The sequence below is a fragment of the Synchiropus splendidus genome, chromosome 10 (genome assembly GCF_027744825.2).
Source record: "Synchiropus splendidus isolate RoL2022-P1 chromosome 10, RoL_Sspl_1.0, whole genome shotgun sequence".
NCBI lineage: Eukaryota > Metazoa > Chordata > Actinopteri > Syngnathiformes > Callionymidae > Synchiropus > Synchiropus splendidus.
Window position 1 is genome coordinate 4119245 of NC_071343.1, and position 286121 is coordinate 4405365.

At 45.4% G+C, this 286121-nt stretch overlaps 5 protein-coding genes across 8 annotated transcripts; 3 read left to right on the top strand and 2 right to left on the bottom strand.

Moving 5' to 3' along the window:
* The first annotated feature begins 7833 nt into the window (after nt 1-7833).
* rnaseh2b (ribonuclease H2, subunit B) lies at nt 7834-12691 on the top strand. Its single transcript, XM_053877222.1, has 11 exons — nt 7834-8097; nt 8272-8340; nt 10203-10310; nt 10393-10469; nt 10747-10861; nt 11486-11550; nt 11618-11723; nt 11822-11903; nt 11970-12015; nt 12160-12237; nt 12537-12691. The coding sequence occupies exons 1-11, from the start codon at nt 8034-8036 to the stop codon at nt 12642-12644; spliced, it is 918 nt and encodes a 305-aa protein (XP_053733197.1). The 5' UTR covers nt 7834-8033; the 3' UTR covers nt 12645-12691.
* Nucleotides 12692-16663: 3972 nt separating this feature from the next.
* Nucleotides 16664-19701, bottom strand: LOC128765751 (uncharacterized protein C13orf42). Its single transcript, XM_053876779.1, has 3 exons — nt 19291-19701; nt 17611-17752; nt 16664-16911 (listed from the first exon to the last, which is right to left on the bottom strand). The coding sequence occupies exons 1-3, from the start codon at nt 19699-19701 to the stop codon at nt 16664-16666; spliced, it is 801 nt and encodes a 266-aa protein (XP_053732754.1).
* Nucleotides 19702-20392: 691 nt separating this feature from the next.
* Nucleotides 20393-22516, top strand: LOC128766168 (TLR adapter interacting with SLC15A4 on the lysosome). The gene is made up of 2 exons (XM_053877591.1): nt 20393-20409; nt 21455-22516. The coding sequence occupies exon 2, from the start codon at nt 21457-21459 to the stop codon at nt 22360-22362; it is 906 nt and encodes a 301-aa protein (XP_053733566.1). The 5' UTR covers nt 20393-20409; nt 21455-21456; the 3' UTR covers nt 22363-22516.
* A 19403-nt stretch (nt 22517-41919) lies between these two features.
* On the top strand, nt 41920-43319 carry nr0b1 (nuclear receptor subfamily 0, group B, member 1). The gene is made up of 2 exons (XM_053877232.1): nt 41920-42535; nt 42956-43319. The coding sequence occupies exons 1-2, from the start codon at nt 41920-41922 to the stop codon at nt 43195-43197; spliced, it is 858 nt and encodes a 285-aa protein (XP_053733207.1). The 3' UTR covers nt 43198-43319.
* Nucleotides 43320-47066: 3747 nt separating this feature from the next.
* On the bottom strand, nt 47067-243203 carry il1rapl1a (interleukin 1 receptor accessory protein-like 1a). 4 transcript variants are annotated; one of them, XM_053877229.1, is made up of 12 exons: nt 242702-243203; nt 211950-212051; nt 154481-154766; nt 146893-147079; nt 144337-144490; nt 109542-109616; nt 66950-67082; nt 60003-60148; nt 57948-58091; nt 54359-54529; nt 53421-53465; nt 47067-50999 (listed from the first exon to the last, which is right to left on the bottom strand). In XM_053877229.1, exons 2-12 carry the CDS (start codon nt 212029-212031, stop codon nt 50278-50280), a joined length of 2145 nt encoding a protein of 714 aa, XP_053733204.1. In that variant the 5' UTR covers nt 212032-212051; nt 242702-243203; the 3' UTR covers nt 47067-50277. The 4 variants fall into 4 exon arrangements, with proteins under 4 accessions (XP_053733204.1, XP_053733203.1, XP_053733206.1 ...); XM_053877228.1 differs by having other exon boundaries at nt 57948-58094; XM_053877231.1 differs by lacking the exon at nt 53421-53465.
* Nucleotides 243204-286121: the final 42918 nt, after the last annotated feature.

Genomic DNA, 286121 nt, shown 5'->3' on the forward strand with positions numbered 1-286121 from the left:
CAGAAGCCTGGGAGCTCAAACTAGACCAGCTACTGTTTGCTATGTTTGAAGGTTTTAGATGTTTATACAAGCAGCGCAGCAATATCACGCGCAGCAAACCTGTCGGTCGAAGAGTTAGTCATCACTCCAGTCCAGTTTTGGAAAACAGCGAGACCCTGAAGTGACGTTGACTGGCTATTTTTAATCACGACTGCAGCAAACACGCAGCATGTATTACGCCCCTAAACAGCTCTTTCATATGGATGAACCCTGTTTTCCTAAAAAATGCAATCGTGTAAATAATTCATGCTTTCCTACGTCTTTGGCAAGAAGTGCTGAGTCAGGTCCCCTGTAAGCCTGGTGTTTATGGGGTCGAGCACTAAGCAAGTGTATATTTTATGAAGACGTGAGGAGATACAACCAACACGTGTTTGAATACAGACGGTTTGACAGGGAGCATGGGTCACCTTTGATTTTCCTCTGTTCAGCAGTAGGACACCGATTTTAGAGACATAGTGATAGTGAAAAAGTGGGACTTGAACCAACAAACACACAAATAAATACATAAAGTTATGTACTTACCAGACAAAGGAAGAGTTCCAGGTTGGTCACTTTACAATCACTTAGAAGTATCATTTTTTTGTTAAAATATGAAGTACGATGGCACAAACCTGCTACATTTCATTATGTGTATCCAAAGTCTGGCCTGAGAGCCAGTTGCGGCCCTTGCTGGCATTTTCACCAGCACCATAAAATACCAATAACACCTGAAAAAGGGTCAGTAAATGACATGTTTGATTGTTGATCAACAAGTACACAAGAGAATAAAATACCCATAGCTACTAGTTGTGACTGGGTTGCTAAATAAGCACATTTCCCCTGGTCAACGCTTTAAGGAAAAAAAAACAATTTCTGTTTCACGCGCACAAACACACACTATTTCTTTTCTTGTTGGGTTATTGTGGGGTTTCTCAATGACATAACCCTTTCCCCAGCCTCTCCCCCTAAACCTAACCATCCAAAACACATGGCTAACCTTAACCAGACCAAACTGAAACCCAATAATGACAACCCAGTAATTTTAACATTTTCACTCCAGGGTCCAGGCATATGGTACACACAATGGCATAAGGTCCCCACAAGGATGGTGCTTTGTCAAGAACTGGTCCCCACAACTGAGGACCAACCAAGTGCTCACACATACATACATGAAAAAAAACATCAGTTGGTCTGATTTTCCTGTTGATGTGCTTCTGAGCATTTTAATTTGCACCATAAACAGGGCATGTTTGACTCGCAGTACTGTGATGTCTAAAAAAAGTTCTACCTATGGTTATATTCAACCAATAAGAAACCAGCGACTTGCGAGTGAAGCTGTTTCAAAAGTGTTCCAAACACCTGTCTCCAGTTTTATCACGAATCCTGCCCTAGCTCCACTCTGTGAATGGCTCTTCTTCAGGTGCTGAAGTGGCTACACAATTCACACAAATATTTAAAAAAAAACAGGGGCGTGGGCACTTGCATTCCAAAAGAATTTCTGCTGAGCCACAAATCTGAATTTTTAAGATGCTAAGCCATCCACAGCTGCCTGGGCTAAGTCTCGGATCTTCTTCATTTCTATCTGCCCCTGCAAAGAACCTGGATGCCACACCGTCACCTGGGTTTTAAGTAGGAGTTTACTATTCATTCAAGCCAAATCGGATGAATATGCTCAATATCTCTCAGTTAAACATCGACAGGCAATATTGATACACTTATTTTAAGTTGCTTTACATGGAAAAGAGATGAACTGTTATATTGACGACGACAAACAGTGTTTAGAAGACTCCAAATTTCACTGAAGGGTTGCACTGATGCTCTTCTAAAATGAGTGTGTTTGCAGAGAAACATCTCTTTATTCACAGCAGAGGAAAAAACCATACGCCTCACACGAGCTTCTGATGCTGGGAATTGGGAGTCACCATCCAGAGGGGGGGAGGAATGAATCCTTTACGGGAAGGAATAGCTCCCCGGTGAGGGAATTTGGTGAGGAAAACAACACTGTGTTAATGTGTGCGTGAGTGCCACGGAGTGCATCAACCTAGATCTAGCAAACATGCTTGAGCGATTATTTCACATTCCCGACATTCCTTCCTGCGCGTTTCCAGTCATCGTGAGGGGTGTTGTTCCAAAACAGTGACATCACAAGTGGGGTTCCACGTCCTGCCTCGTGCTCGCTCACGATCCCACCCATATTAGGAAGTGGGTGGAAGGGAATCCCACATGATGACTCAAGGGCTTCGTGCTGCCAAGGGGAATTCTCTACACATCTGTTTTTTATGTGTGTGTGTGTGTGTGTGTGTGTGTGTGTGTGTGTGTGGGTGGGGAGGTGGGTGGGGGGGGGCAAAGGGCTAGTGTAAATGCATCATCCTCTCCTTTATCCTCCTCATTCACCGTGGGATTTAAGAACTCCAGGGTTTAGTCATGACTTTGGTTCCGACGTCTATTTTTGAAAGCCGTGAGACCCTGTAGTGACGTGGAGGGGCTATTTTTAAACTTCATCACGACCGCAGCCAACATGCAGCACGAATGATGTCCCTCATCAGCTCTCTGATACGGGTGACCCATGTTTGGTGTTTTGTCTCTCCCTGGGTTTGTCATCATGACCAGTCATGTTTCTCTTCCAGTCCACGACTCAGTCGTGCCAGTACGACGTGTCAGAACGTCAGCCAAATATGTTCACTGCAAGTTATGAAAACAAGATCACGAACGGCGGCAGTCACGACTGACAGGATAGGCCACGCCCCCAGGGTTTATAACGGTTACACAAAAGACAAACAGAGCTCCTCTAAGCATCTAACTTTGATGATCTATAAGACTTCTATGATTTATGATTTTTAGTAATTGAAATGATCTTGGGGCGACAGCAGGTGGCGCTAGACTCCAGAACAGGCTTCAGGCCCAATAATGCTCCCTGTATGTCGAAAAATGTTCCCGTCTGTTTTAAACGTGACCATCACTGATCATGTGCCTCATGTGTGCTTTATGTTGGTATTGCTGTTCACCAATATATCCACCAGGGGGAGCAGCCCAGCGATAAAAGTCAACGACAAAAACAAACTTCAAAACAAGCATAGCGGAAAGAGGAAAACAGAGGCAGCGTTGTAGGAGGCGGTGGTCCGTGACAGTCCACGGTCCACGGTCCAATCCAGTCGCGAAAAGTGACAGTCACTTTTCGCGACTGGATTGGACTGGAGGACAGAAAATTTCCACCATTGTCATGTCTTCTTCGTGACCTATTAGAGGTACACAGTAGGTACAGGTAGTAATAGCAACACTGCCACCTATGGTTTCAGGTGGTAGTGCTCAGTATGGTCTGTGAATAAACACACACCATGGACAGGAGGCTCCGGATGTGCTGTTTTAAATGGAAGCACCACCAAAACGCGATAACAACAACAACAACAACAACAACAATAATAATAATAATGAGATGTTTATATAGCACTTTGTAGAACACTGTTCAAAAGTGCTTTAGAGGCAAAACTGTGAAGAAAGTTTTCACTTGCTCGAGCATGAAGGTGGACAGCTCGGCCTTCAGTGAGCGAGAACTAAGGCAGACTGTTCCAGAGTGGAGGAGCCCTGACAGAGAAGGCTCTGTGACCTCTAGATTTCAGTCTAGACTCAGGGACAGCAAGCAGAAACCCACCTGAGGATCTGAGGGTCCTGGCTGGCCTGCAGGGGGTCAGTATTTCTACAGTGTGGTCGAGGGCCAGGCCAAGATGGGCTTTAAAAGTTAGCCATAAAATCTTAAAATCTAAATCTGTTCTTAATCCGATTTAGCAACAATGATAAGAGAAGAAAGAGCTGAGCCAAAAGGCAGTGGTATCCATCAAGTAGAGAGGGTTTTGGTGGTGACCCGAATGAGAACCAGCTCACGTCTGGGAAGCACAGGGAGGAACTGTCACCCTGTACTGGTGCCGAAGGGCTATGTTCAGATGATAGTCAATCTGAACCTCAGCGTTCCCTCTGAAGGGCTGGAGAAGGATCCAGGGGGAAGTGGAGTCTGGACCACCTCTCTCATCCCTACAATGTAAAACAAATAAGGTGTCAGACTTAGAGAAGCTGATCCTCACCCTGGCCACACAGGTCTTAGCCTGGTGCAGAGAAAGGACTACAAAAAACAGAGTCCCAGAGTAAGTAATTCACTCTGTAATGAAGAGTAAAGCTATGGCGAACAAGTGAATTCTCATGTACCTGACGCCCTGTTGTAGTATTTAAATATACATCAATATCTGAACTTGCCTTACCAAGGTTCTCCTGTTATCCACCGCAACCTCTCTATAAATAACGTTGTGGCCTGGCCTGGCCTGGTCCGGGCGACCGCAGCCAGACCAGACTCTGGGTTTCACTGCTCTTGACTTAATGTTCCATATATTCAAGAAATGATGAAGAGGCCCTAATTTACATTTAATGACGCGCACTAATGTGATGAAAGGTCACGGCTGAGTGGAACTGTAAACTGTTACAGGTCTGCCGAGTGCCACCGCCACAAATGAGGCCACAGCGCTGAACGTGACGGCCTCCACTCAATGTGTTCAGCAGAGTGAGACCAACCGTCTACTCAGCATTAGGACTCCCCCTCTCGCCCGCCTCGCCCCGCGTTTACAGTGCCGACCGTGTATTTTTAACAAGAAGTCACAACCTTAGAATGGAGAATAGAGAAGTGAAGCTGCAGTTCATGTCGATACCAACCACACTGTGGTGGTTCCAGTGCCACGTGTGGAGCTGATGCCAGTGTGGGGAGACTGACTGGCAGGTTCTGAGTCCAACTGAAGCCATGAGATGCAAATTCTGATGCTGAAGTTCTCAGCTGAGAAAGCAAGAACACTGAGGCACCTTTTTGACTCTGACCAAACTCTTAAGTGCAGCGCCCCCTAGTGTTCCGAGCAAGCTGCTCTATTATCAGGCAGCTCCAGTAAGGAAGGAGGCATTCTTTAGCAAGGCTCAAACGTCCCAGGCCAAGTCAAGTGGAGAGTGATTCGGTCTTCTGGCATCTGATACCTTTGGCTAGGTCCGTTCTATGGATGGGCCCCAAATAACCAACCATTTTTATGGACGCTTTGTTTGAGGTCCCAGAAAGGCTTTGACTTGCATTTAACTTTGAAACATAAACAGTAAACCTGGCTGTTCAATGTCGATGTGAGACGCGGCCCTAAGACTTGGGCTGTCATCAGATCCACGATCAACACGACTGACATGACTTAGTTCCACGTTTCACATTGTCATTCCCTAAACTAAAGGTATGGTTTCACCTGTGATTCATTGTTGATGGGAAAAGTCCGTTGAATTCAGTGGAGTGAAGATGAGACACTCCAGTCTGCAGCATCGCTGACACACACTGGGGCCACGTTATTGGTGGCATGAGCCACGTCCAAACATAAATGGCGCACACTGTTCTATCTACGCCGCTTGATATTTCCAGGAGGATCACGGTAAAATGTATGAATTTTAAACTGTATTGTATGACTGTACTATGTTATATAGTAATATATAGTAATGGAAATTTGTCAGTTATGCTGCATTCCACTTACTTCGGAAGTTGGACGTTGGAAGTTCCCAGTTCCGAGAAAAGGAATGCAACATTAGCACTATTATTTATTTTATTATTTTGACTGTTATTTACTAGTTGCCAAATGCAAATGCCTGTCTCAAAGTTGAAGCCATGCATGAAGCTAGCATGGCCTTCCATGGCGGGAAAATTTGTCAACGTGAAATACGTACGGGACGCTCAGCATGTACACTGAATACACGTGAAAAGTATGAATGGGACATGAAATGACTCGGCACCAGGGGGCGAAAACAAAAAGAGCCAAATCGGTGTTTGCGGCCTTCAATTGGCCCACGGGTCGTGAGTTTGGAGGCCGAGAACTGAAGTTTCTGTCAATGTCAATTAATTTAAAGGAAAGAAAGTTCATTAATCACCATCATCAATCACTGAGGAAGTTTTTTTTCAGAAACTTGTGCGTTAATTTTCAACTTTCTCCTCCGTGAGTTTGGTAACCGACAAGCTCAAGAGTGAGTCTTGATCGAGACGATGATCAAACTCCAGGTCTACAAAGCAATGTAGTGCCCTAAATTTAGACGTGCTTTGTTCTCGGCCGCACGCTGGCGACTGAAGACGGGTCTCGGCAGACTCGTCTGTGGTCTCCGAGTCTATCAGAAAGGCTGCTGTTGTTCTCGCCGGCAGCCAGACGCGCAGACATTCCCTCCAGCAGCCCAATGAAAGAGAAAGAAGGCTTTCATGGAATATTCTGTTTAGCTGCTCTGACTGTTGTGTGAGATTCTCCCGGGAGCCATAAAACAAGTAATTCACAGACAATATTTCACCCACTTGCTCTCTTGCGCTCAAATCCAAGCAGCAGAATCTGATTTCAGCGAGGAGCCGAGGCGGGGTCCTGGTTTTCCAGGCGGTTTACGGCCTGTGATGCTAAAATCAGTAAACGGCTCCGTAAGACGAAATGTTATTGAAATAACACAGCCGCCACACTGCTGGTCTCACGTGCCAGCCGACCCTCACTCGAGAACAGGACCATGAGATAAAGAAGACAGAGGCATCTGTCACTGGTGAACTAAACCAAGGCAGGGTTTTTCCCAGGGGTCAAAATCCTTACACTGTTAAAGTGCTGGTGAGAACCCTGTAAGACATAAAGGTGATGTTGCACCTCTGTCATTCTCACATACCATCCATCCCTCACTCGAGAACTAAACCCAGGGATAATGAGTTGTAATATCCATTTGTCTGTTGCGCTCATGCTTATCCATCCCTCACTCCCCCTGGGATAGAATAAGATGTTGCTCCAATCTCCCTTCCATTCTCACACACCTCACCTGAGAACTAAACCCCAGGTTACAGAAGACGTTGCCCCCATCCCTCTGTTGTTCTTGTGCACCATCCATCCTTCAGTTGTAAACTATTCCCTGGGATAAATAAGTTGCTCCACTGATCCACCTGGCCTCCTCACACTCATATGTCCCTCACTTGAGAGCAAGACCCTGAATTAAAGAAGATGTTACACCAATCACTCTGTCATTCTCATATGCCGTCCATCCTTCACTCGAGAACTAAACCCAGGGATAATGAAGCTGTAGCATCGATCCGTGTGTTCCTCTCACGCTCGATCCATCCCTCACTCTTGAACAAGACCCTGGGATAGAAAAAGATCTTGCTCTCATCTCCCTTCCATTCTCACACGCGATCCATCCCTCACTTGAGAACATAACCATAAGCAGGTTTGGCTGACTCTCCCGTGATCCGGGGCCGATTCTCCCCGCTGTGATCCTTGAGGATTTCACTGACAGACGTGCTTCAGTAAACCAAACAAAGGTCAGTGGTGTCTTCATGACTGTCCCCGCTAGATAGATGTATCGCACACGTTCCCGCAGGAGTAACCACACCGAGACTCCAGCCGAACAGGAGGAGGAACGAAAACACAAATGAGTCACAGAAAACCAACTGGGAGCCACAGTGTTACATCCTGAGCTACAGAGTGAGAGATGCACGTCTGTGAGAGGAACAGATGGTTCCGCCAATCTGCGCTGTGTTCCTTTGCCAAGTCAAAACTGGGCACTATACATGCCGTCTATTTCTCTTACTATGCAAAGGCCAAATTATATTTAGAGTAGTCACGGTTTGCATCAAAATATAAATTCAACGCGCACATATTTGGCGCAGCTCTCGGTCGCCCTCTTGAGGTGAAGCTAAGCAGTTGCCGCAGCTCGGTGACGTCATTGGACTGTACCATTTGTTAAGAAAGTATTTACCTTTTAAGTTGATACACTAAACATGTCTCCCTTAAAAACAAAAAAAAAAAAAGTACTTTGAAAGGAAATTCACATAATTTTTCTACAATAATATTATCCGTAAATCGGAGTATTTTGTGAGTTAGAAGTGGGGCACGACCACCGTGGTGGAAAAGGAAGCGGCCGGTAAGTGGCGCCTATTCTGCGCTCAGCCAGTTTAGGCCGAAACTTCCCACAACATTTCCGGGACCTTTGCTCAGTCGGGTTGTAGAATGACGACTAAAAAGAAGCGCACACCGGTCGCACAGACTGACAGCTGGGTCGTCATCGCTGCAGGTCAGTCGTGACGCTTCCAGAGCAGCCGCGTGCGTCTTGTATGTAAACAGTACTGGAGCTAGCGTTAGCAAAGTAGCGAAGCTGCTCAAAATGGCAACATTTAAATACATTTGAATAGTCACCGGTGCCGAACACTAAGTCGCCAGTTTGTTTTTGCTGTTTTTGTTTGTGCAGAATCTGCCGTCAACCCCCAGAAGACCGACAGTGACCCGACTTTGGTGAGGCTGAGGAACCCCTCAACAGGTGTGACCCGCTGTGAAGATGTCGATAAACCTCCTCAGGCTTTGTTTTCGACCGTTATTTCCCGTTATAAAGATGCAGGGACACACCCTGGACAACACAGTAGTAGTAGTCAGGCAGGCATTCATTCACATACCTGAGTCACCAATTCACGCCTGTCTGAGGCAGGAAAGTAGAGTGACAACGCCTGAACAACATATAACATATGACTTCACCTTTCGATATAAAGTGGCCCAATGTCCAACCTTTCTTCTTCCGATCACAACTGTGAATTACCGAAGCATTTTCAGCAGCTTGAGCACTGAAACTGACTCATGTCATTTGCTGGATTTCAAAGTGTAAGTCAAGTGTCACGCTGAAGCCAAGTGGCGCCACACAAACTCCCAGAGCAGTTTATTTATGTTTTAGTACATGGCAAAATCATGGTACACTGCCTGGCCCCCAAAAAAAGTCGCTACCTGGATCCTGGACCTGGCGTTGCTGCAGTCGGTCAGGTCTAGGTTCAGCAACATTATGTGCTCAAAGAATGAGGTCAGCTGACTACCTGAATACACTGAATGACCAGGTTATTCCATCATTCCCTGATGGCACGGGCATATTCCAAGATGACAATGCCAGGATTCATCGGGCTCAAATTGTGAAAGACTGGTTCAGGGAGCATGAGACATCCTTTTCACACATGGATTGGCCACCACAGAGTCCAGACCTGAACCCCATTGAGAACCTTTGGGATGTGCTGGAGAAGGCTTCCTGCAGCGGTCAGATTCTACCATCATCAATGCAAGATCTTGGTGAAAAATTAATGCCACACTGGATGGAAATAAATCTTGTGACATTGCAGAAGCTTATCGAAACAATGCCACAGTGAATGCCTGCTGTAATCAAAGCTAAAGGCGATCCAACTAAATATTAGAGTGTATGACCCTTTTTTTTTTGGTGGCGACTTTTTTTTTTTTTGGCCAGGCAGTGTATTAACCTCAGTGACAGCAGCTCCAGTGTAGAAGGATTCACAGACATTCTGACAGACATGATGAGTCTTTGAAAATTGCTCCTTATTGGTGGTTTGATGCAGCAGCTGCTTGTGTCAGTGAAACAGTCGATGTGCTTATCGTGACTTCACCTTTCAGAACAATAGTTAGCCATGCTTTAAATGTTGCTGTGTGGAGCCTGTAAGTGGCACCGATTACATCGCACTGTGGACCACTGACCCCATGGTCCTTTGTGGGTCACGTGAAAAAGCTTTGTGAACACTTTCTACCACTGTAGGTGACTCTTCAAACATGGAGGACCATATGTGGTCCCCTTTAATGTCTCACTAGAGTACAGCATCCAGTCATGTTTGACCTCAAAGCAAGCATTTTGTCGCCTGGTAAGAATTAGTAATGCAATGCAGTGTCAGAAGGAAGTGTATTTACAGGAAGCCTTTATGTTTCCTGGGTGTACAGTTACTAAAAGAGTGTTTAGGTTATGTTTGAAATAAACAATGCACTAACCTAGACTAGATGCTGCCTGTGATAAACAAGAGATTGCTGCTCTGTATTCCAGGTCCTTGTGCAGCTCTTCAAAGTCTTAAAAACTGTAGGACTTCGATACAGTTTTCCAGACCTTGAAAAGTCTGGAATTTTGCGTAGCTTCATGGCCTGCTGTGTGGCTCCCTCTAGTGGCGTTTCTGAGTTTGCTCATAGTCTTCATAAGTACGAGTCTGGAATTTATATTTGGCTTAAGAGCAAGTATGTTTTATGGTGCCAGACGGTACCAGTAGAAAAACGGGGATAGATTCACGAGAATCCCCTCTCATTAGAGCCTGACGGGCTTCACCTCTCCTCCCTTCTTCCTGGGGATGAAATCCTTTTTTCTCCTTCCAGATGCAGCGTCTCTGTACATGCTGGGGAGTGGTGAGGATCAACTTTACGAGGTCAAAGCGTTCGATGAAGAATTCCGCTCCTGGTTTGTTGGCCAGACGGTGCAGAGAGGTCGGTGTCACCGCTGCTGCGTCGTGAACAAACTAACAGATGCAGTGGTCTCAGTCCGTCGCTGTCCTTCATGTTGCTACAGATGGGAGACTTCTGTTTGTGACCCCGATGGATCCTCTGTACCTCATCCTGCCCTACATGATCAAGTCTGCCAAAGAAGTAAGACAGTGAAGGGCAGACTTCAGCTGAAGATGCTGTTGAATCCTGTCAGCTTCCTGGTGCTAAGATAGTTTTGTCCTGAAAGTGCAGCTGCACAGCTAAAAGAGGAAACTTGTGAAGAATCGCTTTCTTTTTCTTTACAACATGATCTTCTTCTTTTCTTTTTCCGTCGCTCAACTAAACCTGACATGTGAGGACCGAACTGTAGTTCATGGTGGCAACAAGAGTCTCTGAACGAAGCCATGTTTTCCAACTGTTCCGACGTCTGTCTGTCCAGGGGAAGTTCCAGCCTGTGGATCAGGTCGTGATGGATGAAGACTTCCCTGCCTGCTCCAAGCTGCTGCGCTGCTCTCGGTCTCTCACTTCCATGCACCACATCGCAGAGGAGAAAGGTGAACACAACCAAACACGCCTCAGTTGAGTGCGACGCTCAGCTGAAATCACATGATAGTGTAACACCTCCAACATTCCTGGGCCAACGCTGACTCTCCTCTCCATTTGGGCTCCTTAACTTTGTCCCTCATTTCTGTTCCCTTCCACTTCTGACTGGGACTCACGAGTCTCTAACTCAATGCAGCCCTGGAACAGTGTCCCCACCCTGCTGTGCTCGCCTTCACCTCTACCCTCGTCTCTCTCTTAATGTGCTGCTAATATTGATCAAATATTCTGCACACATAGCTGAGTATTACTGCAGGACCATGACATACAGTTTAAAGGTATGTTCACGCCACATGTGACTTGCACGACATGGCGGTTTCTGCATCTGAAGTTACATTGAAAAAAGTAGGGGGGGCTAAAGTCAGGGGGGTCTCAACATGGCGGATCAAAGGGGCAGAATTGTTGCCTTTTATCTTTTGTGGATGCCTATCGAAGCAAAAGATTTAAAATGTGTTGCTTGAAATGCACTAAAGTTGTGACCCAGCCGCACTGAATCCCAGTTTGTCACATGTCATGGCGCCTCTACATTGTGAATCATGGTTGAAGTGGTGTGAAAACAGTCCTGTCTTTCTCTGTAGAGGTGGGAAGCCAGAGGTTTTATCGCTACTGTCAAGACAGAACGCTCAGCTGGCTGAAGAAGAAGGTAGCTGCGAGTCTGTTTTTCCATCCTCCTCGTGTGACCCAGTGGAACTGAATCCACTCTCGCTCAGGTGGAGAGGGCCGTCGCTGCTCTGAAGAAGAGGAACGTCTCGGTGGGAGAAGGAGTCAAATCCACAACCTTCGTCAGAGTCAAGCTGGAATCCGACTCGCATGAAGGCAACTGTCTTTTCTGCAGTTCACTCGGAGAAGCAGCAGATGGCAGCAATAATGCTTCTTCTGACTTGCTTGTGCTTGTGCTTGTGCTTGTGTTACAGAAGACTACCTGCGCTATGCTCACGGGCTCATATCAGAGTACATCTCCGACGACCTCAGCAAGGCGCTGCTCAAACACCTGGGGTATGAGAGGTGGGCCTCAGCTGCAATACTCAGAAGGTGCTGTAACATATTGTGGTCCTTTTGCAGGCTACCGGAGCTCACCTCCCCTAAGGATCTGGAGCCGGCGTCCAAGGTTGGTGTAGATGGATCTCCAGCACGTTTGCTCTGCCCTCTGTAGTTGTGTGCTTGCTCGACCACCCCGACCACTTTGTGTTTTTGTGGCTCGAATTCGCCAAGCCTCTTCCTGAAAAGCCGTTTTTGCTTCCTCGTTCGGCAGAAACGGAAACTGTCGGACAAACCCGTGGAGGCCGGAGAGGACTACACCAAATTCAACGGCGCAGACTTTGCGCGGAAAGTGAGTGAAAGTGTTAATGCCACAGAAACGACACGGATCAATGTAGCGTTTTCTACTGGCTTGGAGCTCATGTTTCCTCTCAGTGGAAGCAGCAGCGACTCTATTGAAGCAGGTTCTCCTGCTCTCCTGCTCTCCTGCTGGCCATCATGGTCAGGCTGAACAGTCTGGAGTTCATCGCCACTCAAAAGAAGGGCCGTCTAAGTTGTATCGACAGAAGCCGCCGGCTCGCAGTGACGCACGCGTGTTTAAGCCGAGTTGTGAGCAGTGTGATTTACTTCTCTCCTCCTCCTTCACGCCAGCCCGCCAAGAAAATGACGTCCGCTCAGAAGACTCTGGCGAAGGTGGACAAGAGCGGCATGAAACCCATGTCCTCGTTCTTCAGCCCGAAGGTGAAGGCTGAAAAATGACTTGTTTTTTTTGTAGACGTTTTGTAATAAAGAAGAACTGTTCTGAACTCTTTTGAATGGAATATCTTTCTGTTGGAGTTTGAAATGGGAGCTGAGCTACATGATCATTGTGGTAGTGGTCAGTAGCCATCGAGTTTTAATCAACAGGATATTTCAAACTCTACAGTAAAAGGTTTCAGTATTCAGTATTGCCGTTTGCCATTACTCTGTGTTTTTCATTTGACTAACTCTGGGTACGAGTCACAGTCCAAGTCCTGGGCCGAACAATATTCCTCTTGGCACATAACCTAAATAAAACATTTGTCTGCTTTAATTCTTGGAAGCTATCGTTAGCATAGCGTTCCTCTTTTGTTCACCGCTAACTCTGCCTCACTGGAACAATTTTTGTTCTGACATACACACACACTTGTATTGTTTATTTAATCCCCATCCGTCTGCATTGACATTTTTATCGTGGCTAATCGTTGCCTCTTCCAATCTCTGCTAAAAACATGGTCTTTTGTGGCTCACAACTGTCAACATGCTTCAGAACACATCTTCATTTGGGTGAACTTAAAATATTAAATTAACTTAAAATAACTTAATTCTGACTCCACTATATGCATGTAACGTAGAGGTGATTTAAAAACAGTAGTAGCTAAGTAGCCTTTTTAGCGATTTAGCATGTTTTGAACATCTGATTCCAGAAGTCAAAACTGAAGCTTAATCCACACGTTTAAAGCAGACATGGGCAAATAACAGGTCTTTGCATGTATTAATGCTGGCCTCGTGAGGTCAGAGCAAAACTGCAGACGAATTAAAACTTTCAAAATGTTAAATACAATTTGTTTATTGAGAGTGACAAGAGTAGAGAGTAACAGTATTTCTTTTGTCTGTCAAAATACATAAACAATACTGAAAACTCGCTTTCTAAATTAATTCTCTTACTTCATCATATCTACTGTACATGTTATATCCACAGTTCTGTTGTCAAGATCATAAGGTTTCTCATTTTATTCTGCACCTGCTATAGAATGTTTTTTATGTTGACATTTTACTGTATTTTCATTGTATTTTATCTTGCTGTAAATATGTTCTTGCCTTTTGTCTTTAGATATAATCTTATTTTTCAGCAACAAAATACAACTAAAATGTAAGACTCATTTCCCAGTCACACTATATAATGTGGCCCTGTCGGAAGTTAAGTTGCTGGGTTAAAGTTCATGTGAGACTGATCTGCCTTGTTTTTTCTGCAATTCATTCGTTCAAAATTAAAGCGCTTGTTGAAGAGAAAATGTTTTACCTGACTGTATTTGACCTTTGAGCCTTTAGTTCATGACACATTTGACTGGGTTTGTCAAACTGCTAAAAACATATCTGGTCTGCGGCTTAAAGCTCAGATGCTACGGTGCAACTGTCACTCAGCAAAAACAGACGCTCAGTCTTCAGGCCTGTGAGCTGACCAGTGGTGTCAGAAGTGGGTCGACAGTGTGAGAGACTGGGGGGCCCGGTCAGGACCAGCCCCTCTTACCCTCTCACAGGTGGAGCGCCAGCATCTTTGGATGGCTGAGAGCAGCGTGAAGACCAACCGCGCCTCTTTTGTGTCGGGGTCTTGTTTTTAGAAGACTCAAGGTCAGCCAGCGACGGATGTTCTCCTTGGCATAATAGCTCCTGCAGAATAACAGAAAACATATCTGACACCGCGTGGCTGTTCATTCATGCTCCGTCAAGAGAGGAGCCTGGAAAGACAGGTTTGGACCCAGACAGAAATGAAACCTTGAACGTGTTGAAGAGTGAAATCATTTTCTGAAGTTTGTGATCAGTTGAATGAATAAACAAACCAACTTTCTGTCAGCCTTTTAACTTCCTCCCGGAGCCAGAACTTGAGAAGAATTCAACAACACTGGATTCTTTCAGGGGACTTGGCGGCAGCCCGGCCATTCATGCCGCCTCTTTTCACGCCGCGCTCATTCTACAGCAAGTACAATATTGCTTTTATCTCCTCTGAAAGACTCAAAGAAGTTGCTCCGCGCGAGGGGTCATTGACAGGTCACGCAGATGAAGATTTAAACCAAATGAATATTCCTTTTTTTTTACCGAGTGAATGATCGTAATTATTTGATTACATTAATATTGTCGCAACATCAAGCCGCATGTTCATAATTGATGAACAGATGTTTCTAATTCGGCCTTGAATAATTCCTATTTGTCCTTTCACTACAGAGTCAGTGGCCTGGGACTGACTTTCTGATGCTGTGATGCTGGGCGAGACCTTCAGGAGCTGCCCGGGAGACTCGCAGCAGAGTGTGTCGCAGCTGGGATCAAAGTCTTTCAAACTGGCTGAGAGTGGAAGGAGGAGCTCAGGGAACTAGCTCACGAGTGACGGTAAGATGAAGCATGAGGTCGACTAACGCGCGGTCATGAGGACACTGTTGTGGTGTTGAAAGAGCTGAGCCAAGAGGCAGAGAGCTTGACTTACTGGTGGATTTGTGCCTCCGCCTGTGATCGCTGAGAAGAAGAAGTTAGAGGAGTTGAAAAGGAAAGGGTGAAAAAGACTATTTAAAAGGAAAAAAGTAGGGTAGAAGAAGAGAAGGAGAAGAAAATGGAAAGGGGGAGGAAGATAAGAACAAAAGTGATGGGAAAACAAGCTCAAGAAAAGGAGGACAAGGGGGAAAATGAACAAGAAACAAAAAGGACGGACTGGAGAAGAAGAAGGAAAGTGTGGAGGAGGAAAAGAAGAAGAAGGAACGTAAAGGAAGAACAAGAAAGGGAAAAGAAGGAGGAGTAGAAGAAGGGGAGGACAAAAACACATGGTGGAAGATTAGAAGACAAATGAAGGGAAGGGAAGAACAACAAAGGGAAAAAGAGGAAGACAACAGGACATGGAGGAAGATAAAAAAATAAGTAAAAAAAAGGAGAAGAAGAAAAAAGAAAGGAAAAGAAGGAGAGTAGAAGAAGGGGAGGACAAAAACACATGGTGGAAGATAAGAAGACAAATGAAGGGAAGGGAAGAACAACAAAGGGAAAAAGAGGAAGACAACAGGACATGGAGGAAGATAAAAAATAAGTAAAAAAAGGAGAAGAAGAAAAAAGAAAGGAAAAGAAGGAGAGTAGAAGAAGGGAAGGACAAAAACACATGGTGGAAGATTAGAAGACAAATGAAGGGAAGGGAAGAACAACAAAGGGAAAAAGAGGAAGACAACAGGACATGGAGGAAGATAAAAAAATAAGTAAAAAAAGGAGAAGAAGAAAAAAGAAAGGAAAAGAAGGAGAGTAGAAGAAGGGGAGGACAAAAACACATGGTGGAAGATTAGAAGACAAATGAAGGGAAGGGAAGAACAACAAAGGGAAAAAGAGGAAGACAACAGGACATGGAGGAAGATAAAAAATAAGTCAAAAAAAAGGAGAAGAAGAAAAAAGAAAGGAAGAGGAGCGTAGAAGAAGACAAAGAAAGGTAAAATACAGGAAAAGGGGAGAACAAAAAGCACATGGTTGAAGATAAGAAAAATGAAGGAAGGGAAGAACAACAAAGGGAAAAAGAAGAAGACAACAGGACATGGAGGAAGATAAAAATAAGTAGAAAGAGAGGGATAAGAAGAAAAAAGGAAAGGGAATGAAGAACAACAAAAGGAAAAGGAGGCAGGCGACCAGGGCATGGAGCAAGATAAGAAGAGGGAAGAAGAAAAAGGAAGAGGAGGAGAAAAGGAATAGAAGAATAAACAAAGAAAAGGAAGATGTAGAAGAGGAGGATGAGAAGAAAAGGAAAAGGAAAGGAAGAGCAAGAGAAGAAGGGGAGGGATGAGGAGGAGGGAATGGCTGATGGGGGGGAGGCCTGGGGCAGACCCAGGTTTCTGTGTGTCTGAGCTCACATTAGCAGTGGCAGATGGATGGCGTTTTCTCACCACAGTTTCCATCTGATGCACCAAAGACAAAGTGATGCCGCCATAGCGGCTTTTATTAAAATCGCTGGATCAAACTCAGGAAACCGCATCTGTACAAGGTCTGGCAGTGCATCCGCTCTCACACGTCCCTCTCCGGCGTCACGTCTTTTTCAATTTGGGTTTGAAGCGCAGCGTCTGGAAGGCGCTCTCCACCACTTTGGGCAGGTGGATGGGGTTCCTCTGCAGCCGCAGCCGGCTGCTCACCGAGCCGCTGGCCCTTCTCTGGTTGCGGACGCTCTCCTTGGCACTGTCTCCGAGTCCTCTCTGCCGCCGCACCTCTTCCGGGACCCGAGGGACCCGCAGCGTCCAGTTGGAGTGGAGGTCGTGCTCGGCGGAGCTGGTGGCCACTGCGGAGCAGAGCCACCGACATTCAACACAGCTGAAGAGTCAAAAATGATGCAGTATTCATCTTGTTTTAAGAAGAAGAAAATAGATCAATAAACATAGAGCCACAGTCAAGATCCATGTTCACGACATATACACTAGCTAAAATCACTGCTAAAAAGGCAGTGAGTTATTTTTTTGTCAAACCTTAAACAACAAAAGCATCTATCCGCATGCTGACTTGGTTTTCTCCATGTCAGTAACTTTATTTAAATGGTGAAAACTTTCCGCTCATTCTCACCATTTGCCAATGGTGTTGTAATGTTTGGAGTTCCAACAACAGAACTTCTTCAGACTGCAGTACTCAACTGCCTCGTCTGTGTTAGCATGCGTTGCCTAGTGAATGGGGGCAACAGTCGAATCGCGTTTAAAGTTCAGAATGAAGCGGATCCTGATCTGAGAGCTGCAGGGTTGCCAGACCAGACAGTCAAAATCCCCCGATTTAGGCACAGTCAGCAGCTCAGTGTAGCTTGGCTGTACTCTCACTGAGGTTCATCTCTCAGAATGGTGTTTGAACCAATGACTGATGATCATGTGACACATGTCGCAGCTCATGTCTTCAGTAAGGCGGTTCATCTCAGGATGTGGGGGAGCTTCCCTTCATGACAGGGCCACCTGACCCTCACACACTCACAGTTCAAGCTGTTAATGGTGCTTCTCACCAATGAAGTCCACGTCAGCGTGTCCGTCGTCCACGTACGGCTTTCGGTGAGGTTCAGAGTCACAGCTGGCGATGACCTGGTCGAAGAACTCCAGCGTGTCCTCCTCACTGGGGACCGCCGGAGCTGAGGGTTTGACGGGAATCTTGGGGGGAAAATAGAGCGGTATGTGACTGAGGTAGGTGGCGCTCTCTGTTGACATGCAACCTCCATAAGCTTAGCTTGATAGCCAGCTCTCTCGCCCTGTGTAGCTGGGACAGACCCCTGCCCACTGTGACGGGAATAGTGAGTGAATGTGACAGAAGTGTCAGGAATTAAGATGATAGTATCGATCCTTCGTTGTCACTAAAATGGCCAGAAGTGGTTGATAACATTTTTCAGAGCCCACTAGATGGTGCTCTCCATGATCTTTGGCTTTGAACCACTTTATGAATGGAACCATTAGTTTTGATCCCAGAGAAATCGTCATGACCAAGACTTAGACCTAGACCTAAACCAAGACCAAGACCAAGACCTAGAACTAGACCTAGACCTAAACCAAGACCAAGACCTAGAACTAGACCTAGACCTAAACCAAGACCTAGACCAAGACCTAGACCTAAACCAAGACCAGGACCAAGACCAAGACCAAGACCTAGACCTAGACCTAGACCTAGACCTAGACCTAGACCTAGACCTAAACCTAAACCAAGACCAAGAGCTAGACCTAGACCTAAACCAAGACCAAGACCAAGACCTAGAACTAGACCTAGACCTAAACCAAGACCTAGACCAAGACCAAGACCTAGACCTAAACCAAGACCAGGACCAGGACCAAGACCAAGACCAAGACCTAGACCTAGACCTAGACCTAGACCTAGACCTAAACCTAAACCAAGACCAAGACCAAGACCAAGACCAAGACCTAGACCTAGACCTAGACCTAAACCAAGACCAAGTCCAAGACCTAGACCTAGACCTAGACCTAAAATAAGACCAAGACCAAGACCAAGACCAAGACCTAGACCTAGATCTAAACCAAGACCTAGACCAAGACCTAGACCAAAACCAAGACCAAGACCTAAACCAAGACCAAGACCTAGACCTAGACCAAGACCAGGACCAAGACCAAGACCTAGACCTAGACCTAGACCTAGACCTAGACCTAGACCTAGACCTAGACCTAAACCTAAACCTAAACCAAGACCAAGACCAAGACCAAGACCTAGACCTAGACCTAAACCAAGACCAAGTCCAAGACCTAGACCTAGACCTAGACCTAAAATAAGACCAAGACCAAGACCTAGACCTAGATCTAAACCAAGACCTAGACCAAGACCTAGACCAAGACCTAGACCAAGACCAAGACCTAGACCTACACTTAGACTTAGACTTAGACATGGACATAGACATAGACCTAGACCTAGACCTAGACCAAGAACAAGAACAAGAACAAGAACAAGAACAAGAACAAGAACAAGAACAAGAACAAGACCAAGACGAAACTGAATGCAGAATCATAAGCCTATCAGTCATTTAAAGACATACATTTGTTTCTTACTGCTTTTGAAATGACAGTCAAATATTCAAAAATAAATGAAGAACTGAAATGCTATAGTTTGGCACAAACAAGTCCTTTGTTCTGTGTTCGGTCCTGTTCTCACCCCCCTCAGCGGTCTTTTTCTTGGTCCGGGTCTTGACTACACCTCTCACCTGGGCCTGCGGTGCTGCGGGCGCAGGCTTCTTCTTGGACCCGGCTCTGGGCTGGGCCTTGCCCTCTTTGGTCTTCAGGTCGCTGACGCTCTTTGTGTAGCGTTGCCTCAAAGCCACCAGCTCCTCCAGGTACTCCAGGCAGTTCTGGTTCTGGGAGTACAGCCATATCCGGTCCTCCTGCCGCTGGTACAGGTACAGCGTTGACTCCACGCTCACGGTGCTCTTGCTGCGCTTCAGCGTGGAGCCCTCCAGCGCCTGCGTCCTCTGGCCCACCACCAGCATGGAGGTGCTCCGCACCAGCCTGACGGTGCAGGCGTTGTGGTAGTCGTGTTCCGAGCGGGTCCCGCCATCGCGCCCTCGCCGATGGTTGGGACGGAACACGTTGTTGATCTTCCGGAACATCCCGTCACCAGCCGTCCGCGTGCCGCAGACCCTCGGCCATATTTCCCGTCTGGGCCGCGACCCAACGTGTGTTTGATGTTATCTGCCGTTGCTCGGCAACAGGAGGGCAGCAGCTGCTGCGTAACGTTACACTCGCCGCCGTCATCATTATTAAGCAGCCGCCCTGTGTCAGGTGTCCCGACTGGCTCAGGAGCTTCCTGCAGACATTCAGACAGAGCAGGCTCTAGTCCCTCAACCGCTCGACTCATCCGCACGTGGATGGTCCAGAGTTTAGCTCAACAGACAGGTACATTCTTACGCTTTCAAGAGGGAAATGAAACGTAGCAGATGCGTTACAAGCTTGGCACTTCTGCTTTAGTCAGTGGTACAAGTCGGTGAAAAAGGATTTGACTCTCACCGCACACACACCTGTTCCACCGAAAAGGTTATGCAGGCCTCTCCAGCTCAACCGGGTTCTGAAGCCGGTCCTTTTAATACTTCAATCTGTGTCAGATAAAATGCTTAAAACTGGACGAAAAGTGTTCTGTGGACATGAGTAAATGTATACAGTATATGTGAGTGATGACTGTTCGATGTCTCTTGAAGTCTTTTTTCACTCTCACTTCCTCTTTTGTGGGGCTCCTAAGCCAGCCAGCTGTGTCGACTCGGACCTGCATGCAGACGTGCTTCCTCTCGCTCCAGTCGACCACTGGCACACGCGTCTGTCAGGTAGGATGCTTTTTGTTCTTCATAAAAGCAGGAGTTGAAGTGGCTTCATCCTGCATTCTTATTTGGGAACCTTTAAGTTCTCAGTGTACGGAGGAGAAGATCATGTCAGACCACCCGTAACAGCATAAAACAAATGTATCATGTACTATGTGGATCATATCAAGGTTAATCTTTACAGTGTTTGCAGTGAGTCGATTAAAAGTCCGTCCTCCTGGATGACTTGAGAGAATCATATTGGATTGTTGGAGGCTTAGAACCGGTCTTTAGCGTCTTAGAAATATATTTAATCCTATATTTCATGTGCTTCTTTAAGATGTCTAACGAATTATTGCTATAGTATTTTGTGTATTTGTGTTACGTCCTTCTGCCTTCGGTGAAGTGACAATGTTCTTGGAATATAAATGTTTAACCTAACATTTACAGCTCATCGGTTCAAGTGTAAAGAAACTTCAATTTAGACGCATTATAAAAGCACAAAGTTTTGTGTGTGTCGGGAGGAAGCAAAGTCAATTATTTATTTTCCTGTATTTATAACAGTAGACTTAAAGAGCATTATTCCAGGTGATTGCATAACAAATTTAATTTAATTTAATTTAATTTAATTTAATTTAATTTAATTTAATTTAAGTCTGAACTCTATTTTTCTTATTAAACAACTGGTGTTATTATGAGAACAGGTCCACAAAAAGTACCGCACTCTTTCACAGGGAACCGCGTCAATGTTCAAAAACACTTCTGGATAGAATCACCCAAAACAGCTGGCTCATCACCGGAGCTTCCTCCATGGTGTTTCAGCTTCTGTGGACAGATTCAACTTAAAAAGGATTATTTTGGGGTCTACGGTTAAAATGCGATTAATCGCGATGAATTCATTGTAAACGTGACTAGAATTATCTGTTAAATTGAGTCCCACCTCCCATTATGAGTCTTGCGACTCCAGAGAAAGCTGCTCCAGCAGGGTCAGTCAGTGGCCACATGTGAGCCCCAGCCTTGGTCCGGGATCATCATCTTTGCGTCTTCTGACCAGAGGTGTGTTCTGTTGCAGCCATGCTGTGTGAAGGAAGACTTCTGACCATGACCTATGAGGAGGAAGAGCCAGAGAAGCCCGACCTCAGCTCTGTGGCCAAGCTGGCACCAGGGGTTCCCCTGCCCTCGAACCCCAAACAAACTTTAGGTGTTCAAAATATGACTGACGCGAGAAAGCGTCGACCTGCTGAGGATATCCCCCCCCTGCTGAGAGTGGAGGTCCACAGTGGAGGGGGAGACCGCACCAGCTCTCCAGAGATCCCCATCCCAGCCGAGACGCAGTCAAACTCCGACGCCCCGTTTCTGGTTCCTTCATTTTGTCAGAGCTTCTGCGAAAACTACAGCGACCTTCATATCGGGGGCGACCAGGTGCTGCCTTTGTCCACCAGCGACGGCGACCTACGACCTTGCACAGAACTGAGCGCCCCATTCCTGAAGTCCTGTGATGTACCCTCAGCTGTGGAGGACTCTCTGCTGGGCCCGAACCCCCCTGGTGGGCTCCCGCTGCCCTTCAGAGGAGGCTCGAACCGCTGGCGGCTGGGAAGCGGTCGAGACCGCAGCTTTTTGTTTCAGGGCCGAGAGCGACCGTTCTCCAACTCGCTGCTGAACCACTACCTGGAGCAGAAGATACAGGACCTGTACCAGCAGTACATGATGGAGAACATGAACCGGAAAGAGGCTCACGCCGCAGACCCGGGTCCGATCTGTCCGCTGCTGGGCTCCGACATGGTCCTCTCGAGTTTGGACCAAATCACTTTGCAACTGAGCCGAGATGCTCATCTGGAGGCGGGGCGGGCCAAAGACATGGTCCTGAGCTGCCTGATGCGGGTGGCTGGGGACATGCAGTCCAGCGAGATCAGCACCCCCTTCCTGCAGATTTCTCTTGAAGTATCTCAGAAGAAGAGCCACGACAGTTCCGGGGAGTGATCATCATTGTTTGGCCTGGTGATGGAAAGATGAGGCATCATGAAACAGTGTTGCACGTTTGACAAAACAGAGGTGAGGTGTCATTGAACTAGCTGCTCAAGACCAAACATTTTACAGCAGACAGCACCATCTGGTGGCCTCAGAAAATCAGACTGCTGTTTCATGAAGCCTCATCCACCCATCACAAGTTGGACCCAATAAACACAGTGTTGCGGTGTTGAGTATTTTCTCACCGACCTTGCAGTTATAATAAACTATCTGTTGCTGTGTTTCGTGGGCTGTCAGTAACTGACCAATCTGACGTGTTTGGTCATCGATTCACTCTTGGGAAAAACGTCAACAGAGACCTGTGAGTACAGCAGCCGCCACCACCCCATCGTGCTGTGAAGATTTTAGACATTTGCCCGGTCGGATTTAAACAGTTCTATTCCTGCTCTCTGACGGCACCTCTGAGCCTGCGGTTTGGTTCCGGTCCAGACACAGAACTTGGGGAGGAAGCGGTGTTTACAGGGCCTGTGAGGCCTCAAGGATGTTCTGTTTAAACCCCAATTTCAACCTCCCAGGTACCTGCTCACGCAGCCAAGAGCAGAGGCAAATCAACATTTGGAGAAAATGAAAACCAGATTTCCGTCGTGGACCTGACTCCGTACATTATTCAGAATGAGAGCAACCCAAGCTTGTCGTGTTCACTGGTGCCTTTTTATTGGTACATCCCCGACAGCAGGACCAGAACTTCCTGTGGTGTTGAGTTTCATCTGAGAGGACGATCAGCACTGAAATGTAGATCAACAGTGTTGGATTGGTACATTTTTTAGACTTTAAAATCAATAAACAAAAATCTAAATATATAAATATAAATAGCACACTTTGAATTTTCATGTATTATTATTGGTTTGAAATACCAATGACCTTCCTCTTCCATTTTGCCATCGCTGACTAAAGCATTTGGACTGGATTGGTTTTATTTGATGTGGTGTAACCAGTGCGAGGGGCAGATCCCGCGGCGTCACGTGAGGCAAACACTATCAGAAACTTTGGGTCTAACTTGGGAGTCATATCTCAGGTTTCTCATGCAGAGTAATGTCACAACAAAGTTTAGCAAGAGACATGTTGAATGAGTTGAACGGCCTTCGGTCCAGAAGTGGCGTTATGCGGCCCTCAAGAGTGTTAAACGTGTGGTTTGTTTGGAAGAGCAGCAGAAACTGGACACCAACTTATACATGTTGACTTCATGACCAGCGGATATCGCCGCATTCAAGCGGACCTGTGAGGTGCTTTTTTATTTGTGTTAGAAATATTTGTTTTTAAATCATTTTCCATCTGAATATTTACATTGTTTTCTAACCATCTTGCAACAAGTGGCTGTCCGCTGAACTGGGCCACCAATGTCCCGCGGGCCGCACGTTTGAGACCCCTGACGTAGATGCTGATCAAGGCTAAAGTCACGGCAGACGTGGATAAGATGAGTGCGGGAGTGGTGCGACTGAGATGCCATCTGGACCCGTGTCTCTTCAGTGATCCGCCCCTGGTGGTCTGCAGAGCCGACGGCCAGCAGCTCGTGTCCAGGGTGAGACAGAAGCCGCCTGGTGATGTAAAGAACAGCGCGGGCTTCTCTCTCTCACCGCCGCGCCATGAAGCCAGCGGTGAGGCTGCAGTCTTTCAGAGGTAATTTCCTCATCACAAAGAGCTTTTAACATGGTGGGAGGTAGAGACAAGGCCACATATTTCATATCAAATCCAAGGCCCTGGATGCTCACCATTGTGACTTTAATGCTCTGTCGCACTCTGCCGCCGGCTTTGATTTGAAAGGCTTTTAGTTTGATGCCTTGTAAATAGAAACAGTCATCTATAGCGTTTTCCCTCTCTTCACCCGAGACAAAGCCACGCTGGCTCTGGTGTTAAGATCCTTGCACAATGCAGGCCATGACATTTTCAACCCCAGTCATGAGCTTGGTCACCCGCCAGACACTGCTAGCTAATTAATATGCTTTGATGAGTTATAAAGGTCGGGCCAGCGGCCATTAACAAGGTCGTCGTGTGCGCGAGGCCTTCCAAAGTGCATTCCATATCTCGCCTTTATACATAATACATACGGCCTCATGAATCTCAAATCACAGCATCGACAGTTTTCAGGTCAGTGGTGGAGTCATGCGCCGCAGCCGCGCCCTCTTTAAATCCCGCCCCCGATCTTTGTCCCGCTCCGCTTGTCCATGAGCAATGACTCGTTGGACATATCACCGAATATCACTTTACAGCGCAGGACTACGGTGCTGCTAATGGTTGTTTTTCGCAAAGAAATACCAGTGAAGCTGCTACAAGTGGGAGGAGTCGAACCATTGCAGTCATCGACGGAAGGTTCAGGGGGAGTCGCTGGTGGAAAAGGCGGACATTTGACATGGGTGTTGCGTCGAGGCCATGGTCCACTACCACCGAAATTTAGCAAGAGAGCTTTTTCCGATTACAACGCACTGTAGTAGAATACGATTTTCAAATCGCCAAGGAAAGCAAAGCCGAGGCCCGCTTTGCAAGACCGAGTTAGAAAATTCTGTCAATCGCAGTATCTGGCGCCCCAATCCACCAGTCACAGAGGTGCCACGTCGCCGCTTCACCGCGCACCGTATGATGACCAAGCAGGAGCGATTCAACAGCAACCGAGCGAATATCTGAGCGACTGTCCGACCCATGTCTCTTCTCTCTTCATTCCATCATTTCCTCCTTGTCCATGGTGTCAAGTATTAAGCGCGACTGGCTCTGTGTTGCGGAGACATGACAGCATGATTCAAAGCCCACATACTGTGTTGAACTTCACCAGATCCACCTTGCTTTCCATCTTGATTTCATTTGTGATCAATAACCATCTATCTAATCTACTTACACGTAAACAAACCTGAACCTTGTGAAATGACGTGTGATCATCAGCAAAGATATTTATTTGTCATGGAAAAGTCCAACCAGCAGCAGAACCAAGTGCAAGTCTTAGTCATCAAATGTACGACAGAAAAATAGAGAAAAAATACACTTGATGCAAACTGTTGAGAAAATAGGAAAAAGTGAAAAAATCACTCTCTTTATCATGTTTTCTTTTCAAGAACTTCTCCATGGTTGGTAACTATCTCAGATTTGCAGCTGTCAAGTCAATTCACTGACTCACTACTGCCACCATATGTGGCTCATGTAGTGAAAGTCAGCGTCCTGCTCCCTCACAGCCAAAAGGTGTAAAACATAAAAAGGTTTAGCAGCCCTCTAGGAGGCGCTCGACGCCCAACCATGGGCCCTATGGTTAAGAATCACTGTGCTAGAGTAGTGAGCCGACCCTGACGTGTTGTGGTCCAAACTCCTGCCAGGTTTCATAGCGGGTATTGCCCATTCTTAAGGTTTGCTCTGGGGAGGGGTTGGGGAAGGCGACGGAGCATCACACCAACAACCTGGCTCTTAAGAGTCGAGGCTTTCCGCTGGAGGTTCCTCTGACAGAGCAGCCTTTGGAGGTGTCACTCTGTCACAGATACTATCAGAAGTGGGATAATAACATGAGAGCTCTCAACTGTAGAGATCTCTGTGGCGTTTTATTCCCCCAGGATTTTCGTCCAAACCGCTCCTCGACACAAGTGGCGCCAGACAAGGGATGATCGCGCCAAGCCATCGAAATCATCGGGAACCGGAGACGATGAAGGAGCAGCGGATTAATTCAAGCTTCTGAGCAGGACCGAAGAGATCAGGGTCACAAGTGCGAGGGGCCACTGATGTGGAAGTGGAGACAGCGATGTCTGAAGGACAACGGTTTGAATGAATCTCAAGGCTTCGCAGAGAAACGGAAATAACAGAGCACTGTGGGAATCGACACTGACATCACCGACAAACCAGGTTGTCAGTGTCGAGAAGTGTGGTTTTCTCCATGGCAACCACAAATGGCTGCCAAAACAACAAAAAACAACTATGCAAAAACAACAGGTGGGTTTGACTCTCACCTCTTCAGAAGCCCTGCACTTTACTGAGGCACCATTTACCTTACAGACACATTACACGGCAAATACCAAGAGATAAGATTGTGGCTTATAACTGTGGTTGCTAAAAATCCATGAGAGGAGAGTTTTACCTTCATGAAATGAAACGACCCTCAGAAAAGTCCTGTCGTCACGACTGTCCCGTACAGTATGGTAAACCATGAAAGGAATCTGTTCAACTTGTTATTGCGGCTGCTTAAAATTGGTGCGACCTCCACTTCGTTTATGTTTTTATTTTACGCAAATTCTGACCACCAAAAACTAGTAAGTATCTTTCTCTGCCTTCGCTTCGGTGCCTGAACCTTGGGAGTAGTGATGGTTGGATGGGGTTTCATGAAACAGTGTCTGGAATTTCAGAGGCCACCAGATGGCGCCGTCTGCTGTGAAATGTTTGAACTTGAACAGTAAAGCAACAGCGCCATCTAGTGGCCTCTGAAAATGAGGGCACTGTTTCATCAACCCTGCAGTGCTGTTTCATGACACCTCATCTGCCTCACTACCGTTTCCAGGGCACAGCCAGCCTGTCTGCAGGCCTCAATAGTCACCTGACCCGGTCTGTATTTGAGTCCCACACTGAGAACCAGAACACATAAAACACGACCTTAAAATGGTGGGAAGACTGGAGCGTCGTGCCGCCGATGAAAAGATGTTTTTTCGTGTCAAGGTTGCCAGATATGAGATCAAGATAATGCCGTACCTTATCTTTCATTGAAAAAAAAGAGAGCCACAGTCGCTCCTGTCAGAGCTGGCTTCCCTAAATAAGATTTTCCCTGAACCCCCCTGGGGTTTATGTACGAGGCAGATTGACTGCGATGCCCCGACATCCAGGTCGCCGCATGCTGGAGCGTTTAACGGTGGCGCTGCTCTGCATCTGGCTGATTGACGCCGGGACCAGAGGCTTTTCGGGAGCGGGAAAACAAACGCTGGTCAGTTAGTCGCTCAAGGTCTCCGGCAGCCTGCAGCCGGGCAGCCGGCCTTGGCTCAGCTGGAGCAGACAGCGGGAGACCTTGAGAGACAGCGGGGCTGCAGGAGGCGGCTCTCGCAGAGCGGGGGACGTAATGAGATAATGCCTGACCATATATCACCGCAAAATGGCTGGAAACTTTTTACCTTCTCCGACAGCAAAGATGATATTTTATTGCCTTTATTATCATTCTGTCTGTCATCTTCATTATTCAACAGCGAGGTCGTTGATTTATGGTGAACGCACCTCTTGGATGGTGATGATTCTCAAGGGGGGTCATGAGTACGACCACCTCATCCAAGCCAAGTGCTTGAGCTTTGGCAGAGGTGTCCGGGTGTTAAAGGACGGCGCCGGGAAGTTTCATTCCTGCGCTCGGTAACAAGCTTGTTCACAGTAGGAGGGTCACTGGCTGTGAACGCTGCATGCCCCAGGGGTCAGACCCCCACATCCCCACCACTCTTTTGAATTAAATTTGTTCCAGAAGCCAAAGATTTACGGAAAGTCCACGAGTCAAGAGCAAAAAAAAGTGAATGGCTCCATTGCAATCGTGAGAAACAACAGCGAGAGAAAGTAAACACGACTAAACATGCACCTGCACTCTGCCCTGCTGCGCTCAGCACGACTCTTCATTTGGACCCCTCACCCAAGTCATTCATCCCTCCACCTTCACACCGACAGCACAATGTGGTGCACGAAATACCCACCAATGAAAATCACTGTCGGCCTTTTGCTTTAATGGTGGAAATAAACATGTAAATACAAATAATTCTGTACCATCACAGACAACCGCACTTTATTATTCATCAACAATAATGATAATAATACTTTTGAAGAAATAAAAAGAAGAATAATAATGATAGTTTGGTGGCATATCAAACTTCCTTCTTGTTTAATGCATTTTTCCGTTTTTGTTTCTTTTTTTTTGCTGTGTTTGTATATTTTTCATTGTATATTAACATTCCATTTTAAAACCATCATCGTTATTGAGTTCATCATCATCATCATCAAGTTACAGTCCAAACACACAACGGCCTATCTGTCTGCATGTTGTGGTGAAGACATTTCTATTTTAATCCTTCTAACAATCTGCTTTGTGCGACACTAGCCAGGCTCATAACTACTGTATTGTCTGAGTACTTTGTCACTGCCTACTTCATTCTTCCATTCGCTGAAATAGTGGTCAGACTGAACAGTGCGTTGCCCAGCGATGTACAGTAAGTGGGGGAGAGGTGAGGGGGCGACACCCACACACCCCTATGGACAGACGCCCTCTCACACACACAGGCCTACAGAGTGTGGACAGTTTGGAGACATTAACCTCCCTATATTTTTTGGACTGCGGGAGGAAACCGGAGTGCCACACAAAGTCTTTGTGCAGCGGTGCCGCAGCGCTATCCCCTCCTCCACCGCGCCGCCCCTGATCCGTGCACTTTAAAATACCAGCTTGAGCCTGAATTTTGTTTTGTGATAAACCTTCGCTACAGCCAATAATCAGAAAACCACTTATGTCATCGCTGATATTCAACCCTTCACCTTCACTTTCAATTTGCTTTGATACATTCTTGATAAACTTATTCCTCAAGGTAAAACTTAAAGTTGGAAAACACGGCAGAATAAAGCGATCATATACACGGAGGTATTTTCAAGGTAGTTCAGCCGCCGGGAAAAAAGCGTGTCCTTTAAACAGGAGTTCAACAAGCTCATCTGGCATTTAGTGGAAGGCCTTGGTCTCGCCAAAAAACATTGTGTGAAGATGACACCGTAAAAAGAAGCTAAAAATCATTCTGCTCCAAATAAAGAGGCAGCACGGCGTACTTCAGCGAGCCATCTACATATGCAAGGCCAATGGATGAACTTGAAACTGTAAAAAAGTGTCATTGGAAAGAACTTTTTCTCACAAAAGAATCTGGGATTAAATTAATACAGGTGCCATTTAACAGACGGCTGAACCGTGATTAAAGTTGCTGCAGCGGTGCAGACCAAAACACGGCCCTTCATCAGCTCCTGGTTCTATATATATATATATATATACATACAACAGGCAGCGATGAATTCATCCGTGGGTTTGAGAGGGGTGTTGCAGGATGCTCATCTCACCAGTCAGACTTCATGAAGTCGGATCCCTTTTAAATGACTTGCATGAATAAATATGGATGTTTTCCAACCTCAGATGTTTGTGTCTTTGTGAATATAGATACAGACATTTATGATGGTGCGATGCAGCAGCTCCAGCAAAACAGAAAACATTTGAAGGATTAAAAAAAAAAACTGCGTCAAAATTGACAGCAAAGTCGCGAAGGACCAAGTGAAGAGAAACACGGGTCAGACTTGGGTTGGACTTGGCGACTGCTCTGACATCATTTTTGTGGTGCGACGCTGCTGCAGGCGTCACATGTCATGATGCAATGATCCACGTTTTCTACTTCAGATCCCGACACCTGGCTCCACATATCGATATATTTCCGATCTGGTGCTGAGGCTCTGCTAGATTTAACACTTGTTACGTTTATTAGTTGTTGATTGTGTATTTGAAAAGGCAACTTGAAGTCGCTATATGACCAGAAATGGACAGGAAGTCCAGTCAACAGGAAACATCCCATCCTGAAATCAAATTTGCTGCTATGAAGTTTATAAATTGACCGTTGATATTGATGAAATCCACAGCAGACGAACAGATGACAGCATGTCTAGTCAGACCTTTTTGAACTGCTGCAGCCAAAAACGCTTGCTTTTTCAGCAGATTTCTTAAAAAAATGTCAGTGAAAGGTGTTTATGGTTCTGGAACTGCATGATGGGAAACAAAAAAAATAGTAAAAATTAGTGTCAGTTTTTAGCCTAAACAAGCTCCAAATATACTTTATTTGCAAAACACAAAGTGTATTTCAAGTGCAAAGAACCACCCTGCACTATGTAGCTGCTAATGAAAAACTGATGCTAACATCTGTCCATCTTTTTTATGGTGATGATCCGTGAGTAGTTTCCGTGCTGACAGTGTGTAGTGAGCGCTGGTTGTTTGTTATGGAGCTCCTCACAAGGGCGGAGCCTTTGGGTGGGCGGAGTCTGAGAGGTAAAGGTGGAGAATGTTCCGCAGGGTCGGGATGTAGAGGGTCAGAAATATCCTGGAGAGAGGTGGATCTGGTGGTCAGCCATGTTTGTTTAGTGTTCAGGTGACGCTGCACTAGTGAGCTCTGCTTTTTCCTTCCGTCAATTCTGCATTTCAATCTTTGGAATTTAGACATTTATGAATGGATTCAGGCTCCTTCACGTCTGAATCGTGGCCCTTGGTGGCAATATGTGTGAGCAAATGTGAGTGTTTGGCGTCTCATGTGACTTTAACTCAAGAAGGAGAGAGGGAATATGATGCCGCACATGCCGCGTAGAGGGGTGGGCGAGAAGAGACTCGAGGAATTGGGGCGAAAGTCGCGGTGATTGGACAAAGCGGCAGCACCTTGCAGAACTCGCTCAGTTTTTCCGGCTTTTTTCGGGGGCGTTCGAGTTCTGGATTTTCGTTCGAAATCCGAAGCAAAAAAACATTTTTGTTTGAACTCCGATTGGTTCGAATTCTGGGACGTTCGAAAACCGAGGCTCCAGTGTACTAGAACATCCAGGCCGCTCGTCGTGAAGTACGCAGTCATGTGTTGGCTCAATATGTCAGGTGTGGAGGCCTCCCAGCATGCACTGCAGCACTGCAAGCGGGCGCTGGCCTTCTGGCCATGTTCCTCTCCGTCTCTTTGTCGCCTCAGAGACAAACTTACAGCTCATTACATGAACAGAATTTCCTTCAAGAGGATTTAAAAAAAATGGCTGCTCAGCTCAGACAGTTCCTGCTGCTTTGATATTCGAACAAGAGCGGCCAATATTTGAGTCGAACGGAGTGTTTACCTCACCAATGTCGCCTTCCAACACACTCCTTTTTAATGTGACCTCCGCACCAAGAGCCACTCGCCAGCGCCCCCGCTCCTCCTGGCACGCCGACGCGGTTATTAGTGTCGTAATTTACCTCCTTATGCAAACATGACCCTGTCCTCGATATTCTGCGAGGCAAAAATATTCATACAGTAGTCACAGGGAGACCAATAAAGAGGCAGATAAGAGGGACATAAATTAGGGCTCCCTCCTGTCGGACTGCTGCGCGGCTCGCACGCCCTTATTGTAACCGACATACGCAGCAACGTTATATCACCAGTGACATATTTAGATAAGCTGAATAGATCAGCAAGGACACGGGGCGCTAGAGAGAAAGGGCGGACAAAGAAACGAAGGATGAAGGCTGATGAAGGAGATATATATGGGTGTCAGGTGGCACCATCTGCATTTGAATCACCTGACGTCCAAATATGTTTTTACGACGGGGCTCAGAGTCCATCTCCTGTGGGGGACTGGGGCGGCGGAGTGAAGCTGGTGAGGCCAGCGCGGTGGAACCATGTCATTACGCTGGATTCACAGCTAATGCAAACTCATGCTTTTGACCTTGGCAGCCTCTCCCGCGTCTCCCTCCGCCCCCTTATGTTAACACCCGGCCCACCCACAACCCCCGCCAAAATTACGACCCCCGGTGTCCCGCTCAACCTTGGTTAATTAGATCACGTCTTGTGGCATATGTTCGCCACGCAATTTATACACAACAAGGACGTTGCGACTGCAGTGTCCCGCCAATACCCTTCTGCTGGAATCGCTCTCTCTTTCAGCTGCACTTTAGAAAAACTTTCCCGCAGAGCTGTGAGCTTGCTAGCACAGGGATGCTAACAGGTCATCGAAGAAAACAGAAATATCATGGTCTGAACCAGAGGAGGGCAATTTAATTTCCTGAGGGGCCACATTAGAAACTGTAACTGTCGTGAGGGGCCACCGTCAAAAGAAATGACTACAAAACATGACGGAAAAATATTCAAAATATATACTAGTAACATAGTAAACACAACACTAGTATACTAGTAAGTAACAACGACAAAATGAACCTAAGAAAATGAAATGTAAGTAAGGATATAAAGAACTGTAAATATGCCATGGAACCGATTGAAATATTTCATTTTATATGTACCTAATTTGAATATAAATCAACATAACTATGGAGCAGACATTCAAGATAAAAAGGCAATTTATTTTAAAATATTTTTTCAATATTCCTCCAATGTATTTTGAGGAACAAGAAAAACACAAAAATGGCCAATGAAAAGAAGAAGATGATAGTCTTCAAACAAGAACATGCTATATTTACTGCTGAAGTGGTGGTGGGGGCTAAAAGAGACAAACAAAACAAAAAAGAAAGCTGAAAAATGACAACATATCAGTTATAGTTTTAGTTTGACGTCAAAAGGACCATGAAAATACAGGCACCGAGCTGCATATGGCCCCCGGGCCGCACTATGCCCAGGTCTGTACAAAAGTCATGTTCAAAGCATCTCAGCAGGTTCAAATGCATCGCACTAGAGATGGAAAGGGGATCATTTTACCTCAGTGAGGAAGTAGTCCCATTCGTGGAATTGGAGTTCACGCAACTGAACCGGTCCAAAAGACATCTCTGTCACTTCATGAGCTGAAAACAAAAATTGATAAAACTAAATCCCCCCAAAATGCCAGTAAATATTCAATATTGTCACTCACACCTGAATAGTGTTCCAGTCATGATGTGGAGGAACTTCTCTTCTATGAACTTGACTTTTCCAGAAGGACGTCCTTCCACTCTTCTAGCGCTGTTTTCCAACCTGACTTCTTCCCTGACTGTGATTTAAAAGATTCTGCTACTGAAGCGCTCACGTCGCGGCCGCCATGTTCTTTAGCCGAAGTTTCTTTTGTCAAAATTCTGCGACGCAATGCTTGTTCGGACATGAGGGCCCCGGACAAAGTGGCTGAAAACTCCAGCGAGGACAGTGAGGCAAAGGACCTCCACGAGGAGCAGGAGAGTTTGTAGGCTAAACCAGGGGTCGCCAACTCCAAGGGAACCTTGTGACCGAACCGCTACCATCGGTTCAGTACACGCTTCTGAAATCACTCCTCTCACATACTTGTCTCATTGCTGGTGTGAATCACAAAATAAAATAATAAAAAATAAAAATAGTCGGAAAAATAGTCCTGTTAACTGGGTAAGAGAGGGGGCGGGGCCGGGGGAAGGTACTACATTCTTTCGTTATCGGACATGTGAACAGAATCATCAAACTCACATTGACCTTTCCCCAGCGTCTCACCCTCAACCTAACCTTCCAAACCAAACTTTAATTCAAATGACAGTGATCCAGTTATTTTGAAGCTGTAAACCTCAAATTGAGGCTTAAACTTGCAAAAAACAAAAGCAAAATGTCCTCACAAGGAGGTGTGTAGCTCTACAAGGTGTATACACACACGCACATGCACGCAGACAGTAGACCTGCTCTGAAGCCCGCAGCACTGGTACTGTATCACCGGCGTCTTCAGGAAGCTGCTCCAGTCAGAAGGGCTCATTACGGGGTCAGGGTTGAAGTGAATGTGCTCATCGGCTCACAGCTGAGGAACAACAGACCCAAAATAAATCGCCGTCACGAACAGGACAGTCTGTCAAAACGAACATTTCCTCCCCTGGTGCTCCCGACCCAATCAGGACAGCAGAGCCGGAGCGTTCACGCAGGTGGTTCTTGTTGGCAGCCTGCTGCCAAGAAAGAGCTCTGGCTTCACTCAAGACTCCCATGTTCCGTTCCTGACGGTCGACAGTTTACAGGACACGGCGCCCTCACATGTCAAAACCAATCCACCTGCAACTGAATCTCTCCCCTGATCAAGTTGCTTGCCATCGTCTGTCTACTGGAAACGTCCCGACGGAGAGCGAACGCTCCAGCGAGTGACGTAATCTGCCGCCTTGGAAGTGCTGAGCAAAACATGGCGTCACTCAAATGTCAGCAGCTGTTTTCACCATGGACATCGTGGCTCGGTCCTGTCAGAAGCAGCGCACGTTGCCTTTTCAGTTTGACATCCTCATTTGTTTCACTTTCTGTGGCGCATATTTTAATATTTTCTAACAAACAAACAAAAGATCAACTTAAAACAATAGTGCAACGGTTGAAAAAAGCTATGAAAACAACCAATATTATTGTTTATTTTTAGTATATAGTTAGTCATGTTTAATATCATTGGCAGCAATGACGTAAGGTCACCAGCAGAAGACGCTGTGAAAGACCAAAATATCTGGTGTTGACCACTGATGCCAGAACTCTCTGGTGATTAAGATGAAAAACAAGCACCGGAACAACAGGAAACACAACATGGAAGTGGAGGCAGCGACCCAAAAAAAGGCGGAAGAGAATGAAAGTAGCACAAGCCAGCAGAAGCAATGGACCAGGTGAGGACAGCGGCAGGTGGGAGTGAGATTTGCTCTTCAGGATAAAACGTTTGTGTAATTGTCAAATCGATCAGCAGCAGAGCGCCCCCTCTTGCTAACTTGCTTCTTAATCGGCTACGTTCCATGCCGCGTCACAGGTCAAGTCGGGAGCTATCGTCTCTTCACACACACAAAGATTTTTGATATTTAATACTGAACATGTCTAACATTTACGATTGTCTACCCTGACCGTCTTTGGAGCCGATAATCGGGATGAAATTACTCTGAACACATCCCAGACACAAGGTTTCTCTTAAGACCCATTTACACTTCACGTTACGCACAGATCTGGATGCGGACGGAGCCTTGGGTCCCTCCAAACGGAGCAGTCCCATCTGAAACCGTGGGGGGCAGTGTTGCTGTTACTATCCGATATGTAGAAGACATAACAATGGCGGAAATTCTCCGTCCCCCAGTCGCGATACATATTTAACGTCCTCACCGACCACCACCGTCTTCAGTGCATGAGGTACATTACGAATACCTATTCCACAGTCGCCATGTTGGTCTTGGAGTTTGTCGTAAACTTTTGACTGTGGGCTGCTCCCCCTGGTGGATGCAATGATGAACAGTGACAGTAACGTAAAGAATGCAAGGAGCATGTGATCAGCGACGGTTTGAAAAGGTACAGGGCGCATAAATCGGATGACCTTACAAGAGTCCCGATAATCGGACGTTTAACGTTTAACACTCGCCGGATTATCGTTACGTGTGAACCCTGCTTCAGCGTTGTTTGATCCAGCAGACAAAGGCGTTGGGAAAGCTGTCCGCTCCTGACTCGCTTCACCGAAACCGTCGAACCGAACTGTGCGCCGCGTTGAGGAGCGAGAAACTTATGTGACGTTTAATTCCAAAAAGCACGTGCAAAATTCTTCACATGGAGTTCCGACGGCCTCACTTCAGAAACCTCACGCATGAATCAAAGGGAGTTTTGGTGTGAGCTAGCACGGCAGCATCTTTTGATCTCATGAAATCCGCCGTCTATAAGTAAACAGTCCTGTTACAAGGTTTTAATTAGCAGAACTAAAGCAAACTTGTCTTCTTTCTTCCTCCCAAACACACGCTCTGCTTTAAGTTTGTGACATGAGTCCTTGGAGAGTGCAGTATTCAATTTGTAACTATTATCGAGACAAGGACACAGTCCTTTATGTCCGCGGCCACAGAGAGAAAATGGAGGCAGTCACTATAGCAACCGCCAGAAGTGCGCCCAACAAATCAACAAACAATGCAGTACAAGACTTTTCCAGGGAAGCCATTTAATGCAAAGCCTTGAATCATACAAAGTTGTCCTCTCAAGTTTATGAGACCTGTCTTTGAGTGTCTGTGGGTGTCAAAGCCCGGAGTGTTTGGTAAAAACCTTGCGCTGCTCCGTGCACTTGTTCTTCAAGGCCGCCGTGGCGGAACGTGCCAAAGAGCTGTCTCCTTTGGTCACGACAACCTCGCAGTCTTATTTGTGAGGTCAGCCTTCAGCACTGCTTAGCGCTGCAGAAGAGCCGGCCCAAACAATCCCCACGTATTGACCAGCTTTAATGAGTGACTCATCTCTCAGACCGAGCCTTGCGCGGATTACAGCGGCGTTTCAGCCACACTTCGCTTCCTGCGAGCTGTTTTCACGTTCCCATGGCCTTTGTCTGATTAAGCGGCTTCTTGTGCGACCTTGGAGACGATGAGCAGCGGGGAGGCCGATGCTCCCGGTCGCGGACTCGCCGGGTTTCATAGCATCTTACGGAACAGATCAAATAGCTCCTGTCTCGGCGACAGGCTCGGCTGCTGTGTCTCCTGACTCAATACCTCTGCTGCTGCGTTGCAGGGAAAAGGTTGAAGGAGCCTGTTTTCTTCACTGACAATTCGTCTCACGCATTCCGACGCTGCAGCGGAGGACGCCGCACAGAGAATATTCGAATTAAAAATTGTCTAATTTCTACTTACTTCAAGAAACAAAACACACACACGATAAATAAACAAAATCTGTGGTCAGTGATGCAAAGTTCTGATGAGTTCTGGGGGTGATTATTGGCATCGGGTCCTGAAAGAGTAGTGGAAAGTGAGCAACAGTTTGGCTTCATGCCCAAAAAGAGCACCACAGATGCAGTGTTTGCTTTGAGGATGTTCATGGAGAAGTACAGAGGTCAGAAGGAGCTCCATTGTGTCTTTGTGGACCTGGAGAAAGCGTACGACAGAGTGCCAAGAGAAGAGTTGTGGTATTGTATGAGGAAGTCTGGAGTGGCAGAGAAGTGGGACTGCACCAAGGCTCAGATCTGAGCCCCTTCCTGTTTGCCATGGTGATGGACAGGTTGACAGATGAGGTTAGACAAGAAGCCCCTTGGACCATGATGTTTGCAGATGACATTGTGATCTGTGGTGAGAGCAGGGAGCAAGTGGAAGCTAAGCTAGAGAGGTGGAGGTTTGGCAAAAAAGGAGAGGACAGAATCCATGAGTGTGAATGAGAGGGAGCCAAGTGGACAGGTGAAGTTACAGGGTGCAGAGATAAAGAAGGTGGGGGGTTTGAAGTACTGAGGCTCAACTGTCCAGTGCCATGGAGAGTGTGAGACAGAGGTGAAGAAGCGGGTGCAGGCAGGATGGAATCATTGGAGAAAAGTGTCAGGTGTGATGTGTGACAAAAGGGTGTCGGCAAGGATGAAAGGGAAAGTGTCCAAAAGGGTGGTGAGGCCAGCAATGTTGGATGGTTTGGAAACAGTGAGGAGAAGACAGGAGGCAGAGCTGGAGGGAGCAGAGGTGAAGATGCTGAGCTTCTCTCTGGGAGTGAGCAGGATGGTGATAGGATCAGAGGGACAGCACATGTGCTCAGGTGTTTAGGAGACCAAAACAGAGAGGCTGGATGGAGATGGTTTGGACATGTACAGAGGAGAGAGAGAGCCAGTACATTGGTAGATGAAGATGTTGAGGTTGGAACTGCCAGACAGAAGGTGGAGAGGAAGGCCAAAGAGGAGATTGATGGAGGTGGTGAAGGAGGACGTGAGGTTTGTAGGTTTGAGAGGAGAGGAAGCAGAGGACAGGGGGAGATGGAGGAGGATGATCCGCTGTGGCCACCTCTGAAGGGAGAAGCTGAAAGAGAAAGAAGATGAAGATGTTGAAAAGACATGTACAGAGGAGCGATGGAGCCAGTACATTGGTAGGAAGATGTTGAGGTTGGAACTGGGGGAGATCGACAACTACTGTACTGTACAAGAATGAAAACAGATCTTGTTCATACATAAGCCGCCTGTGCAGTGGTGCTGTCTGCGCTGTAGAAAGGTCACCTGGCTTAAACATGCATGAGGATCACTTCAAAACTAGTTTTGAAAACAGGCTCCAGAATGGAGACTGACTCATGAAACAAACTCAGCAATGTTCTGAACTGGAATCATGAACTCCTCACACGTGTTATTGACATTAAAGCCCCCAGTATATGTTGTTTTCACCACCGCGTGTGAAGTCCCAACACCACGGCAGGTCTCAGCTCCTGCTTTTCGTTTCTGGTCCTCCTCCGTGGTTATATGGTAAAATATAAAAATCAAAAAGCTTATTTCCCCCCTCTTACTAATATAATCATATAGACATATTAGTTATTATTAACTTTTAAAAAACTTAAAAAATATCTCCCTATATATATATTATTTTCATTTTTTTAAATTTATGATCCAATGATCTCCCTCCTCTCCAGGAGTTATGTTTGCGTGTACTTGTGTGGAAAATATAAAAAGCTTGTTTTTTAAATTTTTTTTCAAAAATGATAATGTGTGAAAGTGGATCCTGAAGTGAAGCAATGTAAACAAGTGAAGTGGAGTAAAAAGGGCTCAACACGAGCGACTCGGCGTCTTGACAGCACTTAAAAGGAAGGGAGAGATCACGGCCGCGAACGTTCAGGTTCAACCGGCTCTCCACGAGATGAAATCAACATATTGAGTCTGAAATAAAGGTTGGCTTTTCTCCCAAAGAGGGTTTCAAGAGACACAAGTCGAAAGGTGGCATCCGACGGAATCAGATGAGGTCACTTCAGAAATGGCTTTTTATCGTAATGACTATTTGATTGTCAAATTTAACGCAGATAAATCCATTGTTTTTATTAATCTCAGTAAATATTTTAACTCAACGACCCACTGGATTTATCCCCCTTGTTCACTGGAGAGTCAGGTCCAAGTTTCAGTGAATGCATTCCCTTCTTTCTTGAACCTGTTTGATCAAAATGCGATTAAAATAGATTTAAAATTAATATTTGATGGTGATTCACTGACAGCAACCTTGAGATTAGTCAGATTAAAAATGAAAGGGAAAACCAATTCATTCTAAAAAGCCCTTCCTCCAAACGTACACACGCGGCACGTTCCAAAACATTTGCTCTGTAGATGAAATGGTGACAAACCTCTACTCGAAGTCTTCCTTGAGCAAATTGCCAAACAAAGGCGACAAAAAGACGAACTAAAGCGCGGCGTTTTCATGTGCGCGCTCGCAACAAGACATAATGTAATCTCTCCTTGAGAGCGAAGGATTTTTATAACCTGCAACGGCTGGGCCTTGAGCGGGCAAAGAGAGAGGCTGAGTGAAGGCTGTTTATCCCGTGGTGTCCTTGATATAAACATGTGAAAAATCTCTCTGTTTTCTCTTTCGGCTAAATCAATACAAATATGTTCTGCCTCTGAACAATGCGCAAGCTCTACTGCAAAAGTTTTTCCATCCAGCCTCCTTTCACAGCCGCCGCCACCGTCCTTCGTGCCGTGAAGCAAGAGGACGCGGCGAGGATGTAAACATGCCCTCTTTGCACCTAAACATGGGGCGCTCCATGGGTCTCCCAGTAACCTCCTCTCATGCTGCCCTTTCACCGCCGCTCCTCAACTGTTCTCCCTCTGAGGAACAATTAAGATAAAACCTCTAATTCATCTGCCTTAACCAGAGCTGTCTCTGCCGCTCGCTCATTTGCTGACCTCCTCCTCCTCCTCCTCCTCCGCTCCGGCTTCCCATCGCTCTTCAGTGTCAGAGGCGAGGAGAGCATTGAGTCATGACATCATAATTCACTAACTCCAGTTTTCACGCTTAAATCAATATCAGAGTGTCCGAGTCAAGGTTGAGGGCCGGCCTTCGCGCCTCAGCTCTTCCTGCTTCTTTCTCATAGAAAACCGTATAAATTGTCCCTAAAATAATTAAGCCTTCAGATCTGTCAGCGCGCTATATTTTTTTACCGGCTGCCGTCTGATGGACCGCTGCGGCGGCGAGTCAAGGCGAAGCCGGGAACAGAGGAACACAGATTCTGGCTCTTCTTTCTCAGCGGCGAGGAAATCACTTTGAGCACAGTTGAAGAGAAAAGGTCACCATGTGATTCGGCGTGGAAGCAGCCGAGGCGGCGTCGCAGGGGACCCAGGTGGCAAAGTCCAAGTCGCAGGTCGGAACAGAACGTAATATCAGAAAGGCGCTTTTGTCTGAACTGAGCTGGGAAGATATGACTCATATTAACGCTGAATTTTGAACCCACAGTAGCTGTGATCGGGAGCGAAACCATATCGATCTATTGTTGGGTATTTACTTGATATTTTCACATTTATGTTGCAACAATGAGGAAAACATTGCTGTTTTCTTCATGTTTTGTTTGGTGCACTCACTCACTCGTGAATGTTTTCTGGGGTTGGCAGTCGTAATAGGAATATGTGGTCGGGCAATATTTATATTGTATATATTGAAAAAAATGGAATATATACTGAAATATTTTTGTATTTACAATATACTCAGTAGCAATACACATTTTAAAGGAAGTACAAAAAAAATGTTAAATACATTTTCAGTTTCTGAAGGTTTTATTTTCATGTGGTTTGCTTTTCTAGATCTATTGAAGTGCAACAGCAGATCCTGCTGACTTCCTCTTTCATTGTGCGACAGGTGAAGCTGCTTGCAAGTGGTTTCCAGGGTGCACCATTGTGTATATTAAAACAGTCTATAGTGAAAGAACTGCTATGAAAGAAACTCGAGCCTGACGCCAGATCCAAAGGAAATGATGTGACGGGCGGATACGAAAGTTAAGCTGTCTATTCGCATTTAAGAAACAACTCAACACTCTCTCACGGTTGAGGCTTTCACATGGAAACTTCTGTCACTCTCAAACATCACTGGCTCAGCTGGATGGAGGTCGGACTGACTTGCGACCCGAGGCACTCTTGAGTCCTTTGGCTCTTGAGGGTCACATAAAATGGTTGCCGAGTGAGTGACGTCTCTCCAGAAGTGAAGAGGTGCCCGGTGCGTGTCCAGCTCTGAATGTGCGCTTCTGTGCAGTTTGGCTGTGACAAAGTCATAAACCAAGTCAGGCTCTGTCCCAGACTCGCCTCATCCCTGTCCCAGCTCCAGCCCACAACAGGACATCAAACCCTGGAGTGAGCGCTCCAGCACCTCCCCTGTGACACTCTACCACGGTCCAGTGCGGAGACAGGAAAGGTTTTACACCTCAGTATGAAGAAAAAACAGTCAGTAAATGGAGCTAACGGGACACGTCTGCATACAGAGGCTGCCTTATACACAATAACAAAGCGCCTCGTGGGTCAGCTGATCGGTCCCCGCACGTTATGGTTTTTCTGGGTTTTTTCGGGGGCGTTCGAGTTCTGGATTTTCGTTCGAAATCAGAAGCAAAAAAATATCTAAATTTTTGTTCGAACTCCAATTTGTTCGAAGTCCGTGACGTTCTAAAACTGAGGCACCACTGTATATAATGGACACTGTTTGGCATTTGAAATTTTGTTGATGGTATCATTTATTAATCCAAGTAAAACATAATCATGTGACTCTCTGCCCTGGACATATAAGTGAAACATATTCATTTGTGTTTGAGCTTTATGGACAGAGCAACTCAAATAGAAACTGAAGACGAAGCTGATGACAAGTGAAAGGGGGAGTTTTCCACAGTGGGAGGAAACCAGAGTGCCCCTGGTAAAGTGTGTTTTCAGCAGAGCGCGACGATCCGCTGGATGGTGGCAACAGAGGTTTGGTGACTTGAGCTACATCCATGACGTCACTGTCGACTCGCCCCCGGGGGGAGAGAGCACGCGAGAGTCGGTGGCTCCTTTGCTGAACTTGAGAAGGTGGAGGCGCCGGAGGAGGCGGTGCCGACACCAGGGAGGAGGATCTCGGCGGCGAGCATGAGAAGCGCCTCCGACAGCGGGACAGACGGGAGCGAGTATAAACGCGCTCCCCCGAGCTCAGGGCCACCGGGGGCTTGAAATAACTTCCGCCGCTTCACAGCGGCTGATGCAGAGCGGCCAGCGGTCATGGCCACGCCGACGGGCTGCCGCTGCCGGGGCGCCAGCAGCCGCAGCGCCGCCGTCAGCAGCAGCATCCTCTACAGCATCTTGAAAAGCGACAGCGTCGAGGCGAGCGCGGACCAACAGCCGCAACACCTGCTGCGCCGCAGCTGCCCCGCCAGCGCGGCGTCCGCTCACGAGCCGCGGCAGCAGGCGTGCTCGTGCGGCGCCACGCGCCGCCGCGGCGCGCTGCGCTCGCCGCAGGTCACCTGCAAAGCCGCGTCCGCGATCCTGGTCAAGACGCTGCGCTTCGTCAAGAACGTGCCGTGTTTCCGCGAGCTGCCGGAGGACGACCAGCTGACGCTGATCCGCAGCGGCTGGGCGCCGCTGCTGGTGCTGGGACTCGCTCAGGACCGGGTGGACTTCGAGACCACGGAGACGGTGGAGCCCAGCATGCTGCAGCGGATCCTCACCGGGCAGCCGGAGCGCGCCGGCGAGCCGCAGGCCGCCCAGAGCCGGGCGGCGCTGGGGGTGTCGGTGGTGGATATCGAGGCCATCAAGGCTTTTCTGAAGAAGTGCTGGAGCGTGGACATCAGCACCAAGGAGTACGCCTATCTGAAGGGAGCCGTGCTCTTTAACCCGGGTAAGAGCGTCCGCACATGTGCGCCAAACTTCTGACGTCACACACGGGCTGCACCCGAAATTACCGCTCAAATCTAGTCACTTTTTATGTTACCAAAAGCTTAAAATCCTGAGAATCAGTGTATTCATCTACTACAGAAGAGAACAGAATCAGCTTTATTGCCAAGTCCGTGCGAATCCCGCCTACTAGGAAAGTAATAATAATAATAATAAATAAACAATGATAGAACTTGCTAATAAATAAATAACCTACCAACAACAAGGGCTGTTCACGATGCCAATGCTTCTAGTTGACCTCTGACCTCCAACCCGTGACCTCTCATACTGAGAGGCTTCTCACAGTTTGGTACCTGTTGTCGCCCCCCTCCCACTGACGGACCATTACAGAAGGCAGTAAACAGAGCTGCTTTTGTCTCCGCAGAGTTGGAGGGTCTGCGCTGCCTGCACTACATCCAGGCGCTGCGGCGAGAAGCGCACCAGGCTCTGAACGAGCACATCAGAATGATCCACCACGAGGACGCCACGCGCTTCGCCAAGCTCCTCATCGCACTGTCCATGCTGAGGTCCATCAGCCCGCCCGTGGTCACCCAGCTCTTCTTCAAGCCCATCATAGGCGCCGTCAACATCGAGGACGTGCTCATGGAAATGTTTTACGGGAAGTAGGTCAGACAGCGATGGACTGCTGCGAAGCTTTAGAGACTCCGACATCCCTGAGTCTGTGATGAAGCAGCTGCTGGGATTCATAACTTATTTGTTTTTATAGAAACTATTTTTTTATAAATAAATAAAAAACCTGTGAGTGTGAACATGTTCTGTTGCGTGACTGACACACTTTAAACACATCATATCAGTCTCCACTCAAAACAAAGCTAGTGAGTCGACCGGCTTTGACTTGTGAGCTCTAACTATGGACACACTTCGGAGACCAGTGGACAACATGCAGACATGAGAAAACAACATGCTTCTGTCATCATTCTTCGCTCTCTGAACAATAGATTCTGATCTGGTTGAGCCTTCTAGCAGTGGAAGCTTCTGGCAACTTCGATCGTTGTTTACAAATATAGTTTCTTCAACCACAGAAAACAGAGAAGAATTTTAAAGTTTGATTCTGTTTTATGTCTCAACTGCCTCACTGGCAGTTTATATAAACAAAAGGGTTCCACGTATATGTATAAATCATCCTTTGAATAGAAGTTTTCCTTATGTAGGTTAGTAACTTAGTAACATTTTCTGCCAGAAATCCAGGCAGGAGGTTATTTTTGGGGCCACAACTTTGACCCCTGTGGAACATTGGACCGACAGAGAACAACTTTTAGGAGGACAGAAGTTGAGCTAGAATTAATTCCATTTAATTTCCATTTTATTAAGAGATAAATAAGTCGCAGTAAAACGGTGTCAGCCAGCGGTTTGAGCTCCTCCTGAGTTTATGAGGTCACCGTCAACTGCGACACAAGTGTGGAATATTGGAAACACACTGCCCTCTAGTGGTTCAATAGCAGACTTCACAAGCCGGTTTACATGACAGCTCACACAGAAAAGGAAAAAAATAGCACATTTTAATACAAATATTTAAGATATTTGACACTCCTTAAAATGTAAATGTTCTTTAATATATTATAAAAATATAGGTCCAGTCACTATAATGTATATTGTTTATTTTTCAACAGAAAATATAAAGTCAGGCTCAGATAAATTTGTTTTTGGTGCTAAAAGACCAGGTAAAATACACTAAACTAAATGTTATTTGCTAAAGATTCATTGCATTTTGAGGTATAATATTTGGGCTCACTCATTCAGAGCAATGGTGTGAGACAGAAGGAGGGTGCAGAAGGTAGAAGAGAGCGCAGGCAGGACGGATCAATATTCTGTATCAAGTCAGGCTAAAGACATGGTCAGTCGTTTAGTTTATGAATGTGGCACAGAGGAAGAAAGACGTCCAAAAACATGAAGACTTCTGCCGTGACCTGGTGTCCGACTCCTCGAAGGGGAGAAGCCCACAACCCACCGGGGTGAAGACCTTGCAAACACACAGCCATAGATATTGAACACATATAGGACATTTAATCTGACCTCATCTAAAATCATAGTTTATGTTTCATTACTGAAACTCATTATTGTTTCTTTGATACTTGCTCAGATTCAGAGTGGATGCAACCCTCATAAACACAATTGACATCAATTAAAACATACCTTGGAAGGGCAAGTTTGTAAAACACAGAACAGAGCAGTGAGATCCCACCAAGCCTGAGGTCTATAAGACGTCTAGTCTAAGTTTAGACCGCATTTCACCCGTCTATAATCGGTCTATATTTTAGCCTGAATGTAAACGATATAAAAATATAAATAAATCCATGAATTATTATATATTAACTTAAATGACAACGTTAAATTGTATAATATATCTCATATCTTTTTAAACCTAAGCTCGAGGATTTAATAAAAATAAAGAGAGAAAAAAAGATTTGCAAGTTGCACAACTGGTGTCTAAATATTGGTCTTAAATCATTTGAACTATTTGATCATTACACAGTAAAGTTTAGATTTAACCTTGATCTGGACTTTATTTTTTTAAATCAACGTCAGTATTTAGACCAAGTTTGAACATGGACGTTATATTTTATTTCTAGTCTCCGAATATAAGTCCCACACACTGTAAAAAAACCCCCCAACGGTTTCAGTTCAAGTAACTCACGCGTCTGATCCGCGAGTGACGAATACTCCTTGTAGTGACAAACTCTGACCACAAGATGGCGGTGTTTACCAAGTGAAGGCAGCCAGACGCGTGGCTGTCACAGCGTCTTTTCTCATCTGTAACTCATGTTGATGTCAGAACTGAAGCGGGAGAGTTTCGATCACTTACCTTGAGCGCGACCTGCTTGTAGCAAGTCAACTAGAAACTGTAAAAACACTGGTTTTACACGACCATAGAGGAATTCATACGAGTCCAGAATACTGCCAGCAGCTTTACTTAAAGACTCCAAACCTGTCAAATGCTGCTCTGGTCCCTGTTTTCTTTGAAAGACTGTCAGGCTTGTGGTGTGTTCAGGGTCTCAGACCTGTGGCTGAGGATGTTCTACAGCCATGTGATGTCCAACTTCTACTCACACGGTGGCTAAGAAATACAGTGGTACCTCGGTTCTTGACCACAATCCGTTCCAAGCCTTGAAATAGTCTTTTGTAGGAGTGAATGTAGAGTGTCTGCTGCAGGTGGCTGTTCCTCTATGTGTGTGGCCGCTGCATGTGGGAGGGGTTGCCGAGTGAGTGAGGTCTCTCCAGAAGTGAAGAGGTGCCCGGTGCGTGTCCAGCTCTGAATGTGCGCTTCTGTGCAGTTTGGCTGTGACAAAGTCATAAACCAAGTCACGCTCTGTCCCAGACTGGCCTCATCCCTGTCCCAGCTCCAGCCCACAACAGGACATCAAACCCTGGAGTGAGCGCTCCAGCACCTCCCCTGTGACACTCTACCACGGTCCAGTGTGGAGACAGGAAAGGTTTTACACCTCAGTATGAAGAAAAAACAGTCAGTAAATGTAGCTAACGGGACACGTCTGCATACAGAGGCTGCGTTATACACAATAACAAAGCACGTCGTGGGGCCGCTGATCGGTCCGCACGCATGTTTTTTCCGGCTTTTTTTGGGGGCGTTCGAGTTCCGAATTATCGTTCGAAATCCGAAGCAAAAAAATCTCAAAATTTTTGTTCGAACTCCGATTAGTTCGAATTCCGAGACGTTCGAAAATCGTGGTTCCACTGTATAGTGAAATTGAATCTGATGGAAACCGAAGTTCTTATTGTATGTTCACAGCAAACACGCTGTAAGCAAGTGATTTACATTCACATTCACATGACTTTGCCACTCTGGGCCAGACTCCATCTGGATCCGCACTGGATTAGGGAGCATTGTTCAAACGGCATGTGGACCGGCTCCCATAGCACATCGGGGTCAGGTACATTTTGCTATCAGGGATGAGTGTTGTGCTACGATATGGGCAAAGGGAAGTTTTCAGGCGACATTTATCACATCAAACACTGACACTGAAGAATTTTAACTCAAGCGACAAGTCGCATCATATGAACCAGTCAAACCCAAGATTTTACAGTGACATGTGGAGCGGGGGAAAATTCACCAACAGAAGAAGTGAAACGGAAGAGAACCTGATCGTAGAATATGTGACTCATCGAGCTGATGGTGTCCAAATCTTTTGTTGCGTCAATATGCTTCCACTGCAGAGCAAGAGCCAAGACTCCGCCTTTCTGATCCGCCATGTTGACGCTCCGCCAACCTTCCACTTGGACCCCAGCGTACTGGACGGGGAAGTCGCTGGGTGCGAGTGCTACACTCATGACGCAGAAAATACCCTGAAACAAAGGAAAAAACAAACAAAAAAAACCCCCAAAGAAACAGGAAAAAGCAACAGGACTGGACTAGTCGTACTTACTGAGTCTTCAGCTCAGAGGCTCCCTCTTCAGGTGAGTCGGAGAACCCCAAAAGTGGCACGGAAAGAAAGAAGCAGACCCGCGGTGAAATCCATGTTTTTAATGTGCAGTGAGAAAAGTAAGGGCAACCGATAATGATTGTGTTTCTATAAAGATAGACATTTGTTTTCCAGTGAAAATCGTGTTTATATGTTTATATAAATATCTATATTATATATAGAATACATATCTATTTGCTATGCATACTCAAAAAACACACCTTCAAATATATTTAAAAAGTCTTTCAAAACACAAATGTATTCTTCTTTCCTTAAACATGAACTATTCCACATGAACCAACAGAATCGTCTCGATGGGAGTCGCGCTCGAATGGTTTTCCTGGCGGGACTGGAAAAGCCACCTTCATCTCAGAACAAACCAAAGTGTACAAAACCAGCAGAGCACATATACACAAATCCTCTTCCGGTGGTGGATGAGATGCAAATCAGTATGACTTCTCAAGCAAACTCTTCTCGGTTACAAAAATAGACTTCTTTTTTTAAAATAATCTACAGATGTCTTTTTAGGTGAGGCATTTCACTATCGCTCGAGAACAGCCAGGCTGTTGGACTCAATAGAAAAGCTTTAGAGGGAGGGGCCGGTCGCTCTGATTGGAGGTGACTGGCACCGCCCCGCCCCGCCCCGCCCCGCCCGCACACACTCGCCCTCCTCCTCGCCTCCCCAAAAGTTCAGCTTCTTTTTTTTTGCCAGCTCTTCTGTTATTTTGCATAATTATATGATTCTGAAAAGAGAGTGTCTGTTCAAAGTAGATACACCTTGTCCAGGTGAACAAAAGCTCCTGTAACGTCCAGGCAAGTTTCAAAGTGTTAAAAAACTACACAAGGATAGAAACCAACAAAAGACATTAGAAGTACATGATACAATCCTAAATAAGTGGCTTAGAAATATGTTAAAATAAAAAAAAAGCAATAAAAATATACAACTTTAGAGAAGGCAACAGATATTATTGAAATGAACAACAAATAAACAGGAAAACAATGATGCTACCAATAAAGATATATATATACAAGACCCTGTTTTCCTTTTGTTTGTATGCAACTGTGTGTCAGTGTGTGTGTGTGTGTGTGTGCGCAAGAGACAGTCACTGTTTGTCATTTCGCACTGTAGCTCTCTCTCTATAGCCAGAACTACACAGCGACGTCAGGAATATCAAACTGATAGTCCCAGTGGAGTCCAGGTGTACGTCTCTTTCATGAAAAAAATACTCGTAAATCGACTAAGAAGAAGTCACTAATAAGAAGCTAGAAGTAGCTTGTTTTCCGCGGTGCTTCAGGCCCGTCTCCTGGCCACGCCCCCTTGACTGTCTGTGACTGAGGGTCTGAGGAGATGTGTTAAATGTATAAGCACACATCATCCCCTAAAGGTCGGAATTCTGAGTCAGAAAGTCGGAAAATCCTCATCACTCGCGGCTATACAATCCAAGATGGCTGCCTCGAGTGTAAACAGGAAGTACAAGTCCCGTTGCAGAAACGTTTTTATGCAGTAATTGCTTTCATTTGCAATAAGTTTGGGCAAGAATAGACTTAGTGGACGGCGGTTTGTTTTCTGACTGTGGTAACACAGTGGTTATGTATTGATATGAACTGTAAACTCCAGACTATAGAGCGCACTGGAATATAACATAAGCAGTGCAGTGGTGGCCAGCACCGTAGAAAGACCAGTGGTGCACCTGTCTTAAAACTGCATGAGGGTCACTTCTAAACTAGTTTGGAAAAAGGGCTCCAACATGGAGACTGACTCATGAAACAAACTGGGCAACGTACTGAACTTGAATCATCAACTCCTCACATCTTTTATTGACATTAAAGCGCTCAAAATGTGCTGTTTTCACCTGCGTGTCCAAAGTTCTGACACCACAGCCAGTCTCAGCTGCTGCTTCTCGTCTCGACTCTGTGGGCGGAGCTGCGGACACGGCGGCGAAAACAGTGCATTTTGAGCGCTTTAAGGTCAATAAAACACCTGTGATGTCATCAGTTTGATGAGACGAGGCTCAACATTTTGGCAGCATGACACTTTTTTAGCCTGTAAAAATCCATATATTAGCAGCGTCGTCGTAGAAGCCACAGGGTTCAGACCACTAGAAAAAAGCAGCGGGTTATAGTTCAGAAATTACGGTAAATATTGTTAGAGTGGTCTTTGATAATAGCCAAAAAGCGACTGGAACCTTTTGTAACAGAAATTCGTTCAGCGCCTTCGTGTTTCCTTGTTATTCGGTGTGTTTTCCCGTTTCAACACACATAGTTCATATTCACACAAGCAGAGCAGGAGAATCACTTTCGTGGATGTCGCCATCTTGTTTTCCGCCTTGGTTGGCTGGAACAAGGTCAATGGACCAAATTATGACTAGCTCAACTGAAGCTTCAAAGACCCGGATCTGAAAAAATCTGCCGGGTTTTAGTTCACCGTTTTACGTGAGGCGCCAGAATAACATCGCAAATACCAGAAAGGGTTGAGCGTAATAACAGCTTCGGAGATTCTGGACCATCAAGATCGAGTCTTCCTTTTGTCTGGAAATCCATTTGAAAATCGAGTGATTTTGCACCAAGAAAACCGTGACTCAAGAGTGAGTTGGGATTGGAATAAAAATCTCGGTAACGGTAACGATAGCGAACGCTGTATGCTCCCACACACCCCTCATTGGAATTCGTGGCTAATAATTTTGCTCTAAAGATTGTGAGTAGCGAGCGCAGAATATTAACCACAAAATGGAAATTGGAAATGGTGATCCAAAGTGCCACACAGGTTCCAGAGTGTCTGGCCAGGTTAAACACAGAGACGGTCCAGGAGACTAACCCGGGGAAGCTAAACAAGCTAATGCTAATCTAGAATAAAGGGAGGACCAGTGCATCAGTGGATAGAATGTGGTGGAACACAGGCAGCCGTGCTGCTCTCTAGCGACTAAGACGGTACGCTCTCTTGTTCATTCGGGACTTGCGTCCTGATTCGGCGGGAGCCACACATTATCTCATAGCTCACACTCCAATATCGTGAACTCGGCACTGGCTACATACGAAATGAGAAACAGTGACCGTGTCGTGAAGTTCTGGCGAGTCCGTCATCTCGCATGTTGTCAAAACAGTGCGTTATTATTGTAGATCCAGGCGATAAAAAAAAAAATCCCCTGGAAAGGACGATACAGTTCGAGAAGCTGCTGGAGCTTCTGCCGTTCCACTTTGGACCTGTATCTCTCGGGTCACAGAGCCGCCAGATACGGCGAGCGATTCCACCGCTGGATTCTGCGCCGCAGCCCTACCAGATGACGCTGGAGATGCTGGTTTCTCGAGGCAGCAGCGGCAGCATGGCGTTGTTGGCGTGCGGCTCCTCCAGGCTGTGCTCTCTGCTCTTGCCGGGCGGCCGCTGTCCATTGAGCAGTGTGAGCGGGATGTTGCAGTAGGTGTGCTGGTTTCCCAGAGAAGACAGAGGCGGCAGGGTTCCTCCGGGCGGCATGTCGTACTCGTAGCTGCGGTAGTAGTGTTTCTGCCTCATGGAGGTGTGGTAGGTGTTGTGGAAGGAGGAGCGCAGCTCCGGGTGCGCGGTGGCCATGGCGGTGGAGGTGGCAGCAGCCATGGAGATGGCGGAGACGGTCTGCAGTTCTCCAAAGGGTCCCTGCTCGCTGACATCCAGCGCTGGCTCGTGGGTCAGCATGGGCTCCGTGCGTCTGAACGGCATCTCGTACTGCAGCTGCTTCCAGAATTTGGAGTTGAGCTTGTTGCTCTTGGTGCCGCGCCACTTGATGACCGTGAGGGTTTTGATGGTATGCTTGAGGGCCTCCACCTCCTGGTAGTTCATGATGCCGCGCAGCTCGGCGCACTCGATCAGAATGACCTTGATCTCCCCGGTCACCAGCATGTTCCGCAGCCGCGTCTCCAGCTCAAAGATGCTCCAGCCGCGGCGGACCACGTAGTTGGGCGTCATGACGATGATGAGGCGCTTGCTCTGGTCCACACACCGCGCGACGTCTTCGATGTAGGCTGAGGGAGAGAAGAAGACGGATGAGCGAGGCGCTCTTGGGACATGTTTCCAGGTCAGAGGCGGAGTCAAACTCAGTCACACCGGGGGCCAAAATTTCAAAACAGGCCAAACAGATCTCATATTTATTGAAGACAGGGAAAGTAGTTTAAAAACAGATCCCAAATGGCAGTGTGCCTTTTCAAATATTGGCCATTATTAGCTTCAAAATAGCTTCAGCACAGACTCACAACACCAGGAGACTGAATTCCATTTTCCCAGCATCATTTTCCAGATGAATCTATAATCTCTGTAGGTCATGAAATCAACATGTGCACATTTGAAATGAGTTTGGTCTCAGTGTTTATAGCTCGCACGGGCCTCATGAACTGACTTGGCGAGTCGGAGTTGGCCCCCGGGCCTTGAGTTTGACACGTGATTTCAGCCTCATCAATGACTCTGAGTTGCTTCATTGAATGTTTTTTTTTTTTTCAATTTGCTCTCCAAAGCGTTGAATCAGCATTATATAATAATCTAATAAAGTTCATTGTTAAATGTATTATTATTTAGATGAAAGTCTTCACCTGGTGGGAGCCGTTTGCTGAGTCAGCACTCGGTATAGCAAGTCGAGACTCTCAACACAAACTCCCACAATTCAGGTGAGTCCAGCTCGCCTTTAGTCCAGTGGCGTTTCAAGGATGTTTGGTTTGGTCATGAGACTGAACGCTGCTGCCACGTGAAGATCACAATCATTTACACAGTGAGAAGACGGACACACGACACAAGACGATGGGATGTTGAATTCAGCGCGCCGTCTGCGGTGTGTGGCGTCACTCATCTCTTCCATCTAGTGTCTTGTTTATATCCAGGAAGTTCACAGTGAGGCTCTGTGATGGGGAACTTTCCGACCTGTTCTTATTTACATGACTTTACCTCTCAGTTTCTCCTATGCTGTTACACTCATTTGACTATTTATTATATTTCAAATGCTAAAATGGGTACATAATCCGATAGATTATCAATAATATTGGGGGGCTGTGAGATTCTTGCTGGTCTACTCCCATTTCCCTCTCTTTCTCCCAGATTTTTCACTGAATTTCACGCGACTTTTCCCGTTTTGTCCGACACCCTTTTGTCTGCTTTGGCCACTACTGTTCGTACTTGGGGCTCTTTTTGCTTTGTACTTGGACTCACTATTTTATTGAGCATTTTCTTCTCTTTATTCCCAGCCTGCTACAACGTCTTCATAAAACGTCATAAAAACCTGTTTTATAACTTGTACAGCCCAACATTGATGACAGAACTAGTTCGGAGCGGAACTCCATCAAAATATCAATTTAACCCTTGGAGTTTTTTCAATTAAATATTGATATCACTATTTCAAAATGTTGTAGCTTGAAAATGGCGAGAGATGAAGGCGAACTGTATAAGAGAAGAGAAGAATCTTCAGTGTGACCCAAAGTTTTAGTTTTTATATCATGACGCCAAAAGACAACAGCTATAGTGCATTACATGACTTTTACAGCCGTTTATCTGATCCACTGGAGACACTCTTCCTCATCTCTGAAGCGACGATGATGATGATGATGGCAGGGCATCATCACCATCATGTACAGTGCAGTACTACTCGCAGTGCACTTTCTTGAGGGCCGCTATTTTCCTGTTTTTCTTTTTTTTAAAGATATATTTTTCCAACATTTCCACTTCACACTACACGTGCAGCAGGCTTCATCTTCAGAGCTTGGTTTGGATAAATGTCGCGATGCTGCCTGTCGCAACTTTGGCGCCAAAGCGTTAACTAAACTGGTTGACGAAATCTCGATGAATCACATTTTACAGATTGAGTTCATGGATATTTTGGTTATAACCTGGAATAATAATCCCTGTGAAAAGAATCTGTGTAGTGTTTCAATTCATCGGTTTATTTTGCAATAAATAATCAAAATGACATGCTAATCTCCAACATTATTTTTGGGTCAAAGCTTGTCTGGAAGAGTCCAGAATATTTTCTCCCAACATAATTTAGCGACCCCTAGTGGAGGCGCTCTCACTAGCTTTCCTGTTCTCGCAGCCTAAAACGGACCCATCGACCCGCCGACCCTCCACTGTTGGACACTTTCCCTGCCAGTAGCTATAAATCCATAGGCAAATCCATCCCCCAGTTGAAATTTGCAGAGTGTGTCCATCTGCTTGTTTGCTTTTGAGCAGTGTGACAAAGTATCCCGAGCGTGGGGATCGATACTGGAGCGGGCGGATGCAACAGACATGAGCCGAGCGCTGCACTAAACGGTGTCAGATGATTGATAAAGCTGTTGGATCTGTTCAATTACGGGGCGAGTGGCTGTCTATTAAACAGCCTGATGCTCCAGATACAGCGACACAAGTGAGTCAAGCGGCAGCACACTTAGCAGCTGATACAGGAGGAGAAGACTGAAGTGGAGTACCTCCGAAGAGTCGCCTGTCATCCTGGTAAAGCTCATTGGTGAAACCTAAACATAGACATGTCAACATTCAGGTCACAAGGAGAAGACAGAGGACAGACAGAAACACACACAGCAGCAAACCCATCTCCGCCACTTCCTCTCTTGTTTCACAAATGATTCATCACAAACACTACTTCATGATTGGACATTCATCTGCAATGATGCAGCCTGGCGCCGGAGCTCGCGGCAATTTTCTTTTTGATTAAAGGCACGCGGCGGAGTCGGCGCAGCTCCCAGCCGCCGCGCACGTCCCACTGATGTTTAATTCTCTGTGTTTCGCCCGGGATGTGTTTGTGTTTTATCTGTTCCACAGAAAGCCTTCAGTACAAACACAGCGCATCGGTGCTAACTAGAGCGCCGACGACTGACACTTGAGGACCTTTTCTGATAGAATGTCGGCAAACTTATAAATGCAAGCGCTGAGATGAATCTAAATCGGCCTCACTATTGTGGCTCATATCTGGGTTTTATGGTTCCACATCTCAGCCAAAGTGTCTGCGGGAGGGTCGCGGGTCTACTGTACCTTTTCCAAGAATGAGGGCTTAGCAAAGAACATCCAAATATTGGGGAGTGGGAGCCACTTTTCCTGTTAAAGGAGCCAATCCCCGGAGTTCCAAATACGAAAGTAGAGCGGAGGGAAGAAGAAAACCTCCAAAAAATTTCAGAACTTTCATGAACTGTTGACTTCCCGCTGACTTCTCTCATACTTTAAATCACTGCAGTTCTCCACTTTACCGCCCTTTTCTCTGTTACACACAAAGTAAACTCACTAAAAACAACTCTATAAACTTTTTTTTAGTGCTAAACTGACAACATAGAACGTAAAATCACAAGACGATGAAAAGACAGCAGACAGACACTGGACACCATCCACGCCGTCGCACAGAAACCCCACTCACTTCCTGTTGGGATGAGATCCCGGTCAGGGATAAAGAGCTTGTAGCCGTAGTGCTTCTCCAGGACGTCCGGCAGGATCTCCAGAGCAAAGCGCTCCTCTTCTCGTGTCTCCTGGCTCCACTGGTCTGGGTCCACTTTGGTGTAGGACAGGTATGCGTCGTAGTCTTTGTTCTCTGCGGAACCAGTAACAGAACACAAACTTAGCAGCTGACGCGGATGGAAACACATTTGCGATTCAGATTTTTTCACAAGAAAGTGCTCAAAAACACGGAATAGTTTCAGGAAGGACCCACAGAAATCTCTGCAGTACATTGGCCAGGCCTGAATGTGGCGCTGTCATGGCCAAACAGATATGTTGCTCAGTCGGTGGCTCCATTATGACCGGGGGAGTTAAATTCTCACCAGTCATTTTTTTTTAAATCTCAAAATCCTGAAAATGGATTTACAGTAGCGGATAACGGAGGTTCCAAACCGTGTCCGGAAAACTGCTGAAACTGAAGAACTTAAACTGAACTAAATATTTTAATACCTACTATAATACTTCTTTATTTAATCAATACCTTGTCATTTTCACGCCGATTGTCGCATGTAATTTGTCCCTGAGGGCCACCGTACAAATCTGATACAACAACCCGGTCGCTTGTCCAGTAATACCATTTCATTCACTGCAGAGCAGAATTCCAAACTGTTGCGTGATGGCGACTTGGATTTGGTTTTATTCACGTCAATTCCAGCATTAACATGTTTAAATAACACATTTATTATACATGAAACCTCATCTTGAGACTCAAGCCACATATTCCAACACCGACACTCCATCAAAATGAGTATTTGTACTACATTTTCTCAATCGAAAAATGATCTTTGAGGAAAAAAACAAAGCGGCCGGCACCGTTCTTCTCCATAATGCACTGCAGCAGTTGACATTTCACGAGCAAAACTCGTGCTGATCCAGCCACCGACGACGACCTCTCCTTTATTAGCCTCCTCAATATTTCAGCTCCTCCGGGTCTGATTCGACTCCTCCACTTCACTTTGGTGCAATCCATAAAAAAAAAAAAAAAAAATCCCCAAAACAAAATGGCAATTTTCCTGCGAGGTGTCAAAGGCAAGAACAGTCCAAGAACAAACTTTCAGACGTCCTCAGGTAACAAAGTCTGCCAGCATGTAATTGGGGTAGACGCCGAAAACTCCGACTTCAAATCGAGCTACACCTCGCAGAGATTTCCCACAAGACAGCGGGAAGAACTGAGACAGCAGAAAATAGATGACGGGGAAGACTGGTGACACGTTCTCCAAGTCCTAGTCATTATTCTCCCTGGAAGCAGGAATGTGGGCCAGCCAAAATGGGAAAAGGGGCTTTATCACAAACACTTTGAAGCGCATCTTTGAGAGGCTCCGGCACGGCCAGGACCCAGCGCCGTCGGATCTCCACATCAAACGCCGCTCGCAAATTACCAACCGACCGCGCAAACAACGCACCTAGCAAACGCGGCAAATCAGAACCATTTGTATCAGCGCTCCCTGATGGAATGACTTAAACATGACGGAGTTTGGCCCACAAACCGGCGCCATAGATAATTAATGGGCTCCAAGAACCGGCGAATGATCCTTTCTCCAAAAAAGAATCGAGGTCATTCTTTCAGAAGCTTTTGTAATGCTCCGATTCATTATTTAAGAGCAGAGGAGAAACACACATTCTGAAGTCGAGCAGAAGTTAACTCTGTTCTGCAAAGATAACAAAGTTGTACTCCACTTGACAGGAAAGGGTGACGTCCGTGTTTTGGCATCTCCAGTTGGGTGGGCCGTGGGCGAAGGGCAGTTCAAGGTCAAACACAGGTACACAGTGTTGATTTAAATTTGGTAAGATCAGCGAGGACGTATCGGCGTGTTGATGTTCTTATTCAGTCCCAGAGTCATGACCATGGGGGAGGAGCTGATGGAATGAGACGCTCCTCCACGTGATGAGGGCACCTCTCAGGACACCTCCCCGGGGAGCTGCTCTGGAGGGCGGGGTGTCTGGGCAGAGGGAAGTCTCTGGACTTCTTTGCTCTGGCGGCTGCCCCCGCGACAAGACCTCGCATCAGTGGTGAAGAAGTGAGTGGAAGTGACTCAAAGACATGTTTAAATTCATGACGACAAAAGCAACTGACTTGATCACCCTCCATTCACAAAGAAATTTGGAATACTTTTGCTTCATGTTTTTCGCAGTTGATGCCACAAACGCTAAGCTGGAGAGTGGTTCACTTTTAGAATCGTATTCCACCTTTATTGCCATGACAGAGCCGTGTGGCTGACAAGACCACCTCGCCCGAGACCAGGGACCAATCTAAGACCAAGTCCAGACCAAGACTGAACTGAATACAGTCGCACAAGTCTATAAATCCAACCCAACACATTTATTTCTTACTGCAAAAGAAAACTGGGGTAAATACAGCAGGACGAGAAATGGCGTCATTGGATCTGGCTTCATTTTGGTCTTGGTCTTGACTCAGTCTTGGGTCCTCATAGTAGTGTTGTAGTCAAGACCACACCAACAGATATTATCGAGACTGGAGAGTATCGAGACTGAGACAAGACCAAGATATTTGGAGATCAAGACCATATGAGGAGTCTCAAACTGATCCACACGTTTCCATCAGTATGAGACCCCAGATAAATTACATAGATATTATAATTATATAGATGGCCTTTATTACTCCCACAGTGGCGAAAGTCAGCGTGTCAGCAGCCAATGACAACAAAGACACTGACACATACAAGGTACACAACAAACATCGAAGACATCTCCACAAAGCATTAGCATACATTAATAATACTAAATACTACATAAATAAATACTATTATATATATATATATATATATATATATATATATATATATATATATATATATATATATATATGCCAGACTGAGACCCTAAAAAAGTAGACTGCAGACCGGCCTCGAGACAAAGCTCAATCTCGAGTACTGCAACACTACCTTTACTACCAAGTCTTGGTCTCGGTGGGCTCTGGTCTTGGGTGAGGTGTTCTCACCTAGTCACAATCAACTGTATCTCATTCATTTACAACCATATTTTTGTGCTCTAAAAATGATTTGCTTCAATGAATGACTCCCGACCTATAATCTATACAATATACTCTTGTTTTTATCTCCTTTATTTACCAAAAAAGGGTCTGTATTTTGGATTCAAACTGCCAGGAGTCTCAGTCCATCAATACGTTAGATCGGCGCCTCCCTCTGTTCTCTGAGGTCCGGGTTATCAAAAGCAGCTTTGATGCAGCGCAGCCCTTCATCCTCTTATCTGACCTTTGACAGCGGCGAGTGGCCATCACGCCCTGACATATGGAAACTGATCTCTCTTTCAATGGGAAACAAATTGAAACGCCGTGCCTTTTCTTCTCTATGCAACAGAGAGGACAATGTACACAGAGAGGGGCTGATTCCACCGCCCGCTCCAGATAGAGGCGCCGCACACGCTCACTAAATCTAATCATTCACATCCTCTCCCACCAAGAAAAAAAGTCCTTTCTTTCACGACTAAATTTTCAGTTGAACATCGGAGGTTAAAGGGGTGATTTCTGTTACCTCCATCCACATCCTCGCTGCCGAAATTCCTGCGGTAGAATAGCATCAGCTCGATGCGGTAGCATTTGTAGAGGGAGATGAGGAAGATGAGAAGCAGCAAAATGGCTCCCAGCCCTCCTGCCAGCTCCACCGTGTACATCAGCTCTGCTGGAGACACACACACACACACCCACAAGCATCAGCATGTTTGGCAAACGCAAAGGCTGCAAAGCCACTCATTCAGATTTAGGACTCATCTGCTTTCCGTCTGCAGCACAAATGCTAAAGGTGGAAGAGAAAAGCCTCATTAGTCGCGGATGAAACCAGAGTGAGGAAAGACCAGCTGATAATGAGAATGTTGCTCGCCGCCTCGCCTGCCGCCCTGATGAAACTTGTGGCAACGGAACAGAAGGATGAAGCCCTTGCCCAAACAGGAAGCTACATTTCATCTCCTTCCCATCGCTCTGTCCATCTCCGTCCTCATTTCTGTTATCTCCTCTCCATCTTCCTGAGCCGCGGCGACGACTTCTGCCCCGGCACAAGCAGCATGGGGCCCAGCCCAAGCGGGCGGCACATTGCCATAGTCACTGTTCTCCGTCCCAAAAAAAATCAGGTCATAATGATGTGAATATTTTGGGTATATCTGACGGACCAGACATATGGAGGGATAACTCTGCCAACGAGATTTGAATACAAAAAAAAACAAATAGAATTTGGAAAAAAAAATTACTTTTTCATACTGTTACGGTTTCAATAGAAAAAAAATATTGACATAGTATTTAAAAAATGTTTCAATACAGCGTGAAAATTAATAAATTGACACAAGATAATACGTTTTTTTTTTGGTTTCGGAGTCAAGCCCACACCAATGCAAAACTCCAAAACTACTGAGTCTAGACCAGTGGAATAGTGGTCGACCTAAGGGATTCTCCAAAATATCATCATAACTGTATACACATCCACATTCAATAAGTAGCATTTTCAAAAGGCTTTTACTTTGAAATGACACATGAAATTGAGTTCTGACTTCCTGGGTGTGTTCCATGGGACCAACGAGTCGGATTCTCAAAAACAATACGGTATATTTCCGTGTCTTTTACTTTGAAATTGGCTGCGCTTTGGCATTACCGTAATGCTTGCATTACACGAGCACTGTGGAATTGGACAGCCTGTGTTGGTGCGGGCATTCAAATATCCCTCCATACATGAGCACTGTTCCTCCTCAGACAGACGCCAATTGGACCTTAAAGCAGCCATGAATTAAGTCAGGCGCTGCTGGTGTCAGACTGAGCACAAGTGGAAACACTCGGAACAGAATGTAGTGACCAAGAAACTGGAGACAGTCTGGCTTGTTTATGAGTGTGGGACTGAACGAAAGGTTCTTTATAGGTTTTACTGCCTGATGGCTCGCAGCCTTCTCCTGAAGCGGAGCAGGTGCTGTGTGAGATGGTGAAAATCCTCGGTCATGTGGAGATGCTTCTTGGCAGGTGAGGTATTCTGCTGTCATTGCAGAATAGACGGGATGAAATGAAAGTGGGGAAATAAGAGGTAAAAATCACATCACAGAACAAGAGGCTACAAGGAGGTCTGCGCTCTCTGGTGCTTGTCTCGCTCTTCACTCTTGAAGTTCCATCAGAACATCCGGATCCTGAATCCGACTACAAGTTGGTCGGATTTATGGGTTGGAGTCGACTACTATGTGGAATCTGACTGTCATGTTTTGCCCGGATGTGGATCTGTACTGGATCCGGGTTGACTATTAACTTGACAGACATCCGTTCCGGATCCGGCCAACTGATCCACACCTACGTGATCTATTGTTCCGTAGTGTGGCCCCTATCCTGAACAGATCCCACAGTGCATCCGCCCCAGATCCATTCTGGATCTACATCTTTCGCTCCAACTCAACTTTGAAGGTCATTATCTGCTCCAGATCCGAGTTAAACTGATTTCCCTCCTTTATTTACTTTATCTTTTGCTTTGCAGTAATGTTGCTTCGGAAAAGCAAATTTCCCCTCAAATGGATTTATGAAGTTTAACTGAATCAAGCGCTTGTCCATCTTAGTGGAGCCTTACCCTTCCGGCTCAGCTGGATGGTAGCTTGCCGACGGCCGATGCCGTTCTCCACGTAGCAGGAGTAATTCCCCAGATCCTCCTCCTCCAGCGAGTCGATGGTGAGGGAAATGGCCACCTCCTGCTCCCCCAGATGTTCCCTGACCAACCTGGAAAACGGGGAAAAACCCGTACGTAAGACCCGACTGGACCTGCATGACAGCAGCGGCGGCTCACAGGTCTGCAGCACCGCACATCGCAGACCCTCCAAATGTTTACAGTAAATACACCGCAGCATGTTCATTTCCCTTCACTGCACCCAAAACACACGAGAAATGAAAATCAATAAGGACTCTTCTTCGCATTGTGCAGGAGGGGAAAATCAAATAATGGCGATGAGAAGGAAATCTTTTTATAGTGGCTGCCATGGTAACGGAGAGAGGAGAGCAAGTAATATTCCATAAAGTAAATGAGTGGCCCTGCTTGAGCCGGCTGGAGGAGGCAATGGAGAGATAATGCTGCCTGCCGCTATAGACTGGCACCACTTAGCCCACTTCTGCCGTGTCCTCACATCAAATGCACTCTGCGGCGCGTTCGCCGTGTCATGTATGTGAAAGATGGAGAGGTTTGGGAGGCGCGCTCCATTCTCTCACCTTGGAGCCGCCGGTCGGAACGGCCTTGGTCATGGAAAGTACATCACGCTCTCTGCGCAGGGACGGTTGATGGTATTTGGAGTTGAGGCTGATTTTGTTGCGATTTTGTTTTGTGGGATGGAGTCCTGCGAGATACGAGCTGCAGGAATAATTCATGGCTCTCCGGGGACCAGGCAGCTACTTTGAAGCCTCCGGTTTCACACTCATAACCGTGGCACCTGATGGATAGGAATCATAAACTCTGCAAAACACCAGCCGCTTGGCATTCGCCTTCAGGAATTCTGTGGAGCTTCGACCTTCCGAGACGTTTCCTCGACGAAACCGCTACGTTTCTTCGACGTTTCCTTCATGCAACATGCGCTAATTTTCACGGTGACATTACGTTTGGTTTTCGCGACTCAACCGCCAGTGAGTGCCAAAACCAGAACCAGGCGCCCACAATAATTTCTTTACTTCAAGTATTCCGATCTTCAATCACAGAAGGAAGTCTTTTCTTGGCAGTTTAACACAACTCATTGAGTTGGGTGCTTGTGTTTTACGGAGTTGATGGTCATGTTACACCACTTTACTTTCAGTTCGAAGGCCTGGCTTACTCCTGCACAGAGGCTCAGCACATCTTTCGCCTCACGGCAACATTGGGAAAGTGCGTCCTATTGTGACGGCGAAGGCAGCCTTCCACGTTGCATGATGATGCATCCATCTTGAAAGTAAGATGGAGGTTGGGGTGAGGTAAACCATAGGATGGTGCTCCTTTCACTTGACACGTAACAACCTGTCAAGTGCTATTTAAAGCCCCTCAAAGGGCTGTTTCAGTCACAGTGACTTCCTGACTCCGTAGAAACACCTATGTGTCAACATGCAACACTGAAGGCTGCCTCCGGCGTCAGCATGGGACGCACGAGTCCACTTTCCCACCGTCAGTATATTACACCGTGGGAGTGAGGATGGGCTGCTCAACTGCTCAACATTCTCCGCAGGAATGTTGAGACCCATTTCTGTATCCATGTTGCCTGAATACTCTCAGGCATTTTTTCCCTACTGAGCTTTTGTAACCAGGTCTTCCCTCAAGTGTCCTTTGCTGATACTATTTTTGCTTCTTGTAACCTTTGCTCGACGCGTTTAGCTCCGTTTCCATTTGTATTTTTGTGTTTTTTTTCCCCTGCGTATTCTGTCCTGAACCAGCCTCTCGGTCTCATATTTTCCGGACACAGTCAATATCCACTATTTGGGACTAATATACGACAATTTGAAATACATGATTTTAAATTTTCTTTTATTGTTTCACATGTGTGCATCCGTTTAACCAATGTTTACCAATGGTTTCCTGTCACTTCACAAGGTTTGGGTTTGTTTAGGTGTCAGTAGATTCAATATGGCTGTTGATCACAAATGAAATCAAGAGGAATGAGTCAGTTCTATCCATTTGTTCTGGGAAAGGTGGGTCCCGAGATCCAGAAGGTTCAGAACCCCTGGCATAAATGCTTGATGTGGGGACACACGCCTGCTGGGGAAGTCCATGCCAACTGAGGGCATCAGGCATACGGGGCTTCAGAAACAGCCTCTTTAGCCTCGGGGCAAGACTTCGTGGTTGAAGTCCAGCTCGCGGTATCCCTTGGTTTCCTCTGCTGTTGGTTCATATTTCCTCTGAGTCAGTGGCAGAACATGCGCCGGATCACATGACCATGAGCGCCGCACTAAAGAGCATTTTCCATCTTTCATTTCCTGCCTTTTTTTTTTTTACCAACACACACCTGCAAAAAACACCGGTGAATTCCTTCAGCACCGTATCGATCGGCACCGTGATGATGCTGAGGCAGATTCGGTTGGCTAATTTATTCGTCTCTGCGGTCTATGCTAATGGCCAGTCATCCGTGGAGCGATAACAACAATAGCTCCTGCCCAGGTTGGGCAAATGAAAATTTATGGGCATGGGTTGCCATAGAGATGAGCGCTCCCAAATCGATAGTTTGAGAGTTGGAAAAACAAATTCTCAGAGGCCGCGGCATGGGTGCGGCGCTATAGGCTGGCATTTGACTGCGGGTGCATGAGTAACAGAGCCAAAAGTGCGTGGGAGCAGCCCGAGGAAGGGACGAGAGAACTTGGCTCGCTCCAGGTTAAAGACAGATTTGTTCGTGTTGGGCAGGCCTCCCTACATCGCCCTGCTTTTACTTTTTATAGCTTTATGCTAATAGATATAATGCATCGACTCGATGTGCAAAAGGCCTCAGGCGGCAACTGAGAGTGAACGATCAAGTACATACATTATTGATCGACTGCACTGAGCATTATGATAATCCGTCCGCCAGTAAGAACCAAAATCCTGGAGAAAGAGCTGAAGAATGAGTCGTAGTTGGACGCCGATTTACTGGATGTGTCTGGCAGTCTGTGCTCGGTCGTCGTCTCTGCCGCCCCCGGCAACGAAACATACCAACGCAGAGGTGAAATGAAATGCTCGCCAGCCAAAAACGTGGCGTGACTCATCATGAGTGCCAATTGTGAACCTCGAATTTGGACCTGGTGTGGCACCGCAGTGGCGCAGTTGCCTCCCAGTAGATGCCGCAACACTCACTTGCTATCGTCGGTGTTGGCGTGCCGGCATTTCAGTTCCTGTAAACTGAGGCACCAATGACTGAATAAATACTCTTTTACTGACTTGTCAATCAGATAGAAGGTAGGGACTAAATCTGGTCCCGCTAATTTAGTTAGCTGCTCGCTAATTTTCCAGGGTCGTGCCACATAGATCGGGGCCAATAGTGTTTGAAACAGACACTACCAAACACACATTGAGGCTGAATACCTCAAGTGAGCAACTGCTGATCAGCACATGTCAGAAACAAACTAACATCTGGTCATGAAAGTACTGACAGCTGAATTATCAACCCTTAAAATCGAGTCAAAAGATTGGGATCCAACTAGAAAAGCACTCAGAGAGCGCAAACCTCCGCCAATAGAGAACTAAAACTTAATTCCTGACCGGAAATCGAACCCAGGCCTCTGTGGTGGGAACACCGAATCCTAACCCCTAGACCACCAGGGAGCATCGAGACCTTCGAAGTGTGTATATCCCGTGTACTAAACCACTCCTATGCTTCGATGGGACAGTTCCAAAATATGAAACATTTGCAGCTGGAGTTCCCCCCCTGAATCCGTCTATAACCATTCAAGTTATTTAAACTTGGACAGACAAACAAACCAACTCTGTCGAAAACATCACCTCCTTGGTGGAGGTCCAAAGCATCTGCTAATTCAGGAGATATATTTTGGATTTTCGACCCCGCCGTCCGTGTCCAGCCTCGTCTGGCTGCTGTTTTAGTCGACAGCGTTCAGGGTTTATCGCTCGGATTACGAGGCGAATGCAAATTGAAGTTGTGAACTTTTACACCCGGGAAAGAGACTCATTTCCGCACTTGGGTTCACCGTCAGCCACCGAACTGCACGTCTTTAATTCCCCCCCCCACCCCCCGCTGGAGTGAACGCCTCAACCCCAGACACTGGCTAAAATCCTTGAAATATTCTGTCTGCTCTCCTCAACACCCTCCTTTCCTTCCCTCCGGTCGGAAGTTAAAGAGACGTTTCTCTCTCCATCGTGCTACATTGCAGCGCTCACGGTTCAAATTCAAGAAAAAAACGGATGCCTCAGCAGATTTATTGGAACCACGGCTAATTAAAATATCAATGATTTATATAGAAGTATGATGAATGAATATACAAAGCCTCATTATTAACGTGTTTTAACGTGATTATATTGAATATATATAATATTACCTTTGAAAGGGAGTCATTCCGAGTCTCAATTCTTCTATTTTGAATGACAAATGACCTTGTTAACTGACCACATGACCTTCTCACAGGTCCGAATGAGAGTGTGCGGCGTTAGATGCGGACCACAGCAGCAGGATCAGCAGAGAACGGCAGCAGTAACAAGCAAAAGTGAGGCGAGAATCGGGTCGGTACATTAGCACCGTGCCCACAGTTGTGTGTTTGTCCTCTCGGTGCGAGTCTTTCCTCTCTCATGTCTCTGTCTTCTCCCTCCTACTCGTCCCTATGGCCCATCTGCACGCTGCTATAAGGTGGTGTGCATGGAGGGAGATAGCATTAGAAGTGGCGGTGTGAAAAATGGTGGCTGTTAACCATCTGACAGGGTTGTGTCCCCGGAGCGGCCGCGTCTCCAAACAGCCCTAATAGGAAACATGTAGAGGGACTGAGGAAAGGACTTGTTTAAACATGAACGCCGGAGCCCTGAGCCGGCGGGAAATGTGCATGGTAAATATTTAGTCTTTTTGAATTTGCCAAAAAAAAACATCTTTGGAAGCTTGGCAGGTGGTCATAATGTTATGGCCGATCAAACGTGGTTGAAATCAGTCGATTTCGACTGACAAGTCGGTTGAAATCAGGAGGGATGTCAAAAAAACAACTCACAAAACAAATCATCTTTTGTTCATTGTCTTGCTTCAGAGAGACTCCAGCTCATCTGTGGCCTTCACTCCTGCCTGCTCCACCGTCGACCCCTGGCTCAGGCTCAGCCTGAACCGACGCCTAGCAACCCAGCGAGCGGATCATCTCACCACCCAATAGACTGTGTTAGCGCCTCTCCCTTGTTTGGTCTTCCAAATCACACAGTTTATTCTCTGGAACGGCGACTCTCAGCTGCTGGATCGGGACCCAAACAAGCCTTCCCGCCCCCGAGGAACCGTCTCTTCAGGGTGAATAAAAACTAACTCCTATCTGGGAACACATTTCAACCGTGAACTAACAAATGATTTGCTTACTTACTGTTAACTATGGTGCAGTTCATTTCTGCTCCCTGATCTGAAGCGTTTCCTACAGTTTTGCTGAGTGATTTTAGACCTATTTCCTTCATGTTTGATATTTTGGGATTGATTTTCTTTATTATTATTATTATTTAGAAGTGTGAGAACTGAATCTTTCCTTTTCAGTGTCTGCACAGCGTTGACACAAAGCAACCAAGCAGAGCGTCTGGAGAAAGCTTGTTCTGAATTGGCAGTTCGGTCTCCAGCACTTGCTGTTGCATCACTGCTGGAGGACATACACTGTTTTTATTTTTTATTTTTCTCCTGTACAAACCAATAAAACTACATTTATAAACTGAAGTGAAAGGTGAGAGAGGTTCTGCTCTGTCAGGTATTTTCTTGGCCATTGAATCCACTGCAGTTGCATGAAGCATATGTCTTTGGCACTGCTTTTTAAATGTGTTTTATTTGTATTTGTTTGCTAAAATTAAACACTTTTATGTTTTGTCTATGCGATCCACAATCATATATTTGTGCTAAACATGTATGATAGTGAAGAATGCGTGGTCTAGCGAAGTCTAGTGAAAACATTTAGATACCAAAATATATATCAAGAATAGGAACTAAAATTAGCAAGATTTTTTTAAATAATAATAATTATTATTATTATTATTATCAGGGATGCAACAATTCAATTTTTTCCAAAAGGAGTAGTGTACGAGTACTTGCATTTGAGTACTCACCGATACCGAAGACTTGCCGTTACACATGAAGTTATTTAGATTTCTTTTAAAATATCTAAATATAAATATCATTGGTTACTTGGACAACATTCCTCAGTATGTTTTTCTTGTACATGCGTGGCAGTCACAAGTTTCCCTGCATTAAAAACGCAAATCTAAATAAACTGACTTTCAAAAACCGAGTGCTGCTGCTAAGTTTCGGTATCGGTTTCGTGGTATCGGTGGCCGTTTGATGAGTATGAGTACTCAAGCCCGGTATCAATGAATTTTTTTGTACAAATGTTTTTTTTTTTTACCTCAGATTGATGACTTATATCGTATATGTGGTATATATATATAATGAGGAATTGGGACGGGAACATAAGTATATTCATTCTTCCTATGTACATGGAAGTCAGCGCCATGCTGCATGAGGAGACAGGAACAAGTCTACTGTACCAAACCAAGGCAGACCACATCTGGAGTGTGTATTTGTACAAATTATTATTGATAAATAAAGTTGAAACAGGGAGATGGTTGAGGTCACAAGGATGTGATGGAGGACCCCAGAGGGTCGACAGCAGCAATGAGACGCTGAGAACAAAGCCCACACCGACCGAGCTCTTGACATTCAACAGTGAAACGCTGAGAAGCAATATGGCCTCATCTGTTTACAGTGGAGCGAAAACAAGCTGCCGCGGCTCCGAGAGGAGCACAAATCACTAGAAAAGGGTTTAATGGACGCAGTTGCGAGTTAATGAGCTAAAGCACACGACGCCATCTGATTCCTCCAGCGAGTTTATCGACTTCTGCCCCGGTGGCTGCGGCGGCCAGCTGTGTCTTACTTGATCTCACTCTCCTGGACCCTCTCCTCGTCCAGATCTTCGATGAACTTCTCCCCCTTCATCCAGTAGACCAGTGGGCTGACGTCACCGCTGTAGCCGAAGAAGGCCCGGCAGGTCAGGTTCAGAGCCGCACCTGGAGACAGAGAGAGAGGGAGGGTAAAGTCACCAGGTGAGACCAGCTGTACCTGGAGACAGAGAGAGACAGAGAGAGAGAGGGTGATGTGACCAGGTGAGACCAGCTGTACCTGGAGACAGAGTGAGAGAGAGAGAGAGAGAGGGTGATGTGACCAGGTGAGACCAGCTGTACCTGGAGACAGAGAGAGACAGAGAGAGAGAGGGTGATGTGACCAGGTGAGACCAGCTGTACCTGGAGACAGAGTGAGAGAGAGAGAGAGAGAGGGTGATGTGACCAGGTGAGACCAGCTGTACCTGGAGACAGAGTGAGAGAGAGAGAGAGAGAGGGTGATGTGACCAGGTGAGACCAGCTGTACCTGGAGACAGAGTGAGAGAGAGAGAGAGGGTGATGTCACCAGGTGAGACCAGCCGTACCTGGAGACAGAGAGAGAGAGAGAGAGGGTGATGTGACCAGGTGAGACCAGCTGTACCTGGAGACAGAGTGAGAGAGAGAGGGTGATGTGACCAGGTGAGACCAGCTGTACCTGGAGACAGAGTGAGAGAGAGAGAGAGAGAGAGGGTGATGTGACCAGGTGAGACCAGCTGTACCTGGAGACAGAGTGAGAGAGAGAGAGAGAGAGAGAGAGAGAGAGAGGGTGATGTGACCAGGTGAGACCAGCCATACCTGGAGACAGAGTGAGAGAGAGAGAGAGGGTGATGTGACCAGGTGAGACCAGCTGTACCTGGAGACAGAGTGAGAGAGAGAGAGAGAGAGAGGGTGATGTGACCAGGTGAGACCAGCTGTACCTGGAGACAGAGTGAGAGAGAGAGAGAGAGAGAGGGTGATGTGACCAGGTGAGACCAGCCTCCGCAGAGACGTGAGCGCAACACTTCCCGCTTGTCTCTTCCCAGAAAATACAGTGTCGCTTCAAGGAATATATTGCAAAATGTCACTGAAATATTTCATGACTTTACATACTGCGCACCTTTTTTCTTTTAAATTAAACTCACTCCATTCCAGCACCGACTTTCCTTCACAACTAAACCATCTTTCAGATTTTTCCTTGCAACTCATGGAACAATAAAACACAATCCTGTTCCATTTACAGTCTTTAACTTCTTTTTCCACCACCAAACACACACACACTGCGTCTAAATAATGGCAACCCATTTGTATGGTTTCACAGCGCTTGTGTCACTAAAGCATCTTCTCTCTGGCTCATTGAGAAAAACACACCAAAACACCATCGAGTACCAAGCATGAACACATGGGGGCAGTACTGAGCCACATCAACCCTGTGAGGTTCTGTGCTGAAGTGACGTGTTCTGATCTTCGATGATAATTAAAAAAAAAGACGGACCTTAAATATTTGTTAGACACAACACCTGCACATCGGATGATTTATAGCTGTAAACCAGAGAATAAAACAGGCACTCAGATGCACAGGAAGCAATACTGTGTGTCTGCACAAAACTGTCCATGAGTTGAAATATTCACATGAGACAATTCTTCTGTTAGTTTCAAGGTCTGGTTGTTTACTTCCTGTTTTATTTTGGTGAAGTCAGTCTCGTCTTCCTGTGTGCGCCTCATCTGTCTTGTCAGCGTTTCCCACTAAACCCTTCATTGACTGCACTCGGTGTCTAGCTTCCTCTTCTGTGCTGTGGTCCTTCACTGGTGCATCTTCCTGTGATGTCATGTCTGCGAGTCATCGTTTCGTCTAGTTAAGTCAAGTCAAGCAACAGTCTGGTGAAGTCTTGTCTTGTCGAGTCACTGTCTCGTTTTGACCTCTCAAGTCAAGTCTCCACCTCAAGTCAAGTAATTGTTTAGTTGAGTCCCATCTCATCTAGTCGCAGTCAAATCAAGTCAAGTCTTAGTCTCTCTTCATCAAGTCATCCCTCCATCTTGACAGGTCAAGTCAAGTGATCATCTTTGGTCATCAAGTCAACTGTCTAGTCGAGTCCTGTCTCGTCAAATCCTCGTCTTAACTTGCTTCGCCATTTCAAGTCTCCACTTCAAGTCATGTAACTGCCGAGTCGAGTCCCGTCTCGCCTAGTCAAGTCAAATTGTCGTCGTGTCCTGTTAAGTAAGGACAAGCAGTGTCTTGTCATGTCTCCCCCAGTCATTGACTTGTCTTGCCCCGTCAAGTCAAGTAACCGTCTAGTCGAGGACCGCCTTGTCAAGTCATCACCCACATAGTCAAGTCACTACATCAAGTCTAGTAACCATCTTGTGCAGTCCTGACTCGTCTAGTCACCATCAAGTCAAGTCCTCATCTGGACAAATGAAGCCAAGTCATGTCTTGTCTAGTCACCGTCAGATCAAGCAAGTCATAGTCTGACTTCATCAAGTCATCCCTCCGTCTTGACAGGTCAAGTCAAGTCATTGTCTTTGGTCATCAAGTCAACTGTCAAGTTGAGTCCAGTCTGGTCAAATCCTCGTCTTGACTTGCTTGCTCCACTTCAAGTCATGCAACCGTCGAGTCGAGTCCCATCTCGCCTAGTCACTGTCAAGTCAAGTTGTCGTCATATCCTGTTAAGTAAGGACAAGCCGTGTCTTGTCATGTCTCCCCCAGTCATTGACTTGTCTTGCCCCGTCAAGTCAAGTAACTGTCTAGTCGAGGACCGCCTTGTCAAGTCATCACCCATGAAGTCAAGTCACTACATCAAGTCTAGTAACCATCTTGTGCAGTCCTGACTCCTCTAGTCACCATCAAGTCAAGTCCCTTTCTGGTCAAATTGAGCCAAGTCATGTCTTGTGAGGACATTGTCCAGTCAAGTCATCGTGAAATCATCATCAAGTTAACGTCTAGTCTGTGGTCTAGTCTTGTCTAGTCAAGTGTAGCCCTCACCTCCTGTCGTGTCGCCCCTCATGGTTTTTGTTTTGGACTAAACCATGGCTGAACTCTGACCTCTTGGCCGATACAGGACTTTTGTATCATTTCTAATTCATTTTATTTGCCAAAATCAAAGGCATTTTTGTTCTGTTTATGTTTGAAAAGAGTCATATATTGGTGATGATCATGTATCACTGAATCCAATGGGAAATATTCTCCAGTGAAACCACTGAGATACAAAAATCATGAAACAAAAATGGAAATGGAGCTCAGGTTTCACGCAGCATAAATGTTGTGAGCCAACAACTAAATACATTTCTGTTCTCTCAAACGACATAATTATCAGCTGGAGCTAAATCCATTTCCCCATACAACTAATGTGCAGGCATCAACAGCATCTGATGACGTGGGCTGCTCCAAATCTCAGACTGGAGCCTCAGGTTTAGGATGTAAAACCACACCATACTGTGCAGACTTGAGTCACTATACATCCACTTCTCTTCACCACAGCGAAGCGACACAACATTCCTTCAGCTTTTGAAGGTTCCTGAACTTGTTCCTATATGCTCTCCACCTGCTGAAGGACGAAGCCGAGACGCTGATCTTTAGAGCTTTTAAAAGTGAAAATGCTTTTTAACTCGGTGACATCTCGACTCAAGGTTTGTTTTTGAATGCATTCGAGGCGGTAACCACCAGATCTGCATCAACATCCACGGTTCCAGACTGCGCCTTTTGCTTCCCGGACCTTTCCTCACGGACGACGCCTCTCGTGCTGCACAGGAGACCGAGCGATGTGCAGCAGAAGGGAAGCTGCTGTCGTGAGGAGTGAACCCGTAGTAATGTCTGTGAAGAGCAGAGCGTGACATTTCCAAAGTTCAACAGCCACTCTCCGCGTGATATTTGTGCACAGTCGGTTCGACCGCGGCGCCGAGCTGCAGCGACTATACAAGAACCTGCGGCGCGAACGCGCAGGTGAGAGAATGAAACGTGAATGCAGACGACAAGGTGGGATCTCCACACGCACGTGCACGTCCACTCTTCTGAAGTGATCTCTATGGCAACACAAGGAGGCTGGCCGTCGTGGAGCCAAACAACATGTATGTTCCTCTGTGGAGCTCTGGTTTGAGTGGAGTGATGTGATGACATGTGAAGTGAAGTGGCACACACGCAACAGGTGGAGCAACAGGAAGACATCCGTGACCTGACATTGCAGGGAGAGTCGCAGAGCAAAGGCAGGCCGGAGCTGTCGACTCAGGACTTTAAGATCCAGTGCCTATTCTGGTCAACATGGCGGCTCGGATGCAGACGAACTGCACCAGCACCAGCCCCTTTTCCCCACATGAGAGCTGCCCACTTGTCTTTCTCACCAGTCCTGCCTCAAAGTGTTTTATCACCTGACGGGGGATTTATTTCGGAGAGTCGCTCCCTGACGCCTGAAAATGGTGTTGGTTTGGAGCTGAATATAACACAGAAGCACCGCTGAAAACAACGTGGCTCTTGGTTTATAAAATCTATCACGTATAAAATCTATCACGACGAACTGACTCACTGCGTCACCTCTTACTCCACAATGTTCCATAAAAACACCCCGGCAAAAGTTGCTCACATTGAAGTCACAGGTGCGCCGCCTGCTGGTGAAAAGTGGTAACTACACCAGGCTCCATATTAGCAGCTAGGCTTGTTTCAGTGCAGTGATGTCACAATTTATCTATCTATCTATCTATCCATCCATCTATCATCTATCCATCCATCCACCTATCCATCCATCCATCCATCCATCCATCTACCTATGCATCTATCCATCTATCCATCCATCCATCCATACACCTATCCATCCATCTACCTATCCATCCACCTACCCATCCATCCACCTACCCATCTATCTATCTATCCATCCATCCATCCATTCACCTATCCATCCATCTATCCATCCATCCATCCACCTATCCATCCATCTACCTATCCATCCACCTACCCATCCATCCACCTACCCATCTATCTATCTATCCATCCATCCATCCATTCACCTATCCATCCATCTATCCATCCATCCATCTACCTATCCATCCACCTACCCATCCATCCACCTACCCATCTATCTATCTATCCATCCATCCATCCATTCACCTATCCATCCATCCATCCACCTATCCATCCATCTACCTATCCATCTATCCATCCATCCATCCACCTATCCATCCATCCACCTACCCATCTATCCATTCATCTATCTATCCATCCATCCATCCGTCCACCCATCCATCCATCCATCCATGTTGCCAATGCACCTGTGAATAAACCCTTATATCAACAGTCTTCCCTGAAGCGTTACAGAACACCCTTGATTCCAAAATAGATCCTTTGTACCGGCTTCAGTGAACACAAAAGGTTAGCAAGGTAGCCACGGCGCTAGCTTTACTTGAAATGAGAACCACAATAAAAGCATCTGAGAAATGATCGGCATTTCAGTCAGCCTTGATTGGAGTGACTTTAAAGAAATGGAGACAAAGCCCAGCAGTTCCTCCTCGCATCACAGCCGCCGCTGCAGCCGGACGTGTAATAAGTGCTTTCAGGGATGCGGCCTTTTCTTCTGCAGCTTCACCACATTCGGCCGTCGGGATGGAATTGGCAGAAAGTCTCCCTCAGTCGAGGTGGATGCATTATTAATGCATGTTTTAATACACTAAAGTCTCCTTTCTACATCAAATGAGGCATCATCAAACACTTCATTTTTCCTCTTGGAGACTTTCTCCAGGGCCCTTACAGTGGACTTGAAACACTGACTCAGCTGCCGAAATGTCAGAGTAAAGGACTGACTCGCAAATATGAGTCAAACAAGTTGCAAGAGCCGCTCTTCAGATTTTACTGGAGGAAAATGCACCGCCATGACAGTCTAGTTCTGATGTTCGGATATCGCCACAGGCGTCACTTTAGGGGGGGGCCTTTGTTTCGTCTCCACCACACACAAACCCTCAAAGCTGTCTTTACCCTGGTTAATTTCAGTGGTACACAAAATTCCGACACTTGTGAACGCATCAGCCGCACACATCCGCGATACGAAAATCCGCGCTTTACCCGAAACAGCAAAAGAAATGATGACAAGCAGCGAAAACAGTGCCGATTGCGTGTAGCTCAAGTAGCTTAATCTACGGTGGCCTGCATGGGACAAAGAGTAAGCCTCACAGGAGCGGGATTCATGAGCTTTTATAGTAATGTAAAGCAAAACCCATTCTAAACATCGTCACCACCACTTCACAAAACAAAGTGACGCCCTTGGATATGACTTGACCCAAGTCCGGAGCACAGCGTGACCAAGACCAAGACCAAGACTCTGAAGGTTCGAGTGAATTCCTTCTTTAATGCTTCATTTCAATCCTCAAAAATGTGAGTTCTCGCGAGAAGCGAGGACTGCCCCAATTCTTAGGAAGTTACATTTAGGAACAATCTTGAGGAACTCCGCGACCTCCCTCGGTATCGAGGAATACCTGGAATCCTTTGCGTAGTATCAGGGATGGTGTCGAAAGCAAAGAGAAGGAGATAAAAATAGAAGTATTTTCCTGCCAGTGTCGCTGATCCTGTAATGCTTCTCCCTCCTTCCCCCCTTTTCTTCTTCTTCTTCTGAAGTGACAGAGGGCTGCTTTGCCATACTGCTGCCCCCAACAGGCTAAGGACGTACCTGCACTAAGGAGTGTCCCATTTCTGAGGAACATTTTCCTTCAACCCTGGGTTTTGAGGACTGAGTTTGAGGATTAAGGGAGGAATTGGAATTCACCCCAAGACCAAACTGAATCCAGAATCCATTTGTCAGACCCACACATTGATTTCTTTTTGCAAAAGAAACAAAACTTGTTTTTTCAAACTAAATCAAGACCTGAAATGCAATTCATATTCAGTCTTGGACTTGGCCTCTGAATCCTCTGGTCTTGTGTTTTGAATGGCTTCAGCATTACACTGGAAAAACTTTCGGATATAGTGCAGTTGCATCCGCCATCTTCCCGACGGTCCAGAGTTTGGGAAGCTCAGACTCGTATTGTGTCAAAAGAGAGCGTTTGTTTGGCCTGTGATCAGTCAGAGGTCAGAATGCACTGCACATGAAATGTGTTTGGCCCTCAGACCTTCTGTTTCGACCCTCAACGTTTGCCCTGCTATTGTGCTGCTTTCCGAGGAAAAGATGTGACATAATGTCACCATGGAGACGAAGCTTCCTCGGCAACAAACATGGCTCCAAGTGTCTCCACCACTTACACAACTCATATTGGAGTTAGGGAGGCAAGTCTCTCGGTCTCCGCCGTCCCCAGCTGCTGCTTTCATTCCCCACCAACGTTGGCTGCTATCTTTCGTCTCATCTGTTTGTTATCTCTCCCAATTTTCCTCACATTGATTTTTGCTCTCGTCAAATTCTACTTTGCCGCGCTTCCATCGCTACATGGTTTGCATCGACCGCTGAGAGGACGAGGGAAGCGCCCACTCTTATACGTATGACTTGTATAAGAGCGATAAACAAAGGGGTCTTGCTCAAAAGTGAGGGAAGGACAGGCCCTGGGTTTGAGCCAGGACACCGCGTGGAGAAGGTTTCTAGAGAGAGTCTTGGCTATGACGGCCGCCGGCGACCTGCCCTCATATAAGTGGAAGAAAATGGATGGTTGAATTAAAAGATCTGATAAAGATGTTCCCAAGCTCAAGCCGGCGTTTACTGGCAGAGCAGAAAATGAGACAGCCATTCTCACTTTTAACAGCCTCAGCCACATCAGTCAAGGCCAATCCCCTCCCTTCAGACTTGAATCCTGAACGTCTGAGGCGCCGCAGGGCAAGAAGTGCCCCTCCCACACGCTCCCGGATGTTGGTGAAAAAAAAAAAAGCACGCCATTGTTTTCACATGTAAATGAGCCGCGGCAAGTTCTGAGGAAGGAAATATCGACCGCAGACTGGATGCCAGTCTTGAAAGGCATCATCGGCGTGTGTGCCAGTCTGTTCCAGCAGATCTTTGTGTGTGCTGCTCCTTCCTTCACACACGCGTGGGTGTGGAACAAATCCGTGTAATCTGAGTGATTGACATCCTCCCCATGGCTGGGAGTTGGTCACGGAGCTCGGCGAAGACGAAAATGAAGATCTATCCTCTGCTACGTTTCTGCTCTTGTGAGGGGCGATTTAGCGCGGCGATGGGAGCAGATAACTCCGCCGCCGCTCCTGCGTAGCTGTAGTGAGCGCCACGGTTGTGAATACATACCAAAACAATTCCACTCTTGAAAACAACAAACGGTGAGTCACAGCTGGTGTCGAAGAAAACGGGAGCCGTCATTTGGCGGGGAAATAATCAGACTGTCAAAGTAAGCCACGACGTGTCCTCGCTGGAGGCAAAAAATGGGCTACGGATGTAGATTTTGGATGAAATGAAGCGACGCAGTCATCATCTTGTTTAAAGTCAGGCTCGAATTCAAGTGTTTTTTAGGGAAAGAGGTGCAACTAAGGACCACATGCACTGCTAGCAGCGTTTAACGCTACTTTTAATGGCACCAGTCGCCGCAGCACACTGTGTTTTTAATCGTGAAGTTATTGGTCCCTGCTTCCACTCGCTCCAGATGCTTGGCGCCAGTCTTCCACACATCCTTGACCCTCTTATCTCATGCTTATCTCATCCCGTACTTTGTGTTGCAGCAGCTTCCCTCCCAGGCTCAGGCTGGAAGTGCCTTTGTTTTTGCATGTGCTCCGGCTTTACTCAGCGCCCTTTCTTCCATGGTTTTGTAACTCTGTGTAACAAATCTAACAGATCTGTTTGTGTTGCGTAGCAAACCTGCTGCACCTCTTTCACTGTTGTTAGCTTTGTTGTTAGCTTCAGTTTGGTGCCCTTGGTGAGATTACTCCATACGATTTTTGAAAAAACAAACAAAAAAAACATTCAAACAGGGCGTTTGGTTTTTAACACCTTGTTTTTTCAGTAATGCCAAAGGACAAATTCAATGTCTCAAGAGTAAAAAGCAAAGCTCACTACAAGTAACATCCGACTTACGACCTGCTCGACTTACGTCCACCAGTACTTACCAACACGGCCAGTTTTTTTTTTAATTCACCGCAGCATGTAGCAGCACAACAGTTACAGCAGCACATGATCCCAGCATCTCACTGTCACACACTGATCTACCACTACAGTAGTAGTCGGCTGTTTTGACTGGCATTCCACTTACGTCCAATCTGACTTGCGACCGGTTGGTCAGAACCAATCCCGGTCGTAAGTCAGATGTTACTTGTATAAGCCTAAATTATATACATAAGAGTAACGGAATATATTATTCATTATAGAGCCAATAACCATCGATCATTAGTTGTCACTTTTGACTATATGAAAAGTGGTACTGGTTTTTCGATCCACATTTTCCAACCATTTTATTGACGTTACATTTATGGTATGAAAAGCAGGAACGTTTTCAGAGTTCATATTGGCAGATGTTGCCGCACCGGAGACCGGTTTCAATTCCTTTATTACATGCTCTTGTCTTGGTCTCGGAGTGGGTGGACTTGGGGTTCCAGCTTGCGTCAGGTCTCTCTGACCTGTGACTGTTTTGTTGCGGGAGTTTCCTGTATTCTTCTGCTACTTCCTGTTCACAGGTTCTGGCGACCGGTGTCCCAGTGGGAGGCACAAGTCACTAGCAAAAGACACTCGTCCAGACGACGTCGACTCCCTGAGTATTTTTAGACTGTGGGAGGAAAGCGGTGCACCCAGCTGGTAGACTCAAGCCTGATTCAAACCTGCGACCATCTTGCTTCACTGGGAACCTAAGTTGAACTTTGGGTTTTCATCAGAAGACGGAGGAAAAGAAAAAAGCAGAATGGCGAAGCCATTTTTCCCTCTGGATGGGTCGTAATGGAGGCCCCGTGGAGCAGCCAGATGACGGAATTATTAAAGGCACCGATGAAAACCTGCGTGCAGACGGCTAAATGACTGACTTGAGATCAGATTCCTGTGCGGCTGAGCGTCATGGATTCGATTTGCCTCGCCTTGTGCCGCATGTTTAGCTGATTTCACAAGTCTTTGCTTTAATTGGGCCTCACAGAGCTGCCGCTCAGACAGAAGAATTACTTGGGAGCCGGAGGGGTGGAAAACACAGGCGTGCATGGAGACAGCTTCTGTCCAAATCCAGCACTGATGCGCATAGTGAGATTGACAGATGCACAGGAGGGAGGACGAATGAAGAGACAACCTGGACAATAGCAGCAGAGCAAAGCAGCAGACAGGCACCACGCCAGCGTGGGCCTCTTTTCCTGCTATCGATTCGCTAATGTTATTCTCCGCATGCGCTTGTGTCGTGCCGTGTCAAGTCATGCCTCGCTGTTCCTTTCCTGTATGTAATCCAGTTTGTAGCGGAGGTGGAGAGCGGTGGTCCCAACTGGGTTCAAACCCCAGTCGCATAAGCAATGAGTCACACACTCATGCACCCACAAACCTGAGGCTCACACCAGCGTCACTTCTGTTTTTCCATGGGAGAGCAGAGGTGCCCCATAAAGGGCCCCAACTTCAGCTTCGAATGGAGCCACAGTCACAGTATTTCTGCATGTTTCCACAAGGATACGGACCGCATGGAGCAGTACCACCAGAAACCATGTGGAGCAGTGGTGCTGTTGCTACTCTAATGAGGCACGAAGAAGACTCAGCAAAGGAGGAAATGCGACATATTTATCGGCCTCACTGACCACTTCTGCCTCCATTTCTTCTTTTCTGCAAGAGGTACATGATCAATACTTGTTCTACAGTGGGCATTTTTGTTTTGGAGTTTGTTGTTGTTGTTCTAAACTTTTGACTGTGGGCTGCTCCCCCTGGTGGATACACTGGTGAACAGCAATACTAATGTAAAGAACACATGAAAGTAAGGTACAGTTTTGTACATAAACAGAGACTAAATGCGCCTTTAAAGTCGACTTATGAGTTGCAACGTGGCAACGGGACAAAAAGTTTCAGCAATAAATACATCTGGATGTTGTGTGGTTGGTTGTCAGATAAAAGCTCTGTTAACTTTGAAGTAAATTGAAGAGGTTCTTCCGACAGTTTTTGTTGATAAAACTAGCCCTCTTGCGTAGTCTCACGAACAACTATTCTCCATACTTCTTGGCAAAATGGGAGCGCAGTGTTTACCAACTCCGGCTGGGAGGACGAGACCTGTTTCGCTCACATTTAACAGCACATTTTATCTAAATAATGCTGGAAATAAGCTAAACCAACGCAGGACATTTAACTGGAGGCCCCCTAGGACCTCTCACATGGCCCGGCAAGCACTCCAAAACTCCAGCCATGTAGCCACTTAAGTCTTATGAAGCGCAGGTTCATGCAGTACTCCCTCCGCTAGTGTCGGGGGCAACGACAAAGACACCAAACAGTGCCACCAACGCCACAAAATACAGAAAGGCAGATGGAAAAACTCTCGGTTTCAAGACACGAAAAAGGCTGCACTTAAAACAGTGGTGATGTAACTTCTTTTTCATTTGATGCTCTTACATGTTAACTTGAAGCTCTGCTGTGAAAGTTGAACAGCTTTGCTCAAATGTGAAATGATGTCTGTCTACACAAATAAAAGTCCAACGGGTCAGTGTCAGTGTCAAGTCCGACCCTCGGGCCCTTCATTTCTCACCTACTGGCCCTCTTCATTACGCCATCGAACACCTTTAAAAATCAATTCTAGCCGTCGAAATAGAAGGAGAAAATGTTTATTTTAAACTGTGGACACTATGACCAATGTCTCCCTCTTGTAGTCATTCATGTTATATATTCAAAAATATTCATTCAGATTAATTACGGAAAAAAAGAAATACACGTAATTCATATTATTCACAATGATATTTTTATCCCACCATTGTAAAACATTAAAAATAAATAAAATAGAAGTAACTTTTGAACAAACATACCAGGAATTGTATTATTATTATTATCACTTCAAATGAATAAAATATGAAAAACTCATATCAAATGAATGTGACTCGCGCAGGGGTCACCAACATGGTGCCCGCAGAGACCAAGGGAGTAGCCCAAATAATAAGAATTGAAATTCTCATGTAATAACCATGTTATTATGTTTGATTTTGTGATCCCTTTTTGTGTTACACCTTTGGTAGCTATGAATGAAAACTCAGCAAAGAGACAAGTGTTTGAAGGACTGTCATTTAACATCCAGAAGTGTGTGTTTCAGAAGTGTGTACTGAAGCCTTGGGCTCACACCGTGCCCCCTGGACTAGCGCATTGTCGCGCCACCACAGGTCCAAATAAGGAGCGACCTCAGGTCCGTCCATAAGTCAGGACTGGAACCACGACACGACTGGACCATGATCGGCACATTTTAAACTGCGCAGCAGGACTTCAGGAGCCAGCGAGCGGTCGATACAAAACCATGACTATTTTAGTTTTCTACTCAAGATCTCATCAAAACTACAGAGTTCTGAGGCAGCAGCATATGAAAGAACATAATTGATGACAGTCCATCAAACATCAAACACAGAACGAAAGCGTAAATATTTTCCACCCCTTGAAAACATATCAAAGGAAATCTGGAGGAGCCGACGAGAGGCAGGGACGCAGCTGTGGCCCCGCCCACCTCCAGACGCAAAGCTGCGGCTCTCGCCTGCGGACGGCACTTTACAGCGGCGCAGATAATTGCTCAACATTTTCAGGAACAAACTCGTCGTACAGCTGCAGCAAGCTCCTCCTCGTCTCACTGAGAATTAATGCGGCATCCTCCTCGGCACAACTTCACTCTCTTCACTTCAGACAGGGAGCTGATGCTGTACAGCCATGTTGTCTTTCATGCAGTCCTGTCTCATGAAACTATTGCAGCAGAGTAAAAAGGACAAATGACAAGAAGACGAGAAATAGTATATAATAAAAAACATAAAAATATCATTGATGTGATATGTAGATATGGACTGAAATAAACATATATAATCCAAAAGATCTTCCTGAAAAATATTTTGATGTTTACAAAGGGCAGAAATAAAACAATAAATGAAGAGCGCCTTCTTATTCTTCATTTATTGTTTCCATATATTACTGCCGGGACTTAAACATATTCGTTTTGATTAATTCATGACAGAAAAATATCATTAATAAAAAAAAAAAAAATTGGGCTATTTACATTAAAATGTGTATTGTTTTTCAGAAATTAAATGTCTCAGATTATTTTGATAATATATACATTTATATTTGTATCAAGTCCCAGGAGTCAAATGCTTTCTTTTATAATTATTCTTTATTATCGCTCTTTTTTCTAAAAACGAGAAAACTATAGCTATAACTATAGCCATAAATTCAAATTAATAAACTATAAATACTTAGATAAAAAAGAAACAAAAGTACAATATTTGTTTCCAAATGTACCTGTGTGTCATGAGTTCATATTTTCATGAGTGGAATACCATCATTTCAAATCCACTCGTGTCCTTGACCCCTTCTGTTTAGCCCTATATAACCAGCACTAGTGAAACTCTCAACAAACACTTTAGCTAATTTGTCTGAATGAAATATCAAAATACATTATTACAAAGCAGATTCCGATGCGTGACTGGCCCATCACTGGTCCAGAATTTGGCTTGAAAACCCGCTCCACGGTGCACGACCTTCCCAGACGGTGTCAGATGAGGTTAAGTGTTTGCAGGGAAGTGGACAGCTTGGACCCTGAAGTGGCATGAAATGTTTTCAGAAGTGGAGCAACACAGAAAAAGCAGGCCAGAGGGATAAAAAAAAAAAGTACAGCAGAGACTGTTCGGCCCAGATTTGGGGTCACAGTGTGAGTAAACAGCAGGCACTTTCTGCCACGGGAGGCTACAGCTGATTTGGAAAACTGTATCGACGACGCAGCATATTCAGATCACTCTGCTGTGGAGATCAATAGCAAGATCCCAGTTTCCATTGTATGGATGCATCAAATTCCATGTGTGGATGTGAACATGGAGCCAAAGGAAGTGTCATGGAGCGTCCCTTCACTGAAGACCGGGCCTTGAGAGCACATCCCTGTCCATCAAACTCCTCCAGGTGACCACCAGAGCGGATGTCAGACAGGTGCAGCGCCGTGCCAGCAGCCGGCCGCCTGCTCTCATTCGGACCAACCCACAAGCAGCTTTTTAAACCCCCCATCGAGGTCGATGTATAATGAATGTGGCTTTTTGTTGGGGGCGCACTCTCGCCCGCATGTGGAACAATGACCCAAGGCTGAACTGATTACTTTGTTCTCGGCTTTGTGGCGAAGTGCAGGCTGGCGGGAGCCAGCGAGCACGGATTATTTTTAAGCCAGTGATGCAGTTTTGGGGGACAATTACTAAATGTTTCATCTTCTCACGCTTTGGGTGACGAATGTGTGTGAAACTGCCGTGATCATGAGAGGTTCAGTGACTCATCAGACGGGCCCTCATTCAACAACTGGGCCCGGTCTTCTCAGTAGCCAAGTCTTTCATAGTGAAGGGGAGATCTTCCTTGTTGTCTTCAATAGTGAAGGGGAGATCTTCCTTGTTGTCTTCAATAGTGAAGGTGAGATCTTTCTTGTTGTCTTCAATAGTGAAGGGGAGATCTTCCTTGTTGTCTTCAATAGTGAGGGGGAGTTCTTCTCTGTTGTCTTCAATAGTGAAGCAGAGTTCTTCCTTGTTGTCTTCAATAGTGAAGGGGAGATCTTCCTTGTTGTCTTCAATGGTGAAGGGGAGATCTTTCTTGTTGTCTTCAATAGTGAAGGTGAGATCTTTCTTGTTGTCTTCAATAGTGAAGGGGAGATCTTCCTTGTTGTCTTCAATAGTGAGGGGGAGTTCTTCTCTGTTGTCTTCAATAGTGAAGCAGAGTTCTTCCTTGTTGTCTTCAATAGTGAAGGGGAGATCTTCCTTGTTGTCTTCAATAGTGAAGGTGAGATCTTCCTTGTTGTCTTCAATAGTGAAGGTGAGATCTTCCTTGTTGTCTTCAATAGTGAAGGTGAGATCTTCCTTGTTGTCTTCAATAGTGAAGGTGAGATCTTCCTTGTTGTCTTCAATAGTGAAGGTGAGACCTTCCTTGTTGTCTTCAATAGTGAAGGGGAGATCTTCCTTGTTGTCTTCAATAGTGAAGGTGAGATCTTCCTTGTTGTCTTCAATAGTGAAGCAGAGTTCTTCCTTGTTGTCTTCAATAGTGAAGGGGAGATCTTCCTTGTTGTCTTCAATAGTGAAGGGGAGATCTTCCTTGTTGTCTCTAATGGTGAAGGGGAGATCTTCCTTGTTGTCTTCAATAGTGAAGCAGAGTTCTTCCTTGTTGTCTTCAATAGTGAAGGGGAGATCTTCCTTGTCTTCAATAGTGAGGGGGAGATCTTCCTTGTCTTCAATAGTGAGGGGGAGATCTTCTCTGTTGTCTTCAGTAATAAAAGAAAGTCCTCCTCTTTTTCGGTCTATCCTTCCATCCTCGAATGCTTAGCCATCACCGGTTCGCGGGGGCAACAGCTTGGGAATCCTGAGAAGCTCCTGGGCCAGTGGTCCTGGGTTGACCCCTTGGTCTCCTCCCAGGTGGCCTGAAACACCTCAAAAGGGAGGCATCCTCATGAGATGCCTGAAACACCTCGACTGACTCATTTCAAAGCGGAAAATCTCGGGCTCAAGTCCCAGTCTCTCCAGTGTGACGCAACTCTCTTATTGTGAGCTTCTTCTTTCGTGCTGTTTTTAATAGCAAAGAAAGGTTGTCTTTCTTTTGCGAGGGTCACACTTTCAAGTGGGGAACATTTATTACCCTAAAAAAACGACTTGCTCATCTGCACATCTGCAACATATTAGCCAGTAATCATTAATTCATGTCTTGCTCAGAGTGACTAGATTTTACCCTGGAATAGTCACTGAAAGGTTCACCATAATCACCATGTATAAAATCGGAAAACAAACAAGACATTAGTTCCTTAATCGTTAATTTATGTTCCTCAATCTAAAATGTCATTGTCCAAAACACACATTTGTCTCTCTTCAGCGTTTTTTCTTCAGTAGTAATCTGCTTGTTCTGAGGCCTAAAATAAGAGTTTATGAAAACTGCCTCCCTGCCTGCACTCTCTTATTCGCCTCCCTTGATTCCCAGCCGTTACTAACAAACCAAAGGATTTCAACCAAATCAATGTTTTTTTAAAAAACGTGCTTTTTACCATGATTCCAAGAGTGTTTTTGAGGCAGAGAAACAACACGCTGAGGGTCTGAAATGGCCACTGCTAGAGAGCGTACTCGAATCACCAGAACAAGGCGCTTCATACGTCTCCTGAAGATCCAGGGAGGAAACGTGAGCCTTCAATTACTCCCCCAAATTACGGCCTCGGTGAACAGGTACTCAGCCGCCCTGCTCTTATTGCCCCGTGTTCGTCTCACAATTGTCACGCGGTGATGACATAATAGATATCCTGTCGCAGAACGTGGTGAGGGACCTATTTCGGAATGTCACGACGCCGGCAGGATACCGGAATCACCAAAAGATTGCATCCTGAGAGCTCCTTGAGAGCGCGGCGTGTTTGCCGGACAAATTCCCAGCATTCACTTAAACCACTTTTTCTCGTCTTCACTTTCTGCACTCGCTGAGAACACTATCAACGGCCATCTTTAAAGTGCTTATTCATGATGTTTTGACAGAACACCCGAGGCCCCTTTATTCAGCAAACTCACTCACAACAAAACGCACAGGCTCTCGCGTGTCATGTGACCCGATTTTGAAAGGTGAATTGAATTATCAGGTAAATTGCTGCTCCCTCTCGCTGTGATCCCGTCCTCACCTCTCCCACTTTAAAGTGACTGTGTCGTCTTCTCCCACAAAGCGTCTTTGTGACTCAGGTCTTATCATCAATGGCGACTCCTTCCCTTCGGAGCTGCTTTCATTCGCGCTCCGGGGGGTGGGGACCAGTTATCCCTCCGCTGTGGGCAGATGTGCAAAGTCTTTTCTTCAGCAAAAACGGACGGCACAGCGTTTAAGTTCAGCGACACAAAGGCAGCGGATGAAACAGCAGGTTAGCGCCATCTTGAATCATGAATCCGATGTGTGGAATACGGATTTAAGCGTGAAAGAAGAGGAGCTGTGTTCAGGTGTCTTAGCTACCTTTGTTCAGGAGTGGTGGCGTATTTCAACAACACTTCCAGGATCTGTTCGAAATGCACTGAAGTGTTTAAATTAGGTTCTTTAGTTTCATCTGGATTTACCAACGTTTCTTCATCTGCACCTACTCAGTGTGTTGCTCTGTAACGCTACTGCCACCTGCTGTCTGAACTCACTGCATTCAATGATGCCAAAAAGGCATGGAATTATAGGGATCAAATAAATGTAGGGCAATAATATTGAGTCAAAAATATGAGGTTTGGTGATGGGTATGCAGGCACTCTAAGCGCCGTGCTTCAGCACTAAGCTAGCAATTTGAAACACATCCAGTTTTGTGAATGAGGGAGACTCCAGGGACTTTACAGACCAGTAGTTTATGGTATAAGGAAGCCGGTGTACAAAGAGGAAGCCCACACAGGCCGCTGGTTTGCAAAACATAGGATGGTAGGGCACATTCCAAGCCACAGCGTTAGCATTAGCATTAGCATAATCTCAACCAAACCAAAACAAGCATTTGCTTTCGCTAGCTTCTAACAAATGTTGAGGACGTTGAAACATCATTACATATTTATTAAACCAAGACAAGGAAACATCGAGGGTGTAGCAAACAACAAAACAAAGAGGTGCATTGATTTGAGCTATAGGCGAATACAGAAGACAAATGCAGCTTTGATCCTTCAGCGGCAGGAGTGAGGCACAGTGACGCGCCGGCGCCGGGTATAAGACGCGACTGGCCTGAGTCCAAGCAGCCAGCTGCCAATCAGGTGGCGGATTTTTAACACTTGATGAGAAGTGCCATGTAAACAAACGGCCTGCAGGTTAGCGGCTGCGGGCGCTGACCCACTGACCACAACATCAACTCCGACATGACGATGAGTGACCGTGACATCACTTTCCCGAAAGCACCAATTCACTGCCGGTCGTAAACCCACCAATAATTTCCCTAATGGGACTTGTGAAGCCAGAAACCGGATGGTAGCAGCCGCGTTGTGACTGTAGCCATAAAAGAGCAAACGGGAGGTCTGTTTTTTTGTCATTACTTTGCAATTGAAAACATCGCACCATACGTTTCCCATCATCCTCTGCGGCCACTCCTTCACACCACCCTCATCCATGAACCTCACTGGGTGTCTCCGACATTCCTGGGCCACCTCACTCTCCACAAACCAGCTCCACACCTGTGTCTCCAAACTTCTCCACAGGTCCCAGTGAGAGACTCGTTTCCTCCCACTGACAACCTCAGTATCTTCATCTCTGACTCTTCAACTCTTGACTCCTGAGTGTTTAGACGCCATATACTGTCCTGCAAGGACTCCTCTCACACTGCTCCACCCTGCCTGCACTCTCTTCTTCACCTCATGTGGAAGGTGACACATATAAAAGGCTAAAATAATATGGAATAAAAATGAAAAATGTGCCTGGGCATCATTCACTACAGTGAACACCAGCGCTGCATCCACCGCTATTTGCACTGTACTTTCTTCCACGGCTTCAACTGAGTCTCGTTTTGCGTTTACATTCATCATCAGAGAGTCAATACTCTTCCGAATCCGATCAAATGAACTGTCTTGCCCTCTGTTTTGCTCCTCCTGCATCACTAAAACCACCCTTATTTCTGCAATAAGAGTCTGTTTTCAAACTAACGTCACGTAAACAGAGCCTCAAACGTAGCTCAGATTAAAGTTACAAGAGTCTGGCATCTGTTTGAGATAAGTCGTAACTATGTCAGGTACCATATCTACAGATGAGCTTGTCTAAATGCTGCCATGCTGCCTGTTGCCCAAAGGTTTCATTTCAGACAGAAGACATGATGCGGCCTGAAAAGAGTTGCATATATTGTTTTTTATTGGCATCATAAACCAAGTGCTTTGCTACAATATTAGCATATCGGATGTCAGCAAAATGTCAATATCAGAAATCCCTAAATTGATGCGAAAATTGTGCGGAACTCATAAAGCTTTTTGAGAATGCTAATGCTAAAATGCTAACTGGCTACTTTATGAAAACATTACAGGCAAATGGCGTGGTGATAAAATAGTTATCACTGAAATAAAAAAATCAGAAAATGCACAAAAAATAGACAAATTAATCAATTATGAACAACATTAAAAATGACTGAGGTGGCAATACAGTCTATTTACAATGACAACTATATCATTCTACCACTCAACACAACAGACAACGTCTGGCAGCTGGAACAAGTGGAACGCGGCATGCCTACTTCCTGTCCTCTCTGTCAAACCCCAGCCTTCCCTCCCACCCTCGGCGTCCCGGCACCCTCAGCGGGGACGTCTGGCGAAGCTTAGCGGGGTGCAGCGCGGCCTCGGCGGGCGCGTCACCTCGTAAATCCAAACACAGTCTGACAAATGACTTGTGGGGAATGGGCTGGAGATACCAGGTCGCCAGGGAGAAGCGACAAGTTTACACACAAGCGCGGCCTGATGACGTCCCCCCGGTGCCGGAAAAGCTGTGGGATCATTTCATGCTGACAAATACCTGTGGGAACTGGAGCCTTGCGAGCAGCCAATGAGAGTGAGGCGGCTGCTCATGCTAATTACTGCCATCACTTCTTCAGAGAAGTAGACCGTGGCTGATGCGCACGTGGGCTTCAATTGCCTACGTGTGTGTGTGTGTGTGTGTGTGTGTGTGTGTGTGTGTGTACAAGCTTGTGTCTGTACTCATTCATTCCTACGTGTTGGTGTACGTCCTCACACACTGCTGCGTGTGCGTCCTCCACAATTTCTCCCTGTGTTTCTGCCTGTTTGTTATTTATGTTCACGTTTCTACACAGTGGTTCTGTGTGGTTGAGTATATTAATATTCATGTGTGTGTCCATATACAGTCGGTGCAGCATGTACTTGTATAGGCACTTTAGTTGTGTGTGCCTTTCTATAGGAGGACGGTGTGTCGCTTCTCAAGTCTCTAAATGTGTCGTCATGAATATGATACACATCTACTATCTCATGATCTATTCTTTTGCCTTGTCGACAGTCGTGTCTCCATATATTTCTGTATGTACGAACTTATGTTCTACATGCCTATGTTTTGTTTGGTAGTATTCACAAAGGTTTTTTTTTTTTTTACGTCAATAACACATTTCATTCAATGAATCTCGCCTGTGATATGAATATCACTGTCAATCGAAACCAAACATCAGATCCACCAGGTGGCGCTCCATATGTTTATAAATCATGTCATTGTATCCTGACTGGCTGCACAGACTCGCACTAACTAGAAACTGGAAAAAATGAAGTTTACACAATAACAATGACAAAGTTATCCGCGATTCAAGCAGCGTCTAAATCAAGGTGGGGACATTTCGTAGGGGCCCACGTCACACACTGTGAGACGTGGGAACATTTCACGATGGGACACAAGAAAATGACAAACAATCATGAATGTAACTTAAAATTTCTTAGTTAAAATATTAAAAAATAATGACACTACTGTCTTCAAACATGTTTTTTTTACACTTTATATACATATTATATACATATATATATAATATACATATACAATCTATGCAATCTATTTTTAAATAAATGGCGGTCACTGAACTATGGATGAAACACCTCAGCATGACATGAAGGCACTTTATTACAATGGTTGGAGTAAATACTGTTTATTAATAGACAGATTACAGTCCTGTATACTGTTCACTGACATTAGTACGGTGTTGTTCAGAGTGAACTTTGGACCATTCCAGTGTAAAACACATAAGACACTCCTCAGTACTTTATTATGATCAATTACTGGATAATAAATAGATAATAAAAGATGTTTATTAGCAGCGAAGCACGTTCCCTAATCCAACCGAATGGGAAATGGGAATCTATTCAGGAACTCCTCATCAGTTATAGGTAGAATTCTAATGTTAATGAAGATGCAATTCTCAACCTCATGAGGGCTGCGACAGTCGGACACCTCAGATCCAACAGCATCTGAACTCACAGTATGTTCAGAGCACTTTAACTTCCACTCCGTCCATATGACTCAGTACATTAAGGCAACAAGTGATCCCTGGTTTCCCTGGCAACAAAAAGATCACAGCCGTATGAGTGAAGAGGAAAAACACAGCTCATATGCACTTTGCCTTGTGAGCCTTCACACAGCGGAGAGAATGACTGCGGCCTGCTTTTACCTCATGTTTTAATTGAATACTTGATCACAGTCACCAGTCTCTGCCAGGGCACCCACTCACTCTCGAGTCAACCTTCTGTGTTTGGAGCGGGGGACCTGGCCAGGGTCCCCCAAGCTCCTCTGGAGCCCAACAGTCTCTAACAATGTGAAGGGAAAAGAAAAACAAAGGAACCACATATTTACAAAGAAGAGCACAGCTCACTGCCAAGCAGCTCATTTCCACCCATGCGACTTGGTCTTGAAATGATGGAACTTCTCCTGTACTTTCCCGCTGCCGCGCACGACATTATTATTGTTATTAATAACAGTCAAATTGGGATAGAGGCTGGCAGTAGCGCTCCAGAAACCAAGCCAGAACTTTAGAGGCGGTAACGCGGTAATTCGGAACACCACGAAAACGTAGTCTCCTGCTGTCCTGAAAACATGGTCCTAATCTTTTCGGAACTTGGCGACAGACAGACAGATGACCCTCAGTAAAAACATTGGAGGCAGAAACACTTTGTGCCATGATGAGAAAAACCCAGGAGCGGCTCGATGGAATGAAGTTTGGAAGGGGGAGACAAAATGAACGGATGACTGAACATGAACGGCTGATGGAACCACAACAAGGCCATCATGACAAAAACAACCAAAGAACTGCAGGAAAACCACTCATTTGAAGTACAGTTCCATCCAATGTCTGTAATTACGACCCTCCGTTTAATGGATTCTGACAAACAGGAGGGTTTGAAGGCCACCATCACGTCTCCAGGAGCTCCTCTCCAAACCTCTCTCTCCACTTCATCACGCTCCGACGCTCGCAGGTTCATCTCACACGCTGTCCACAAATAGATTCCACTCACTGCAAACACGAGGACTTAGGAGTTCTTGACTTTGCAATTAACACACTCACATATGCGCTTGAGCGTGCTGAAGGTATTTTGGCGTAAACAGAAGCCATGGGAGGTCCACACAGCAGCAGTCCATGTCTTCACATACTGAGAACTGTTGTGAAGCCCACAGCAAACATTGAATTTCAGCTAGGGATTACTGCGCTGCACATGGCAACAAAAGACAGGAAATAATTCCATCTTGTCTGCATGACACTTAGCATAAATGCTACATTTGGTAAAAGACTAAACATAGTGATAAGCCTTTAAATTAGCATAGTAATTAGCATGCTAATTAGCCACGCAGCTAGTCTAATTTGAAGGACAACTTTGGCTTCATTCAAAGATGATTACTTTCTATTGTCAAATAAATGAGGTAGCATGTTAGCATTAGCATGTAATCCACTGTTTCAGAAACAAAAGAAGGATTTAAAGCTCTTTCTCTGTGTAACTGGACAATATTTATGCTGGTGCTGTCAAGCTCTGGCCCCGGGGCCACCTCCAGCCTCTGAGATGATAATGTACGGCCAAGTGCGTCTTTCACTCCCATAATGCACTGCAACTATCGAAGCTCTTGTGAATCTTAGAAGTGGCCCTTGTAAAATTAGAAAATTGAAAAAAAAAAAAGGTCTTTAGTTCTGGCTCTTTGGAGACTGCAGTATACAGGGAAACTAATCAATCCCAGAGCGCAGCCCACACTCTGACGTCCCCTCTGTGACTGAATAATTAAAGAGCCCTAATTACCGGCGATCAGCCACATCATAAATATGCATTCCGCAGAACCTCCAAAACAAGAATGTGATTAATCCGACTGCTCTTTAAGCCGCCTGCAAGGTCGTCCACCAGTGAAATGTCACACGTTACGAAATCCGAGGCAAGTTCAGCTGCAGTTCTCCGTCAGAATCAAACTGAAGTTTGGTGCGTGAAGCGCCAGGTTCAGACGTTCAGAAAGTGGAGAGAGGGAAGCGGTTGGCAGGAGACGGGTCTGGGCAGACAAACACAGGAGACCCCGCGCGCGTGGAGAGTCCAGCGTTCCCCACAACGCAGCCGCTCTTCCTCCCGATCGCTGAGTCTTTGTGAAACCATGCGGCAGAACTCTCTCAGAATGCTAATGTGCTCGGCTGATGTGGGTCAGGACTTAATCCTGTAGAAATGATTATCGCTGCACCACTGGAACTTCTCCTGTAGGATATCATTACCATCCCGCACTTTCCCGCTGCCGCGCACGACAGCTCGGCCCAGACGACCCAGCAGACCCGACGCATCAGAAGCAGCGCTCATCCAGCCACACACAACAAACTCTCCGTCTTTTTATTCCGACCGTTAAACAAGGGCGGCGCCTTGATGGCCCTGGACTTTGATGCGGCTCAAGGTGGCTGCTTGGACTGTTATTTTACACCATAATAAAGACCGGTGTGGCATTAAGTCACTTTCTAGTTATGAAAGAACTTTGTGGTTGAAGTTTTAAATCACGCTGTGGAGAGATAACTTTATTCTCAGGAGAGAATTTAGGAGATCAAAGCAGCCAGCGGGTCACTTTACTGCACCTTGTGAACAAGAATGGAAATATAAACATACATTAGAGCTCGACTACAAAATGTGTGAAATTCTTTTGAGGTGTTAAAAATACCTAGTATCATAAGGATCAAATACGTATGTCCACGTACCTCCAGCAATGTGCCAAGTCTTTGCACTATAAAGTGTCCAGAACAACATTTTTTGTTTCTATTCTGATGTGAAAAAGGCTTCACGCATATATATATAAATACATATATATATATATATATGTATATATGTATATGCTCCACTCATCCCACTGATGCACAAGACACGTGGCAGCTAGGATGAGAACAACATCAACAAACATGGAGGAATCCTCCCTGAACCAAAGCAAACAAAAGCATCTGTTTGCTTTGGTTCAGGGAGGTTTTTCACTGCACAATGGCCAGGGTTTCCACTACTTTGTGGTGCACTTGGAGCGACTAGACAATGTTCCACTCGAAAGACACTTTATTTGCGACGACTTGGTTTAGCATTAAATTTCCTTTTTTCAGTAAATAAGCGAAATTAATGTGTTATGTGACACACATGATGAATTTGATGCGTTACAGCCCTTACATAAACACACTACAACACAATTCCTGCCCTTAGTTTTTGGCTGCCCTCCGTCCCTGCAAGGCTCTCGGTTCGTTTCCAACTCGCACCTGCAGCCATGAACTTGGGTTGCGAACAACAAGATGAACGCTGCCATTTTAAGATTATTTTTAAAATCTTATTTTTTTAGCTCAGTCCGCCGTGAGAGACCCAGATTGGAGCGACTGCTCCTCCAGAGCCGCTGCAGTTACAGCTGCACTTTTTCCTCGATCTGAATGAAAATCTGTTTTTGAAGTCGTGCTCATGTAGCAAGCATTGAATCCAAACAGAATTACTCCGTCCTGCAGTTCCACACAGTTGAGTTTAACTAGACGGAAGCATAGAAGCAGAGAGTCTTCCGCCGCATCACTGAGAGGTGACGGTGGTGATGAGGCAAAGTTTCAGGGCGGCGGAGTCAAAGGGCAGAGTCCTGCTGGACAGCCAAGGGGCCAGATGCTACTGAAGCACTGGGTGAGTCAAAAACGTATCCAAGATTCACATATGGAGGTTAAAGCACTAGTTCACACCAGTCAAGCGTGAACCAGATGAACACGTGTCAATAATCGGCCAAAATGAGCCGATATCAGCTCCCAAAGCATTTTTGGGGAAACTGATGCTAGTTAGAGGAACGTCTGTCTAAACTGATCCCTGCGAACATAGTTATTCCCGCAGAATGAAACCAGGAGAAGCATCAAACACAAGCGATTTATTTCTCACTTTGATGTCATCAGGGAGCAGAAATCCCTGAGGAAGGAGAAGCAGCGATAAGGCGGCGAGCAGCGGCGAGCGTGATGAGAAGGAACACCAGGAAGGACAGATTACTGGTGAAACACCGTTTGGAAAACCCGTTTTAGCGCACAGGACAGGGGGGCGGGTCAGAGGCGGCGGTGATGCTCCGCTACACTCGCCGCGTAAAGGTGATACATTTTCTCATTTTCCGCTTGAGGACCAAAGACTGTAATGGCCTTCTCTTTGTTAAGCTGCCATGATGAAGTCCACTCACATAATGCGGTGCTGGAACCCAGGCTGCCGCACGGGTCGTATAGGAACCTGCCAACGCACAAAAGGTCACCTTATCTGCAGTAATGGGGCCTGGGCAATTAGAAAAGCCCCGAATAGAAGTGGCAGAGGGAGGAAACAAGATGAATGCAGCCACAAATCTGAGGTGAGAATTTAAAGGAGCACTGCTATTCACTAATAAACTCCATGAAAGTGGCAAATGTTCGAGATGAAGAAGATGAAGAAGATGAATATGATGATGAAGATGATGATGAAGAATATGAAGATGAAGATGATGATGATGAAGATGATGACGAAGAAGATAAATATGATGAATATGAAGATGATGATGATGATGATGATGACGAAGATGATGATGATGAAGAAGATAAATATGATGAAGAGGAGGAGGATGAAGATGATGATGATGAATATGATGATGGTGATGATGAAGATGAACAATATGATGAAGATGAAGATGATGATGATGAAGAAGATGAATATGAAGATGAAGATGATGAAGAAGATGAATATGATGATGATGACGTACATGAAGATGAAGATGATGAAGATGAATATGATGATGATGACTAAGATGAAGATGATGAAGATGAATATGATGATGACTAAGACGAAGATGATGTTGACAAAGACGATGATGATGATGATGATGAATATGATGATGAAGATGAGGCTGAAGATGATTAGGATGATGAAGAAGATGAGTATGATGAGGAGGATGAAGATGATGATGATGACGAAGATGAATATGATGATGATGATGATGATGATGAAGATGCAGATGAAGATGACAATGACGAAGATGACTATGATGAAGAGGAGGAGGATGAAGATGATGACGATGATGAAGAAGATGAGTATGATGATGAGGATGATGACGAATAAAAAGACGAGGAAGACGATGACGAAGATGACAATGACGACCATCATCATGACGATGAAGAGGATGAAGGCAACGATGACGGTTTGATAATAATTTTTTTATCCTATATAAAACGTGATTGAAGACACAACATTTGTTCCAACAGCCGCTCCTGTTGCAAACATGGAGCAGCGATGCCAGAGCAGAGCCTCGCAGCCGTCACTCACAACAACAGCAACAACAACATCATCTCTCCAGCTCCACGTTCCACTGTGACCTCGCGAGGGCCGCAGAGGTCCAGACAACCATCAGCGGCTGTCCAGCCCACAACTCTTCACCTTCTCAGCTTAGAATGGAGCTGAGACTTTGGCGGCCCTCTGACGCCGGAGGGATCCCGCCGAGCAAAGATACACTTCTGCTTATCGGCGTGAGCGACGACTCCGACATCAGACATTAGCATCTGCCGCCGTGTTTACACAGACAAAGCATGCGGCGCTTAAGTCATGAAGCTCGGATATAAGAGATTAGACTTGTTTGATTTCTCTCTGACTCCGAGCAGCGCAAGCTTTCGCTGGGCAGCATCCGCGCGCCGCTGCTGGCTGGGTGAGTTAGCAAGCGCGCATCGCGGAGTATATTTAAATGGTTTAAACCTTTTAGCAGAAAAATCTGGAGCCGCTTCACAACGGCGTTTGAAAGTGTTGCGTGACGTTTTTGACATTTGAGGTCTGGATCAGGAGTGACATGGCTCCGTCATCTCTGAGCTTCACAGCCAGGAGGGGGCAGCAGACCAGTCCTGGGGAGCTAACTTTGCTTGTCTTGATCATACGGTAAATGACACCATGTAAATCTCAGGTGTCACTGGAGGTGGAGCCTGTTGGAACGCAGCTCTTCAGCTTCAGGATCAGCGGAGAAATGGCGTGATAGCTGGATGTTCTCAAGGTGCCAGTGAGGACGGAAGCCTGTTCTTCTACCCAAAAGATGAGGAGCGTCATAAGAACTAGGTGAAGCAAGTTTAAAGACTGAGGGACGAGTGGCAACCATCTGCGTCTGGCTGCTTTGTAGGATCATTTTTGCCCTGAAAGTTTGCCTCAAACAGGTTTGGAAATCGACTTCAAATATCCAGGGATTTCCAGCATAAAGAAGCCATGATGGCAAGCTATCAAAACGGTCAATACTCGCCTGTTAAAGACCCAGTCAGTCCCACTGTTGACCCTTGTTTTGTCCTGCTGACCCTTCTGAAGAGACTTTTACACTCCATTTACGTTACCGCTCAGTGATGCCGCCCGTCTCTGATCCGGTCGCTTCATCCTCTCACTATAGCCCCAGTCGACCAGGACGTGGTTGGAATCATTTACATGAAGCTGCTTTTCTTCCTCAAAACACTTAGAAAAAGCCCTTATTATTCCCCGTTGTGACATCACAAGATGGCGTCGCCGTTTGACCCACTGATGAGAACCTTGTCAGAATCACAGTGTAGTTCATGGTAGTATGTGGAGACCAAATTCGATTGAATATTTTTGTAAACACAGAATAAAAACCCAACGTTTCTTCTTTCAAATTACGTATCGGTGGAAGCTGATGACACTTGAACACATGACGTCCTCCAGAAGAGTCGGAGGAGATTCAAGGAGGAGCTTCTTCATTCATCTCCTGTTTTTCCGAGTCGGTGTCCTCAAAACCCTTGAAAGGTCCGGAACCATTCGCGCCAGTCACCGCGCACAAACGTCTCACAGTGAAAATATGGTGCGGCGGCTCTTTCCCCCCTCAAATCTGTCCGACATGTCGGATTGGAATGAAGCAGAACTTTGTGAGAAACTGAAAACTTTTATTTTTGTCTCTGACAGTTTGACTCGGTGGAAGTTGTGCTGCTGCCCACACAGGCCTCGGAGAGCGACCTGAGCAGAACACAGACTGAGGTTACTGAGAGGTCACGTTCCTCAATACACACAACTGCTGGGTGCTTCATCAGAGGTTCTAATGTGAGCAATGCCTTGAGGATGGCCAGGTCGACTATTGACTTCACTGCCAGGCGATTCTTTAAACACACGTCTCCAACTCATCACGTTCACAGGTCACTGCACTTTAAACTAGGCTTCGAAACGCTTTGAAAATTGCAGAGAAACTAATACAAAACAGCGGCTGCAGCTGGGAATAACTTGGTAAACTGAGGTCCCTGAGGGAACAGTTTTGTCTTCAAGGTTGCACCTTCTCCTCCCCAGGTGTAGCGTACTACAGAAACCTTCTTCTGAAGTCCTCCACAGCTGGAATAGTCTACTGTCCTGTGGAAGATCTAAACCTGCTAAAATGCTGCTCACCAGAGACCTCACCAAAGTATTCCACTTTGTGATCAGCATGTCAACAATTCAGGCACATAAAACGTCAAAATAAATGAGATGAAGATGTCATCTAAGAGGGTTACATTTGTTTGAATACTTATTTGAGTATTTATGTACTCATGACTTATGAGAGCGGAAGTTAAATTAAAGATTTAAGTCACATCTGCAGTGCATTATTGTTGCATTTATTATACATCATAGTGCATTCATAAAGCTTCACAGAAGCAATTATGAATGTTCATAATCACGTATGGAAACTTAAGTATCACAAAGAACAGAATTCGAAATAACAGAATCATCCCATTTCTAATAATATACTTCATGGTTATGAGTAACGGCGCAAAATAAAGTTAAGTCCACAGCCTATAATATCTTCTATAGAGCTTTATAAATGCATAATGCCATATGAACGTATGAATGTACTGATAAAATATAGATTTAAAAATGTAAAATATATATTTAAATATGACCAAAATATGAGAAAAAAGTCATTTACAAGGCATTCAAAAAAGGGGAAATAATAATAATAATATTACAACAACAAAGTAGTAATATTATCAGTTTGTTGTGTGTTACTGAGCTCTATCGCAAATATCACTACTACTACTACTAACAACAACAATAATAATCATAACAATCATAATTAAAATAATTTTTTATAGTAAATAGTTTTTAGTAGAAACACTGAAGAGAGTCGGAGGTGTGGATATCATGTGGTAAAGAGTTTGGGAGCAGAGTGGTTGAAAGCACTTCCTCGTATAGTAGTACGAGAAAAATATCCCTTTGAAAAATACATAAATAAGAGTCCCATTAAACCAATATTGTTGCATTCCATGTGTTAAAGGTGTTAGAGATATATATGTATATACAGTATACACGGCAGAGAAGTGGAATAAGTGGAATAAATGATTTATGAAAATATTTATATTTCTGATTCTGTCAACTGAAAATATGACCAGAACAGTGATGGAAGCGCAGATGCAGCACCTCGTCGTGGTCATAATGTTTCGGCTTGATCTGTTGTTTAGCAGTCTGTTGTTTTTTCGCCCATAAAAAAATGAATCACTGTGCAGCAGCGGCCAACAAGTGGCAATCCAGCGACACTTCAAGTTGATAGCGCACTGAAGACAATGATGTCTGTAAAACTCTGAATTATCGCCGAACCACTTCCCTTCTGTAATGGCAGTTTAGTTCTGATCCACAGTTCTGAATGTTTGCAGAGCAGCAGCGAGGAGGAGGACGGGGAAAGACAAAGACAGAGAGTCCATTAGAGCACGTGTAAATGAGTCTTTGCTATTTACCCCACGCTGGGCCGCTGGAGTCGCTAAACTGTGCGCAGGATGCAGATCGCAGAGGGCAATTAAAGACCAACCGTCGGCGCACACAGGCGCGCACTACAGTGCTCTGCTCGACTACATGGCCTTCGGCAACAGCCCCTGATCTCCATGGCAACGAGGGCTGCTGTAATCATGAAGATTGATAGTCATTAAAGAGCCAACGGTGGAGAGAGGAAACGGTGGTGCACTTTCACAGCGTGTGAGGAAACGTCCTCTGAGGAGGTCAACACCTTTGTTTGAATTCACGAGGTGCGTTCCAAAACAAGCCTTGCGTTTGGACACTACAGACCAGATCACCTTTATTTGACAGGTTTGCTGAAAACTACCAACAAGATAAAAACATTACTTTAGAGCTCAGTAGGTGGCGCTCTCACTTTAGAAACGTTGAGGGTTCACTGTTCAGAACCAGTGATTTTAGCGCAGACAGTGCCATCTAGTGGGCTCTGACAGTGCTTCATGAAGCTTCATCAGCCCAAACCCGAATCTTTGATCCCTCTAGTCCCACGATTCACTGCAACAGTTGAAGTTGCCTCATCACAGTGACCTTCTTCATGAGCAGTAAATCATTCACAAACTGGAGATCAGACTTTATGACTGAGGCGAAGAGGAGAGTGCAGGCAGGGTGGAAGGACCACCCATGAAGTTCAAGGATGTGGTGAATGAAGAGGAAAGGAGTGGCTCAGCAGGTGGAAGCGGTCAAACCCAGAACACCAACCTCAAATAAGCGGCTGAATCGAGTGCCGCTGACTCCGCTTCAACATCCCCAATAACATATACGTCATGCGTTCATCAAATCCAGCCGTGTGACGCCGAGTTCGTCCCCGTTTACCTTCCTCTGAAGATTTAATTGGATTACTCATGAGGACAGATGCTGTTTTTCAAAGTCGATGAAATAAAGTGCTGCAAAAAAACAAAATAATTCAACAGATTTTGACACCTCCAGCTACATCATCTGTTTGTCTGCGAGGCTTCTGACTCACCTCTTTGTGAATTATAAAAGTTTGTGTGTAACTAAAGCGTCACTTTGACTGCGAAGCCACATAAACCTCGGAAACTTTCGATGGAAAGTGAAGCAGCATTTACAGTTGCATCAACCGCTAGAGACCACATTTGCAGATATATACGTGAACAACACTTTCAAAATAAGAGTTGTTCTACACAGACAGTTATTCCTACTCAAACCAAAACGTAGACGTGGCAGATGTGAGTCTGTGGTGGATGGGGTACAAAAAACTATCATGAAGGATAAAGGGCACCACACACTCATGCTCGCGTCTTTGCCCTGAAATGCTTCAGAATCCCCCTAAAAGCTGCTTGGAATAAAGGAGTCAAGTAAATACTGAAGTCAAGGACAAAAAATGAGACAAAAACTTGACTATAAAAGATAATTTTTGGGAACAGAAATTCTCTGGGCGTCACCTAGGTTTTGCCCGCATGGGCTTTTGTGAATTTGTGGCTGTGAATTTGGAGATGTGCTGGAGAGTATTTAAACTAAAGAGCACGTGCCGCCACAAGGGAGCTCATTTTCATGAACACAGCATGGGAGTCATAATGTTTGATGGCTTTGTGGAAAAAAAGCAGTGAATCGGATCTCAGCTGAGCCAAATCCTGGCCACGGAACCACCAGTGACGTGAGTGAGCACGCCGCTAACAAGCGTCTTTGACAGCCCTGTTACAATTTTGAATGGTTGTTTTGGCGCCACAGTGCTGTGCTAGTAGTTAGCAAAGCAACAGCCATACGAGCCCTTCAAAACCTTCTTGGATCCAGATGGTTGTCCTGGTAGGATCACCAGCATTTGAGCAACATTTGTAAGCTCTTTTTGGACAGAGGTGATAAGAGACGCAGTCAAAGCCCATGATAAAACGTTTAAGTAGAAACAGGAAGAGATTGTAAATAAATGGCTTGTGTCTTTGGCTCGATATCGTGAGGACGTGACGGAACATCAAAGATGAAACCCAAATATTCTTTCACTGCAATAGCGACCCGGGAAAGACCAGAGATGAAGTGAGGTGGGAGGTGAGGTACAATACCACGCCGATAACCCGAGAAACGCTGTTTTGTTTAAGACCACTTTCATCCTTAGAGTGAACAAGTGGGGATGTAACCGTAGATAAACACTGCTGCAACTGTATGAAGTGGAAGCCTCAGATGGTTTGATCTGCTTATGTAACGGGGAAAAAAAAAAAAAAAGAAAACAAGAAAGCTAGCGAGATGCTGGAGATAGTCCTGAGGGAATCAGAAGCTGACCGTGGTCCCTCACGCTCCTTTCTGTTTATCCAGCCGCAAAGACCTTCCTCAACTTTCTCCATCTCCGCACCGTATTGACTGATGTCTCTGGTTTGCTGCTCTTAAACCCCACCGACGCCAACCAAAGCTCCCTCTCACTCGCTGACTAAGTCCCCGGTCAGAACACAGCCACTCGCTCGCTGGAAACATCACAAGTTTGGAAGTTTTCACTTGTCTCCTTTTTTTTTTTTTCCCTCTCGCTGCTGCCTACTTTTTTTTGGCCCTTGTTTTCTTCATTTTTCTGTTATGTAAGACAGACAGAAGTGGTACAAGCTTCAAAGTGAATGGCAAAGCTGCCCCCCCCTCCCCTTACTTTGTTGTTCATGCATGCCATTCCAGTGCCAACACCCCCTCTCCTCTTACTTCCATCTCCAGCCTCATCATTCTCCTCGCACAAATCCATCCCGTTTCCTTTTCATTACAATTAACGCTCATCGGTGGAGAGGCTTCCACAAGTCCAACTCTCAACATACTGTACCTGCTCCTCCAGCGGACACACGCTGACCTTCCCAGTGGCCATGACGGAGTGCGGGAGGTCGGTCAATAAGGATAAAAGGGAAGCTTTTAGAGGAAGAAGTCCTGTGAACGGGAGACAGCTCTCATTATTTCTGCCTCTTCCCCTCCGTCTGCCCTCCTTGCATCAAACACTGAGTGATGTACGGATGAGAAAGGTGCTCCTTCCCTTTGATTACCTGTCAGAGCCTCTGCGCATCCCGCCAGGTAAAAGCTAACATTATCTAAATGATCTCACAGACGCTCTTGTGAGCACAGGTGAAGGTTTTGACACAAGTGGGGCTGCTGGATGAAGTCGCAACTGCGTGTTGGGCTGATGTTGGGGTTATTTGTCTGCCGCCAAATAGGTCAAGTCGAAACACTTTTGAAGGCTTAAAACTCTGTTTTCTGTTTCGGTTTCTTCACGTCCTCCAACTGAGATTTGTAAAACTGGTCCGGATGGCCTTCAGTTCACCGCTCATCGCTTCCATGGCGCAATATATTGAAGTTGGGAAAGTGGACTTTTGCGTCCTATATTGACGATAAAGGCAGCCTTCAGCGTCGCATGTAGAGGCGTTTCAATTTGGTACAAAATGTCTTCCTTGCCCTGTAGTGTTCCAGGCGTCTTTTTTACGTGACGCACTTCCCACGACGGCAGGATATACTGCGGAATTCCGTGCTCGTGCTTCTATTGAAAGCCTAATGTGTCACCATGCAACGCTGAGTGCTGCCTTTGTCGTCGATATAGGACGCAAAAGTCCACTTTCCCAACAGGAGTGATGACTTGGTTCCGTCTTTCTAGACCTGGGGAGCTTGGAATCGAAGTTTGCCCATGGGATACTTCTCTTGCCAGGGTCAGTGGGCCTCGCTGAAGGACCAAGGGACCAGCTAGCCTTCACGTTAGCCTCTTAGAAGTTGCAACATTGCTACGACTCTGCGTCCCCACACACCTTTTACCACATCGAACTTCAGTGTAACCCCATTTTCCACCAGCTGTATCCATGTGGCGTGTGAATTGTGTCATGGCCGAGGAGTGGAGGCACACCCCATCAAATCACCTCTGCCCTAGACAACCCTCTGATTTTTCGCCCATAAATTCAGCTCAGCTCGGGTGTGAGAGGAAGTCGAGGTACAAAATAAAAGCTTGCCGTTGCTTTTACAAAAAAAAGAAAAACACATTGGGGCTTGCGAGAGACTTTTGGTGGTTATATTCACTATATGGCGTCACATGATACACGGCTCTCACTGCGAGTCATGTGACTGACATGGCGAGAGATTGCCAGGTGGTGGAGCCACTCCACTTCCAACGGAAGTGTAGGTTTCACATCTTAAATAGGACCAACAACCATTCGCTACTCACCACCCTCCCACTGCCTTGTTATCGCCTTGTTTCCGTGGTAAAACTAAGAAACTGAGAAGCCAAAGTCAGAACGATGAATCTTGAAACAATTTTAAAGTCATTAATGTATACAAATATGAACAAGTAAATAAGAGCATTTATTGAAGTGTTTTCTTTTGAATGATGGCGGCAGTTTCTGTTGATAATTATGGATAACAACACACAGTTGGACAGGTACTGGACCATAAACACATTTAGAAAAACAAGCAGGGGACACTGGCTGCTTCATCAATTTCAGCTCATAATGTATGGCATGCTTTTAAAAGACTCCACAGGGACTGCTGAGGGTGTCCCCCCCCCTCACAACTCCAGTCGGCAACTAGAGAACGAGGCGATAGAATCACGTGGAAGAAAAGGCGGATCGTATAAATCTGCACGGAGAGAACAGAATGAAATGTGCCCGTGTGTTTTTCAGATTCCTTCTGGCCTCAGTCTCTGTCGGCATGTAACGTCTTCATGCCAATGTCGATGTCAGTAGTTCACTGACAGTGACAGATATGAGGCATAAGCAACAGACGAGAGTAAATGACACGAGGGTGAAATACGGGCTCAGAACTCCAGTGACAGCCAAAGTTGGACGCGTCACTCGAAACTTTCCGTTGGCTTGAGCTTGAGGAGTAAAACGGAGCAGAAAACCGCACTAAATGGGTGAAAACCGCTGGAGTGAAGCGGCAGCCAGACAGCTCTTTCTCACCGACTGCCTCCACCACTGACTCGACATGCTGAATCGGCTTTAAAAGTTGATAAGGTCTATTAAAAATAACACGGCGGACACATCGCTGAAGCGCCAGTCACCCGTCTTCCCCGTGGCCTCGCCGGCAGAGGTGCAGCCGGTATTTTGGTATTTGTCTGTGTGTCTTTATTGCCTGCAGAGTGGTGCCGTCGCCGCCGTCTGCCAGGAGCGTTTAATCATTTCCTGTCGCCTTCCTCCTCCCTCCCCTGTCAGGCATGTGCAGAGGTGCCGCTAGTTCATTTATCATGCTGCAGGCCGGGGCTCTCAGCGTCACAGCCGGTGATTAATAACAACCATTCACACAGCTAAACACTCAGCTTTGTTTTGCTGACACGCTAGTTACCATAATAGGAACAGAGGCTTACTTAACACTGAGTCACTGTGGGACCGTCTCCACCATGAACAATGGCACAGACATTGCTCACCGTTTGATGCAACATGACCTTTTAAGTTGTTTGGTCGGTTGGACCCCCCCGCCCCGCCCCCCGCACCACGCTCCTCTATTTAGTTCCAACTTGGATATCGTTGTTGGCATACGGGCCCGAACAAACCCAGGAGCGTCCCATCAGAAAAAGGTGTTTTCTTTCTGAGGCTACTTTCAGCTCCTGAATCTTAAAATCACAGCAGTGCAACTTCTCTCTGTTCTCTGCATTATCCATGTTCCCATTCACAAGGAGTGGTGTGTTGCTCCTGCACACACGACAGATAACCTCAGCAAATGGCTCTCACTTGTACACTACTTTTCTATTGAGTGCTTTCAATTTACAGTCACTAAAGCCGTAGTTTTTTTTGCTGAAACAACAATGACAATAATACTGTTATTAAACATTGAATATAAATAATAACAGAAGTAGTAGTAGTAGCAATAATGATAATAATAGTCATAATGAGAATATTATATTATTAAATGTGAGTAAATTATTTAAAAAATAAAAAAAAAAGATGAAAAATAAAGTAATATAAATTGTAGTGGAAGATATTTTCTATATTTGGAGTAAATTTATATTATTTCTTATCACAGACAAAGAAAATACTTTGTGAATTTAAACTGTTTTTTTTTATTTTTTCCTTGTATTTTGTGAATTATTACAAGAGAATTTTGCTTCATAGTTGAGCGTTGTAGTCGAGGTCATATTGCGGCAGACAAAAACATTTTGCTTCAAACAGAAACAAAACTGAACAGAGATAAGGAAGTTGTTTGGACATGGGAGTGGGAACTAACTCCTGAGGAGGAGGAGCAGAGAAGAAGAGGGAACTTCTACCAGCCGTATGCTCAAACCACGCTGAGAAAAGCACACTGCAATAGTGAAAATATAGAACTCACTGCCAAAGGAAATGAAAAACCAGTACAGTTCTTGATCGACCTGTTTCTACCTTTCGTGATGCGCGATTCAGAAAGAGTTCAGGATTAGCATGTGTGAGATCTGGTAACAACACCTGACAGCATCTGCCACTTCCTCCTTTAAACTACAAACAAGCAAGTCACTTCAGGGACAATTTGATGCGAATGTGAAATGCAAAGCCGCTTGAGCCGTCCAACCTCGTCCTCATCTCCTTCAACCATCCTCAACACTAGTTTTCCCATTACCATAATCGTGAAAACCATTATCATTGCCATCCTCCCTTTTCATCCGATCTCAAGCGCTCGAATCCAGATACATAAATACATAATGTGATCATCTTTTAAAGATATGCTCCCCCAACGCATGTCGAAAGTAAAAAGACCAAAACTGAAGGCTCGAAATGAGGTTGGGAGGGTGGGGGGTGGGGGTGCGCGGCGAGCACATCAAATCGAATCGTAAAGCCTGTTTCATACCAACGGCAATTAAAGGAAAACCAAGAACAAACAGAATAAAAACAATCAGAGAAAAGGGGAATCAAATATTCATGGAAATTGATCAAGAGAAAAATTTGAAAAGATGGCTTTTCTCCCATTATTTTACACTCATTTTTGTGGCCTAGAAAAATAAAAGCGACCCTGAAATGTCAAGATTTTGGATGGCGTGGCCGGTCTGGGTTCTTCGGTTTCGTAACGCACCAAAAATGTGGTCCACTAAACAGCACCGGCATTTTCCAAGCGTAGACACCAAACTCAAGGCGCGTGGGCCAAATCTGGACCACTGGGATTGATATTTATTGGTTCAATATCAATAACATATTTGGATCAATTTAAGACATAAACTGAGAGAAAACAACAAAAAATATCTCATCATACACACATATGTTGCGACCTGCAAAGCTTCGCGACATTAGACGCTCCCTAGTTTCATCATGAATATCAACAACTGATCCCAAAATGACCAGGAAGTCAAATATAATTTAGCTGGGATAATGGCTGACAAAGTCTGACATCCCTTATTTAACCCATACAAGGCATTGTGGTGCATATCCATCTTTCTTTCTGGTCTCATCCTCCTTTTTTTTATTTCTCAATGATCCCGAAACAATGATTTTGTGATCTTATTATTGTCTAAGAAATGAAGAAATGTTGTGTCGGTGACGTCTTGGCGTGAAAAAAAATAGATCTGACACATATTATTAATGTACGAAAACCCTTCCTTTTCAAACAATGTTACCGTCACTGATCACACGCTTCCATGCGTTCTTTACGTTGGTATGGCTGTTCACCAGTGTATCCACCAGGGGGAGCAGCCCAGAGTCAAAAGTTTAGGACAACAACAAACTCCAAAACAAACATCATGACTGCAAAAGACATATTGATATTGCACAAAAGACGAAGTGTTGTTGGAGGCGGTGTTTGGTGAGGCCGTGAAATATCGCCATTGGAGGACAGAGAACTTCCACCATTGTTATGTCTTCTTCGCGTCTCATTAGAGCTACGTCTCAGGTAGTAACGGCAACACTGCCCCCCCATGGTTTCTGGTGGTACTGCTCTGTTTGGACCCTATCTGTAAGCTTTGAAGAAACGGACAAAAGTAGGGATGAAATGAACACAGAGCACGGACTGAAGGCTCCGCCCATTTGCCCCCCATTTGGTATGTCAACATATACGTGCAGCCCTCTCACCAGTAACAACATGTAGCCCCACTGTGCTAAAGCCATCACAGTTGGCTCCCCTCCGTCTCCCGTCCCTAATATCGAGCCTCTCTCGTTGAAATAATGGATTCTAATTCCTGCCCCCCAGAGTGCATTGATCCACTGGCTGTTGTGTGGAGAAGTAAAATCCTCTATCAGTTTCAATTATCACAGTGATACAGAGAAATGCGCCACAAGCGTTTGTGTGACCTACGCACTGCGATGGTGCAACGCCGCACGAGAGGATCTGCAAATGTGTGTGTGTGTGTGTGAGAGAGAGAGAGTGACTGAGATCAAGCAGCAAAGACGCCTGGAGCTGATTCAGATGAAGCCCTTTGCTTCACCTTCCGGGAGAGGAAATCCACGAGGAGTCACTCTGAAGTTGGAATATGTGACATGAGAGGCTGTGATTTTCAGTTCACACAGCCACGACTTGTGCGCTAATGTACATTCCTCTGGTGAAGGGGAGCTCACGAGGACTGTATCTCTATCATCACTTCAGTTTGTCACGACGTAACTGCCACACTAGTCATCACAATATGGGACTTCAGGACGACAAGTCAGCGCTCAGTAGCTGCTCGAGTCTTGCAGTCACTCATTACTTTCATATATCGGTTCAACTTTCTATTGATATTTTGTGAAACCGACTGAGCTGTGTTGCTGTTGAGAGTCTTGGGCACCTCTGTATTTACGTAAAATGTGAAAGGAAATCGTCCATGCCTTTCTGAGTCAGAGATAATTTCCTGGAGGGGCCTAGCAAATTTAACTTGTACCACCGTCTCGTGTCTTTAAATTTAAAAAAGTAAAACTTATTCTATTCAAATATATTTTAGGTGCAAATGGTGCCCCAAAAGCAAAAGAATAGTAGCATTGGTGAAGAGTGTTTGTCCTTGACCAATCACAAAAAGGGGCGTGGTCAGGGTTGGAGACGCGTGACAAACTTGACCTTTATGAAATAAAAGATATTTCCATGCTCCATGGTGATTGGCCACAGATACAAAAGCATCTCATTAGTCAGGAAGTATGGCGGAGTACAATTGTTTATGAAGGTACATGAGAGAGCTACATAGAGAATATCGCAGATTTTGTGTGTAAAAACTAGTAGATCCTAGACCCAGATGTAGATGGAGCCACATCGGTGCCCAACATGTGACTGTAGTATCATGTCGGAGCTTTACAGGCCTCACCCTTGGTACAGCTGCCCCTCCCCTCACCAAAGCGCCCAAACAAAAGCTACCTGTCATTCAGCACAATGCAACTTTGACAGCAAGCTGAGAGCGGAGTGCATCGTCCATCTGACCTCTCTGGGGTTATTCATATGTCAAAAGATTGCACTCTACCTGCAGACGGTTCACATTGCGAGTGAATCACAAGTTACACGTTGTTCTCTTGTGATCCAAAAGGGCCTCTCAGCTCAGCAACCGCAGACCCAGTCCATCTCCAGGGCAGCGTTGAATCAGGTTTCATGAATAATAGATTGAAATTACTGACAATGACTGTAACTCATTTGCCGTACTTAGCCTCGAACGCTCTCCTATTAGCGAAAAGGTGATACTTAACAGAAGTGTTAAAGATAACACCTGGCGTGTGAACGTCTCCAAATGTTCCCTGTTTAACCTTTAACAATGGAATGAATGCCATCATTCACGTTTTCTGTCTGTTGGTGCCACTGGATTTCTGACGTAACCGAGTCGAGATCCAGCGTTGCCGCTGCCCTCGTGGCTCTTTAAGCGCGGGGAAAGATGACATTTTCATTCATCCATCGCTCTGTTATCCCCTCCAACTATGCTGAAGAGGTGGCACAGACTCCCTCATTGTCTTTGACTTGCCGCTCCACCTGCGGTTCTGTTCCCATCGTCAGGCTGTTTATTTACGCCCGCATGGGTGTATTTTGTTTAAAGGCAACTGAGATAGCCGCTAACATGGCTTGAGCAGTGGCAGGAAAGATAGCGCGGAGGCCATGTTTTCCACCAGTGTCATATTTATCTCCCCGCGAACACCTCGGGTTTTTACGGTCCTTCCACCGGCCTCCATCGGATCACGGCACTTTTATCTTTGCTTTATCTCGGACTATCCATACGGGACCAGTCTCGCTCGGTACACACGGAGGCCGCCATAAATCTGACATCTTGCTCCATGAAGTGTTTCAGGCCAAGGCTCAACAAACAGAGAGGGAGGGCAGGGTGAATAAATAAAGCTAAATAAAAGGGAATCAGGAGGGAGAGACAATTTCTCCGCAGACAAAATGGAGCCCAACTATAAAATATTTACCTCAGCGTCGCTGTGTTTTAGGCTCAGCTGGGAGTCTGTGTGGGCTTGTTGCACGACACACTTTCTCTACTCTCTGACTTTCTTTTTTGGATTGATAGCGTTTATTCCCGCCAGGGCATCGCTGCAACCCAACTGCTTGATTCTCACATTTCACAGCAGTCACTTCCACGTTGAAGAGAAAAAAAATGACATAACAACAAGGATTGAAAATTAAGATCTTTTCTATGGGAGTTTTCACACCACGGGCCAAAATCCATTATACCGCTACTCTGTAGCCCCTCACACCTCTGCCCAGTTTTTTCAGTACTCACTGGGGCCACCGGGGGCAGGATGGGGAGTACAAGCTCAACTATACTCAACTACGTGGAGTTTTCTTCCCCAACAATGGATTATCCATTCAAACCGAGTGCATCCTACAGCTGGATGCCTCTGGAAAAATATCGTACCCTCACTGTGCTAGAGAAGTCCAGACGACATCCACCTCTCCAGAGAAATCCGACCCCATGACCCGGTTCGTTTGTGCTCACATCTCAGGCTTTTGGGAAAAATGGACTTCGAGTCTGAAGTCCCCTAATGCTGAACCAAAGTCACGTTGACGCACCCCACACTCTAAATAGAAATTGGTAAATAGGTACAGATCCACTCTTTGACCCAGATTTTGCATGCACTTGTTGTGTTCCAGAACCTCTGTAGCGGGCTGTGGGTCAACCCGAAATAATGCTGACGTGGAATCGACAAGACGAAAGGGAAAGAGGACGGGGCAAGTCAGGAAGTTAGAGGAGTTAGAGTGAGTGGAAAACTGTTGTTAACCTTCACGAGACGTTACCGAACGCCCCTACCTGCAACACTGTCCTGCTCGGCAGCTTGTAACCAAAAACACCACTTTCCCACCGACACGATTCTGGTTCTGGAGTGTTCTGTATTCTGAACTAGCCCACGTTCATAAGAGGAACGAAAGTGGGAGGGGCTAAAGAGTGCCATTGAAGTAAACAACCCCGCGTCAAGTTGCTCAGATATGTTACTGGGGCTATTTGTCTTTATCCAACATCAAAGCATGCGACGAGGAGGCGTATAAGATGGTAACATCGGACGCATCTGGTATGTAAGGAGTATGTGTGTGTACAGGCGACATGTTTTGCAGATGTGAGCGCTTTCCGAGTTCATGCAGCTGCCAGAGAGAACAGAGCATAAATGGAGTTTAGTTGAACATAATTTCCAGAAATTCCTCGACTTCCTTCCCATTTTGTGAACAGAGCGACAGATGACGTCACAGTTCGCGAGCTCAAACCAACTTTTCAGGTTCGGAACCAGATCATTCCTGTCCGAAACGCTCAAAATTGCATTTTGGAACTGGAACAAAATGGCTGTCAGGGACCTCATTTCTCTCAGCATAGAGGAGGCGCCACCACATCCCCCCTAGAGCAATGCAAAACAATGAACAGGCCTTTGGGTGGCAAGGGGCTGTGCATGCAAAGAGGATGGCATCGCACACGTTAGAAGCTGGGACGTCATGCTACCCGAACATGGAAACAAGGTTTAGCTGAGTCACACTCGCTGACAAAACGGACCACAGAAAAAAGACCCACAACACCAGCTTAGGGGGTTGAATTGACTGCTCAACCCTACCTTCATTGCACTGCCCTGCGCTACCAACACACGCGTACCGCAGCACCGCAGAGAAATTAAGCTGTGCTCCGATGACAGAATTATTTAATTACTGCGTTGTTTCACAGCAAAACTACTGAAACACATTGACTCCGGACGCCGTGTTCCCACATTGATAACCAGACAAATGCTTCCAAGCTTGTTGGGCGCAGCCCGTGTGGTGCAGTATTGTTCGTGTGTTCCACTCTGCTGCCCATGGTATTGTTAAAATAGTTTACTTATATAAAAGTAAGAAAGTTGGGTCGTAGCTGCGAACAAGCCTGAGCCCACACACATCCATTTCTGCACCACTAAAGATCAAGAAAAAGACAAGCAGCGAAAATAGCCGGCGGGTATGTATTGTACAACCTGCTTATGTATGTGTGCGCGCGCTCTGATATGTCAGTTTATCAAGCGCAGCGATTTTTCACTCTTGGTCAGCCAACTGTGGACACGTTTTTAAACAGCTACCTGATTTACATCAACATTCGCTGCAGGACAGAGCGCAAACCTCTCGGTTAATCATTGCAACTTATTTGTCAACGTCTCGGTGCCTTTCTTGTCTGCCAAACACCAGTCGTCGCCTCCATATTGGGCTGCGCGGGACACGGACATTTGTTATTCCCAGCACCATGTGCGCAGCGGACTGTGCCCAGAAATCCAGCAATACGTTCGCGCAGGACAAAACAAACACATTCCTGGACGCACGGCGGGTCCAACGTAACCCCACGTCAAAGAAGACAAACAGCAGCGGCGGCCTCTCCATGTGGCACGCCAGCGTACCCAGCCCTGGCACCATATGGGCCTGCCATTGTTGACAAAACAGCCGAGGGACATTAGCGCTGCGCATTAGCATATATGGAAAATGCTCGAACAATTGCTATGCTTGTGCCTTTCTCTCCAGCAAATAAAAGTGCCATCATCAATCCGCTTCCAGTGCCTGGAGGTGCGTTCAAGAGGATTTGTAAAGTCATCCATTTCTTGTCATTTGAAAATGACACATAAAGCCGACGAGCGCTGGAGGAAATCCCATGGCTCACTTACCTAGCTGCAGCTCCATGTTGCTAATCTTGTTTTCTGAAGGAAACAGGATCTTTGGTGGCTTGTCGGTCAGAGGAGCTGCAACAGAACAAAGAGAGTGATTAAATAAAGTTTTTTTTAAAGAAGCAATTACAACTTTTTGGCCACTTATTCCTTTGCATACATTTTTGCATTGACTCTTGATACATCACTCACATTACACTGTAATGATTCCATAATAGCCGTAAGGCAGGATAAATAGAACAAAGAACACTTAAACACAGGTTTTCAGTGTAATTTGGAGGCTATTTCCGAGTCACAGAGGCCAGCTGGTTCATTCAAAATTTCATTCACATTTTTACTTTCCTTCCCTCAACCACTCTGAAACCATTTTCTCCTCAGTGTATCACTCTTCAACGTGTACACAGACTCTGTCAAAATTCAATGGACAGTAGGGCTGCACTGAATCGTCACCATTATAATCTACTACTAAACCAGTCGACGGGTCCAATAGTTGTGATGTCATCGCTCCGAAATCGCTGGGAATACGAAACCACATCGAAAGTATGGGACAATATCACAAAGGAAACATCAAAGGACACATTCCTTGCACACCACATTTTGAACAACTAAATTCAACTAACATTTCAAAACAAAACTGAACACTATTTAAGCATTAAAATAAGTTACATAAGACCGGTGCAAGACCGGTGCGTGTGGTGGGTGTGGCTAATATTACGATGCGCTCCATAGTCTGGAATTTACGGTTGTAACCTTCACTGAAGTTAGCAAGTACTCACACATACAAGACACCTTCTTCCGTCAGTTCCCAAGTGAGTTGTCCACCTGGCCACATCTGTCCTCTTCCTGTCCACCTTCACCACCTCAGTGTTTGTCTTCTTCTTCTCAAACATTCTTGGCTCAACACTCAGCGTGTCCAAAACATTGTTGCCTCCAAACATCTCCCCTCTGACACACTGATCTTGTCAGTCCCAAAGACAACCTCAGTCTTCATCTCGGTCTCTTCTCACTCCTGACTCCTCAGTCTCTATACGTGCGAGTGACTGCACTCTCTTCTTCACCTCCTTCATCTCGCTCTGAGTCCCTGCTTTTTTCCCTCACGACTGTCTCTCTATGACCACATTAAAGACACTAATCATCCATGAACACACTAGTCCACAACACTACATCAGAGTCGCTTCGACTTTATCCCCTGAGTTCATGCAGCCTGTCCATTTCCTTTGAAGGCACACGACTCCACGGGCCTTGCGATCCGTTCATTCACCCTGCTTTTTTTTTTTTAGTTCTCCCTAAATGAAGCACTGTAATGCCACGAGCGTTGCACCATTTAATCTACATCAGTACGACGCATGTGAGGAGCCACAGCGGAGCGTCTGAGTGTCTCAGTGAGAGGGAGCAGCAGATGCTCTAATGATGCTAACCATCCATACGGTGGATGTCAGACCTGCTGCTGAAGTACTGAGGGGGACGCCGCTACATCAGGGAGTTGACTGTCGTGAAAGCAAAGTTGTGTACTGCCAGGGAGGTCGCACACTCCAGCGTGGAAGGGCCACCGCCACATCAAACCGTTGAGCATGAACATAAAGCACACCGAGACAAATCAGGGCGCAAACAAGCCCCGCCTCCTCTGCCGGCAGTCTCCGCCTCCAATTGCAACATTGTGATGACTAGTTTAACTGTCAACCATTTTTCAACGTTATTGATCTTTGTAGCGCTGAAGAAGAAGAGATGTTTTAGGCAGAGGCAAGGTAACTGGTTCTTCACATTTCCTGGATTTCATACACTGTGACATTAATATTCAGGGTAGCACTCATTCTGAAATCACTACTAATTCACCAGTTTACACGGTGGATTTGTTACAAGCAAACTCAACCATGAGGTTGATGTTTTCATCTGCTTGATTTAATTGAAAGCCACTTTGCTCACAGCCACGAGTCAATGTTTCATGTTAGCTTGTCGCTAATTCCATTTCATTTCATTATGGAGGGTCACCGCCACCACAGTCGTGAAATTAAAGTCAGGAAAATGAGAATAACAAGGAGGAAAATCACTTCCTCCGGTTGTCCAATGCTGCGATTATCGTACCTGAGTTTAGTAGAGTTTTATTTGGGGTGGAGGGGAGGGTTGGCGCTGCTTTTGCTTTGTGTACCTCCTTGTATCATGAAACCGCGTCAGTAGCGCTGACTTCTGGCAGCGACGGTAAAGGGTAGATATGCGAGTCTCCATATCAACCCTGCGTGCGTTCCAAGCCCCTCGCTCATGTCGTCGCATGAGAGGGGGAACCATTGAAACACCTGCATCAAAACATGCATCAACATGAAACACGGGAGGCTGACGTGAAGGAGACACTTGCACGGTTGCGTGAATGGAGAAGCGAGAAGTGGAGAAGTGCCATGATGTGTCTCTAGCTAAAAGACATCTTGTTTTTTTGGTCCCTTAGATCAAAACTATTCAACTCAGAAGTCATTTCTTCCTTTTGTGTTGCCGGCTCCAGCCACAAAGGGCAAAAGGTGGGGGACGAACCTGGTCAAACACCTTGTACAACTAGAATTTTTGGGAGGAAACTGGAGTTCTCAAAGGGAAGACAGGAACAGAGAGGCTCGCCATCAAACGCCCCATGTTGGGAAGGAGTAGCGTCTCTGAGGTGATCCAAATTTAAGGGGTTAGAATGTGCACCTTGCTAAAACGGAGGAGTGAGAAACTTTCTGCCTATTTGTGCAGCGCGCAGGAAAAACAAGTCCAGAGCGCGCGCGCACGCGCTGGTGCGGTAATGAGGGCAGCCACTAATTTTGCACTTCCTGAACAAGCGGTGTATGAAAAAAAAAAAGAGTTATTGAATAAAACAGAGGCTCTAATCCCAGCAGCACACTTTTCAGGCACATCTAATTATTTTGTGGCGAATTTGCAACGGTGGCTTTTTTTAGGACACTGTGTTGCCCAACCTTTCCGTTGCGATGTTTCCTCAGAGTGTCCTCAAAACGCTCCCTTCTCTATCCTTATTACAAGGCCGTACTAACAAGCTGCTTCGGTCTGTTTCGGAGCGCTGCGGTTGCAGTCTAATGCCAGCCATCTTGCTGCACTCCCGGCTGACTGGACCTGTGAGTTTTGTTCCTCTAAAGCAGACCTGGGCAAAGTGTGGCCCGGGGGCCATATGCGGCCCGATGCCTGTATTTGCGTGGCCCTTTTGATGTCAGACTAAAACTACAACTGTCATTTTTTGGTCTTTATATTTTTAGTCATCACCACCGCTTCAGCAGTAAATAGAGATGGTTTTCACTGGGCAACATGCTGAATTACTGTTTGTGTTTTGGGCTGTACGAATCATTCTGATCGTGAAAAACATTTGGAATTTTATCGACTTCCAAAAGGAGAACAATGTCAGAAGTTGCCGGAAGAAAGGAGGCGCTTGTGGTTAGCGAAGCTGAACCAGGACATTCGTGGCAAAACTGCGGATAACATCTAAATATTTTGCAAAAAGTATAGCCGAAATGACTATTCATTTGTATTATATTGCTGTGGAAGAGAATACACTGGACTTTTATCAGAACATATATATTGATGCCACCACCCACAGTTTTCAGAACGTTCCCTTAAAAAGCTATCTCACACACTCACACACACAAAATACTTGAGCACAAACTAAAATACTGTAGCACACAAACAAAACAAAATGAAACGTCACATTCTCATTTAAGGTGCAAATGTTGTCGATGACTTGGTGTAACAGTTTCCAGACCCATCCGCACACCATCTGGTTATACGCCTCCAAACTCGGGTGACATTTCAGGTCCTCACCGCTGGATGGAATAGGCAAGAAAAACAGGTCACTGACGACATCAGGATACGTCACCGACGGCTGACTGTCCTGGACTCGTACGGGTCTGAACCACCAATAAAGCTCAACTTTTCCAAGTGTCGCGCATTTTCATGTTCATTAAGTCCCTCTCTGCATGTCCTGGCGCTCCTATCCTGTTTCTGTTTTTTTGTTTTTGCGTTTTTCTATCGCAATCCATTCACATTCTATGGGGGTGTTTCCAAGAGTAGCCAACATGGCGGCTTCTGGGTCGGACGACCTGCCGTGAAAACCCTCCATAGCATGTTCTTGTTTTAAGACTAAAATTTCATTGGCCTTTTTTGTGTGTTTTTCTTGCTCCTCAAAATACACTGAAGGAATAGTGAAAATATTTTTGGAAATAAATTGCCTTTTTATCTGCAACGACAGGTCCATAGTCATGTCGATTTATGTCCAAATTAAAATGCATATGAAATGAAATATTTCAATATCTACACTTCTTAACATCCTTACTTACATTAAATATTTTTAGGTTCATTTTGTTCTTGTTCCTTAAGCCTGTATTTTGGATTTTTTTCCGTCATGTTTTGCAGCGATCACTACAAAACATGACGGAAACACTTACAGTTTAGGAAACTGAATCGCCCACCTCTGCTTTAAAGTGTGCGGCTGCTTGATAAACAGCTGCGTGATAAGACATTTAACTGGAGCTGTCAGAGAGGAGTGTTGAGGCGAGGAGAGAGTTCAAGGTTTGGAAGGAAGGAGAGGGACGGCGCTGCTTCTCTGAAGCACCTGCTGGTGTGTCAACAGGACGGAGGCGCTCGCCGACATCCATGAGAGAGGGGCGGTCACGGGCTTTTAGGCACAACTGTTTGCATTGTTAATAGGTAATCACGGCGCACAAATTACACAGCAGAGTGATACAATTTTAATTACATATCAAGCTGCTGTACATAATTACACAATGAGTGATCCTATAGCTAATTATGCGCCGGGCAAACAAACGAGGACGAGCCGGGTCGGCCTATGGGACGGAGATAAGACAGGAGGAAAGGAAGGAACCAGCGGCAGGGAGGAGGATCGGAGGAGACAAAGGAAAGTGCTGTCATTTTCAGACCCACATTATCTTTACTGTGGAGGAGCCAACATATCGGCGCTCAGAATGAAGATGATGCAGGAAAACAGAAAGATCGGGTCGTGTTCGGGACATAACGCATGAACCGCCCGAGTGACAGAAAATCCTCTCCCCTTCGTGATGACACATTCAGCAGCACCATGGTGTAAGACAGAGGGAGAGATAAACCTCTACTTCACTGGAGACTGAGGTTAAAACCATTTTAAATGACGCCGTCACTGGTTGTCCAACCTGGACGAGAGCATCTCTCCCAGTAATTTCTACCTCAGAAGTGGGAACTTTGCCCGACCCTTTCAAAGAACATGGAGTTTATCGCAGGATGACTGTACAGCAGAGACGCCCAAAAGTCTCAAGTCTTTGGTCAGATGTCTCAGTCTGACCAGGTCTTTATTTCAGGACTCTCAAAATGTGGTCGCAGCCCGGCTTCAGAGGAGAGGAAGCCTGAAAAAACTGCCTGGAGTTCAGCTAGATATGACCGTAAATAAAACCTTCAAGCTGTATCTGTGAGTTGGTACCAAAACTTTTTTCACGACCTCCCACGTTCTTTTGAAAGATATTAAGACACAAAGAACTGACACCAGGCTCTGGTCTCTGATACAGTGGCCCCTAACCCAATAAACTCCGGAACACTTCAATGACTCATGATCTTGGGAGGACTCCTCTAGTTTTACAGCACATATCAGTGAGGAGTTTGTTAGAGGCCTGTCATGACCTGTCATGACCTACATCTAGATCAGGGGTGGGCAATGGGATTTCCGATGGGGCCACGTTAAATACTGCGACTGTGGAAAAAAAAAATCCTCAATTTAACTAATTTTTTAAAACTAAAATTTGATTAAAGGAAGGAAATACGAAGAAATTAAACAATGTCAATACATGTTAAAATATGTAATTTCATTATACATTAATTCATATGTTTTATTGAAAGATTGTAAATATGAATCAGAACAATAGGAGGGTCACTATCAAGAAAAAGAGACATAAAATGGGGAGAAAAAATGAAGACCTGAAAACATTCTGCGATTTTCTGACGAGAGATTGTGCTGGAATATTAGCCACACCCACTGAATCTGAGAATGAAAATAGATCTTGCTCGTACATAAGCGGCAGCGGTCTATAACCCGCTGGTGCAGTGGTGCTGTCTGCACCGTAGAAAGGTCAGTGGTGCACCAGGCTTAAAAATGCATGAGGATCACTTCTAAACTAGTTCGGAAAATGGGTTCCAGCATGGAGACTGACAAACTCAGTAATGTTCTGAACTCCTCGCATCTTTTATTCACATTAAAGTGCTCAAAATGTGCGGTTTTTGCCCGTGTGTCCAAAGACACCACAGCCGGTCTCAGCTGCTGCTTCTCGTCTCCGGTCCTCATCGCCTCTGTGGGTGGAGCTGTGGACACGGGGCGAAAACAGTGCATTTTGAGCACTTTAAGGTCAATAAAACACCTGTGATGTCATCCGTTTGATGAGACGAGGCTCAACATTTTTGGAAGGATGAGGCTGTTTAGCCTGTAAAAATCCATATGTTAGCCGCGTCATTGTATAAGCTGCAGGGTTCAGACCGCGAGGAAAAAGTAGCGGCTTATAGTCCGTAAATTACGGTAACTAAGATGAAAACTTGCGTCGATACTCGAATGAAAAATCTTTGGCTCTGAACAGATGAGGGCCATGCTAATACAGTTAAAGGGCCACACGCGGCCCCCGTGCCGTCTGCTAGCTAGTGAGCCAACACGGCTCAGGTAAGAACTATTCACTTTCATGATCCATTTTCAACCAACAATTCAACACCTACATATATGTTGCGTCTCAACATCAGACAGTCTCACTCAGTGAACCCTGCTTTACTGGACCAGAGTTTGGACTTTAGAGTCTCTCTGCTGCCAAACATCCGAATCATTGAAGAGCAATACATTGGTTTGACATTCGTATGTGGTGCTACATTTATACACAAAGCAATGTCTGTAGCACGAACGGAAACCCACTCACATTAGCATTCGTAAATGCCTCTTGTGTAGGTTTGGCGATCCCTAATCCAATTTCCTGGAGTCAGATGTTGGAGAGCAGATGTTGGCGAGAAGGCAGACTAATCGTGACAACATGGGTGAAGTGGTTGCCACTTAATTCCCCGAAATCAATCTATGAAGGAAGCAGATGCCCAAATTCACCGCAGGTGTTGGCAAGAAGCGATGTGTGCATCTTCATAAAAGACGGAATTGAATATCTGATGTGTAATATTAGGGTTAAATAAGAGTCGCGTGAGAGTCAGTGTGGAGAAGGCTCCGCTGCCATCGCTGAATAGGAGGGGTGACCTCATTCACCCAGTTTCATTTGGAGCCCGTATCCCTTTCATCGCGTCAAAACAACATCGGTATTGTCGCACTCGTACCCCCCAAAATAGAACAGGGACCAGGCAAAGGCAGAGGGATGAAGGAGGGCTGTTCTGCACCAACTGTGTCTGCTCTTACGGAAACTAAACACGAATCATGAGCGCTGGTACCAGGCCAGGAAGGCAGGGTTATTCCTGGAGCACGGCTTCAGAATCAGGAGTGAAGCCGAAACAAGAGTTGGAGGTGCAAATTGCTGGGTGGTGAAAACTCAGCTGCGTCTGTCAACTTCATCAGACGGAAAAGCCTGTATTCGTCTGCTGTCGCTCGTGCCTGGTGAGCTCGGGTGGTGTTGTGCTGGAGCCTATTCAATGGGGAACAGCGGGCGACCAGACCGAGGCTAAGTGCGACCCACTGCCTGCACTTATCCAGCTCCCAGGAAGTCACTGTGGAGCTGAGCATGTGAGAACATTCCATGGTGTTCTGACGAGGTCTATACTTCAGACACACACAAATCTTTGAAAGAAAGCATTCATTTCCTTTCAGCACTATTTTCCCCGTTCATTTTTCAATTCCTCCTCCCTTCCATATAATGTATATTCTTTGATCATATTTCATCAAAATTATTTTTTCTTATTCATTTTTGAATTTGTTATTTACACACGTGATGAATATTGATTGATATATCCTGCCTTTTTTCACACCTTTGATGTTGTTATTTACATTATCTTGCATCAGAGACATGCTTCTTTTATTCACAGTGTTTTCACAGTATTTTCCAAATATTTGATGGCTCCTCACGACATTGTTTTTTATATGACTTCTAAAACATGGCTGACAGATCGGTGGATAAACATTCCGACACTTCAGTCAAAGTCAAAACTCACTCTCATAGAAATTATGAATCACATTCATAAACTACTGGTGTTGGGAGTTTAATGAGTTAATTATGATCGATTAATTACAACATTATTATGATTAATAATTACAACAACAAAAAAAACATTTAATTTAATTTATCAGTTTTCTCTCCAGACAACAGGGAACCTTTGTCAGTGCAGGAGTTCCTGCTCCACTGATCCCACTGATGCACCAGACACGTGGCAGCGAGGATGAGAACAACAACAACAAACATGGAGGAATCATCCCCGAACCAAAGCAAACAAAAGCATCTGTTTGCTTTGGTTCAGGGAGGTTTTTCAATGCACAACGGCCAGGGTTTCCACCACCAAAATTCTTATAAAATTGAAATTCTTCTACAAATATTTTCAAGACATTAAAAGAGCTTTAGTTGAAATAAGGTGATGCAAAATGAACAATATTTTGTTGTTTAAATGTATGTATGGCTCCATCATTTGATTCAGTCATATACCAAATTCATTCACATTGAAAAATGTAGCTTCTTGCGGGAAATATTCTTATACCATTAAACTGAGATTAATTGAGATTAATAGATCACAAATTCTCCAGTTAACTAGATTCACTTAATTTTAATGGAATCCCACCCCTACAAACTCCACAAACTGCACTAAAGTCCTTGCAGTTCGAGGTAGAACCACCTACTTACAGGGTTGGGAGGTGGAGAACAATTGCATGTTCTCAGGTCTGATGCCTGAATAATCTCCATGGAAACTCTCCCAAGCCCTTGTTGACAGAATTGTTCTGCTACTACCGCAACATATGCTTCTATTAACTGCATTCAAACAAAAGACATCTGTTTAATGCGGCGTACACTTGTGCAGAAACGGAGTCTAATATGCGGCACCTGACATTTTAATGGCTGTTATTCAGCATGTCGGGAATGATAAATCTAACAGTGGAAATCTGCTGTGTTTAAAAGCTCAGCTGCTGAGCCGAAGCGGTTTGATACTGAACACAACGGAGGGAGACTAGAAGAGGAAGTTAGGGCGACAGTCAGAGACGCACTAAAGCACAAAGCCTTGGTAAAAAAAAAAGGAGCATTATCGATCATGGCGATTCTGTCGAGTCAGCCATTGTGGCTTCACATACTTGTGTGTCGCTGCGGAGAGCGTTGCCATCATCAAATCCAATAATCTAAGTGATGCGCCTCCGAAAATAGAAGCGCTTGTCCTCCTCTCAAAGTTTAACAAACCCTTAATTACACCTTTAAAGTGCAGCGCTGGCTGCCCACACACTGGAAACAGTTTCCCTCCGCCGCACCAAGACGGTCTTCATTACCGCAGCCAGACACAAGGGAAGGATTAGCACTCGCACAGGTGGATAAAGTACATTTCCTCCTGTCTTCAAAAGCTACAATTAAGCAGCTGCGGAACATGAGAGTCCTTGAAATGAACGAGGAGCACTTGCAACCGTCTATTGTTTTCGGATTATTGAGCAGACTGAGGTGACGGGGACCAACACCTTCGCGGGAGGAACGTGGATCTCATTACAGGTGTTTGGTCGCCCGGCGATGTTTGTAGCAAGCGATGCTAACATTCTTGAGGTTGGTCGGCAGAACTTTTTTTTTGGAAGACTTTTTTGACTAAAACCGTGACTCTAAATCAGTGAGGGGGGATTACATTTCCTGAAGGGCCACAGCAGAAAATGTGACAGTTGTGAGGGGCCACCATGAAAAGAAAGACAGCCATGACAACAAAACACGATGGAAAAATATCCAAAATATATACTTAAGTAACAAGGACTAAATGAACCCAAGGAGATGAAATACCTAGTGAAATATTTCATTTCATATTCACTTTACTATGATTATTACTTTCACTATTTAAATAAAACTATGGTCCAGACGTTCAAGATAAAAAAGTCAATTTATTTCAAAATCTCTTTTCAGTATTCCTTCAATGTGTTTTGAGGAACAAGAAAAACCCAAAATGGTCAATGAAAAGAGGAAATTTGTAGTCTCAAAACAAGAACATGCTATATTTACTGCTGAAGTGGTGGTGCTGACTGAAAGAGACAGAACAAAAAAACTGAGGACATATTAGTTATAGTTTCAGTCTGACATCAAACGGGCCACAGAAACACAGGCATCAGGCCGCATATGGCCCGCGAGCCGCACTTTGCCCATGTCTGCTCTAAATGAAAGATAAATCCCTAGTTTCAGACTTTATAATTATTTAACTTTAATTTATTCTGTGGTTTGAGTTGATTTACTTTGTTCATTTCATCCTGAAATATATAATTCAAAGTGATTCATACAGTCGTATTTTTGTACACTGATTTATTCTGTGATTTCAGCAATCTACATTCAAACCTCAGTCTGAGTTGGATCTGAGACTCTCAGTAAACAGAACAAACAAAGGCAATTCTCCCCATTAAAACGAAGGGAAATGCAATGAATGGCACAAGAAAAAGTGATCTAGCCCTTGTGTTTTTACAGCTTGGTGGCTGACTGAACAGTTTGACTGTCAGCATCAAGAGCACCATCCGGCCCATGGAGGGGTTTTTACACCCTAAAACCTGCATGCCACGTCCATCTGAGGGCCAGCATACACACGTTCCTCAGTGCTAAAAAAAAAGCTTGGCCAAAATTTCAGCTCGAAACCAAGCTGCTTCTGGAATGAATATGGAGGGAAACAAGCCTCAAGATACATGTACTTGAGTGGAGTATAGTCTATACATGTTTGCGCTTCTTTTCATGGCAGGTTGCATGTAAGATTTTCCAAAGTAGAGAGTGAATCTAAATTTGGAGCGTATGTATGGTCGTGTCAAACTAAAGATGGAGGACGACCATCTTGTGAAAGGGCTCAGCTGTTCTCTAAAGATACAGTCGTCCCAAACTTGCTGCGCTACTCCAGTTGGTGATGGTTCTGGGTGACAAGATGGCCTCCCTCCCCTCTGCCGGGGGAGGGACTTGTGAAAACATGGCCGAATTGCAGCCCAGCGGAAGCATATTAAAGCATTAAAGCATCCGAACCATCAGCTGGTGAGTTGCTAGAAAGCGCTACGATAAACTTCTCTTCACTTCTGCAGACATCACTGCGAATCAAAGCCAATACCGGAAACTCTCTGAGCAACTTTGGTCTTCCGTCACAACCATCTCACCAACGCTAACTCCCCCCACCCCAGAATCACTGGAAGGTAAAAGTAAAATGGCCCGACACAGTGTTCTCTGACAGGCGAGCACAAACAACCCTGCCACCACACGCGACTCGCCCAGTCATCTCTTCTTCAAGTCTGCCACACATATGGCGCCGTGAACTCCGAGTTACTCGGCGACTGTTCAGCCTTACAGTTGCCAGATGCTCGCTTCTCAGCGAGTTCTTACTTGGAACAAAGAGCGGCTTTAACAAAGCAGTTGTGTTTGTTGCCCAAGAAATCTCAGAATGTGGTCTTACAAGGAAGGAACGGGGAGAGTTGTCGTGTGCACAGGAGGTAGCTGCGTGTCTCGTCGGTCTGCTTGGCAGGAGAGGATGCATGACTGGTGTTCAGAAGCCTTGTGTGTCTCAACTGTGTGAACTCAAGCATACTTATTTAATGTCATTCCAGGAAGGAGAGGGGCATGTACAAAGAGCAAAAACAGACAGAGCGAATGGGAGCGTGCTGGGTGTTTGTTTGCTCTTTTCCAGGGTTGTGCATCTGTTGTTTTACTAAAACCAGGAGCGGCACAACAGACTGGGAGTTTCATGACAAACACTGCACGGCTTTTCTCTTCATACAAAGTGTAGGTCGACACAATTGACGGCTTCGTGACGATATTTTTAAAAGTACTGAAGCGCTGAGAAGAGAATTCAGTCTGCGGCCCACGTCAGTAATGAGCTCCGACATGCTCTGACTGGGTTTCAAAGATACCAACATGGGGTGATAGTCAGCGGGGATGCAGTTGCATTCCAGACCAGCTGGAGGCGATGCTACGAAGCCTGGTCCAGGCTGCAATGTTGGGAGCTCCAATATTCCAAGCTGCAACTGATAAGCAACTGGGTCGATTAAGATAAATTATTATCACCCGTTTATTCAACTGAAAAGAAAAGGCTAAAACAAGGGAGTGTTATTCAACTTCCAGTGTCTTTGGTAGACATCTGTTTTTATTATTCTATTAAAAAAAAGAAAAATCTGAAACAAAAATAGAGTAAATTAAATGCTATAATAACTAATATTTCATACATTATTAAATGGCCGTCAATATATAAACTCAGAAATATGTGGGAATGTTGATGAATGCAAACAAAAAACAAACAACTAATAATTATATGGAAATGTGTTTGAGCTGATTAAATGGTGACAAAGAAACAAAAAGAAGAGAAAATGGAAAAGAAAAGAAACGGAAAGTATTTACATGAATCCGACATAAACTTGAAATGGCATTAAATTGTAGGGATTAGTGTTAGGAACAAGAAATAAAAAATGCCAATGTGTTTAAAAAGAAAAGTGTGTTAGAGCTGATTAAAAGATGACAAAGAAATAAAAACAGAAAAATGTAAAAGAAAAGAAGTGGAAAGTATTTAGATAATGGCATTAAACTGTTTCAAGGGTGAACTAATGCGTGAAAACAAAATGGAACAGTAAAATAAATACACAGCTGGACATATGACACTGGAACACAGAACATTCTACTCAGACTGGACCTCACGAGGGCCGGATAAACACTGTCAGAGGGCCACACTTTGGCCAGGTCTGGTCTGAAAACACAGAGACTATGCTTCAGTGTCCTTCTCTCCCCACTAGATGGCACATTCCAGGTACATTATCGAGGTGTTGTGTGTTTTGCTCTATTCTAGAACCCTTGTGTGAATAAACAAGATGAAGAAAGGAGAGAAAACACAATGACCTTCATACATACATCGCTGCCTCCTAAAGCCTTTTCATGTCAAGTTGCCCGTATGAGGCGATAAAAACAACAACACTAATGCTGTCGTTCACATGATGCAAAGAGAATCTTCGGTTCAGACAGAAGCCACATGAATATCAAGCAGATAAACCTGCGCTGGGAGACGACGGAGCATGAGCTTCCCCATCGTTGCCAAGCTCGGTGGGACACCCACGAGGCGAAGCCCGAGTGGCCTGATGTCCATTCTGTTCGAGCAGAAGGACGTGGCTCTCCCGGCCGACGGCAGGCCAGCAGCGGAGGGGACGGATAGACACCTGGGGGTGGATTAGCACTGCGCGCCATCTTACTAACAGCGTGAGCGGCGTCGAATCCGAGCGGACGGGGGTTTTATGTACGACGCATTTAGCATATGGCTCAAATGGTTCCAGGTGTGTCCAAACGCAGCTCCGCCAACTGGCCGCCTGACGTGACAAATATAGGTCTGAGGTGTCTCCTGATGCGAGTGAGGAACTGCACAGACAGGCGTCATGCCGGGACTCACCTCAGTGCCATCTGCTCCATCGGGTCACTCTGACCCTTTGCTACGCTAGCAACTGCTCCGCCATGTGAGCATTCGATTTCAACACCTGAACTATGGTTTGACATGGCTTCTCTGGGAATCCCAGCAGGGTCACTTTTATGCGCTGCATCTTTCATGCCGTGTCAGAGTGGGACTCACTTCTGAGGAGGCTGTCTGAAAGGTTGCCAAGAGAGCAAGCTGTGTGGGGGACCCACAAGGATACTGGGTACTACCCAGTCAGAACTGAAAGATTACCGCTCATTTAAGCAACTGAACTACCGGACAACAGCACTTCGTGATTCATATGTTCTTGTCCAATTGGGAGACACATTCAGTATGCAAGTCACCAGACATGATAACACAGTACCGGCCCGTTCCGGGAAACAGCCAGCCAAGCTAAAAGTGAAAGCTCTCATTTCCCAGGCACTTGAGCTCTCGAGCTTTTAGGTTGCAACCGAAAGACCATAGATACATGCACCTGAAATCAGTTTTCTCAGCTGGATATCTGAAATATTCCGTCGAGACAAGGGCCCTATAGGGAACTATTTTAGTTCTAAGAACAGTCCTCTTATTGGCTCAGTTATCCCTAAAGGGTGGAAGCAAGAATGTGGGCTATTCATTTGAGTAAGGGCACGGCCACCAGGAAGGAATTTAAACAGTACATGACAAGTACACTTGACTTTAAAGTCCAAGTTTGACAAGGCAAAGTCCTTCAGTTCCATTCGCCATCGCTTTGTTATAGTGACTGCTTTCACGTGTTGCAGAGGTGAGGGGAGGCCAGCTCCAAGATGAAAGTGTTCTTGGAATATGGGACTTCATTTTTAGCTCCTGCTGTGCGAATGTGGATTAAAACAGTCATGTTCCTGAGAAGGTTCTTTTATAGCAAATGGCCCCTGATAACATTCCTCAGTGAGATCAGGAGGTTGTGGGTGAAGCCTGTCGCCCCATGCGACGGGAATTGTTTCAAAAAAGGAATAGGTTTGTTGTGGTCACCAGAGAAAAGTTGTTCCGTTGTTTGCGTCAGCCACAAAAATATCCACAATAGCTCCCACAAGATTGGCGTCCGCGCTTCCGCTCCTTGATGTTGCCACTGCAGAGCGGACGATCGATAACGCACAACACGAAGAAGCAGCACTCTCGCCCGGCTCTCACAATGCCGCACACATTTAGAAAAATTAAAGTGTTCTCACAGCACGGCGCCCGGCGGAACTCGACATCGATCCCATTTCCACCAAAAAAATGTAAATAAGTCCGAGTATGAAAAAGTGGCCCTGTTAGATCTGAAAATCATTAGAGCGTGCTTTTTTTCGGAAGCCACGTGAGGCTCCTCTCTCGCCGCTCTCCAAGACAGATGGAGATCATTACACTCTCCCTCCGCATTTCTCCCTCTTTTTCTGCCTCCCTCAACACCTTTTCCAATCAGTCACATCTAAACCACGGCTGCTACTTCTCTCACCTTTTCGCTCATCCTTCAAATGTCTCGCGCGCAACCCCTGCGCTCACCTCATCTCAGTACATGGATTCATATCGGGGAGCTGGAAACTGCATCGGAGCCTGACAACATTAACAAGTAGTTCATCATTATTGCAGAAGAAGTGATGACAAATGAGGACATGGACTTCTGTAAGAGAGAATGATGAGAGGCAGCCCGTCTCTCACAGCTCGGTCACATGCCATATGTCACACGCACGCAAACACACAGGCTATTTCTCTGTCTCTCTGAAGGGTCCGAACCTGATCATTGCAGTTTCTCTTCTTATAATGCTACAAATGTTTCAAATCATTTGTTGAGTGCTGCTGTTCGACATCAGTAGGGAGTAATTCATATTCCTTGGGGACTACACGATTTACTGTCATGAAAAGCTGCAGAAGAAATGGATGAAATTCAAATTATGCTCATATAAAGAAGAAATACTAGCGGGAAAAAAAAATACAGTAGAGTGTTTTTAAATAATGGCTTGAAAAACATGAGAAATATTATTCAATTTAATTAATAAAACATATATTTATGTATTTATTTGTATTATTTATTTATTTAAATTTACCAAAAATAAGTAAAAAAAAACCCCAATAAAATCTCTAAAAAAATAAATCTAATCTTGAGGGAGAGTAAAAGAATAATTTATTAGTATTATTTAATTTAAAAAGTGAAAAAAAGAAGAGAAAATAACAGTGTTAAAATACAAAGAAATAGTTTTAATATTTGCTGTGAGAAATCATTAAAAAAAAAAGATCATAAAAAGGAGGTAACTCCCCCCCAAAATCGATTATTAATAATGCAACAGTGGCTTAGAGAATTGAACACACTGAGAAAAATAAGATCTGCTAAATGAAAATACATCTGAAACAGCAGGAAAATTTCAATATTTAACCTGAAACTATTAAACATTTTCTCTGGCTGACCTCATGAATCAGACATGCGGCCGCGCCTGGCCCCCGGGCCACACCTTCCACAGCCTCACACCAATGTTCCCAGCTTGCTCACTTTCTTTGGAGCCACACCATCGTGTTTCGGTCCACAATACAATGCTGGCGTTTCTGCGCGCGGCGTGTTTGCGAGTTCCTGTAATTGCTCGCTGATGTGTGGTCAGGCGGGGTCAAAGGCGCAGCGGAGGAACAAGTCCAGCTTTGAAAAGTGTGGAAAAAGAGCCCACCACAGCAGGCAATTAACCCTTTCCACCCCTGAGGAGGTCAAATCCCTCCATCAGCTGCTCTTCTTTTTTTTTCCCAACCAAAGGATTCATTGAAACATCGCATGGAAAAGTTCACCGCGCGTCCAGTCCGTTTCTCGGACGTCGGTGGATCTTCGATTCCTATTAGTGCTAAACATGGAGAGTCAAAATGACTGAGGTGAAGTTCACGCACATGGACATGCCGTGAGGAACACCTGCATATTGACTGACACGGACACACTGTTTATGGAGTTCAACTCTTGAGTCCTTCCCCGTTGGCGTTGGTGTAGCTGAAGTCAGGGGCCAAACCTGTTCTCAGTCCAACTGAGATACAATCCCTCTGGTGTGTCCCAGGTCTTCCCTGTGACCTCCTCCCAGTCGACCTTGCCGACAGCGTCTCACCAGGGAGGCATCCTGAAGCCAAAGCGTGGCTTCCCTCTGCGCCCCGAACTCCTCACCCCAGTGGGGATCACTTCCTGAACCCGACTATTTGTGTTTCCATCTTTCTACTGGTGATTTATGGCCCTCCACTCGCGTATTCAACGCGGAGGCTAGCGGGAGCTTTGAGTGGCAGACGTGTTTGCTGAAGCCCCAAACAGTTTTTCGCTGGTGTCAAGTAAATAAAGCTGGACCCAGAGGGCCGCCCATCCTCCCCAGGCCACAGCTTTGTGTCACAACAAAGGCTCTTGGAATAACTTATCACAAAACGACTCATTTCCAAGGAGACCCCGGGGACCGGAGCGATATCAAAGCTATTAGCATTTTGGATAAAACAACCTGTTGGCTTCAAAGAGCACGAGCGGGAGGAAGGCGAGGGTTTTGACAGTAATGACTAATAATGGACCGGCGATACCAAATGAGTCTCTCTTCAGGGAGCCTTTGATGCAGGTGCGGCTGCTTCTAAACATACTTATTAAGAGCGGTGGTGGGAAACAACCAGGAGGAAGAGGAGGAATTTGTTCCGCACGTTAGCTGGCATGCATGGAAGCGCAGGTACAGAGGGCTGGCATCATGCATTTTGGCGGGCTTTTAATGAAATAAAGAGGGCGCTGTAAACACGCGGTATGTGGGTGTCACTGTGGGCAGGAGGTGGGAAAGTGACGGAGGCAGGGAGACGGTAATGGTGCAGCTTCTCAACATGAAGTCACTTTCTAGCCCAGATGAACACATTCTTAATTCAACTCATCACTGGTATATGGCAGTAAATGATACTTATTAGCTCGTAGCGGTCCACATTACCGCACTATACGTTAAGGTCCTGCGTTTTATTCGCGGGTGCCACTATATATCTATATCTACATCTATAGATAGATGTAGATATATAAGTGACAAGAACGCTGCTTGCAGAACGTTTGTTCCAGTGTACAGACCAGATGTAGAGCAACAGCAGGAAGGATGGATGGATGGATGGATGGATGGGAGGACGGATGGTAGGATATATGGATAGATTGATGGATGGAGGGAGAGAGGGAAGGATGGATGGATGAGAGAAGGAGGGAGAGGATGGATGGAGGGATGAGAGAAGGAGGGAGAGGATGGATGGAGGGATGAGAGAAGGAGAGGATGGATAGAGGGACAGAGGGAGGAGAGGATGGATGAGGGAAGGAGGGAGGGAGAGGATGGATGGATGAGGGAAGGAGGGAGAGGATGGATGAGGGATGAGAGAGGGAGAGGATGGATGGAGGCAAGGAAGGAGGGAGAGGATGGATGGATGAGAGAAGGAGGGAGAGGATGGATGGAGGGATGAGAGAAGGAGAGGATGGATGGAGGGACAGAGAGAGGAGAGGATGGATGAGGGAAGGAGGGAGGGAGAGGATGGATGGATGAGGGAAGGAGGGAGAGGATGGATGAGGGATGAGAGAGGGAGAGGATGGATGGAGGGACAGAGGGAGGAGAGGATGGATGAGGGAAGGAGGGAGGGAGAGGATGGATGGATGAGGGAAGGAGGGAGAGGATGGATGAGGGATGAGAGAGGGAGAGGATGTATGGAGGGACAGAGGGAGGAGAGGATGGATGAGGGAAGGAGGGAGAGGATGGATGGAGGGATGAGAGAGGGAGAGGATGGATGAGGGAAGGAGGGAGAGGATGGATGGACGGATGAGAGAGGGAGAGGATGGATGAGGGAAGGAGGGAGAGGATGGATGGACGGATGAGAGAGGGAGAGGATGGATGGATGAGGGAAGGAGGGAGAGGATGGATGGAGGGATGAGAGAGGGAGAGGATGGATGAGGGAAGGAGGGAGAGGATGGATGGACGGATGAGAGAGGGAGAGGATGGCTGAGGGAAGGAGGGAGAGGATGGATGGAGGGATGAGAGAGGGAGAGGATGGATGGAGGGAAGGAAAGAGGGCGAGGATGGAGGGAAGGTGGGAGGGAGAGGATGGATGGATGGATGGATGGATGGATGGATGCAGAAACAGTCAGGGAAATGACGTGGAGTGAGCTCAGGCTACTTTAGAAGCAGAGTTTCAGCAGGATTTCGTCAGTGCTTTGTAACGGATGCAAAACTTGTTTCATAATGAGTTGGAGATAGATATTTATTGACATTTCTTTTCATAAATGTGAGCAAAAGAAAGGTGACCTAATTCCTCCAAAGTGACAACCCCAAAAATGGAAGGCCTGGTTCCCGCCGACCATCAGGGATTGAAAGAGAAACAGCAGCCGCACTCTTCTGTGTGCCGCGCGTCTCACATCATTACGCAACCAAGGTTGGTTCTCAGTGGAGCAGGTGGCGCAGCACAAGGCTCTGAAGTGAGTTCTAAACGCCGCGGAAGACGGTCTGTCCTCAGCCCCTCAACGCAGCTTTCCTAATTGAGTGTTAATTGGGTGCTAATGATGTAAGGTGTCGTTCCAGGGAGACGCCCCAGATGCCAGCAGATGAAGGCACCAACACAGCTGACTACTGTAGCAAGCCTTCAGTGGGAGAGACACGCGGCACCAGCACCGCCGGGTCACATTCACGCCGACCCGGAACAAACACGCTGCTCTACGAGAGAAACTATGAATAAATTATTGCCAGCATCGGTGATTGAAAGTTGAAGTCCTCCATTAATAATACAAATGATATTTTATACTCAAAAGTGTAAACACTGCGGCTGAGCCGACTCCTTTCAAGGGTCACGGACGCGGCCGGGATCCTTATCCTTCTCAGGATGTGAATTTAATGTTTGTCAAGTGCGGATTTACACCTGACTAACACAACTTTCAGGGACATTAGCAGTCACTACACGTGTCACACACAAAAAGCTTTTCCCAACTCATACATTTTTAGTACTACAAGAATACTCTTTATTTTATTTTATTTTATTTTTTCTGTCAGCACTTTGTTCCAAAACACTTTCCTAGTTGACCATGGCAATAAATTCAATTCTGATTCTGAATTAACCGCTATATATTTTTGGACTGTGGGAAGAAACCAGAGTGCCAAGGGAAATCCTCAAGCTTTAAATGAATAAAATAGTTATTTGTGTGGAGGATAAGAAGGTGTGACCGGGAACCAGATGGAATGCAACGAAGAAAAGGCTTGAAGCAGGAGCAACGTATCGGTGTTCGGTGCAATGATGAAATTACAGTAGGGCTGTAACAACTAGTTGACTGTAATCCTCCACTAAAGTAGTCATCGCTCTCATAGCCCAATAGGCATTCAGGAAAGAACTCATGACCATTGCGGCCCAAAACGTCAAAAAGCATGGGACCATTTCACAAATCAAAGGAGACATCAAAGGACACTGCCTTTCACACCACATTTTGAGCCGTTGAAATGAAAATATAGTTTCAAAACATCATGTAAAACGATGTTTAAAACAATTTATGAACATCTAAAAAATGTACATGAATTTATAGTCAATTCACAACACGACAATCATGTTGGTTTGTCAACAGGTACACACTATGTGCTGACTAGGTCACTATCAAGATAATCGCAAGCTGCAGCCCTCGATGAAGTCAACTATGAAAACAATAATAAATAAAGAGATACAAGCTAAATAAATGGCTAAAACTGACATGAAAGGTGTGGAGGAACACTGACAACACTGACTGAGCACACATTCAGCACAGTCTGGACAAGCCTTTGAACAACCAAAAGTAGAAATACAAACAGAAATAAACAAACAGATAAACAAATAAAAAAGTGTTATTGATACTAAAGAGGGATTATGAGACTCTGAAGCTGAGCAGAGAGATATGAAAACATACATGAGAGAGAATATCAGAGAGAAGGAGAGAGAAGTAAAAACCTTTTCAATGGCCATCAATAGGTCAGCAACATGTTGAGAGCGCCCTCTTGAGTCACTTGAGTCAGAACGTGCCCTCTCGCAGCAGAGACTCACAATGACATAACATCAACAGGAACGTTTGCTTCTCTCCTCAGGGGCTCGTGCAGCAACCTCTACCTCAAACACAGCAGCCATACAGACAGTTTACATTCTGTCTGTCTTTTTTAGGCCTAAAATTCCCTCTCTCTATAGGTGGGATCAAAAGAACGCCCGACCACATTGTATTTTCCCGCATTCACCAATTTCCCTTTCCCATTCTAATGAAGAATTGAAGCTCTGAAGAGGCTCCTGGAGGCATGCGGGGAGGCGAAGAGGTCAGCCAGAGCCATTTGATGGGATGCAGTTCATTACCATACAGGCAACAACAAGCGTTCATTATTTTTAAGTTTGGATCACCGGGATTCATAAAGGAAGCCATATATGCCTCTGCAAAACGACTCACCAGGAGCTCATAATAAAGCCGCAACTCTGCTTCAATTGAATTACACCTTTGCAGGTACATTTTCAAAGCAGCTCATAACAAAAAGACAACATCTTGACTCGGCAAAAATCTTTATCTTCCTTCTCCGGCTGCAATAATCATAAAAAACTAATAAAAAAAACCCCTCTGTTTCCCTCACCTTCGTGATTGAGGCTCAATCGGTTTTTGTCTTTGAAGCTGAGACGGTCGTCATGGAGACGGCAGATGACTCAATAAAAAAGGACTTATTTTGAAGCATTTAAGTGAAGCTGAATCTGTGCTGTGACTGATGGCGGGGGGAAATAAACCAGCAGGACTGAGGTCGGAAGAGGAGACGTGCATGAATAAGATGATGTGCTGAGAAACAAACTTTCTCCATTTGTCATTTTCTCCTGGGTTTTGATGGCGCAGGAGCTGACGAATCGTTCGGACGTGGACGAGACTCCGGCTATAGCTCCTTCACAGGACTGGCTTGGGTTTGACACGGTCCAACACTGGGTTTCCAGCAGATGGAAGATGTTGGAGCTGAAGTGAACCCAATCTCACCCCGGGGCCAGTGCTGTCAACTTGGCTGCTAAATTTCCAAACCCTCCACGAGACTTTAATAGAGAAAAGCAATTGGTGACAAATTCAGTGATTCTTTTTCCGTCCCAGTTTCTATTAAAAACACGCGTTTTCTGCCGTCTTCAGCAGGCAGCAGCGCCCGCCGTGAGGCCCTCCCCCTCACAAGGGCGTCCGTCTCAGTCAATCAAGTGTCACAGCTCGCCGCTCCGTCCAAAGTGCACGGCACCGCTCCACCACCAGGTGCTAGATTCCAACATGCGCTAAGCAAATTAGGCAATGACGTCATCCATCGACTTCTCGCATCAAGGACAGAGGTGGGGAGTCACATTTCCTGAAGGGCCACATTAGAAACTGTAACTGCTGTGAGGGGCCACCATCAAAAGAAAGACTACAAAACATGACGGAAAAATATTCAAAATATATACTTAGTAACAACGATAATATTTCATTTTATATGCACTTAGTATGAATATAAATCAACAATGGAGCAGATGTTCAAGATAGAAGGCAATTTATTTCTTCAATGTATTTTGAGGAACAAGAAAAACACAAAAATGGTGAATGAAAAGAAGAATATTTTAGTCTTAAAACAGGAACATGCTATATTTAATGCTGATGGTGCTGGTGGTGGAGACTAAAAGAGAAAAGAGGCAGAAAATGGAGGACATATTAGTTATAGTTTTAGTCTGACGTCATCGGGGCCATGAAAACACAAGCATTGGGCTGTATATGGCCCCCGGGCCGCGCTTTGCCCAGGTCTGCTCTAGTACCACCGATGCCGACTTCCCTTATAATCTGGTTCCTTTTCAAAATAAAACAAAATTCAACTTGCCTTTGCATAAACACGATGGACTAGTGCTTATGTACCTGATCAAACATAACCTGGGCTGATAGAATGATGGATCATCACACGATGAGGAGTGAAGGCTGGAGACTTGCTCCACTGCGCTCTGTTCTCCACTCGAGCACGACTGAACGCAACACAAATGCACCTGATGACAACACTCCACTGACAGGGAATTTAAAGGCAGACTCTCAGACATCTCACGTTCAACTAACATCCTTTTTTTTTGCGGCACAATATGCCCCGGCTGTGAGTCAAACTCACTGTTTATACTGAACATGAAAATCCCCAACTATCACAGCGTGAATACATGGCACTCATCACGCCGCGAGCGTGTATTTAAACATGACTCTTCTCCTCACCCATGAGCATGTGTACCTCAGCGGCCTCTGGAAAGTTAACACGGACACTCGGCTCGCACTCCTAATGACGACCGCATCCATCAGCGACATCAAACGCGGGACGATCCCCTTCCCATCAAACGTCCCGCCAGCTTGTTAATGGTCACCTTCTTATATTTTAATTGGAAAGAGCCGTTTCCTCGAGGACTCTGAATAATGAGGGGGTTATTTGGAGGCTGGTGACTGATCCTGTCATGAAGAGCACACTGCAGATGACACCATTCTGATTTGCACCCAACCATGAAGCGCTTTTTTTGTTTTAATTCTCCGGCCCTCCGTGGAGAGTGACGCCAAGCTGGACAGATTCTGTCAGATAGGGAACACAAGAGCGTCTCTACGTCCATGTGAGAGGCCAATTACCACTGGACTGTTGAGCAGGGATTACACCGATGTCAGAGTCAGAATGACCAACAGTGTCGGGAGTCATGCACCATAAAAAAACAAGCTCATAATCAAAGAAAAAGAAGGATATAAAAACATAAATGCGTGAAAAAAATGGGTTAATGGCTTTACTCATTTCGTAACTTCACTTGTTGCAGTGCATTGTGGATGCCTTGTTTGAGTGGTGAGTGCGTTGTTGACACCACTGGATCGACAGCTATTTGGAGGAGTTTGGAGACACGTTTGAACTGGAGGAGAGAGACAAGGGACGTTTTGTCCAACGGAATGGAGATCAAAGGAGAAGAGACAGTGAGGTTCTTGGATGCAGTGAGGAGGCAGGACAAGAGAGGATGGTGAAGATGCTGTAGGAAAGCTTCGCCTGAGAAGCTGCTGAAAGTTGAATAAGAAAATAGCCTCCTGAGTGCCACAGTTACTGCAGTAACTGATGGTCCTTCTCAAAGCGTGGAGCTTGTGACCTTGGGCAACATGCTTTGTTGCCGTACTAGAATAAAGTGTAATTGCACATCCACTCATGATTTTGTTTTTTTTCATTTCAGGCAAATTGATGCACTTTAAGTCTTTTCTGTTACAGACAAAAACAATGTCAATAAAGTCTTTATTGTAGGTTGATCTATATTACTGTATTTTTTCTTTTGTTTAATGTTAACAAGGATACAACGTTAAGCAGAGGTGTCTAGCGTATAATAATTATATAAACAAATAGTTGACTATTTACATTTTATTGGAGAAATGGGCTCTTAAATATAAATACACTGAAATGGTACACTTTCAAACTTAAATGAAAAGACAGAAACTGTGTTTATTGACGCCCTGTGATTCGTCCAGGGGAGGGGAAAAGGCCTCTATAAGGAAGCCATTTTTCTATTTTTGGAAAGCTGACTTGGATGTTTTTGTGGAACTCTGTCCAGTTTTTCATGTTCATTTTGTAAATAGCCCTCTTTGCTTTGCCGTTTTTTTCGTAGTTCACTGCACCTTTGGGAGAATAGCACAATAAATTGCACCTTTTCCTGAAGGTTTTGACTACGCCATCATTTTATTTGGAGTTTGGACAAGAACCCTGCGGCGCCTATGTGATCATTAGCTTGACTCACGGTGCTCGTGACCACATTTGGAACTCCCTCTGCCAAGTGACACGACTTCAAGAGCGACACCACCTGGCTTTACCTTCACCTCAACCATATTTTCTATAAGCATCGGGCAGTGCCACTTTATCGAAATAAAGTGAAGTCACTGGCATCAGAAAATGCTGCGGGAGGTGAAGCGTTTTGCTTCTTCCTTCCAGCAGACCGTCAGGAGTAAGAATGTCTCACCACCCAACCACAATATGGAGGGTGTTTTCTGAACGGAAACATACGAATCCAAACAGTAACCCACATAAAGGAGCTTCAGACGAGAGAATTATGATTTCAATTTCAGTCCTCCTCTGGTCCCGGCTCCAGATAATGATAATAAGCGGGGACCCCGGGGGTGTGTGCGTGTGGGCGGGCCAGCTAGGTCAGGCAAGATTAATTGAGGGGGATGTAAATTTCATTCGTCACATGCAGATTGATGTCATTTTTAATTGAATTAAAAGAATGTGAACCACTGAACTGCCTGGACTCCGGGCGGACGGCCGGTGAATAGTGATGAAGCGGGTCAGAGAATGGAGAGGGACAGAGCGCAGCTACTTGTTGGCCATGATCATCTGTTGAGACGCACGTGTGCGCCACCTTGTACCGTAATGACACCGTTCACCGAGCAGAATTTAGTTTCAACCATTTAGTTGGTGAGCTGTTACAAACAAGACTTGAACTCAGATGTGAAAATGCTTCCTATCACTGAATCAGACGCTGGCAGAGGCAAGGATCCTCTGAGTCTTTGGAGCTGAAGGACCTGCTCCCTGGGAGGACTGCACTGGTTACATTCATATTTATGGGCAGAACTTCTCAGTTCAAGCAGGGTGAAGAGGATTTTCACCCCTCAGGATATTACCCTGCCTGATTCAGTCAGGAAGAGGATCTGCTCCCAAACGGATCGGTTGGACGTTCTCCAGAATTGTTGGATCTTGCTCACGACTATGAGAAGGCCATGCAAGGTCAGACAAAGTACTTTTACCTCTCACTGATGGCCAACCCAATGGGTCAACCCTAATCCAAGCTTCAGGAAGTGGCCAGAAGAAACAGGTTGCCGTGTCAGTCCCACCAAAATAAGAGTCTGTGCTGAGAGATCGAGTGAAAAGGTGAGTAGAACCATCCCCTGGATAGCAAGATGAAGTGTCTGGAACCCGATTCTGTAGCTTGATAGGTAAGAAAGTCCATGTAGGAAGTACTTCAATAGTTGTAGAGCAAGATGCGGTTCATATTGAGGTGTTTTTACCAGCTCAGCAATAATAAATAAAACTATGTCACAGATGCATGCGACTTGTGATGATCGTATATCGCCATGAAGCGAGAATTTTGAAAAAATGGTCTGGTGGTGCTTACCCTACCCTACTGAGGACCTCAAATGGGAGCCAACCATCAGGTCCCTCATCAGGAAGGCCCAACAGAGAATGTTCTTCCTGAGGCAGCTACGAAAACTACGACTGCCGACGAAGTTGCTGGTGGGGTTCTACACGGCCATCATCCAGTCCATCCTCACCTCCTCCATCACCATCTGGTACAACAGCGCCACCTCCAGGGACAAGAGCTGACTGCAGCGCATCCTGCTGAGAAGGAGATGGGTTGCAGCCTGCCACATCTTCAGGACCTGTATGTCTCCAGGACCCAGAGACGTGCAGGTCGGATCAGAGCCTTTGACCCATCTCACCCTGTACATGGACTGTTTGTTCCTCTTCCCTCTGGCAGGAGGCTACGGTCCATCCAGACCAGTACCTCCCGTCACAGGAACAGCTTCTTCCCCTCAGCCATCAGACTGTTAAATTTGAGATCAGCCTTTGTTGTTTGTGGGTTATGTTTATTTTTATTTATTAACAGCACTTTATTTCGAAGCACTTTCCTAGTTGGTGGGACCCCCACTGACCATGGCAATAAATTCTATTCTGATTCTGACATTTTTAACAACTTGGGTACTGGCCATGACAGATTATATCGCTGGCCCTCAGTGGCCCCAGGGCCAGGTGTTTGACATGACTGGGGTAACAGAAAACTGCCTATCTATAGTTTTATGCTGACGGTGCTGTTCATTGAGGCAACGGAATGAAAAGATAAGCACTTGGCTCTTGTTGAAAACACCCCTCAGTACTTGTGGGCGACCTGTGACCCGCTGTCCACCGAAAGCGGAGCACGGTGGAAAGCAAATATGATTCATGCTGGAGCGACGTGAGAAATGGACTCTGGTAATGGGATTGATAGACGCGTCTCCAGGCAGGTGTGCATGAGAGGAGGAGGCAGCGCCGGTCAACTTCGGAGTTAACACTTATCTCTGTTGTGATTCTATCACCGTCTCCCTGAGGACGCGTCGTGGAGCCAAACACGAGGTCAGCACACGGCAGGCAGCAGCTCAAGCAGATCGAAAAAAAAAGGAGCGAGAAAAGCATTTTATTTCTGAACCCACTGTTCTTATCATGTCGCTCTCATTTCTCCTCTCACCACTCTCCAGGATAAAATCAGTGCTAATCACTATCTCGTCTCCAGCCATCCGTCCGTCCGTCTTCCAAATAATAGATTGTCAGGTCAACAGAGAGATGTGGCGAAGCCTCCTCCATTGTTCAGTCTTCTTCCCCATCACCAGCTAAAAACTAGGGTCACCAACCCCCCCCCGGCTTTCTGACCTACAACACGACATTCCACAAGCTCATATCAAATAAGTGGAGTTTTCAAGGACGAACAGGAAGGAAGCACATGCTGTGCAGTTCAGATAAACATCTGTCTGGACATATCTTCCACGGACGATATGTGCTGTGGTTGTTTGGAAGCAGAACATCTCAAAACGTATTTCAACTGAACTTGTAGAAGTGATAGGATTTCAGTGGTGCGCCAGAGTTTTACATAAAAGGTTTTGCCATTCACTTCAATAGGCTTTGGCAGCAACGATGCTAACTTGGACAGTTCCGATAAAAAAAAAAAAAAACGGAAGCTTGGGTTTATAAAAAAAGAATTTTGGAAAGCATTTTGGAAACCACCAAAATAAATTGACTTCCATGGTAATGAAACGTGTTTGCTCAAAACAAAAACATAAAGATTCTAAGCGCTAACGCCACTAGCGGTGCACAAAGTGCTAGTTTCGGATCATGAAAGTTGTTCTATTATATAATAGTGCACTGTATTTTTCTAAACACTCTCGGCCTTTCTATAAGGCAGTAGTCAAACCAAGTTGTACGGGAAACGGACATGGGTCACATGGTCAGGAGTCTGGTCGAGACAAAATTATTAACTACGGTAAATTCCGGACTATAGAGCGCACCTGAATATGAGCCACACCCACTGAATTTAAGAAGAAAAAAACATTTTGCTGTAGCGCACTATAAGCCGCACGTGCAGTGACGCACTTTACGGCATAAAAATATCAGTGATTTCTATGTACTGGCTTAAAAATAGCATCAATTCTGAGCATGTTTTGAAAACATGGTCCTGCACTCAGACTGACTTACGATGAAAACAAACTTGGCCATGCCCTGAATGTGTCTCCTGCCGGCAATATAAATAGAAAAAAATCTATTGGCCACAGGGTTCAGTGTTTGAGAAAAAAGTTGTGGCTTATAGTCCGGAAATTACGGTGTTATTGTGACAAATGATTTCAAACGTACATGAATTAATAATGAATTAACACATGCGGTTCTATAAACTCCCATAAACTGAAACAGTGCCCAAACAAACTCATAACCATTCATGGAAAGCAACAACAACAAATTAGCTTTGTAAACGCGACGCATTCATATTGAAAACCGGACATGCACGACGGCTAATTGTGTTCGCACCACCACCAAAAAACAAAAAGCAGGCTTGTTGAAAACCCTCTATAAAAACAAAACTGAGGGATACATGAGCTGCGCAGAATATCATCGGCACTAACGCTTAATAAGGTTGTGAAGGCTTCATGCTTCTGAAGGTGACCTGCAGAACCGGGGCCTTTTACAGCGATGAGCCGATGTCCTGAGTCACCTTCCGACACCACAGAAACAACGCTCCGGCTCTGGACTCATTCATGTCAGCGGAACATGCATGAAGATCTGCAGAGTCAAGTGCAGTCAATTCAGGTGTTTTAGAAAATCTGTTGAGGATAGTGGACCATGTGCCGGCACCAGGGTTGGGAGGCGGATGGCATGACAGCAAGGTGCGCCGATGAATGCTTGAGGCTCAACCAGTTTTGAGCCAAAACATTCAATGGTGACGATAAATGGAGTATTTGGTAAGGCAAACTTGGATTTCCAGACTGGTGTGGAAGTTAATATGAATAGATTCTGTGGCTCAACGCTGCTCTTCTTCTGGGTCTCACTTGTCTAGGGTGAGCGCGTTCGTGGAGCTACAGGCTTGTTGTGGTTTGCCATGCTTGTGCAGTCCGTAGCTTCCCGTCATCTTCTATGATCAGTGGCTTTCCTGAATGTGTCAACTGACCACAGTAATAAAAAAAGAAAAGCATCACATGCTACCTGGAAGTTCAGCATGAATCTGCTCGTCTCTTATCGAGAAGACTGTGGTGTTATGTCTGCGCCATGCTACTCCAGATGTTTCTCCCAGATCTTTCCCAGGAGATACATTGACACCAACAAAGAAATGAAAAACCATTGAGAGTTTCCCCCGAATCTCATCGTGACAGACAAATCATTGCGCGCTGGTGCTTCCTCCCGTTTGCCTCTTGTTTCCTCTTGCCCTCTGCCACTCCAATTCCTGGGCTGAATGGTGCATTTACATTGGCCATAACCTCAATCACCACGCTCGCAGGCAACGCTGAATATGCAGACGGATACTTCCCCAGTGCGGGATCCAGACAAAGGTATAATGGGTGCAATAGATAGAACGCCACGCCAGAGGCATCCATCAAACCAAACGACTCCATTACAGTAAGTCCGACAGAGGCAAACGATAATGTGCGCTGTGATAAACACCGGGATAATAGTCTGTTTATAGTCCCGAACACATGGTTTCTGCCGGGAAACACCGGCCAGGAATACAGATAAGAAAAAGGCGCTCCAACCTCTCTCTATCTTCTCTCATTTTCTCCATCTGTCTTCCCTCCTTTGTGTTATCGGTCATTTTCTCGCACATCTTCTCTATATTTGCCTTTCGTATAATATATTTTTTCCTCCCGCAGAACCCAAAGCGAGCGGCATAAATCAGCGGAACAAAGCGCGGACCCTAAATGAAACTGGATGAGCCGACAAAATAAAAATAATGGAGGCGTTCCCTTAACCGACAGAGATATCATCCACCATTATGTATCTTTAAGAGAGTGAGCATTATATTTTTGTGCTGTTGGTCTATGGTGTACATCCAAGCACCCGCTCATTAGCGCAGTTCATTTCGGGCCCTCAGTTGGAGTCGGCTGGTAGTGGGGTTGCCGTGCAGTTTCTCAACGAAACGCACTTTATCGTGCTTCCATTAGAACATGATTTGCGCAAGGTTATTACTAGTTTGAAGTAAGATTGTGCGATGGGCCCTATGGTCAAGGTCAAGACCCGGAGAGAGACGGTTCTCTCAACTTCTTCTTGGGGCCGGAGCTTTTCTCTGAGGTGTATTTTGTAGGGCCGAGTATCATCAGGTATCTTGCAATACGATACATACCCCGATACATACCCCGATACAGGAGTAGTGATGCCATACATTTTAAAATATTGTAATACCGTAAGTTCAGCAACATATTGTAATAAGAGCCACCATTTTAAGGGGGAAAATCAGATAGTGAAGTACAATATTATGCAGATGAAAATGAGTTTATTGTTATAATCTCAGTCCACTTAGTTTCAGTTAAATTTCACGCCGTAACAGAGGAATGAATCGCTCCCCGACAAAATAACTGCAGTGCCCAAAGAGAAAACATTAGTATTAGACACGTCACAGAAGTACTGTAGCAGCGAGTATCTAAGCATTAAACACTGTTACAGACAACTTAAAATATCAAGACAATATGACACAAGTATTGCAGATATTTCAAAAAGAAATATCAATATATTGCGAAATCAAGTATCGTGATATTTGAGTTATTACAGTGTTATAGTTATTACAGCGATTATTACTATTATTGTCTATCTATGAATAAAAATGTGTCTGATTTTCCTGCCTTATGAAACTCCAGTCAGACAGAAATCTGTTCAACTGATTTTGCGAGGTACATTTCTGTCTGTTCGCTGCTCTGAAACTCTTCTGCTGTCACTGAAGCGGGTGTGATGTTGTGATGGCACGACAAGACGGTGCAGGTAGCACCCCCACATGGAGCTAGTCGAAAACAAAGTGTCGTGGTGCTGCTAGCCAAAACTGTAATGTCCCCGTATGAAGACGCAGTAATAAACAAGAGTGGTACGAGCAGGTGGGTACATTGCCTCTCTATCATTCCGTGATACCTATTGTAGCTTATTATGGCCTCCATAAGTCAATGTGTAACTGCAAGGAAAGGTGCGACCTGAGCAAAAGTGCAGAGGAGAACCCTGTGATATATATCCACTCCTTTGCACTGGGATTGGGGTCCCCTAAACTGAGAAAATCTGAAAAAAGAAAAAACCCTGGTATCAATGTCAAACTCTCTTCATGAGAGCCTAAAAACCTGTCAGCGATATTTGGTTTCTGGAAACACAGTAGATTCCAATTTTTCACTGTTTAGACTTTGCACATGCAGAAGGATAATGGAAACCCAGCTTGACTTTTGGCAAGGTAGTATTTGGGTACGTGCCATGCCTTTGTCTCCGCACACTACATTATGTTCAGTGGTTTCCTGTGAACCCCTGAAATAGCTGCACTACTTTGTGAAGAGAAAGTCTTCAACCTTTGCCATAAAAAAAGCAGCAAACAGGAGTTTAAGCTTATCTTACCATGAACCCTCCTGACTCATGTTCACGCCAGGATGAGGAAAATATAGAGTATCCCTCTCCGGTGTTGCACCCCCTTCACCTCTGTCCACACACAAAGCCAGATAAGAACATTCAAACAAGGACCGGCACCAAACAGCGGCGAACATCAACCAAGACAAGAGGTCTGTGTTGCTTTTACATTTCTATTAACCCAGCGAGAGTCCGTGGTTTATTAAGGGGCCTCTGGATCCGCTCGATCTGAGCCCGTCTGTGTTTATACCCATAGTTAACCTCTATTACAAGTCTGACCCGGCAGATTGTGGCTCTCCGACTGCCACTAATGGAAGCCGTTATGTGGTTCACAGGAGGAAAAGGCAACACGCTCACACACAATTTGCTCTTAAACACGGTCGACAACAAAGACCAATTCAGAGCCGGCACTTTTAACAAGGGGACCTTTTATGCTTTTCTTCTGGCGCCCGTTGTAATTGTAAGTAACATTAAGTTCTCCAAAGTAATCTGCGGTGGCCGTGGGGTCGGTGCACGGACGAGGAGCCGCGGATGCTCAAGAAGCGATTTGGCGCTCACGTCCGGCTTTAAAAAAAGTCGAGAGGACGTCCTCTCTGCAAAAGACGTACAAAAAAATCGGTTCTTTTAACAACATGGCCCTTTAATAAAATACTGAGAGTCCTTTGATTAAACAAAAAGCTGGAGTGTTTTAAAGTCTGATGCTAATGGACTGCATAAACGGCTGTGATTCAGATGGAGACTCACTTGAGCTCCTGAATACAAATATAAAGCCGGGCATGTGTATAATAAGGCCCTGTCGCGACCCTCTAATGAGTTTATCTTTCTTTATTATCACGTAAAATAACACGGGAAGTGTGGCTTTGGAGACAATGTGTGATCTCACACACCCACTTAGGAGGAGTTTAATGCCTTCTATAGTGAAGACAAGCAAGTCTGCGTTTAGGATGAGGTGCGACAGACGTGGGAACAGAGAAAGAGAGCTGTATTGTGTTGCCTTTATTTATGGAGGGTTCAGATGATCTCCTGGTCGAGCACAAACCTTGTTTTAGGTTTGGATTTGGCTTTGGACTTGACTTGTCCAGTTTAGAGAGGATTAGCAACATCACCATCTTGATGTACTCTGGCGTCTCGCAGTGCATTAAACTTTGGTGGCAAGTGTGAAGATCATATTTATGTATTTATGTCAAGGAATTCCATAACAAGTGTTCAAACTACAAGGATTTGTTCGCTCTTCCAACCCAACCTTGAAAGCCACAGGAATCTTTTTGGCGGGTGGAAAACCAGCGACAAGAGCAGTGGTATCACAAAGAGTCACAAAGAGCCACATTGTTTGACTGGGTTGCCGAACAGAGCCACATGCTACAAACATGTCAGGCTGTGAGGCTCACCTGAACAGATGGTCACGTGACTTAGCGGCAGTATAGCGGTTAAAGCACATGCCTGTGTGGTTTGTGTCCGGCGTATGTCTCTTGTGCATGTATTTTTTAAATTCCCTTTTAATTCCGAAATATCAAGCGGCGTAGATAGAAATGTCTTGGCCATTTATTTGACTTCTCTATTTTTGGACGTGGCTCATGCCACCAATAACGTGCCCTGGTGTATGAGTGTGAGCGACGCTGCAGACTGGAGCGTCTCGTCTTCACTGCACTGAATTCAACGGACTTCACCACCATCAACAGTGAACCACAGGTGAAACACATGCCAGACCTTCAGTTTGGGGAAGTGTCAAATGTGGAACTAAGTCATGTAACTCGCGTGGATCGTGGATCTGATGGTGGTCCAATTCTCACATCGGCATTGAATGTGCTCCTAGCCCCCCCCCCAGTTTATTGTTTATGTTTATGTTAAATGCAAGTCAAAGTTTTTGAACAACATTTTGACATACACCGGAATAGCTCAACAGCAACCTGACTAAAATCACAGCCAGTTTAGCGGCTCATTCGGTGAAGAGCCGCATGACACTGGGGAAAGAGCTGCAGGTTGGCCAGACCTGGACCAGAGCACAGTGGCAAACAAAACTCATATTTATTGAACCGTAACTGGCATTTCCATCAAAGGGAAACTAGCTACTGAAAGCTACTTTTAGCATAGTGCATCTCCATGGTTGGTGCCAAAACACTTCACACAAGAATGGCAACATTTGAGCACTGTCATGGAAAACAGAGCCCCGTGCCTTCAGTTTGACCTGCGTGCTTTAGATGAACAAAAGTATTGCACACATTTCAGGCAAACAGATGTTCCACAACAATAAGACAATGCAGCTCAATATAAACCCAGGAGTCCTGTGTAAACAATGGACGGTTGGCTGTAAAGAAACAATACCTAATTCCTTCCATTCATGTTTGACTCAGCTCAAATGGGCCATTTTTACATGTTGGTAATGGGTTTGTATGCGTTCCCTAATTGAAGATCGCCCATGTAAAACAATGTATTAGTCAGAAGTGCCTCAATAAAACGCATATGGATGGTAATTGGAGGACGGTGGCAGCGCTGCAGATGAGATGGAGTCATGATGGTAATGCCCGGGGAGGCTGCGGTAAATAGTGCTGATGCTCTCCTGCAGGATACTTAGCGGGAAAATACATTCATGCTTGATTAATCGACAAAAGGAGGGCATGAAATACCCGCCATCACAAACACGTCCTCAGCTGCGCTGAACAACGTGATGAGGCGGCGCTCGTCCAGCCGTCAGTTCAGCTTCAAGCGCTGGGTAAATACAGCAGGACGGAAAACGGAGTGCGTCTTCTCTGACAGCTCCATTTATCCCCTCAGCTTTTAACTTTCATTTACATGTTTGCTATTGTTCTGTACACCATTGTTCAGTCAGGTTTGCTACGTATCGACATTCAAAGGCAATTTCCTCACGTCAGGGATTTCTCTCTCGCCCTTCTTTCTTCCCCATTCTCTCCCTCTCTCTCTCTTGCTGTGTTATTAATGTGGGTTCTGTATATTTATAGCCGTATAAAGATTTGATGTCCTGTGTCATGACGGAACTTTCAGGTCAAAATGTCGGGCAGGAAGGCAGAATGGCGATGAGCAGAGTCACACCAAGCAAATAAATGGTGAAGGAAAAAGGAAAAGAGGTAAAAATCCAGGCAGATTTGGCGCAGATGAAACCCCTCTTTAACACGAGGTCAGTGTGAAAAAGTGTAGTTTAACTTTGTGAAATGTTAACGTCCCCTCTTAGACCAGATCAGTGAGTCAAATACAGTTGAATAAAAGGGCCACAATGACACGCTACTATGTCGCAAAGCTCAAAGATGAAAGCAAGTTTGTGTTTGCTTCCTGAATAAACGTCATAATCCATGAACTGACTGTAGAATTCCAAAGAAGAGACGCCATCATTGGTCAGACCTTCATTCTAAAGTGAAGATCGAGCGCGAATCGGAACCACTGTGAATCTCCTGACTGTTGGTCCGGGCTCCAGAGCCATCTGCGTGAGGATTTTCAGCCCCTTACCTTAAATATTTCAGCAGTTCTTGGTTGAATGGAAGGTGCTGAATTAGTAAAAGAGACGGAAGCCTCAACCTCCCCCAGCAATTAACACAACAGCAGGTTGCTGCGGCAGTAACCAGCGATGTTCAGCCGTCTGAGCGCGGCCTGCTTCTCGCTACATTAACTTAGCAGCTATTAAGCGCCTCGACGTATTCTTTCAAAACACGTTTCAGGCTGACCTGTGACGGTGAGCTCGGTGGTCCTCCGCACCAGAAAGCCTCCAAACTGTATCTCACAGGTGTAATTTCCAATATCGTCTTCTTTGACTTCCTGGAAGGACAGGATGTCTCGCTTCTGGATGACGCTCGCGCGCCACTGCTTCGGATGGCATTCCTGCGGACGGGAGTCAAAGAGAGGCAACGTTCATGAGTGAAACAATAGCAGGCACTCCATCCTATTATGAGGTTTTGTCACCGTCGTTCATCTTTTTAAAGGAGTGCGGGAAACACATGAACTTACGAAAGGTCGCTTTTGAATTTGTCTTTAATGGAGTAAGATGGCTGACTCCTGGACCCAGGAGAGCCAGCAGGAAGGACAAGGAGGATAAGAGCTTCACCGCTCTCGACATCACTGAGCACATTGTTGAGAGCGAAACATCCAGCGATCAGATCAAATCACAAGCACTAAAATGTGTCTTCCGTCATCACCACAACAGTTCAACAACATCTATATAATAGGAAGCTGTAATTCAAGAAACATTAACACATTTACATTTATTCATCTCAAATAGATCAATAAATCAATGTCTATTTATGAGGCACTTAACCAGAGTGAGACGCAGCTCAGCGTTCTGTTGCCATAGCAGAAGAAATACATATCTGAAGAGCCAACGGTCCTGAAGTCTCCTCACGACCAGCTTCCTACACCATGGAGGTGTCATCTCAAAGGAACTGACTCACAGGTCAGTGTGTCAGTTCCCCACGGTGTGAGACTTCAATGTCACAGTTATTTCCTGGCTTCAGTGTTCTTTCTTTCACTTGTGCAGCCTCAGAGGAAGAAGGTTGTGGGTTCGATTTCAGGAGGCAACTTTGGTTTGGAGGGACGCCGGGTCATTTGTGTCTCCCTTGTGCCACAGCTAAGTAGCGCCTCGCTATTAAAGGGAGGTTAGGGAATGTTTTTCTGTCTGTCTCAGTCTGACTGCAATGAGAAGAAGTTAGTGACCAGTTCACAGAGTAGCTTTAGGGGCACGGCTTTGGGGGAGAGTTGGGAGAATGAGGGTTAGAATTCAACCTGCAGCTTGCTCAGATGTTCACCTACTGTACCTTTAAGGGAAGAAGTCAGAGGTACCACATACCTCAACAGTGTGAGACACCACACTGTCTCACACCAAAACGTGACTTGGCCTCACTTGTCTCACCCAAATAGTCGCTGGTTTCCATCTACCAAAGCAACTTGCCTCCATATCTCAAGGTCATGTGGCCATGTGGTCAAAAGTAAGAGGTAAGTAAGAGGTTGAAGAGAAGTCTGCGACAAGCAGATTGTAGCCCTTTTCTTTAGGCTACTCTTCCATTTCCTCTTGCTGAGGTATTTTCTCACTGCATATATCACAGTTAAATCTGTGCTCTGAGTTTAATGTGACAATGTTGTGTAAAACAGTTTGCTTGTCGAGCTGAAGCTGCAACCGTGTCATCCTAAACATGTTGCATCCCTCAGTCCCGTATTGTAGCGCAACAGTTTGCCTCATGTAGTCGCACTTCAACATGAACCTTACATGTCAATCGGTTGCTTCTGTCGGACACGTTCACCTTCGTGAGCGAGTGACAGAGCCCGAGCCACCTTTTTCACTCCGAGTCAGAAGGGATTTACTGCCAACCCTTCGTGTGTATAAGACTGAAGAGAGCAAATAGTCTGGAAAGTGGAATAAACAAATCCATACGGTGGAATGACAGCCACATCCATAATCATTTTTATTTGATCAAGATTTATTGCACTGAACTGAATATCCTCAATTCGATCGCACTCGCCCAGGACAGCTATTGCTGTCTACCAAGTTTTCACTGCGTCGTGTTGGCGTAAGTGGGACCAGAGGATCTTCGGGGCCCTGGCAGAGAGCAGGACTGCTCCGCGGATTCCAGGCCACCATTGCTCCTGGCAACCTTCAGATTCAATCAACCTGGCGCTGTAGTGGTCTAAATAACTGGAGGTTTCAGGACTCCCAGTCATTACCTGCGCTGTAATTGAATTCTGGAAAAAAGCTAGAGGTCGAGCCCTGCCAGCTCATCTACCGCTGATCTGCCTGTGATTAGTCTGGCCTGAGTTCCTCACTGGGATGCACTGGTTGTCTGCGGGCTACTCCTGACCTGTGAAAGGCAAGAACCTCGGTGAGAGAGGAGGAGCTGCACGCTGAATAAAGATTGGGAGCCAGAGAAAGTGGAGCACAACCACTTGTTCCGCAGGGCAGAGAGTGACGTCGCACAATGCTTCGTGTCGACTGTCAAACCTGTGTTCCCTTCGACGTCCCCTCTCTTGCAAAGCCACTGTAACCGCATTAGAACCCAAACCATGTGCCGCACAAACATAATTTGCTTAAGTCATCTGGAACTAAAATGCAAGCCTTTTCTTCAAGATACACAGCCCAGAAATTTGACACAAGCCAACGGAGCATTTAACCTCATGCAAATTCAGAGCCAGTCACAACCTGGATTTCCCCCCCCCCCCCCGTGAGGACGAAAGCAGGCACAAAGACAAACACAAAACCATGCAAATGGGATGCAGATGTGCTCGCCCACACTCACCTTGTACCAGACAATGTCTGGTTCCTTGCCAGGTTCTATGTAGTCGTCGATGTTGGGACAGAGGATGTCTTTGCTCTTGCTGAGCTCTGCCTTCTCCGTTTGTCTCATGTTGGAGTTGTAACACATGCTTGTGTCGTTCTCAGCCACCGTCAGGGACATGGAGACCTTCATACAATACGTGGAGTTTCTGTGGGAAGAGCAGCGCGGAGGAATTAAATATTGCGTGATGACACTGCAGAAGTATCGACTGAGCTACAGGTGAAAATGAGAAATAACGATTTCCACTGGAAAGTCATCACTGACATGGCGTTAGCGGAGATAGCGGGTGATACACCGGGACGGATGTTGTGGCGCAACGTTCTTGTTAGATAGAAAGATTAGCTGGATTCAAAGACAGACAGACAGACAGACAGAGACAGAGAGACAGAGAGACAGAGATAGATAGATAGATAGATAGATAGATAGATAGATAGATAGATAGATAGATAGACAGATAGACAGATAGACAGATAGACAGATAGACAGATAGATAGACAGACAGACAGACAGACAGACAGACAGACAGACAGACAGACAGACAGACAGACAGACAGACAGACAGATGATTCATAGATAGATAGATAGATATAGAATGAATGATTGAAGGATAGACAGACAGAGAGACACACAGAGAGACAGAGAGACACACAGACAGATAGATGGATGGATAGATATAGGATGGATGGATGGATGGACAGAAGTATAGACAGATACTTTCAACTGCCCAAACAGCTTCCTGTCAAGGTCTTCAGACCACGTCTGACTAGGAGGAGGCCCTGAGTGTATCCAAGGTTTGTACTGGGAACAGTGGAGTCGGATGAAGTGTGACTTCCTTTGTCTAAGCACCACCTATAAATATCCTAAACTAGCATCAACAAATGTGACCCAAGCCGTGCTCTCAATTGAAATCTCTTCTCCTAATTTTGCGCCATTTTCTATGTCACTGACTCCACATTCCAAGGTCAAGGTCACAGCCGAGGAGAAGCAGCTTCAGGTCCGGTGTCATCACTAGAGCAGTGACGCCGAACCACTCTGGCATAATCGGCTGAGAAGTGGTCCGGCAAATCCCACGGTTCAACAGCAGCCTGGCTGAATATTTCACACCGATTTCAACCCTGCAACTTTGAAGCCAGGGCGGCTGGTTCCTGGCCGCGCTTTATTCTTGCCCAGAGTTCTGGTAACAAAGTCTTTCCACTGTAGTCGAATAGATTTGAATGTATTGGCGCACTCTCCTTTTCAGAGAATGATGGAGACAAGTCCTGTGAAGGCGCCTGCATGCAGCTTTCATGCCGTTCTTTTTACCCTCCTCCACTTCAGCCGCCACATCTGTTTAATGTTAGTGGGGTTAGCAATAATGACGCACTCAGCAGCTTCAGCAAGTCAATGATTCGCATTCAAGACAACCGTCCGATTTATGGGGGATCAAGCCGGCCGGAGAATGCTAATCAGACGGAAGACAAACCCGGAGAGGGAGGAAAAAAGCTGCTTGGTCATCACAAGGAGAAAGTCCTCTGGACCAGCAGAGCCCGCCCCCACCTCCTGGTCGCCTAGCAACCACCAAAACACTTCCCCTCTTGTGCACAAGGGCAGGGAGAGGTGAAAGATGCTCCTCACTCGCAGCTTATCCCTGTAGAAAACCAATAAAATCAAAAACAGGCTGTGTATTCTTCAGAAATGCAGCAATGATAAAGCAGTTATGAGTCTGAGGAAGTGACTGAACATCTGGCCGCTGTGTCGGTGAGAGCGCGCGGGAGCAGAGTCGCCGACAAAGACGTCTATTTGCACGTGTGTTTACCCGATGCTTGAAGTAATCCTACTGCTTTTCATCACGGCTTGAGGAGGGAAACACGCACAGCAGAGCCACAGTCCACAACAGGACGGGCTTGTCAATAAAGCTCCAGTTCGTAAAATCAATTACCAGCTGAACTACGTGCCAATAAGCAAATATTGAAATTGTTGAGGAGGTTAAACATGAAATGGTTTTATTTCTCCATGTGACTTCCTTTTAATGATCTGTGCTGATGTCTAATAAACCCAGAAAGAGCTTCTGAAAGAGTTAAAGTACAGAACAAACGCATGAGTCGTTATTTTGCCGACGAAACATCAAGAACTCTTGATCCACACGTCCTTCTAAATCTTCCCTCATTGACCTTCAGCTTCCGGTTAACTGACATCCACTTGTCACTGGGGTCCTGCAAGGTTCTATCCTTGGTCCTCTGCCTTTCTTCTCATGTCCTCGCTCATATAGCCTCCTCTTTCAGAGCAACACCATGGACGGCTAGTATCTTTTCAGGATGTTTATACACCGTCTGAAAAAAGATTTTTATCCTCCGCATTACGACCACAATAACTGTGAAACCAGGGTGAACTGGAGAATCAAGAGCCGAGACCTTGCGTTGCATTTTACCAGGCCTTTCCTTTCCATATTAAAGCCTCAAATAAAACCAATAGACAAACATCGGAGTGTGACCTCCCAGCATGACTATCAGTTGGACTACTGCGCACAATCCTGTCGACTGTCAAACCTGTGTTCCCTTCGACTTCCTCTCTCTTGCAAAGCCACTGTAACCGCATTGAAACCCAAACCATGTGCCACACAAACATAATTTGCTTAAGTCATCCGGAACTAAAATGCGAACTTTTCTCTTCTTCAAGATACACAGCCCAGAAATTTGACACAAACCAACGAAGCATTTAACCTCATGCAAATTCAGAGCCAGTCACAACCTGGATTTCCCTCCGTGTGAGGACGAAAGCACGCACAAAGACAAACACAAAACCCCCCTGCTGGCAGTTCCACATTAGAACGGAGTAGAAAGTACTGTTAAGAAAAGAAATGAGTGTGTGAAAGTAACGTAAACCTGGAAATTTTTCAGCATGAACAATACGTCCACATCAAGCCATGTAGTGCCTGACTTACTCTGTCATTTACCAAAGGTATATACACAAAAAAGTGGCTTTATGGTTAATGGTAAACCGAGATCTGCCATTTTTGAGCCTTATTGGTCCACATCTCTATCTGCCTCTGTCATATCGGTCCCTGCCGATATTTGTCCAATCACTCTTGTCTTAAGGGTTTAGCCTGCCGCTCATTTATTTCATGTTTATGTTAACGCATGTTTTCATCGGTGATGGATTCATTTCTACCTTTCTCCCTTAATCTGTCGGTGAGGCCGCCGACAGCATTACACAAAAGTTATTGAACCGTTTTTGCAAGTTAGTCAGATACATTTCAGCGCAGAATATCGGCCTGATATATTGGTTATCGGCTTTCATAAGCCACCAGATATGAAAACATGTAAATATGTAATATAAAATGTAATATGTAATACGAAAAAACAAATAAAAATACAACATCCACGCCGCTTCTGTGTTCAGAAGTATTTCACGCTCACAGACTTTGCCGGACCTTACGATCCTCCTCACTACTTCCACCCCTTAAACACAGTGTGCGGTAGAATCACAGCCGGAATTTAATAACAGCCGAATTAATGCCTCATCTATCTGAGGGTTTGATAAATAATTCAACAGTTATGACTCATGCATGCAGCCTCAGAATTTCAGACATGCAATTGACATCCCACTTGACAATTTAATAGCCATTGCCAGACATTGGGAACTTATGTTGCGAAACATGTGTCTCGTTCTGGCCTGAGTGACCAGACGTGGTCATCCACTTGGTCGGGCAAATAAAGCGCCATGCGTGTGCTCCCTTTCGCCGCTTCATTTCATTACATTTACTGCTTGCCAGATGCTCCCATTCACTGTAAATGACGGGGGTTCATATGATCTACTCAGGTTATGGAAGCGATAAGGGAGTCACCTCACCCACATAAACACCACTGACCCCCTGCGCCCATAAAACACAGTGGCCCACACACACACACACACACTAACGCTATGAAGACAAATGTGGCCACATGAAGCTGTGGAGGTGAGCGGGACGTAGAAGAACCTGTGGGGAATTGAAAAGATACCCAACATTTGTTCAACATATAAGATAAATAAAAGGCTATCGCGCCGACAATGTCCTTCTGACCTTCTCTAAAAGGAGTGCATGCACACAGTCGACTTCTCAAATGTCGACACACACACATGAATTCACAAGTCCTCGCCCCCCCCACTGGTGAGGAGAGATGAGTATAAATATCCTCGGTACAGTGAGAGATGATGGTGGATCTAGTGTTGCATATTCACAGCAGCAGGTGTCAGTGTTGGGGGTCTGACTGACAGACAGCCAGGGGTCAGCCACGATCCGTGACGTCGCTCACGTCACGTTGCCATTTCAGACATCAGTCTGCAGCTCACGTACGCCGCGGTTCTCCTCGCGTTATTATCCCACGTGCCAGATAATATCATCAAGGGGAAGGAAGCAAACATGGCTTCACACACTTTGGAACACAGACTCATTAGTGGAATTATTACACCATTTGTCAGATGGAACTGAAGTAGGTGTGTGTGTGTGTGTGTATAGCAAGGAGAGCGGGCGCATTTCTGCAGCCCAAGTTTCCATCAGGCGGCGATGAAACAAGTGAAGCTGAGGACATTGAAGCTCAATAACCATGATCTCCGACATCGCACAGGGATGCTGAAGAGGAACACGGCATCACCTGAAGGCATGTTGGTCAAGTCCGGTCGCCAGGCTCTTATTTTGAAGAGGTGAAGAGGGAAAGAACTAAACAAATCAATTCCCGTCAAAATAAGAGAAAAACCTACCAAATTAAATTTAGCACAGTACTAGCACAGTACGTACAAACTTCATCGGAAAAAACATTATTTTGTCTCATTGTTGCATGCTCTTATTTTGAAAGACCATATTCCTTTTTGTTCCTCATTTACCTGAGACTAAGAGGGGGCTGGTTCGATCCCTGCTCCAGACATGATTGTTGTGTCAAGACACGTTACACAAAACCAACTGCCGTCAGTGTGTGAATGAATCACAACTACGTGACAATCGCAACCCGACAACGTCAAAACCCTTTCATAAGTGCACATCAAAGGACACCAACCCTTCACACCACATTTTGATAAATGAAAATTCTAATCTAAAGTTTCAACTCAGCATTTAACACCACACAAGTGTTCACAACATGCATTGATTAGAACAATAACAATTGTAAAATGTATATTTATTCTTAACGACTCATCTTCAAAGTAGTGAGAGACGAGTCGACGATCAAAATAATCGTTACTCGCAGCCCTACTTTAAACCCTTGAATCTTTGAACTGCAGCAGTGCTTCTCAACTGGGAGTCCCAGCATTGACCCTAAATGCTGACAGTGGAACAAGGACAGTTGCATTTGCTGCCTCACTGACTTGCCCTTACTCTGTGTGTCGTGCAGACAAGTTCGCCGCCTTACTTTCCTGCTGGGCTCCTTACGAAACCAGTGGCTTGTCCGGGAACTGCTCTCTCCGAGTGTTAGCTTTTGTATGTTTTTAAATTATTCTGATTTTCTAGTAGAAGCCATTCAATTCCAGGCTGGAGCCTCCTGAGCAGAACAGCTTGTGTTCCTCTGGCCTGCAAGGCATCTCAGTGAAGGGTCCTCGAGCTGCACCAACTGCTCTTCTGAGGAGAGAATTGACCCCAGCTCAGAAGCAAACCCCTCACTCCTAATGATTAGAGGAACTTCCTGAATGTCACCGCCAAAATAAAGGCTTAAAATACGAAGGAAGGCGTGATATCTTGTTGGAGGAAACTCTCTGGGAAACGTTTGTGCAGGGCGAGTCCTACAGAGTGCAGTAATGGAATGATGCTCAGCCTCGTGTATCACAAACATCCCTGCCCTCCCTCCTTCCCCTCCCCCTGGTCACACTCCATGGACTCTGCAAGCTTCCTTCTGAGGCCCTTAACAGAGCTTATTAGAAAGCTCACAAATGGCGGAGTTGCAATGAGCCATTGGAAGACGGATGTTGTCCGGCACAAAGGTTAATAAGTTAGCGCGCCGTGACGCTCACAAACTGAAAATGATGATGATGTTTTGTTATGATAGCTCAACCACTCACTTAATTTGGAGTCAAATGAAGCGCCGCGTTAGTTCAAGCGCAGGACCAAAGTCTCACTTGTGCTGGGTGAGTGCCATCGGCTTTGCTAATATGCTCCACCACCATTAGCTTCTTCACAGCTGTTTGGCTTCTCACTTCTAATGTATTGGTTCTTTACAAACAATTACTGCTGCCCCAGTATCAGGAACGTTCCAGCATGATGCCTCGTCTTTCTCTTTCTCCACCCGGGTCAGACCTGTCTACCTCTTCCTGTCTTCCTTTGTCACACAAATGAACATCAACAGATGTCTTCCTCTCCTTCTTTCACCTGGTACTTCCACGTATAACATTCCTGTCTCTCCTCTCCACAGTTATAATCTTGTCTTTCCTAGAGCACTTCCTGTCTTTGTGTCAGAGCTTCTGTCTCTAAACCACACATCGTGGAGGACCTCACCACTGTCCTAAAGAGGCTGTCCTTCACGTGTCTCCACCGTGCCTCCACTCTCCTCTTCACCCATTTTAATTGTTGTCCATCACTGTCGGACTGAGCCCAAATGCTTGAGCTCATTTGTCTGAACGTGCCATTACAGATCACTATATCATCAGCAAACATCATAGTCCAAGTATACTCCTCTTTCTTTTTTATAAAAAAACTCATTGATCTCAATACTGTACAACCACACAACTACCCAGCTCTCAACTATGAAGTGAAGACTCCGCACCTCTGTTCACAATGTCTGTCTACTTGTTCCTGGTATCTCTGGCTCCAACATTCCTGGTCCTCAACTGTCTCTCCTCTCTACATGTCCACTCCATGCAGCCTGCCGAACTTGACTCCTGACTTTAGCAGCGGCCCTGACCTTGTCATTTCCAGTCTTCATCTCTGACTCCTGAGTCTCTACATAGACATCATGGCAGTAACCACTACAGTACTACAACGGCTTCTTCTCAAGCTCGATGCCACTCAGACATCAAGCCTGTCTCCGTCCCTCCTGCACTTTCTTCATCACCTCCCAACATCATCGTCAAACTTCAGTATCACCAGTTACTGTTGTGTTGCAAATGCAGTCTCTGCTGTCCTTCTAAATCTGTCTCCACAAAAGAAACGTTGCTCTGCGGGCAGGGGTTAAAGGTCAAGCATGAACACGTCAACAGGCTTTTCTGGATGAAGAAACAAACAGAAGTGAAACCATTAAATCTGAGCCTTGTTTGCGGCCGTCAAAAACGCAACTGTGTTAAACGCCTGCAGGCGAGTAAACTTCAAAACACATCTTAAATAAATGAATAAATGAAAGCACAAAATTGATTGCAAAGGGGCTTAAATAATGAATGAATTGCCGTCAGAGTTTTCTAATGGGAAGCGGAATCATGTTGAAATATCACATCAATCATGGGCTGCTTGCTGAAACAAGGATTCCACAGAGAATCACACGAAGAGACATAGAACTAGCCTTGTTCAATGAGGAAAACGCTTGTGTTGCCACATGAAAATAAACAAAGTGTCTGCAAAGATAGTTCTGGAAACAAATTCTGCACCACTCGCACACGGCGTTGCTCTCCATCTTACCTCAGGACGCAGGAGTAGAGTCCCACATCCTGCAGGTCGGCGGGTCTGAACCATATGGCGTCCTCCTCTTTGCTCATGCGCGCACCATCGAAGGAGATGGGCTCCTCGAAATCGCTGTGGCCCAGACCCGAGCTCCTGTACCACATGAGGCTGAGGCCCACGCTCTGAGCCTGGCTGTAGTTGGCCCGGATGTAGCCGTAGAACAGGGCGCACTTCAGCCGCACCGGCTCTCCTTGCAGCACGCGGTACTTCAGGTAGTCCACCGACCAGTCGGTGCAGCCATCCACTGGAACAGACAAGCAACAGACGTTCATGAGCTCAACAGCTGAGAAAACACTTACTACTAGAGATGGGTAGATGAGGTGTCATGAAACCGTGTCCTGAGTTTCAGAGGCCACCAGAGGGCGCTGTCTGCTGTGAAATGTTTGGAGTTGAACTAATTCAGTGACGCCTCACATTGTTTCTAAACCAAGAGCGCCATCTAGTGGCCTCTGAAAATCAGGATGTGTTTCATCAACCCTGCAGCACTCTTTCACGATACCATCACCAGTTATTATACATGTTATTATTGTGCGTTTCAAGTGTATCACTGTGACCATCCAGGAGCTAACAGTGCAAAGGATTATGGGAGCGGGTGATTGGTGACTTTACTGTCAAATAGCTTCAACTCCGATGTTGTTTTCTTCCCATTTTGGAGCTTAAGATGAGACTTGGAGAGTACCTTCATGGAATAACTCAATGTTGGTTGAGTGCATATGTGATATATAATGTAGTATAGCTCCAGTGACTTGGTGGTGAGCAAATACGATCTTCGTACCCGTCGCAACGTGAGCACCCTTGGTGAAATGATGGCACGTACACGTAGAGAACTTCATGTGTATAAATGAGTATACTTGTGTACTTTCGAAATTGAAAGTAAACTGCCAGTATATGGTCTGTAGTAGTGATGGTGTCGTGAAACACCATTGCAGGGTTGATGAAACAGTGTCCTCATTTTCAGAGGCCACTAGATGGGGCTCTTGGTTGAGAGCTGATGTGAGGTTCCATTGAATTACTTCAAGTCAAGTTTAAGTGCAAACATTTTACAGCAGACAGCGCCATCTGGTGGCCTCAGAAAATCAGGACACTGTTTCATGAAACTTCATTTGTCATTTGTCTGTAGTATCCTTGGTGTGGTAATACTCAAATGCACTAAATAAAAAGCTCATTATTTTTCTTTTTGCAAAGTTCTGAGACGGTCATTTAGCGCAGTGAGTTAACTAGCTAACAGCTATATCAATGTATTTGGTGACCAAATGCATCATGCATTGCTTTGAATCGACATGAACTGTGTTCAGGAATGACAGCACAGGCGGAAAAGATTTTCATTTTGGGTTAATACACCGCCATTAAAAGCGGACCTTTGCGGCCACTGTAAATAATACATTTCAACAGTGTTTTCCAGCATTATTTGATACGCTTCGCGACTCTCGCTACCTTGGGGTTGGATTCACTTCAGTGCCAGCGAGACCACTGAGGAGACAGCTCAGACTCTCCCCTGCAATCTCCCAACATGCAGCCTCTGTGACATTTGGGAATGAGTTGGAAAATATCTCCATAAATGATGTCATACTCCATCAAGTACCGCCGATGAACTGGCGGGCCGGGGGAGCGCGAGCGGCTTTATCTTTAACAGAGAATGGAGTCTACGGCGCGGCGTGCTCCTTGTCTTGACAGTGCCATGAACAGATGCAGCTTTTCTCCTTGGGCTTTTTTTTCACGCTCAATCGGAGTCCAGATCTATTTTCTACATAATGCATGCCGCTGTTCACCCGGGCTGGACGAGGTTAGCCGGCCTCAGAAGGTAAAAGGCTTCATTTCGCAGATAAGATTACAAGGTTTCCAGAAGTGGTGTATAGCAGAGGGCATCAAGGGCATCGGAAACAATAATGCATTGTCCTCTGACATTTAGGGAAGAGCGCTCCCTCGCTCCCCTGCTGAAATCCTCTGTTGACTGGAGGCTGCTATTAGTCTCTGACCACTTAGCTTCCTTTTGTTGATCCAGCAGGTGTGTTTGGTGGGAGTACACGTGTAGTCAGACGGGATGAGCCAGATAGAGAGTGCGCTGAGATAAAGTAATAAGAACCCTGCGGTGCGCCAGTCTGTGAGTGATACAGAGCCGCACAGGGAGAAGCTTTGCTTGTAATTAATACTTTTAATTACCCTGGAAGTCCTGTGTGCGCGCGCGCGCGTGTGTGTGTGTGTCTCGGTGTGTGTGTGTGTCTCGGTGTGTGTGTGTGTCTCGGTGTGTGTGTGTGTGTGTGTGTGTGTGTGCAGAGGTGCCGAGTGTGCACTGCCTGTACGGACGCTCGGTGTGTTAATGTGCACCTTGCCACAAATGTACGTGGAAATGCTACATGTTTGAATAGGACGGAGGGAAGGGGGGCGGGGCTTGTGCGGCGAAGCGGGAAAGACGACCGAAGTGTCACCTGATGTCAAGATTGTGAAGAAGGCAGAGATTCTCCCTTGTTAGCTTCATGTGGCGTAATATATATTGACGCTAGGAAAGTGGACTTTTGCGTCCTACACTGACGCCAAAGGCAGCCTTCCGCGTTGCATGTTGATGCATAGGTGTTCGGAATCTCGCTTCACTGAATTAAGTTGGATGTCACCTGCTATGGATAAAGTCATATGTGGCTGTGCTCTTTATAGAGCGATTGAGACGTTGCAAGTACAATGTAAGGAGCGCCATCCCAACAAGTCAGGATATGTCGTGTCAGGCGGAACGTGTGCTTCAGTTGAAGGTCAACATGCAACGCAGAAGGCGTCAGTTTAGGACCCAATGTCCACTTTCCTAACACCATGGAACGGGGGGGTTGGGTTGCCTCCGAGTCACACCGATGGGTGCGCTCTAGTCAGAACTAGGAAATTCCCAGTTATACGCACTGGTGATAGGATTTCCATTCCAGAAAGTGTGCGCTCCAAGATGGCTTCCCTGAAGGTAAACAGGAAGTAGAAGTTTTGAAGCAAGGAAATACGCAGACAACACATTTCGCGAATATGTGCTTCCTCTTCCTCCAACCGTATTTCTAGTTGGAAAGCAGGCATTCCTGTGACGGACTCCTTTATCTTGTGTTCAGACTGCACACTTCAGTCACGCCGTCTTCTCTACATGAATAAGCGCTCACGCGATTTAACCCGCTGTCGAGTGGCCGAGGACGACGCCACTCCAGCAGATGTAAACACGCCATCGAGTCGATTCCCTTCTCACAGTGCGCCCGACGGGACTCGTCTAATGCCAAGGCCATTAGTCAGAGGGCACCATATTTATGTTTAAAACCTAAAATGTTTTCTTCAACTCAATTAGAGGCTGACATTTCACATGTCCCCATGCTGCGCTGGATAATCAATGCTTCCAGCTGGAGGACTACTGCAGTGGCCACCTCTCACTCTCCGCTGACAGCACACACACACAGACAGGCAGGCAGGCGCTAACTATCTCAATATCGCTGCTGCACCGCAGGGACTTCACAACTTTTCTGATGATTCTGTTTAAATCTACTCCGAGACAATGAGGTGAGGAACTTTCCTGTGCGGACACATTCCCACAAGCTGTCACACTGACACGTCTGCTTTTTTACCTCCTAATTCTCTCTGCAGTACTTATTTTACTGCTGATGCCCCGACACTGTCACATCACAGGCACCGAGGGCAAACCGGAGGAAGGGTGTGAAGAATATTTGTTCAGGATATACCTGGACCTGACGGGGAGGATTGCTCGGCGGAATGATGAAACCAACACTCGAGTCTTTTTTTTCTTTCTCCCAAATACTAAGTCATGTAGTACGCATGATAATAACAGTATTCTTATAGAAAAGACAAACATCCACAAAAAGAGGCTTCACTTTTCAGAACACAGAAGCACAAATCATGTGCTTTAATATCATCAAACATCCATTCAACTTAGGGCTGCGACTCACCATTACTTTGATCCTGAACTTGTCCACAACTACCTCCAGACATAACAAACAAACACACCAACATGACTGGAGTGTTGTAAATACAACATAAAAGAATATAAAAAATAAATAATAAAAATGTTCAGTAATTCCAGTAAAGACTGTAGTGTGTTAAATGCAGTTTTGAAACTATAATTTAATTTTAGTTGCTTTAAATGTGGCGCAAAGGGTATGTGTCCTTTGATGCGTCCTTTGATGTGAACGTTTTGGCTTATGATGGATTTCTCCTCTTTTTACGGATTGAGTTAGGACACCACAACTAACCCACTACTGAACCCGTCGGCTACTACTTTAGTGTATGAATGGGATACTTTAATTGGTACTTACCAAATTCAGTTGATCCTACCGAGTACCGTTTAGCACATTAGCATTTAACAGCAAAACTTTTTACAGACATTCTGCAGTGTGGGCTTTGTAGTTTTCTGTATACACGCTATATTTGAGGACCCAAACGCATCCATAAATTCAGTTTTTATAGAGAGCGCAGTGTCACCGGCACCGGACAAAACAAGGGATCAGCTTAGCTTGACATCATGTTGGAGCTACAGTGACGACGCAGTCATCTTGGTCGGCTCCAGATAAACATGTCTGTCGTATGATTGAACTAGCACTTGCGATCATTATATGCTCTGTGACTCTCTTCACTCGACTCTTTTGTCAGACGGCCGATGGGTGTCACAGCGCAGCCACTGCATTTGTGGTTACAGAAATATTGCACTTCACTCCTGAGAGTTTAATGTGAGTATTATTGAAAAAAAAAAGAAAAAGTTGTGTTCAGGGTTGCCATGTTGGCGAAATGTGTGAACTGACCCTGAAACAAATCTATGGTGACATTATATATTGTTAAAGTTTATAGATTGAGAAATAAATATGTTAATTTTAAGACATTTTTTTTTTTGTAAATATTTACATACATTACCATATAAACACACATTAAAGTACTGAAAATTACTACCGTTGAGTTCCGCTTCTGTTGCACCGTAACGTTCAAATGTGAACGGTGCCGTATTTAAAACGTTTTATTTTCACTCACACGAGAAGGGAACATGTTCCCCACCGCACTCCTATCATGGGTTCTGGTTCCAAGTGAAAGAGCCTGGTCTCCTCTTCTTGCACGTCTCCTCCCCCACAACTACCTGCTCCTCTAATGAGGAGTAATTATCAGATGTTCAGTGGGCGGCAAGGTTCTCACAGGCCAGGAAGCTTGCCGACGATCTATATGCAGATACAAAATCCACGTCGCTGTCTGTCTCCGTCACTCGCATTTCTACATATATACGCCCACGCCTCACTTCCAGCATGGCTCTGAAACGGCGAAGAGAGCTGAAGAGGCAGGAGAGGAATAAAGAACCTGCTCAGAAACCCACCAATCTTACTGAACAGAACCTGACTGAGAGCCACTCGAAGCAGCCGCGAGAATTTAGACTGAACCTGGAGCTGAGGTGTAAAAATTTAGGGGAGGTCAGGAAACGTTCTTACAGTGAGTCACACTTCATCTACACCATCTGACGCTGTCCAACGACTTCAGGTCTGTCTGTGTTGAGAATCTTCTCAATCACTTTAGGGTTGAGTCAGAGAGAGGAGGAGGATTTAGACTCATTGTAAATGCATTTAAATGCTTTCCTTCATGAGTAGGGGGCCGTCTGTGGGACTGGTTAAAACGCTGTCGCTACAGATATCTGTCATGTTGCAAGGCTTTCTTCAAAACAAGCTCACGTAAAGAGACAACTGCCGACGAACAACAATAAATCTCGCCATTATAGAGACATTTCTTCTGAAAACAAAGCGACAAATGCACAGTAAAAAAAAAAAAAATAGTCAGCTCACATTGACTTTTAAATGAGGTGTCGACACGTTCAGTAGTCGACTTGTCATCGTTCTCTTAGCACAATCCGCAGTAAAGGGAGAAATGGCGACCTGACCATCGCGACCCAAAACACGCAAAGTATGGGACTGTTTCACAGAGGATACTTGCTATTTACATTTACTTCCAATGTGTTTACAACACTACCTCCAGACGTGTTGCCGTGTTTGTCAACTCGAACACGTCATACGCCAACAAATCATGAAAGCAGCCGGTGACTAGTCGACTATCAAAACGATTGCTAGTTGCAGCCCGAGATCAAAGCGACTTGGACGACCTTTCACCGAAGCATTTTAACATGCTACGTTTTGACTCAAATAACAGCGGCACATTGTAGGATTCAGTTCACTCTGGTTCAGTTCTGGCAGGTGGTTACATTACAAGTGGTCTGAGATGAAATGTCATGGTCTGGATCCACACACGATCCGTAATGCTCTGCAACAACACAAGTTTTAGGCCATCCATCCAACCATCCTCAACTGCTTATCTGTTGCCAGGTCGCTGGGGGGGCAACTTCGAAAGGTTGTGCCAAACTGACTCTTCTGAACGCGGAGGAGCTTTACTCCGAGTCTCTCCTGAGTGACAGAGCTCCTCACCCTGTCTCTAAGGGAGACGCCCGCCACCCGTCGGAGAAAACTCATTTCAGCCGCTTGTATCTCTCATTCTTTCGGTCATGACCCACAGTTCAGGTGAGGGTCGGGCGTTGACTCAGGGCGGCCAAGTCATTTTGAGTATTATACAGTAGAGACAGTCACTTGCTATATTACAATGTAATACCTTTCTTTTCGCCCTCTTTGTGATGCATTTATGGCAAGAGCAAAATAAGAGCACGTGGCGACTTGGTGTGCATAAAATGAGTCACCATTAAGTTGCTCAGGCTATTTTTTTGTTTTTTAGCTGAAGCTTGTACGCAAATGTTCAAAACTCCTGAAGAGTTCTTCAAGGAGATTATTCATTTTTCCAGCTCTTTTGTGCGTCAGTCATTTTTCGGTTCCATTCAAGCCCTATTTTGTCGATCCACACTTCACTAGAATTCAGCAGCTGAAACGTTGCTTGCCCCCACCCTCTGCTTCAGCGTCCCAAAAGCCTCTGCGGATCCAAAACTGGTGCCAGCAGAACAACGCTAATGATATTTAAATTTCCAAACTGAAGTCAATGAGACCGTCTTCTGCTGGCGGAGTGAAACCAGGTCACGCAGCCTCCGGCTGAACCAGACCTCAGAGGAGCGGATGGCCAGCTCAAAAGCAAGCCGTCCATTTTGGGGGCGGTGGGGTTCTTCTTTGAGTCGTGGCCGACACAAAGGCTTGTTTACTCATCTGTCAGTTCCTTCATTATCACTTCCTTATCACCCCTGCCGTGGCGTTCCTGCAGCAAATTTGATTCCGGCTTCAAAGCGCCGAGCCTGCAACCACGCTCACACATCCACTCTGTGGCTTCTCACTGAGCTGAATGGATTATCATGGACGAACGTGTGATAGCTACAGTTTACAGCTGCAGACAGAATTAGGAAACTTATCGCTGCTTTGTTTCAAAACACAGTTTCACGGCCACAATCTATATTTGTTTTCAATTCAATCGCTGCAGCCAGGCGTCTCAGCTCGCTGCTGTTCTTAGAAAGATCCACGCTCTACTCCACGTCTCTTACGACTTAACTCTTTAAACCCAGTTATACAGGAAGAACGACTGAAATGTTTATTATTTATCGGCCCAACATGGCATGCCGAACTAACACCTCCCAGTGTCTTTGCCTTTTCCCTGGTAAACTGTTGGTATGTGCAAAAAAACACCTCCTGTAAGTTAGTATTTAAAAAACAGGCAGGACGACAGGAAACAGACGCAACACTATGATCCCAAGTGCGTTATAAAATGTTCAACCATCAACCAAATGTCACTTGGACGACACAAAAAAGGCTCAGTTCCATCCATAATGTGATTAACCTAAGATGTTTTTCAAACAGATGCACAATGATACGCGCCTTTTGCGGCATCTGAAATATCATCAACAGCCAGCGGGTGGCAGTAGCGTGCCAGAACTGGCTCACACAACCCACACAGTAAACAACGAAGAAAGTCAGTGGAACTTGCGATGTAGCTCTCCCCACACTTTATTATCGAATACTAGGACTGCAGTGAACGATCGGCCGGCCCATTTATCGGCCGGCCGATAAGGCCATTTATGATGTCATCATGACCGTCCATTAAATTTAAAGTATAAACTAATATTTATCATTTATTTACTTTAAGAAGACTATTTATATTTATATGCGAGGAGAAATGTTGTTACTCTTCCAAATCGCGTTGTAAAAATGGCAAAGAGCGCTACCAAGACGCTAGCGAACAAATGCTAACCGGTGCTAGCCGTGGGCAAAACCAATGCTAATGGAGTTGATTATTTTGGAGGAGCAGAGGACCTCATTGAGGACCGGACGTGGGCAGCTAATAGCGCACATGGACCCCAGATACAGATTCCCCGGAGTACGGAATACTTCAAAGTCATCTTGGACTCAAATGTTCATTTAGAAGTTTAATGACGAGTCAAATGAGTTCATCTCTTTTCCAGTCGAGACACTGCTGATCACAAAACCTTCCTGGCAGAGGTCGAGCTTATAGCTGGAGAAATTGGGAACCCCGATTTTTACAGCAGGGCGCCCTAAATGTCCGATTAGAAGCTGTAAATAGCGCTAATCGTAGCGCCATCGTACTGGTTCCCGTGAATAGGACGTTTCTCCCCGGCAATTCTGCTGAATCACATCGAAATTCACACATTCTCTCGCCTCCGTGGACACACAGTTTTGCGATTGTGGCCGCCATATTTGTTTACGAGGCAAAATCTCGTGGTCATCCACATCTCGCTGTCGGCAAAACTGGCCCCGCAAAATCAGGAAATAACTGTTTCATGATAGTGTTAAGTCATTGTTTTTACATGAAACATTGCATCATTTTCCTCCAGAGAAAACAATAAATGTAAAGAGTTAGGAGAAGAAGATATGTTTAAAAAAAGGGAAATATATTGAAAAAAAAGGAAAAAAGTTGTACATTAGTGTAAATAAAAATGAAAAATAAACAAAATAACTACATTATGTAGGCCAGGAAAGAAGCACCTAATAACCTCATGTCGGCCCCGAGTCACTGCAATAGCGAGAGAGTTAGTGTCTTAAAATCCAGTCGACAAATCAGCTTTAGTCATAGCAAGAAAGCAGCACCTGAAAAATGAACCACTCCAGTGTGTTTCTGCTGTGGACCATAGTCAAACTTCACATCTTTCTTTTTAATCTGGGAGCAGCGTCACTCCAGATTCTCAGTTCGGAGCTTCATCGACAGTTCACCGCGGCTCATTTAAATGCAAATGTGGACCAATAGTGATCATTTTCTTCCAAAGCTGTCTGTCAGGGAACACGGCGTGGCGGGACAGAAGAAAAGAACCCAACTCTGTCTCACTGGATTATTCCAATCATGAATGAAACAAATAGAAAGAATGAATTTGCATCGATAATTTCTCGGCGGCAGCAGATTTCTTTAATCGTCCGAAACAATAACGAGAAGCTAATCTGTTCCGCGACTCCAGTCAAACTGCTATCAGTCAATACTTGTGTTTACCGCTGTCCGTTACAAGCCCAAATCCTGCTCTCATTTGTTCTGATTCATCGTGTGTTAAAAGCCAGGCTGATCATCAGTGACTTTCAAAAGTCGGAATGAATCAAAGAAGCTTCTTCTGGTGAGAAGAAAACACGCAAAACGATTAGTTCCAATAAATTCCGGGCTTTAATGGGACATGGAACATTGCAGCCGCCGACCTCCTCTGCAAACAAAAGGACAGACAGGAGTGACGGGATGTGATGCGCGGGCTGCGTTTTAAAATGAGCGGAGCAGAATGTCTCGCTGCCACCCAACGGCCCACCAACACCTTCCCGGCTCAGCGGCTCGCGCCAAAACTGGAATATGTCTCCACCGCTGGTGAGAGCTGCTGCCTGGAACTGGGCGAGAGAACGCAGCACCTCTGCTTCACTGCCAGTGTTAAATGTCAGAAGGAAACAAGGCTAACTTTCCTTTATGTTTCAACTCAAATTTGGTTCCTTTCACCCAAAATTCGGTGCCCAGTTTTGGTGTTTACAGCGGTGGAAAGGGGTCAACAAACCATCAGAATCATGCGACTCCCGGAAATACATAAAATATATAGATAAAATATAAGAGTCACAGGCTTATTTTTTCAGGTTTCTTCCCGTTGTAGAGATAAATACAGGGGTTGAGCGATTACTTCCCTTTGGTTCTTTGTTTTAAATATAACTTTTCAAGCTGTTTTTAAACTTCTCCATTTCTCCAGCTTTTTTTTTTACTGGTATGATCTTTTGACCAATAATTTCAATTGGAAAAAAAGATACCACTTTCATAGAAATGACTCTAAAAACAAAACGCACATAAAATAAACTTATGTAAAATCAATTACACGTTACTTTAATAGTCCTTCAATTCATATCCTTATTTTTAGTATTTTGAAGTATTACTCGGTATACTAGTATTTTCAATATATATTTTGTCCTTTATTTTCATCATGCCTCTTGTACCTTGCATTAATGTGATGTAAAGGGTCTTCAGTGCGAGTGGTTGTCCTTCCCTAAGTGCCCGCAGGCCTGTCCAGGGAGTCTTCTCTCTTTCGCACATTCTCCCTTGGTGAGGCAGGCAAAGGCTGCAAAGTATTAAAGTGACCTTCAAGGTTTTCTAAAGGACACGGGGGGTACAGAAATCACTCAAGTCTCAAAACAGAAGAAGTGTTGTCGTCGAGAGCAGAGGATTCTGAGAGCAAGTCCTGGAGTTCGAGGGCCGGAGACCAAGAGCAAACTGAATACAGACGCACAAGTCTACAGAATAAAACATTTATTTCTCACTGCAAAAGAATCGGGAGCCATGTCATTTATTTTCAAAAAGAAAAATGCTTTCTGAGGAACAAACTGTTATGGTTCTGAACAAGATTATTTATAGGTGATTTGGTAACAGCTCAGAGTGGGGAACAGTAACAATTCATGAACTAATTCCTTGTTTATTTATGGTTAATACTTGGTAATTATCATGTTGTTTAGAGTGAGCGTAGGGTGAAATCTAGTCCGTCTCAACAAGGCACCAGTCAATACGGGCTAATATGCTGAATAAGAAAAAGCAAAGAAGTCGTTTATTTAGGCTAATGAATGTTCCATAATCGAAAGGTTAAACATGATCATTTATTGCGCTTTAAACATGGAGTCAGCAACCGTGACTCGCTGCTGCTAAAGAATGAGTGTCACATGACCACTGCTCGTATGAGACTTTCTGGAGATGATTTCTCTTTTCACTTATTTTTAATGTGTCTCACTTAAAATCTCCGCTATTTTATGCTTGAATTTAGTATATTACACTCATTTTTGGGCCGACATACGCTACATTTTAAGCCATGCCAACTTACAAGTAGGGATACCAGTTTCTGCCGAACTGAGTAGTGTACAGTACGAACACTTGCATGTGAGTACTTGCACCATTACACATAAAGTTACTTTCAGTTTTTTTTTTTTTAATAGTTCCATACATATCCTTATTTCAACGTCATTCCTCAGTATGTTTTTCTTGTACATGGGTGACAGACTCAAGTTTCACTGCAGTCCAAACACACATTTTACAAAATATGAACCGACAGTCAAAAACTGCGAGCTCCTGTAAAGTGGTATCGGCTTCGGGCAAACGGTGGCCACTCTATGACTGAGTACCAGTACTCCAGTGTGGTGTCGGGCCGATACCCGATATCGGCTGTGAGTATTTTTACAGCCCTCTGGATACATCTCATCTATAGATATGCCAATCTTAATTCAAGAAGTGAAATGATCCTGCTGTATGGTGTGGGAATCATGATATTTTACTTATGAGTATATGTATCAAGTAAATCTGGTATTGAATAATTGAATAGTTTTATAGTGTTGTCTAATGAAAAACTGAATCCAACAGACACAGTGATAATGGGTAAGGTAACCTCAGTTTGATCCAGTATGAGAGGTGTGTTTGATAAGGATAGTGGGGAGAGATGCGTGTATGGAAGAGTGAGTCATGAAAGCCAGGAACCACCGGGTACCAGGACCATTGAGGAACCCAGGAGACATTTAACCCAGAACCGGTCCAAACAGCTTGAGCTGAGTCTGAGTTTGTGGGGACAAACATCTACCTTCCCCCAAGTGAAGGAATGTGGAAGATAAGGAACCTCTGGCACAGCAATGGGTCAGGAGGATGAATTATGGACCCAGGCAGAGCCAGGCAGAGATGGGACCAGCCAGTCCACCAGCAGAAGCAAGCCAATCAGAGGAGGGGACTGGATTATCTGTTTACAGCTTTTCACCCAAAAAAGGCCAGGAAATGGGCAACAACAAGAGGATTCATCAACGCCGCTCCAAACCAAGGGGTGTCGAAACCAGATCAGGAATGTGGCGCCATGGCAACGGGGACCCCAAGAGCCCAGGACCAATCAGTGGAGACTACACCCCAAGATGAACTGAAATGTGTCATAAAAGGGTCAGGGCCAGAGATAGTCTTTGTCACTCTACACCACTGGAGCTAAGGCTAAGTCAGGCGTAGTTGTGGACCCAGAGCTCTGTTAGGGTAATTAGACTCCTCTGTCAGGGAATAAATTCTTTTGGATTTTAAGTTGTGGGTTTTTGGTAGTCATTCTCACGAGTAAACGAACACGCGGAAGATACATTAAAGGTGTAGATTCCTACAATGGAAAGATCATTTCACTTGTTTCAAGCACATGTTTACGAAGAATGAGTGTTTCTAACTGGTTTTTAGGTGGTCCTTTTTGCAGTGCATACACACACATACACCTTACATTTCAAATGGTATTCATTGTACCTTATGGTGTGGAAACACTGGACAAAAGTGCTCTTGATGACAGTCAATATACGTGTCACATCCGGACTGAGTCTCCGTCGTACCGTCATGTTCAATCCATCCACGTATATTACGACTAACAGCAGTTGAACTGTAGCACCAGCACTGAAAACACACGATCCTGATTATTTAACACGTATTCGGCGTGAGCCTTAATGACGGCTCTAATGTCTGACTAATGTGTGTTTGTTTCTCTTATACACAACACGTGCACCGGTGTGGCGCACGTCAACTGCGGATATGGAAACAAGGGGAAATGAAGTCAATCTAATCTGAGGGGCAGATGTTGATATTTACATACATATTGACTGAGCAAGTTAAAGACAACACACACACACACACACACACAAGGAGCTGCCTCGGAGAAGAGAAACAAGAGCGACCACCTCAGCAAATCCTCAGCCCCAATGTCACCACATCATCTCTCACGGCTGGGAAGCACATGTATTTGTGCTGAGAATTACAGCCAAACTACACTTTAGCGGGGCGTGCATATTCAGTCAGAGTCTTCCGAGCGCCGCCCGCCTGAAGGTGACAGCCAGTTTCCCTTCGTTCGCTGCCCTTGACCAAATTCAGCGCGGCTCGCTGCCGTCCTTTAATAATTGACTTGAAATTAACCAGAACCCGTAATAGAACATAAAATTCCCCTGCTGTGAGAGAAAGGATGTCACCGAGACGTTTCCTGGTTCTGTCGTCTCGCTCGTCTTCTCTCCCTTTATTTATTTTTTTTTCTGAAAGGAGAACAGAGCGCTTGTCAGGGTGGGCCAGTGAAGTGACTTGAAGCTCAGATGAGAGCCTCGGAGGGGACGCGCCGGTTTGGGAAGAGTCTCTCCGGCTCCGGGTGGATTGACTGTTTACGAGGTAATTCAATTCGCAACGATTTTTAGACTTCACAGAAGACGCAACCCAACATTTCAGGACAATTCGATCTCTTCAGGGTGCCCCAAAAACACACACAAAAAAACCTCCCTATTATTAACAAACACAATGGAGTGTACCACAAAGAACAGGGCCTCTGAACTCCCCCCTTTATTTGCTGCATCTTCTCACCTCCTCTCTGTCACCTAAATCTTTTGTGCGCGCAGCTTCTGCATCTCCCTTCTCACTCAGTTCCTCCTCTTGAATTCATCCTTTCACCTCCTGGCGTTCTCCAGACTCACTTTCACGAGCACAAACACGAACACTGTGTGGCCTGCAGCAGAGTTCTCTCCAGGATTTTCCCCTCTGCATAGGCGCACAACCCATGCCAGGCCTGTGGGTGGCAGTGTAACATTCTCATGCGACATTAGCCAAACAGTTTCACTGTGGAAACAGAGGGGAATCTAGCTCCTTTCTGGTCATATTCATTCACTTATTCATATAGATATTTAAACATGACGTTCATTTTCTGCCACTTAACTAACATAGCGGACACCCTGGAAAGGTCAGCACAAACCTACAGAACATTTAGAGTCACCTCCTACTCTTTTTAATTTTGCACGGTGGGAGGAAACCGGAGTACAAAGGCAGAAGTGAAGTCCAAGAGAGTACCTGTTGTCACGGTTCACTCCAAGCACAGCATTGCCTTCTTACTTCAGTAACAACTTCATAAATCTTTTGGAAGTTGAATTTAAATGCAGTGAACGACTGATTTATGCACTCATTCATCATAAAATTCTCCTGTGACACGACAATCTATCAATCCAGGCGGCGGTCATGTTTAAATTTACGGTTATAACTTAACAATTCGAACCTGATTTGTGACAAACCAAGCGTTTGCAGCATTACGGCACCAAACAGCGCCATAATGGCGGGCGGCTCCGAGCCGCTCCTGGAAGATTCAAGTCAACGGCGGTCATGTGTGAACAGATATAGTTTTGCAAAACAAAAGTGCAAAGCTCCAGTGTTGTTTGACTGGCAAATGAAAGCCATGCAAATAAACCCCGGCGCGGTCCAAAGTCAGGGCTGCGTGTGAACGCCATCCATCATGCTGACCATGTGCAGGAAGGACACCTGGAGCCGGCGTGAGCCAGGAAATCTGGGAGCGTGACGGGAAAAAAAAGAAAGAAAAAAAACGCCTGATGCGGAGTAAGAAAAGGTGCTTCAAACAACAGGCAGGTTTTGGAGCGGACACCACCTTTGAAGGGATCTATCCTCAACGTCTGCTTCATGGGAAAATGGTCAACACCATCTGGGGCTCGCCGGAAAATGTGCCGCACATTTTCAGGGCGTCGGAACACAACTATATGTGTGTGTGTGTGCGCACGCAAAACTGGTCAAAATAAATAATATAATTACTTACGTTGAAAAATATATATATTGACTTAAGGATTATAAAGCTATAAACCAAATAATTTTCAAATACATTTTTAATAATTGTATGTACTATAGAGATGTGTGACCTAGTCAAAATAAATAAAATAATCACTTAAATTGAAAAATATATACTGACTATTTAGTTACTTTTAAATAAAAAAATAAAAAGTAAGAATAAAAAATGAAAAAACGCAGCTAAAGTATATATTGTCAAGTGTGTTAGTCAGACATCTATTATGTTTCAATATGAAACACCAGGTGTGTCCGGATAGTTACAAAAACAAAATTCTAAATAATAACAAATAATAATAATAAATAAAAAAAAAAATAACAAGAATATATATATATATATATATATATATTTTTTTTTTAATTGTGGGAATATTTATATATTCAAACTGAACGACCCTTCACCAGATTCCAGGGTGCTGACTGCAGCGGCATCACCAGACCCACCATGTCGACAAGGTCAAGACGGTCATTTTTGTCTGTCTGTCTGTCTGTCTGCTGGTCTTCAGGATTAGCGTTTGGGAGCTTCTTCCCTGTCTGGCTTACAGAAGGAGCTGCAGCGTGAGCTCCGTTTCTCGCTCACATCCACGGAGTACCATGCAAGCGAGCTCCAGAACGCTAGTGCCACCTGCTGTCCCATTGAGCTCATCCGTATCCCTGATGTTTCAGATGCTAAAAATGGTGCAGAATTGTACGGAGAAGCGACCTGCTCTCTCCTCTCTTCTCACCTACCCGTACCTTTTTCAGTTGCTTACCAGAACGCCACTCCATCCTTAGGATTCAAAAACTAGGTTTCGCATCCAGATTATTGCGACTCCTGCCTTCTCTGAAGTGCACCCCTTCGACTGAGTCACCACATTTACCCGATGACTCACATTCTTTTACAAATAAACAAGTGTAAAAATCACAGAAAAGAGTTCCTGATGCTCGTCCAGCTGAGACGGCGCGGCAGCCAGGTGACAGATAACAGCACTGGAAGTGTTCTGTCCGGCTACATGAAGCAACAAAGCCACTCGGTGGTGATCTTCGCGATTCAAATGCTGCCAGAGTCCCGCGTCCCCGCGTCTCCCCCCCTCCCGCCGCCGACTGAGCTGTCACTCCACTAATCTCCCCCAGTAGAAACACAACTCGCAGAATGTCATCTGAACATTTCAAATTGTGTTTACACTTGCTGCAGGTTCCATCACTTCTAATTTGACACGTCATTATCACCCGGGCTCCGCGGGCCTCTCGCGGCCAACAAGACAGTGATGAAGGGGAAGAAGGAAAACAACAGTGCGTCTTCACCAGCACCACAAGTAGCAGGAGGACGCTGACGATCAAAGGCTTGGTTTCAAAGAGGCGGACACGGAAAGCACAGCAGAAGCAAACGGAGGAGAGCAACACCAACGAATGCGTCGAAGAGGAATCGGAAACACTTTGAGTCACATCACAGCGTCACTTTGTCACGATCTAAATCTGTGTTTCATTTTCATTCATTTGAGAAGGAGCTGTCACGTCTTCACTTGAGAAAGACTGGTTGAATTCAGCTGTTGCAGAACTCTTTAAACCAGTTCCCTGTCTGACTTTGTGACTTCTAAATTTTGATTCTTTTAAAAAAATGTGTCGCTAAAGACTAAAGAACACACATTACATCAATGAATGACTTAATCTTATACGGAGGAGCAGCCAGTTATTAACCATTATACAGCAGTGTTTAGCATCTTGTGGAGCCTGGCTGCAGTTTGTCCCAGAACGCTCACCAAATGTTCAGTAAAAATGCAAGTACTATGCTGAGTAGTGGTTAATGTGTTAGAAATATAGTTCAGATTCAAGGAAAATTAGTTGGAGAAGCACTGAATTCAATGTCGATGGGGTCGATAACAGCGGTGAGTGTCGGCTGACCAGGGCCTCCATGACAAATCCTGACATGTTAGTAAAGCTCCCGTCATTTACCTTCCTGTACTGGCTACTGACTGCTCTGGAAAACAATGAAAACTCCATCCTATAGTGTTGAGGGCCGAGTCCATCTGCGCGGTTCAAGAACGTTTGACTTATATTTTTTATTGATACTGCATTTATTTGCACCAAACAGAAACTGTTCTGTTTTACTTACTTTTTATAGTATTTTATTTCATTGATTGTTATTCATTGTTGTATTTTTTTTTACTTTCAAAAATGGTTTTATGCCTTTTTAAGCACATTTTTTTTATTCCCACCGTATCAAAAATGATACCTATTTATATCGAGTTTGTAATTTATGGACTGTGACAACCTTAGTTTATAGCTGTATGATAAGTCCACCTTTAATTTTAACTTTATTAACAAAGAAAATCCAGTCTTTGCAATTTCATGTCTCCATTTCTCCATTGTTATTAGACTTATTCAGACGTTTCCATCATGCTGAATAAAGATGCCCTGACATACATTAAAGACATCAGCCAATACATCATTTCAAAGAAGAAATACTGGGTTTTTTATTCCATATGTACAAACTAATTCAACAGAATTCCAATTCCATATAAAATACGCTTCATGTAAAGCAAGGACTTGTTTTGCGTTGAACCTAACCTAGCAACACTGAACGGTAATGGGTCAGCAGGACAAAACATGCAAAACTATCAAAACGCAGGTGGTTGCTACTTGTCCCACAGTCTTTAAACTCGCTTCACCTATTTCTTATCTTTTGGTTAGAAGAACAGGCTGCCATGCTCACTGGCACCATGGCAACATCCAGCTGTCACGCAACACTTTGCCATGCTTTTTTACCTGCGTTCTAACAGGATCTACCTCAAGTGACGTCAGAAAGGCTCGGTTCTGATTCTCATTCCATACGGCATATGTGTTTGTACACAGCAGTGAATTGGCCATCCATTTGCACGCAACATCAGCTTCTGCAGTCCCGCGGATGCAAGAATATGACTGAGGAATTAGGCTAGTGACATAAAGGCGTGGACTGTTTGAACAAAACCGAAGAACGGGATGGTCCCAGAGATCCAGGATGGAAGTCTCACCGAGCGCACGCTCTCAATAGCTGCCCTCGTTCCAACATCCTAATGCATTTCCAAAAGTGTGCCATCGCCCCGTCCAGACCCTTTTAATGACTTTTATAATTGAACGTGCTTAAAAATAATAACAAACAGGAGCAGGAAGTGGGATGTTGGCCACAGCCAACTGTGTCAATCGGATCAGAAGTCAGTGGATCTGTCCGTGGTGCTGATCACTGGAGCAGAGTTTACGGTGAAATGCACTGACCTCGAATCAGAATCAAATCCAGCGACTTGTCAGTCTGGCCATCGACGTGCCGCTTCATTATTTACCATGCTTCATAATGCACTCAGATGACTTATTCATCCTGGACGTATGGGACGCTGCATCTATCGCCTCCTGATTGAATAATCCACACTCGCGCATGTACGCATTTCATACCATGTTGTCAGGCAGAGGAGTTCAGGGAGCCAGACGTGTCTCCATCTTCAATGACCGCGGATGTTTACCTCAATCTAGCTCATAAAATAGGTTTATTTCTACAGAAGAAATATCCAAATTCCTATAGACCTATATGTTTATAATTAGATTTTTATATTTAATTGTTTTAATTTTTAGGGTCAAATTTAAAATCGGTTTCACACAAATATTCAATATGCTTTATTCTAAAATACAGAATATTTTAGCATAAAGCAACTCTGCTTAAATACATGAATTATTGCGGTTCATCGCCGTCTAGCTTGGTTAGAAAAGAGACACTGTTTTTTCCTAGTAGAATCCATTCATTCTATCCGCGTCAGTTATCCCGTTTTATTCGGCAGTTACCAGGATTTCTGCCAGCAAGAAAGCAAAACAAAGCCTTGGCTTCAAATGGCCACAACATCCCAGTGTTAAGATTTCATTTAACCTCCGGGGGGCCACTGAAAATGACCTGCGTGACCTTGAGTTTGACGCGTGCTTTAAGCCAATATAAACAGTTATAGATTACTCCATTCATTCTTCAATATTTCCCTTCATTTCTTTTCTTTTTGAACCAGCCAGAGTAGAAGACAATGAGACTGAGGTTTCTGAGGAATCAGACAGTTCCTCCATCACAGTCACCACCATCACGAGTGGGGTGAAAAAAAAAAAAAGTGCATGAATGACAAATGTGACATTAAACTATGGTGATAGCAGGAGACGCCAGAATGAGAGCGGGAGTGAGTGAAAGAGTGGGAGGGATGGACGCAGTCAACCATTCTGCCAGTCAGTAAAAGGACATTTTCAGAGGGACTTGGGGCGAGGGGAGATAATGACACATTGCCCTCGGCGTGGACCGGGGCGCAGGCTGAGGATCATAACACACACAGACACAAACCTGATTTCTATTAGTCCTCCAGAGAGATGGAGGTCATATTAAGCAGCGGAGCAGCGGATAGAGCGGGCAACGTGGCGACGGTTTGAGTCGTAAATACAGCGTTTTCACTCTTATTTCCACTCGCCGGTCGCTCTCCTCTGTTCGTGGCAGCCTCCGACATAATCTCGCCGCACTCCATCCCAACACCTACATCGACGGCAGACGTAACCTGATATATATCATTTGTCCCTCCATTCCCAAACACATTTCTCTGCCTCTTCACCTCCCTCTTTTTCATTACAGGAACCACAGGGGAGACAATAGAGCGATGATGCCTCATTAACACGTCGCACCTAGCGAGAGTCTTCCGGCTTACGCTCCTCATCAATTCCACTGCAACTTAACCCTTGTTTTGTCTCAGCACTGGGGAGGAGGACGGTCTCGGTTCACCAGGGCTGCTGGATGAGTACTGAAGCTTTTATGACAGTGAGCACTGTCACTGTGCTGCTGTGTGTCTGTCATGAGGTTCAGTGTTGACTGCTGGGTAAAGTTCATATTGTCTTCTGTGGAGGAAATAGTTTAGAAATCTGGCCTGTCACTTCATTTCTATGGCCCTGCCGATCATCAAGAGAAGGCAAGGAAGGTTGTAGGTTCAAGTCCAGGGCTGGAGTGAACCGGCGTTTTCACTCCAATTTCCCCCCACATTTCAAAAGACATGGCTCTGATATTGGCTACAACCTGGGACAGACTCCAGCTCAACATGAGGGAACAGGCGGAAGTGAATGGATGATCTTGCTCTTATGAAGATCTGGGCAAAATGAGGCCTGGGGACCAAACACAGCCCTTTGACTGTATTAATGTGGCCCTCTTGGGGTCACAGTGAAACTATACAACTCATCACTTCGGACTGTTTCTGACAATTTTGTCTTGTGTATTGTTTGTATAACATTATTATAACTGAAACGTAACTTCCTGTTTTTTTTTTTGTTTTTTTTTTGTTTAATTGTTCGTCTTTTGCGTTGACTATTTTAGTTTAGTATTTCTTGTCCCTTAAAATACATCAGATTCGAAAGCAGATATTGAAATGTGTGAGACACATTGAGAAACTTCAAATTGAATGTGGTTTAAATTACATAAAACACAACAAAACAACATTTTTTCTGGGCATTTTTTAAGTGTAATCACTTGATTTTTATTTTCAATTTTCTCCTGGCCTCCTCTCTTTGGGTTGGACAGCACCTCTCGACGGTCAGAATATAACCTGGAACCTTAGGAAATTTAAAGACTAAATAACTTAATAATGAATAAGACAATGCAATAACTTTCACGTTTTTGAACATCAAACTGCACTTGAGCAGGACTTGGCGGCGTAATAAAACCTTTGGCTCTTAACCAGCAAGTGAAGCAGAAGTGAAGGCCTCCCACCACCAGGAGGAGCACCAGAGTTATTGGTCAGTGTATCTGTGTCTGAGTGTCCAGCAACCATCACTAGCCCATTGTTTCCATAATCCTTGCATGATTTGGCAAAACAAGGCGTAGTTTTGCTTGAATTATAGAGCCGTAAGAGCATCTCAGCAGCATCGTCGCGCCACACCGACGTTTCCGATTTTAGTCCTGTCGCCGTTCTTCTGTGGCACAAGCTTTTGTGGGCGTATGTGCCACATCATCTGCCGACAGATTCGTGAAATGACCTGACAGTAAAACTGCGTTCACACCAGGCCCAGTGTGGCAGGACTCTCTGCTCTGTTTCTAGAGGAACCGGCATCACCATCCACGCAAACTGACGCTGGATAAAAATGTCGCCGAAGATGTCGACATGGTCCGGCTACCGTCTCATACAGTCGCAGTATTTCTATAGCATTTGCCATTTATTCAATTACCTCTTAAACTGAAAAGTGGTTCTACCTCTACCGTTTTATTCTCCTAGACTGAGGCAAAGTTTCTGTGGGACAAGGTGATGAGTCAGCATTTCCTCCTGTTTCAATATCAAAGATTTGGCGGAGGTAAATTGAACGTGTGCATCCATTTGGAAGGCGGTCTGTGTGTGTGTTGCTTTCATTAACGTGTGCCCTTTTGTGTCGGAAGCAAAGTGAAGCGCAATGTAGGCATATTGTGCTTGGAACGCATGTGAGCTGAACTACTGCGGCATCATTTCAGTCGAAGCCTTCCACGCTTGTAACAAGTTAATTGATAGTGTTTGCACCAAAAAATTGTGTCTCTGTTCATGCAGAGCCATTTTTCACTCGCCGTACATTCAGCCGACGCTGTGCAAGTCGCGAGTGAAAGTACGGCGGCTTCTTTTGTGCAGATAAACTCCCTGGAAATGGAGGCGTTAAAGCCCCGGTGCACGTGTGGGATGTTGAACCATCTATACAGCCTTGGTATTGTGTCACTGAGATGAAGGCTAAGTGAGCAAGAGCTGCGGATGAAAGAAGGTATTCAATTACAACGGGCGTAAAAGCTGCTTTATTAATATTGCAGAAATCATTAGCCCATTATAGCTGTGCGTCCCGGTTCTGAGGGGCCACGTGAACATGCGTGCTGCCGGCGTTGTTCTCAGCTTAATTCAGAGGAGTGACTTGAGAAGGAAGGACGCAAATGAAGAGGACAAAAGCCGGCTGATGCCTCCGTCCGTCTGAAATATTGATGGAGCTGAAGATCTCCGTCGTCCAATTAAAGCCCCGGCCCAATAAACATTCCGCTGATGATAACAGATCAGCAGGAAGCGCAACAGCAGCAGCCGTCAAAGAGGTTCGGGGAAAAAAAAACCCCACACACACTCGGAATAAAGTGTACTCTTAAGCATGAAGAAAAATGGATGTACAGCATTAACTGGTGGAGATTTAAAGTGATGCCGTTTACATCCGACACGGCTGAATTATTCAGTGGCTGCTGCCGCGCACCACAGTGCCAGGGTGGTGGTGAGGGGGGTCCCGGAGTTATGACAGAGATTCTCTCACGCACTCTCTCCGGTGGCACAAACATCCGCCCAGGCAGGTTAGACACTCGGCTGCACTCGGGTGTCACAGACGAGACAGAGGAAAACTGGGCTACGCCACCTTCATCTCCCCCGCCGCTGGAAGGTGGAGCATCCAGTCAGAACACTGGCGTGAAAATATGGACGTTTTCAGATGAAAACAGGCTGAACATATGAAGAAATGGCTGAAATTTAAATTGAGAAAAGTCGATTGTCTGATTGAAAAATGATCTGAAAGAAAGACCAACATCATCATAACAATAACACTAGCAAAACTCCTACTAGTAATGATAATAAATACAATAACATGACTGACTACAAAAAAGTATAAATTTAAAAAATACATATTTGAACGAACTAAATAAATAAATATTTATATGTTTTTTATTTTATAGAATATATATATATTCATATATTTTTTTTATTTACTGGACCCTTTTTTGTATTTTCTTGTTTTGAATTGGATGTTTTGCCTGTATTTTTGTCCGCTCACAGTATATTTTGTCTTCATTATATATATATATATATATAATGATTGTTCCTAAACATGAGTTATGTTCTTTTAACAGCATGGACAATAGATATTTAGATATTCACTTTATAGGTATGTGTTTATATATGTAAAAAGTGAAGTTAAATCTGACTGACGATAACTCACCATGAATATCCAGATACTGAAAATCATCTTTTTCCAAGCTCCAAACACAATGTGCAACACCGAATTTAACCACAACATTTCAGAATCCTTCCATTTAGGAATCCTGGGATCAGCATCGAAACAGCGGCAGGCCGTCAGAGAGCTGGTCGTGGGCCGCACACGGCCCTCAGGTCAGACGTTTAACACCCCCGCTGCACAGTCTGATCGGACCGGGCCCATTGTTTGACTCTGCTGTTGTTGCAACCTGGAGCATCGACAAATCCCAGGTTGCCGAACCATATGATTCAATCCAGCTCAACACGACAAACCAGCCGCTTTTAACGGGAATTAGCTGCATTATAGCGGTAGCCATTGAGCGTGGCCCCCCGGGGCCCTCGCTGTTTCCATGCTTGTAAATCTGTAGTAATCCATCTGGTGCAGGCCACAAACACACAATAGTGAGTAGGGTATTAATACCTTCATTAAGTCTGCAGCGCAACTCCGTCGAGTATCGGCCGTATTGTTGACACTTGGCCTCCGCCCACTTGTATGCGAGTCACTCGGAACGATTCTCCGAGTCCTTTGTGGTGCGGGTTATTAGGAAACGCACGTATGAGTAATATATTGGAGGAAATCTGTAGCGGTGTGGGTGTGTCGCCATATGTGCGGTGGAGGTTCAAAAGCATTTATGTAAAACAAACGTGTTTTCATCAGTCAGATCCGGACGGGAAGGTTCATGAATCATGGACCAGGTGGAGGATCCCTCCTGGTTCTTATCACTTGAGTGGTCTCAATATCTCCGAGTGGAGAGGTGAGCTGAGCAGCGCTGGATGGATCCTCCACCAGCAAATAGGAAATGAATGCTTGAGAGGAATCCACAATCCATTAATCCCCGAGTCTTCCCGCGGCTCCGGCCCGGGATCCCATCCATTTTGCAGCTTGTGTTAATATGGGAAAGGTCAGACAGGCCTCACCTGGGTATTGAAATGAGAAGCATCTACTGTGGCCATCACCAGTGTTTTGATGCAAATAAATGTGACCTGATGGTTGGAAAATAAACGTTTAAATCAAATCCCATGACCATCTACTGCTACTTCTACAACGAATGACACTCCGATTTCCTCCCACTGTGCAGAATTATGAAGTGGTTGACTCGGAATGACTAAATTGTCTGCAGGTGTGTAGGTGTGTGTCTCAACCTGTGTCTTGTTAGGGACCAGTGACCTGTCCCCTGCCTCGTTCCCCAGGTAGCTGGGACGTTTTTAAATAGACTCATGGAGGGATATATGTGAGCATCATAACAGGACCAATAAACTAAAAACTAAAATAAAATCAATGTAAAGAAAAAAAAGAAAAAATATGAATGTATGAAATATATTCAAATAAATAAATAAAATAACAAAAAAAAAACAACTATAAACTACAAAAACTACGAATGATGATAATAAATGTTTGGCCAAAAATATTATAACAAATAAATAAATAAATAAATAGAAATAATGAATAAAAAATAATAATGATACTATTATATGATATGATATAATTGATAATATTGAACTATTTCAAATAAATGAATTATTCTTATGATTATTGAACTAATAATCATAAAAATAATAAGAGCAGTGACGCCATCACCTTTCCTAGTGGGCAGGACAGGACAAATTGAAAAAATAAAATTAAATATGAATATAAAAAAATAAATAAATAAGTGAAATGTTTGATCAAAATTAAAGAAATAAAGTCAAATAAAAAATTATGAATAATAATATTGTTGAGGGGAAAAAAATAATTAATCATAAAATAATGAGTATAATATTCACATAATTGACAATCATCCCAGTTTGTTTTAAATCATACAGAGAAAAAAAAAATATGGTGAGCTGACAAAACAGAAAGAAGTGGGAGACAGACAAATAAAGGAAACATAAAGGACAACAATAATAATGATATTATTGAGGGCAAAAAATGTAAATTGTCAAAAACAATACTGCGAGTTGAGTACACAATAATAACGCATGAACGAGTAGAACCCTCTGTGCCTTGGCCAGGAGTGGCACGTCACGTCCTGTGAGTCTTTGGATCTGATGCAAAAATGAAACATACACCTGAATAAATATTGAGTATTAAACACATAAGCACCTATACACGTGTGTGTGTGAGGTCTGACGTCACAAGATTCTCAGGTCATTTTCAGGCGAAGAGAGGAGCAAACTCTCGTCATCAAAACAATAAATCATTCACAATTCCATCAAACTCTGTGCACCAATTAAGCCGAGCCTCCGCACAGAGTCGGGGTCAGCGCCCGCCGAAAAGAAAGAAAAGAATCATACACGCCGCGGCTTCGCCTCCAGTTCCATATAAATCATTTGATTTAAATAGAGAGAAGTAATAAAAGCGGCGCCATTCGGGCCCTCAGACACGGCTCCTGCTGAGCAGCTGTAGCTGCTGCTCCTCCAGCCGCGGCCTTCACATTTCACTGCAGCATGTAGACGGTTCTCCTCCGCTGCACAGCAGGTGTTGAGGAAATACATATTATAGACTCCCATCTAATTGCATTTTGTGGCCCCGAGCACCCTACCAGACAATCTGCAATAATGCTCTAATGGCTATGGTCCTCGGGGCGAGCGTGCGTGCTCACCGCTGCGCGCACAACACACACCATCCGTCCTCCGCCAAATTACGCTGACATTCCAACAGAGACTAATCCAAACAGACCAACTCCGCTTCCTGCTTCATGGCGACTGTAGAATTAGATAAACCATTCGCTGGGTTCACACTTTTAATAGGACGGTGTGGATTCATTGATAAAGTTCTCACTTGTGTGTTCGTCTTAGGGAGTGAGACCAAGAGGAAACACCTGGTCTTCTAGTTATTGATGACCACAGCAGGTGCTCCACTTTTTTTTCATCCAACAACGTCTCCAAACTCCTCCACACCTCCCTCTGACTTGTCCTTTCTAGTCACTCTGACGGGCGACGCAGCAAGGCAGTGCCCACTCCCATCCGGTGGAGCTTCTCTTTCACGGCGTCTCCATCTGTTCCACCCTGCCTGCACACTCTTCTTCACCTCCGTCATCTCCAACACCTCTTCTCCTTCCATCTTCACTCTGTCTCCTGTTCATTCACGCTCTTTTCCGCAGCAGAAATAAACCAAAAAGGAATTCACATCATTCAAAAAATAAAGTCACATTTTTAAGGATGCAAATAAATTGGAAGAGAAATTTGTAAATAGAAAAATTTAAATATTTTTCAATATCAATATAAATTATAAATGTAAATAAAATAAGAAAAAGGGAAAATGAAACATCTGCAGGTAGGTCAACTATAAAAAGCTAAAACTGAATTGTATTACGGTAAACAAATGAAGAAGGACAACCTTGACTAAAGAGGGAGATGTATGAATATTGATCCGTTTTTATTTTTGTTTCCAGCTTGGTGCGCTAAAAAGCAAATTAACTGTGGAGGGATGCTAATACTGCTATTAAAATAAGTTCGGAATGTAAAAAAAACTATCAACTTGTACTTTAAAACTAAAAGTGAATGATCCGAAAAATGCTAAAAAAAAATAAAAATCAGTTTTGCAGTTCTGGTGTGACCTGCAGGGGGCAGAGTTGCAGGGCCACTTGTGGCCCCCACTTCCTCCATGTCTGCTCTCTTCTGTATTGAGAGCGTTGCTGAGACTCACCGCGTGTTTGTCCACAGGTGGGAGCTTATTTCAGGAGAGAGGCAGCCCGTCGAGATAAACAGTAAAAATCCCACTATTCATGTTAAACAGAAACGGTCTGATGAACCTTAATCTCCCACTGACGGCCTTATCAGCCGATTGGACCCCAGATCAGGGACCACATAAACAGCTACGACGGCTCCACAGACGGCTTAACCCACTCCCACAGAGGCCCGGGAAAATCTCAAGCCAACTAAACAAATCCTCCACTCAGTTTTGCTGGGGATCGAAACAACCAGGATTTCTCGTCTTGTATTTTCTCGGCTGGTGGAGTCTGCGCGAGAGACCCCTGGAAGCCGGGCCAACCTCTCCCGCCCACGCAGGAGGAAAGCTGGCGAGCAGATGGTGGCATGGCCAAACTTTGCAATTACGGAGCAAACAAACAAACCCAAAAGCTCGACATGAAGTAGCGTGATTCAGGCGAGTGCGAGTGATATTAATCTGCTCAATCCCATGAGTGGATTATCGTTCATGAAGAGCAAAACTTCAATCGGCCCATTTAAAGGGGTATTTTTTAAATCCCCCAGTTACGCACGTGCTCAAAATATGTTACAGGATCAAAACACAATTTTAAATGTTTAGCTGTGAGTGGTGTATGGTGTACAAAATGGCCGCCTCATTCAAAACTGTGTAATACAGGATGAGCAACGAGGACTACAAAAATGGCCGACACATTTCTCTCTGTGCTGGTGAACCACTTGAATGAGACGGAACTATTGTCCGTCCGACCAGGAGATGCCGATGCTGCGATCACAACTATTACGTAATTCCAACCAATCCACACAAGTTCTGCTAGGTGCTGCGATTTTGTCCAATCACCAGAACCTTCCCACCAATTCTACCAATCACTTGGTAGAATTGGAGTCGTCTCTCACCCCGCCCCCTACTCAACATGCGTTGCATCATATTCCCTCCCTCCTTGTAGAGTCAAGTCATGTGCGACGCCATACACATTCGCCCACAAATATTACGATTCAAAGATTATGAATCTATTCCTTCATGTCCAATTCCAAAGACTTACGCGTAGAATAGACGGAAGTAAAAATCAGAACTGACTAGAGCAGCGTCACCCGAACACTATACGGGATGGACGTAAACAAACACGGCTGACCACCAGATCCACCTCTCCCCAGGATATTTCAGACCCTCTACATCATGTGGAACATATCAGCAGCGACTGTTTTCATTGGCTGCATTAATGGGCCTTCACCTCTCAGGCTCCACCCATTGAATCCTCAGTCAGGCTCCGCCCTTGTGAGGATCTCCGTAACTAAGCAACCAGCGCTCACTCCGCACTGTCAGCCCGGAAACTACGGAAACGAAACATCATCATAAAAAAGATTATATTTTGTTTAGCATTTCTGTTTATTTATTTATTTATTTTTTACTTATTTAAGCTAAAACAAATATATTTTAAGCTTGTGTTTCCACATTTTAATTTACAAAGGTTTCCTCTCATGTTGTTCCAGAACCAAAAATGACTTTCAACTTCCAACACATCCTTTTTAATCTGTCACAAATTCAGTCAATTTTGGCGTAAACTAATAAAAAAGTCTATCAAATCCTGGAGGAACTGTGTTATTTTGGACACATTTCAGAACTAAAAGACTAACAAATAGATGACCATCATTCTGCTGCACGTACCCCTAATGAACGCTGCTGTATATGCCACTTTAAATCCTCTAAACAACAAGCTTTCGGTGCCACTGTTGACACCAAACAGTGGGACGCCTCACTAGAACCATGTCATGCTGTGGCCTATGCCAGTCAATCTATCTGAACCCACCAAACTCCCACACGTTTTCTGGGGATCGTCCTCCCTTGTGATTGGTTGAACAGTCCTTCATTCACCTGAAACTCAGAGTAGACCCACTGCTTCTTCTACTGAGAGCTTGACATCATGTAACCTTTCAAGAGACGCCAGAGGAGAACCAGGTCAGGGGTCAAGTTACCAGGACGCCACTTGAAAATGAACTTTCCATGTCATCATGAAAGCAGAAGACTCCCTGGAATTGTCCAATTTTAGGGACAATATTACACATTTTCTTTGGTAATTTCCATCCACCTTGACCTTGTATGGGCCTTAAAGCCCAACAGTTGTCTTCTTCTTCCTCTTTTTCCTGGTATCTCCATCAGAAGTCTTCGCCCAGGTCTCCCTCCTGTCCAACACAGGCTCCCTTTTCCTCTTGCTCCGACTATTCTTCCACCCTGCCCGCACTCTCTTCTTCACCTCCCACCCTCCCTGTTCATAACTCATAACTCCCCTCCTCCTCCTCCTCCTCTAGCTTCCCTCGTTCCTCCTCCCCTGCTCGCGCCTCTCCTCACCAACAACACGGAAATCTCATCAAAGCATTCATTTTAAAAACGTTTTTAATAGCAGCAGGCCTCAGCAGCCGACTGTTAATAGTGGGCCGCACCTGCCCACGAGAGTCGCTGTAAAAGTCGTGCTTGCTGACACACGCTAATCTGTGCCATGCAGAAGGCAGTGTTTCCTGCCAGCACACACCCAGCATTTACATATAAATAAATAAGAGGAAAATAAATAAAGGGCTAGCAGCAGTGAGAAATAATCCTGCTGAGGATCAAAGAGCAAACCTCCATTTCCCTCCCTCTGCTCTTCCCTCCCAACTCAATTTTCCTCCAATTTACACCTCACACACCTTAACTCCTGGAAGTGCTCGCTCATCCTTTTTGTCTTAAAGAAACCTCTGATATGCATTTTCCCCGCCAGCTTCCCCCGTCTGCCATTTTCCATTTTGATTTCATGGCATATCTGTAATCTGGCACTTCCTGGTTTCCCCTCTTCCTCCGCTGATGCATCCCTCCTTTCTCCCCAGTGCAGAACTAAATGGAGATTAATGAAGGGCGGACCACGTGTCCGTCATCCAGACTGTGTGATACGGCCGCCGCGGCCTGTAGAGCGGCGGATCTATCCGGAACACATCAGGGGGAGCTGTTTGCACTAATACGACTCGTGCACATAACTGCAGATTACCTTCCCATATCTATTTAAATGTTGAAAAAAACCCCGAGCGCAGCATTCCTCTGCTGTGATGCGGGGCTCCTCTTTCTCCCGCTCTTTATCCTATCACTGAAGGATATTCAGCGCACACCCCGTGACTCATTTCCTCAGTTTAAATCCTGACAACCAACGGCCGCTCGCAGCTCACACGCCAGTCAAACAGTCCCGATAAGCCCCGCAGGAAATTGACTCGTATTCTGGAGCCTCATCGAGCACGTCGCGCGCTGCCACCACCCACAACGCCCTTGGTTGGAGGTCAAGCAGCGTGGGCTAATCTCGTATGCAAATGCACAGGCACTGTAAAGAGCGAAGACGACGGCGACGTATGGTCGTAATTCATAAGCTATTTGAGCAGCGCCCCCTTGCTTCTCTTACACACGCGGAGCTGTAAATAGTCCAACTTTACAGCAAATCCAATCCCTTTGTCTTTTAAATCAAGAGCCACTGAGGATCAGTTTCCATGTTTATGAGCACTTGACTGACTAATTCTCCACATCATATTGGATTAGAAGGTCAGTGGGGTCGGCAGGTTTCAGGTCCGGAGGAATCCCGGGCCTTCACTAATTTAATCATGTGTCAATAATAATGATGAAGATCAATCCCCGCACTAATTGGGTCGGAGACGACGGGCTCAGGCAACAACTTCAGACCAGGACAACATGGCGGCGGCTTGTCATCGGTCTACAACAGAGTTACATTTCCTAAAGAGCCACATTAGACGCTGTAACTGTTGTGAGGGGACAGCATCAGAAGAAAGACAGCCATGACTACAAAACATGACGGAAAAATATCCAAAATGATATACACTTAAGTTACAAGGACAAAATGAACCCAAGAAGATGAAATGTAAGTAAGGATATTAAGACGTGTAAATATGCCATGAAAACTATTAGTAAATATTTCAACTTATATGCACTTAATTTGAATATAAATCAACTATGGTTCAGACGTTCAAGATAAAAAGGCAATTGACAGTGGTACCTCGGTTCTCGTCCACAATCCGTTCCAGACGGCCGGGATTTGTTGGAAATCTGAATCGATTTTTCCCATTACAATGAATGGAAAAAGAACTAATGCGTTCCAAGCCTTAAAATAGTCTTCTGTAGGAGTGAATGTCGAGCGTCTGCTGCAGGTGGCTGTTCCTCTATGTGTGTGGCCGCTGCATGTGGGAGGGGTTGCCGAGTGAGTGAGGTCTCTCCAGAAGTGAAGAGGTGCCCGGTGCGTGTCCAGCTCTGAATGTGCGCTTCTGTGCAGTTTGGCTGTGACAAAGTCATACACCAAGTCACGCTCTGTCCCAGACTCGCCTCATCCCTGTCCCAGCTCCAGCCCACAACAGGACATCAAACCCTGGAGTGAGCGCTCCAGCACCTCCCCTGTGACACTCTACCACGGTCCAGTGCGGAGACAGGAAAGGTTTTACACCTCAATATGAAGAAAAAACAGTCAGTAAATGTAGCTAACGGGACACGTCTGCATACAGAGGCAGCGTTATACACAATAACAAACCGCATCGTGGCTCCGCTGATCGGTCTGCGCACGTGATGTTTTTTCCGGCTTTTTTCAGGGGCGTTCGAGTTCTGGAACTTTTTGTTCCAACTCCGATTTGCACAAATTCCGGGATGTTCAAAAACCGAGGTACCACTGAATTTCAAAATATATTTTCAGTATTCCTTCAATGTATTTTGAGGAACAAGAAAAACACAAAATGGCCAATGAAAAGAAAAAAAAAAAAAAGTCAGTCATGAAGTGAATTACAGTTATTGGGTTTAAGTTGTGAGAGAGATTCACACCGGTCTGTGTCTGAAGTGGCCCGAAAGTGAGGATGAAAGTCGACATGATGGTTGACCTCCACCATGGACCTTGTCTGCCTGTTAGCATCATATCTTCAGTGAAAGTTTCAGGAAACAGGTGGCTACATTTTGGTGGTGTTCGGGAGCGAAGAAGTCTTTGGAGGAGTCATTGCGACAGGGCTTCAGAGAGTAAGAGGGGCTCGAGTTCTTTGTCCAGGAAGCATCTAAACCATACGTTCACACTGAAAGATCTAAACTAGAAACATTTCTCAACTTCTGAACAGTTGCTGTAACCTGCTCCTAGTCAAGACACGACTGCTGATGATTCCAAGTGAGAGGATTCATTCAGACTTGATGTTGTAAATAGACAGTAGCTAGCGGTGCAGTTTCTCTTCTGACATTACCGGGCAAAATAAACAAAATAAAGAAAAGTGAGTGAATCAATGAACCTCGCATCTCAACCATCCCCACCCGGCGAACCTGCCCAGAATCCAGTCAATAAACACGGAAAACCGGAACAGAGTTTTCCCCAACATCAACATCGATGTAGCACTTTGTAATAAGACGCATGAATCAAAACCAGCCGTACACGTGTCACTCACTTTGGAGGAGCAGCGTGTACTTGCACCATACATCTATAATTCCTTTGTGTTTTCCCTTTCACCCACTCTCCATTGATGGGGCTTTCAAGGCGCAGTTTTCCTCGGAGTTCCTCTGTTGCCGCGTGGATGGGCGCCAGGGGGGACGCAGCGGGGGGACTGGGCTTATGTGATGATACTGCCGGGGAAAAAAAGAGCTTGAAGAGTCGCAGGCTGACATAGAAAAGTGGGACTGCAGTTAAGTCGACAGGGAGAGTCCTGCGAGGCAGCTGCAGATATGCATTAAAGCGCCCGCCAACTCTCGGATTCCACCTACTGGATCCGTTTCCAAGTCCACAACAGGGATTTGTCGGCGAGATGAAAAAAGGTGACTCAATAAAATGTTTAAATAATTCAGAGATCAATGTCAATTGTCTGGTTGATGTATAATAACCACGGTATGAGAATATCATAAAGTAAAATACAAGAATATTAAGTACAGAATGGAGGTCCAGGTCAATGAGTAACATGTGAAAATATGTAATTAAAAAAAAAAAAGGGTTTAATGGATGAAATCTGAGAACGTCGGTGTAGCCGAGTCAGGCGGAGCGGCCCGGAGCAGCAGGGAATGCAAATCAGAGGACAGGAAGGGCTGAAATATGTGGTTAGCAACGTAGCTGTGAGGCTGCGGGGCAGCAGCTTGAGTGCAATTTTGAGAGGAACGTACAGGAAAGAGTTGTGACAGGAAGCGCGAGGACAGACGACAAGCATCCGTCCTCAGCTGTTTTATTTCATCCCCACATCTCTCCGAATGTTCCGTCTTTCATTCCACATCCCGCCTCATTCACATGCTAATGTCCGTGTTTCCATTCCATTCCCCTCCCACTCGCTGGCAGCGTTCATTTCCTCATCCACCGTGTTAATATCTATATTGCTTTTCCTCCCCTCCCCCCCGCTTCCTTCCCCTTCCCCTCCTCTTTTGATCTGTGAGCCGAATTATTCCATCTTTCCCAGGCTTTTAATTCTCTCGATTGAGCCAATTACCTTCTGGCTGGATCAATGAGGGAAAGGTAATCATTTAAATGGCTCCCGCACAAAGCCACAGAACCACTTCAGCAGGAGGAAGAAAGGGAGCGCGTGCGGTGGAAGGAGGTGGTTTTATCCCCCCAACACAAACGTTGCATGATTCAGCATGTACATTAAAGCGCTTCGTTTTGCGACGCCGTGGCTACATGCTGTACTTCACAATGCAATGCGGAGCAGAAGAGGCGGCCTGTGAAAACCCTGTTTCCTCGGGGATTATCTAAAATGTATGGGCTGGGAGGAAACTGGGTCAGTCTGATCCTAAATGGTGCCATGGTGGCAGAAGCCCACTAAGTCAATATTCTTCAGGGCTCCACGCGCTCGCCTGTCACAGCGACTCTCACATGCCTGTCTTGTTCATGCAACATGCATGAGCCCCAACACACACTTTCTATACATGGCCACACACACACAGCAGCTCTCCCTGGCTCTGCCTTGTCATCTCCTGCTGAGTGACTTGTCCCTTCTAATTCTGTTTCTCTGCTTCATCCAGGGATCCATTATTGATGCAACAGGGCATTGTATCTAACTGGGTCTGGGTGACAAGCCACTCGGCCCGGTTGGAACCGCGACAACAGTCCAGGACCGATGAGCTCAGACTCGCCAAGGAGACGAACGCATGAATGGCGAGGCTTTGTCTGTGAAATATGCTCCAACACAGACACGACTGCGGACACACAACCCTTCGGACTCAGAAGTCTTAGCTAGAGGTTTTAATACAGCACGGTTTGTGTGGTACCACATTTATTGTATTAGTTAAGTACAATATGCCGCCGCATCCAGGAGCTAGCAGCCACTGCAATACCGCTCAGTCCCTCCGGGATTTCACACACTTTTTTTTGATTGTTGCAGGCAAAAATACCAGACTTTTGTAACAGATTTTTTTTTTTTTACTGTGGTGAAAGATGCGATCATTCAGGGTTTTGGAAGAGCATGACGGAAAATAAGGACATTTGCAAATGAAAACTACAAAAAAAAACTAGCCTAAAAAAAGGTTTCAGGCTGCAATGATGTCAACAAAATGTCCATTATTTACAAAAAGAGTATTTCAAGTGCAAAGAACCATCCTCCACTATGTAGACGCTTAAATAAGTCCATCTTTTTTTATGGCGATGTTCCGTAGTTTCCGGGCTGAAAGTGTGTAGTGAGCGCTTGTTGTTTTGTTATGGAGCTCCTCACAAGGGCGGAGCCTGACAGAGGTTTGGGTGGGCGGAGTCTGGCAGAGGTTTGGGTGGGCGGAGTCTGACAGAGGTTTGGGTGGGCGGAGTCTGACAGAGGTTTGGGTGGGCGGAGTCTGACAGAGGTTTGGGTGGGCGGAGTCTGAGAGGTAAAGGTGGGGAACGTTCCACAGGGTCGGGATGTAGAGGGTCTGAAATATCCTGGAGAGAGGTGGATCTGGTGGTCAGCCATGTTTGTTTACGTCCGCCCCATATAGTGTTCTGGGTGATGCTGAACTAGTCAGTTCGGCTTTTTACTTCTGTCTATTCTATATTTCAATCATGAGAATTTAGACATTCATGAATGGATTCCGAATTTTTCACGTCTGAATCACAATATTTGTGGGCAAATGTAAGCGTTGCACATGACTCCATCTCAACAAAGAGGGAGGGAATATGACATTGCACACAGCGGGTTGGGTGAAGGGAGACTCAAGCCACTGGAGGAATGTCCAGGAAACTCATGAGAATTGGTTGCAATTAATAGTTGCGATCGCAACATCGCCATCTCCTGGAGGGACTGACTGCTGGCAACAGAGGAGTCGTAATTTCAGAGTCATTCCTCAATATCGTTTCTAGCAGGAGACCTGAATAAACAATGTCAAAAGTCACTTACAATCTATGCACAACTACGGAGCTTCGCCAACAGCAATGATGACACCCAGCTCTGATACGACGAAAATAAGAAAACACATTGACCTTTGCGGCGAAACAAACCTCGAGGGATTCAGGCTGCCCGAATTGGGAGGGCTGCCAGCGCAAACTGGGACAGAAACAAGCCCATGTCGGGGTACCAGACGGAAAAGGCCCGGACGCCTGCGGCCTGCCACAGAGGCAGAAAGATTTGGCTGAACGCCTGCTGGAGATATTGGAAGTGACCATGCAAACCAAACTCCAGTGCGCCTGCCAGTGAAGAGGCTCATGTCACCTCAGGGGAATTTCTCTCTCACCAGACGACGACTTGGTGATGTACCAAGGAACCTCAGAGGGAGGTGAAAATTGAGACAACATTCAGAGGACTTCTAAGTCCATGTGCCTTCAAATGGGTTTTTTTTCTGGAGGACCGAGTGAACAAATTGAAGTCAAACTTGCATGAATAAAATATCACATTTAAAGCATCGGCTTGCTGCATGAGCAAGTTGAAAAGATTGTTCACTGGTTTTAAGTCTCGGGCCTGACCGTGCTGCCGCCCAGCATGGGCTCCGTGAAGAGACAAGCCAAGCGCGGATTAAAAACCAGGGGAGACAGGCCCCGTTTTTCACTCCTTTATGGCGCCTTTTGACTGACATGAGGAGGCGGGTTTGGGTCGGACACAATACCACCTACCTCCAAGTCTTCGCATCAGTGTGCAACACCTGAACTGGTGCTAGAAATACATGACTTAAACGCAACACTTCCTTGGATGCTACGGACTATAGCTGTGTCCCATTCCTCACCCTAACACTATCACTTAACACTAGCACTTGGTTCTGAGTTCCCTCCACTATGAAGTGCCCTCCGACCACCAAGTGAAGTGATGGACGTCCCAAAGAATTGACGTCGCGCGTAAAGACATTGGCTGCCGTTCTGTGTTTTGTTTCCTGCATATCCAGTGTTGGAAACGTTTTGGAAATGACAGCGCCAACGTATTTGCAACCTCTTGCATCAGCACTGATCATCTCACTTGGTTTGGTGAACCAGCGGAGAAGAAATGGGCGGAGCCTATGTTGCGGTGATAGATGTGTTAGAGGTATGAGGATGCTAACGTTAGCCTGTATGCCACTGTTGTTTGTTCAGAAGAAATAAAAACATACTGTTGTACATCCATGTTGTATTGTTCATGTTGTCGGACACAGTTGACCATTTGTGTCGCTAACACGTGATACCAGAGAAAGTCAACAAACGGAAGAGTGGTCCTGGTTACTAAAATGTCCCTGTTGTCCTGTCCAACATTGTATTTAAATAAAGTCCTTTGGTATCGTGGAAATCTCTCCACACTTCATATTCCCACTTGGTTTCAAGTCAGCTCCGGACTTGAAACCAAGTCATCTCAAGTGGTGAACGGCGAGTGCCCTCGGTCTGAGGAGTGTTGTGACTCACTACACTGACACGTGAACACGCAAAACCCACTGTTAGTGTCAAAAACGTGTGTTTGGGTGAGAAATGCGACACAGCCTACGATGCGTCCATAGGCACTGGGAATCTACTGCGGCTTTCAAACCTATGTAAAATGTATACGGATGGTGGTGGTTGTCCAAACACAAAGCAATAACAAGTAACACATTCATATGCAACAGACTAACTAAGAGCAGAGAGAAAATAATTACAGGACTGAGTGTGGATAAGTGACTTGCCTCTTCCATTCACTTGGAATTGTATACATTCGAAAAAGCGAATTATTCAGTGAAACAGGCCATTTGAGGAGAGACGCACGCAGGCAAGGTGTTAGAGGAGAAACAGTGGATGCAGATATGTCATGATACGATATGTAGCCCAATACTGGAGTGGTGATACGATACATGGTAATGTATTACCGAACTGCAAGTTCAGCTATATATTGCAATATTTGTTATCATTTTTGTTTGTGTTTGTGTTTGTGTTTGTGTTTTTGGAAAGCGGAGGCCTCAGACCGAAATTTCATTGCCATAATATAGTGATATGTTTTTGTGCAATGACAATAAAGAAAGTCTAAGTCTAAGTCATTTTGAGGGGGTAAAAGTGATCAGATCATGTAGTACAACATGATGTTATGAACTCAGTCCAGCTACACTTTCAACTTCATTTCACAGTATAACATTAGAATTATTAGAGATTAAGCATTAAAATTAACTGAACACATGTCACAAATGCAGCCGCATATCCAACCATCTATTAAATAATATAGATTTTCTTACACCTCTGGATTTAATCCACAACCAAGCATAAAGATTCGACCATCTGTTTAACACTCGCAACATGTTTAGCTAGTGGGAACTTCGGGAACCATAAAAAACTACCTTCCTCATCTATGAATATTCCACGGGGCGAATCCTCCCTAGCCGATGTCTTCTTCATTCACCACATCCATGAACCTCAGGATTCACCCAGACGGCTGGGTATCGCTGCCATGTTGAGTCACACACACCTATAAAGATATGGGGGCGAGGCTCGGGGACTCCTGAGTCTTTAAACACATCATGATCGCGACCACTTCAGCCTCACCTCCTCCCCAGAATGGTCACATGACATTCCCAATGCGATGTTTGGGATACCTCTCCATCATCTCAGAGGTAAACAATCGAGTACAAGTACCCACAAACACTCTTAGTGCAGCGATGCTCTTCAGCTAACTGCACTTCCACTCTGGTAGCAAGATGGATTAGCCAGACTTCCTCATTTTCCAAAGCCATATTTAGGTCCATCTGTTTTTCTGGGACCTTGTTTATTGACTGGACGCCACTGCACATGGAACCGCAGCAACTTGGACTCATCTCAGCGAGCAACAAATTTCCACTGTTGTGATCCATCAAGTATGTTTAACCGTGATCTTTTAAATCGCATTTCATGTACTGAGAGCAGGTGCTAAAATATAATGACGCTGGAATAACATCCCACATCCTTGAAAGGGCTTCGCTAACACCTACCTTCGCGCGTCCGTTCTCCTACTAGAGATAAAACGACAGCACATTTGTTGGACAGAAATAAAAGTTCATCCCGCTTAAATTCCTGGGAATAAAATTGCGGCAGCTTCTCGGCAAGCATCTGGACGCCATTTAAAAACAGCACAGGCGAATATGAGTGGGACCAAAACAGAACAAGACGCAGGAGTCCATGCCTTAATTCAGAGTTTAATAATTTGATAGCACAAACGCGGCCAACAAATCTCTTTCCTCCACCTTTCACTGGCACAGACTTCCCTCCCACCGTCCCCGTCCTCGGTCGCGCCACCAAGCGGCTCTTCTCTCTCACAGGCTCAGTCCCTGCCACTCAGCCACAAATAGCCTAATCCCTGTCATATTGTCACATTACAGAAGTTCAGATGCTAATGGCTGCACTGCTAATCCAGCTGCTAGTAAGCCTGGACGAGTGCCCGGCTGCACCCGCTCTGCTTGGCATCCGCGGCAGCTGTGCCGGGCGCCGCCGTGCCAATAAAGCTCCGGGGGGGGGCGACGGAGAGAGGGCACGCAGCAGTCAGGCTGCCGCCGAGAGGGATGGACGCTGAACTGGACATTAGAACTTGGACATGCGGTCTGAGACATGGCTGGAACTGCAGGAAAGGATGGAGAGGAAAATGGAGAGGAAACAGACGGAAGAGGGGCATCAGTCCCCTGGTGAACCAGAGTAGACGATTGGACAACACACTCATGTACCCACACTCCCTCCACCCTGGAGAGGACTGTGAAGCCCTTAGATGTCTTCCTCTGCAGCCTGAGGGACACTGCAGAATCACGACCCTCTTCTGACAGCTTTTGTCAGTCAGGCATGATCGTTCGTCTTGAATGGCAGCATTTCTAACCTATAATGTTTATAGATTCAGTACGGCTCTTCTCCGAGTCATTCCTTCCTCTCTACGTTTAGATGAAATCTCTTGGTTTTTGACCTGCCTCAACAGTTTTCCTGTCCGTTCTTAACACTGGTCTTCTGGTTCCCTTCTAGTTCTCCCAGTACATTCACACCAAACGCAACTTGGAATCGCTTTCCATGCTAGTTCTCACTGCTTCCAGGTTCTGCTGGGAGGGGATCTAAATTTAGCGGATAGTCAACATGCTGGGTGAATTGTACTGCGGAAAAAAATGGATTCAACAGATCCTTCATTCGTGAATTCCAGTTCACTTCCTGTCTGATGATGATCTCTGATTGGTTAATGTACCACGACTTGTCACGAGAGTTCAGCTTCAGCGTTTGAAGCCACAAACGTGTCACAGAAGCTGCGTCCCTGCTGCCACCAACAAGTCGCCTCACTCGATCCCAGACTGCAGAGCAACAGTTTGTCGCTTGTAAACTCGCCACTTCACCGACTATAGATGTGAAATGGTCGCTTTTGTCTCTTAAATCGTGCTTGGTGTGAACATACAGTTGGTCGGTCAGACACATGTCCCACTTACACATTATTATCGGTTTTCTTACCATTAATATTAACAGCATTAACATTCATTTTTGGGTCACTCACTTCTAATTCACGACATGGAGTGGACTTCCAGCAATATTCCTCGCTCATGAAGGTCCATGTCGACCCACTCTGATCTGAAAACGACTTGAACCTAACTGCAGACCTGACTTTTGAAAGGCAAGTATATGTAATAGAAAGGACTCAGGAATCTGACAAGAACATTTTTCTCAGCGAGTTTTTCTCTCTTCTTGGTTGCGGACCTGTCAGTACTCATGAGTACAAAAGAAGAATTATGCTTCTCTGGAAGCCAAAGGGAGCATATAAAAGACCAAGCAGGTAAATCAATTGTTTCATTTGCAATCCATCACCTGCCCGACAGCTTGATCACATGATTAAAAAACGGATCAGGGAATCTTTGTCCAAGTAAAAAAATGGATCAAAAAACCCGAGGGCGGCTGGAATACAGAACGAGGCACCAGAGAGCTCTTCAGGGAGGGCGTTGTGTACCTGTGGAGAGGAGACGTCCTTCACCCCCCCCGCCGCATCACACTCCACTTTCCCACCCATTTACAATGGCTCTTGAAAATAATGACCAGCTTCAGTCGGCGTTGATAAAAGCATCTGCTCTGACACTAATAAATACGCGTGTCTTCCAGGGATGGGAGGTCCATCAGCTGGCTGATGAATGGTGCCGCCGGTCACCCCGGTAATAGATGAGCACTGAAACGTCAGCTCCGCGGAGCCACAATGTAAGAACGCGGCAGACAGCGTCGGTGATTCTCCGTAATTGCGATCCTCAATGGGCGAAATATATGATTCATTTTCTATTTGGCAAATGCCTCTCATTCGAGCAGGAAGTGTGCCATGAGGTGACATTACCCATTAAGATAAGGAGTGGCAGCCAAAGGTACACAGTACAAATGTTTCCCCAGCGTGACAGTTTGATGTGGTGCTACTTCAACGCATTGATAATTGAGGATGTGCTTCCTAACAACTTTGTCATTGAGTCTCAAGTGGAACCAGGACACATGAGCAGACTGCAAATGTGACTCCTGCGCCGTGTGGCTACAGATGAATTACTCATTTGTTTATTTATTACCCAGAAATGTTTTCACCCGTTTCTCATGCTACGTCTTCACAGCACACGTGTCGCCTTTTAGGCTTTTCAAAGTCACTTTCTGTTACTTGTAAATACCCTTCCGCTTACAGTGAGAAGAGACAGTACTTTTCACTACATGACTTCTTCCTTGGAACATGCTTTTGTCTGGAGGTGTTGGTCGTGTCGCGAGTTGAAAGTACTGCAGGCAAAGAGTGAACCTTGGTGCTGATAATATCGGCTCAAATTTGAATGGCCATATCTGAAGTCCACGTTCAGTCTGCTGAGGAATGAAAAATGTGCTTTTCATCATCATTACAGTTTTAAATCTGAGTGTTAAGAGATGGTTTCTACTTAATGCAAATATAAGAGAATATAAGAGAAAGTTTTATTAACATTTACTTCCGCCACTGAAATCAACTCAAGTGAGTCTTATATTTTTGAGCTTTTATTGAACTTTATGAGACAAGCTGCTGCTTCTCAAAGCTCCCTCCAGTGTTTAAAAACAAAGATGTTCAAGATAAAATACAATAATAATAACAACATCGATACATGATATTGAATTATGTGCACTCACAACGCTAGAGTGGCTGAGCACCAGTGCGGCAGAATAAGGCCTAAATACATGTCAATACTAACAAAAAAATATTTAGAAATAAATAAAAAAAACCCACACACATACATATATATATATATATATATATATACACATATATATACATATATATATATATACACATATATATATACACATATATATATATACACATATATATATATATGTATATATATATATATATATATATATATATATATATATATAGTTGAATAGACAATATTCCAAACAAAGAGACGCCATTCAAACACACTTGAGGATCCGCGCCGTTGTGGCACAGCACACTGCGTACTGTATTGCTATTGAGTCCACACCCTCCACAGACACTGTGTAAACCTCCAACACCTTATGCGGCTGTAGTCCAAAGAATATAGCAGCCTGTCGACTAAACAAATTGAAGTAAGTTTGAATGATACTGTGGGGAAATGTATTTATTACATGTTTAAATAGTAGCTGCGTGACGGATCTCCACTGAGCCACGAACGCTGCGCTGCATCTCAGGGAGCGTAAAACTGTGTACAGAACTAGAAACCTGTGAATACTGTTGACATTGGATGACCTTGAGCCGCCATCTCCGCAGCGTTTGTGCAAATGAGGGTTTGGAAATGGTAAGATTTAAACCGGCGCGAGGAAAACACGGCATGAACACCAAATCTCTTGTCAATCCTCCACTGTTTAAAGTGGGCCACCTTTGACCCCCGTATTCAAACAGAGCGCGGTTTGGTCAGTGAATGGACACACTGTGTACTCAGCTCTTGTGTACACGGAGGATTCGCCTCCTTTTTTGTGTGTTCAAGCTGTTTACTTTTCATTATCATCCAAGACATGTCTTCTACTGAGGTGGTATTCACTTGCCAACTGGATTTGCTGCTGAAATATCCTGCTAGTTTTGGACAAAACGTGGATTTATTTGAGGAGGTTAGTCTAGGGGGCGCCAGCTAAACATCCGGCAATGTGCAGTATAGTTGAGACAACTCTTAGTGTGCCTAAACAAGCATGGTTTTCAATGGGTTCATTTGGATTCCACTTCCTTTGCCTCTTCCACCCCTCCTCACGTGAGTGAGCTCATCTGCTACACAACACCAACAGTGATTCAAGCATCTTCTGAATGGAAAAAAGGCGACTGAAGCCAACTGCGTTTGCTGCAGACGTGCTATATACGGTGTGGACGAAGGGTCTCGGTGTCAGGGTGGCGGCAAATGTGCGCTAAGGCGGTTGAAAGGGAGAAATTCTGCAGGGCTGAGGGTCTCTGAGGAGAAGCGTTGAGGCATGAGGAAGCCTTTGAGGCAAATCCATCATTAGCATTCGAGAGAAACCACTTGGATGTCGACGGGGAGAAACAATCCTCGCCCACTTCTCATTTTTGCACGGCGATGTGAAGAAAATATTTGGGATGAGCCCAACGACCGCCTGGTCATTGGACCTTCAATCCACGCTTTCAAATATGACTGGATTTTAACCAGCAACCACTCAGGTTGATGACTAAACCATCAGCTTTATCCTCAGGCAGGCAACTTCCTTTGAGGTGAAAAAAAAAGACTTCATCTTCCAGCCTTTATACTCAAACTCAGATGTGTTCAACTCAAGGCCCCGGCGCCCGCAACAGTTGTACTATGCATCGAATTCTAAACTACTTAAACTTCTAGTTCTTGTTCCGATCATAATGCTAAAACCACCAGAAAAAAAACACTACCTGTAAGGAGTGTGTCACCTGTGAATGACGTTGGAATCAAGTAGAACGTAAGTATTCTGAAGCCAACCGGACTACATTTAAACTTCACGCTTGAACAGTACGTTCTTTTCCTGCTTAGCTTCTATTCATATTTGCCTCAATCCGATCACTCTCCAGCTCCGCCCACTTCCGACGCTTATGCAGTGTTCCACTTGTCCACCAGATAAAGTCGGATGTCAACATCCGACTTCCAAGTCAGAAGGTGGGAGAACGCATTCCAAGCACGCAATCCAAGATGGCTGCTCCAAGTGTACACATGAGTAAACCTCCTGTAATATATTCAACTTCTAGATATTTTTCTTTCTCTAAATCTTTTGAATACATGGTAACATTCAACGCGTATATTTAGAAATGGTTTTGCAGTTCATGCTGTAGACGCGAACTACTGCGCTAACAGTGGCTATTGCCATCCTGGATGATGCTTGTTTAAGGAGCGTCTTCCTTTGGTAACCGGAATAGAGTTCAGCATGTTCCAGACGTCATCCCACCTCTGACTCCAACTTCCCAGCTAAACGGAAGGCAGACGAACTGAAGACGCAGCGTTGCTCTCCAGCAGTTCGAAGACGTCGCGCTGAAGGGAACGTACCGAGATCTGCTGGAATCAGCGGACACAGTCGCAGAAAGCGCGGCGCCTTATTATGTGCGAGCACACACCACAAATAAACATGAAGAGCGTTTGATCCCAGAAGTCCATTGTATGGTAAACACAATGAGGGCTGTTCCAGTAATGAGGGAACCCATGGCCGTATTGATTCCATGCTTTGGTTCAGAGGACCTCTGTCGGTCCCTGAGAGCCCACTTTATACAGCAGCAACACAACCTCCCTTCTCATCTACCACCTTGCATCTCTGTCCCTCGGCCAGTGTTTGGAGTTCCTCCTGTATCCTCACAGCCCGTGACTCTACCTTCTTATTTATGTAAATCCCTCTGTGGCGCGCACGGAGCCGCTCTAACGTCCCGAACATTGCTGGATTTCATGCCATTTCTTCCTGGTTACGGTGGAATAATGAAAATGTAAATATTGTTAAGCCGGGTGGCTTAAGACAAGCTGCTAATGAAGGGAGAGAAACAGAGGGACTCTGGGGCAGGTCTTATTTCCCAACAGCTCAACGCCGCGAACCAGTCAAGCGTGCGCACGGACACAAGAGAGGGAGGGACGCTGGAGTTATTTTGAAGAGCTGTCTGGGATTCTGGAGCCTGAGAACTGATCCTTTCAAGAGTCATTTCAACTGGGCTGCTTTTAACACCATTCATGCGACTCTGCTTTTTTTTTGCCTGTTTGTTTCTTCCGCCGTCGCATTTCCGCCTTGATAGATCCGTCATTGGCTTCGATGTGACAAGACATTAGTTCCACTTCCCTTTTACCAACACAACCCTCCATTACAAGCTGGCTATTTTGTACGGACTGATGATAGCAACGTCGCAGTTCAAAGGAAGAAGAGAAAGAGGAGGTGAGGCGGAAAAGTGGAGGAGAGGAACCAAAGCTGCCTCTGATCGTTTGTGAACGTTTATTTAGATCCAGCCAAACGGCCTCTTTCTGGGGGAAATATTTGCCCATACGTCTGGAATAAAACTAAGTCGCACACCTCTTTGATCTTTCTTATGTGAAACTTCGTAGCTATATAATTGTTGGTTTGTATTTTCGTGCAAAAATCACATTCGCGTTCTCGAGTAGGCATATTGTTCGTTTCTTGAATTTGTTTTCGGGACACTTGTGGGTAAGTTAAAGATGAGAGGAGAAGCCCATGGGCTCTTTATGACTTCCATCGTGAGGTCAGCTGTAGAAGCTATTCTCGGGAGCTGGACACTCTTTGTTTGTTGTTTGCTTTGAGAGGAAATAAAATGTTTAAGTTGTTATTTGTAGTTGTATTATATTCCTATCAAAATGTTTTGTTTGAGTCGCGGAAGCTCCTTTAAAACACAAATGTTTCAATGACCAAAAATGCAGATTTTCAGGAGGAGCTTGAGACGAAGTGTAATAATCGTGGCATTACTGTACATATTTAGTCACAAACTATAACTACAGTTCCAAAACATGTAAAGGATTATTATCGACTCAATTTTCAACAGATAAAGTCCACACAGGGACTCAAGCTCAGTGGCACAAGTGGTGACTGTTGGCTGTTTCTCACGGAGGCTGGTTTGTTGCAATATGTGGTTGCTTGTCCTTGACACTGCCACCTCTCGCTGCTTCTCACTGAGGATGCCACAGTTCCTGAGTGAGTTTCCTTTTGTTTTCACTGTGTTTGTTGGGAGTTGGTTTTTCATACAGACTGAAAACTTCCTTATTTCGTCATGGTGTCACAGTACGTCCCTGTGACTCAACCTTTTCCAATGTGGAACAAATAATTTGAGAAAATATGGACCTATTTCTCACGGTAAATGGCGCATGAGTCTGTATCTGAGCAAACTCAACAGACATAGGGAGGAATAAAAGAAGAATTAGGGATGAACAAAAAACATTTTTTTCCAAGACGGGTAGTGTACAAGCATTCGAGTGCTCACTGATACTGAATACTGACGCCATTACACTCAGTTACTTTGATTTTCTTGGAATGTTTTTCTTGTGTCACAGCAGTACAAACACAAATTTTGCAAAATTCACACTGCTGTAAAGTGTTTCATTCTATGAGGAGGAATACCGATATCCCTTAATAATAATTCTATTATTAAAAAAGGAAATTATATTATAAAAATAATAACACAGAAACACAGGAGTAAAAACAATTTTAGAACATGAATGATTTACAATAAAATTAACAGAATTTGAAGAATATAAGCCAAACAAACTTTACTAAAAACACACTTCAGATGAAGCTCAGACTGAAGGTTTCTCAGCTTCAAGGCTCTGAGTCAAAGGAGCCGATGCTGTTGGTTTCCAAAACAGCAACAGTGACGGAAGTCTACTCACGAAACCCAGAGTCTGCAACAGAATATCAGCGCTGGCTCACGCCTTGTGTTTGTTTTAACATTCGCTCCTGGCTTTAAGGTCACTCTTCCCCTCAAATGTCAGCGCTCGCATGCTCGAAAACAACCTGCATGCTAAAAGGAGCAGAGGTGGTAAAAAGGTGACCTCGAATTTGCTGCTGATGTGACGACAGAGTGAGTCAAATGAGGAGGGGGGGTGCGGGTGAGGGGGGCACGCAGAGGAATAATTAGTGATTTCAAGTGGTGATTAAAAGAGAGGGAGTCAGGCGGAGAAGACAATGGAGGCATGGAGATGAGCGTGAAGTAGATTAAGGTGAAGGATGGGTGACACATGAGGTGCGGAGTCTGGACTGTTGGTTTCCTTACCAATGGCAGCAGAAGGCGGCGCCTGCCCTTGCCGTTGCTCAACCTTGGGATAACTCCGCATTAGCACATCAGCCTGTTAAGTCGATCCCAGAGCTACTCAGCCAAAGAGCACATTGGCTTGATCTTTGATTGTGAAGCCCTGGCAGGCTGGCGAGTTAATCCCAGAGCACTGAGGGCCAATCAAGTTGTCACGCCAAGCTCACTGTCAGTAGCACATTTAGGTCACGCAAAAAAAAAAAAAAAAAAAAACCTTCTGGATAAATACAACCGTGCACACATTCAAAAGAGTGGGTCGACGACAGGTGAAATAATTCGCCGGCGTATTGATCGCCATGGGAGCCGGGCCACCTGACAACGCCAGCGAAGAAAAGGTTATTGTGCAGTCACCACAACCACCCACATCTGCAGTGGCACAGAAAGAAACATGAAATCTGAACAGAGTGGAAGGAACAGAGAGGCACCGCGGCAACCAGAGGCGAGACAGACGGCGAGAAATGTAGCACGGCTTTCAAGCAAAAGAGAAAATGAGTGAACGGGAGAGTGAGGCGCCAGCAACTGTTTATGATACAGTGACACGCCGAGGGACGAGGATCTCCCATCCTCACACAAGAATCGCCTTGTTATTACACTGGTGTTACAGCTTTGATTTTGCTTTCCCTTTCAGATATGTATTTAGTCAAGCACTGACAAGTGTCATACATACAAAATGTCTGTCCTACAGTAAATATTGGCGTGTCAAGATCCTGGCGGCCAAAATGAGGGCTGAGTTTGTCCTATAATATAAGACGCACCGGACACACATAGGAACTAGGGAGTTGGTGAACCAAGGTTTGAAGGTTCACCATGAAACGTATTTTTAATCCAAAGAACCTTTGATCATGACACTGCTCGACTCTGAGTCTCTGGATCCCTGTTTCTTTGATGAGATGGAGTGGTCCTCATAGGTTCTCTGACGCGCTCGTCTGCCATGGTTCACATCACCACATGCAGGTCTCCCGCTGCGCTGGTGAAAATAGTTGGATATTGGCGGCGGCGTCCTCTTCCGCGTCCCCACTAGGCTTCACTGATCGCAGACACACTCTCACAGGCAGCGCTAATGCTACGAGCCGCCATCAGTTAGGGACCATCAACAAATTCTAAAGCCTCAAAGTAGGAGTGAAATCCTCAATAAGGCAGTGAAAAACAAGCATTTTAGGAGAGAGAATTGTGAAAGGTTTCTCATCACACAAGACAAAGGACTGACAGTGTGTATTATGAGTTAAATTATCATTTATTGACATGATTTCTAATGTTTCTTCAGTAGCATCTAGGAAATGTGTCCAGACTGCTCCATAGTTCAAGTCAACTGTTCAGAGACATGAGATACAGCAGACAGACGGCTCAATTTAACCCCTAAATAAAGCTGGCAGAGCAGTCTGTCAGACACCAGCGGCTTCTACCAGAGACCTGAAACATTGAGTTTCTCATCTCTACACTTAGTTCACTACTGTATTATATTTAGACATAAACAAATATTGATGTTGGAGACAAACTCCGCTAATACGTTTCATCATCGTGATCATTTTTTTTGTCCATATCGTCCATCCCTACTGAGAAATCCTGCCATCACAACTGGGACGCACCACAACATGTCAGCAGACAGATTCACAGTATTATGGGATGGAACTCAGGATAAATTGACCGTCCAACGATACCCTGAATTAAAAACAAGACCCAGAAGACCAATGGAGAGTTGGACAGAAGATTTATTCGCGAGCAGATTGCGCGGCTGCCAATGCACTCGCAAACCCCACAAGCCTTTCTGCTGCTAAAGATAACAATTTAACCCCAAACTTTGGAGCAGAAAAAAACGCTGACCCGCTCACACATCAGTGGCCTGGCATCTATAAAACCACCTTCTCCTAGTTAACAAGTATTTCATTACCCGACGGTCTATTTCTGTCGCAGACGTAGCTCATTCAAACCTTCACACACACGCGGAACATGCTTGCATATGCTTCGGATTAGATGATATACACTCGTGCAGCAAACACGAATGGCTCCTTTGCATAATGGCTTCATTATCAGTGGAGTCCAGCGCACACATCACACAACAACGCTCTTCAATCATGGCTGAAGCACACGGGCCCCCGCCGGCAGCCGCCCCACACCAACACAACTCCCCCGAGAGAGTATTAAGTGAGCGCTGTAATATGTTGAGGGAATTTGAAGACAGATGAAGACTACTTACTGTCCTTTGCTTAACTCAAGTGTAACGCTCCATCAACGTCGGGCTCTTCACACCAGCCCGCATTGTTTGGAAGCCGGGATTTATTTCCAATCGGACACCGCTGCTACGTACAGCTTATTAAAAGCAAGCCATTTCTTGCACGCGCTGCTCTTTTCTGCCGTTGGAATCAAAGCAAACTGCTTCGGTCCACACAATGCGCCATGGAGGAGCAGTCTGGCTCTCCACAGGAAAAGCCATTTAATCTCCAGTAGTCTGCATGTGATCAATCTCCCAGCAGCACAGTGTTACTGCAGCGAAGGCCATTCCTCATCATTTAGAGAGAGCGGTATTGACCAGAGCAGGACAGCCTCTGTAGTGCTGTTGTGAGTCGGCCGACGGAACACAGCGCCTGCGTCTCCTCCCGAATTGCAGCAAGATAAAATACTCTTGAACCCAGGTTCACTTGAGTCAAACCATAAACCACAAACTATTGAGTTGCTAACTTAGTGTTGAGCTAACAAGAGACAGAGATTTGACTCGCAGGGACTTTGGGCAGAGGCGCGGGGGTGGGGGGGGAGCTGCTGACACCTCGCTTATCATCCATATATTCCTACTCTGACATAACTGATCAGGCAAACAGGCGCCAAGGACAAGCAGCTAATGAGCATCAAACGCAATTGGTGGAAGGAAAAAAAAAAGTACTTTCGGATGGGCGAGATGTGTCACGCCAAAGGTTCGGCGTGATCGATCCCATCGCTATAGACTCAACTGCAGCCTTATTACGCGGCGCATGCACGTCGATGCTGGCCGATCGGATCTGGCTCCAACACATTATCCTCCATTCCCTTCAACACGTATCAGTGGAAATGAAGATTCAACACAATATTTAGCCAAGAAAATGTCACATTTTTGACAGGAGATGGAAAGTCAATGCTTGTGAATGAAGGAGTCGAGGGATTTGTGTTCGGGGCCTCGCACTCGTGAGCAGTGTGTTTGTTATCCAGGCATCAGACCTCATCCCCCCCACATTGCCTTGGGACCCTGTCAGATTTACAACGCTCCACGACAGGCTCTTATCAAGGATTTGGAGCAGGACTTTGCCGAGTCATCTAGAATATTGGCTGTATGGTTTTTATGCTCGCTCAGAGAAAACGCCACGCTGCCAATGAGGAGATACTGCGACGGGAGGAAACCATCAACACGCAGGGTGTATATACGGTCCTGACACGCCTGACAACTCCTGCTGGGACCTTCAGGTCGCAATCCCGTGTCACGTCACTTCAGAGAGCCTTTGGAGTAGCGGGAAGAAATTAATAAGCTGCGTTTTCCTTCGTCTTGCAGCCTGGCACCACGTCCCAAAATCTCCATTTAATGTGCACTGAAAGAGTGTTTTACAATCCTGCGAGACTGTTGCAGTGCCGGAGGAGGGTTGTGGCAGTGTGGCAGCTACATGTCGCGTTAATATTTACAATAAAATCACCATCAACTGATATGGCAGTAACGCAATACGACTGAGTATTGGCAGGTATCTTGTGATACGATACGTATCCCGATACAGGACCGGCGATACGATACATTATGACACTGTAAGTTCAGCAATACATTGCAATAAGAACCAGGGAAAAAATGAGTACTGCAGTACAATATTATGTGCATGAAAACAACTTCATTGTTATGTCAGTCTGGTTAGACTTTCAGTTACATTTCGTAAAACAACGCAAAAAGAAAACAGGTCACAAATGCATGCAATTTCAGGACAATAGACAATGAAGTGTTGTGATATTTCAGCAAAAATATTCATACAATACCGCGGAATCATGTATTGGATATCAATATTTTCTTACAGGCCTGCAACGCAAGGATTTTATTTCCAGAGAAGTAGCCAAACTGGGAAGCAGTTTTTGTGCCTGACTTAATAATATAGCGCCGTGGGAAACTCTGCAGGAGCTAAATGGAACTACATGTTACAAACCTCAGAGCCAGTTACACACCTCATCTATGCTGAGCAATGGAGTGATGCCAGAAGGTGAATAATATAGGTGAGTCTGTGTTGGGAGACTGGACGAGTCAGTGCAGTGGGTGGCGACAATAAGGAACCTGTTTCACCATTTTGGGGTCAAAACAGACGACATCAGGGAGCAAGGTCCTCAGTGAGGGAGCAGCAAATTGGTGGAGTGGAGTCTGGGGTACACTGTACGGCAGACCTGGGCAAAGTGCGGCCCGGGGGCCATATGCGGCCCTTTTCTTGTGTTTTTGCGGCCCTCATGAGGTCGGACTAAAACTATACAACTGATAAGTAGTCATTTTGTCTTGTTTCTTTCTTAGCATTACTATTTCAAGAATGATTATAACATGTTCAGGACTTAAATTTCTTTTCATCTGCCATTTTAGTGAGTATTTTTTGTTCCTCAAAATACATGAAAAGAAAGTTGAAAATATACATTCTAATTTCCTTTTAATATTTCATAGATATTTTTGCTCTAGTTTCATTATTTATATTCAACTTAAATTGCATAATTGCCTAATAAATGCAATATTTTTATAGGTTTCATGCCATATTTGCACTTAATATCTTTGCTTCCATTGAATGGTTCGTTCTCTGTTACGTAAGATTTTTTTTGTCCCGTCATGTTTCTTAGTCATCGCCGCCTTCCTTTTGGCATGATGGCCCCTCACTACTGTCACAGTTTATAATGTGGCCCTTTAGGAAATTTAACTGCCCACCTCTGCTGTACGGTAACCAAGAGTCCTGGTCTCGAACGGGGATTCAGACTGTGACGGTATGTCACTGATGGGTTTACTGAGGTTTGACTGTCAGCTAGGAGGAACTAGATTCTGTGCCACCATCTGACTGAGAAAGGGATCTATATCCTGAGGTTGCGCACATGAACCTGCATTATTTAGATGTTGCAGTGGACTTTGCTGCTGAACTATCATCCAAGGTCTTTTCACAAGAGAGATGAAGCTCCAGCTCAAAGCAACCTTCATCGGGAAAAGACATGCTTTGTGAAGGAAGTATTTCTTTGACAGACAGTAAGGGAATCCCGGCTTGTGCGGCATCAAGGTGGCGATCATGAGGCCAAAAGCAACTGAGAAAAATAAAGGAAGTTTGGAACACTAACTGCCTTCCAGGAGCAGTCACAGGTGTCCTGCGTGACAGTGCTACTTCCTCCCTCCTTTTTTGGGTTTGTGAACCCAGCGGTGTCCACAGAGTCACATCGAGGATTTCCACCGCCAAATTCCAGGTGGTTTTTCCGAAGATTTCCTAGCTTCATAATGCTACTTCCTGCCCGACAGGAAGTCTGTAAACCACCCGCCTAGGTGGCGTGAAGCTAGCTGTGGAAGCAAAGGAATGGGTCCAGGTCAAAGTTCAACGCTTCGGCGGTGAATTCTTTCAGGTACTTTGATCTCAGAATGTTATTTCAGGCAGAGTAAAAGCTAGTTCTGTTTTGAGCAGACAGGTAAGCGCCCTTCTGAACTGGGACGTGAACAGCAGCCAAAGATGAGTGTTTTCCAATGAGCCACCTTTCATTTAAACTCATGGTTCGTGGAAAGAGTTTATTTTCAAAACCCGCTCGGTTTGAAGAGCATCGTCAGCCCGGGGCAGACATATCATGTGCGCGTGAACAATAAGCCGTGGAAAGTTTTAAGGCTAATTAAAGCCGAAAGTATCGCTCCGACACAGCTCATTGAAAAGCCTATTTTGATGATTCATCACAGTCAAATGGGATCCATGCTCCTCTGTTGTGCGATAAATAGCTGGTGTTTGAGTTGCCTCAGGTGCGTGAATGGAGATGCTGTTGTTGATCTGCACAAGAGAAGATGGCATGAATCACCGCGGCATATTTCACTAAATCTGCTGCGAGTGTCTTTCACATTTTAAGGTGGAGGGTCAGTGTGGATGTTTGTGAGGCAGAAGAGACAGAACTGAGGCGCGCGGAGAGTCAAACAGCAGGAAGGAATCTGCTGTCTACATTAAGATGTATGATGACTTTGACTGCAGCGAGACCCTTGAAACACGGAAGCAGGTTCTGTTCCGGGCCAACATCACCAGCACAAATGCAGCGGGTCAACGCCGTCAATTGAAACTTGTTCCACTTGAAGGTTCTTCCATATTTAAAATTCATCAGCGGGTGCAAACTTGTAATTGGGTTTGCGAGCGGATCGAGACCCCGGTTAAAGAGTCCCTGTCTTGTTCCATTAAATCCGGGCCCTTTATAGGCCGTCCTCCGGCTGGAAAAGGCTGGCTCAGGTCTGACTGGGCCAGATAAGAGCAAGATGGGAGACAATTGGCTCCTGATGGATGAATCCTGACAGCTGCTGTCCGTCACAGTCCCTGAGTCAATCTTGAGTAAGTGTCAACACGGTCCTGGTCATGGCAGCGCCAGCTCCCGCCAGCCTCGTGACACCCCTGCGCATTTGAATGAATGAGCAGAAGTGGATATCGCCAGGCGAGCAGCTCCGGCCCAGGCATGGTGCCGCTTTGAGGACCGGATTCAGGAAAGTGGGTGAAGATATGAGGGACAAAATGTATAGATAAAAACCAGGCAATAATGATAAATAAACGCAAAAATATAAATGAAAAAAAAAACTGTAAAATTGTTTACTATTGCCATATTTTTGGTTTTATCCATAAAAATGTTTTCCTCATTTATATAATACATAGATTTTTTTTAGATATTATCTTCATTATTTTCTGATTTTTATTTTCATTGCATTTCCACATTTATTTATTTCTGAATTTCTGGGTGCCATTTGTTGGAAGTGAAGTAAAAATAAGTAAAATAAGTGGGCGGTCCCACTAGAGAGAAATAATTCAACCTAACTAAAATAATTAAGAAATGCAATGATAACGTAAAAATATTACCAGGTTATTTGTTTTTACTTTTTTACGGAGGAAGATGATCCGCTGTGGTGACCCCCGAAGGGAGAAGCCGAAAGAAAAATAATAACTTATTTGTGTACGCATTTTTTTGTTTCAGCATTTTAAAAAATCACACATTTATTCCATTATTTCTCACGCCTTCTTTTGTCCCGTGAAGGTTGGTCATCAGTAAAGCGCGCAGTGTTGAACCCGCGAGGGGCTCGTGATGAAGTGCAGGAACAAAGGACAGTTCAGAGCAGGAAACAAGCCATTTAAACGTCCATTAGCAGGTTGATGCCACACTTAACAGCAGAGCCATTACAAAAGAAGGAACACGGTGACCACGAGAAAATATTAAAGGCTCTGCAGTGTTTAATACTTTTGGTCTGTTCGGTGCATGACTATTAATGGCTAAAACAAGCGTAGCATGGTGGTGTTTACGTGACCAACAGGCCTGTTGTTTGGGCTGGTGAAATCCAATTTCAGCCACAAATGGTGCCAGAAGTGGGATCAGCACCTGAGGTCACCTCACTGAAGACGCTTGAAATATGTTCAACTGGCAACCAGGGAAAAATGCAGCCTCAACAAATGCATCGGAACTAAGCAGAAATCTGTTAGTGAAAGCAGAAAGACAAACGGTTCTGGACGTTAAATCAATTGGAAGGAGCCTTGTTTGGTCTCCTGAGGCCCAATCAGACCTTGATCAGATCCACACATGCGGAATGTTGGAGAGAGGAGTTGGGCTCTGAATCTCCGAAACACAAGGTTATTCCCACCAGAGGGAAGCTGCAGCTCCAAAATAGCGGAGCAGGAATTGAAACAAACATCCAGAGGTTTGCTAAAATGGAAGATTTATACGGGCGTCGGAGCAACACCGATAAAGGAGGGGCGCGAGCATGGAGCAAGAGGTGGTCACTTCAGTTTAATTTGATGGCAGCCACGTCCAGCTGCTTCATCTCTTTCATCTCCAGCTCATGAAGACAAATGTCTCAAACCTTTGACCCTGAAAACAATCACCCACCGGGGGCTTTATCAGACAATTAATCTCCTTTATCACCAGGTTTCATCCTCTCTCTCCGGCGGCGTGAACACGTGAGGCACCCGGAAGTCAGAAATACTGTGCGTTTACGCATCTCCCACAGCCATTTTCACAACAATATGCATTAAAATAAAAATAAAAAAATATTCAAACATAAGCAAAACAGTTCTCCCACTGTAAAAATCGCAACAAAAATTCTATAATCTGACGAATTTGTCTACAGGAAATCGGACTTCATAGGGTGCCGAATAAAAATGAACATTGGAACTGTATAACAAACAGATCATATGCATAAATGCTCCCTTTACGTTCAAAACTGTACCTGTACTTTCGAAATGTTTCCTACCATCACTGATCACATGCTTCCACGTTTTGTCTTTTTTTTAATGTTGGTGCTGTTCACCAATATATCCACCAGGGGGAGCAGCCCAGCGTCCAAAACAAGTATTGATACCATATCTCTTGCACAAAAGAGGAAAACAGAGTTAGCGTAGTAGGAGGCGGAGGTCGTAAATACATCGCGACTGGAGGACGGAGTGTTTCCGTTGTAGGTACCAAATGTGTTCACTTACCAAATGTGTCCTACCTGCTGCGGAGTGATGATCTTTTTTTAACGTTTTAATGAGCCATTCAGCTAATGTGGAAGTGGTAGGACTGATTTGTTTGGGGTGAAAACTCCTTCATAGCAAATGAATAAAAATATATCTGGATGTGTTTAAGTGCCTACTGTGGAGGCAATTGTGATTTGTTGTGCGATATTAAAGAAAAACAAAGCTCTGTACATGTCAGCCAATCACAACGCGTTGTTCCGCAAACGCAGAGAAGAACGGACATAAACTTCGCAAACGATTCCAAGACAAACATCGCATTTTGTGCAAATAAATGCTACGTATGTGGTAGAAATCGCCTTGAAATCCTTTATTTCAATTTCCTCTGGCTCATTGAAAAATTTAAAAAAGAGAAAAAAAGTCATCACTCCGCGGCAGGTAGAACACATTTGGTGCCTACAGCGCCATTGTTATGTCATCTTGGTGTCTCAGTTGAGCTATGTATCGGGTAGTAATGGCAACACTGCCCCCCATGGTTAGTGGTGGTACTGCTCCGTTTGGTCCCTATCTTTAACCTTTGTGGAAACATGCAGAAATACGGACAAACTGAATGAAGAGCATGAACAGAAGACTCCATTTGGATCCACATCCATATGTAACATTGAGCATAAATGTGCCTTTAAACTCAATAACTGAACATTGTGACTATTAAAATGCGATGAAATTGTGAAAATGTAATTTAAAGGGAACATATTTTGAGGATTTTTTTTTTTTCTGGGCTTCTCTGCTACAGCAACCAGCCTGTGTTCCTCTCTCCAACAGCAGCACGCATCTGAGCGCGTGCGCGTGCCTGACAGGACAGGCGTCCGTGTCCCAGATCACAACCTTAATGGACTCTTGTCCGATTCTCTCCATACCTCCATTTATAATCTTCCTGACAGACAGAAGGGCTTTTCAAAAAGCCATTAAAAAGCCAAACTACATGGTGACAGTCTGTCACCTTTGACCCTGAGCTGGGGGGTTGTATTGACTTCTCCGCTGTCAATATTTGACCGAGGGACCCAGAGGACGCGCTTGATTGGTCCGAAGTGCTTCCGTGGCTCTGATCCATACGGGACTCCTCCCACCACTGGCGCCCACAGGTGCGGCGGCACATGCCAGGACGCCGCCCCCCCCCCCCTTGAGATAGTCGATGTCAACCACGTTACCTCACGCAGCAGCAGGCTTTAACTCCATTACAATGACACTCATTATCCGCCTTCTGATATGCATTAAAATTAAGCCAAAGATTTCTGAAAAAAATCAATCCCGCATTGATCCTGTTGTTATCTGAACCGTGCCTTCAAACCAGTCATTTCTCTCCCCAATTACAGGACTCATCTTCTTTTACAAGCAGTTACAGCACGTCGCGTATAAAGGTCAGCGGCCGCCTGCTGCTTCGGTCGCAGCTCCAGGGCTGCAGGCGGAGAATGCGCCGTGCTCGGCATCACCTCTGGGCTGCGCCGGTGGAAGAGAACAGTCTGTATTCAGTCGCCCATAAAAGCACCAGGGCACACTCACCGTTTTAAAGTGTTCATTTTTCCATTTGTATTCAGACTGAAGAGCTCTATTTGTAGATCACCTCCATTTGTCGTCATGAGAGTTGGAAGCAGCAGAAAAGAAACAGAGGACACAGCAGCATGAAGCTATCTGGTGAATCTCAGGGTGGATTGACAGATAGAGGAGGACAGATGGACGCATGAGGAAGAATTCGGGTGACAAGGAATAGTTGTTTTTTTTTTTTTTTAAGTCTAGTCCAGACCTGGGCAAAGTGTGCCCATGTGCAGGCCAGATGCCGGAGCCCCAGTATTTGTCCGGGTCCTCGTGAGTTCAATTCAAATCATGGAAATATCGGTGACACTTTACGTTCAAATATTCAATACCACTTGGAAATTAAATAAAAAAATTATGAAAAATACATACAATTAAAAAAAAAAATAGTGTCACTGTATCTTCACTTTTGTCTCACCAGACTGTCTCTGCCGGCAAAATAACCCAAATATGAATTTATGGATTTCAATGACGGGACACATGATTCCATTCTGGGGGCGTTCAGCTTTACCACGTGAATCTACAGACTCAGTTGAGAGACCGCTACAACTCTCACTGTTGCTTGTGTTTACTGTGTGTGTTGTGCGGGCGAGCTCCTGTTTACTACTGCCACCTGCTGTCCTGTTGAGCTCAGTGCCATCACTGATATCCCAAGTGCCATATATATATATTTCCACTTCTGTACTTTGGTGATACCATTTTCTTCCCCCGAAAAAAAGACAAAAAAAAACATTGACACAGATCCAGCTGGCTTTTCCATGAGCAATGGAGAGAATAGCACATTGATGGAGAGGCTGTTCATTTCAACAGTGACCTTATACTTTTAAAAAGACCCAATAATGTGACATGTTTTGCACTGTATAGATAATAATGTGACCCATACAGCCGCATATTCAAGAGCACACGCCTTCCCGTCTCCTTCAGAACCAGCAAGTGAACCGTCTATCTGGAGCGAATCGGAGCGTTTTTACGCTGAGCGTTCCTACAGCGGAAGACAGAAAGGTTGCCACAGACCTGAGCCTCTCTTGGAGACCACCTTTTGAGTCTTGGACAGCGCGATGTACAGCAGGATCAGCAGAGGGATGGGAGGTCTCATCTTCCCCCTGTCCGTACAGCCTGCGAGAGAGGAGAGGAAAAGGAGTGAGGAGACAGATAACAGCGCAGAACAATCACTCACTGCTGGGACACCAGATCAAGCGCTCTCGTGTCACCAGTGACAAGAGTAAGTGTCAGTGTGAAAGAGTGATCTGGAACAGGCCAAACACTGCACTTTGGAACAAAGACCTGCTGCTCAGCCCGACTCGCAGCGACACACTCGGGGACTGGCATCAACACGCCATTTCCCCCCGAGGGCCTTCCTTCTCTCCTGTGGCTGTAACTGAGGCGGCTGAGACGAACACATCACAGGAAACCATTTGGCTGACGGATCAATAAAGACATAATTGCATGTTTAAGAAACACCTTTTTTAATTGCCACTCTCATTAAAGGGAGGGGGGGGGGGGAAGCCACCCACATCTGGGATCCACTCACATTTCACAGTAATTGACGGAGGTGACCATCCTCAACACCTCGCCAGTAAATGACATTATCTCGCGTGTTGTAATAACTGTCTAATGGACACAGGAGCTCCTGCCTCAGTCACAGTGCATGTTGCCAGCAAGTCAAATGTTGAAGTCAAATGTTTGAGGAGAATTGATGGCGAATCCATTTTGGAGCGACATATTGAAAATATGAGAACAACTGAAGAGCGTGAAATGAAAGTTGGAATGAAATATAGAGCGAATGAGGGCTCAAAGAAAGGTGCCTGGTGGAGACGTAGTGCTGTGTCGGACCGGCCGTTCGTCCACAGGTAACCAGCATTTTCAGACACTTCGAGGCCCAGAGCAGATGGACTCGCAAGCACTGGCCGATGCATTTACCACCCAACAACATCTCAGTCTTAAGGCGTCGAATATTGACTTTTAGGGGCCACGGTTTTGACCCACAGTGCGCCCCTGCTGGTACTGTCAGTGCAGCCATGAAAGATGCTAGTAACACAGCTCTCGATCGTCATTTAGCTTTCTGAGTCTGAGTCGCAAAAATCATACATTCTTTCGTGACCAACAACATTTGCAAACAGAGAGTAACAACCTGCTCTTGGGCAGATTAGGGGCATGCGCTCGGGCAGTGATGGTGCCGTTTTTTTTGTTTTTTGATTGGTGAGAAGGTGTCCTCTTGAGTGGTTGGAATGCTGTGTGAGCACTTTGAGCCTTTGTGGAACTACCGTAAAATCTGGGCTGCAGAGCACACAGGAATATTAGCCGCACCCACTGAATATCAGAAGGAAAAAAGGTCTTGTTCACACATGAGCCGCGGGTGCAGAGGTGCTGTCTGCACCGTAGAAAGGTCAGTGGTGCACTGGGTGTAAAAATGCATGAGGAGCACTTCTAAACTAGTTTGGAAAACGGGCTCCAGCATGGAGACTGACTCATGAAACAAACTGGGCAACGTTCTGAACCTGAATCATCAACTGCTCACATCTGTTATTGACATTAAAGCACTCAAAATGCGCAGTTTTCGCCCACGTGTTCCGACACCACAGCTGGTCTCAGCTGCAGTTTCTGGTCTCTGGTCATGAAGGAGATCGGCTCTGTGGGTGGAGCTGCCAACACGTGGGCGAAAACAGCGCATTTTAAGGTCAATAAAACGCTTGTGACTTCATTGGTTTGTTGTCAGCATGAGGCTGTTTAGCCTGTAAATATCCACATATTAGCCGCGTCACTGTATGAGCCGCAGGGAGAAACAAGTAGCGGCTTATAATCGGGTTATTACGGTAGTTGCCATCTCTGGTTCTAGGGTCTAACACAGAGAAAACGCTTAACAGGTTCAACAGAGAAACACAATATTTGAAGCAAACTTCTATTTTGCCAAACAAGAATTGGACAGAAAAACAAAACTTTTCAGCCGCCTCTCCACCACTAATGAGTTTTTTTTTTATTTCCACGAGCCCAAGACGTTGTCAGACACTAGCAGTGTTTATGTTTTGTGTTTCATGTGCGTGAAACTTTTCTGTCTTCAGCTTGCTATTAGCGCGACACCTGAAGTTGCACCATATTTGTGCTGTGGAAAACGTCGGACTCGAAAAGGAGCGTTTTTCCTGTGGACAAGCCTGTGTTGAAGAGGAAAAAAAAAAAAAGAGAGACAAGACCCCGGGGACCACACCGCTGTTTCGCCTCTCTAAAGGGGTCACGCAGCAGGCAGCGAATGAACCCAATGAAACGGCAGAATCCTGGCATTTGGAAAGAGAACGCACCCGTGCAGCGAGCCCAGGCGCAGGATGAACTCGGGAGTCTGCAGGTCACGTGCACTGCAGATTAGCATATCTAATGAAAGGCCCCTCTCTCTTTGAGTGTGTGTGTGCTGCGGCATCACCCGCTATGACAAGACCCTTTCTCTCCTCCTCGATCACTTTCGACACGGCCAGTCAATGACGGTCGGAATTTCCAATAGCAGCCCGGCGAATACCAGCGCTGACAGATTAGCTTGGCGTGCCTTAAAAGCCCTTTAAAGACGGGTGTCACTGAGGCAGGTTTCTTTAATGGGTGGTTTCACTTACAGCTGTGACTCTAAGGTCAAGCAGTCTTGACTTGACCTGAATCTAAATGCTAGCTTAACTCTCGCAAATCATCGGAATCAATCCTGTTTTTATCTCATTATTCCAGCGTGAAGAAGGGAACTGGACAAACCAGCCTGAACCCGGAGGCGACACCACACAGCAAAGCTGCCGATATCCCGACATTTTTCATGAAAAACTCACTAAAACTGAGGGAATTAAATTAAAGACTGGAACAAACAGGGGAGCTGTGAACGCCTCTTACACGTCGGAATCCCCATTAAAGCGTGAGCAAGAGCAAGTTGAGCGTGCAGGAGGTTCCACTTTTGTTCCCCTTGATTTTATCTGTGATGCTAATGAGGCTGATTGGATGCAGGTGCGCTGGTGTCTGACTCCCATCAGGTGTGCGAACACTCTCAGCGTGAGACAATGAGATCAACAACTCTGGATTTGTAGGTGCTGCGCTCTGTTTTCAACACTGTTTTTTTTCAAAAGGCACGCTGTTCTGAGCGGTCGACGGCAGATTTCCAGCCGTTTTCTTCCATGTTGCCGAGGTCGGGTTGCTGGGGCAGCAGCCTCGGCAAAGAACCCTGACTCCCCTCTCACGGAGAGTGGAATACTGAGTTCAAGCTGCACGTTTTCTGATTTCCGTACAGGTTTCAAAAAGTGCACCTTTTTTGCCGCCCACAAGGATCCGCAAAAACAATGTAGTACATATGCCAAGACTATTGGGGGCGCTGTAACACGAACAGATTCCCATCAAAGAAGAAGTCCACACCACACACATGCGTAAAAGCAAGCGCAATGTAAAGAAACCTTAGAAAAACGCCAAGACAAACATCGTAGTTTTTCCATCATCAACATGCCTCGCACTTGGGATCAGTACTGAATTTAATTTTGAGCCAACTGCACGTATTCGATGCCCAGCAAGCCGTGTGACATGACTCAGCCATTCGAGTTTGACCCATGTGACCTAAAGCCTGTGACCTCATTTGAGCGTAGAGTTTTAGGCTCAGCTTCTTCCTCATCTGGAACAGACCTCACATTTCAATCCCTGCCTCACTCGTGAACCCAACTTCTTGTGGAAGAGGACGCAACATTCAGAGGAGCTGATCCTCATTCTAGTTGTTGATGAAGCCCACATCACCTCATCATCTGCAAAAAAAAAAAAAAAACACAAGCCTCTCCACACCGGCTGCGCCAGGTCATTCTGGGCTCCGCTTGAGCAGACCACCACTCCTTCTCCATCACAGCTGGAAGTCAACCAGGAGACGACGTCACATATTTAATAACACAATATTTTTCCACAGCCAAGACAAACACAACTTCCAAACAACAAAGTTTGAACTGAAAGAAAGAAAAAAATGGCACCACTTGAGGTTGGACAATTGTTCCTGTCACAGTCTGATCCGGAGAAAAACGCCAGTGACACTTACTGGAGTCACGGTCAAGTCACACATTCACACACCCGGTGGGTGCCAGCGATGACATCACCCGCCCGAAATCCTCCAACACAGAAAAGCATTGTGCGCCTCTCAAACCCCAACTTATCCGCCGCCTCCACTAATTCCCTCTTTCTTGCCACAGAGAAGTCGTAACAGCTCCACAAAGGGCCGAAATAAAAGAGTCTGAACTCTGTGTCGCTGATGGACAGACGGGGGTAAGACATCAGAAAACAACCAATTACGCCTGATATTATTGATGCCGCTGGACACTTTCAGTTTCACTGTTTTAAGTGGAATAATAGGAGAAAACCGCTTGGGAGCCGCAGTGTTGTGGCCAAGACCAGAGCAGAGACCGAAAACAAAAGGAGTTTATTAGTCAGAGAGACACATTCATTTATTTCTTCCAGCAAAAGAAACAGTGGTCTTTTTTTTTTCCAAAATAAATGAAGAAATTATTGGAACAAATGAGTAGCTTGTTCAGTGCGTCTCCGGTCTCGACTCCAACGCGAGCCAGTCACTTAGGTCAGACTGTAATTGGAGGAATTTATCTTTACTCAAAGCTGCTGCGATGTTTGTTTGAATTTCCAGTGTGATAATCATGTCTTTTTTAGGGATGAACTCTCACATAATCAAACACTTCAAAATGGAGGGGAAAAGGGAAGCGCCTAACATGACACGATTGGACGCGGTGAGTGTTGCGATACTGTGTTTTTTTTCATGTTTCTGACGGAAAAATGCAGAAAGAAACGTCAAATTGACTGTTGTCCTTTGACCACGGCGTCCAAGACGGCTGGAGGACTAAAAACCAGCGTCTTCAATAAATGTCAAAACCTTCCCCTCTGCTTCCTATCTCTCCGTCGCTCGATTGGCTGTTCCACGTTATTTTTAAAAACACCAATGGAAACCCAGCCAGTGGTTCCCAACGTGGGCCCCACTGAAGGGCGCGACTTTAAAAAGGAGACAGAAAACAATCCAAACATATGCAGGACAGAACAAACAACTCCCAAGAGAGGACAACACCAGTGTTGCCAACTGTCGGAATGAAACGTGTGAATGAATTAGCCGCCTCATATCGGAGTTTTATGTACGACATTTTGTCCCCTATTAGAGAGCTATTGGGAGACCTGAGTGTGTGTGGCAGGGGGTCCTCCACAGGCAGGGACCCGGTAGCTGTGCTTCAATTATTCATGGAAATTTGTGAAATCTAAATAGCACAATGACAAATGTTTATGGAAGTAAGGGTTTCTCAAATATCCCTAAGAGGTTTTTACACTTCCATTATGCATTTTTTCAGACATTACAGAAGCTGTCTGAGGGTGTGAATGAGCAAGTATCCAGTTGTTGCTATCCAAGTGCTTCTCCTGGAAACCAGGAGAGACTTTTTCACAGTGAAAGTTGAATGTCGCCTCTGAAATATTACTGACATAACAGTCAAAATGTATGGCAAAACCTATAGAAACGTTGCTTTCACTTTGCCAGGTCTTCATCTTGTCTTTGTTTCCTGTGGTGGTTTTCATTTGTCACGTTTCATTTTGTGGTTGACGCCAGGTGCGGAGCCTTTTATAGAGATTATGGTGGGACAAATAAAAAAAGACAAAAAATGGGCTAACTTTGGTCATGCTCTCAAAAATATTTGCTATTGATCCACAGGGTTTCCGCTCCATGTAAAGCTGCCATGCCTTCAGAAGAATGATCTGGAATCTCAAGTGTATCAGTGGAAACATCAAAACAAGCTCACACTCATAACGCCTCATGGAAGTGGACATGACTTTGGTGGTTTTTCCGCATGTTTTTAGAGGAAAATTGAGGGCGGAGTCTGCCATGGTTCCAAAGGGAATAAAAATGTGGCGGTCGGACGCCCTGATCCTTATCACTTCCTGTGTACTTCTGGTTGTGAGCTTCAGCTAAAAACTACTAGAAACCCAATGACGTTATGAAACAAAAATCATCTCACTGAAATAAATGAATTTGGGTGACGAAACATTGTGAATCATAATGTGGCGCAGCAGTCAGAGCACGGTGCTTATAACCTCACTGTCAAGGTTTGGAGTCAGAGCTCTGTAAGCTGAGTGTTGTGTCATTTATTTTGGTCTGTCACTGCCTATTTCCAGGCTCAAATAATGCAAAACAAAAAGAAGTTATAACAGCCTTGACATTTTATTCTCTAATAAACCGACGTCTGCAGGATCCAATTTTTATCTTGCCAGAGAACCATGGTTTTTTGCTTTATTAAACTTGGTTGAGTTGCCTGTGGAATAATTACCACATTCCAGCGTGGCATCATGTGTGACAACACATACACAGCCAGGTCCTGTGCCAAAGAGGAACCTGTGCTCTGCTCTCACTGAGGCGTCCCAGGTCAACCAGGAGCGTACCTGCTCTCCCTGTAACCTCGCGGTCCTTCCAGCTGGAGGAGCCAGGGAATGAAAAGCCGACCACCTGGCCAGACCTGATGGGGCTCTTCCCCACCAGAATGAGTCTTCTCAAGTGTTCACCTCGCCCCGGAGAGCCTCCTCTGATGCAGCTGTTTGTTCATGTGATCTGTTCCTCATGACCCACATCTGAGAAGAGCTGCAGCTGAAACGTTGAGCTTTTCCTTCTGGCTTTTTCTGCGCCATGAAACGCACTCTACACTGGAATGTTCACCAATCTCTCACGCTCAAACTACAACAGTACGTTCCCCATGAACCATGAAGGCTGCCGACATTCACCTCGATCTGCCGACAGCCAGACGGATCCGCGAGCCTGTGGTCGCTTCTCTCCAAACCCTCCGCTGTCCACTCAAAGTGAGACGCACTCCGTCCTCGGTGATGTGACATCTTGTCACTGCAGTGAGCAGAGTTCTCCTTGCAGGCATCAGAAGCAGGTGTGCGAGAGTGTGGTATCCTCGCGGCAGCGATGCATGAAGCATGAACACGTTATCGCACACAGAAGCACATGTACCGTCTGCCCACCGCCTCTTACCGGGAAATGGGGGTCACGGCCCAGCACCGCCGCCTTGACTCGCCCCGATGAATGCAATGTTCGGCGCCAGCCCACATTGTTACGGGGGAAAAATAAAAATCCCAGGTGGCGTCAGACACAAGATTTAATAAACGCAGCTTTCTGGAGAACAATACAGGGACTAGATCAAGTGGGTGGTGAAGAGGCTGCACATTTGAGAAGGAGCTTCAAACCACACTGGTGATGATCGGAACCTGAGACATCATCATGACTGGGCGATTAACGTTGTAAAAACAAACTGACAAAAAAAAAAAAACTGTTACTGTTTGTAATTACATTCTAAGTGTGATATTACCACTCATTTGAATTTTACATCCCAAGGGAGACTCGACAAACAGAATCATTAATTCCTCATTATGAAGCTATGGACCCGCCCACTGAAGTGCAGAGGTTGAATAGATGGTTTTGATACACAGTGGTGCCTCGGTTCTCGACCACAATCCGTTACAGACGGCCGTTCGAGAAGCGGTTTGTTCGAAATCTGGATCGATTTTTCCCATTACAATGAATGGAAAAAGAAGTAATGCGTTCCAAGCCTTAAAATAGTCTTTTGTAGGAGTGAATGTAGAGTGTCTGCTGCAGGTGGCTGTTCCTCTATGTGTGTGGCCGCTGCATGTGGGAGGGGTTGCCGAGTGAGTGAGGTCTCTCCAGAAGTGAAGAGGTGCCCGGTGCGTGTCCAGCTCTGAATGTGCGCTTCTGTGCAGTTTGGCTGTGACAAAGTCATAAACCAAGTCACGCTCTGTCCCAGACTGGCCTCATCCCTGTCCCAGCTCCAGCCCACAACAGGACATCAAACCCTGGAGTGAGCGCTCCAGCACCTCCCCTGTGACACTCTACCACGGTCCAGTGTGGAGACAGGAAAGGTTTTACACCTCAATATGAGGAAAAAACAGTCAGTAAATGTAGCTAACGGGACACGTCATACACAATAACAAAGCGCCTCGTGGGTCAGCTGGTCAGTCCGTGCACATTATGTTTTTTCCGGCTTTTTTCGGGGGCGTTCGAGTTCTGGATTTTCTTTCAAAATCAGAAGCAAAACAATCTTGAAATTTTTGTTCGAACTCCGATTTGTTCGAATTCCGAGGTACCACTGTATTTGAGTTAAATTTAAAAAAAGATGAAAAAAAGGAATCAAGTCGGCCAAGAAAATGGCATTAGTTGGCCCCTATTTTTAAAGTTAAATTTGCTATTTTAATTTTCTTTTTTTGCCTCCAGTTGTGTGGACCTGCACCTGTTTAGAGAGTCCAACCATGAATGAGTGAGGAGGCAGTGAGAAGAGAGCCATGAATGACTTGCTGAGAGACGCAATAATAAATATCTGCTCATTCCAAAATATTTGCCAGAACTTCCTCATGCTGTTTTTTTAAAAACACAATTAACTTGAAAAGTCAAAAACCACTGCATTTACTGAATCCTCCATCAAACGCTTCCTGCCTCGTGAAGTGAGGAGTGATGTCAATAAACGTGTTCATGGAACCCAGTCCTTTGATGTAAAACAGAGCTTCTTGTAAACTAGATAAGGAAAAATAACTTGATGAATACAAATAACTTGAATTATATTTTGATATAAAGCTACTACAGACATAAAGTGGATCTTTAATTTTACATGTCGAGGCACAGCTGCTGAGCATTATTATTCTATTTGATATTAATTGTGCTATCTCGATCTTTCTACTTCAATAAACATGAATCATAATCATTTGCCTCATAATGTAAATATCTAATGAAACACATGTGTTTCCTTAACTTGAGAAATTACCAAAAGGCAAAGCCACTACTTAATGCATTTGATATAAATAAAAAAAAAAAAGAATAAACAAAATAAAAATCAAAACCTCCTGCAACCCTCTGGCTTGGATGGACATTTTCCACTCTCCACACAAAAATATACATTAAAAGTGTTAATTGACACGTGATTCTTGGACACTGCTTCGTGTGTATTTTCATATGTGCATAAAAATATTTTTTTCTCTGCTCAGACGCTCAGGTCAATACATACATTGTGCCACAATACTCATTTAAATTTGAATAATTCATCACAACACTCCAACGTACAAACAAACACACGGCTTCTAAACTGCACTGAATGAGAAAAGACGCCTCCATATACAACTGATTTACTCAAAACAGCAATACAATATGACAAAAAGTGCCTCATCATGGACGTAACTGCAAAAGATGAACCGCCGATATATAATTCTCTTCCGTCACTGCACGCTGCGATTACATAACGTCAGTCTCTGTAACACCAGCGGCTACACGCCTCCTGAAAATCACACGACAAGCGCGGCTGTGCTTTTGATCAATATTTCATCAGTAATAAATGCTGAATATAAAATTCAGCAGGTGGAAAAACCTCCAGCTGCAGAGCTATCGTAACCCAAGCGTCATGTGACGGGGATATATATACTAGGTGCTATAAGCTCACCATCCTCCATGCCTCGGAAACCTGCATTATTTATACGGTCATATAGCCAGCCACTGTATGGAGTAACCTTTGAAGCTGCTCTGCCAGAGACACATAAATTTACATTAAGTGTTGCAGCATTTAAAGACTGGCAGGACACTGAAGTGAAAGTTAGCAAGTCTGCAGTTAAAATAAAAGAATTGTGTGTTTCGCGTTTCAGGGGTTTTAAACATGCAAACAGGAATGTGGAGAAGATGAAGGAGGGATAAGAGAAGGAGAGTCATGAGACGCTGAGCGCTGCTGTCAGATTCAAGAACATATCTCCTGTAAATGCCAAGATGCTGCGAATATCACGGCCGATCAGGCCGATCTGCCAGCTGTGCCACTGATGTGTAAATCCTGGTCTGCGTCACAGACAGCTCACCTGAATATTTCATCTTTTCGGCTTCGATTTCAGAAGAGACACTGCGCCGTGAGATGCGCGGCGTATTTACAGCCACCAGATTAATGTTCCCATCATTTAGCAGACCACAGATGGAAATGACAACAAATAAAAGGGTCAAGTTTTAAGCGTTTGGGGAGATATTCAGCTGTTGCAGTGCATTATGGAACTTGCCATAGAAGTGAGCAAAACCAGAGAGACATTTTTATCTCAGTTATGCAGCAGCGAGTGCGTTGGTGTCTGTGCAAGACAGAGAACAGTAAAGTGAAAATGAAAACTTTTCTATCTCAAAAGAATCAGATCTCTGTGTTGATTTATGAAAATATACATTTTCAGATATCCGCAGATTCTCATGCCATCGCGGGCGCCATATGTTTCCGGGGAAATAGAGTCCTCATGGTGGCCTAGTGGTTAGCACGCTCACCTTGCAGCAAGAAGGTTGCGGGTTCAATACCAGGGTCGGGCATGTTCTCCCTGTGTGCGCGTGGGTTTCCTCCCACACACATTCTCACTTGGTCAGTTGGACTCTCCAAATTTGCCCCTTTGTCTGTGTGTGTGTGCCCTGTGATGGACGGGGTGTATTCCCGCCTCTCGCCCAATGCGGTGGTTGCCGATGTATCTATGTAAGTGAAATCTTTGCTTATGTGAAATGGTCGACAAGTCATGGAAGAGCACTGTTTTTGATGGTACGTGGACATTGGGATGCCAGGTCCAAAATCCAAGCTAAAAACAGTTTTGCTCGCAGATAAACATAACCTTGGTGGAGGTGAGAAGTATGTTTTTTATCCTCTAACTAGATAGATCTTATTTAAAATGTGTGTATTTTCCCCCGTGCAGTTTCCATGATGAATAGCTGCTGAAATGAATCGGCCACAGGAAGCGTGTCGGCAACACATTCAACAGCCCTCGTCTGAGACCAATAAAAGAGCCGCTATTCATTTAATCCATTTGACTGCCTTTGACCACGGTCGGCCCCGGCCAGTCTCCCGAGACCAGCCTTAGGTGGGCCAAGTTAACAAGCAAGGTGCGCCCAGCGCCGCGGTCCCGCCATCCACCCCTCTTCCTGAGTGAGATTAATCACCGCGCTGGTCCGAGCCGACCCGCCGGAAAACAGCGCTACGCAGACTGCGAGCGTGACGCCCACATCGAAGCCGCGTGCGTGCGTGTGCGTGTGATTAATTAAACCAGCTGCGAGGGCCGCGGCATCCTCTTCACTTGACCGCTCTCCAGCAAAAGTTGTCGGGAGTCGGGTCACAGCGAAGCGCTTCTCCTCCAGCGGTGGCTGATTGCTTTCAGCCGCGTCCCCCGGGCCCAGGTCTATTGTCAGCCGTCCAAGGATGAGTGGCTGCGCAGACACCCTCATGGTCACAGTCGCTGCCCCCTTTGATGGAGAGCGGGGCCCAACACTTTCCTCACCTATTTGGTGTACACACCCCGCTGGGGCCACAAGTGACACAGATTACACTCACACACACTGTTACACTCTTCATTGCAGTTCACAACTTGGAACTTTGGAGACTTTCAACACCAGGCTAAACAGCTGTGTCACGCCTTCAACTGTGGGCACTTGACCGATTCATTGCCGCGCAATTGTGCAAAATAAAGAGATTTATTTTTCATGTTGTGGAACTCATCTAGTAGAAAAAAATATCCATTTTAATTCATGAATAACATGAAGCATGTGAGCACAATCTACAGCAGGAACGTACCACAACTAACACCTTTTCAAATCAGGACCACGGACAGCGCCAAAGCCAGCTCATTGAACGCAGTGTTTTTCAGCCGGGGAGAAGCGAGAGTGTCAGGTGCGCCCTGGAAAATGACCTGGAGATAGAGGTGGATGATACGATGACATTACATCATCAACAATTAGAACGTGTTGACGATCTACCACATGAATTTGCTCACTTTCTTTCTCTTCACGCTCCTCAAACGCTCCTCTTCCCGCACACTCACTGCAAACAGTCGGTTAAATGCGCAACTTTGACTTGTTTTTAAGCCTGACATGTCTCTAACTTGACCACACACCTTCACGACAGAATGATGGCGTGCTCTGTGTCGATCCCTCGACGCCAAAGACTATCTGCACCGCAGAGTTAACACAGCTAACGGCTAACGTGACGTCTCACTCACTCAAAACATTATTGACAATCGTAGACTGTCAAAGTTTGCTTTGTGGATTAAAAGTTGGCTAAAAACAAAATGCAGAACCAAATAAATGCAGTCCAAAACGTGAAAAGAGAAAGAACAATTTTTGTCATGGAGTTAAAGAATTCCCCAAACTGCAATAATATCTTGCAAAACAGTTATTTAAAATAAATAAATAAATAAATTACATTTTCAATACATTTTCTGCGATTTGTTCCTGGAAATAACATGCTTAAATCGCATGTCAATAGCTATCATTTTTCACAAATTTTGTTGCACTTTGGCCGAGTTTCCTCTGGTGGTGTGACTTGGTTTTTTTTTCTATGAACCAAGTGTGCTGTGGCTTGAAAAGGGTAGAAAAACACTGCTTTAGTATAAGGCAGATTACAGAAAATAAACACCTAAAAGAGTCATGAACAAGAAGCGCTGAGCTGCTCCATGATCTCAGTGTTTCACTCCAGACTCTGCTCCAGTAGAATTCTAGGATTCAGGATTCATTCACACGATAGTGACAAACAGTTCAGAGTCAAAAAGGAAGCGCTCTCTCGCTCAGCTGTGAGTGCAAACTGAGCACAGACCTACAGAACATGCTCATTAAAGGCGCAATATCCAAGTGCAAAAGCTGGATCAATAAGATTGTGGGTTGTAAATATATTGATTCACATGTCCTCCTTCTGAAAATGCTAAATAGCATGGGGAGATAATGCAACGTGCCAACTAGGTCTCCCGATGAACCACGCTTCCATAGCACATCCACAGACATTGTGTTGTTTTGCGCAACCATTTGCCACCAAACACCTCCCCCCCTCAAACATTGCCAGCACTCCTCCGATAAAGATGCACAAAGCTCACGAACATACCAGCCGACACATTCACACCTCCATCTGAGCGCGGTGTTCCTGACATATATGTACGGCGACAGGGAAAACGGAGGCTCTATGAACAGTGAGATGTGCGTCCTGTTGATTGGCCTCTTTTCCAGGGGTGTCCGACTCAATCACCCGAGTTTGACTCCAGGTCACAGGAGTGGAATTCTCAGAGGCGCGCACCTGAGCACCTTGTTAACTCAAACATAAAGTCACTCTCCCTCAGTATTTCTGTGATCAGCAGACCAGGCCGTCCGGTTGTTGCTGCGTCGCAGATCATTGTTCAGCAGAATGATGCACCAGGGCCACGTGTTTGAGCTCCAGTGGGCCTTATTTGGCCCCCGGGCCTTGCCTTCCACATGGGGCTGGTCAGTTATTTGAATTTTTCACAGGATTGCGTTGGACTATTCAATGTGATAATCATCACAAAACGATTCTCTCACTCTGTCCAGACGCACCCAAGCACCAGGCCTCGTCCTCGTGAAAGCTACTGTGGAAGGCACAGTGAGCCTCTACACAGAGGGAGCACCTCCGCACGAGGCTCTGCTGTTCTGCAAAAGAGCTCCAGCCTCTGTTTACATGGCGTGGGGGGCGCTAACATTAGCCACCGTTAGCTCCCGACTTGGGCGTCTGCACAACAGCGGCATGGTTTTCAGCGTCAGAACCTCCGAGGAGCAGACTCTCATCCAGCCTTCTGACTCACAACAGCAGTGCTAGCTGCTTGTTGGAGATGTTCTGAAAAGCAATGGTTATGTGGACGTGGATAAATGCATAACAACAATCGCTCGCGCTCAACCTGAGACAGGGGTGATAAAACCAAGCGCTCCTTGTCATTCATCACGCTGCAGAGACGCAGGATATGGAAGTTTTATAATCAAAGGAGTGACTTCTTCTCTCATGATCTCATGAAAAATGACTAAAAAAAAAAGCTGGGGATGTGAAGCCTCAGAACCACAGACGCTCAGCTCAAAACATTGCCTCCTGTCTCTACAGCCAGAACGTACAGATTGGTGTTTCTAGAGAGAAACCTTTAACCTACACGATGAAGGCTGAATGGAACTGTTAAATTAGTCTTTATATTTTACGCTTTATTGTAGTTCATTGCTCAATAAAGTTTGCAGTTCCGCACTCCTCGATGGTTGAATTTTCATTGTTATGACTCCTAACAATTCATCAAAACCAGGCACCATCGCTGGCGTGTGTTTGAGTGATATCTGCACGCAGCCAAGCGGGTGGTTAAATCCACCCTGGAAAAGTGACTGTTCACAGTTCAGTATAGAAATCCTCATATGCTGCTGTCAGGAATAAATTACGGAGCGGATGGAATTGCACCGCCGCGACCTTTCAATCCGAAAACAGATCTGTGCGCACCAAGGTAAAAAGTGGCAAGAGAAAAAGGAGCAAAGTGAATACATTTGTTGCATTGCCACCGCTGTGAAATGTGCCTCCATTACCGGTGCACAAACTGCATCCATCCCATCTCCTGCCCTCAAAACAAAGCCCCCCGAATGGAGCAAACGCAGCTCGCAGCAGTTTTCAGCTGAAACCTGCATTAACACATTGCTATCCGTGACAGAGCCGACCCTATTGTCTAGAGTAGCCATCGTTGTGTCAATGGAGCCTAAATGAGGCCAATAATGGTTCTGTGCTCGGTCCCCAGAGTCCGGGCCGCTTAAAAATCGATTCCCTGCTCGACTGGGGACACACTGGTAATAGATGGAACTGGAGGAGTCGGAGAGTGAAGCAGAGACGTAAAGAAAGAGAATGGCTGGACTCTATCGATTGGCTTCTATTAAAGACGTTTCGTCACAAATGTTGAAACACAAAGTGTCATCTTCAATTCAAAGCAGGATCCACATGCTACTGCGCTTGATAGTGAGGAAGCAGCCCATGTTGGCGCGGTATCGTAAGCTGCCGACAATACTTCTGCACAGGGTTCGAACAGCTGCCCAGACTCCGAAGTAAACTGAGCTCTCTCCACTTTGGTGCCCACATATTAGATTAAAATGAAATGAGCAGTGATGGCAAGTTGAGTGTTGTCATCTGTCACAACAATGGAAGTGTGTTGCTCCGTGCACAACGTCGCCTGGCGCTTTATGTACCGTCATTTTATGATGGGTCTCATTAAACCTGTTGACAAGCCGCGCTCCCTGATGAATTACTTTGGTCCAACACTTGGAGTGGTTCTTCTTTCCTTCAGCTTTTCTGAGGACATGAGCTCTTGAGAGTGTTTTTTTTTTTTGCAATTGTTTACTTGTTTAATCATTTACCAACGTGATAAAAAAAACAACTTACTCTTTTCCTTCAATAAATAAACCAGTAAATATTATGATACGTTATATTTGACAATAAATAAATCAGGTCATCACATATTGGATTTGTTTTTCCAAATGATAACCAATATTTTACACAACTGTGGATTACCATTACATGTTTTTTTAAACAATATTAGCATTGTTTTAAAATAGATAGATGAATTCCTTTGTTTCCTTTTGTTTTATTTTTTAATAAATGAAACACTGAATTAATACATAAATATTACTATTATTTTATATAGGAGGAAATTAGCCCTTGATAGTAAATAAAACATCAACAAGACAATTTTTGATTTCAAAATTGTTGTTGACAAATAAAATTCAATTCAGCTTTTCAAAAATGGAGAGAATTCTTTTTTTTTCCAGTTTAGTTTTTTTGTAAATAGATGAATAAATAGATGCATGGTATTAATTCTATTGTTATATCTTGGAGGAAGTTTGTCCTTGACAGTAAATAATTTGGATTTCAAAATGATTAATAAAATATTTATTTTGGATAGCCAACTTGAAAATACAAATGACAGGAAATAGATATAATTATTAATAATAATAAAAATAATAAAAATAATAATAATAATAATAATAATAATAATAATAATAATAATAATAAATAAATAAATTCAATTTTCATTCATTTCTTATTTTTTGCATTATTTTTTGATATAACTCAAGAATTTAGCTGAGACTCATTACTACAAGTTTAAAGGCCTGAAAATGTAGGTTGAGCTGAAGAATTAGGTTTTTTTTTTTTTTCTAATACTTACATACTAAAATATGAGAATCTTAAAAAGTATGAACGAAAAATTTAATTATTAAAAATTAAACTATGTAACAAGTATCATTACATTAAATTACTGGAAATGAATACTGTACAGCGGTAAAAAAAGACATGTTGAAAAAATCAGACATAGAATGAATGGAATGAGCCAAAGGAAAGTAAAAAAAAAAAAAAAAAAAACCAGAAATGATCAGCGTTGTACGCCAACTTTTACTGTAAATGCAGTCGAAGTGTCGCTAACGAAACAAGAACCACACAGAGAAAACTCACCAAGTGTTGACTCGAAGTATAACACGCTCCTCGTTCCTCTCTGACCAACAAACAAAGAGACTTGTCAACTCAAGAACAGAAACCTATATTGGGAACCGGACCAATGAAAACCAGAGGGTCTCGTAGAACTACGGTTACAGCCAACCAAAAGTCCTGAAAGCACAAAGAGCAGTGTTGGACTGGGGAGGAGAGAGGCATCAAACAGCAGCGGTGGAGCCAGAGGTGCAGGGATGGAGAGAGAAGCGAGTCAGATATGATGTATAATTCAACATGTGCTGAGCTCATTAACTGTTGTTCTCATTTAGGCCCCCAATCCGCCTCCCCTGAGTGTGAATTACAGTCCATGAGCAAGACTCAATGACCTTCAGCCGTCTCCCGTCCAACACACCCAGCCGCTGGTCTCCTCAGGGTCATTACACACACACTCCTCCGAGTCACACACCGGAGCCCCGAAACCAATATCTCCAAATAAGGCAGCGGCGAGGACGCGGCACTGGAGACAACGCTCACCACCGACAGTGTAGCCCCGTACTGAGGAGCCCATTTGGAGAGCGGAAAAGTCCAATCTCTTTTCCAGGCTGCGTGTTCGGGGAGGTTTTTCCTCTGTCCGTCGCTGAGTCACACGCAGGAGGCTTCATCTTTCACTTGCTGGTCGGGGCTTGTTTCAAAAGTGACAGGCTTTTCTGATCATTTTAACAAAACGCATTGACACCAAACGGGCCTGGGGGGAGGAAATCGATGCGGGTGGCGCATGTCGAGCACATGGGTGACGTGACACGCGGCGCACAGAGGTCGAACTAATGAGTTTTGCCGCCTTTGATTTCAGATCATGATCCTTCACTTGTTAATAACTAGCAGCGTCGGAAGAGACTGACTGAGAATTTTACCTTGATAATCCGGAGGCATTCTGGAATACGGAGCAAAAATCTCACCTCGAATACATAAGACTTAAATCTAATTTAATTTAATTTAAAGCACACATTTTTCTTGCACATTGTTTCTCAGCTCTTTGGTTTGACTTTATATCATTTCTTTTTCATTTTATTGTGATACGTTGTGTACACAGCATGTTACGAACATAATTTCCCTTGGGATTAATAAAGTTTTCCAACTCTCATAAACCTAATTCTGATCTACTTTGTTTGGTTCATTTTCAAGTAGAATTAAAACTGGCTCTGAATGAAGTCACTCTGAAGTATTGACGATAAGTCCACGCCATGTTCTCTCCTCCAGCTCTTATTGTGAAAGGTTGGTTTCCTTTTAATGATTGTTACTTGACACGAAGAGGTGACCACAGAGCTGCTGAAAACGCTGGTCACGTGAGGAACACGAAATCCCCAGCCTCTTTCTGATGACTCATCGTTTTATAGTTCAGTTTTAAAAGGTAGTAACAGCTCAACCGCACTGTCCGTCAACGTCATCCCACTTAGCGATCCAGCGAATTAGCTTTATGTGTCTTTTTATTTGGTGTCAGTGCACTGCAGCGCCCCTGCAGTCCTGGCATATGCACTACATTGTGTTCACTTGTTTTCATTGAACTGGTGTCGACGCCAGAAACGGCTTTGTCACGACGGAGTGCTTTTCAGAAAGCGTCACGGAAAATGATCGGATAGACAACTGAGCGGCTCCGTGTGGATGTGTCCGACGGTGAGTCTCGGCACTGAGCTAATAAAAAGCCAAAGCATAATTGAGCAGCTTTACACGGCCGTGCACACCAGTTCCATAACCCGGGGACACTTGGGCAGCTTGGAGGACTGAACCGGACCTGACAACACCTCGGTTTTTCAAAGCAAAACTCCGCTCTGATGTTAATAAAAATAGACTGGTCTGTGCATCAGAGAAATCCAGAAGGACTGGCGAAATCTCTTTTTTGTTCTCGGCGATTCCCTTTAAATGTCTCTTCAACACTTGCTCACTTTTAAGTTTATTGTTACCGCAGCGACTGAAGTGTTGAGGTGGTTATGAAACTCTCAGAATTGCAGGTCCATTATTGACCGAGTTGTCACGTAAGCAAAGCATGGACACGGAATCCAGCAAGACGGAGGCCTCCCGAGAGAGTTTGGGTGAGAGTCCAAGTCGTCTCTGACAGGATGCGAAGCCCGGGCCCGGCGCTGGTGTGAGAGCGGAGGGTGAGAAAAGACGGGACGGGAGGAGGCGGAGAGGCGATGGAGGAAACGTGCCAGATCACGGCCGAGGCCAAGAACACGAGTGGCTGCTCTGCGTGTCGAGCGCATGCATGGACCTCAGCAACGTCACTGCTTAAAATCGCCCATGACTCATGGTCAGCAACAACCAGCTTTGGAGCCTAGTTTGAGGTGTGAAAAGATAAAAATGGAGGCGCTTGTTAGGAAAGAGAGATTGTGGCCATTTAAAGGATGAAATATTACACTTCCAGAAATGGTTTGATTTGAAAAATTAGCCTGGGCTGGAGCACTTTTATAAAAGTCATTTCCCTCACTTTATTAAGAGACTTTTTGTCATAATGCATGAGCACGGCTCCTCTGTCCCTTTGGTGCGACGGAATCTGAGCTCATTTTGTGGCTCCCCACACTAAAACCGAAGGAAAAGATCTCTGTATTATTAGCTCTCACAAGATGCTATGACGCTAAATTAGATCTGCCGGCATTTCTTTTCATTAACTTAGCTCCAAATCCGATTTCTACCGTTCCCAGAGGACGGTCGGAAAATTGAAACCAGATATGAAGCCAAAGTAGGAGTTTAACAAGCAGGCGATCTCCTGTTTGGGCCTCAAACTTGTCTCCGATGGCCGCGCAAAACAAGAGGAAAGAAAGGGAGGCGAAAGCCAAGTGAGACCTGGCGTTGCTGGAGAGGGAGAGGAAGGGGAGGGCGCGGCCAGTCGGCTGGACGCAAAGGCTGAAACAGTTTATTTTGTCAGCTGCAGTGGTCTGTGTTATGGTGCAATGAGTCCCCGGGGAGTTAGGGCTGCCATAAACGTTGCGCCGGGCTGAACAGCCGTCTTTGATGTTCCCTCACGTTGTGTACAGCAAACTGGCTATTAGTGCCATCGGTCAGTGATGGGTGGACGCCGAGTCCCAGCCGACCGTTAAAAGTCTTTAAAGAAGAGAGTTCGGCGATGAGGCGGATGCGGCAGCCTTCTTGCGTCATGGCAAAAGATTCGGATTTCATTATGTTACGTGTTTTTTTCTGTTTCTTTTTACCGTGTCGGGTCGGCCGCCTCCTCCTCGATCCCAAGTCACAGCTCTCATACAGTAGGAAGCGAGTAAACCAGCTTCATTTTCACAGCTTTGTGCGACGAACAATGCTCGAAGAAGAAAGAACCATCGAGGGAATGATGGAGGAGGACGTGGAGATGAGAGGTGACTTGCTGAGGCGACCCCTGACGGGAAATGCAGAGGAGCAAAGGGGGAGATCTCTAACATGATCATGTTGTTACGGAACCGTCTATGCGAGGAACCAAACACAGGTTCAATCCAGATGAACTGCACCACAAAAAAAGTGCGACGTAATAAACTCAGTCCAAGTCAAATCAACAATAACCCAACAGAGGGCGCTTCACTCGGAAGGAAGACGACTGACTTGACTAGAATCGACTTGACAGCAAGACGTTCACACGTTCACACGGACAATGACCTCAGAAACAGAGGGACAGAAAAGGGGAAGAAAGACACGAGGTGCTATCAATCGCAGGATTAGGGGAGGACGCAGACAGGAAGACGAGACAAAACCCCTCCAGAATAAAACCGGAAGTGGACTTGAACAAGATGAACTCACCCTGCCTTAACAGAACAAAACATAACCGATGACCCGCAACACATATATTAAATCAAGTGTTAAGTTATGACAGGTTAAAAAAAGTCTTCCCCAGAGTGTCATGTGACACCTGTGACACGTTGGTAGGACACTGGACTTCCTGTGGGTGTGACGGCAGCTTTCAGGAACAGTTAACCTGCTATAACTTAATACTGGTCTAAAAAAGGATCTGTACTGGAGACACCTGAAACGTCCTTCCTCTTTCTTCTCCTCCTGCCCTTCCTAGGGTGGGGAGCAAAACCCAGGCACGGGGGCCACATGTGGCCTTCCTCTTGAATAATCTGCACCTTCTGAGGACCGTGTACAAGTGAAAACAGCTCGGTTTCAAGCTTATGTTGCGACGCTAAACAGTTCAGACCTTTTCATGATTTATTTACTTTTGTAATCTGCACATTCTGGCATATTTATTCAAACAAATGAATCTCAATTTATATCAATGTAAAGACTAGCCATCCTCTGTTGCTCTATTTTTTGATAGCTTTGTATGTTTTAAACTTTAATACTGTGTATTTTCCCTTTATATTTATTGAAAAACAAATCTAAAGGTAAAAGACAAAGTTTAAGTGCATATCAATATAAAATAAAATTCTAATCAAATTTATTTTTTAAGTTCAGTGCTTTTCATGTGCCCCTATTTTGTCATTATTTATACAAAAGAATCCAAATCCTCTTATTTACATTGGAATTCTGTTCTTTGTTCAAGGTACAGATCAATATAATTCTGTAGCCAAGTTTGTGGCTAGCGTTTTCACTCATGGTAACATTGTTACTTTCCCATTTACTATTCATCCAGTGGCCCCTCGCAATAGTCCAATACACAAGAGGGTGGTCCCAGTGAACTGCCCCGTCCCTTTCCTCAGTGGAGATGAAAAAACAGCCCACTATAATGTTAACTCAGTGCATTAAAACGCGACGCGTTGGTCAAAAGTTCCAGCATGGCCTTAGAAGCCAGGCCTGAAATCTGTCGAACGTTCATGCCGTCTCAAGCTCCTGATGCTTTGGAACATGGCGAGACTGCAAAGACCAGCTGAAGTCAATGCCCTCATTGGCCCCGGCTGCAGTCTAATAAGCAAAGTGATATGGCATCTGGCCTGAGAAGGTCCAGCCCCTCATCATTTATAATGATGGGTTATTCCTCAAATTGTCAGTGGCCTGCGTGATGGGGAGAATTTGACTTTAAAATAAGCAGCTGCAGTTCATGCCAGTGACACTGTTCACAGCCGGAGACAGTGTTTGGCTTGGGCCCTACGTGCTGTGAATACTGGGCAGATAACGTAAAGAGTTTCTGTAAAGTTTCAAGGGAACTGTGATGAGCGCCGTGAACTTATTTGAGTATACGTCTCATTTTGGGGGAGAAAAAAAGAAGTCAATGCAGCTTAATTCGACAAACAAACACTCCACACCGCCTTTATTCAGTTACTTAGTCCAACACCCACCCGGAGTGGAGAAGATCAGAGAGGCACTTGACAATATATGCAGCGCAAACAAACATCTCTTCGCACAGAGACAATAAGCCTCCACCACTGCGGTCGGAGTTAAGCACCTACATGGAGGGACACTGTTCATTTTGGCTCGTGCCACATTAGCTTTGCTCAAACACACTCCTACTCACTCTCCAAGTCCACACAAGTTTGGGCCACGGAGGTACTTCAGCGCGGCTTTTAACGCATCACACCGACTTGTCGCCTCGATGTCAGCAGTTTCCGGTGTTTTTAAAAGCCCTCCGTTCCACTTCCAAACACACGCTATTTTTGAATGACGAGGGACTGGAGACATGGAGGTCTCTCAAGAGCGAAACTCAAGTTCCTGAATTTGACTGTGGGAGGGGCTCAGACTCACAAGCGAAGCTGGAACAGGAAGTCGGCAAGTGTATGCACCGAATATCGGAAGGGATTTAGGGGGCGATATATTGGGGATCCAGCAAGCAGGAATTCGTTACGAGACCCGATTTAGCATTATGAGGAAGTGCTTTAGATATTTGAGTTAAAAACGGCTTGACTGTTGTTTGATCCACATTGTATCAGTTTTGCACGACAACATTGTGTTCCGACTGTCAGCTCCTGCAAGGACCGCTTTGACTCATTCTCGCCACAACCACCATGCTACCTGCTAACCTTATCAACCCCTCCGCTGTTTTTAACAGGTTCACACGTTTCTGTACACGTACACCTTTAGTTAATGAGTCCGCATCTGTTTACTAATAACATGTGCGTGGGGTTCTCCGCAGTGCTACATCCGCCTTGACAGAAAGCGCTCCCAGCGTTGACTAGCTCTCCTGGGATGTAGTAGTCACTTCACAGCAATGGCAACAGATGTTGATCTCACTGGAAATATTTACATCTCCGGCACACGTTCTCACTCCTGATGTGTCACGTGGACCATCGTGAAGTGGGTCCCGTGTGGATCAAGTACGAGTTGACGCATAGGCGTTTCAGTGGACTCCAATGGCATTGCATCACATTCAATAAGAGAGGTAGGGGTTGGGAAGCGCAGTATACAGCATATGAAGATATAGTTGACGACAATTACATTTGCCGCCAACAGGTTCATGGATCGACTAGTCCTGGAACCAAAACATCAAAGGACACATCAAAGGACACGCACCTATCACACCACATTTTGTTTCAAAACAACATTGAATACTACCATAACAGCCACTTTTTCATTAGTATTTACTGTACTACAATCTGGCATTTTGGTATGGATGTGAACCCGTACACGCCATACGTCATAGTAGACAAATCGTTTTGGTCAGGGGTCTTTGTCCAAATGGAGACGTATAGAAAACAGTATGAGATAATTCCAATGGATGACATTCATGCTTTACATTGGAATCCTCTTCTTCCCTACAAGGTACAGATACCTCACTAGTATCAATAGAATTATGTAGCTGGCATTGTTTCTCATGGTTCCACTGTTACTTTCCCATCTATGGTTACCATGCCTTTTGTGCCAGGGGACAGTGGCAGTTGAACACAATTGGATTTTCATCTCCTCAGAAAAAATGTACCTTCAATGTGGTGCAAAACCATGTGATGCACATTTGTGGTGATGAAACGTGTGGAATTTGAAGCCAACATCTTGTTAATGTTGGTGCTGGTGGTCTTTTTTAAAGAGGCTAACATTGACATTAAATTGATTTACCAACAAGGAACCAATGCAGATACACCAGTTGAAGAGAGTGGATGTGCAGCAGAAAACCTTCACTCCGACTAAGCCTCGCCAACCCCAGTCATTCCAGTTTGAGGGCCCTTGTTCTAGTAGTCGGTGACGATCAAGTTAGTCGCTACTTGCAGTGCTAACACCAAATGAAGTGACTTTCAAGAGCAAAACCTTGTGCACTCACCCATTCACCATCAGCATCTCACACCTGTAAAATTAAAAGAACCCACCAACAAAATAACAAACACGACCAGCTTCTCTTCCACTGTTGGGCACCACCGTGTATCAAGGGTTTTCAGTGGCAAACACTGATAACATTAGACGCAGCCAGCAGCTAGAACGTGGAATAAATAAGGAGTGCTTTTTTTAAATCAACATTTTCGGAATATTTGTGTTGCCAGGCAAGAAATGACTTTGTTTACAGTTAATCCAATTGAACAAAGGGGCGTGTGAACGTAAAAATATTTTTTCCTTGAACAATTGTACAGTCGAGTGAGGACAACCGTTGTGTCTTATTTGCATGTGTTTTGGAACAAATGGTTGACCTGCCTTCCTTGGTGGTTTAGTCAGAAGATGCTGCTCCCCTGCGCCTCTCTATTATGACACTAACATCTGCACCTAAACGCACATTTAAAACCCTTGAGCAAATACGTCTCCAGTGAATTCTCAGCATCCAAACCAAGCCGATTTTTTTCTATACAAAGCGTGTTAAATCGACTGCGTGCCTCCGCGGCTCACTCCATCTGGAGGATGCCGTGTGGCGGCTTCTCTTAAATTACAAATATCAATCTGCCACACTGGAAGCTCAGCTGCCAGTGGCCTCTTGGGGGTCCGCATCGAAGCGGCCAGCCTTCCACAAAGCCATCAAAGTGTTTGGAGCTCTTCTTCTCCACTAGATCAGTCACCTGATCGTAATGTTACCAAAGCTGCCGCACATGTAGAGGCCAATTAGCTGAGTATATCTGCAAGGCTGCAGATAAGAAGAAGACATCGGCACCAACGTAGAGCAGAAGGGCAGAGCACTTGCATAAGTAGCCAAGTGCTGTTCCATTTCAAAGGCTTCAAATTTCTTCTCACCACGTTGGACTTATTTCTACACGTTTCCACAGAGCAAATGGAGCAGTGCCACCGGAAACCACTGAGGGCAGTGTTGTCTTTACTGTCCGATATGTAGCAAACACACTGAAATATATCCTCCAGTCGCAAGTTTAACAGCCTCACCAACCGCCGCCTCCTACAACGCTGCCTCAGTCCATGATCAATACTTCTTCCAAAGTCGCCATGTTGGTTTTGTTGTTGTCATAACCTTTTCACTCTGGGCTGCTCCCCCTGGTGGATATATTGGTGAACAGCAATACCAACATAGAGGACCCATGGAAGCATGTGATCGGTCACAGTAACAATGTTTGCTACATAAAGGAATCATGAATGGGCCTTTTCGGCCTTCACCCTGTTTCTCGATGAAGCCTGGACTCACCGGCTACTTGGATGCACTGCTCCTCCTTGACCAGCAGAGGTCACCACGTTCTGAATCTGACTGATGACACCAAAGACGTCCAAGTACTAAAACTGAATTCAATTATTCTATTTGAGTGTTTGTTTAGTTTCCCCCAACTTACGAGGTCTGCTTGAAGAATTAGCCAGTTCCAATGTCATTGTGGCGATTTCTGACAATTGACTGTAGGTTGTTCTTATGTTCTTTGCTATGTATTGTTTCCATTTTTTTTTAATGTAATTTGCGTTGTTAGTTTGCAAACCGCTTAAATGATTGTACTTTCTACCGTTTTCATTACAGCTGTGTTTTGAAAACTGCGATGGAGTGAGGGAGTATGAATAATTGTTGATTTATTTTACCTTGTTCTGGTCCTTAAGCAGAAGCTTAGGTCCGAAGCAGCAACACACACAGGCAATGCTGCAGGAAAAAAACGGTTAAATCTACTGATATCACGTTGTATTTACCAATGATGACGGTTGTGTGTAAGACAGAGCTGAGCCAAAAGGCAAAGCTCTCTATTTCCCAGTCTTCATCCCGACCCTCAGCTATGGTCATGAGCTGTGGCTCATGACCGAATGAATGATATCCCCGATACCAGTGGCTGAAATGAGTTTGCTCCGACGGGTGGCGGGCGTCTCCCTTAGAGATAGGGTGAGAAGTTCTCGGAGTAGAGCCGCTGCTTCTCCGTGTTGAAAGGAGTCCGGTGAGGTGGTTCCGGCATCTCATGAGAACACCCCCTAGACGCCTCCCTTCGGAGGTGTTTCAGGCACGGTCAGATGGGAGGAGACCGAAGGGTCGACCCAGGACCAGGTGAAGGGATTAAATCTCTTCACTGGCCTGGAGGCGTCCCCAGTTGGAGAGGGGCATTTGGCGTGGCCATCTGAAGCTACTGCCCCCGCGAGCCGCCAACGGATAAGCAGATGAGGTTTAAGTTCTTCTGCAGGAAATCCACCTCGTGTCATCTGTTAGCCAACACTAAGTGAATTATTCTGATCTGAAGCTCACCTTTTTTGTCTTTAAAGAAACCCTTTACTTGTGGAACGGCTCGATGGAAACCGAAAACAAGTCAATGCAGCACTTTCGGCTTCGCTACATCGGGAAAGGGATCAATTCCAGTTTCGTCCATCTGCTTCAAATTTTACTAATGGGGCACTTAATCGGTGAAATTGATCAGAATGAATTGATAATAAAAACGTTTAGGATAAGATCGAGATGCATAAACAGCTGGGCTTCTGAGTTTCAAAATCCGTCCATCCCTCCTTGCACATCATCTGACGGGGTTCCGCTCAGTCGGGCTGCGCCCCTGTTACCCGGCGCGGCGGGGTCCAACGGTGAAAGGCACCCGAGGCTTCCAATCTGCCATGTGATCAGCAGGACTCTCCCCGAGCGTGGCCCCCTCCCCTCCGCATCACTGGCTCTTTGCCCGCTGCAGCACAACCACTTACACTCCATCCACCCGCTTATTGATACACTTCACCACAGGATTGCTTTCAAGTGCAGGGAAAAGCAATGGGTCTACCGGGCGGGCTAATTCAATAAACGTGAAGGGGGGAAACGGACGCACGCATCACTCATCGCTAACACAACTCCAGTCCCCAAACGCTCGCTTCCATTCCCGCCCCGGCTCACCAGCCAGTGCTTTTCCAAAATTGCAGTGACACACATCTTCATCTACATGGCGGTGAACGAGGCTCATATTTGTTTCCATCAGTCAAAGCTGCCAGCCAAGACTCTGACTCGCCTGCAAACCGGCGTCAGCGGCGGGTTCGGATATTTCGGGATTTAGACCCACACAAGAGGAAGGAAAGTGAAGTAGAGTTTAAGCTCATCCCTATGAGAAGAGGTGGTTGAATCAGGTCACGCTCTACTGCTCTTACAGCTCCAACTACAGCCAGCGCCTCCCGAGGAACCCCAAAGAGTTCTGGAGCCAGAGGTGAAGTTCTGATCCCCACAAACACCCACCTTGCTCTGGAATTGCTGTAAAGCAAATACTCACCCCAGAACAGGCACAAGTAACCCCTCTCTGTGTCAATGGTTCAGACCAAGAGGCAGTGCCCCTCCGCCACTTTTAGGGCGGCCATTTTGTTTTTCCATGAAAGTTATCTTTTAAATTTGTGACGCGTCATGAAAGCAGTCAGAGAAGTAATATTTGGTGCAGCTCAATGTACATGTACAGAGAATGGTATTTGTTGTCTCCTTCTCTTTGAATTTCAAATAGTTCCAGATTTATGGGTCAATAAGGTGCTGCCGTATCAAAGAAAATAATCTGTACTGATTTGTTTTTTTATATTTTATTTATTTTTGCTTTGTTCAACTCGACCCTTGGAATTTAGAGGACCACCCCCAGAGCAGTCCGACTCTGCGTGTTAAAACAAGTCAACCCTCCAACCCCAGATCTGACAGTCGATCAAAACTTAACGTTTTTTACCTTTATTTTCACTAATCCCAAAATATGCAGTACTTTGCAAAGAACCGTTGCAAAGTGGGCTATTTAGGCCGAAGCTATTCATACCATCATCGATTCTCATGCGTAATTATTTTTGGAACAATGGTGCTTTATTTAATTAAAAAGAAAAAAAAATCTTTCAAGCTTTTGGGGACTTGAAATTGTTCCTCTCATTGAAGTGTTTTCTTTCACTTTACTTTTTGACCGTGGCTGGTAGCTCGCAGTTGAAACCTGCTTACTCAGAATCCATGAAGACAGAAGGGAATAAATACACTTTAATGTCCCCGTATTGCTCCTGGGCTGCATTCACGTTTGACGGAATGCAGCGATGTTGGAATACAAAAGATGATTCCCAGCTATAATTTCCAGCACAAACTCACTTGCTCACTGAAGGCAGGCGAGACACTTTCAACTGTTTACCCAAAATGTTGGGGGAAACCTCCCACTGAGTCGAAATTAACGCTTCCGATTTGCTCCGGGTTTGTTCCCCTTGTGACATGAGCTATTAGCTCGGTTGATGCTAGCGCTGTGTGTGGAAGTCTTCTCCCTTTCCGTGCTAAAGAGCAGCACACAACAAATGCCACCAGCTGAGACCTGAAGCCGGCCACAGGCTCCGGTCCCACACCCACCTCTTCCTCAAATGAGCCCTTATAAGACAAACAAATTGACTTGCGGTGGTGTTGCTCAGCCGAGCAGCTGGGTCTTTGCGAGGCAGCGAACATTTTACCCACACAGGACCATGCACGCGCTCTGGTACAAAGCGAGGTAATAACACAGCAGCCGTGCAGTCCATTATTAGGAGTTAGAGACGTGGCTACAGCTCCCCGAGGGTTAATTTGATTTCCATGCAGGGAGTATGATGGCTCCCCCAACTGTGTTTATGCTGCTTTATATTGTGTGCGCTACGCTTCATAAAAAAGGCAGGGTTGTGTGTATTTCTGCAGCACTCGAAATAATCTGATGATTCAGAGCCCAAGCCTCAAATCTGACTGACTGATGACCTAGAATGGTCCTTGAGTTTGATTCTCTGGCGCAGGGAAGCCGCGCTTCTCGGGACTTTACATCAGATTATCATACCGTTTCTCCTCTAAAGCAATAAGCTGCCATTAATGTGCGAAGAATGGCAAGTGAAAAAGGAGGAATTCAAACATGTTCTGACAACGTATAGAGGAGTGCCATGTCGGAAGATTCAAGATGTCGAGTCGACAGCGTCAGCCGAACAAAGCGGCGGATTGTTTCAGCACCCAGGACAGTTCCCGCTGCCAGTTTAATCTGCCGCACTTTGCAGCATCAGACAGAAAAGTGACTTCAGCAATTAATTCATGCAAAACCCTCGTGAGAGTTGGATAGGGAGACGGCGGTGGACAATCTGCCTGTCGGTGAGCAGGGCGAGCTCACGTCATCTGGAATGTAAGTGAACGCAAAGTCAGTTTCTTTGCAGCAAATGCTGATGGACTCACGTAGGTTTTGCCGAACGACAGTCAGCGCACGCTAGAAGACAGGGCCAGTCAGAGGAGCCCGGGGTCATGAACATCATTCGATCTGGACCGAAACCAGACCCCAAAATATACAGTACACCCCTTAAATTTCAGGGAGGAGCATAGAGGAGGAAACACGCATCTAATGCAAGATAAAGACAGCAAGGACGCCATTGGACGAAGAGTGTCATGGCGGCTGAAAAGGCGTCTGGAATTCTGAAAAAGTGGACTGGATGAAGAAACAAAATGAATAAACCACTGGATTGTCTCTGCCTGAGATGTTGCCCCGGCATCTTGTCACGCCACTACAACAACAATGCAGCCAGAGAACCATCTACTGTACGTCACACACAGTTGCATGTAACCCAAAACACTCGCAAGGCACTCACCAACTTCATACACCTTTTAAACATCTGTTCAAAGGCTTTTAAAATTCTTCATTTTTTAAATTTTGCATTTGATTTATCACTGAAAATGCACTGCTAAACAATGTACTAAAGACATTTCACTCGTAACTGGTCCCCAAGTGAAGGCAGTTTATGAGGAGGCGGTGACGAAGTGGGAATATTTTCAAAGCACGCATGTTTATTCATAATAGTTTGGACAAAATAATGTGGCTCAGCAAATTGAATTACGTTTCACCAGCAAGCTATAAAGTCGTATAATGCAGGTTTTTAAGGGCTTTTCATCAGAAACATGCAAAAATGACATTTAAATGGGATGTTTTCCAAGTTGCTACACAGAAATTCCCATTGGTAATACAGTATGTCACTGGGTCATAGCGCCATGCCTAAGAATAAGGTAAACTGACACTGTGATTTGTGGGAAAACAACTCAGTTTTCATCAGGAATATCAAGGTTGTGCAATCTGTAGGGGCTTAAAGTAGCATGTTTCAGATGGACTATCCGGAAAGACGACTCATTTAACCATCTGATTCCTCTGTTTGGCTCATTCTGGAAGTCTTATTTTAGAGGATCAAAGGTTGAGGATGAGCCAAAGTGCCATGGAGGTAAGATTTGAGAGCAAAGTTTTTAGCTTCCACTGACATTGGGTTGGACAATACTCCACTATACCAGCTGGGAGATCGGACACAAAAAAGTAGCCATGGATTCAATTTGCTTCTCAATGAAAAAAATGAAACGTGAAAAACTATGGATTTAAATAAATCCAAAGTACATGATTCATAACCGCGTCAGCAACTGAACTTTAATAGGTGGCACATGAGATGGAAGACACAGCTGTAACTGGGTTTATCACAGTCCAAAAGTGTGTTTGTGTCAGAGGGGAAGGCAGAAGGAGGCAGCGGCCGGAAGACCTCCGTATGTTTCAGGATTCACTTGCCAAAACATTAGGAATGAAACACTCAAAAAAGGTGGTGCACTCCCGACGCAGGCTCCTCTCCCAAAAACACGCTCATCAATCATCACCCGGATTCCTGCGTCATGCGACGCTGTTCGCGCTCCCTGTGGGAGCTGCTCCACGAGAAAACTCCAACTGTAGGTGGAAATGCCGAGGAAGCCGAGTGGTGCAAGCTGAAGAAGCTCAGTTCGGCCGCCGCCGCACGCGGCGATACACCGCGATGGAGCGGTGACGCACAAAATATCGATACACTCGCGCGCTCCAACGCGGAGATGGCTGCGTACAGAAGTATTTTCAGGGTTAAAGCGTTGCCTGGATGCAATCATCCTCCTCCATCAGCGGCGCACAAACGGGATTGCGTGTGTATAATAAGGCTTGCTGGCAGACTGCCTTCGGGGGGAAAGCTGCCTCTTCGTTTACACCTTTATCTAAATCCGCTCCTCGGTGAGCTCAAGTGCGTGCGCGCGCGAGTGTTGTGTGCGTGTGTGTGTGTCCGCACTGCAGAGGGCTTCTCCGGAATCTCCGCGATTAAGCTCCCAACAAACACATCGAGGCGATTTTAAGTCCCGCAAACAAGGCACGCAAAACACATCCAGCAGCCAAACTGCGACAGAACCGCGTCCATTATTTAGTTCCCTGGCGGCTCAACTCTTGCACCAAACAGAGGAATCAGTGGCGCCCGGGAGTTATTGGGGCTCAGGTCGAACCACGGAGACCCAGCCAACTTGGTGGAATGCTCGAGAAGACGCGAGAGAAACCGGCCTACCTTCAACTCAAAACGGTCCGTGGGTCAATGAGCGCAGGCGGCAGTGGTCATCACAACTCCGGAGGAGGGGGTTGGGGGGGCTACAGTGGAATGCGCGTCTCAGCCAGGTCACCCATTCAGCCGAAGGTCCGCGTTTAATCCAGACAGGACCATGGAGATGTTGCCGCTCTGTCCTTGGTGGATCAAGTGCGCCAAGCGCGCTCCTACGCAGACGCCACTTTGCGCGCTTTCAATTGAAAACCCGACGTGGAGACGGTAGATCGACGGGTGTGAGAGCCACGGCGTGATAGCCAGTCACTTCTTCGGGGAATTTCACGCCAACCCTAATCCTGTGCCGGGTCCGTGTCCGGGGGTCCCCGCGCGGCGCTGTGGAAACCAGCGCGGAAATGGTGACAACCGATGGAGAAAATGGCCAGATCCGACGAGAGCTTTCCTCCACAGCTTCTCAGCTCTGTAGTTGCGATGCCCACGACGAGAGAGAGAACGTGTCTCTCTCTCTCTCTTCTCTCTGTCTCCCTCTCTCTCCACGGTCCTAGTGCTCTACACACCGTCCCCTGCTGGCTCCACCGCGCTGCACCTGCACTCCGCCGCCCCCCGTCGTGGAACTGGATGAGAGAAGGAGCAGAGATTCCGTGACTCAGGGTGAGGGAGGGTCCCAGCCCCCACTGTAAAAAGCCTTGCTCATGTGAATCCGCAGGAGAGTAAATCAGAGCCGCGCGAGGGACCGGTGGAAGAGAGGAGCCGCAGCACGCGTGTGTGGAGGCCAAAGCACATGCGCGCTGACGAGGGGCGACTGATGTGACACACCTGTGGTGAACAGGTGCGCCCTGGAATTGGCACGTTGAGAATGACCTTGGATCAGTGGAGCTCCTGACGCCGCTCCAGGAAATAAGGAGAGAATTGAAGGGATTTGAGTTGAGTTGAATGAATGGATGAATGTTTACTGACTAGCTTTGGATACCATATAGTCAACATTTCGTCCGACATGAAGAGAGAAGAACGGTTCTGATAGTGTCTGGCCTTTACTCGCATTTCACTCTGTTTTACTTATTTAAACAGTGTTGACATGTAACTGCGTGCAATACACGTGGCTATATCATGTCCTTTATGTTGCCTTGCGTCTAACTGTCACATTTAGAAAAAAATACAAGAAAAAGTTGAAGGAGAGAAGTGACATTTAGAATACCAAATTTAAATTTAGAATTTTATTTAAATGAAATTACTATAATATTAGTTATAGTGCTAGTCGGGTCGTACAACAGTAAACTTTATTTATTCATTTTTGTCATTATATTTGTTCATATATTATGGGTATTTATTTATTGTCTTGTGTTGTTTGATAGTGTGCGACTTCACTGTTTTTTTTTTTTTTTGTTTTTTTTGTTGCTTTGTGTTTTTATATTTTCAAATGTCTTTGATGTTTGTTGTGTATCTTCAATGTCTTGGGCTTTTTGAGTCTTTGTTGTCATTGACTGTCGCTTTTCTGGCTGTGGGACAAGCAAATGACATCTAATGTAATGTAAGATAAGATAATATAATCTATTTTGAATGAAGAATTAACATCACTAAAATAAAAGTATCACAGTGCAAGGATTAACTCTGTACTACCCGGAGTAAACAACAAGAAGTTCGTCCTTCTCTCACAAGTGCTCAAGATACTTCAGGGGGAAGAGGAAACAGACTGATGATGGTTGAGAAAGGGATGAGTGAGGGAATGTAGGAGGAGTCACAGCTGAATCCGTAAGGCTTTTATTTTGTCCAGCCACTTCCTGCTCCTGTCCATGGTGTCGGGCTACACCTCACTAGCCTGACTGGACCTCCACCCTCTTTAGGAGCAGCTGGAGAGTGATGCAGCACCAGATTGTTACAAGTCTGCGGCTCATCGTTTCTCTGAAGAGCTGTTTTTTACTTCCTGGTTCCCCCGGTTTTCGCCTAGCGTTGTGTTTCCAATAATATTTTCCAAGTGTGTTCTCATATTTAGTCCCTATTGTCTCATGTCCAAACTGCAACTTGGACTGCCTCCTTGGACTTTGACACCAGAGTTTACTCAGATGTTTTGGACCTTGGGCTGCGTCCCATTTGTGTTGGCTCGTCTGCTCCCGGGTCTCTTCCTGTGTCCTCATTGGAAGACAAGGTGAAGGCCGTGACCTGTGAATAAAGACAACTATATGACATTGAGGCACTGAACTATTGGTTAATAGAAATGCTTGAAGATGAGCTACCCCTGGTTTGACTGTTATTCCACAGCTGCTTCAATTTGAGCCATGTTTGTTCGACATCAGCATAATATCAAGTGCGAGGTCCAAATATTCTTCGTCAATTGTTGCTCATGTCTTTTAATAACACAATAAAGTCTCAGTCACCTGCCTCAGAAACAGATGTGACTCCGTCTCTTCTTCCAAATGGAGTGGGTTCAATGGAAAATGTTCTCTCCGTCCAACTCACGGAAAGTGTTTTTCACATTTTCCTGCCCAGCCACAGTGAACCCACTCATGCGCTGTCAGGAGTGTGTGGGCATGTGCAGACAGTGACATTGACTGGCATCTGCTTTGTGCACTTGGCTCGGTGAGAACGACACCTTTATTTTCGACGCGTGGACGAAACCTCGCCGAGCCGACCTCGGCGGCCGTCTGGAGAGGACCAGAGCCACCGGTGGGTGTTCGGCACCACAAACAGATAACGGCTTCAGGTGCTGGCGGGAAATACGCTCGGCCTGTGAAACACAACAAAGACGATCAATGTCAACTTCTGTGGGAATATTAATTCCGTCGCTGCAGGTGAGCCGAAACCAAGCAGCCACTTTGGGAAAGGACAGGAAGGAAGCAGTCGCTGACCTTTCAGTAGTTTGTCATTTTGGCCTGAAGGCAAAGCGTCAGTGGTGCGTTCAGAGACTCCACTTCGCCCGGACTGAACCAAGCGAAAGCAGAAAAGCGGTCGATAGGTGTCATTGATCGATTGAACAAACTGAAAAGTTGGAGGACGAATTATTGGTTCATTACTTGCTCATCCACGGACGGTGTTCCGTCAGAGCAGGATGGGCCAGTGGACTGGAAGTGAATACTTTGGAATTAAATGTCAAGGCACCCTAAAATTAATGGCCCACGTACGGAGGTGGGCTTGAGCAGACTCCGATATCAGCTGTTCACAAGTTTAAACTAGAGGGGGAACTCTTAAACTGTATCTACCTCTCAGAGGTTTATAATAAATTAATCGCGATTAATCGCATTTTAAAATATTTTATTTTATATTTAGGGTGCTGATGGAAGTTGGACTGAGTCTGGAGTGGTGCAGGACATGTGTGCCGGGTGTGAGACAGTGGCGAGGTGTGCTGCAGGTGGAAGTTCAAGGTGGAGGTGGGACTGCACCAAGGCTCAGATCTGAGCCCCTTCTTGTTTGCCATGGTGAGGGACAGGTTGACAGATGAGGTTAGACAAGAAGCCCCTTGGACCATGATGTTTGCAGATGACATTGTGATCTGTGGTGAGAGCAGGGAGCAAGTGGAAGCTAAGCTAGAGAGGTGGAGGTTTGCCTTAGAAAGGAGAGGACAGAATCCATGAGTGTGAATGAGAGGGAGCCAAGTGGACAGGTGAAGTCACAGGCTGCAGAGATAAAGAAGGTGGGGGGTTTGAAGTACTGAGGCTCAACTGTCCAGTGCCATGGAGAGTGTGAGAAAGAGGTGAAGAAGCGGGTGCAGGCAGGATGGAATCATTGGAGGAAAGTGTCAGGTGTGATGTGTGACAAAAGGGTGTCAGCAAGGATGAAAGGGAAAGTGTCCAAAAGGGTGGTGAGGCCAGCAATGTTGGATGGTTTGGAAACAGTGAGGAGAAGACAGGAAGCAGAGCTGGAGGGAGAAGAGGTGAAGATGCTGAGCTTCTCTCTGGGAGTGAGCAGGATGGTGATAGGATCAGAGGGACAGGTGTTTAGACGGCCCCCATAATAGTCTACCTGGAAAGGTCCTACATGTGGCGGAACTCCCCCCCTATGCTGCGGTGGAATCTCACCGTGGTGAAGACGCTTGTTTCTTTTGTCGGTTTTTCTCTCTAAAGATGCAGCGCAGTGTGTTTCACTCCGGCGTGGGAACACGGTGTGGGTCAATTAATGACCATTTCTTACGAGAACCAGAGTGCGATTTGAATGAATAAACTGCAGAAAGCCCAGAGAAAAACACACTTAATATTCATATCTATACTATCACCCCAGCCGACTCGTCTTCGCCAGAGAAGTCGGTCTTGTGTAAGCACATCTGCCCCGGCCTCAGGAAACTCATCATAGATGTAGCTGCCTCCACACTTTTCTCCTTTTGGACTGTGAGTAGGAATCCGATCATTGCAGGTCGTACAGAAAATATAGAGCCACTCCGCCATGACATAAAGCCTCCTCCTCTCCCCTGCCCTCAAATAAACTCACTGGCTCGCTCACTGTTTAGCAACTAAATGGTGCATGAGTGATGCCATAGAAACGGCGGGGAGATCGGCATCACACATCACATTTTCGCCACACGCCCACGCGCTTTCTTTTCCTGTTGCCGCTCGACCTGGCGGCTCCACACCGCAGCTTCTTTGATTCCCTGCACCATCAACTAAAACAAATAAATACCAGAAAAAAAAAGGACTCCGCTTTGAAAACCAATATCTTGAATTAGCATCACGTCCCACTTTCCCACACAGACGGAAATAGACTTTGTATTAAAAGACAATCAGATAGAGGCACAATTAAATCCCACAGTTTAATCTGAGCGTCTCACCGCGAGGCTCCAGGAGACAGCGACACATGCGGGGTTTGGAGCGGAGCGAGGGGCAGAGGACACCCTGGAAAGGTCCATCACTAGGCACATGTACCGCTGTTATTTCAAATGAGTAAATCCAGAAGGGTGAAAGAAGATTCTGGTGGACTCATGCACACCAAACAAGAAAGGTACTCAGAGAGTGCTGGCCTCTGCCATTTCCTCCCTTCTTTTGATTTTTTTTTCTTTATTTTATATGAATAATCCGACATCTTTTTAGCATTTGAAGTGTTGATAGTAATGAGCTCACGGGACAGTAGGGGGCTTCCCAAGCTGCCTCGCACAACACACACAGAAGCAACAAGCAAGAAAGCAACCTGCAGCAATAATGAAATACAAACCACAAATCTCTGGAAGAATTTATGGATCCAGATGGTGCTCCAGAACTGCTCCCCAAAATGAGCCGCCGCTAGCAGATTCACGAGCATTGGCTGCGGAAATGAAGGTGAGATCAGAGGCAGCAAAACTACTGAGAAAGCTCAGCGATACGTTCAGGGACCTCACAGCTAAAGAGACGAGGCGGACACATGAGGGGAAGGGAGCAAACAAAAGTCGAACAAAACAGATCCATGGCACTCTGGTCACATGCTGCCTGTCGTTTCAGGACCCACAGTGATGTCTGTTAGTCACTGAAACACAAGCATGTGTGCCGATATTTTCGGGGGTGGAGCTCATGCCAGAGTCACAGCAACAATGCATATAATAATTATTATTATTATTGATGTGATTGCTGTTGTTGTTATTGAATGGATAAACAATTTTATCGCTTCTGGCTGTCTGACCAACAGCAATGATAAGGGGAAAATGTGAATTTATAAAACTCCAATTCACTGTCAATAAGACAAAACAACCTTGAGGTCAGTACATTTGCTCACATTTATTCAACATTACTGAGGCACAGCATGAAGAAGAGTCGGAAATCCTGCAAAAGAGAAAAACTTTTTTTGTAAAACAAAACTTTTTTTGTAAAAAAAAATAATTTTTTGTAAATAAATATCAGAATGAAGAAGGGAGTAAAGGGCTTCACCCAAAATGGCACGTTTCTCAGTTCTCGATCACCACTAGAGGTCGAAATGTTGTGTCTGCTAAAACCTACATTTTCGTTGTAATAAATCCGGCACGTAACAGATAACGCTGCAGCATTTCTCTCAACTCTTGCACACTCTGAACCACGGCGGCGGGGTTCCGAGGGTCACAGGAGGGTTGTCAGGCGGCGAGCTTGACAATGACGTGACGCGTTGAGACAAGTTGCGGTTGCACTTTTGCCATGTTTCAAAGAGAAATGGCAACTAAACTAACAAGCAAACCTTTAAAGGTGTAAAAGCTCACAGATTCTTCTGCTGACAAATAATGTGAGCAGACAGTTTGGGTTGATATTAATTGAAAGCGATAAATGACTTGGCCTTACTCATCTCCCAGAGAAGCCTTGAGGGTCGGTGGCACTGCCAACAGTCGGAAGAGTGGGTTGCAGCTGCAATTTCAGCAACTCCACTGTGTTTCTGCTTAAATTGTCTGACTCAAGTTTCCAGGAGGAGAGCAAGCCGCACGCTGGGGTGCCGGAAGAAAAGCGTCCATTCAAGGACTGGCTGTTCCTGAACGCTGGCAAATACATATCACGGCTAATCATTTCTGATCGGGGACCTAAGAAGACTAGTCCCCTCATTCATTTGCTTCTTTTGTACGCGCCATTCTCCCGCCGCTCTTTTCAGCTCCTGTTCCGACGCACACAAGGGCACATGAACAATGGCATCCACTGGCACGCGGACAAGCAGATGTTTCCCTGACTGATCCGTGCCCGTCTCCTAATTGCAGGTTTATGAAATCTGCAGTTTGCCGGTGCCCGGCGGTTTTCCCAGCGCATGCCAAACAGTTGCCACGACAGCGGATTGTGACCTTTCTGTAATTGAAGAGTCGATACCATTTCGCCTGCTCATCTGGCATCCAGCTCCGTGCCAGCGCCAGAACATTGAGAAGCCCAGCTCGCAGATGAAAAGAAGAAAAATGCAATAAGAGACAGACAATTGTTTTCAGTCCCTCCGAGATTCCACTTTCTAGCATATTGCTCAAAGTCTTCTTCACCCGGGATGGAGGTGCGATCTTTGCAATGTAGCGGGACGAAGATCCGCCGCTGTTTTATCTCCCTTTTAGCACATTGTTGATGCCCTTGTTCCAGTCTTGTTTTGTATAGTTCTCTCATGATATCTTTCGACCACATTGTCGTCGGACAAGGTTGGATTTTTCGCTTTTGTTTGTCTGTCTGCCTTGAAAAACAATGAACGGATTTCAATAAAACCGTCAAGAAATGGTGGACCATCTGGATTCAGGAATCTCTTGAAGGATTCTTTACTCAGGCATGAGAGAGCTGCAGCTCCGTGATGCCTTCAGGAGAATCAGTGAAAAAAAAAAACAAGTTGAATTTTGTTTCTAATTTATTCTATCACTCCATTCATGTGATTTGGGACGAAGAATGTGGGGCATTTGTGGAGGTGAGGTCACTGAGGGTCACAGTTCAACAACCAAACTTTGAGCTTTGAAACGGAAAATACTGGGTCTTTATCCTTCTATATCTAACTATCTATCTATACATATATATATATATATATATATATATATATATATATATTTGCAATGGAAGATTGTTGTGGCTTGCCCACCAGAGTACTGAACCCATCTCATAAGAGGCCAGCAGCCTTAGTGTTCAACACAGATGAGTAACTTGCTGCTTGTTGGAGGTCTGCACTTTCTGAGTGCTTTGACTGTCATATCTCAGAGCCGCCATCTGTTTCCATCTCTAGTGAATACAGTGTCAAAACAGCAGCACCAGAGCTATAATGGATCATTTCTTATGGTGTTTGCAGTGGTGAACCGTGAGCCACCTCAGCCATCGCTGCTAAGAAATGACCAGTTAAACAGCAATGAAAGCGTGAACAGGCAGCGCCAGGCTCGGACTGCTTTCAATTTGGAGGGATTCTGATGAGCCCAGTCTCTGCACATGCTGAGCACTGCTAAATATTTCATCAGGGATCTAGATTTTCTCTTCGCGGCTCAACAGCAAATACACACAGAAATGACTAAAAGACGTCGAGGGAGGACAAACGCAATGTATGATCTTTTAATGGGCATAAAACAAAGATGAGTCAGAAGATGCCAGTTGTTCATATGGATGCTGAATATTGCATTGGATATGCCGATGATGAATAGTGATGATCAGATGTTTCACATGTATGTATTAAGACATCCAAATGTTATGGCAAAAATAGTGCAGATTTCTCTCATATAAACACGTGAAATACATTGTGTTTGTTATTCCACTCACATGGAGACGTCCCAGCTTTCATGTTCCGACTGCTTCATGGTTTGTCTGCCAGGTCCAAATGAAGCGAACTGTTGAGGACCTGCAGCGTCCAAGTGAGCTGGTGAAGCTGAGCTGAGTCGGGACACTTGTCAACATCATTAGCCAGTCTCATTAAGGTCTCCCAACCAACCTGAATTATACATCAAGCGGCCAATCAAGAGGCTGCATCCAGAGATGCCAGGGGAGCGTTCCTCATCGTTCCCACTTTCCTTTTTCATCTGAGCGCTGGAGAAGGATCGGCGTCTCTCCTCTCAGCAAGGTGGGAATCGTACGGTGGACAACACCAAGGTGGAAGAGAAGCAAGTGTGTGAGGGACGAAAAGCAGCTGAGCTTGCTCTCAACAACCTCGGAAAAGTCGAGCTGGGTCCCTGAACGCATCGCACGAGATGCTAGCCCCAGCGGCTAACAGCGCACACCTCACCCCGACCCCTTCCCCTCTGCCTCTGGACCTTATTTACATAGAAATTGATGAGCAACAATTAAACCTCTAAAGCAAAGTTCAGGCAACAAGGACAGCAAAACATACGCACACACACACACACACACACACACACTCACACACACAAATTAAGCCGTAAGTGTAGTTATCAGTGATGCAGGCCACGACTCGTCCACAAGGAATTAAAAATGGAAATAAAATCCATCTTATTGAGGCCCGTGGGACATTGTCAAGAGAGCGATCCACGTGAGGCCACTCTTCTTTAGAAGGTTAGTGCGTCGACATTGAGGTGTTGCCCATTTCACTTTGGATTTTAAATGGAGTTTCTGATCTGTCCTCATCGAGGGTCGCCACCTCGCCCGTCTTCATCATCTCCTGAGTCACTCCTATCCACTTCCTCTGCCTCCTCCGTGATCCGTGGTCTTCCTCTCCTTCATCTCCAACTGGTCCAACTCTGTCTCTCCAGTCCAGGAACCATCTGTCCTCCCAAACCTTGGCTTCAGTATCTTCATCTCCAGCTCTTTGAACTGACTCCTGAGTCCACACACATCATGGCAGTGACTTCTACTGTCGTATAAAGGCAGCAGCTCACTTCACGCCACCTGTTCCACCAAGTCTGCACTCTCTTCTTCACCGCCCTTCGTCTCCACTCTTTCCTCGTGACTCAGAACTCAAACTGAACTCGAGCTTTTTATTTCATTTCTGTCTTGCATTCCCTGTTTCACCACAGTCAATCAAAGCTAAAATATTCATTTAGAAAATAGAAGTCGGGAAATGACTGCAGCCCGTATTGGCAAAACGTCAAGAAAAAAAAAATCCCCACACACACTGTGGAGGACATGAAGTCCAAATTTGAGTTTTAGTTTTTTGACATCTTAATGAAGGATGAAAAAACAGACCATTTAAATCATTTTTCCTTGTTAATTTGCTTTATTACACCATCATGTTTTCATCCACACGTGGATCGCATTGTATTATTGAAGAAATTGACGATAACCTGTCAAGCTTAAAGTGTTAATAATGAAATATTTATTTGCTAAAAGTGAACATTCAGAACAGTTTCTTTCTGTTAAACAATATTTCAGATAACTACGTGAACGATTATCTTCTGAGCTCCAACGGCTGCACAGTTATTTGCAAACAAGAATGTGAACAAAAGCATCGAGGCAGGAACCGAGTTCATGTCGCCGGGTGCAAATGAGGGACAGCAGCAGAGGTAATTGGGACTGGAGGGAGAAACACCAGCTTGTAGTGGCACACATGAAGAGCTGAAAGAGAACAAGACTCTGTGACTGTTGTGGCCAGTGACCTTCATCCAGGAGAAAGTAAGAGAAGCTGGATGACTTTATCTGATGACTGCCTCACCGACGCTACCAAAACGGCCAGATTGGATTCAGGCCTGCAGGGAAGACTCGGAGACTTGATGGAAATGTCAATAGACTGGCACCTTCTAGCAACAAAGTTTGGATGAAATACTTTGAAGAAGAATTGAGCTTCTCCTTTTCGGTCCGTGGAATTGTCTGAAACGTCATGTTTGAAATGAATAGTTTTATCTTTGCTTTGAGCAGGAATGGATGTTCAATTTTAATCTTCAATCTTGCTCTCAAACAGTTTATCCAGGTGCCGTAATTTCTGGACTGTTGAGAGCACCTGAATATAAACCTAGCCACTAAAGGCCATGGCTGCACAACATCGCTTTTGAAGTGGGTTAAAAACAATGTAAACACTTGGCACCTTACGCTGCCAGTGTATTTAGCCTAGTCACTTCAAACCAATGAAATCACAGCCTTTAAGTGTTCGATCAGTTGTTTTGGTTATGTATATTCCTATAACTCTTCGCCACTGCTCCAGTGTTCCTCGAGCTCCGCCTCCACAGCCAGTCTCGAAAACATTTATTGTTATTCTCAATGGTCCGATGTCACAAGGGTAAATATCTTGGTGGCATGAAGCTTGTTAGCTGACAATTTCATACATTCAAGTCACATGATTCAGAGCTTGTGAAAAAAAGTAGTGGATTATGGTCCAGAAATTATGGTACTTCGAAAAGAATAGGAGGTTCAGTTGACAAACAGTACCACTGATGATTGGTTGGACCGAAAACCTGCACCCACACGGCCCTTTTGGGATTCAGTTTGACACCTGTGGTGTTACTCATCAAAACTAAATGTGGAGGAACATGGTGGAGGGAGGAGATCAGTGGGAGCAAGATAGAATGTACAAGTCAGAGGGAGAGCAGAGATGTAGAAGAGAGGAAGGGACAATGGTTTAGTGTGATGGACAGAGAGGAGAAGAAGAGAGTGCAGGGAGGGTGGGACGGGTGGAGAGAGCTGTGATGTCAGAGCAGCAGACAGTGACAGAGAAGCTTTGCAGGACAGGAGGGCTTGCTGCCATGGAGACTCAGGAGTCAGAGTTTGAAGAGCAAGGATGAAGATACTGAGGTTGTCATCGGGGGGGAAAGGACAAGAGCAGAAGTGAGTTTATCAAGTAGCCGTGTGGAGAAGTTAGGGAGGCCTGATGGTTTGTGGAGAGGAGAGACGGAGTTGGACCAGTTGGAGATAAAGAAGGGAGAGACAACCTCTGAGGTTCATGGACGGAGCAGGACATGACAGGTGACTAGAGACTGATGGAGACAGCTGCCTTCTGTGGACTTGCTGCAGCCACAAAACGATTTTCATAACCAGCACTGCAGGAACCGTCGAGTGAAAGCATCTCGCTGTTTCATTTGACTTGGAAATTATCTCCTTTATTGGAGGTTTGTGTTATTTCAGGTCAGAATTCAATCGTCGCACACGTGAAAGCAAATGTATTCCGTTTAGATCCATCCGCTTCTACTTTTCAAGAGCAACTCAGAGGTTTTCTCAGTGCGCTAGGAATAAAGAGGCTTCTGTTACGGCGCCGAACGACGGTACCTCCAGAGTCCAAGCCGCCCACTTCAGCCTGTAAGTGGATTTACATGCAGGGGTCACGACATGAGATAGTTGCTTTGTGATTCCCAGTAGGACCCGGTTGACCCGCTGGAGACTCGGTGTCTGGTTGCAGAATCTAATACGCTGGGCTGTTTCTGCAATAGCCATCAACAATGTAGGAATTAATGAAATTACAGAGTAATTCTATATCAAAACAGCCTCAAAACTCCAGATAAGAAGTTGGACTGCTCTGCTGTCCACCCACGTGAGCTTATATAATGTTATTTTATACACCAGTAAATCCACTTTCTGTCTCGCTCTTTCCGAACATATTCATCTCTGTGGTCCGTGTGACTGTTCATTTGTGAAGTGGACGGCGAAGATGTGAAGTCGCGGCATTGATATGCATGGAACAAACCATTGTGAAGCCGACTCACATGCAGTTTGGCGTCTGCGAGAGCGCAGAAGAAGACAGCTGCTGGAACATCTGCTGGCGCCGTGTCGCTCATGCGTCAAGTGTTTCCTGTTAATTCTGGCCTAATGAGAGACAAGCCAAGACTCTGCAGCGAACACGCCGCCTACAATCTTAATCATTACGGTGGTGAGGAGTCAGCAACACTTACGGCTGTCATTGTTCCGCAGCGACGTCCGTCACTGTTTGTGTCGGGCTAAACGGCGTCGGGGAGACAGTCCCCATTGCAAATCCTCAAAGCTGTTCAAGTGTAGTAACTAAACAAAGTCAAAAGCAGCAGCGTGATGCGCAGGAAAGACCTGAGATAAGATGGAGACATTTTCACGAGAAGAAGGCACAATGATCGCGCTCCATAGGAGACTGTTGACATTGTTACAGTGGTGCCATTGAACCAGTGTCTCCCACCTGAATGCTAGCGCTGTCATAAGGACATGAATGAGCAGTTGTGGAGCCAATGAGTGATAGTAATGTAGAGTACAGTATTTGGATTGAAGTTTTTTTTAATTTTTTATTCTGGTTTAAAAAGAAATGTTTGCCCTGAAACTTCAACAGACATTGGCTATCTCACCTAACAGCAGCACTGTGTCGGAGGACTTTCAGCCAAAGTGGCTGGCTAGGATGGTAGGGGAAGGTGGAACCGTATGCCTCGCTTCTCATTGGCTAGAATGCCTCTCCTCCCCTATAATGCTCACCTTAACCAAATTGAAATTGAGCTATTTTGCAGAAGAATTGTCAGCTACTTATCTCAGCTCCAGGTGACATGAATGCTCAGCTATTTAGCTCAGATGTTGAGCAACATGAGATGTCGTTTCCATAGCTAAATAAAATCACAAGAGCCAATCAGAGGGCGAGGAAGGTGCTACCTTCACCTACCATCCTAGGTTTTGAAAGTTTGCTGGCGGGTGACCACTGAAAGAAATGTTGAAAGGTTGAAAAAGCTTCATTGTCTGTATGAGTAAACACTATGTTGACAAGTTTAAAGCCACACTCACACATTAAGAACAGCACTGACATGGTAAAAACACTTACATGGTAAAAACGGCATGGTATTGCCATTTGAACTATGAATCTAAAAAAAAAATACATTGTTGTGTATCTTTTTTTGTTGAGTGCAGCTATTGCAGAATTGATGAAGGATGATCTTTTGTACGTGTTTTTCCGATGATGATGATGTCAAACTACAATATGTTTGAATTAAGTCTCAAAACAGCCATCATTTTGCGTCTTCAGAAAAACGTCAGCGTCCACACTACATACACACACGTGTACAAAAAGGAAACTAGTTTGTACTCAGCCCATTGGAGTCACTTTTGGAGTCAAGGATGATTTATTGACATTCCATTTCAGTCAGGAGGGAGGGAAATATTTTCCCTTAAGCCGATGATGACAGCAAAATAGCCGCATTGGCAAGTTTCATCTGCATACAATGTTGCAGTTACTGTAATTTCTCGTGGTCTGAACCCTGCAGATTCTACAGTGACATGGCTAATATATGGATATTTACAGGCTAAAGGACATCGTGCTGCCAAAATATTGAGCCTCAAACCGATATGTATAAACCGATATATCGGTTTGACGTGATGATTTCCTAAGTGATTTTAAAAAAATACAATATGAAAAGGCTGGGTTTCTCTGAAAGTCGTGTTATATATGAACTCTGACAGCATTTTCAGTGTTTTTTTTTTATGTACAAGACTTTGTCTTTGGGAGATTGCCTCTGCAACCGTTTTCACGACGTCATGCGTCACAGTGTCTCCACTGGCCGCAGATGTTGGCTCGCGACATTAAAGCCACCAGAGCGCACAGATCTGAAGATCATAAAGCGGAGGCAGCCGCTATATCTGTGAATCTGTGCACCACAGCTCCAGGCACCGAGTGAGAAGGAAGTTGAAAGTCACGGGAAAAAGGGACAGAAGGAAGGCGATAGTAGCCCAAAGTAACGAGAGGAGGAGTGTTAGATTCGTGTCACTTCATCGTTTGGCTGCGAATGATTTGCATTAATTTGTGCGATGACTCACGTTGCACAGTGATTGATTTGCTCTGCAGGAAAATGCTTGTAATTAGATCCTGCGGGATGAAAATTAATACGACAAATACACTCGCGCACGTGCGCGCGCACTGTCTTTGATCTTACAGTGGCAACAATGGGGGAGTTCAAAGGCGACGGAGTCACCAAGTCTGAGGACTTCTGTGAATCAGTCGTACGTCTCGCCCGTTCATACGGCCACGGCGCCGACTCTGTGGTGCGGCAGGCGGTAAACACGCCATGCTATGCGCCGTTGAGCGCACGTGTGTTCTATGGGCCTTTGCCATCACAGTAGGAGCCAATTGGCCGGTGTGAATGGCTGATATTCACCACTGAAAAACAGCCATTCAGTGGCCTGATAGCATCTGTACCAGGTGTTATCTCGGAGGTGAGGCAGGTGCGGGAGCAGGAAACCACCCTCAATGAGGATTTGAATTGAGCACCGGTGCAATGCAGAAACAATGAAAAAGATCTGTATCTTCACCTTCGCTGCGGCTGCAAGCCGAGGTCTGAACTGGACTCTGCTGCTTCATGAACTTTGTCTGTAACTGACTCATTTTAAAACCGAAAAAAACACAATTTTCTGAATGCTGCCTCTTCAGTATGTCTGGAGGACAAATAGTTATAATTCTGAACGTGTGTATTAATTTCGGCAACAGAGGAAACGGCGATGGCGGGGGCGGGTTTTTTAAACGCCGACAGTATGAGCTGGCTGAGGAGGTTTTGCAAAGATGCCGAACTTAGAAACTCCACTGTGAATGAAAGTTCAGAAAGTAGTGAGGCACTCATCTAGTTTGCAGCCCACACAGCCGGGCCTTCACGCCGTTTACATAACCAGAGATGGCGAGGACGGAGAATAGAGGCTGCAGCAGATACGAAGATAAAGAGGCGAAGGGAGACGGAGAAGGGAGGAAGATGGAGAGAAAATGTAGAAACGCTCCCAATGTCTTGGAGATTTCCTCGATAGCTGCCATTAACACAGCCACATCCTCACACCGTCCACAATCCTGTTAAAGCTTTGCTAGCGTTATTATACTTTCAGTCATCCGTTCTGCTGCGAGGGCCTGGCACTCCAGGGTCGAGGGGGCACTGCATAGAAAGAAGCAATGTACCACTTAGTTTCTTTGGAACAGACAGAGGATGCGATGTGGCTGCAAAACCTGGTCGAATCCGAGCTTTTACAAGGTAAGCTCAAGTTAAAACAGAGAAACATCCAGGTGGGGAATTTTCCAAAGCTATTTTCCACTGTATCGTGATCAACATAACTGTTGAGTGAATCTTTATTTTTGCAAAATAATTACCCAGCAATAAAAACGGCTACTGCTAAGATGACTGGTGCAATAGCTAAATGTGTCACCTTCAGATAGAAGGCGAATGCAACTGGTTCACGTTCAAAGTTATTGAAGAGATGTGATTAGTTGGACTACAATATGGAAGCGGGTGGTGCAACACTTTTGCCGCAACGACGTTGCATCTTTGGCGGGTGTCCACATGCCGCGGCATGTTTATGCAGATTATGGAGTCAGAGAGGAAAGATTTATCGACAAGTATGAGTGAAATGGAAGCCATGAACTGACTCGTTTAGTGCGTCTAGAGCGATGGGGAAAACCAGCCGCGACTCAGCCAGTAGCAAGAGTTGCCAAGCCGTGCTAGCATAGTCAGTAGCCTTAGCTCAGCGCACTCAATCCATGATTACGTGCACCTCCACTGATTTACTCCAGGAGTGTTTGAAAAACAAATAAATAAATAGGACTGTGACTCAAAAGGATGAGTTGATTCAGTTTACTTATATGATAAACAAAAAAATCGCGATTTTTCTCAGCCTATGACTGTGTGTCATTTTTTTCCATCGATGACGGCACAAATGTAAAACATAGGTTGACTACAAATCTCCAGAGCTGCTACAAGTGTCATCGTTTCAGCGCAACAAAGACAATACGCACCGACAATTAACCCCAAAATCTCACCCAAAAAAGCAGCACTGAAGGGTGGAAAACTCAACGAAAAGAAAGCTGGACAGAGATCATGCATTTATCCGCCCAGATGAAAGAAAAATCGGCTTCAAGTGAACTCTTGTTGTCTGCCTGCGGGTGTATTTTTCGTGATGGCGGCTGAGCACAGGGACGCAGGCCCCTCACTCATGCGCTCGATCGTGGATCTCTGTTCACTCCTTTGTTTGTAATGCACATGAGGGAAGTTGCATTGCTCTGATAAATATAGTGCAACGTGACACTGCGCTTGTCTTCACTGAGGAGGATTACTATGGAAACAGCTGGCATGTTGTTGCTGTCGCCCATACATGTCTGTAGCTGAAAAAGAATGTTGATTTATTAGATATTTAGAGGCAGACAGGACTCCCTCTGATGCAGAACATGTAAGACAAGAGTTTCCGCTTGTGTGCAGCGAAGTGACCCCAAAATGCGAAAATAATTTCCTCGTAATTCCCACGACAACAATGTGAATTTCCCATTAAAAGATTTGTCAGATAATCGGTGGGTTTTTGGGCCACGTTGATCACACTCATGTTTCTCCTCGTCTCGCTGACGGCAGCAGAATCATTTGCATTAACAGACTCTTACATTTCCTCCTCCCAGTGGAGGCTCAAGTCTTTGTCTGGTTCATTTGAGGACAAGCGTAAAGTGAAAATTCTGATGACAGTTGTGTTTTGTGTGCGCAATTTTCCTCCCCACCTTCAGGCGATGATGAACGTCTTAAACTCTCCACAGAGCTGCGGGCTTCGCATAGATTTTATATAAACAGCTAAGAAGCGCTGGGATGTTGTATCAAGTATAATCCATACTGATAATGATGGTCGGCAGAAGGGCTGACCACTTCCAGGAAACAGGGAACTGAATTGGAGTTGTACATCGAAAACTTAAATATGTTTTTGTATTTAACCGCAAAAGGGCAGTGGTGATTTGGCAGTGTGTTTATTTTAAAATAAAAAAGTGAGACATGACGGAGACCTGAGACTGAACCTTCAACTTTAGAACATGAATTCAAACTTGACCAAATAGAAATTAAAAACAAATCCAAAATATAAAAGTAAAACGGTGTGACTGATGGGTGCTGGATAGATCTATGCCAGGAACCACATGTCGCCCACAGAAGTCAGTATGAAAATCTAAACTTGATCATGAAGGACTATGTTTTACGACTCATTTTCATTTCCCCACCCAAGTGTGTCATACATCCTTACCACTCACGCTTAACGGCCCACCTTAAGAGACTACCTTAAGGGGAAAAGTCGTCTTCGCATGATAATGAAGCAGGGTGTTCACTCAGGACCACATAGCTCGGAGCCCAGAGACAGAGAAGGGGCAAGGCTGGTCGAAGACTCAACAAACATGCCGGACATGACCCACCTGTGGCCCTCATGCAGACGGAATGAAACTATAAAGCTGACGGGCATAATACTGGAATACAAGAGGCAGCAGCTGAGACCGCCTGTGGTGTTGCAACTTCGGACACGTGGGCAAAAACAACGCATTTTGAGCACTATAATGTCAGTAAAAGATGAAAGACGTTGATGATTCCAGTTCAGAACATTGCCCTGTTTGTTTCATGAGTCAGTCTCCATGCTGGAGCCCGTTTTCCAAACTAGTTTAGAAGTGATCCTCCTGCATTTTTAAGACAGGTGCACCACTGGTCTTTCTCCATTGACTTATGTCATTGCTCACCACTGCAGTATATAATGTACTTTTAGATTAGATTAGATTAGATAGTCTTTATTAGTGTTATAGAATAGTGTATTTTCTTTCAACAATAAATTTCTTTTTTTTTCATTTTATTTACACATAATTTTAAGGCTTCCTTTTGTTTTGGGCCAAACCATCATCATCAGGAGTCTTTCAAAATCTTCACCCATGTATAGTTACATCTCGATCATTTATGTATAATTCTGAAAGGAAATGAATTTTTTTAAAGTCAATGCAATATCATCTGTAAGGACTAACCTTTGGTTGCCCTTGAACACAACTGTCCTCAATGGTTTTGGTTTCCTACAAGGCTAAAGAAGCAGAGTGGCGAAGTCAGCAGGTACAGAGATGAATATCTGCTTCGGAGGAAACATCTGCTTTGTTTTCTATTATTGAATAATTTGTTGAATCAGCAGAAGCTCAAGCAGTTGACTGGTTCATTTGGGGCCAACCGTGAAGTAAAAAGCCCGCTGACAATTTGACCTTCAACCTGCTTGACAGAACAACATGGCCCCCACCAGATCATTCAGACAGAGTCGCGGCTCCCCTATGACTTTCTTCAGCGGCGGTTTGTGGTGAGTGACAGTGAGAGTATTTTCACCTGCAGTCAGTTCTCAATTAAAAAGCCAGAGGGCATCGTTCTCAGATGAAATCGTTCCATCAAGACAAACACTAAAGAGTATTTTCACAAGGAGCCTAACACCTAGCATGATCTTCCTTGGCTGCGAGTGATGCGCAGATCTGAGGCGCCTGAAAACCTCTGATCCGAACTGTACATTTTTTACAACGGTAAAACGAAGAGCAGGAATCTTGCTTTTCCACCGCGCTTGAAAAAGAGACATTGTCTCCATGGAGCCCTAAAAATAGGTTATGCTCTGCTCTCTGATCTGTTCTGCGCTGTTACATAAAATACACTGCACTCATCTGTGTATTAAAATGCTGTTCACTTCCTCTCGCTCCAGCATTAGAGGGGAGTGTGCTGGCGAGGCTTCGGGGGTCTCACGGCGCCGGCCAGCGTGCGCTGCCCCCGGATAATGCTCAGTGTTATTGTAGCCATTCGAGGTGATGAGATTGTTAATGTGGGCTCTGAATAAAGTCAAATACGAGAACTGCCCCGCAGTAAATGTGTTTTTAATTGCCTTAGTAGGTGATTCATTAAAGTAAAGTCCTCATATGCAGATGTACTTTATTCCAATGTCTCTCTCTTTAATGCCAGTGTGAGTAGCTCGGCAGCAGGCCACAACTCTGATATCACTTTCATTCTTCTCCTCCCTGTCTGCAAGATGGAGTCGCAGCACCTGGCTGAGGCTTCGTAAACCTAAGGCCAACCACGAGTCACACTCACTCCAAAGTCAAAAATACAAGTCCACTCCATCCCAACTGTTTGCTGTTTATGAGGGCTTTGGCTCAGCTCTGTCTCACGCTGTCTCGGGGGAATCCAGTCGCCCTGTGGGGACTCTCTCATCGCTTGTTTGAGGCCACAGATGAGGATAGAAATGGGAATTTGTAGCCTTGCCTTTTGGCTCAGCTCTTTCCTCGTGAGTCCTCATGACCAGCAATAAATAACATGGTTCCCTTTAGGATTGTTGGACTCCCTCATTGAGCATTGTAACCCCTGTGCTTTGTTAACAGAGGGTGCCCCTGGATGCCTCCCTCGAGAGGGAATGTCCAGCTGGGAGGAAGCCATGGGACGGAGCAAGGTTATGCTGGTGGGATCACATCTCAGTTGGCGGTGAAACGCCTCAGTAGAAGTAGCAGCAGTCGCCGTGCACCTGTGCTAAGACCAATGCCATGTGACCCCACTTGAGGTCGATGGACACACCGCCACGTTGTCTCAGTAGAAGCCTCTTGACCATGACTGCGTTGCTTAGTTGTCACATACAGTATGAGAGAAAGAGCAGACTGAGCGAGAGAGGAGGCCGCGCCTCTCTTCGCAAGCTAATCGCCACTAGTTGGGTAATGATATTACTGATGGCACATCAGGGCATTCCATTAAACGGCTGCGCCTGTGTGTGTGGTCCTCTATAAAGCACTTTTCATTTCCATGGCGAGCGTGAGTGCCATATATACGCAACACATTCCACAGCGACAGTGTGGTGCTCTGTACGACGAACTCAGAATGTGACCTGAGAAACCACAGGGCGAATTATCTTTACTCCAGCCAGCGTCAGACTGATCTCACGCGACACTTGCGCTGGAGGGAGGTGACACATCCACCTCACCTCATTCACAAACAGATGGAAAATACCAGAGAAACGCAAACACCGCCAGAGAAAACACGCGGCTTCGTAGCTTGATCAGAAAACATGCTTTTAATTTTGTTCCTCTTTTCCTCAAGGAAATGCACTTTATTTTCTTTTTAAAGCAGTGATGAAGAAACCTTTGTATTTAATTCAATATTTGGTTGCTACTTTAGAAATGCTAAAGTTTTTTATTTTATTGTTTAAACTTCAAAACTCTCACTGTTAGCGTCAGAAACTCTTCGGAGTCGCTGTGAGCAACATTATGAGGGAAGTTTCCAGCAATTATGTTGCCATTTCAAAAACTACTTTATAACTTTTTCATTTGGACCGACAGGATCTTTAGCTCTTTGTGCTTATGCTAGTCGACCACAATCTGTTCCAGACGGCCGTTCGAGAAGCGATTTGTTCAAAATCTGAATGGATTTTTCCCATTACAATTACTGAAATAAAAAGAACTCATGCGTTCCAAGCCTTAAAATAGTCTTTTGTAGGAGTGAATGTAGAGCGTCTGCTGCAGGTGGTTGTTCCTCTATGTGTGTGGCCGCTGCATGTGGGAGGGGTTGCCGAGTGAGTGACGTCTCTCCAGAAGTGAAGAGGTGCCCGGTGCGTGTCCAGCTCTGAATGTGCGCTTCTGTGCAGTTTGGCTGTGACAAAGTCATAAACCAAGTCACGCTCTGTCCCAGACTCGCCTCATCCCTGTCCCAGCTCCAGCCCACAACAGGACATCAAACCCTGGAGTGAGCACTCCAGCACCTCCCCTGTGACACTCTACCACGGTCCAGTGCGGAGACAGGAAAGGTTTTACACCTCAATGTGAAGAAAACACAGTCACTAAATGTAGCTAACGGGACACGTCTGCATACGTTATACACAATAACAAAGCGCGTCGTGGGTCAGCTGATCGGTCCGCGCACGTTATGGTTTTTCCAGCTTTTTTCAGGCACATTCGAGTTCTGGATTTTCGGTCGAAATCCGAAGCAAAAAAGTCTCAAAATTTTTGTTCGAACTCCGATTTGTTCGAAGTCCGGGATGTTCTAAAACCGAGGTACCGCTGTATATCGTTATTTGAGCTCAGTATGTTTTGTTTTCTTGTTCCTGGATGATGGTCAGCAGTTTCACTGCAGTACAAATACAAATTTTCCAAAATTCCTATAAAGTAACATTCAAAATCTGTCTTGTGGTATCGGTGGCCATTCTAAGCGTACGAGTACTCAAGCCTGGTATCGGACGGATACCTGATACTCTTCAGTGCATCCCAAGAAGTAAGAAAGAAATACTCAAAAACAAGGATCAAAGGCAGACAATACCTAAACAATACCTAGTGAGTAATTCCTAGTGCTGCGTGAGGCAGCACCACCATCTGAAGCAGAGAAACAGGACGTCTCTTGAGAGAACTAAATGGATCTAACATGCTCTCTGCATATAAACAAGAAACATTCTAATTGAAGTGTTCGCAAATCCTGTAATTCATACAGTATTATTAGATGTTCATTTACCAGTCATAATAAGTACATTATGGATGAAGAAGTTTATTTCAGTCTCACATCAAGCATTGAACAACAACTCTTAAAATGTGGTTTCAGTATCTAATAGAAGAAGAGAGAAGAGTAAATCTCATGACATCTGACCCTCCCCAGGCAGATTGATAGCATCCTTCCTTCCTTCCTTCCTTACTTCTTCTGCGGCTTATCCGGGGTCGGGTCGCGGAGGCAGCATTCGGAGCAAGGAAGCCCAAACTTCCCCATCCGCACAAACCTCCTCCAGCTCTTCCCGGGGGATCCCGAGGCATTCCCAGGCCAGACACATCATCTCTCCAGCGAGTCCTGGGTCTTCCCCGGGGTCTCCTCCCGGTAGGACATGCCCGGAACACCTCCCCAGGGAGGCGTCCAGGGGGCATCCGGATCAGATGCCCGAGCCACCTCAACTGGTTCCTCTGGATGTGGAGGAGCAGCGGCTCCACCCCGAGCTCCTCCCGGATGACCAAACTCCTCACCCTATCTCTAAGGGTGCGCCCAGCCACCCTGCGGAGGAAACTCATCTCAGCCGCTTGTATCCGCGATCTCATCCTTTCGGTCATTACCCAAAGCTCGTGACCAAAGGTGAGGGTGGGAACGTAGATCGATCGGTAAATCCAGAGCTTCGTCTTGTGACTCAGCTCCCTCTTCACCGCGACGGTCCGATACAGCGACCGCATCACTGCTGCAGCTGCACCAACCCGTCTATCAATCTCACGCTCCCCTTTTCCCTCACTCGAGAACAAGACCCCGAGATACTTGAACTCCACCACTCCGACCCGGAGAGAGCAAACCACCTCATTCCGGTGGAGAACCATGGCCTCAGACTTGGAGGTGCTGATCCTCATCCCGGCCGCTTCACACTCGGCTGCATCTGATCTGAGATTGATAGCATTCAATGTTGATTTCCAGACTCCTGTGAGTGAACTTAAGTTGTTAGATATGCTAAGAAAGAAAAAGCTATTTACTTGAAAACTGAGTGAATCATGAGTGTCACATTTTAATTTGAATTTTGAATGATTGAAAGTCTTGTATTTTACATCTCTTGAGAGGAAAACAGCATCTACATGCGGCAGATTAACACACTTTGTCCATATTGACTGTGGTTATTACAGTCCAGTTTGAAGCGTTCCTCTCATATAGCGAGCAGCTAGCAAGCACCAGGGACGATCGAATTATTCCATCTCCTGATTGCCTGCCTTCTGCGCCTCAGCGCGGCTCCTGGAAGCATCATTTTACACCCAGCCACGCTCATAATCGGAACCACGCCATGACAGTTTTAATATTCTTGACGTCTCACCCAATTTGCTAAAATTTAATAACTGACAGAACAGGACGGGAAGTGAAAACTTTATATGACGGCGTCACGCGTCTTTGACAACCTGTGTCTGGATCTTTTCCTTAAGAAGGCGACGGATGAAAATAAAGTAATATGTGGATTCTGGGTTGAGGAATTCATGAGCGAAGACACCCCGAGGTCAGTGGCTTTGCCGTCTTGATGATATAAATGTATGTCTTCAACTTCAACTCAGGTGAATCACTTTACTTTGAGAATATCGAATATCGAGAAGTCGGAGTCGGAGTCACTTTGTCACCTGCCATTGGTTTTTTGGGGACCTACAGTCAGGATTTCTAGGTCCAACAGAGACCTGTCTGTGGAGATGGGTTGGATGCAGCGATATTATTTAAGAAAAGAAAGAAGCATAAAATAAAATGATAAAAACATCAACTTCTGTAAAGAGGAGCGGAATAAAAAAGCGCATACGCAGACCCACTAAAAAAAGATCACGACAGCCACTCGTTCCCATCTGACCTTTGTAGTTTCCAGCAAACTTTCTTGTACGACATGTTTGAGCCGCAGTACGACGCGCGACCTTTAGCTTCGCTCGCTAATCACGTTTGCATGTGGGGATCTATGTTATTCGCTTTAAAGCCGCGGTTTGTCTCCAAATAGCCCGAGATGAGAGGCCATTCTAATGCCACTGAAAAAGACCAGCTGAACCTCCAACCTTCTCTATTGATTCCAGAGCCACGTGAAGCCTATTGACTGTAAAGTCTCTCGTAAACAAGCACAGTTTGAATTCCTTTGAACGTGTCGCTCTATACTTACCGCGCACCATAAACAGCCAGAGGATTTCGAAGCCGCGTGTTTTGGCCGAGACGGTCATGGTGTCATTGTTTATCTGTCTGCAAGGAGCAATATGGACTGAGGCTGGTTCAAGTGTGCAGGAATGTGAGAAGCGCTGCCCACGTGGTGCCATTTTTATCTCGCAGGATCCAGTCTGAAACAGTGCTGCATACTAATTGAAGACTACTGTCGTCTGAATCTTGCCAAATGTTTGCGCGGGTTCGCCCGAACATACGCCGTGAGCGGAGGCTGGAATTGGCTTGATCGGTTTAAAGTTGGACTCAAGTTGGAGTCCAGCTCCAAAAGCAACTGCACCTTTGACACACAAGAGGCGACGAGGAAGTGAGTATTCAGCAGCCCATCCTCAGAAACACTGGGACTTCACCTTCCTCCAAGGCGTAAAATTCTACTCCCAAAACAAAACTATTTTTTCTCTTCACTCTTATCTTCGCAGCCATCGCCGATTTCCAGCAGCTCAGTCAAACCCGACAGAGTGCGATGCACCGAGCAGGGTGTTTAAGTCAATTCGTGTCTCAACCGTGGATTTTAAATGAGCTCAGACATTGATGGAATTATTCATTCATGACAATTCAGAGTTCCAAGCAAGCATCATCTTCCAATATGGAAGTCGGAAAATATGCTTGGTTTGTCGAATGATGCGACAAAGTGGAGGTCCTGACTGTACGTTCCCAGTTACGCGGGTTTGACACGTCGCAGAACAGTGACCAATCAGAGCCCAGATATTGTTATTATATGTTATTATATTATTATTATAGTGTGACTTATGCAAAGAGAGCAAACTCCTCAGCAGGAAGAAATCAGATGGAAGGCATCAGGTCCAGGTTCTATGATGGCCAACTATGGGGAAGGTGAAAAAGGACATAAGTATAAAATAGAAAATAATTTAATGAAGATCACGAATGAAGAAGAATGTTTTCATGAGTTCTTGTTCCTCTGCGTCTCAGAGGTCGGACGGCCGTTCTCTGGGGTGGGACTTCTCCTCTCAAGTGTGAGTCTCCTCTAGGGATGGACTCCTCTTCTTACAATAGGACAATCTTCTCCGAGTTGGGACTCCTCAAGAGTGGGACTCCTCTAGGGTTGGACTCTTCTTCTCTACGATAGGACAATCTTCTCCGAGTTGGGACTCCTCAAGGGTTGGACTCCTATAGGGTTGGACTCCTCTTCTCTACGATAGGACAATCCTCTCCGAGGTAAGACTCCTCAAGGGTTGGACTCCTCTAAGGTTGGACTCCTCCTCTCTATGATAGGACAATCCTCTCCGAGGTGGGACTCCTCAAGGGTTGGACTCCTCTTCTCTATGATAGGACAATCCTCTCCGAGGTTGGACTCATCAAGAGTGGGACTCCTCTAGGGTTGGAGTCCTGTTATCTAGAATGGGACTTCTCTTCTTTGACGTGTAACTCCTCAATGGTGGGATTCCTGTAGGATGGGACTCCTCTTCTCTAGGATGGGATTTCTCTCGGAGTTGGGACTCCTCAAGGGTTGGACTCCTCAAGGGTTGGACTCCTCTTCTCTACGATAGGACAATCCTCTCCGAGGTAGGACTCCTCAAGAGTGGGACTCCTCTAGTGTTGGACTCCTGTTCTCTAGAATGGGACTCCTGTTCTCTAGAATGGGACTCCTGTTCTCTAGAATGGGACTTCTCTTCACCCTACAGGGCGGGACTCTATTAAGGTTTGGACTTCTTACTCCTCTTCCTCAGGGAGTCTTGTTTGTTTCCAGTGTGGAACCTCAGGATGGGCATCACGTAAAAGTTGCTAGCTAAACAATGGGTAACCTGTTTGGTAGCTACACAAACAATACTTGGACTTTGCCTTAACCTTACAAGGAGAAGCAGGTCGTAGCAGTAGCAGGCATTCATGACAGATCACGAAGGATGAGATTGAATAATAATTTAGCATTTATATGATCCCACACTAAAGACAGAGCTGCCTCTCTGATCCGCCATGTTGACTTTCCCCTAGCTAACTGTCGACCCTCCCTGAGCAGAGTGGCCTCCTCTATTAACACGACTTCAGAGGCGTGCAAAGTCGCCTGGTTGGCTAGAAACCAGCGACCAGTGGCACCAGTCCAAGGTAGGCGTGAGCTATTCTGAGATTCTCTTCACTGAAGATTCCGAAGGGCTCAGCGAAGTGATGCTCGTGTGAACCATGTGAGCCCCGGGCCTCCTCCCTGACCAGGGAGCAGCTGGGAGCCACCTCAGCTGGCTCCTCTGGACGCCTCAGGGAAGCCACTCCTGAAAATGAGCAACCCCGCTGTGCATCCGCAATCCAACGCACACACAGACACCGAGAGCCAAACACAGCTAATGACCATAATGAAGAGAGGACTACGGATCACCTGGCAAATCAGGAGCCGTGGCTCCCGCTTCACCCCGACAGACCGACCTCATTATTGTCCTCCCACGGTTCAGGCGCACGTTCCTCTTGTCCCTCTGGACCTGGTGGACTGGAACCACATCACTTAGGCCTTCTCCATCACATCTAGTGTGGAGAAATGTTCTTAAACCAGTCTCCGACAGTAAAACCCACACGGCACCTCACCGCGAGGAATTCACTCCGACATTCACAACATTTGGATGTTTTGCTTTTGTCGGAGTGCATGAAGTTCAAACCCAGCTTCAGCCGGATTCCTTAATTTGTATGCTTTCCAAGCGCTCGCGTGGGTTTCCTCCGAGGACTCTGGTTTCTTCCCACGGCCTGAAACATGCAGAGGCTAATTGACTGTAAACTGTTTGCAGTCTTGTCCTGTCCCGGTCTCTTTTACTTCCGCTCGCCCTGCAGTGGGTCCCAGGGCCGGGTGCTGAAGTGTGTGGTGTGGCGGTGAGTATGGCGGCAGCGTGAGGACTCTGAAGGGTGAGAAACGGGATCAGTTGGATCGAAGAAAATCGTGCTTAAATCTACAAAGCCGGCCGTAAAAAGTACCTGAAAACATAAAGGTTGGTTATGTAAGGACCTTGACCGGCTTATAGTGAGTCATGCACGTTATTCATAGGTCATCACTTCCTTATACACTTTGCCTCCAAGTCAAGTTATATATTATTTTCCAACTTTTTTAAAGGTCAAGCAAATCGTCCTTTACATTCAGATGAACAAATTCAAGTGTGTTTCTCTTAAAAATAAACTAAAATAAATGAAAAGAAAAATTGAACAGATACACAAAGGTAGAACATTGAACGCACATATCGAACAAACTATTAAGCAATGCCAATAGTCATAGAGAAGACATGGAACATACTTTACATTAGATACATATAAGTTCAAAAACAAATAACAATCGGTTTCACCAGTCAGTAATATATGAACTTCCTCCCACCAAAACTTCATTTGACCTTGTTCATGGCGCTGCGACATCAATGTGGTAGATGAGTAAAGTTCCATTTTTTTACACAAAACTTAAACATGGACTCTTATTGGTTGCATCCTTAAATGAGAACCTTGTTTGTTCTAGCGTCAAAAAGTAAGGAATATCTTTGACCCAGTGGAACACGGGTGGCGGGGAGGCAGCCCTCCTCTTCAGTAAAACATGATGTTATCATTGTCTGAAGGTACCGTGGACAAGTCATGGCTTCATCTCACCGCATCAACTTCAGCGAGATTGAAGTTGGAGAAGAGAGAACTGGTGCAGTATCGGCTCTGATCGGTCCATTTCCTCCTTCCTTCTCTGCACCTCTCCAGGAGGATTCATCCACCAAGGAGGTGAGGTGATGGTCACCTCTCCCATAGAGGGCGCCACCACGACTCTACAGTATTTGAATCCATATATTTATGACTATTACTATTAAACCAACCTCCTTCACTATCAACACAACACACCGTACAGTCTGAGGTGCGGGGTCTGAAACGCCACCGGGGGTCACATGATAAATGCACATCTAGAATCTTTGGTTCAAAAAATACATTTGCCTCCATTTCTTTTATTAGACACCAAAAACATCATCTACAAAAGAAACCAGTTGAGTAAAACTCCACTGAGCATCAAACCTGCATGTGCCACTGTACAATAAATAACACATTGCATGTGTGGGATCATGGTGATCTGGGCGGAGGAAACATATGAATGGTGTGCTGAGCATTAATCCGCATCATCCACTATAAATAGCAACACACGTACATAATTCCAATACATGAGCTCAGTGCAACAACTTTACATCTTTGCGAGTGAAAAATACGTCCCCAGTGTTTGTGCGGCTGATGCAATAACTTGCAAGAGAGTTGTTTACTTGTGCTAATACTCTCCGCATTAGAGCAGATAGATGGCGCCTCATGATACGTTGCGGACAGTTTTGATCAGAAGCAAGTGATGGAGCTCATATCCGTCACTTCCTTCAGTGACTGATAAGCGTGAGTAAATAGCCAGAGAAAACATGGGGAATTTGCTGAAGCGCTGCAGGCTTCTGCTTGTTTCTGTTTACTGACGCAGCAGGAGACACTACAGAAATTTGCAAAGATGAGCTGTTCCGAAAACTGGATCACGTGGGTTTTGTTTTATTTTACTTGAAGGGACTTGTTTTTATTTTTGTTCTAGTGTGTGTGGACTGTAGAAAATGCAGTGTTTTTGCTCCACTGTAGTTCTCTTCCTGTCATTATATGGAGAAGAAGAGCACGTCTTTCAAGCGTACACACACACAGCGCGGTGTGTTGATCTCCCTGACCGCACTGAAAAGGCTCAAAACAACCACAGCGCTTGCTGCCAAAGGGTGTGTCGCAGGGGGCAGAAGCCTGAGCAAAGAAGCCCAGATTTCCCCCCTGCAGCTCATCTGGGGCACCACCTTTCTGAGGCCAGGGTTGAGATTTATATACAGGAGATTCCGGACCATGGAGCACACTGGAGTATTAGCCACACCCACTACATTTAAGAAGGAAAATACATCTTGTTCATGCAAAAGCCGCAGGTGCAGCAGTGCTGTCTGCACCGTAGAAAGGTCAGTGGTGCACCCGGCTTAAAACTGCATGAGGATCACTTCTAAACTAGTTTTGAAAACAGGCTCCAGCATGGAGACTGACTCATGAAACAAACTTAGCAGTGTTCTGAACTTGAATAATGAACTCCTCAAGTCTTTTATTGACATTAAAGCGGTCAAAATGTGCTGTTTTCACCTTTGTGTCTGAAGTTCCGACTCCACAGACGGACTCAGCTGCTGCTTCTTGTCTCCAGTCCTCCAGGTTCTGTGAGTGGCGCTGCAGACACGCAGGCGAAAACAGCACATTTTGAGCACTTTGAGGTCAATAAAACGCCTATGATGTCATGGGTTTGATGTGTCAATAATTTGGCAGCAAGACGCTCTTTAGCCTGTGACAATCCTCACTGCATAAGCCACAGAGTTGAAGAAAAAGGGGCTTATAGTCTGGAAATGACACTAGATTTATTGAATTGGCGACCTGGGCAAAATGTGGCCCCGAGACTGTATTTATGTGGCCATAATGGGGTCAGAGTCAATCTGAGCATAACATGTTAACATGACATTTTTTTTTCTTTTTGTAAAAATAATTGTAGTTTTAGTTTCAATAATAATTTCTCTCTAATTTTACAATAATTCCTGTTTATTCATCTGTTCAAATATATGAGGGTATATTCACCACTTCGAGATTTCTCATCTTTACACGCACTTGCCATTATTTTATGAATATTATAACTCATATTCATAATATAAGTACCCCAATTTTATTTGACACATCCAGTATATAATGTCGCTCCCCTGTGTCCTGGGTCTGCCCCGGGGCCTCCTCCAGAGGCCACAGCAGGATCAGCCCGATGTGAGCTTCCAGCTTCTCCTCGGGGAATAATACGACGTACCAGTTACATCATCAATTACATAAGATGATGGGTTTCCAAAGTCACACGGTATTTTGAGGAGATTTATGTTCCTCAGTCTGCGTATCAGAAATAGCAGCGACCAGCAGTAATGAATTCAGCCAGTGAAGGACTACTTGAGCTGCAGCGAGCAGCCGTTCACCAAGGCGAGGCCCGCTGCACCACAGAGGCCAGTATCAGCACCTGGAGGGGAGAGAGTGGAGTGGCGCCTGAGTGGGAGTGTTGTGTCATGAGCTATTGTGCTGTCGGTGCGTCAGATGTGAGCAAGAAGCAGAGGGATCCACACCATCTTTTTTTTTTTTTTCATCATTCCAGAGTTTACGTAACTTAATTCACAGCCTCCGTTTGGAATCGGCTGATTCATTCCGCGCATTTACATTTTCCTGATGACCTTCACTGCCCTCCTCCACTCCCACACACTCCTAAATGTGGAGCCAGGCGTCCACACATACGTGGGACAAAGGCGGAAGAGAAGGAAGGGAGTTAGGGAATTGAAATGCGCACCAGCGTCCACTTTGCTTTCGAACATTTTTGGAGTTTATGCTTGGAATTTTTAAGTGGCATCAACCAATACTTCATTAGACAGAAGAAGTACTGGGTTTGAAAAAGTTGAAAAAAAAAAATAAATAAATTTTGTTCCCATATGTGACCATAAAATACATTGTCATTCTGGCTAGATTCTCATAAGTGCGTCAAACGCTGCCGCCATCTTGTGGCGTCAATGTAACACCCGTGCACTGAAGCGGTGGCTCAGCAGAGAATAATGAGGGATTTGTCGACGGTGTTTGAGGAAGACCAGGTTCATGTAAACCAAGGATTTGTTTTTATTTGGAAGTGACGACTCAGGGCACTGTGAGAGGATGAAGTGTCTGAACGGCAGGGTCTCAGTGATGTCAATGTGATGCAAGAAGAAGTATCAGCAGTACAGAACAAATCCATGTCTATTTTTAGTTGCGTGTATCTATTTATTGATGTATTTTATTTCAGTTTCCCGGCTAGCTGATTCATTAGCTACCCTAGAACAATGTGGAAATTGGAACCACTACTATGGCCACTGGAATTTGTTTCATTGAAGTGAGGTTTTTTGCAGCACGGCGCTACAGCACTCGCCGAAAACAGCCACAGTGGGAGCAGATTTTCTTCCCTCTCGGAAGGCGTTGAACAGCGGCGAGCTACTTTCGGTGTAGTTAAACGTTTCCCCTCCAGAGTGACGTAGTGAAAGGAAGGGTTGGGGTTAGGATGAGTGCGGGGTGAGGGGCATCTACTTTAATGTCGATGCCGCTTGGAATAAAAAGAGCCAATGGAGTGCCATGGTATGACTTTAACCTTACCCCATCCTCCGTCTTTATTCCAAGTGATGAGCGGCTGATAGGTGATGATATGCCTCGGCAGGCCGAACATTAATCGAAAAGCCTCAACACCTCAACATGGAACAGTATAGGCAAACATCAGTGTCAGTCTGGGACAATGAAGTCCACGACAAGTACTCACCATTTAATGCTTTGAAAGTGAAAATCCAATCCCCTGTTCTGTAAGCCATTTCCTGAAAATTCAACTGAAATGTATTCACACCTTTTTCTGCTCTTTGGAGGCAAAACCGTGCCACAAATTGAGGTACAAAACATCAGTCATTTTCCTTCTCCACCAGATCCTGGGAACCTGCATCCATGAAAACATAGGTCATCAAGTCACCATTTTTTTTTTCATCTCCGTTATGTGGGAGGAAACCGGAGTGCCTAGAGGAATCCCAAGAGAGTTCCACAAGAAAAAGCACACAGAATTTACAGAGACCGGATTTGAAGTCCTTTTCAACTGCTACCTCAGGATGCTAACACAGAAAAAAAAACGTCAAATCCGAGAAGTGAAAGGTATTTCTAATGTGACTTGTCAATCTACTGCCTGGGTAAAGACAATATTTCTGATATTAGACACGTGGGTTATTAGCCTCTCACTACGACTCACGTGATAATGAGATGAGCGAATCCCTGTGGGACCCTGGCAGAGAAGAATTGCTTGAGCTCCCATTAACAACGTTGTGGCTCATGTATATATGAATCTTTAATTTGTGGTGATGTAGTTTAAATGGGTTGGACTGTTGGTGGGAGGGACGTCCGTGAGATACACGTTCAGCCGTGAAATCTATCATCAGATTAGCTCAGATTAGCTGAGGGATGGGGTTGTTTTTGGCGAATTATCAGCAAGATCCAGTGGAACAGGAGCCTTGTTTCATGACTCACAGTGGAGGTCCAAAAGCGTTTTTCTTGCTTCTTTTTATGTTCCGTGTGTGTGTTGATGCCCCTCTGCTTGACTGACAGAGCCTCGTCATGCGGTAATCCCAGATTGTGTAGGAGCGGAGAAGTTCAGAGAAGTGTCTTTTTCATCTGCTCTTGTAGATGTAGGTGGATTCAAGCCGCTTCTGTCAAATGTCTTTAACTCGGCGCTGCAGAAAGCATGTTCCGTCTCCACTCTCCCTCGTCCTCATTCCGCCGCCTGAGCTTCGCCGGCTCATACGTGTGTGTGATGCCTTGACATAAGAACACATTCTCCTTTTCTTCCATTTGTGTGCTGTGAAAGCACCAGCTTCCCTCACAGCTCTCGCGCCGCGCTCTCCACTGCTGCCGTTTTTTTTTTTTTCTGGAGCTACTCAGCTGAATCCCTTCCATTAGAGACTGTGAGAGGGAGATTAGTGTTGTATCAGTTTGTGTGTGTGCTCGTGTCTTTGGGGGTGGAGGGCTGTGAGACAGGATTTCCAATGCTTTCTTGGTAGCAGTTCGACGACGACCAGGAATACCGTCATTGTCTGGAGAGGCTTGAGGGAAGCTGTGTGAAGCCTGTGTTTCTCACACGTTTGTGGCTCTTTTGTCGCTCCTTTTATTCTTCAGCAAATACACAACAGAGGCGTCATCTAGATTAAACACAACATACACGTGAGCCAGAGATGTGAATTTCTTTTCGATGAAGCAAGTGAAATAGTGTTGCTATCATTTAGGGCCGTGGGGTCGCGGGGGCAGCATCTTCAGCAAGTCATACCAAAATCCACCAGCTCCAGCTGGGGGATCCCAAGACGCTCCCGGGCCAGTGAAGAGACATAACCCCTCCACCTGGTCCTGGGTCGACCCCTCGGTCTCCTCCCAGCTGCCCGCGCCTGAAACACCTCCAAAGGGAGGGGCCGTCCTCATGAGGCTCCTCTCAACCCGGACAAGCAGAGGCTCTACTCTACTTTTTGCTGCTGCACTAGCAGGTCTTCACATCACCAGTAAAACATTACAGAATTTGGCTACAGGTGCTGATCAAGCTGGACTCTGTCAAGTGCGAGGATTTCTAAAATGGATAGTCACCAAAGATGATCGGGTGTTTGGTTGAAAATGTAGACAACAAAAAGCGTTTGTGAGCCGCTCAGGACAGGTGGGAAACAAAGAGGTTGAAGCCGGTTACAAACTTACCGGATGGTTGGGTCAAATTAATGGCAGTTTATCGGCCGAACTTCATTCCACTGTTATGGAGGACCAGTGTTTTTTGATCACACATTCATAACAAAGCACAGATTGCTACAAGTTTCATCTTTCATTTCCTATAAAGATGGCCTCAGCAGGACCTCCGTCTTAACCCAAGATGGATCTTGAAACTCGGGTTTACGGCATCTATGAACCTCATTCGTTGCCGTCCTTTTCACTGCTCACGTGGTCTCCAGATAATAAAGGTTTGATCAATTGAAGGCGGAATGTGACGCCTCTGTGATGGTCATGGTGGCATGTGATTCTTTGAATTTCATTTTCAGTGACACATTTGATCCACTCATTTTTCCAAAGGAGCCCGGGTTTCACAAACTGGAACAGAAGAGTGATAAGAACCGGATTATGCGTTTAACCATGTTGCCGATCTCGACCAGCGACAGAAAGCATCAATCTTCCCTCATGTTCCCACGCCAACACGCGCGTAATGCCACGGCCACTGGGGCCTACAGGCGTGTTGCTTGGAGACCAAGAGGTCACCAGAACAACATAGATCACACAAACCAGGTGCGACATCTGTTCCAGTGTGGCGGTCACAGCCAGCGCTGCGCCGAGCATGCAAATGCAGGGAGCGCAGCATGGCCGCTCAAAAGCAGACACCTGACGGGGAATACACACAAGTCTTTTCACGCTTTGCTGCTTCTTTCACCAAATCACTTGCAAATCACTGGACATGAAAAAAAAAACAGCGCGACAATACCTGTGATTTTCATTGTGGTTTGTTTATCCGTCGGAAAATGGCTTAAAACATTGCTAAGCTGCAGGGTTTTCTTCAAAGGACGCGCGCTTCATTTCTGCATCCTGCAGATAAATTTCACTGTGATTCCTCATTCTTTCATTTTCCATTATTTCTAATGCCGTTTTCTGGTTTGCCAAACCAACCAAAATATAAAGGGTCTATTTGAGGCGTTACAGCGGGCATTCACTTGATGTTATGAGTGAATGTTACGGGTGTAGCGATTCGTTTTAGCGTCTCTAGTCAACACTTCCTCCCTCCCATGGCATAGTATATTCACGTTGAGAAAATGCACTACTGACTGCGTCCCATGCTGACGCCGCAGGCAGCCTTCCGCTTCACATGTTGACGCATCACCCCGGACTCACACCAAAAGCAGGTTTGGGGCAGCACCGCAGCGCCTCATGCCAAACGGCTACTCACAGAAAAAGTAGCTTCCGATGAATATTACACAAAATACATGACGCAAGTTGAGTTTAGCTTGTGACATTGTGACACACAGAATTAAACCAAATTCAATTGCGTTGAATGCGGCTCTGATAAAGATCCAAGTCTGAGGACCACAAGTCTTATCGGCATTGAATGCGGTTGAGGGCTTGGCACATGTGAGGCGGGGCGTATTGCTGATGTTTCAAAGCATCTTCAAACAATATTTTGAAATTTCACGGGAAGTACTTTTATGTTTCAACTTATTTCCTGTCAGAACGATCATCTCTACAGCAGCTTGACCAAAAGTGGAACTCCTATTTCTAGTGGCGTGGTGCGGCGCGGTCTGGTCCAGCGCGGCGTGGCTCATTTAGTGTGGGTTGTTTGAGCATTTTACATTCAGCAGTGGCTCAAAAAACGCGTTTGATGTGAGTCCAGGCTTTCAATTGAAGAGAACAAACAAATGCTTATTGAGGTGTTCCTGAACATTCATTGCACCTCGCGTTGCTCTGTGCCAGTTTGATCCTACAGCTTGTCCCTGTCAGGCCACCAGGTAACGCTGTGCGGCACCTCCTCCACCAAACCGTCGGCACGAGTTTCAGGGCGAGGATGAACGCTTCAACCCAGCCTTGCAGCAGTCTTTGACCTGTGCCTGAGTACGCAGTATGAAAGCCCCCTCACAGTTTAATAACCAGGAGCACATATGAAACAAGACAATGATGAAGATTTCCCAGGATTTATGAAGTGTCAGAAGCAAGGGTGAGGACCAGCCATGTGGGACAGGAAAAGACTAGAAGAGGAGTCGGGGATGAGAGGAGGCCAAGCGGAAACAAGCGACACAGCGAGGAGAAGCCAGAAACACAGCAGAGTGGAGGTCAAGAAGCGAGCAAGGTCGACCGGGCACAAAAGGATCAGGAGCAGAAGACAGGAAGTCGGCAAGGGGCTCCAGCGGAGCGGTGAGTCGCGGCGCACAGACTGAAGAGCACGCAGCCACAGCAGGATGGGGAACCTTCTCTCTAGTCTGCCGTGCAATGTTGCATCAACGACCCTGAGCTAACCGCTTCAAACCCTGCCAATGTTCCCTTCCCTTCCTGAAACAGAAAGGCTTCCATCCACCCAACATCATCAGCTGCATCTGACAAATCCTCATGTATCAGCAACGACACAACACCAGGAATACGATCCAGAAAATATCCAAGTTCCAAGCCTCCACTTCACAGCAGACTTGACTAAATCTTCACAACCTATTAGAATGAAAAGGCTTCGCTAATAAGGCCATATTTTCCCCAAACTGAGTTTCTCGGTGGCAGACATGGCCGAGCCCTGCGGACGGAGATTATTCATGAGTCATTATGGGATGACCCAAATTCTGATTCACCACATGTATCTCTCTAAATAGTAGTACAGTTATGGACAAGTGGGTTCTTGCATGAGAGGAGGCGGTGAGAGTGGGGGAGGAGTGAAGGCAACCCAACACTTGGACGCAGCATATTTCCTGTGAGAAGTATGTCATCCTCCGCATACGACGCTTTACTGCTAGGTCAGAAAATGAGTCTGGACCTGGGTCTGAACTGGGCCTCCTCGACTCGTGCCAAACTCTTTTTAGCAGCTTGTAACGGTGGTCACCCACCAAACCTCAGCAGCTGTAACTAGTGTTCCCAACTTGGTTGGCAAAAATCTCATTTTTTCAACCTTTAAAACTTGAGGTGCCAAAACAGTAATAGAAGAGCGTGTTCAACTTGAGGCCTGCAGGCCACATTTAGTCCATAACAGTCATACATGGTCCACCACATCTGTCCTTGACTATTAATATAGACAAACCTGTCATTGTCTGCTTGTATTTTTGTTCATTTGACGCCATCTTTCCGTGTGGCTCCCGTTTGTTTGTGGCTTGAACCTGCACTCAAGTTAAGTGGGGGATGCTCCCTCCATCCCCCGTTCCTTCCCTGCCCTTTTTATAGTAAACGCTGGAAATATAATGTGGCAAATTTTAAATCTAAAAAATAAAGGAATTGAGTAGTTGTTAGGGACGATTATTTCTGTCACTCGGCTCAGTACGGGGCTCAATAACGCTGCACACATTGAGAAACATTTTGGGGGGGCGGCTTGTGCTCAAGGCAGAAGAAAGGCTATTATTTTTTTATTGCCATCGCTGAAATAATGACTGAAGAAACTTGTCAGTGGCCCAGTGGGTACCACCAAACAAAAAAAACAACAACTGATGAACAAAACAAATACTTATGTTTCTAATTTTGAAAATGAGAGGAAGTCGTGTTGATGGAAATTATAAAAATAATTGTGTGGTTTTTTTTGCTTTTGTGAGCAATTGGTTTTGATTGATTTATGCTGAAAATTGAAGCATTATGATGTATTTGTTTTTTGTTTAAAAAATGGTTGGTACATATCGCCATGCAAAGAAATGTTGCCGAATCATGTGCAGCTTAATAAAATACCATACATTTAATGTGTGGAACCGATGATAAAGTCATCTTTTTGTCAGTTATTTAAGAATGAAGGGCGCTTTTCTCTTGCAGGGAAGAAGAGGGGAAAGGAGCCGGTGCTCGAACACTTCTAGTGGTGTATCAATGTACGTCCCACTCTTGTTTAAAGGGTGAAAAAAACTGACCATCCCTCTGAATTTTTTTGACAACTCCACTATTGGTTGGAAATAATCCACGATCTACTCCCCCACTCCGGCTTCTTACATGCTGGAGTTCCAGGACGATGTGCCAGAAAATCCAAGCTCCTGCCTGGGTAAATACATGCTCTTGTTTTCTGCCTGGAGTTTGTTTGTACAATAACGTGCGGCCTCTCCACCCACAGCTGAGTTCCCACCCCGTCATCATCGCCACACCTGTGTCCTCCTCAGTCATTTCTCCCTCCTTTTATTCACCACCTCAGCCATTTCCTGGGAGACTATCTAGAAGCCACGAAGCCTAGTTTTCCATGCTGAACTCTGGGTCTTGTTCTGAACTCTGGTTCTCATCTCTTCTTCTCCATGATCTCCATTTGTGCATGTTTTCTTCTCCGCATTTTCTTCAGTGTGTTTTTCCTCCTTTATATCTGACCAGGATTAATAAACCCCGACGCATGACAACAACACTGCCACCTCTCCCCAGGTCGAATAATGCAGTGCACCATCCACAGCTTTACATGACAGTAAAGTCACGTGTACATAACTCAGCAGGAGTCCAACGTATTAGTACATAGTGTAACATAAGTTTTGTCGGCCAGATACCCAGCAGACTTTCCTTCCAGTAAGTGTGATTCTGCGCTCCCTGGAATGAAGCAGCAAACAGCAGTCGCAGCTCATATCTGCGTTCAGCATCTGCTTGAGTCGTTGAATTGGCAAGCGCAGTGAAGCGTTGGAGAAAGATCCATCTGCAGTGCCACTTCAGAACAGCGCAGTGTGACGGCAGTGACGGGCCGTCATCCCTGCGCCCAAGTGATATTAATAAAAATCTACCACTTTAATGAAGAGTTTCTTTCTCAGAGACTCAGAGAGGTGGTTGGGAATTTCACCCGACATCTGCTTCTTCAGTCTGGGACAAGGTTTTGATCTGCAGGGTACAATTTCAATTCAGGCAGAAGGTGGAGAGGAAGGCCACAGAGGAGACTGATGGAGGTGGTGAAGGAGGACGTGAGGCTTGTAGGTTTGAGAGAAGAGGAAGCAGAGGACAGGGTGAGATGCAGGAAGAGGATCCGCTGTGGCCACCTCTGAAGGGAGAAGCTGAAGGAAAAAGAAGATGAAGATGTTGAAAAGACATGTACAGAGGAGCGATGGAGCCAGTACATTGGTAGATGAAGATGTTGAGGTTGGAACTGCCAGGCAGAAGGTGGAGAGGAAGGCCACAGAGGAGACTGATGGAGGTGGTGAAGGAGGACATGAGGCTTGTAGGTTTGAGAGAAGAGGAAGCAGAGGACAGGGGGAGATGGAGGAGGATGATCCACTGTGGCCACCACTGAAGGGAGAAGCTGAAGGAAAAAGAAGATGAAGATGTTGAAAAGACATGTACAGAGGAGCGATGGAGCCAGTACATTGGTAGATGAAGATGTTGAGGTTGGAACTGCCAGGCAGAAGGTGGAGAGGAAGGCCACAGAGGAGATTGATGGAGGTGGTGAAGGAGGACATGAGGTTTGTAGGTTTGAGAGAAGAGGAAGCAGAGGACAGGGGGAGATGGAGGAGGATGATCCACTGTGGCCACCACTGAAGGGAGAAGCTGAAAGAAGATATGTGTTTTTAACCTCAAATTTGGCCCCAACTGAAGAGGAAAAGAAGTATCTTCTGATGTTAAACCGCTTTGTCAACTCTTTGAATTCTCTGATGCATGAACTCTCCAACTGCTCACCTGCTGTAAATAAGAAAGGAATGTTACACCGCGGCTGTCATGTTTCTCTCAACCTGCTTTTCACTGCTGTCTGTTCACAGCTCCTCTCCTCTCCGCACACTTATTTCCAACAAACTTATCTCGTCCGAAGGTAATTTAGTTTTGCGACGGTAGGTGCCTCAAGACGTGCGATGTGACCTCCGTTTTCTTGAATGGTCTCCTCGGCGCTTGTTCTGGGCCCCTCCTCTTCTGTGTTCGGCTCACCGTGACACCCGGGCCAGCGCCACCAGGTGACCCCACAGATGGCACTTTGACACTCAGATGTGGAATCAGGTGTTGTGCTGTACAGATCTGCATATTTAGTGTCACATTATACGCTATATTAGCGCCCGATGTTTGAGACTCAAGGTCTAAGTCCACAGAAGCCGGGAAAGGAAGGAGAAAGAGAAACAAACAACTTTTGTGAGTGCATTTGTTCATCGCCCGTACCAAGGTTAAATGATGTTTGGTAATTAATACATTCAAATGTATGCTGAAGCGTTTAACGTGTCGCGGCCGGGAAGGTTTCATAAATGGCCTAGGAATGGTTCCGTATGCAGGATTATGGAGATGAGGCTCGCGAGTCCAACTGCGCTTGATCGTCCATCCTGGAAAACATTGATCAAAAACTCCAGCCGTCCTGCTGCATTTCAGCGATGAAGTGGCTCTCAGCTCCGCGTCTGAGCCAACGTTGGTTCAGAAAACCAAAGTGGTTCGATAAACTTCCCGGTCTTTGTCGGTAGCCTCTCATGTATTTTATTTTATTTTATTCTACTTTGAGCTTGGCTCAAACTCATGGTCCCATTCTGTACTCTACTCACCAAGTGGCAGAAAATGGCCACCACGTGTCTTCACCCTTGCCCCAGTCTTTTCGTTTTGTGTTGGACAAACCTCGTGTGTAAACATGAAATGAAATATCAACAACGGACGCAGAGGAACTCCAATATGTGATGCCTCTGGTGAGGGAACGTGTCGGTCCTGTAAATGTGCTCTGCATTGACAGTCAAATAAACGTATTATTGAGTGACTTTCTTGTGAACGTCACTTCTGACTGCAGTATTTTTTTTCGCATTAATCACTTCAGCGAAATATGTGCGCTGTTCAACAAATGTATCTCTGTTAATGGAAACCTTTATGAAAGCAAAATCAAGTCGACTCTCTCAAGGTCACTTTCAATAGAAAATATTTATTTTAGTCTGTAATCAACACATTGAAAAAGTCATGGATTTCAGAATTTTAAAGTCACTTTGGTTAAAGAGCTTTTTGAGCACTCGCATGAAACAAAGATTTTTGTCATCGCTATGCTCCTCTCGCTAACTTTAGATAAAAATGACCCCTTACACTCAGAAATGCATGGTTCATCTGATGGTCCGCTGCGAAGACATTTGTCTGAAAATGACTGGCTGTATATCTCAGCTCACCATAAGGTAAAATGAGGCGCGGAACACATGTGGCAGACTCGGTGGCGGAGCACAAATCGATACCAGTGTCTAGACTTTGCGAGAATTTGAGGCCGACTCAAAGGAAGAGATGTAAATGAAGTGACAGGACTGGAGTTTCCAAACCGCTTTTGTCTCGAGTTAAATCCGCCGAGATTACAGTCACGGCAGTGATGTGGTGTAAAACATTTTTATACGGATGCAGATTTCTAGATGTGGGAAGTGACGAGTGATTGGATGGAAGATGAAGCGAGTCTTCTGAGGACAGTGGAGAGCAGGGCACTGACGGATGCTGCTTATCTGTATCACTTTATCACCTACCCCTTATATTTGTAATAACAATAATAATAATACATCTTTACTTATAGAGGACTTTTCAGACACAAGGCTCGCAAAGTGCTTTACATAAAACATAACCAGTGAGGATAAAATTCCCCTTGGCAAATCCAGTACCTACTTTTAACCAGTACTTTCAATAGGGTGAGGAGTCCACGCCGGTCGGAGTACCTCAGGCGCATGAGTGAAGGAGGGAAGGAGATGGATAAATGATCAGCAGGAAGATTCTTGGAGGATCTGCCTTTCTCGACATATCCTGATGCCGTGGGCAGCACGTCACGTAAAAGAATGAGAGCGGTTCGGGATAGATAAGCCATGGGATGGCGCTCCTTTTCGTCCCGCACCTAACATCCTTGTGTCACGTGTTCTTCTTCTGACTGGAGAGCCACATAATGGGTCAGCGATAACAGCCACCCAAAGATCCAATGCCTCTAAAACTACTAAGTTTCTTGGATTCAAACTATAATAAGGAATCTCCAGATTCATTCAACACCACTTTGTGTTTGTGCGATGCACATTGTGGACGTGAAAGAGGGCAGTTCCTGGGGGATAATCCAAAGACCCAGCTCTGTTATATGAGCTAAGAAAGATCTAGGAATGACAGGATTCAGTCGCTAGTTCCTGAGGTCCTAATGCTCTTCAAACAGTTCCTGATCAGGTACAAGTCACTACAACAGTTCCTCACAGGGTGAAGTTGCTGCCAGCTGCACGTTGATGGAAACCATTTCAGGGTGGTTCCCATGATGCCCTTCCTGATGGGAGGAGATCAGTGCCTTGAACCGCTGCATCTCAAAGGTGGTATGTACAGTACAGACTCTGGGGAGAAGGACGCACACCAGCACTGAAGGAAAACAACGGCCTTGCTTTATCTCGAACAATGAAAGGCTTTTCTTGGCCTGTGATGTATTAAGAGCTTCCTAACGTGGAAGCTAATAGCGTCAAGTGTGGCAGGAGAACTGATGATTCAGAGCCCCAAAAAAAGAATATGCTTCTGTCTCTGCTGAAGCCAAACTGTAAAGTGAGCCAAAGATGGATGAGCTGATACTCTTCCTGGCTATTCTCTATTGTCTCCCTCTGGCAGGTTGTATATATCGCCCTCTCCCTGTGGGCCTGTAGGAGGTTTCAGAAGATTCAGATGAGAAAGCAAGCTCTTGGAACACCTCACAAGCGCACTCCCACTGGGTGCTCCATCAACGGCTGCATTAATCCATAGGCACTTTATCACTTAACTACCTCAGGTGCTTCTTTGAGGGTAGCGGAAGTATAGATCTCCAGTGATTTTGAAGCAACATTGAGTGGAGGTTTTATGCACTGCGGTTACATCCGATTCATTAAAATGTTCTCTACCTGCCTCTTCAGGCCGGAAAGTGATCGATACGCAGGATGGATATTTTTTGGACGTTCAACAGAGGCGGAGAAGGATGGCAACTGAAAGTGGACATATAGCTGTTGCCTCTAAGGTGACGTGTTTGAAGAGAGGACTTGCCTTTAAGCGCAGGTTGTGGCTGGTTCAATTCTGGATTATTAGAATATGATGTATCTGAAGGCTCGTCCTGACAACACGCACTCACTGATAGTGAAATGACTATTTTCAAGTGAAGGTTTGTGTCCCATAGTGGTCACGGCGCTACTTTTGCTCTGAACACTCAGTTGTGGGACATGTATACCACCTCAAATGATCACCTCTATCGGAGCGGGCGAGACTTTTGTGTCCATTGACACACCAATGTCTCGACACGTAACACGTAAGGCTGCCTTTCACGGTCGGATATTAGCCGCAGAATTCCGTGTCTCGAGTTGACACCTTGGGTAAGTGAATGTGTTGGTCCATGTGAAGACGGCGTCGGGCGTTTCAGTACACGTCCAGAGCAGAGTTGCCACTGGACCCGTACCATTTTGAACCAGGTGGATATGTTTTTTTTTTATTTGAAAACCCTGCAGTCTAGTCACGACCTCAGCATAAGTCGGCCATGCTATTGGCCATTCAAGCCTGGCATGTGTGCTGCAGTCATTTCCTGAAATGACCGCTGACTGCGCTCAGCGCTCACTGACAAAGCTCGGCACAAGTGCGAACATTGTATGAGGCGCCTTACACCGCTCAATGTCAACAACACGTCCTCAACTCAATGGTACAATACACTCTTCAACACAATTGCCTGTGAAATATAAAAGTGCAGATGAAAAAAAAACTGTGGCGTCTTTAAGGAGCCAGCAATTGTGATTAAAAAAAGAAGGTGGTGAATGGATCCTAAATTCTGCTCACTTCAAGGCCACATTTTCAGACTGACAGTTATTCAGATAATTTTCAATAAACAATTCCACTGTATTAAACTGCATCCAGAAAGTCGTGTTTTGCTATTTGCTTGTATTTAACCGGCCCTCACAAGAAGCATTCAAATTGACAAAGTAGAAATATTTCCTTTTCGACGGATGTTTAGAGACATTCAATATTTTGAATTTATCTTTTAATTTCTTGACAGTCCCAGCCACTGAATAGGTAGCAGCATTATTTTATGGTCCTCATGTTTACAAATTTATTCTGAAATGAATTTCACCTGAAGTGGGGCAGAAGTGAAGAGAGCGTTGGCCCTCAGATGAATATTTACGGCAGCTAATCGCACCCCACCATTAGTTGGTGAGGCTAAAATCTTTAAGGGCCATCCCTCACTTGTGCTTCCTCGAAGCTTGACTGAAATCTCTCCCAGCTGCTCGCAAACAACTAAGTTCCTGTCACGGACTGAGTCATTGGTTCGGGTTGCTGTCGCTCAAGTTTTTAATGGCAGTATCGACTGTCTGCTTCTTCACACGTTGAGAGCCATTTTACGGTGGGGCTTCCCGCCTCTCGCTCGCCTCTTCCTTGGCCCGTTTCTGCCAGCACGAATCAGCGTCCCGCTCTCTTTAGCGACGTGCACGGTGATGCATGACGGGGTGAGGACGGGGGTGATGAAGAGGTAACCTGCTGTACACACTTTGCTCCCAACAATCACCATCGTGCCTTTAAAGGTTTCTTTGTTTCAGGATTCAGCCGTGCGCTACACAGGATTTGCAGATAAGTGAGTCATTGTGTCGTGGTTTAATGGGCGGCTCTCCCACGAGTCTGAGTCCGGGTGACATGAAATGTGGTTTTCTTTAATTGCTGTGTAAATCTCCGGTTGTTCACTCCTGATGACTCAGATAAATCACTCCACTGGGGAAAGGGAAACCT

Coding starts and splice junctions, on each gene's coding strand:
- LOC128765751 (XM_053876779.1), bottom strand. CDS start 19,701: ATGTTCCGGAAGATCAACAACGTGTTCCGTCCCAACCATCGGCGAGGG. Junction 17,753..19,290: donor CGCAGGCCCAGGTGAGAGGT/GTAGTCAAGACC, acceptor TTTCCCCCCAAG/ATTCCCGTCAAACCCTCAGC. Junction 16,912..17,610: donor CGCTGACGTGGACTTCATTG/GTGAGAAGCACC, acceptor TCTGCTCCGCAG/TGGCCACCAGCTCCGCCGAG.
- il1rapl1a (XM_053877228.1), bottom strand. CDS start 212,031: ATGAGACCTCCCATCCCTCTGCTGATCCTGCTGTACATCGCGCTGTCC. Junction 109,617..144,336: donor CACCGAGCTCACCGTCACAG/GTCAGCCTGAAA, acceptor GTTCTGTTGCAG/CTCCTCTGACCGACAAGCCA. Junction 54,530..57,947: donor CAGCGAGGATGTGGATGGAG/GTAACAGAAATC, acceptor CTGGTTCCGCAG/AGAACAAAGACTACGACGCA.
- nr0b1 (XM_053877232.1), top strand. CDS start 41,920: ATGGCCACGCCGACGGGCTGCCGCTGCCGGGGCGCCAGCAGCCGCAGC. Junction 42,536..42,955: donor AGCCGTGCTCTTTAACCCGG/GTAAGAGCGTCC, acceptor TTGTCTCCGCAG/AGTTGGAGGGTCTGCGCTGC.
- rnaseh2b (XM_053877222.1), top strand. CDS start 8,034: ATGACGACTAAAAAGAAGCGCACACCGGTCGCACAGACTGACAGCTGG. Junction 10,470..10,746: donor TGATCAAGTCTGCCAAAGAA/GTAAGACAGTGA, acceptor CTGTCTGTCCAG/GGGAAGTTCCAGCCTGTGGA. Junction 11,551..11,617: donor TCAGCTGGCTGAAGAAGAAG/GTAGCTGCGAGT, acceptor ACTCTCGCTCAG/GTGGAGAGGGCCGTCGCTGC.
- LOC128766168 (XM_053877591.1), top strand. CDS start 21,457: ATGCTGTGTGAAGGAAGACTTCTGACCATGACCTATGAGGAGGAAGAG.